Here is a 252947-nt window from a genome sequence, read left to right on the forward strand (position 1 = left end):
ACATGATCATAGGACCATGGATCACATACTGACACTTAGGTGTATTATTGAGGAGGCTAGGGCACGAAAGCAGAGAGTCTATTGTTACTTTGTGGATTTTCGCAAAGCCTTTGATATTTGTACCGAGGGCTTGCCTCATCAGGCAATTGTAGGAGTTGGATTATGACCAGGAGATCACTTGGGCTGTCATGGCACTTTACGACAGAGTTTCAGGCAGAGTCTAGACAGGAGTTGAATGGATAGAGGAGATTATGAGTGCTATTGGGGTCAAACAAGGGTGTCCTAAGTCTTAAATTTTTTGAGCTGTTGCTCCTCCTAGACTTTCCTCCTACTTCTCCCTCCCTAGCTCTCCACTCAGTCCCTCCTTCCTTCCAACTCCTCTCTTGTGGCTTTTGGGAGGGCACCCTTCGTCGTTTTGGTTTTACAGATGCATGGATAAGAGGGATTTCCTCTTTCCATAGATCAACCCACAGCTAGCTTATTTGTGGGGTAAGGGGTTTGAGTTTTCAGATTTTCAAATCAGTCCGCTAGGGATGCTCTCTTGCCCCCTTCCTCTCTTTGTTTGTGGTTGAAGCTATAAGTATCTACATTGGATCTCGAGCTGAAATTCTTGGGCTGAGACTTCCATTGAGACGAGAAGAGGAGCTTCTGGATAGTGAGCTGGTAGATGATACCGTTGTTCGAGCGGCCTTGCTCTAAATTTGTTGCTAGAAATTGGCAAAAATTCTATTAAATTCACATTTTGAGAGATTTAGTAGATTGATGTAGCCTTGCTAGTGGATTGGATGGAGACAAACGACGTGCCTATTACTCGTTCCATGTGGATGGTCGCATTCACACGAGTATGGGCATTCCACTTCAGGTTATTGCAGTTTGAGATGCACACAAGGATCCCTGGATTTTTTATGTGCATTCGGGAGGCAAGTTGTACAGATCCACAGATGACATCTTGCTAGGGAGAGCATTTCAGCCTCTTAGGATTGTGGGGTTATGTGGAGTTCGGTTCTGACTTACAGTGGTACTTGGATCCTAACCCTCTTCTCATTTCCCTGGGATCATGGAGGTGTCCCCATAAAGTTCTTGTAGTGGGCCAAGGACAGTGGGAGTGGATTGACAAAAGGCACCGAGAGAGGAGCCTTCCCTTCTTTCGTTATAGTGTCAATAATGCCAGGAGATTTCAGCTCAGTTGTAGAGGTTGGAGGCTTTCTAGATCTCTTTATTGGGATAGTCTTCATATTTCTACTAATTTGCAAAAAAACTTTTTGAGGAGACTTTGGAAATCCCACAAGAATATAAAAATCTCTCTTCTTTTGGCTTTCTATTCATGGTGGGATTGCAGTGAACCTATGAAGATCTAGGTTCTAGGCCAACCTACCTATCCTTGTTGCCTTTCTGTTGTGGAGACATTCCAGCATTGCTTATGGGATTGCAGACAGTCGAGGCTTATTTGGAAGGGGGTTGCTAGGATTTTCAGCTATTTTTCTCTATCCCCCTTCTTCATGACTTGGGGCTCAGTTGCTTGGCTTTCTCTTTTGAGGCCTCATGTCTTTTTTGAGAGAGACATGACTCATCTTGGGCCCTATGGATCATACGACACTTGTTGAGTCATGTTCTCTGGATGACATTCCCCTCTTACCCTTTAGGGCTATTCATGCCTCGGTGGACTCTTCTTGGGAGATATTGGCGAGCATTTTGGCGTGGCATATTTGGAGAGGAGAGCCAGATGGACAGAGGCTTTGGCTGGATCCTAGGTCCATCCCTCCCACACTTTGGCCAGTCTACAGACACTATACATACACTAATGGCCATCTGGGCGAGTATGCAGGAATCCTATCAGGTAGCTTTTGCTAGGAGGGATGTTTTCCTCAGGGAATGGAGGGACTCCTCCCTTTTCTCTAAGACTTCCACAGGGTTGAGATGGCATTTTAGCCTCAACCTTGGCTATTTTCTACCTCTTTTTGATGAGTTTTTGTTTCATGCATTGCATGATGTATTTCCGCCTTTAGCTTGCTCTTGCAAATTTTATTCATTCTTAATGAAAGTCTAATTTTTCAAAAAAAAAAGAAAACAAGGGTGTTCGCTCTCACCAATCTTGTTTGGCCTCTACATAGATGAGCTCGAGACTTTTATGCAAACTTTGGGAGGCATTGGATGCTCTCGTTGGTACTTTGATTTTAGATCCTGTTGTATGCAAATGATGTGGTACTTTTATCCTTCTTTGCAGAGGGTCTCTAGAGACATTTAGATGACCTACAGTGCTTCCGTGAGTCACATGTTTTGAAGGTCAACCTTGGTCCATTAGCTAGTATTTATGGCAGCCCTTGTTGGGGACCGGATCTCTTAGATGCAGAGTGGGATCGGGTGGAGCGTCTTTAGGTTCACATGTTGTCACTGATGATTCATGGTAAGCCATTGGTCCCACACTAGATCATCTAGATTGAGTTCAAGCTGTCTCCACTATACAGCTTGATGCAGCTTTTCAGGTCATCACATATCTATATCATGTCAGAGGGTACGTAGACTACCATGGTTGGTATTATCCTTCTGCATTATCTTCTATGGCCCTAGTAGCTGAGGGTGACCAAAGCTGGTGGTACGCACACACAAGCAGATTGTTCGAGAGATTGGGGCTCCACATGGATAGACTCCCCCCCTTCCAATACAACATTGATACGCCATTTCTCCCACTTAGGTATTACGAGGTCAACTAGGTCATACACAAGGATCTCCTACAACTACACACATTTCGTACCTGGTTGGAACCGAGCGAGCTCTCGGTGAACCTTAGCTTCTATAGAGATCACTGCCTATGCATTTCTTATTAGGGTTTTGTTGATCCGCCAAGATATACTCGAATTCATCTTCCCCACTCATTGAGGATCTCTATTGGGCAGTTCCACGTTTCTTTACATCGTCTCCACGTTGAGGGTGGAAGAGGTGAGGGAGTACCCAGAGAGAACCGCACATGCACTTTGTGTGATCTACAGGAGGTAAAGTTGGAGGAGCATTTCATCTTTAGATGCCCAGTTATTATGAGATCCGAGGCTGCTTTTACTGTCTCTTTAGAGATAGCCTCGAGTCTCTCCCGCTTCCTTGCTTTTCCAGACCAGCTATGGTTGGCCACATTCATTTATGAGACACTCATACATCGAGAACATTTACTCCAATCACAGAGATAGAGATGAGGCACTCTAGTAGACTCTTCTTAGAGTATGATCACAAGATTTTTATAGCTGGACCACACAGGCTCTCACCCCATGGGCCTCCGACATGGGCGTGATCTAGAGCTAGCGACACCACATATCCAATAGAGGAGGGAGACACATATTATACTTAGAGACATTCCTTCCATGTTCAGGGTTGGAGCACAAACGGCAAGGGTCACCATAGCCCTCGATGCAGAGCCACCGCCAAAAGACCACACTGGGCAGCCATTAGGAAAAAAGGGAGCTCATTTTGGGGCCCTGTAAGAAATTCACTATTTTCTCTTTTCTCTCTCTACAAAAGCAAGAAAATATGGATACTTGCGTGAGAAATGTCAGTGTGAAAAAGAATAAATATATTCTTTCACATGCTTTACATTCAATGTTCATATAAGAGCAACACTTTTCTGTGCAGAATTTGGTGATTCTGACACCGCAGACGCGTCCGGAACGGCCGAAAACCCCAGGAACGGCACTGGAAACGCTGGAATCGGACATCCGGAGGCCCGGAAACGGCCAAAAAAGGCCGAAAAGTAGGATTTGCAGCAAAATGCGATCTGGCACCTTTTGAAATTCGATCTGGCACCTTTCGAATTTCAAAAGGTGCCAGATCACATTTTGCTGCAAATCCTACTTTTCGGCCTTTTTTGGCCGTTTCCGGGCAATTTCAAAAGGTGCCAGATCGCATTTTGCTGCAAATCCTACTTTTCGGCCTTTTTTGGCCGTTTCCGGGCCTCCGGATGTCCGATTCCAACGTTTCCAGTGCCGTTCCTGGGGTTTTGGGCCGTTCCAGACGCGTCTACGGTGTCAGAATCACCAAATTCTGCACAGAAAATAGATTTTTAAAGATTCAAATCAGATCACCTCATTAATGTGACATGCTTCTACGAACATATAGTACTATTTCTTTTTCTTATTTTCATCTTCTTTTGTTGAATTTTCAACGTTACGTTGGCCCACTCCTAATTGGTTGAGAGCCTATTTTCTCTCTCTTCTAAAAGGCCCCAAAATGAGCTCCCTTTTTTCCTAATGTCCCACAGATAGCTGACAACACTCTATCTCTGACTTTATACTACCACTATCCCACCGATCATTGGGCCCATCTTCTACCTTGTGAGGAGAGGCACCCATATCTGTGACATTGGAATGGATTTGCTTTGTACTTTGATGACATATGGTGATAGTGGTGATGAGGAGGGGATCTTATTAATGTTATGCCAAGACTCTGTATTGATGCATTGATGTTTTTATGGCTACGTAGCATGTAGTATGTACCATGGGTGCTGATGCTCATTGAGTAGCTCTTTGTTGTATCAGGTTTCTCACAGTCTCATAGACCCATCGGTATTCTGAAGACTTAAGTAAACTTTCTTTCTTTCTTTTTTTCTCTCGTGACTAGTGAGCTAAAGTCTGTTCTTTATGAAGGTCTTTGAAAATCTTCCAAAAGCCCAAACCCAGACCATTGCATATACCTCGAGGCATTAAGAGGTTTACCACTCATTCAAAATAGATACATCTCACGTAAATGGCTACATGTTAATCTCATCCTAAAAAATAAGGGAAACCTCCATAATGAGAAGCTCCGCCAAGCTTTGATAATAGCATCCATAAGACGTGGAGAAGTATTTTTTCTTTTTGCAATGAAAAGACTTCTATTGACTATGAGAAAATACCAACCTTGGTGCTCTACTAGCTCTTCTAAATGAGCATGTTATTCACCCATAGATTTTTTTTTGGTCGTGTTGTGCATGATAAAAATGCCACCTCAAACATGTGGTAAGACTCCGTGAAAGGAAGATAGCCCTGGCAGAAGCTGCTCATCAAGAGCTTGCATGCTCAACCAAATAGCCATCATGGTGAGTACAGTTTTTATCCAAATACTGGCCAATGTGTGAGAAGGGTGGACTTGGGAGCTATCAAGTGCCTTGTGAATGTGTATCTCCATACGTTCCACACTGAAATGCTCATTAAGGTCTCCCAAAAAGTATCCACCAAGGCATGTCCAAGTTTAAGAGGAGAATGGGAAACATCATCTACAAAACATGACTCAACTAAGTGTCGTTTAATTAAAAGAGCCCAAGAGCCATGCCTCTCATTAAAGATCTAAGCCCTTGAAAGAGAGCCAAGCCATTAGGCCCCAGATCATGAAGAAGGGGGAGGGAACAAAAGTACCCACTTCTAGATTATCTTCATCTGCGTACAATCCCATAAACAATGTTGAATGGATTTCTTAGAAAAAAAGCAGCAAGGGCAAGTGGACCTCCACTCATTCACTGCAATCCCTACATGAATAGAAATCTAAAACAAATTAGTACTTTTTCTATTCCTGAGGGAGTTTCAAAGTCTTATCCAAATAGATTTTTTGCAAGTATAGAAATCTAAGAATTTTCCCAATGAGAAGCTCTAGTGGGCTTCTAGCCCCTAAGAGTGACCTGAAACCTCCTAGCATTGCTAACTGTGAGCAAAGGAAAGGGAGCTATGCGCATGGTTCCTTGCATCAATCCAAGCTTTTACTCCCTAGGGTCCCACTGCAAATACTTTATGGGGACACCTCCATAAAGCCAAATCCTCCATGAACCCGTGAGAATGTGATCTAGGCTTGGGTCTAGGTATCACCTTGAAGTCAAGTAACACTACTCCACATGACCCGAAACTTTGATAGGCTAAAAAACTTTGCCCATATAAGGATATCTCCATCCCTAGATCGAAGTTTTCTCTTGATACTCTCCAAGGCATGAGAAAATTGCTATGAAGGAGAAATGCCCACGTGACCTGATAGCCCACAAGGATATCCCCATCCCTAGATCAGAGTTTTTTCTTGATACTCTCCAAGGCATGAGCAAATTGCTATGAAGGAGAGATGCCCATGCGACCTGACAGCCCAAATTTCTAATAGGGAGACCCCTCTGAATCCAATTGAAATTAAAATGAGTCCCCAAATTTGGAGTGTCATAGTAGAAGCCATTAGGATTATTCCAATTGCTAGGTGCAGCTGTTGTATAACAAACAAATAAACCCAAGGCTCTGTCCTAAAAGATGAGAGTACGATGGGGGTGAAGAAGTCATATTAATCTCAACTAAAACAAAAATCCACCTAATGTCATCCATTCAATCTCACTGCCGTGAGAAAGAGGAAGACCCCATGCATTGAAGAAAAAAATCTTTCCAAGGCTCTTGAGCCAGCATATGATCCTTAACCACCAGCTTCAAAGCAAAGCTGTGCATTGAAAGTCAAGATCAATAAGGAATAGCCCTTCCTTCTCGACCAAAAGAATCAAGGTCTTTCAAGCTAATCTAGCTCACATATCTAAAGACACGTCAAGTCCACTCCCAAAAAAGTTCTTGATAGGCATATTATGCTAAAAATGCAGCCCCTAGGATGGCACCGTTATGAACAGACAACCAAGCAGTGGCCATCGAAACCTAGTTGACAACTACCAATTTAGAGGCAAGACCTAGCCATTTTTAACTCCGAAAGAGGAGTTCTTGATAGGCATATTACGCTAAAAATGTAGCCCCTAGGATGGCACCGTTATGAACAAACAACCAAGCAATGGCCATCGAAACCTAGTTGACAACTACTAATTTAGAGGCAAGATCCAACCATTTTTAACTCCGAAAGAGGAGTTTCCTCATGATGCTCTCCATCACAATAGTAGTAAAGTGCTAAGATGAAGGAATGTCTATGCCAACTGGACAACACACCATCCTAGAGTGAAAGACCTCTCTGGATTCAAGTGAAGCCAAAATTCCATCCCCTAGATAGGAGAGTCCTCATCACTAATCCAACAGCCATTGGATTTATTCCAATCAATCTATGTGCTGGTTACTACAAGGCAAAACAAATAAAAAACTATACCGAATTTTGCAAGGGTTTGATGAGAAGCATTTAAGTAAATAAATTGCATCATCTTAGCAGCTCCTCATTCCTTCTAAGGGGGAATCTCAAGCTAAATATGTCTTCTTAAGATCTAAGGAACAGAATTCTAGCCTTGGCTGCAAACAAATATAATAAAGGAGCACGATTGCATCCCTAACAGATTGATCTGGTAATTTGAAGCCTCTCTCTGTAGCACGTCTAATAAGAATGTGATAGTGAGTTGATTTGTAAAGAGAGGACACCCTGCTTATCCATGAATCCATGAATCAAAAAAATTGAAATGCAACGCACTCCAAAAAAACCCAATCTACTTTGTTATAAGCTTTCTCAAAACCCAAAAGCAAAATAGCAAGGCCTTGGCCACTCTATCTGGCCCACTTTGAGGCAACCTGGAAAGGAAAAATGTTATCAAATATAATGCGCCCATGCATAAAGCTAGTCCATGCCTCATGTGTCAAGTCATGACTTAGAGGCTTTAAATGTAGGGATTGCCTTCGCTTATATTTTATATGCAATCCACAAAAGAGTGATCAACATCCATTGACTTATGATGTTTCTGCACACCTTGCTAGGGATAAGATGAATGAGACCGTTAGTAAGTGAAGTAGCCATAACATTAGAGTCCCAAATTCTTTGTTGAGTAGACATGATATGATCACGAATATCCTTCGAGAAAACAATGAAGAATAAAGGGGTCAAACCATGTGAACCTAGGAACCTACCATGGTGAAGGGCAAGTAAAGTAGTTTTGAATTCCAAGTTGGTAAAGGGTGCATCAAGAGAAATCCTCATATCTTCTTTCACCAACATTGCGATTATTTGTCAAACCCTCAAATAGGAACTATATTTATTAGAGGCTCCCAAATTTGCTGTGAGGAGGGAAGTAAAAAAATTTCAAGCAATATGCATGACAACATTTGGGTCTAATTGTAAGACCCCGTGAGTCAATCAACTGAGAAACACTTTCTCTACCATGTTCATGACCAAGAGTAGAGAAAAAAGTATATATTGACTCTTTCCCCAATTTGAATCAAGAAAGATTTTTGTGCATGATATGAAAGCTCAGTTGTACTCTCCAAGAGAGTTTGGTGGATCCCTTGCTCTGCAACAAGGTGCTCATGGACCCAAGCAGTGGATCCAGATATTTGAAGGTCTTCTATGTTCCTCCCTTTGTAAGGTTGCCAACTATTGATGAATGGAATTCCCTTGCCTAACGATGTTGTATCTCTTGGTCCTATCAACTAATGGATAAAACCACTAATATAAAAAGGAAAGCCATAGGGGAGCATAAACCATCTTGTAGGTAGGAATCCCAAATTTGCATAATTGCCATTGAAAGATCCTCCTTTATATTAAAAGCATCTGGTATCCTAATACAAAGTAGATCATGCATGCATGTGAGGTCAACAAGAGAGGAAGGCACAAACTTAGAAAAGTCTCCACAGTTTGCTAGAGAAGTAAAAGCATTGCTCTACATGTTCGATAAAAGAGCACAAGTCTTTAAAATCCCAGTCTGTACTGGGGAAACCAAAGGAAAAAAAGGAGGTCTCCACTTGGTAGGATTGTATGATGATTTCACCATATGAGTGCAGCCAGCAGGTTTTGTTGGAAATTGGAGACCTAGTGTGAGTAGTCCTATGTGTAAAGTATCCTACATCTAATTTGTGTGAGTTTTCCCTTTGGGGCCATTGTAGGGTCACTTGACCTTTCAATATAGGTTGGGTTCTTGTCACATCATCCATGAGATCATCAACTATGACATCATGAATGATGCATGTGTGTGAGAAGAGATTGAAAACTGCAACTCCATCACTACACATTTGTCTCCTATTGTTCAAGCTATTTTTGTAATTTGTTGCCTATTTGTCAAGCTCCACAACTTACCAATCTGAATTGACTTATCATCCAGGTTGTGGTTGGTGATGACTTCTCTATGACTTATCTCAATCTTGATTGTGGTTGACAATTTCTACAATGACTCTTGACACAATGCTTTTTCTTTTGGCCAAAGTTTTGCCAAGGTTGCTCTATTGGATGACACATGACAGATGAATATTCGGCCTTCAAGGATCCTTCTTTCCTCAGCTCAAAGGTTGTATTAAGCTAGTCAACGAGTTGCTTGACTGTGTTACTACAACCTTTTCCCCTGATTTATCCCCTTTCTTTTCCATCCGGTTTCTTAGACAGGCTGATATTTTCATTGTATGTGGTGCATTATCTTTTCTTTATACTCATCATGGATGCACTAAAACTTGCTCCATTGGTTAAGAAAATTTGAGGGACTAGCTTTCCAACCTAGCAAACTAAGATTAGGCTTCTTCTCATGCAAGAAGAAATTTGGAATGTCGCAAATGGCAAGGAAAATAAGCTGAAATCAGATGACAAAAAGATCATTCACGGGGAGAACCAGAATGATAAAGCATTGGCTCTTATTGGCCTAGGGATTATTGACAACCTAATCCACCATGTAAATCTTGACAAGATAGTAAGTGAACTTTGGACTAAGATTGAAAATCTTTTTGGAAATATGATCATTAATTCAAAATATTTTCTTAAACAAAAAAATTTTAATTTGAAGAAGAAGAAAGGACAGACACTGAGTGAACACCTGAGTAATCTAGGATCTACCTTGAAAGCCACATTTGGAGAAGAGGACCAAGTGTAGTTTTGCTCTCCAGTATTGAAGGATAAGGATCGCTATAATACAGAGAAAGATAGAGCTTCACTAGAACTTAAGAATGTATTCTTCCCAAGAACAAATCAAGAAATAAAGGAAAGCCATCAAAGTGTACCTATTATAACAAGCTTGGACAAATTGAGGATAGATGCTTCAAGAAGATGGCTAAAGAACAATTAGAGGAGGATGCAAACTTGGTTGCACAAGAGATTGATGAAGATCTAAACCCTCTACTAGACCTGACAAGAATGTGTTTACTGTAGCAATTCTTTATTTATCTCCACATGAGGAGATAGATAATGTTGGGGCTTAAAATAAAGTCATGTGTGTGTCCAAGTACTCTGCCTTTGGTAGTTCCCCAAAAATGATTGTAATGAATTGAGTGTGTTTTTGTGTCTTCCTTCATAAAAGGCACCACCATTGCATGTATTCTTAGTTAGGAGATAAGGGGGTTCTTTAGGATGTACTTTCTTGATGGTTTTCCTATGTTAGGCATGGTTGAGTCTCAGGATGTTGGAGCATTGCCCTAGACCTATGAGCTGGTCATGCAACCATGCTTAGACACGAGTCTCTAATCATGTTGAATCTTAAGCCATGAGAGTGCTTAGTTCAACCTCTAAATCTTGCTCAGACTTTAGCCTCTGAGTTGCATAGGATGCACAATCTAGATGTTGCTATTATGTTTGTCTTCCAAAGCCACTCACCCCAGCTCCGAAGGGAGGCTTGTTGGAAATTGACCTAGTGTAAGTAATCCTAAAATTATGTGTGTAAAGTGTCCTACATCCCTTGAGGTCATCCAGTGACATCATGAGTGATGCATGTGTGTGAGAAGAGATGGCTAACTCAGCCTATAAATGAGGCTTTCTACTTGCTTGATTATTGTTAATCACATCAAGCCTTACCTCAACCCCTATAATGGTAGGATTCTGACAGGATTCAACTAGCACCACAACTGAATTTGAGCACCCCAACAAAAGGCTGAGGTGGGGCTCCAACTAAAAGACATAGGGAGATCTCGAGCAAAGGAACCAATGACCAGACAATGCTCCCACTAGATGACATGTTGGAGCGAGTGCCTAAATGGTTGGGGGAAGCAATGAGAACAATGAACTTGCCAATTTATGTCCTCTTCAGGGACCATTCAAGAAGCAGTAAAGATGAGGGACAGTGGTAGTTAGACGAAAGTCAATGCACACAACCTCTGTAGTCAAGGAGCACATCAAGAGGAGGAGCACCAAACATTGGAGGCATAGCAAATGGCGAGTCAAGTATGCTAAGTTTTCAGGGAAAAAATCCAATGACCGTGATGCTCATGTTCGATAGTCTTAGAAGGTGTATGCGGTCAACAACTCGCCACCCGTGGTACCACTCAGACAGGAGGCAGTGTTCAAATCAACCTTAATAGGTAAGTCATCAAGGTGGCTTGTAGAGTATGCGGTGGATCAATTCACATCTTGTCCGCACCGCATTCTTGAGATAATTTCATAAAGAGAAAATGATACCACAAACTTTGGATAGATTGCAAGGCGGTTGGATCAAGGAGATCAAGATGTGGAGGATTATGCATCCAAATTCAGTTTACTTATGTAACATGTGCCTCTAGCAAATCAGCCAAGTGCTAAACGACTACATCATTTTGGGGCTCGGGATCTACGGACGGCATTGGCTACAGTGGATCGGACACAAACAGCACTCATGGAAGTCATGGCACAAGTAGTGCAAATCTCCAGTGAAAATCTCTGCACGAGAGGATGGCCAAGAACCACAAATCCTCGAAAAAACCAAGAAGAAATTGGCAAAATCTAAGGAGTCGGAGGATAGCGCGATGAAGATTTGGATTTGACAGCTCCAAAGAAAGCTCAAAAGAAATAGGAATCCGACTTAGAAGCAGAGAAGAAGACTCGACGAGCCTCTAAAGGGGGTAAGGGTGCTGGGTGCTCCAGTGGCTTCTAGAGACGGATCAGTTTTATCAAAGGTTTGAAAGACTTATGCTACACTCACTGTCGGAATCTCGGTCATTTCGTAGTCCAGTGTGCCCTCAATGAGAATTGGTGTGCGATCTACTTGACGAACACCCACAACATAGTAGGATGCCACTATAACGGTCATGGCTAAAGAGCAATTGGTCAACAGCAGGGTTCGGGTGCATCGTATGTGCAAGAGGAGAAACCCCAATCGTTGTTCCAACAAGACGGTGGCGGCGATGGCCACGGTCGCAAATGCGGTGGTAGCTAAAATTGACCGAAAACCTACTTGTTCTACTTGGGAGAAGGCCATTGGCAGAATGAATGCCTGGATGCTTAGGAATGGGATCGACAATGAGCATAGCGGTAAAAGTTGACGAGGAAAATGCCGAGTACCTCCATGATGCACATTGTGGAGGATGACCCGCTGGTATGCCCAGAGATTAGTATAATCACCCATGTGGGTTCAAAGCTACAGGGGCCGACCATCAAGAAAGGTGACAAGCTGTTGGCTTGGCTAGTATAGGAGCAAGTACGACGACAAGTCTACGAGTTGGAGCCACCCTTGATGAAGCTGGTCGAGTCTGAAAAGGCGCCCATAGGGTCACGCAAGGTGTAGTTTGCAGAGCCGGTTGTTCAACTGGCATCGGAGATTGCATAAGGGAAGTTCACACTTCACTTACCAAGGAACGGTCCAAAGGCTGTCAAAGTAGCTCCATACAATGGTAGCTAATCAAACCAAGAAGCAAGCAACTTCTTCACAAAGGGAGCCAAGATTGGAATGTATTTTGTAAGCACAGATCTAGATTTTGCTTGGTAGATTACTCAACTTGGTACCTGGATTCCACTAGAAATTGTTACACTCCCTCCATAAGGAGTCGGAGCCGGAAGAGGTGGATCTACGTCAAACTAATTCCTCTCTAGTACTGGCAATTCCTCTGATGGACATGAGAATTTCAGTGATAATAGCAAAAGCACAAGGTCGTACATTCGCACAGGTTCTGGTGGATGGCGGTTCTCGGGGGTCAATATAGTCACCTTAAAGACCTACCAAGAAATGGGATGGATGTCCTGGGAACTGGTGCCATTCCTAGTTCACATGGCTGATCAACGCTGAGCTAAACCACTCAAAATCTTACGGGCAGTCTCCTTAGAGGTGGCGGGCATCTCATTTGTGGTCTCCTTCGTGGTGCTAAATATGGATGCCCCGACACTGGAGTATAGTGTACTCTTGGGCAGGTCCTGGCTACAGCAAGCAAATGTCATGTAGAACTAGGAGCATAACGTCATCTCCATGCAGAGAGGCAAGAAGAAAGTGTGGGTCACAATGGGAGTGGCAACACCCTTAATGGATGCGGTTTGACCAGTGTTGGTCGAGATAGTGAACATGACAAATGGATTGGAGAATGATGAGGAGGAAGCCTTCCTCAAAGAAAATCTAATATTCACCATCAATGTGGAAGGCATTACAGAGAGATACCTGCATCAGAGTATTTTTGCGGGTTCCATCAGCACAGTCCAAGAGGAGGTGGTTGAGCAAGCAAGTAGCAACGGATCTGGATATGAGGGATCTCTTGCAGTAAGAGAGGGAGTTCAAGGAGCACATGAGCCAAATCACATAGGTGCAACAAGATGCTCTGCATATGGTTTTTTTGAGGGATGATGGTGCATCTAAGCCAATCAAAATTAGCACATTGCTGAAGGCCAAATTCCGAAGCAAACTGATAACTCTGCTGAGGGATTTCTCTGATTTGTTCACGTGGGACTATGCAAACATGAAAGGATTGGATCCAAAATTTTACCAGCATCGGGTTAATCTAAAGCTAGATGCGACTTCGACCAAGATAGAATGCTATCACATGAATTTGCATGTGGCCAAGCAAGTGCAAGAGGAGCTGGAGTGCCTACTATGGGTGGGATTCATAGCACCAATTCAGAATCTGGAATGGATTTCACCTATTCTCATCATGCCAAAGAAGAATAAGAAATTACGGATTTGTGTGGATTACTGCAAGATGGATGCGGCCATGAGACCAGATCCCTTTCCTCTACCGTACATGGATTCCATGCTGGATGAAGTGGTGGGTCATGTGGTTTGGATTCCTGAACACTCCCTCCACTTTTCAAAGAGCAATGCAGGAGATTTTCAGCTTGTACTTGACAGACTTCATGTGGATCTTCCAAGATGACCTCATGTATTTGGAACATTCACCGAGCACCTGGAGCATTTGCAGAAGCATTTCCAACAATGTAGGGAGGTGTCCTTTAGCTTGAACCCTATGAAATGTGCATTTTCGGTATGAAGAAGGTGACTCCTAGGTCACGTCATCTCAGTGGAGGGAATTGCAGTGGATCCCGACAAGGTGGTGGTGATTATACAAGTGCCTGCACCAACAATGCCTAAGGAGTGCTTATGCTTCCTGGGATAGATTCGATGGCATGGTAGACATTTGCGGTTCCTGGCTCATATGGCAATTCCCTTGAATGCACTTGCTCATGTGGAACTAAAGGCATTTTTGTGAACCACGTAGTACGACAAATCTTACCACCACCAACTCAAAATCCAACTTTCAAGAGCACCAATATGGATGTCTCTTGATTGGGAGAAGAATTTTCATGTATTTGTTCATCCTTTGGATAGGGCTATTAGTAGTGTCTTGATGAAGGAAGATGCAGACAAATGGTATCGCCCAGTCTACTACGAAAGCTGACAGCTCTCGACTGCTAAAAAGAATTACTCTGTCACAGAAAGAGAGGGACTCGGCACGATTTATTCAGTCAAAAAATTCGGGCATTACTTGTTGGGCCGATCATTCGTGTTCCATGTTGATAATTCCGCATTGTTGTACTTAGTAAAACAACAAAGTATTACGGGTCGATTGGCACATTGGGTGTTGTGACTGTAGGAATATGACTTTGATGTTATTTATCGATGAGGCTCGCAGCATGTGGTAGCAGATTACTTATATCAACTGGAGTCTAGCTAGTTGCCAATGGGAGTGGAATATTAATTTCTTGATGCAGTCTGGCGACTATTTTCAGGGTGGATCCGATCGAGGTGGATTCTGAAGTGGTTCCAAAAGGCCCGTGGTCATGGTATGATGAGATATTGTCATTCCTGACTACTGGCATAATGCCCAAGTACATGAATCCATACCAAAGGAAGCGATTGGTACTATGAAGCCAATCTTTTAAAGCAGTATTAGGCTAGTTGTATCTACAGCTTCTAAAGGAGGCCTTACTGCAGTGTGTTCAGCCTCATGAGCAAGAGGTAGTGCTATGATGGAAGCCCGTTGGGGGTTGCGGGTGGACATTTTGTGTGGGAAATAACCGCAAAGAAAATTCTACAAGTAGGCTTATGGTGGCCAACCATGCAGAAGGATGCTAGGTGGTTTACAAATAGTTGCGACCTCTGCCACCGGTTGGGCCAACCCACAGATTGCAATCGAATGCCACTCAACCCCATTTTACCACTGGAACCATTTCAGAAGTGGGGTATGGACTTCATGGGTCCATTCAAGCTAGCGGCTGCCTGCACACGGAATTGTTACACGCTGGTAGCAACTGACTATTGTACCAAATGGGTGGAAGCCTGGGCTTTGCCAGATAACACCGCAAATTTGATTGCAAAATACCTATACTGTGATGTGTTCACCCGGTTTGGTTGCCCAATCAAAATCGTTAGTGAGACAAGGGTACCCACTTTGTCAACAAAGTCATTAAGCAGATGAATTCTTTCTATATGGTGATTCACAAGAAGTCTTCTCCCTACTATCCATAGGCTAATGGGTTGGCTGAATCGACAAATCATACATTCAAGCGGATTATTTTACTGTTAGTGAATGAGCACCGCACATGGATTGGGATGATTAGTTGGTGGCAGCATTATGGGCTTACCATACATCTTTCAAGGTGGCTACTGGGTTGACTCCTTTCAAGTTGGGATTTGGGCTAGAAGCAATTATGCTAATCGAGCATATAGTTCCTAGTTTATAGATTGTGGTGGAGGACAGGATTCTTTCGTAGGAGTCCATGGTGTTCCTATTCCGATTGGATGTTCTTGATCAATTGGATGATATGCGGCTAGAGAGCTACTATCTAACTCTAGAGGTTCAAGCACGATGAAAGCAGAGAGTGGATTTGGCTTTGAAGAAAAAATCGTTTGAGCATGGGCAATTGGTGATGCTGTTCAACACTCGTCTAGGGGGGATGCTAGGAAAGCTGGAGTTATGATGGTTGGGTCCCCATTCTAGATCTTTCATGACTGTGGGTCTACATTGTTCTATCTTACGGACTTACAAGGGCACATACTTCCACATCAAGTTAATGGTTTTTGTCTACATCCATATCATCATGATGGTGGTCTTCAGTGCCCCTTTTCGATATCTAATGAGGCACAGCTTTCCTGGGTTGAGGTGGAGGTGGTGGAGCAATCACATGAGGACATGTGGCAGAAGGGTAAGATGCATGATGACAGTAGCCTTCTGGGAGGTCCTATCCTAGCCACCATGCAACAACTTATCATCAAGGCAGGGTATTGGCAATCTAGATTGCAATCCTTGGTCATTTGTTTGCATGTACCAGTTGCATGCTTAGTATTCCTCATCAGACTCTCAGTTCTCTTGGTCTCCTTCGGCTTTCGGCCTTTCCTTGCATTCAGCGCTCTTTGCCTTCTTCTGCTTTGCATCGCTATGGTGATGGAACACATGCAGTTTCACCCCTTCATTTCGTTGGTTTACATTGATTCTCAATCCATCGATGCATGTCTCCATCGTCTACAAATCCGGAGCTTCTACAACATCGATTGGTAGAGGGTGAACATTCAACCAGCAGGGTTAGCACTTCGCCCTAGCAACAACTGGCCATGGGATTAGCTATGAAGTTTTTGGGTGAGCATCGAGTGCTGACCATTCAGTTGATTTATCAACGACGATTGTATTTGTCGATGGATGGCGGCTTGTTTGTGCAACCGACTTGTTCAGCAGAGGCAATGATGGTGGCTAAGTTTGGAAATCCTTCCAGAAGAGAGTACACGCTCAATTCATGCAAGGATGTTCAAGTTTTTTTCAGGAGAAGACCTACACGATCACTCCCAAGTCTCAAGGAATGATCGCAGTAGCTGAGCGACAAGCGGTGCCTTGGGCATGTGTTTTGAAGGAGCGCATACATGTAGAGGCTCAAAGGGTGGCAACGGCGGTAGATAAGAAGCAAGCCATTGTGAACTCAAAGATTGGCCAGATTTTGGACATTTTATTCCCTTTACAGCTTGAGTCTACTGCACCTCAACGGAATACTACATTGATTCTTACTCTTGTGTTTGAAGGACCTCTGCAAGATGAGGCTGAAGGTTCATTTGGTCAAGCGCCCAAGAAGCAAAAACGCCAAGGGCCTCATATCATGCAAGGAGTAGTTTCTTCTCTTGCTCCCCTTACTCCTCGTGTAGGTGGGATAGAGAGTTTGTTCCACAGTGGGATGTCTTCAACCCAGATCAGTGTAATGGATCCGCCTCCCCCACCGGTAATAGCAAAACAGGTGATGGTGTCGGTAGCGGTTGTGTCCACTGAGATGGGTGTTTTCGAAGGAATTCCATTGGTTGATGGCTCAACAAAATCCAAAACAAGGGGTTTCATATATACAAGAGGGAGCAGGAGCTCCAAGACTACTCATAGAAAGAGAATAAAGTAGAGATCAAGAGTTGACATAAGAGGATACCTACAAGAGGGAGACAGAGGGCTCATGGAAGAGGCTTGAGGATACTAGAGCTACAGTAGCATGAGGCTCAATGGTAGAACAGATGTTGAACAAGGGAGAGGAGGGCTCCTTTTATATAGATTTTGTCACTCTCCTTCACCCATTTACAACTGTTTCTTGTAGATTCCTTTCCCCATCAATCACATAAGTTCGTATGTCACCATCCATGTCCTTTTTGGCTACTCTTGACATGTGTCCCATCAAAAGATGCTCAATACTCTTAAAATATTGAGAAAGTAAGGAGTGTCCCCACATGCAACCCATAGGGACCCTTTATGGAGGCACCTGCCATGAAGAACATTCCAAGGTGTTCCATGAACATCATGTTGGACATGTGTCTTGGTGACATGTATGAAGACTATGCTAAAGATTGAGGAGCCATGAGAACAAGAGGGATTACAAATGCCCAATAGGTTAGACATGATTGTAGCTCCATGAGAGCTTGGTTCAAAATGTGGTTAGGATAAATTTCCAGGCTTCTTGAATGTTGCAAATTATGCTATATAGATTCAAAAAAATATATGATGCTTGAAACTTGACAAGTTCTATTTTGTTCTTAGTTTGTGAGAAGCATTATTTGATGGATATGTTGGTGGTGCCCACCAGTGTCGTTGGCATGTGATATTGTGATTGTGCCAATGTTCTTGGATGAATCTTACAACTCTTGAGTATGATGCAAAGAAAGAACATGTGATACAAGAGGACCGAGGTATAGGAAAAAGACCTAAATCCAACAACATCCTTAGCATGTGTCATTGAGAGCGGGTGTTAGGGAAAGGGTCAATGCCCTCCCCCCTTCACCCCCAACTGAGGAGGACCCAAGGGGCTTGACACATGTAGGAAACATAGGTGTGAGAGGTTGCCATGTCAGCACTATGATATACTGCTACCACATGGGATAATCTAGGTGAAAGATCACTCTATATGGGTCTCCAAGTGGGCAATGTGATTGGTACCACATGGGCCACATATAAACCTAGAGCATGGGCTCCATGCAAGGCCTAGCATGAAAGGCTAGACATGGGTTGGCAATTAACATACTTTTAGTCACCCCATAACATTGCTAGAGGTTAACTTATGAAAGAGTCTTGCTTTGCTTAGCTAAGCCCAAACAAAATTATACTACTCAACATATGTACACAACATGAATTACACCATGCATAGATCTAAAGATAAAAACATCAAGATATCGAACCAAAACATGTATAAATATGTCTACAAATAGAACCAAAAGGTAAGTACAAAAGATGTTGCCTTATCTTTTGCTCTCTCCATTCTACTATGTGTATTACAAAAATATAGAAAAAAGTATTTACTGATAAAAAAAGTGCAATGAGGTGAGCTTTAGAGGAGATGGAGGACACTGATGGTGAGGGAGGCAACCTTGATGGGATTTCCTATCTTCATCGTACCCTCTCCCATCATGAGCCTAAGCTATAGGCAAAACTTGTACGGGATCTTGGTCTTAAAGGATAGCTACCGACAACGATGAGCTAAGGGAACCCACTAGATAATGACTTTGAGTTCCCCTCTCTACTAACAACCAAGGAAGACGCTCAAGCCCTTTTTAGTGGCAATTTGCAGACATCTGCTGATGTTAGCTTCGTAATGGAGCATGTAGAGAACACCATTTCAACAGTGCAGATCGCTCCCCCTCCCTCAATAGAGGAGGATACAACCCCCATTCAAGAAGAGGAGGATGTGGAGGTAGTAGTGGTTTGAGGTGTGAAAGGGATGTAGAATATGATAGAGAAGACCAAAGGTTCTTTACTGATAGAGCTAGCAAATAGGTAGATCCCCCAGACGTGGCACCAAGACCTCGTATGTGGCTAAACTACTTGAAGAGGGTTCTTTTCCCTTCCTGCTAGATCGCGATTTGCTCCTCACACTCCCTTCCTAAAAGAGAACACTAGTATCACCCATGCAGGAAGAGACACCAAAGAAACAAGAACACCCCTCCCCCATGGTGGAGAAGGTAGCCCAAGTGAATCCAGCAACAACGCCACTAACAAAGGCAAGGACGAAGGCTCTGAAAGAAAATGTTCTCCAAGAACAAGAGAAGTGCTTCAAAGAATGGATGAATGAGATGCTAAAAAAGCAACTAAAGTCCCAGAAGAAACAAAAAGCGCACAGACACAACAAACTTACCCCACAAGGACTAGAGTGAGAGGAAGCCATCAGAAAGGACCATGCATACTTTCAAAAGAGAGCATCAACAAAGTCAAGCAACGACCTCCTAATTCAGTTATGCATGTCACTACTATGCTTGATGATGAATTCTTTCTTGAGTTGGCTTAGCACACATGTGTTGGTCGGTTTTTTGCTGGGAATTAGACCCCCCCCTAACAATGACAGAATTGTGGATTTGAATGAATTGGGTGAGGAACAATCTAGTTGCACGAATATTAGATTCCTCAAAAAGGGGTATTTTGTCTTCTTCTTTGAAGGGCGGATATGGCTACAAGAGTGTTGCAGCATGGGCTATGGATCATCTAAAATCAGCCCTTGTACATGCCTCGGTGGTCTCACAACTTCTCTCATAACAATCCGAGGTCCACGAAAATCCCTATCTAGGTTGACTTGCTAGATTTACTTCTATCCCTCTGCAACCAACTCCCTGCCCTTTCTAGTGTTCTAGGAAAGGTTTTAGGAATTGAAATAGGAAATTTTATCAACCTGATGGGGAGTCCCCAGATCTACATTCATAGGATATAGCTAAAGATCTTCCCAACCCTCTGGTCATTCTCAATAGAAATGAAAGCATCTTTCAAGAAGAAGAACTACTCTATAAAATTTTTTGTAACTCGTGCTTCCTTTGTGGACTTGCAAGCCACGTTGTGAAGAATTGTCCCCAAAAGAAAAATCAGCCTAAACCCATAGCGTCTTCCACTCCTAAGCCTCCCGTGGCACAAACATTGAAGTGGGTGCCCAAGATCCCCACCCTGAACAAAAATTTAGAGAGGCCAGTTATGGAAGTGGGATCTCCCTCCAATCCTAATCCCACCTAAAAAATAGGAAATGACCAAATCCCCTCAGGTGCCCCTTACAAAGAACTCTTTTGAAGCCTTAGATGAGGATGAAATAGAAGAGTGGATCAAAGAAAATCAAGACAAAATGCAAGATGATGACTTTGAACCTAGATGGTCCAAGGATTTTGAAGAGGACATTAATAGAAATGACAAGATGGTCATCACTGAAAACATGGTTGGTTCAGACTCGTTGGTTCAGACTCAAAAGGAGAGCTTACCAAATCCACGCAAGAGGAGAAAGAAGCCTCACAATAAGGTAAGGCTTTTACCATTGTCCAAAATAAGAGAAGATAGTCCAAAATAGCCAGCCCCTAGATACACAGCCCAGAATCCAAGGGCTAAAAAAGGATCCAAAAGAAATGGTAAGTAAAATGGTTTTCTTCCTTACCTTTAATGTCAGGGGACTAATGACCCTGAAGTGGAACTTGCTTATTTTCTAAGAGCCAATGCTTTCTCTCCTCATTTTTTAGCCCTTCAGGAGGTCAAAGTATCAAGGGATCTCCTAGAAAATAGACTTTAAAATTTTGACAGAAGTAGAATTTGGTATGTCACCAATCATGAAGATGGTAAAGGGGGAATAGCCCTTGGGGTGCTCTCTCATTTTTGGGGATGTGTCTTGCAAGACCTTGTAGACAAGAAGAATAGGTGGGTCTTCATTGATGAAAGGACATCATTTCACTGTTACTTCTATTCATGCCCCAAATAATTACAAAGATAAAAAGAATGCCTGGGATTCACTTGACTCAATAAGTGAAAGTGGTTTCTTATTGGGGAATTTCAACATGGTTGAGTCTTGTAAGGATAGGTGGCTTGAAAAAGGTTCAATTGCCAAAGGCTCAGAACTAGATGCATGGGAAAATGTCAAGGATTAGTTGCATTTGGTTGACACATGTAAAGAAGGTGATTTCACTTGGTGCAACAACCAAACTGGGCTAAATAGAAGAGAGTCTAGAGTAGATATAATTTATTAATCATAGGGTTTGTTAAGCAAAGTGTGCTCCCTATCAACACAGGTTTACCCTACTCTCACTTTCTCTCAGATCACAAACCTATCACACTCAAATGTGACTTTGGGATGGGCAAACCGTCTGTCTCTTGGTTTAAGTCTGATCCTAAACTCTTTATCCTTAAGAGTATCTAGGAAGCAATCAGTCAAATATGGGAGGCCTATTTCACTGAAGACAGACCGACTATAGTATCTTGGAAAGATGCAATGAAAAGAACTCAAAAAGTTCTAACACAAGCAAGGATAGACATAACAAAAATCAGAGCACAAAGGATGGACAAAATCAAGGAGACTATTAACACTTTGGAAAGGTCAACTAGACTTTGGGACTCAAGAGCTCATGAAGAGCTAATGCAAGCTAGACGGTACTTAAGGGTGTAGGAGCAAATAAAACTTAATGAGGGTGTAGGAGACGGTAAAACTTAATGAGTCTAAAGTCTATCTTAGGGAATGGTTGGGCTGAAAAAATTGATCAACCAACCAAAGAAACTTTCAAGTTAATAAGAAGAAGGAGTCACATGAAAAAGTCTACCGTTTGAAGGAAAGTGATAACTCTTTAGCTGTTGCTGACACAACAGCAAATATCTAGCTGATTCAGTAGCATTTCCAAAAGCTTCTTTCTAACTCTATTCCTCCTAATTATTCGATTATCCAAGATAGATTGAAATGCAGGGAGGCCAGAAAGTAGACTGTTAGAAATTTTGAGAATGTCTATATGGAAAAACCTCTCTCTCTTGAAGAACTAGTGGACACTATTGCTAATGGAAAAATGCTAGGTGAAGATGGGCTCCCAGTAGAATTTTACAAATCCTTTTGGGAAAGTGTAGGCTCTTGTTTATTCTAGATCTAGAATGAAAGCCTTAACCCTTTCTTCTTATTGAGGATGGTGTAAATTGCACCATACCTCTAGGGCATTAGGGGCAAACCCTTATCCTAACCCTATATATTCATGTTTATGCTCAATACAACATAGTCTATAGGTAACTATATCGTGTGCACTCCTCTCTCTCTCCCTCTCTCACTTCCACTATCATGGTATCAAAACCAATGGTGTTCTCACTCCCTTCACGAGTGTTTAGCCCTCCTTGTGAGGCATCCTCAAGTGAGTGAGAGATTTTTGTCAGAGAGAGTGTAATCCCTTGTTCTGTCAAGCCATCCAAGCCCTTGCTCAATCAAGGCGTATGCCCTTCGTTAGAGCTCCTTTCACCGTTCGATTTGATCAGGAATTCGCTTTGAGGTATCGCATCTTGAGTGATTATGCTCATTCTTGAGTGAGTTTTATGTGAGTTTGTAAGGTTCATCAGAGGTGTAAGGTTTCTTGAAAGAGAGAATTTTTGAAGTCTCCACAAGCTTCAATAGCCCAACCTAGAGCGTAGCACCTCCTTCAGTGACTTGGCACTTCCAACAACCATAGCCATACCTTCAAGCCTCCAAGTAGCAGCTCTCAACACCAACGGCTCACCCAACTCAAAGAAAACATCGACCCTCTACTACAGCATCACACGCCATTAGCCTGTGGCACGGGGGTAGCTCAATGGATGACATGGCAAATTAGGATGACATGGACCCATGCTTGCATGGCATTGATGAGTAGACTGATGATGTGGTAGGTGGGCCAATCAGATGATGTGGCAACAAGACCGGCCTACTGAAATGGTAGCTGAGATGCAAGTGATGTGGCAATCGACTACCATGTGGCATGGTGACATGGTAGGATAGACTGTAGATGACATGGCAGGCAAGAGTTCTTGATGATGTGGAAGGAGCAAGCTATTATTGATGTGGCAAATATTGCTGACATGGCAGTCTACCACATGTTACCTGTTTGACCACACCTAAAGGCTTACCCATGTGTACTAATGGTACACTCCAAAATCTTAACGATTTCGGATGGAATCTAGAAAATTTTGTCGTCCTCCCTCTCTATACAATATCGGGGCTACGCCTCTAATGGTTGAGTTTGTTGAAGTATTTGAGGGGGTGTTGCCCATAGTGGGAACTGATGGAGGTTTGTTGAGGTCATATTAGCAGCAACATCTGATTGAGGAGGCATTGTGGGTGTGAGCTGTGGAGAACCACCATCGTGTCTGTTGGTTGTTTTGGCTACGGCACTGGATTGGGAGCTTGCTACATTGGCCAGTCGAATCATTAGAGCGTTGTGTGGCATTGCAAGTTGTTGATGGCTTGCAGATCGCTAAGGGTCTCATTACATTTGGCCATAATTTGGGAGTCTATTTCATTGTTGCTACTAATGCTTTTGCTAGAGTTAGGAGCTCATTGGACCTTGGTTGGTGTTGTTGGACCCGTTTGGGAATTCTTTGGAGTGGTGCCGACAGAGTCCATTGGAGAGGCTCCTTTGCAGGCTCCTTTGAGCAGCCAATCATTTGAGGCTCCAAAGGATGGTCACTTGGAGCTTGGAGAGCAAGCCGCATGTCGTTGCTAGAGTTTGGCCAGTGATGAGGATTCATTGGAGTTGGAGCCATTGGACGATGGATGTGGATCTGTAGGTGGGCTAAAAGTCGCTCACTAATTGTTGCGGTGTAGCCGAGCTGCCTTGCTCGTGAGAGCCATTGTGTTGAGTAGGGAGCATTGAGGAAGATGGCAGAGCCGTGGTACTTTCGTTTCATGGAGGAGAGAGCCATGCTACTTTGGCTTCATTGCTAACAGAAGCCGATAGTCTAGTAGATGATGGTGCTTAAAGCCATTTCATTGATGGAGGCTTTACACATGCATTTTAGAGTTGGCGGTGGAGACTGGCCATTGGAGCAGCATTGGAGCTGTAAGCGTCATCACTTGGAAAATGTTCACAATGACTCATGACATGATCAGCCTTGGCATGTTCAGCACACAGCCATACATGCAATCATTCACATAGTCATCTTTTGATTGACTAGTCTTTGATCTAGGTGGACTTTACCTTTTGCATATTTCCTTTCTCTTCCTTTTGGCCTATCTTCTAGGTTTTATTCCCAAAGGCAAAGGATGAACCAAAACTTAAAGAGGGGGAAATGCACGTTATGTACAAGATCTAGTAAGTTGTACTCATTGTACATTGTTTTGCTACATAGTCCCTATGCTCACATATGCACATACTACTCTTATTTCTATCAGTTTTCTTTTCCAGTTTTGGATGCTATCATATGCACCAAATAAAACACAAAAATATCTTGTACATGCACCCTCTACTTACCTAGTACAATTTAAAAGGGGGTGTTGAGGATGGTGTAAATTGCACCATACCTCTAGGGCATTGGGGCAAACCTTAACTCTGGCCCTAAGCCTAAGGGGTTCTCATGTGTATATTCATGTTTATGTTCAATACAACATAGTGTACAGGTACCTATATCATGTGGACTCCTCTCTCACCCCCTCTCTCAATTCCATTATCACTTCCTTCCTACTCATATAAATGGGAAGTTATCAAGCTTATTCCTAGGGAGGGCCCTAGGGACAAACTAAGAAACTAGAGGCCTCTCAGCATGCTAAATTGTAGCTATAAATTTTTTGCAAAGGCCCTTTCCCTCAAAATCCATAATAGAATGGAATCCAAGATCCTCAAAGAACAAAAGGGTTTATTAAAGGTAGACACTTATTGAAGGCAATTATTAACATTTGGGAAGGTTGTGAATTTGCAAAGGAAACTAAGCAGGACATTTGTTTCCTAAAGGTTGATTTTGATAAAGCTTATGACCACTTAGATTGGGATTTCATAATACAATCCCTATAGGACATGGGAATTTCCCCTACATTGTTTCATTTATGAGGCTTCTCCTCTCTAATGCTTCAGCTAAATTGTGTGTAAACGGGGAGATGAGTCAATCTTTTTCTGTGAGAAGGTCTATAAGACAGGGTTGTCCTCTAGCTCCCCCTCCTCTTTGCAATTGTTGTGGATTCTTTAGGGTGGCTTTTACATAATAAGGTGGATAATAATAAACTCAAAGGTGTAGAGCTTCCTTCAAGAAAACAACTTATCTATCAGCAATTTGTAGATGATATGAACTTCACTCCAAAAAATAGTTTGACTGGACATCCAAAGAGTTCTTAAATGCCTTGATAGTTTTTGTGAGGCTTTTAGGTCTTTAATCAACCACTCAAAAATAGGGTATGCAACACTAACTGCAAGAAATATGAGGATTTGAGAGATCTCATATGCCTTAGAACGCCCCATGGTTCTATTTTTCATCTCTTGGGAATACCAATGGGTTTTTACATATCCATGAAACAAAGGTGGGACCTATAAAGCCATTGTCACCCAATGGGGGACATATGCCTATCGGATGATGCCTTTTGGTCTATGCAATGCACCAACAACATTTCAATGCCTTGTCACCAAACTTTTCCAGGAGAATACTGGGAAGTTTTTTGAGGTATTCTTGGATTATTTCTTAGCCTTCAATGGTAAGAACGCCTCTCACCTTGACCCTAGTGTTTAAATTGATCATATTAATAAGTTGAGATGGGTTTTTGACAAGTGCAGAGAATCTGGGTTGTGCTTAAATCCTTACAAATGCTTCTTCCTAGCATTTCAAGGGGTTCATCTTGGCCTCATTGTCTCAGCTAAGGGAATGACCACAAACCCAGCAAAGGTGGAGGTGTGACCTTGCCCATCCCCCGCACACCTCGAGAAGTCAAGTTCTTTTTGGGATCGGTGGGTTATTATCAAAGATTCATCAAGTTTAATGCCAATGTAGTGGTGCCACTGATATAACTTCTCCACCAAGAATAGTCCTTTGTTTGGTCTACACCCCAGCAAGCAACTGGACTTTGAAAATCTCAAGGACCATCCAGTGAAGGTGCCCATCCTATGGTAACCCCAATGGGATGCCATTTTTCATGTACATGTGGATGCAAGTGGGCCAACCATTGGTGCAATATAGTCCTAACTAGATGAGGAGCACAAACTGGACCTGCATGTGTACTTTGCTAGTAGACAACCCACAAGAAACTATAGCACCATTGAATGCAAGTGCCTAGGCATGGTTTATGCCATGACAAAGTATCGGCACTATCTCTTGGGTAGTAAGTTTATTATTATTACTGATCATTAGGCTCTCAAGTATTTGTTGAACAAACCCACGCTTGGGGGTAGATTTGAGTAGATGGATACTTTTTTTTCAAGAATTCAGCTTTGACATTGTATTGCAAGCAGAAAGATTGCATCAACCTATAGATCATGTGTCATGGGTCTCTTTGGGGGAAGCGACAATAGGGGTTAAGGATGAATTGCTTAATGCGGGCCTTTTTTGTCACAGTATTAAGGGATGAATGCTTGTTTGTCATCGACTGTTGCCCACCATGGTATGCTAATGCTAATATATAGTTGTTGTCTATGGGTTAGTTTTCGAAAGGGATGACCCTCGCAAAAAAGATTAAATAGATATATCAGGAAGCCCCATTCAAATTGATTGTTTGTTGGGCAACTGTGCAAAGCTAGGCAAAGACCACATCTTGAGGCAATGCATGCTACCTCATAAAACACAAGCCATTCTTGAAGAGGCTCACTCAAGCACTCGGGATGGATATATGGGTCTAGAGGCCACTGCTAGAAAGATAATGCACACTGGGTTCTGGTGGCCAAAACTTTTCCACGATTGCTACACCGAGGTGTAAAGATGTGTCTCATGCCAATGAGATAGACCCAAGCCTACCAAACGTGAGTACCTCCCACTCAAGCCATTAAATCTAGTGCCGCCCTTCTACGGATGGGGTTTGGATTTTGTCGGACTGCCACAAAGTGAAGAAACCAATATACTTTGGTTGCCACTGACTATGTAACCAAGTGGGTCGAGGCAGTGAGGACATGCACAGTCCAGGTGGCTACCTTCCTATATGATCAGATCATTTCAAGGCTTGGGTGTTCATTGGAGTTACTGAGCGACCAAGGCTCCCATTTTCTAAATGATGTCATTGCCAAGTTAGTGGCACAGATGCAAATTATTCATAAGACATCTACCCCTTATTACCCTCATGGCAATGGCATGGTAGAGAACAGCAACCAAACCATTGGTAGTATCATGACAAAACTATGCCTCAGTTGCTCAAAAGATTAGGATGTGTTGCTCCTAGTTATTTTATTTGCATACTGGATAGCCTATAAGGCTAGTACAAGGTATTCACCCTTTGAATTGGTGCACAGCCTCAAGGAAGTTATGTCGTATGAGTTCCAACCATGTGGAGGCCAACCGGGTGATGGCCGAAATGGATAATGACTTAGAAGCCTGCATCCTTGAAAGACTCTAGGATCTTGCTATCCTAGAGGAGCACAACCAAGAGGATATCCTTGCTCAAGAAGTGTGGCAGAATAGACAAAAGGCATGGCATGACTAGAATCTCAGATAGGATATTCTAAAAGGGTGATTTGTTCCTCTTATATTCTAGTAAGTCTTTGAAGCACAAGCCCAGATTTGTCACATGGATGGATAGGCCCTTTCTTTATCACAAAAATTCTTCCAACTGGAGAGGTTTACTTAGATACCTTGGAGGGCAAAATGTCACCAACACCCATGAATGTATCATGGGTAAAGAAGTATCATGCTCATTGAGACTCTCTCTATATGGATGATGATTGTCTTAAATTCTTACTTAACCCCCCCCACCCCCCAAAAAATCTTGCATTTCTATATCCCTACCAAGGTTTTATTCTTTTGGAGGGAGATAAATAAAGTGTTATTGTGGTTTTTTTCACTAAGATGGAAATAATCAGTGGCATATGGAGGTTATTTTTTACCTGACACATGGTAGATTGGCTATGGACAAGGTGGATTGATCTACCTATGACAAGGGCCTGGGTGTCCCCTTAGATTTTTAGTTTGGGAGTTTGGTACACTTCTTCTTTCTTTACCCTTGGTTCCCTCTTTTTCACCACTCTATCACCCCTTGTTCCCCCCTTGTTCTCCCTTGGTTCCCCTTGTTCACCCCTAGTTCACCTCTTGTTCACCCCTCTATCACCCCTTGTTCACCTCTTGTCCACCACTATGTCACCCCTTGTTCACCCCTTTGTCATTCCTTGTTCACCCTTTGTTCACTCCTTGTTCACCCCTTATTCACCCCTCTATCACCCCTTGTTCATTCCTTGTTCACTCCTTGTTCAGACCTTTTTCACTCCTTGTTCACCCCTTGTTCACCCTTTATTTACTCCTTGTTCACCTCTTGCTCACCTCTTGTTCACTCCTTGTTCACCTCTTGTTCCCCCCTCTATCACCCCTTGTTCACCCCCCCTCCCTTGTTCACCCCTTATCCACTCCATGTTCACTCCTTTTTCACCCCTCTATTACCCCTTGCTCACCCCTCTGTCACCCCTTGTTCACCCCTTGTTCACCTCTTGATCACCCCTTGTTCACCCCTTGTTCACCTCTTGTTCACCCCTCTGTCACCCCTTGTCCACCCCTCTATCACCCCTTGTTCACCCCTTGTTGACTCCTTTTTTGCCTTTGGTTCACCCCTTTATCACCCCTTGTTCACCCCTTATTCACTCCTTGTGTGCACCTTGTTCACTCCTTGTTCACCTCTTGTTCACCTCTCTATGACTTCTTATTCACCCATCTATCACCCCTTGTTCATCCCTTGTTCAGTCTTGGTTCACCCCTTGTTCACCCTTGCTTCACACGTGGTTCACCCCTTGTTCACTCCTTCTTCACCCCTTGTTCATGCCTTATTCACCGTTGGTTCACTCCTTGGTCACCCCTTTGTCCCTCCCTTGGTGACCCCTTTGTCACCCCTTGGTGACCCCCTTCTCACTCCTTAGTCACCCCTTTGTCATCCCTTTGTCACTCCTTGGTGGCCCCTCTGTCAGCCCCTCTGTCACCCCTTGGTGACCCTCTTCTCACTCCTTGGTCACCCCTTTGTCACCCCTCTGTCACTCCTTAGTCAATCACTGCTCTGTCATCCCTCTGTCACCCCCTTGGTCACTCCTCTGTCTCACCCCTATGTCACGCGCTTGTCATCGTTGGTTCACTCCTTGGTCACCCCCCCTTGTCATCCCTTATTCACCATTGGTTCACTCCTTGGTCACCCCTTTGTCCCCCCCTTGGTGACCCCCTATCACCCCCTTGTCACTCCTTAGTCACCCCTTTGTCATCCCTTTGTCACTCCTTGGTGGCCCCTCTATCACCCGTTGTCATCCCTTTGTCACTCCTTGGTAGCCCCTCTGTCACCCCTTACTAACCCTCTTCTCACTCCTTGGTCACCCCTCTGTCACTCCTTAGTCACTCACTCCTCTGCCATCCCTCTGTCACTCCTCTGTCTCACCCCTGTGTCACCCCCTTGTCACCCCTTTGTCTCCCTTGGTCACCTCCCTCTCTTTTTCTCTCTCTATCTGGAGTGACCCGCATTCCCTAGCAATCCAAATCTAAATTTTAAAATTTCTTGGGCAAATTTGTCACCTGGCTATTTTTTACCAGCTCACTACTTTTTGCCACCCTACTCTTGGTGATCATCTAGGTGCCCCTACCTGCCCATGCTGCTTGGCATTTGTAGCCCTCTCTTCCAATTTCTACTTTTGGCCACCATCCCCCATCTATTCCTTCCCTTACTGCCTAGAAAATTTGCCACCCCTCCTGCTGTGCAAATCATTCCCCCTCCCCAAATTGCTCCCTCGCCCCTCTCATGCTACAAATCATACCCCCTTTCTCCCCCCTCCAAGCTCTCCCCTTTCCCCCTTGTGTCTACTTGCAGCTTGCCCCCCCCCTTCTCCAAATCGCCCTATCCCTCGTATCCTCCTCCTCATTTCACAGTGCCCCCTCCAATCCCCCCCCCTCTCCCCCTTGTGTCTACTTGTAGTTCTCTCCCTCTCCAAATAACCCCCCTCCTTGGTATCCTCCTCCTCCTTTTGACACACCAGCTTTTCCCCTCTCAAAATCATCCCTCTCCCTTGCATCATCTTCCTCCATACTAGGATCACCCCACCTTCTCAGCACCCTCCTTTGCCTTGCCTCACACCTTGGGATCCTTCTCTGGTTTCGCACCACTCCTGGTAGCCCTTCTTGCTACACATCATCTCTCAAGCTTCCCCTTTTGTTTTGGTAGCCCTTCTTACTGATAAACTCTTTGCCCCTTTACACACCACCATGACTTCGAAGCACACCATGCCAGCAAAGGAGCCTACCACAGTGTTAACTTCACCTGTTGTATCCCCAGGGACTCAAAGAACAATAGGAAACAAGGTGAAGAATTTGTCTCATGGCATAAAGGAATCTACAATGGGCACCACTCCACCTGCCGTGTCCCTTATGATTGAGAGACCCATAGGACCCACAGTGGAACATTTTTCTCCTAGCCCAGAAAGTATTGTTATCTTTGAGATAGAGATGGACAGCCACCCTCAACTCAAGAGAGGAAGCCATCCTTAAACTCTTAGAACTTTAGTCAATCTTCTTTTGATAATGGGGGCCCAAACTACACTCTCTCTACCCATAGGCCTCAGTAAGAGGGGCCGGTAGGCCAACAGAAGCTTAGAGCCCTTTGAATGTCCTCTCTTCTTCCTCCGACATCCAAGTAATGTTCAAAACCCTCCAAGATCCCAATCTCAAACTCTCTTCTATGTTATCTTCTAGGGACATTGCAACCCTCTGCTTGACAAAGTTCAACACAGTCATATTTCCTCTTGTAGACATCAAGCTCTTCACTAAGTTTATCAAATCATATGACTACACTACAAACATCGAGCTTTACACCACTGAGTTTATCGGGTCATATGACTACAATACAAACACTTTTGAGTTCTTGGGCTGGAATCATCTTTTGACGTGGACTCTGGTGTTTAAATACATGGGATGCCCAGCTCTTCCTATTTAGTGCTGCTCTAATGTTTTGTGCCACTGTTTGCAACCGCACATGTAGGGGGTCACATATTTGCACCTACGGTCCTTATCTCACCTACTTGTTATATCAATGGTGGGCTGCATATCCACCTCTTGTGCCACCTCCCTCACATACTTCTTCTCCCTCTTTTGGTATCCACTCTTCTACCATTGTCTCCATCACCACACTGCCTCTTCCACACTAGTCTCTCTGGGAGTCTCTTCAGCCCCAACATCCCTTGTCTTTGTTGCTTCTTCCTCTACACCACCATCTTCGGGGAATATTTGGGCCGCCCCCTCCATTGCCAACCTCTCATACCTCACCTTTGGTTTCTATTCAAGCAGAGACAGGTTTCAAGGATGGTATGTCCCAGGTGACTCCTCAGCCTTCTTGAAGTCACTCCTCAGGTCTTAGTTGTGGGATGACATCAGCCTTGCCCCCCTTATAGTGGTGACTTTCACGAATCCTATCATATCATTAGTTTTTGTGGGCTGCATTAGTACACACGTGTCAGCCTCAGAATAGGATCATCTAGATGGACAGCCTTCTGTCTCTCTTGACGTCATGGATCATATAGCGGCCATGAGCTCTTATTTTGACTCTCACCCTGATTTGGGATAGGTATCAGAAGGACACAGAGTACCTGATGTTAATCTTACTTTGGGGACAAATGCTGACCAAAGGACACCTCCCCAAATCTCTTGAAGAGTGACACCAAATCCTACCCCGTAGGACCCACTCGACACTTCTCCTTGTGACATCATTTTTGTAGGTGGTAAGCTACACTTTGCTATTGATTATCCTTCCTTACTAGAGAATGATATGTTGGATATCTCTTTTCCCTCATCTTTAGGAGATTTATTCACACACGAGGTACAGGTTAAGGAGCAAAATGAGGATCACAAGAGGCTTCTTTGTGCCCTCAAGAAAAAGAGGTCTCTTGTTTGTGTGGAGGAGGAACTAGATCAAATCTTTACAATTCCCTTGCAAGAAACCCTAGCGTACAATAAGAAAGCATCTAAGTCTCCCTGTTGTTACCTAGACATAGATACACTAGCTCCAACAACAGCTTTGGAGCCCTAGGAAGCTTAAGGTATACGAGCAACCTTTGAGGAGTACAATGAGATTATTGACATGATTGACCACATGAGGTTTAGAGATCAGTATGCTTGGCAAAAAGATTGATTCACATGGCGCATTATGGATGATAGCTTCATTCAGTTGGGTGCTGCTTTGTTTAATTCTACAAGACATACTTGCAAAATGCTATCCCAAAAATAGCATACAAGGTTAGAAATAGAAAAAGTTATTGCAACTCAAAGTAGAGAGTGGGAAGCATCTCTTCATGAAAAGGAAGTTTAGTGGGATGCAACCTTATAGGAAAGGGAAGCTCAGTGGAAGGCTCAGTAGTAGGATTACCTTGAGCAGTGTCATCACCTACATGAGGAAGAGTGGACACCCATTAAAAAAGTTTTGGAGGACCTCCACTCGACTCACAAGGTTGAGATTTAGAGAGAGCTCACAATTGTACGGGAAAGTTACACCTCCATGGTCACAGACAAAGCCATATCCGATCTGTAGGTGATGGAGTTATAGAGTCACCTAACAACCATGGAACAAAATCAATGGAAACTTCAAGAGGAGAAAGAAAATCTGTAGACATCACATGCAAGGTTGAGGGTGGATCTTCTTGGGCTATAGGCTGAAATTTCTACTCTCAATCCAAGCAGCTTAATCATTACAAATCTGTATACCATCAAAGTATGAAGACCTATACAACGTTATGGACACTATAGAGGAGGAGGACCAGACCAATTCCAGATCCTACAAATATCCACCACCACCAATGCCTCCTACTTGACTTTTATCCCCCAGCAAGCAATGGCTCCTGGATCTACCACTATTGCATGTCCTTATATTTAGTTTTGTGGATTTTTGATCTAGTACTTTTGATGTATTTTCTTTCAATTCCACTTATTGTATATAGGTGATGTTATCACAATAAGGCTAGAAGCTATGTTTTTTTAAGTTTTGGAGATGTAAGGCTACAAGCCTCTTTTTTTTCAATTTTGGAGATGTAAGGCTAAAAGACATTATTATTTACTCAGTTTGTACGTGTAATTTTATAGCACCAAACCATTGGTGTTGGTCATTCACTAGGATGGTGATGATAGTGGTGGCTGGGGAAACTTTCATACTTATACTAGTCAGACCTCAGTCACTAGGGGTCATACCAATCTTGGCCAACAAGCCTTGGTCACACTTGGGTCCCACCTTGTTCACATCTTGGCAATAGAGCAGCATGTTAAGGATGGTCAGACCTTGGTCACACCTAGGTCACATCTTGTTCACATCTTGGTCACTGGGAGCAACATGTCAAGGATGGTCAGACCTTGGTCACACCTGGGTCACACATAGTTCATATCTTGGTCACTGAAGCAACATGTCAAGGATGAATAGATCTTGGTCACACTCTAGTCACACCTGGTCACACTTCGATCACATGATTACCATGACTAGAATGGTTGATGAGCAATTATTATGGGACCAGAGCAATACATGGCTAGAGTAGTACGTGACTAGAATAGTACATGTTGAGGCATGTCAAGGGTGGACCGATCTTGGTCAAAGTTCACTAGACTATAGTAGTCAAGGTAGCATAGGTGGTACACATGGTGGTGCACATGGGAAGTTGTGCCATCACTCAAGCTCACCACCAACTAGGTGCACATGGACTAGACAAGAGTGCACGTGGACTACTTAACTCACCGACTCGGAGGAGGTTGGGGGTCGGCAAAGCCATCAAGATTCAAAGTGACGGAATGGCTAAGGAGATAGGAAGACAACCAATAAGAAGCAAGGAAGGGGATTTCCAAGCAGGAATAGCCGATGAGGGGAATGTTAAGAGGGGCAAGGAGAGACGATTGGGGGCATTCCAACATAGTCACATTCAGACTCGAGCAGGGAAAGAGACACTAGAGTCATAAACTCATCTAAATTATCTCCTCTTTTGTGTACCTACCATTAACTATGATTGGTGTATGATTCATTCCTCCTAATGAACTATGCTTCTTCCCATATGTTCTCACCACTCTAGCACTTCTTCCTGCTGTGTCCTGACTGGCATCTTCACTGCCAAGACCCTCATTCATTTTTACATTTTAGAGATGCTCTCCCCTGGATTCATAGTGTCTATGGACAAATCTTGAACAATCATGTGCTCGAACTTATCCAACTTGAAGGTCCATAGAAATTCCTCCCTCAAATCTACCCAAGTCTAGAAGTGATCAAGGTTACCTTAATGTGCTTCTTATGAATAAAAGCTTCTAGAGCATTGACTTGTAGTAATGCCCTCCTCATGTGTGAGATTTGGGAGATGTCCTTATTCTCTCCCTATAGTTCTAATGATCTGATATCTTGGGATCTTTTGGAGTCTTCTCTCATTCATTCAGCACACAATTCTTGCATTCTTAGAGAGGTCACGTCTTTAGCCATAACATCACCATGCAACTCACTAGAACTAGAGAATTTACTCCAAGGGATAGCTAGTAGTGAAGAGCATCATCACTTTCATCTTCCCCCACTTTGTTCATGCTCCTTGATATGCTCCTCATTTTGGAGGGACTTATTCTATACATTTATTTGCATCAATTAAACATTGAATTGCAAGATTTTACACTCTAAAAGCCCCTTATGTGAGTTTGTATCTTTGAAAGTCTTATAAATATAACTTTATCCAAAATATTTAATTTTTAGATGAAAAATAGCAAGTATATCAAAACTCTTTGCTAGAGATCTTGCAATTTTTTTCTAATCTATTTGCATCAATTATACATTGAATTGCAAGATTTTACACTCTAAAAGCCTCTTACGTGAGTTTGTATCTTTGAAAGTCTTATAAATATAAATATTTAATTTTTAAATTAAAAATAGCAAGTATATCAAAAATCTTTGCTAGTGATCTTGCAATTTTTTCCTAGATTAGAGATACCTATTTCTATTTTCGAGCATACAAAAGTTAAGCTAGCTTGTTTATCCTAAAATGGATGATAGTTGGAACAACCCCAAATCTAATGATGCTTAAGTCCTTGACTAAACCACAGATTGGAGGACAATCCTCCTTTGGATGTCATATTTTTTCAAGTGCACATGAATCTTTAAAATCTGAATGTACACATGGGCTTAGTGAATTTGTGGCTCCTACATCATTGGTTGTTGCTTCATTAGATATAGCCCACCATTGGATTAGGAAGAATAAATTACGTTGACGCCAAGGTATTGGATAAATTTTTAACTATTGACTTAGGTGGAATTTATGGTTAAAAGATGGAAAGATGATCTCTTATGGTTAAGAGAACAGTTTATGTACTCCTTTGTAATCAACTTCAAGTCATCTCATATTGATGTTCAAAATAATTTTTTCTTGACAAAAATTTTCAAGACAAGAACATGGTTTTATCGAATGAATATTCCAAAGGGCGTTTAAAGTAAATGAAAGTATTGGCACCGTGCAAAGAAACTATATAGTTACGAGAGAGTATAGGCCAAAACTAGTAACACATGTCTTCATCATTCGTAAACATTATATCTTGTAGATGTACAATGAGTGATGTTTTCTCACAAATCATGTGTGATGGAAAAAGAGCTTTGTCTCAACAATGCAAAATCTTTTGTCTTCCTTTTTTAGTCTCTAGGAACATAGAACATGACAACTTTTTTCTACATTCTATGTAGGTTCTGTATTGTTTTCTTAGAATATGATACAAAAAATTTGAAAAGAAATCCAATTTTTATGCCTTTTACACACTACATTGTCCAAATTTTGATTTTTCTTATTAAAATGGTATGATTTCTAAGCTTTTTAGAGAACCTTTTGAAAACTCAAATTGCGACTATTTATGATACAAAAATATGATTCATAAATTTTGCAAAGAAATCCAATTTTTAGGCCTTTCACAGTCTACATTGTTCAAAATTTGGTCTTCTTGTTAAAATGGTATGATTTATGAGCTTTTTAGAGAACCTTTTGAAAACTCAAATTGCAACTATTTAATGTTGCCATTGAAAATGCAACATTGTTGAAGCTGCCAACATAGATGGGACAAGAATATGCTCCGTTCTTCATTTGCCAAACCATAGTAAGAACTTAACCCCGCTTTCACACGAGAGGCTTAACACATTGTCACGTGCAACTCAACTCATAGTCTTTGATGGAATATCTCTAGTGGGGTGATAGAACTAGTCTTTGATGGAGTATCTATACTTGAAAGATGGACCCCAAACCTTGCTGACAAGAGGATGGGATCCATTAAACACTATTACATAGACTTCTTTGGTGGTGTTGATGTGATACCTTGTGTGGATTTTTATTAATTGTACTCTTAAATATTGGAATAAGAAAAAGACACATAATTTGGACTCAATAGCAAACAACATATGTTTAGTAATGCCCAACTGTTATGAATTACTAGCAACATTGAGGCCTAAAACAACCAAGAATTCATCTAAACATGGAACTCTTTTAAAGCTGTACACATACTACACAAATAAGAATCATACTCAAGCATTATCTCCTAATCACATGTTCCACACCTATTCACAAATTATCAAACAAATAAACACAATAATTATATTTGTGAAATAGCTATAGGCAAAGGATAGGAAATAAAGGACATAGATCACTATAGCAAGACATCATACCACTCTTTGAAAATGCTTGATGATGCTAAAGCAACAAATGGTCTACACAGAACAATCTTAATTAAATAAGGGATGTTAGCATAGATATGCTCATGAAACATCAATCAATCTAATGGTTTAGGCAATGATATTGATGAAATTATAACTGCACAACATCTAAAAATGATAAAGACACCATTCGGTTGGAAGTGCCCTAAAAAATATAGGGATGCAATTGAGATCCGAAAAAATATGTACATACTCAACATAACATACAATGGACATGAAAATACAAGATGGCCCTTCAAAGACAAGCATACTCAGCATAACGTACAATGGACATGAAAATACAATATGGCCCTTTAAAGACAAGCATACTCACAAAAGGAGCGATTCCCTATTCAACCAAATTCTATCAGAACCTTCCATAGAGCTCAAGGATTGGCAATGGGAAAGCTCGCTTTCTCTCCAAAAGGTATCCACACACATACGGCATACAACACTAGCTAGAGTAATAACAATTTGAAATCTCTACTACTAGAGCCACTACAAGATAAACACTTTGTCATAAATGAAAGTGTCCACCAAGAAATGCAAAACCTAATAGTAGACGCAACATGGAAAATAAATACTTGCGACTTTGCAACACATAGAATGTGACAGCCCTAACACTCTTCGTAAATACGAGCTTAACATCGAAATTACTCATGTCTTGATGGACTTAGCTATCATTTGCTTGCAAGAAAAATATATACATCAATCCCATTGTTATGCCCCTCTTGGGTTCAAAAGCATCACAAACTTCAATACAAATGGGTCTTGCATTTTGATATGAAATACGATTTGCGTACATACATCAAGAATTTTACAAGAAGGGAATAGAAAGCACAATTACCAGAGCCTCAAAGGACAACCACCGACATCACATTCAATACATATAGATATATCACCTTAGAGATAATTCCACATGCATATTGATTCTTGAAGATTTGTATATAAACATGATAAACAAAAAACTACTACGTTACTCACCATAAAAAATGATGCAAAACATAAGCTACCATATGCACTTCACAATTCCATCACATCTGGTACAACACAAGCGGGACAAATACCATATCTAGAACAAGCTTTGCATATAGGAGTGATCATTCCATAATTTACATTACTAATGATGAACCTACATCACTCTAGCAAGGGAATTGCCACCCTATTTCATCAAAACATAATGCATCTTTGCAAAAGTCGTGACTCATTATGTTGAGGCCTTTTATTGAGGTTCAAGGCTCCAACCCTTGTTTTTCTTGGGTTGTTTGGCATGTCTCTCGTGGGGTCACACCATACCAATACATCAAATTCCATCATAACTCTGTAGTTAAAAAAGGCTCAGGCCTTGTTGCGTACACATCATAGCAGTTCTCAAGAAAAGCATTATTTAAAGCCCTTAAATTTTAGGGCAATCCTCGGACTATATCTTAAAATTTCCTTAAAATCATATAAATACTGGGATTTTCAAATAAAAGACTTATATTGTTCCTTAAAATTAAAGGCAACAACCCAGAAAGATATTCTCAATTTCAGCCGGGAAAAATATACTACGAACTGGTTTTTGTAAGCACGAGGTCATAGCGAGAAAGAGCGTCTAGTTCATAGACCTATGGAGTATTTTGGACAGTTGGAGTGTATTGGAGGCTGGAGCATTTTGGGCAAATTTTAACTTCTTGCTAGTAGCCATGACAATCATATTGGGCAACTTCCAAGATTCATTTCAAATTCTTGTGTGAGGTCCAATTGATTTTCCACTGCCCAACTTCTTGTGGATACCAATATAAAACAATATAAAAGCTCTTGCCATCTGGGCATTGCTTGTAGCGAGAGCATGCTTCTCTGCAAAAAACTGACAAAAGTCCTGATGACTGTTAAAGGTTCAGGTAGGTTCTTATGCTCCTGAGTCCTCAGTACTTTATACGATATACAACGTACAAGCAACAGCTCTTTTGAGCTTTGTTGGGAATCCAATTCTGTTTCCAAATTTGGTTGATGCATCAGTTGGTGCAGTGCCTAATATACAAATTCATCATCTGTAATTTGCATTCGTTTTGGGATCAATCAAATTTTGTGTATTGCCGATTTGGTGGATTCTGGTTATGCATCCTCTTTTGATACCTTAGATGTTTTGTTGGGAATTAAATTCTGTTTCCTAATTTGGTTGTGCATGTATTCATCATTGTTTGCATTCGTCTTCCGTTCAGAATCAATCAAAATTTCTATGGTGATGTTTCAAGGATATTGCATTTGATCAGATGTTGCTTGGCCTCTGGCTGGGAATCACATTCTGTTTCCAAATTTGGTTGATGCATCTGTGGTGCAGTGCATATATGCGTCATCTGTTTGCATTCGTTTTGGGTGGTCTTCCGGCCAGACTCAATCAAAAAGTCTTACTACCGACTTGGTTGTCTGATTTTTGCATTTTCTTTCGACAAATCAGATGTTGCTTGGTTCTGTTGGGAATCAAATTCTGTTTCCTAATCTGGTTGATGCATCTGTGGTGCAGTGCATATATTCATCATCTGTTTGCATTCGTTCTGGGTCGTCTTCTGTTGAGAATCATGGGAATCAAATTCTGTTTCCTAATTTGGTTGATGCACCTGTATGCAGTGCATATATTCATCATCTGTTTGCATTCGTTGAGAATCAATCAAAGTTTAATCTTTTGTCGACTTGGTTGATGTTCAAGAGTCTGCGTCTGATTTGTGCATCGTCTTTTGACAAAATCAGAGAAGTGGGCAATCTGTTTCTGTCCGAGGAACAGTGCTCTGGCATTGGAAGAATGCAAGGCATCCTCAGAATCGTTTCTGATCCTCTCATCGGCTCAGCATTGCCTGTCCTCTGCAGCTGTCTCATCGAGCTTCTACCGACTCTCCTATCGATTGCTTCGCCTACGAATTGCTTGTCAGCGCACTGTGGAGCGTGAGATGAATTCAGGTGCAATGCACCATCACAATGACTCTCCAGCGTTCAGCTTGGACTCTACTTTTTCTCTTTTTCTGCTCGACGTTTTGCTTGCATTTCTATCAACCTGCACGCCTCCCCACAACTCTTGCAACCTGCCGAGTGCACATGCTCATGACTTGACGCCCTCAAGGCTGCTTTGTTGCTCTGCGTCCTTGTTGTTAACTATGGAAACCAAGCTGCAATGCTGCCAGCTCCGTCGTACCAACTTGATTATTGGGTACCGCCTTTGCATGCCCAGCGCGTGGCGAACCCCCCAAGCCACGCTTCAGTGAGCAAGTGCTGGTGTCGCAGTATGGTCCTCCAACTTGAAGGACCTCTGATGCATCGGTCGCTCCTGAACACGAAAGAGATTTTCCGGAAGACAGCGCAATTTACCAGTGAGCCTACGTGTAACCCAATTTTGGAGCGAGCTTGAACTTTGGTCCTCCTCTGCTCGCGATATTCGAGGGTCCGATCGTTTCGCCAATGAAGCAAGCTATCGTGACAGTTTGTCTGTATCTCTCGCTTATCAATCTACTTCAGCTCGCCGTCGACACTTCTTCTATCCATGGTCACCATCCTCTTGCGTTCCCTTTGTGTAGAAACTATCATCTGCGCTTTCAAGGCGTCAATAATGTGTTCGTGATCTTGAGGACTGCCTTACTCGTATTCCACTTTGCTCGGCAACGAAAGCTGCATAATTTCCAAGTTTCAATACTAAAATCTACGCATGTATCACTGAAAAGGTGTTCTGCTTTTGTTTCCGCTCTTCCAGGGGATTACGAGTCCGAGGAGGATGAGAACTGGACATGCCTATGTTTTCCTGGAGGGTTTTTTGGAAAGCAAAATTACAGCAGAGCTCAACAAGTTTTCACGCAATGCAGTTGCTCATCCTGTATGTGAAACTGTATGCCATTCTTTTTCAAGTAGCGAGTGAACGAGATACACAGAGCGAGCGGGCGGGATATATGTAGTTTTAACACTTTACATCGTCAGGAAATCAAGGCAAATAACAGTACACCAACTTAATTACTTGAATCTTTAGGACGGAATTAATGGTCACGCCGGAAATCATGCGAGTCGCGACTACGAAAAGGCAAATTTCGAGCTGGTAATTCGTTTGCAAATATCAATAATAGGAGTCGAGTCGTAGTGGCTCTTTAGCTCATCTTCCTCGCGCAAATCGGAGGCAATTTCGGTGCAGAACCTCTACTTTCTTCGCATCGCCAATTTTTTAGTCCACTTGCGGGCATATTTCCCTCCTGTTTTGTGCCTCATACGGTTAATGAGGCCATATCTGTGCATTCTGTTTGCAGCCAATATACTATTAATGGGACTACGCCATTAGTAACTGAATTCGATGACCTTCTATGTTCCTGAATGGGATGTACTCTTATACAAATACAATGGACTCCGTACAGAGTTTTAGATAAAGAATTATTGTTCCGTAAAATGATCCCTTTTATCATTCTCCCATGGACCATATCCTCCTTTTGTCAGATTAATAGCACCTTTATCATACGACTTCACACAAAAGCAAATATATCTCCTTGTCCAAATTGACCTTACGTTGCAACTCACTCAAAAGTCTCAAGATGCCAAGTGAATCAAAATGCAGTAATCCCATGCTTTAGATCTTGAAAGAGAATAACTGGGGCATGATAGCAGATTGTCAAACACGTAGTGATGCTAGTCTTGACAACCTTCTGTTGTGAAGCATAGCAGTCATCACTTTTATCTTCAAGGTCCAGACTTGAGATGCTAGCCTTGTAGATATGGACGGAGACAATAATCCAATACAGTAGTTATTCGGAGGTGACACAATAGTGATAGCAGCCTCAATAGTCGTGTCTGATAGAAGAAATGTAGTTGTGAGACATATGAGGAAAATTGAGGGCATAAGACTCCTGTACGTGTTTTGGCGGACCTGAAAGGGCAATTTTGAGTAGCATTGGTCAACCTTAATAGGCATTTTGTGTCCCAACGTGGCCCGATATGCTTTGTTATGGCAGGAAACATTAGGTTCTTTGCCAACTGCATACTGCTCATGTTGTCAGAGTAAAGCATGGTAGGATCACCTAATAAAATGTCAAGCTTTGATAGTAACCTTAGCAAACTAAATTGCTTCACATACAACATTGGTACATCCTCGTATTCTGCTTTAGAAGATGATAAAGCTATTGTTGGCTGGTTCTTGTTCTGCCATGACAAAGCTATTGAGACAAGATTGAATGAGCAACCACTAATACGCCTGTTGTTACCGTACAATACGAACCCAATATACATCTATAAAACCATAGAAGACTAGATCTACTAATTGTTTTGGGATTCTTCATAAACTGACCAAGAACACTAACTGTGTATGAGATGTCAGCTTATTAATGATCAAAGAAATTGAACTTCCAATAAGTTGTTTGTACATCTAAGGATCTATATGTCACAACCTGTCATGAGTGGAAATTCCATGGGATTCGCAATCATGCATCTGGCACTACTTCAGACCTTTCTAAGTATACGTGTCTTGAGTTAACATAATGCCATATATATGGAGAATATACTAAGGAAATAATGGAGGTCTTGCCGAATTTAGATGTGAGCTGGTATTTGAATCCTAAAATGAACTTGCTATTGGATCATGCAATGATTAAATCATCCACATAGAGAATAACAAGAACAATGTCATGTGATGTCTTCCTGATGGACAAATCGAAATCTAAATCAGGCTGTAGTGGCTACAATTTGTTGCATTTTTTGCTTACCTTTGCTTTGTGTCTATAATTACTGTTGAGCGCCCATGGTCTAATTGTGTTGGCGAAGTAATTCCTGAGTTGTCCATTTGAGCATTTGAGAGCATTTGGCTTTTTAGATTATGCACATATCCCAATTGAACATAGAAACAAATTTGATATAAAACCCTTAAAAAATGTCTTCACATAATATTTAGAAGTATCCAAAGTATACAAGTTATGATTCAATGAAGAGAAGATTGATAGCCTCTAGAGATTGATCTCTTCAATACTCCGGAGCAAAAGAGTGCAAAAAGAAATAATAAAGTGATTTACAATCTCATTGATGAAAGAATGTTCTAAGACTATATTAGATAGAAGCATGTGAAATAGTTGTATACTTAATGAATCGAAGCCCTACCACTATCCTACAAAACATGGCACCTAAAGGGATATTCACGGGAATTAATTCCTCAACTGTTCATTTTGAGAGTATTTGGCATTTTAGAATATGCGCATATCCAAATTGAACTTAGAAACTGTGATATATAGAGTCTTAGAACTTTATTTTCATCAATGTAGATCCTAAATCACCTTCTCCATTCCTACTTTGGAGTACTGAAGATGTCTTGAACCTTTGGCCAGTCTTGGTATCTTTGGTAATGATGGAGATGGATTTTCAAGTTCCTTGATAATATAGATATACTTGCTGAAGAGAATCTCCCTATTATTTTTAGTCACCTGACGAATAGAGAGGCATTCCATGCCATTGTCGGTTATGAGGTGTTTTGTTACCCATGATCACATTCTCTTTGGCATTTTTGTTTGGGCGTAGTTCTAAGAATCATTCCTTTTCAAGGGTCATGTGATTGCTTGCATCTGAATCAAATCATCACGTGACATACAAAGAGCTAAGGAATTCTTGCTACACTTTCTCTTGATAATTAGACTTTGTATATGAGCATAATGTGCAAACTATCTATGCTGTTGAGTTTCTTGATTCTGATGTTGATTGCCAATTCCTACATCTAACTTTTTGTCTCTGATAATTGAAATGATCGAGTGCCGATTTTCATTCCAATCACTCTACTTTTCATGTTCCTTAAGTCGATTTGTTGTCAACAGTATTGTTGACGATAAAGATGGAGCTTGTGGTCTCTTTTATTTCTCTGTGCTAATATTATCATTTGGAAGATATTCACAAATTTGAGCTTCCAATTACGGTAATTGTTGTCATGCAATGAATCATTGAAAAATGAATTGAAATCTGTCTGCGGGGGGGGTTCGCGGAGGCCTAGGGCCATTGGTGCGAGGAGCAAGTAGGGAAATGCCAATGGTGTCACCAATGGTGTGTGACGTGAGTGTTGGACGATAGGTCTGAATGATGGGACGTGTGAGGACAATGGTGTCACTAAGGGTGTGAGCGATACAAGTGCAAGAGTGATGCAAGCCAAGCGAAACAAAGTTACAAGAGCCATCCTTCAACATGAACACAAGAGAACTCAAGCTACATGACGCAGGGTCCATTATACCAAGTGAAGGGGGATGAAGAGGGAAATACACGAGAAGGGGAGCTAGAGTTGCAGACAGAGATGGAGGGAAGCATAGTATTGAGAGCAGAAGAGAAGTACACCAAAAGGACACCACAATGATACATTTGGCAAGCTCCTAACTCAAGGCTTCTTGTCACTCTCGTGTTTCCCCCTTACAATCATGAATGTCCCCCTCCTTCCTCCACACCTTCATCCCCTCTGCTGCACGTGGAGGGCCCCCTTCTCTAGGTGAGAAATTTCTCCCGTTCTTCCCATTGGTGGTGTCTCTATCTCCCTTAGCAGTTCCACCGTTCCGACTCTTCATGGCTTCAACCAGCCTCCTCCCAGTTGGTGATATAATTAGCCCATGTGCACCTCCCTGTGGTCCACTGAAGTATTGCAAGTGTGCCACTAAGCCCTCTGACTACTGGTCGTGCGGACTTATCTTCTCCATGTGTAGCCTTTGGCTGCCCCTCTGCACCACCAATTACATAGTTCTAGCATTATCGCTTAGGTGGACTTATGAGATCTTGATGTGGTACACAAGTGACCATGGTTATCTCACATAGTTGTCACCTTGTCAACTCGTTGACATAGTTGTCACATGGTCGACATGGCAACATAGTTGTCACCTTGTTAGCTCGTCGACATGGTCAACATGGCGACATAGTTTTCACCTTGTCAGCTCACCGACATAATTGTCACCTGGTCGACATGGTGACATATTTGTCACATGGTTGTCACCATGTCACCTGGACGACATAGTTGCACATGGTTGGAATGGCTTGAACTTGAATATCTGCAACAATGCCCCCGCCACTATCATTCACCGGCCTAGTGAATGGGTGAAGTAGAATACAAGGCTAATGGGACTACGGAGTTACAAGGGTGTGACCTTTTTACAAAACTACAAGGGCTCTTGGCCCCATAGCACGCAACAAAATAAACCAATGGCTCGTGGCTTTACATTGGAAACGAGAAACTGAAATGCAAGAGTATGTCAGAGTATGCTCATGGCTTTACAATGGATGAAAACAACCCCAGATTAAATGAGAAACACTATTCTATGTACACTTGTGACGTGGAACAAAAGTCCCTAGATACATCACCGAGAAAGAAAAAAATGACTACGTCCATGTACCAAAAATGCTCATGTACAGAAGTGAGAGCTCTATGATCAACCGAAAACTCCCATGTACAAAAGTGAGAGCTCTCTGATCATAGGGAAGGAAAACCATGTCTGATGTAGAGAGATTGTCATGGAGGTACAAATCCTCCCGAGCATGTGTCTTCTTACTGCTGTTCCTCAATCGTGTCCATGATATTGCGTAAGTTCTCATATTTGCCCTTTGTAGCGATGATAGGCGACTTATAGTGATCATGGCGCGATTGGAGAAGGGCAGACTTTCACAGTGGTTTCACTATATGCTTCTAACAGTACACAGGAAAGAATGGTTAGCTGGGAATCACTCCTTCCGGTAGGAAATAAATGCTTTGTTGTTGGTGACTTTAACATGGTGGAAAGTTCCAATGACAGATGGATGGGTAAAGGAACAGTCATCAGAGGTAGAGAACTGGCTCTCTGGGAGGACTTGAAAGAAGAGCTAAGTCTAGTAGACATGGGGATGAAGGACACCTTCACTTGGTCAAACAGTCAAGTGGGGGTCAACAAAAGAGAGGCTAGACTTGACAGGATATATGTATCACAAGATCTAGTTAGCCAGACCAGCTCTTGTCAGACTCAGGTCTTCTCCTCTTGCGAGAGAAGAAGAAGAGATGGCGGGCACAATGGAGCTGTAGGTGGCGGGCAGAGAAGAGGAGCAGGCAGATCAATATGGCTCTTCACAAGATCAATACAGGCAGTCAGCAGGGCAGATCAGTACGGTTGGCTGTATGGGCAGACAGCAGACCTGCTGTACGGCGCAACAGTCAGTACAGTTGTATGGCTGGTACGGGCTGAGTAGAAGGCTGAATGGCGAGCTGAAGCAGGCTGAATGGCGAGCTGATCGGGCTGAATGGCAAGCTGAAGCACGAGCTGAATCACGATCTCTTTGTTGATGAAGCTCTCCAATGGTGAGGCTCAAGGTGGAAGAAAGAGGTTGAGCTCAAGATGGAATTGGAGAAGGCATTCCTCCAAGGGGAATGAGGGAGAGAAGCTTCAATGTTCTCAATCTCTTACCTCAACCTCTTGGAAGATAGCCTAGCTCTGATACCATATGAAGAAGAAGCAAGACATGGAATGGAATGGAAATGAAAGCAAAACTAAACAACCATAATGGAAATGAAAGAAAGAAAGAAATGTACAACTGAAGTAAAGTACTCACATCACCAAGAAAGGCTTGAGGCTTGAGAGTCATTTGACATGAGAAAGTACAATGCCTTTATAGGATAGGCACACACACTCTAAGTGTCAAATTTATATGGGATAAGTCCCATAGTGACACGTGGCACTCTAGGATATAAAGTAGTATAGTACTACTCTAGAAAACACTAAAAGTCACTCAAATTGACTCCATTTCCTAACAGACAACAAGTACCTGGAGAAACCTCTGACTATAGATGAGCTTTTTGAAGCTGTCAAGGTAATGCCTGATGGTAAAACACTAGGAGAGGATGGACTACCAATTGAATTCTACAAAAAACTATGGTCCACTGTTGGCTCATACCTCCTTCTCTTATGGCAAGAAAGTGTTGAAAGTGGTTGCCTGCCTACTCACATCAATGGTGGTGTTATCAAACTTATCCCTAAGGAAGGAGATAAGTCTAAGCTAAGGAACTGGAGACCTCTCACTATGCTCAACTGTAGCTATAAAATCTTTGCTAAAGCTCTAGCTCTGAGGATTAAAAACAGAATGGCCAAGTGGATCCTTCTTGAAGGTTGAATTTGACAAGGCATATGATAGACTTGAATGGGATTTCATCATCCAAGCTCTGGCTAATATGGATCTAGGCCCCCTTTTCATCTCCTTTATCAAACTCCTCCTTACTAATGCTATAGCAAAGATATGTGTTAATGGAATCATGAGCCAACCCTTTGAGCTTAAAAGATCTATAAGACAGGGGTGTCCCATTGCCCCTTTACTCTTTGCAATTGCTGCAGACTCCTTGGGGTGGCTTCTTCATCAACAAAGCCAAGAAGGCAATTTGAAAGGTATTGAGTTACCCTCAGGCAAACATTTTATTTTTCAGTAGTTTGCTGATGATACAAACTTAACCCTCAAGAATGAGTCACATTATATCAAGGTGGCCATGGAGTCTTTAGAGATATTTTGCAAAGCCTCTGGGTCCAAAATCAACCACGGTGCTTCTGGAAGAGACTTTGGAAATCCCACAAGAATAGAAAGATCACTCTTTTCTTTTGGCTTTCTATCCATGGTGGGAGTGAACCTTTGGAGATCCAGGTTTGGAGCGACCCTACTTGCCCTCATTGCCTCTCTGCTTTGGAGACGATTCAGAATTGCTTATGGGATTGCAGACAGGCGAGGATGATTTGGATGGGGGTAGCCAAGATTTTCGGTCACTTTGCCCATTCTTTATGACATGGGGCTAAGTGGCTTGGCTTTCTCTTACAGGGCCTCAGGTATTCTATGAGAGACTTGATTCCTCTTGGGCCATTTCGATTTGACATCATCAGGTTGAGTCCTGTTCTTTAGATGTGATACCGCACCTTCCCTTTGTAGTTGTACATGCCTCTGTGGATACCTCTTGGGAGATTCTAGCGAGCATAGCAGCCTGGCATATCTGGAGAGCCAGATGCACAGAGGCATTGGAGGGAACTCAAGTTCATCCCTCGCACACATTGGCTAGTATCAAACATCATACATACCTTGATGGCCGTATGGACGAGTATGCAAGGAGACTCCCGTGCAGCCTCAGCTAGGAGGGCTTCTTTCTTCAGGGAATGGAAGGATTCTCCTTTCTTCTGTGAGACTCCTACAAGGTTGAGGTGGCACTTTTAGCCTGAGCCTTGGTTGTTTTCCACCTCATTTTGAGGGGGTTCAGTTATCCTCATGATTTCATGATGTATTCCGCTTTGAGCTTGCTCTGGCGGGTTTTTTCTCTTACTTAATAGAAGTCTCTTTCTTGAAAAAAAAAAAATTAAAAAAAAAATCAACCACTCTAAAACTGAAAATGCAACCCTCAAAGGGGATGAACAACAAGTTTTGGAAGAGATGGGATGCCAGAGGATCAAGCATGGCTTAGTCTTCAGGCTTCTAGGTATCCCCATGGAGTTTGATATTTCCCTCAAGCAAAGGTGGGATAGATTCCAAAATGAGATGAAGAAATGGAGAGGATTTCAGGCTAGTCTGGCAGGAAGAAGAACTGTTCTTAACCATTGCATATACCCTATTGTTATCTTCTACCTCATAGCATGGTCCCCCTCCAAAGCTGGAATTAACAGATTCATAAAAATTTGCAGATCCTTTCTGTGGGGACGTAAGATACCCAAGGTCAGGTGGGACTTTTGTATCAAACCCAAGCAAGAGGGTGGATTAGGAGTTATTGACATAGAACAAGCTGCTCTGAAACTCTCCTCAACATGGATATTAAAGGCAAGCCTACACCCTCTTGAAGATTGGGCTCAACTTCTCCTTAGGAATGTCAGCTCCCTAAGACCCCTCAGACTCCTCAAGTGGAAAAACTACCCCATGTTGTCAGCTATTTGTAAGCCTTGCAAACCTAAAGGCAGTCAGCTTTGGGTCTCTCTTTGGATAGGTTTTGAAGTGATCAAAAGCCAAATTGTCTTTTCAGGTAAAGGAGCTTTTATGGACCCTTGACTCAATTTGGATTTCTGTTATTTTCAAAGAAGCTGTGCTTTTTGATGAAGAAATAGCTAAGGCAGCTCTTCTCTTTAAAAAGGGATTGCAAAGCTGGGGGAAACTGTGGAACAAAGCTGAACTAAGGTGGAAAACTTGGTTAGAAATTAGGAGAGAGTTCAGCCTAAATAATCAAAGCCAGTCACTTGTTCTGGGTAGAATACAGCTTTGGAGTGGCAGCCAACAGTGGAAGGGTGGATCTTTTCTAGTTTATAGTAGAGAGTTCAGCTGGGTGGAGAGTACCTATTTCTTCCCTGTACCCACACCAAGCAGGGACATGGGAGATCTCTGCAGGTTCTTAATGACAGGTGGAAACTTCATGACTCCAAAGAGAAATGGTTTATTGACGTGCCATTTGGTCTCCTTCAATTCCAAACAAAATGTCTGCCCTAATGTGGCTCATATTGCATAAAGCTATGTGGACCAATGTCAGAGGACTTAGGATTGGGAAGGGTAATGGTAAATGTATGAACTGCCCCTCTACCAATGAAGATATCTTCCATCTCTTTGTGGCTTGGTCCTGTGGCCAGAAAGGTTTGGGAGAGTTTCATCAAAACATTTTTGAGAAATATTCTTGAAGTAAAAGACAGTAGCAACAGAGTCAAAAGAGAGGGACATAGGAGTAATCAGTGTCATCTATATTGTCATCATTGAAGTAATCAGAGTAATTGAAACTCTTTGAGTCCCCAGAGCTGTCAGTGTCATTTGCCTGAGCTTCACAAGGTGAGTCTCGTTCCTTTTTTACAGTTGTGGAGGGTACTTGATTTAGAAACTCAGTGAAAAGTGTGTTCTTGTAAGTCAGCATTGAAGAGGGCAGCCTTTGCTTTGAAACTGTGGATCATGTCTATGATTTTCTTCTGGTCCTGCTCAGCCAGTTAACAAACAATAAGTCAGCTTGCAAAATAACTTGATTAAACTGAAAATAATTCCTGGTTACCCATATGAACCAAAGTGCATGTGCTCTCAGGGGTGACCAAGTGTCCTGTTTTGTCCTTGCAGAGTCTCCAAGTAAGATGGCCTTCCAATTCACTGGCTCCCCTGTCTCCAGTTGGACCCATGGGGGCTGGTTGTTCTTTACCAAAGAACATGTAAATATTTATGATGATGATGATGATTTTCTAATATAACACAAACTTTTTCTGCCCAAAAAAAAAAGCTGTTATTGGAAGGATTGATGGGATGCCTCAAGAGTAGTATGGCGTTGTGTCATGGCTGCAAGCTCTGTTTGGACCTTGCTGATCCCATTTTCAGTGGCGGCATGCTTTGATGTGTGGTGGTCGTGGAGAATAGTAAGCTCCTCCTACAATGTTACAGGAGGAGCATTGCATATGTTCGAACTTTTTCAACTTGAAAGTGCATAAGAATTCCTCCCTTAGGTATGTCCAAGTCTGGAAATGGACAGGGGAAAACTGACTATACCATACATCAGCGAGATCCTCCAATGACGAGGGGAAGATGTGAAGGAAGGCATGCTCATTCTCCACACCTTAAACTCTACATGCCATGAGAAATTTCCTCACATGAGCTTCTGCATCCTCATGGAGGTGTCCTTTGAAGTTTTGAGTTGCAAGACTGAGAACTGCCATCACCACCCTAGAGGCTGAAGCGGGTGCAAGAGTTGAAGGGCCTCGCGATGGAGCAGTAATGAGTGTGGGTGCTATGGAGGATGAGACAACAACTCCTGCGGAGGTCCACAATGAGGAAGTCATTACTGATGTAGCCATAGAGGAAGTGTACACAAATGGAACTGCATACGTGAAGGGCCTCGGTGTTGCTAAGGGAAAGGTGAGAACACAGAAGATGTGGGGGTTAAAGAGGATGGGAGAGCACTTGGGAAAGAGAGGGACGGAGTTGAAGTCATGTTGGAGATAAGTAGGGGGAAGGAAGGAGGTAGTGGAAAAGGCAGCATAGGTGTAGATGGAAAGGGAGGTGAAACATTCATGGTAGGTGACGGCATGGCCGAAGAAGCAATAGTACCCCCGAGTAGGATGGATGTGGAAGTAAGACTTGGTAGAAACCCGGAGCTATGCATAACAGATGAGATAGCAGCTTGACCAACTCCTCTCATCTCGTTGAGCGACAAATAGATTGGTGTATGGTTGCGGCACCTCATGATTTTTAGCTTTTCGAGTATTTATTGGGTGCGCATCGTTTTTCATCCATAGACGGTTCAACTGTGCAAGGAGTTCACACAAGGAGATCAAGTGATGATGCTAAGTGGCCCATGGACGTTTGGACCACCCATTAGGGGGAATTATCGGCTAAGCAACCAAGACAATGTGCAACTCTAAGAAGGATTCAGATGGTTCATCTTCTTTTAGGAAAAAACATATACAATCTCTCTGCGCACCTGGGGAGTCATTGCACTTGCAAAGACGTAACCGGTTTCTTGGACACAGGTCTTGAAGGAGCGACTGTAGTAGAAACATAGTTGTCACATGGTTGTCACCATGTCACCTGGCTGACATACTTGCACATGGTTGGAATGGCTTGAACTTGAATATCTGCAATAAAATCTAATCACAAAATGACAAAAATATAGCCAAATATGCTAAAAATAGTGTGTTGGCTGATGCACTTTCCGTGAGTAATGATGCCCAAAAATGGCTGAAATAGCCTCACAACGATGCAACAACATTTACTATGTGCTCAAAACCTAGGTTCAAACCAGGTCTAATTTTGATATAAAATTAGCAAAATAAGCTTTCTAAAGAGAGAGTGAAATTCAGTGTGTAATTGGACCAATTGAGGCACTATGTGGTTACAATAACCAACTATGATAATTTTCAAACAGATTTGATCTAGCTGGCTATAGCCATAGACTAACCAAAAACCAGAAGAGATTACAGTGGGGTCAACGTGAAGAATGAACTGGGATGGCTTGATCTAGCCTTGTTAGATTCTAGATCTAGCTTACTAAAGCAAAATTAAATAGTAGATGAAGAAAATGACATGGCATGCGTGATCATGTTTGTGCTTAAGTAGCACTGTGCAATGATGTGGAAAGTGTGCTGGTGTGGCATTGTGCGATGACGTGGTGTTGTTGAGGGGTCATTGTAACATTCTCACCGCCACCAACCTTGGTGATTTCTCTCTTGTATACTTTTAACAATGTAACACGATCTTTTGTCTTTTAGAGAAGTATCAATACCCTCTAAAAACATGGTTCTCTTGGGTGTAATACAGATTACATTTATCAAGGTCTATTTCACTTGCTGGTCCACCATCAAAAGCAAGAATACAACCATTTCTAGGGATAAAATGAAGGAATTGAAGAAATGGGAATGTGTGTGTCTTATTGACGTGGCAATGGTGATGGAGTAATGATGACACGGCTGCCATGTGGACCTTATCTATTATGCTGACATCAAAGTTGGATACGACATGTCAACAGGTGGTCCACCTTATCGGTTTTTGCCATGTGGACTTATATGCCACGTGGTGATGTGGCACAACCTTGTGCTTCAAAGCTTGAAACTTTGAAGATCCTACAGAGATAGTGGAGAAGGAAAGGGATCCACAGATGAGAGATAAAAGAAGGAAATGTGGGAAAACAATTGATTGGAAGGGAAGCCGGTTGTTTTGGACCCGCCATTGTGGCGTGTTGGCCGCAACTGTGTGCAGGGCTACGGGGCAGTTTTCACCTACCCCTCGGACCACATTGGAGGTGCCACATAGGTGCTAGAAGGGGCACCACATAGGTGCCTGGGTTGGGATGCCAAACAGGCCCCCAACCCGCTGGTTCGGTGACCCGACCTACTGGTCAGGTAACACCCAACCCTGGTCATCCAAATCAACTTGGCTGGGTCGGCCAGGTTGGCGGGGCCCCTACAAATAGGGCTCCTCCCACATTGTTGTACCATCTTGCATTTGAGGTTTTTCCCAGCAGTAGTAGAGGGCCTTTTCCTAAGTTTGGTGCAGTCTCTCTCTCTTTCCCTTTTACAGTTTCCCTGCTTATAGTGCGTGCTCTCCATTTGCTGTTCATATTCTGCTGCACTCTCACATGGTTTCAGAGCCAAAGGTCAGCTGAGATTTGAGACCTAGAGGGTGTTTGGAGCCAGCAAATTGCATGGAGATTTGGGCTACTCTTCGGAGCTGTTTGAAGAGAAGTGTACGGAGGCATGGACAGTTCGGGTGTGCAGCAGCAAGGGGTGACCTGTTTGAGGGAGTTTCATTTCAGAAAGAAGGCGTTTCCAAGGCCGGGAGAGCGAGGACATGGAGCTGTCATAGGCAGAAAGCCTCCTCATCTTCTCCAGCCCTCTTCTCTTTTCTTCCCTCAGTCCCCTTCTCTACTTTCTTTCCCACTCTCCTTCCCTTTTCAGATCTGCTACTTCTTCCTTCCAAAATGGCAACCTTGTCTAAGATGGCTGAGAACAAGGTCAAGATCGCAATGTTACCGACCTTTCCAATGGACCTGCAATTTAATGGCAACAATTACGGCAAGAAATCACAACAAATGTTGTTACCAACTTGAGGCAAATGTGTTCCAATTTGCTCAATCTATCAATAGAAATCCCACATAAGAACCTTGCTGAGAGGGGAGGTTGTGCATTATGAGAAATAGCGTAGCATGCAATCACTCGATTTGATCTAATCCGTAGATACATAATCTCTTATCTATTTGAAAGAAAGAAAGAAAGAAAGTTTTTTAAAGTCTTCGGAAGACCGATGTGTCTATGAGACTGTGAAAAACCTGATACAAGCAAGCTGAAAGGTGGAGCTACTAACGGCATCAACACCCATATATAAAAAACAAAAGATAAATGCTACATAGTCATATCAGACTAATAGTCACCTCTCTCATCACTAACATCATAACAATAATCAAATAGGTTGTCATCTGAACACAAAGTGAGATATGCACCAAATGTCACAACTGTGGTCCACTCTATCCCCCCTCGTCAATGGTGGGGGAGCAGGAGCAGAAAACTAGAGATAGAATGCTATGGGCTGCCTGTGGGCGTAGTCCTGCGCTATCTCCTAGTCACAGCTCTACGTCTGACAAGTCTGACCGTGACCCCTGTCAATAACACCCCCACTCTGAACAAGGAGGGGATGTCCCCAAGCATGATCTATGTGTCAACCCTCCACCTGAGCTGTTGTGTCACTAGCTTTGGATCTCGATCACGTCTAGGTCTAGTGACGGAACTAGAAGGAGGAAAGGAGACAAGGAGCTAGAAGGAAGGAAGCATAACTTTAACTGAAAATGAAATGAAATGAAGGAAAGGAAAGAACCAAAATGAAATCACTTACATGAGCAAAAGCTCCACTGAGTTGATTGATGTGACAAGTGAAGGTACAACACTCATATAGAGTGGACACACACACTCAAGTACCATATGTATATGGGATAACTCCCAACATACCACATGGCATTCTCACACAAAGAGTCATAAAACTAGCACACTAGAACACACTCTTTGACTATGATTTCTCCAACAGCCCCCTTCGGAGCAAACAATGTGAGACCCAAAACGTAAGGAGTAAATCGATCCCCCCTCCACCGCAATACTACAAAGAGCAATTCCAACTATCCAACACCTCCCGTGTGATAGTGACTTCTTAGTCAACTGCGACCGGTAGTGAGGACCATCACTTGTCACCCCCCCTTACTCTGAACAGGGTAGGAGTCTTGCATAGCCACAAGAGTAAACACCCAATACAATCACTTTTTGGGAAACTACCCAAGGTAGAGTACCCTTATTGACTCCAAAGCCACAAAAGCATACATCATGTTAGAGAGACTACTCAAGGCAGAGGACCTTTATTGACTCACATAAGAAAACCATGGCAGCCAGTTATGTGGAATGAATCCATATTGGATTTAAGATTAGCATGGCAGATCACTGGGCGTGTCACATTATATGTAGTGGTCTAGATGGGAGAGGGGACCTACCTTCATTGTAGGTGCCCGGAAGGCTTTTGGACAGCTTCCAGAAGATCAAAGACTCTTATCAGTTGGCCACCTCAGAGGGAGTGCAGTCAGGATGCAGCAGATAGAGGTAGCCATACCAGCAAAGTGGATAGATACAGATGACTTACCGATCACAGAGTCCACTTGGTTGGGAGCCTTTTTGGGGCGGGTGTCCCTTTACAGGTCATTGCCTTGCGGGATGCACATGAGGAGACCCTTGTCTTTGATGTTCAATCGGGAGTTCAATCGGGAGGTAGACTTCTTAGATCCTCAGATGATATTCTTTTGGAGGTTGCCTTCCAACCTGTTAGGATTGCAGGGTACATGGAATGGGGCACGGATTCACAGTGTAGGGCACTGAGAGAAGAGCATCCCTTTCTTTTGTTACACAGTTAGAAATGCCAATAGATTTCAGCTTAGCAGTAGAGGTTGAGGCCCTCCAGAGCTCCTCATTGGGAAAGTTTTCTTATTTCTACAGAGGTACATAAAAACTTTTGGAGGAGGCTCTAGAAATCCCTCAGAAATAGAAAGATCACTCTCACAATGATAGCCTCTGTCGGACTTCATCAGACTGCACAGTACAGCCCACAGATCAGGGACGTCAGTTACTGGAGCTCCTCACCTCGCACAGTATGGTCATTTATAACGGCTTGTCCAGGTGGCCACAGTCTTCCATGCCTACATTCTCTTCTGCTTCTGGGCGTGGCACTAGCGTGATCGACTACATCATAGGTCCCCCGACTCTAGTCCCTTCCATCCATAGCCTTACTGTTAGCCCCTTCATGCCCTCTGCCGACCATGCACTCATCCACTTTACTTTGACTCATGTCTCCCATGACCCACCCCCCCCTCGTCATCACGACCGCACATCCTATTATGAGGTTCATTTCGACCACCAGTTCGATGATGTATATAGCCAGAACCTCAGCCGCCTACTCCGTCCTCATCTATTAGATGCTCTACCATCCACGCAGGACCGGTGGGAACTTGTACATTCTTCACTCGTTTCTGCTGCCCACATGTCCTTCCCTGCCACGTGTCATTCGTCTAGTCCCCCACCGGTTGGTCTTGTTCCTTGCAACGGTTGGTATGACGAGGAGTGTAAGGAACTCCGCAGGAAACTTCACCTTGAGACCAAGGAGAAGTCTCCCCTCCTTACCGAAACCAAGAGAGACTACAAGTGGTTGGTTAGGCGCAAGAAACGCCAATTTTTAGCCCAGAATGAGGAGGAGCTGAGAAGCTTGCTTTTCAGCTGTGACTCCAAGGAATTCTGGCGAAAATTCCTCCGCTCGAAGTCTCAGAGCCCCCTTACAGATCCACGTGTCTGGTCTGCATATACTTCAGCTCTATATGATGTTCCAGATCAGCCAGCCATCGATTTATCCCATTCCCCTAGGCCAGCTTCATCTATTCTTTTCACACCAGAGAGTGTCCGTGCAGCAGTCCACCGATTGAAGAACGGGAGAGCTAAGGATCATGATGGATTGCAAGCGGAGTATGTAATCCATGGGATTGATGCCTTAGATTTTGTTCTTTCCCGTCTCTTCACAATGAGTCTGTTTGTACAGGCCTACCACAGTCCTGGTTAGGCAATACCATAGTACCTATCCACAAGTCGGGGGACCCTATGGAGCCGTCGAATTACAGGACCATCATGATCGGCCACGTTATGGCCAAGATCTTTGCATCAGTTTTGGAAAGCCGTATAAATGACCATGCCGAGACGACAGGACTCAGAGCCAGAGGGCAGGCTGGATTCCGTAGGGATCATTCGACACTTGACCACATCCTCACACTTAGGGCACTGGTGGAGGAGGCGAAGTCACGAAGGCAACGGCTTTATTGTTGCTTCGTGGACTTCAGGAAGGCATTTGACACAGTTCCGCGATTCAGATTGTTTCAGAGGATTCGCCAGATGGGCTTTAGCGGAGAGATACAGTGGGCTATCATGGCTTTGTATGAGAGGGTCACTGGTCGGGCTCGGACACGTGAGGGGCTCTCAGAGGAGGTATGCAGCACGATTGGGGTGAAGCAGGGCTGCCCGCTCTCTCCCACTCTCTTTGGATTATACATTGATGAGCTAGAGATGTTTGTACAGATGACAGGTGGTGTGGGCTCTACTCTCTCAGGATCCTCCATTCCTATCCTCCTGTATGCGGACGATGTGGTTCTCATTTCCTCTACTGCTCAGGGCCTCCAGGCACATATTGAGGCACTCCACAGGTTTTGCCAGGACAGGGGGTTGACCGTAAACCTTGGCAAGACCAAGGTTATGGTTTTCAACACCTCTGATCGTATTTACAGCATGGATGAGTTTTACTTCACTTATGACGGACAGCCCATTGAGCTTGTTAGAGAGTACACTTATTTGGGGGCAGTTTTCAGGGGACCGGTCTTCACCATGACATATGCAGCACGAGATAGGATTAGTAAAGGGTATGCTTCGTTGGCTCATCTTGAGCGTCAGTGTTTTCAGTCCCACTTTCAGCATCCCGATACGAAATCCTTGCTTTTTGATACATTGGTGAGACCAGCTGCGATGTATGCAGCTCCTTTCTGGGCAGGAGACCTCGGCGCTGCAGATTGGAGACGAGTAGAGAGGTTACAGATCATCATGTTCTCTCGGCTCATTAGGGCCAAGGCTACAGTTCCGCACGAGATCATGCTAGCAGAGTTTGGAGCTACTCCCCTTGCATTGGATGCAGCGTTTCAGTCGGTCATGTATCTGCACAGGGTCAGGGAGTTTGGAGACTCAGCAGCAGGCAGAGCTCGGTTGCCATGGTTAGCACTTGCATCTTCTATGGAGTTGGCACGATCAGGGACCCGATACTGCTGGTACTTCAGACTCACTAGGTGGCTCACATCCCTTGGACTAGACATGGATAGACTGCCTCCGTTCAGATACAGCATAGATGCCCCTCATCTCGAGTTGACTCGCCACGAGCTTAGCCAGGTCACGAGAGCAGACTTGCTGCAGCTTCATACGTATCGCACTTGGGTTTATCCCACGCAGCTTCCGGTGAAGATGGCCACATATCGTGACCACTTCCTTCGGATCTCAGAGGATGGATTTGTCATCCCACCAGGCTATACAGGTACCCACATGTCCCACTCACTGAGGATTGCCCTCGGCCAGCTTAGAGTCTCTTCGCATCAGCTCGAGATAGAGGCTGGTAGGATGCGACGCATGGAGGATGGACGGCGACCAGGCCGAGAGACCAGGATCTGCCCTTGTTGCACCATGGGAGAGGTGGAGTCAGAGGAGCACTTCATTTGCAGATGCCCGCTATATTATGAGATCAGAGGTAGATTCCACTGTCTCTTCACGGATGGCTTTGGACCTCTCTCACGAGTGATGGACTACGAGGATCAGCATTGCCTAGCCCTTTATGTCAGGGAGGCCACTATGCTTCGGCGAGACTACCTCAGAGAGCACAGACCGAAGCGTGATAGAGCCCAGCCTCATAGAGCTCAGACACACGCCATACCAGAGGACAGAGACCAGGAGGAGCACGAGGACGGCAGAGCCCACACAGGACACATGCCTCCACCATGTGGATGTACATATGAGATGGCTTGTAGACGCCGCAGGATCTTGTTACATAGGGGACGTACTCGCCGCTTCATCTCCAGACGATCCAGGATGATGGCAGCATTTCGGAGGAGACTTACTCATGGAGATCTCGCCCCACCAGCCACTCACCTCACCTTTGCCCAGATTTGTACTCTCATAGCAGGAGGCAGAGTCGATGGACAGGATTTCCAGTATTATTTTGGTTCTCAGACTCATTGACACCTGGACTTGTATCTTTGCATTGGCATATTGTGCCCATCCCCCCCATTTTGCATCCGGGGGCGGTTTTCGTGCATCTAGTTTACTCTGTATTTAGGCTCAGATTTGACATTATGTACTTTCACTAGCATTATATTGCGTAGCACTTAGATGATATTCGACGATGCCTCTTCTTTGGGGCACGTTGATTTTGTGCTATCTTGTATGCAGAGTTCTTGATGTCCCATGGGCCCATTTTGGCCTCTAGTGGACAATAATACACTTTCTTTCTTTCTTTCTTTCTTCTTTTGGCTTTCAATCCATGGAGGGATTGCAGTGAACCTATGGATGTCCAGGTTTGGGGCTGATCCTACTTGTCCTTGATGCCATGCAATAGTCGAGTCAGTTCAGCATTGCCTTTGGGAGTGCAGATAGGCGAGGACGATCGGAAAGGATGTTGCCAGGATTCATCGTTGCACATTTCATAGAGCACCCTTCTTCATGACTTGGGGATCAGTGGCATGGTTATCTCTTACTGGACCTCAAGTGTTTTTCGAGGGACAGGACTCAAACTCATCCTTCTTTATTGTACAATGACACTCTGTGGAGTCATGCTCTCTCTAGGATGTTCCTTTCACTCCTTTCAGAGCTGCTCATGCCTCAGTAGACACATCTTGGGAGATTCTAGCTAGCATTGCAGCATGGCATATTTGGAGGGCTTGATGTACGGAGACAATGGAGGGTTCACAGGTCCACTCGTCCCAGTCTATGGTCAGTATTTAGACTGATACTATACACACACTGATGGCCATTTCGGCGAGCATGCAGGGATCCTCCAGAGCAGCTATAGCCAGGAGAGATACCTTTTTCATAGTTTGGAGAGGATCTCCTTTCTTCTCTAAGACTATTTCAGGGTTGAGGTGACATTTTCAGCCTCCACCTTGGAATTTTTGTTTGCTCTTTTTGAGCTGTTTTTTGTTTCATGCATGTCATGATGTACTCCTGCATTTGAGCTTGCTCTTGCGGCTTTCATTCATACTTAATGAAGTCATCTTTTTACCCAAAGAAAAAAAAAAGGTTTGCCCAAGGAAGGGAAAGCTAGAAAGGGGACATGGCTTTGATACCACATGAAGGAACTGGAAGAAGGATGAAAGTAGACAAGGGAGCTAGAAGGAAGGAAGCAAATCTTGAACTGGAAATGGAATGAAATGAAGGAACAAAATGGAATCACTTACATGACCAAAAGCTCCACTGAGTTGATTGATGTGACACATGAAAGTACAACACTCATATAGAGCACACACTTTTTGTGAGAAGAAAGCTTTTATTTCTATATAATAATTACATTCATAGCTGCTTCAAAAAACGAAGTAGCTACTACTCAAGAAAAGATCTCAGTATAGGCTGTATACACATCCTGATCAATCAAACGAGTCTGAAAACAATCGTAGAATGATTGTTGCAGAGATCGTTTGAAAAAAAGAAAGGATGAAAATAGTGGATCACCAAAGACTCTATGATTGCTATCCATCCATAAAGTCCATAGGGTCCAATATCGCACCCATATAAAAAATAAATCAAAACCCTGTCTCTGAGGATGAAATCCAAACAACCAGAAAAATCTGCCAAAAGTAACAGTAGGAAATCGCTGTCGAAGCCTCTGTCTGATGAGAGCAATGAAATCAGAAGTATTTGGACAGGACCAAAAGATGTGGAGCACTGATTCAGTAGAGTGCGAGCATCTGTGACAAACAGCTGAAGCAATATGTCTGTGTGCGAGTAACTGTCCAGATGGAAAAATGCCAAGGAGAACTCGCCATAGAAAAAGCTGTTGTCGAAGAGGGACTTTGTAATGCCAAAGGAGACGCAGCCTTTTTCTCCACCACTTCATTGGACAATCCATATGCCAAACAATATTTGCTCTGTTGGAAATCCAAGGTGGAGGTAATAACACTCTATACAATGATGACACTGTGATATGTGAAAGCTTCAAAGGACGGACATATGAGGAAGGAGAGCGTAAAATCCAATCCTCAAGCCGATGCTGTATTTCTAAATGAGGTATCGGCAAGTACGGTTGGAGCATTGCTGAAATTTTATGCCATAAAGGACGATAATGAGCTCCCAAGCCGTATTTGCGAGCAGCCAAAGAAAAAGATAGAATTGTGCCATCATCGTGAAGTACATCCGCCACAGATGAAATGCCTTTGAAGGAGAGAAAATAAGAACGTCGAGGTTCTTGTATGGCCAAAGGTGGGTGGAATACTTTAGACCAAAAGAGATTCTCTACCCTCAAAGAGTTGCCCAAGAGAGAGTCCCTGCCTTTCCATTCCAAGTGGGATAAAATGTGTTTCCAATCAAGAAGCAGAGAAGAAACAAATGGGCATCCTCTGATCTTGCCTTGGATAGAGCCAAATAAAAAATCCCACTGAGTAGGCTGCCAATTTCCAAAAGCAGATGTATGAAGATGTAATAAGAGAGAGCGAATCATAAAAGCCCAAGGCTGATCTCCTTGTAGAAATTGCATCATCATTTTCCCCCTGTGAGCAAGTAAATGCATTTGAATATTGAGAATGTTCAGACCCCCGTGCATCTTTGGAGAACAGAGACGATGCATGGAGAGTAATCTGAGACTTTTCTTGCCATGTTTTGAACGCCAGAAAATTTCCATGATAGCTGACATAAATGAAACCAAATCTGCCTTGGTAAACATAGTGAGAGGCAGATAAAATTGTATGTATGCTATCAAAATGGATTGTGTAATTCGCAGACGAACATGTAATGGCCAAGTTGCAAGCTTCCAATATTCAAGTTTTGCCCTCAAATTTACTAGCACCCAATCAGTTTGTTGTGAACGGGTGAGTCCCCATCCTAAAGGATAACCAAGATGTCGAATGAATTGAGAAGCAGGAACAATTTCCCCAGGCCACAAAAGGTTGTGCCAGTCCTGTGAATGTAAGGGCAACAATTTTGATTTTTGAAAATTTACCCGAAGGCCAGCAGCCAATCCATATGTAGAAAGAGCATGCATAATCATGGACAGATCAGCCCGAGTATTTTTTGGAGTAAAGAAAGAATCATCGGCATATGCTTGAGCAATCATGCTGCGACTGCCATGGATCTCCAAACCGTGCAGCTGGTCCGTGTCCAAGAGGTGATCCAGATATTGAAGCAGTGGATGAGTGGCTATGGCAAAAAGTAAAGCACTCAGTGGGCATCCTTGTCTGACAGAGCAAGCAAGAGTCCAGGATGGAGAAATATCTCCTGAAAGTATGCAGGCAGCTTCACTATCTTGATAGAGCCAATTGATGAGTTGCTGCATTTTTGTGCCAAAACCCAAAGCCTGCATAGTCGATGAAATGAAATCCCACTGAACTGTATCAAAAGCTTTGGCAATATCAACTTGCAATAACAGAACATCCTGCTGTGTGTATTTGGCATATTCAATTCCAATGTAGGCATTAGCAATGTTATCGGTGATATGCCTACGCGGGACAAAGCCATATTGCGCAGGATGCAACCCATCATGTAAAAACCCCTTTAGCCGAGCAACAATCATTTTGGTAGTGACTTTGTATATTACAGGCATAAGAGTGATAGGTCTCCAGTCTGCCAAAGACTCACAAATTTGTTTTTTAGGAAGGAGTTTAACAAGACCTCTCTTCCATGTGTTTGGCATTTTCTGATGTTGCCATGCAGCATTCACCATAGATAGTAATGGATGCTTCAAAATGGGCCAGTATGCTAGAAAAAACTCGACTGTCAAACCATCCCATCCAGGGGATTTCCATCTGCCACATGATTTGATGGCATCTGACAGTTCCCTCTCAGTAAAGGGTTCTTCCAATTCCAAAGCTTGAGTAGGGGAAATGATTGGAGAAACATTTTTCAACAGTAAATTTCGTGCAAGCAAAACCTGTTGCGAGGGAGGAGCTGCAGAGCCAAATTGCTGAGAGAAGTGATGCACACAAACAGAGGCAAGCTGTGACCGTGAAGTAGTCCATGATCCATCAGGCATAAGCACTCTGCAAATTTCTGTTTTCTCCTCTGAGCTTTGGAAGAGCAACCTTTATCTGTGAATGCTCTTTGTCTTGCTCTAGTCTCCCATTTTGCCAGTTTCCTGTGATCATTTAGTTTAAGACAAAGTCTTGCCTGACATAATGTGGTTTGCTCATGCATGGACAGCAAACGATGATGACTGAGTTCAGTGAGGTCTTGACAAGTAGACTTGGCCTGAGCAATGGTTTCCCTCAGAGTCTTCATGTAAGACTTGCCATAAACTCTAATCACCATTTGCATTTTAGAAATAAAAGAAGCCCAGGCATCATCAGCATGAAGATGGCTGCTTGATGAGAGACAATGAGCTGCTTCAGTGACCATTGCCTTAAATTCAGCATGTTGCAAATAATTGTTGTTGATGATTAAATGTTGCCTTTGTGGCAATCTATCATCTGGCATCTTATGAAAAGATAACCGCAGCCATAGTGGTGCATGGTCTGAATGCACAAAGGTGTAGTCAATCCACATTTTGCATGCGAAATCCCCATTTTGTTGGGGAGCAACACTATACCAGCGATCCAGTCATGCCTTATAAGCGGAAAGAGCATTATGTTGAAAAGTATAGCCCGGTGACAAAGGCTGCAATTCCTTCCAAAGGTCCACTAGATCCAAATGCAAGAGTAGTTGAGACCAGGCATGCCTTTCAGGAGCTAACATATGATCGTGGCTGGAAGTGTTGTCTCCCTGTTGTGGAGCATTATTGAAATCCCCACATATGTAGGCATGAGATCTCCACGGGTATTGTTGCATAGAATGCCAAATTACAGTTCTGTCTCGAGATGACTGAGGTGCATAAACTGAAGCAAATTCAAACACCTCTCCTCTAATAATGCATTGGAGAACAAGCCATCTGCCTTTGTTGTCATTTAATGCAATGACTGGTTGAATCTCATGTTTGATCAGAAGGACAACCCCTGAGAAAGAGTGCTCCCCAGCATAGAAAATGTCATACCCACAGTAGTGTCCTGTCTTGCCTGCATAAATATGTTGGTTGTGCTCTTGTAATGCCACTATGTCAGGTTGAAATCTATTGATGTACAACCACACAGATTTCCATTTCCTACTATCACACATGCCCTGGACATTGAGTGTAAAACAGGTGATGTGAGCAGTCATATATACAGATATTTATAGTAATGTAACAACTATGTACAGCAGCAAAATGCATGAGGTCAGCCTTGCATTTCTATCTCAGGGTCGAGGCCTCGCCCCTGAGAAGAAGTAGTCGCCTGAGAAGAAGATAGCAAAGCAGCAACCTCTTCTTCAGGGAAGAGTGTTCTGCTGGCTGATACTGTAGCCCATGTAATCCCAATTCCTGTATTGATCTTTGGGGTGTTTCCGCTAGAAGAGGCACCATTCCAAGTGCGAGGGGGTGGGATTCTTCGAGCAGAAATAACCTTTCTTGGGCTCTGCCAGCCATCAGTTGAAGGTTGCTTTCCTTTGGACAAGGATTGAGTAGCAGGAGGTGAATGTGAAGTGAGATTCGCATTGGTAGCTACTGAATCTTTGCCTTTATCCTGACTCCCAGAATGCTGTCTACTGCTTTTGTTTTTGTTTGCAACTGGAGTAGGAGCATCTTTAGTGGGCATGTGGACTGGCAAGGTGACATGAGGCATTTTATGTAGGTTCAGTGGACACTGTGAAGCCATGTGTCCAAACTTTTTGCATTCAAAACAGGCCCCTGCAAATAAACCCCATTTGAGTTTATAAAAAGCACTGCCCATGTTCACATTATTCACCGTGACCGAATAAGAGTCCGGTGTGGGATTATCAGTATCCCAAAGAATGCAAAATCTGTTTGGGTTGCCATTGGGCCGTGGTGGGCAGACCACTTTACCTAAAGATGCTGCAATTTTAGGCAAAAGTGAGGCCATACATTGTGGGAAGTCAACAACTTCAACCCAAACCGGGCATATGTGTCGGATTAAAGCCTGAAAGTCCCGTGTGGGAGACCATGGCAAAACATGCACCATTTGCTGCCCAAAAAAGAGAGGCGATTGTTCCAAAAGCATTTGTCTGTGGATCTCATCCACCATGATCACCTCAAAAAAGCCCCTGGCTGCATAATGTACTTTACGAACAAAAGAGCCAGCCAATGTGCGTGTCAGCCAGTTGCCTATCTCTGCAGCAGGTGGCATCCGGCCTGGAAAAAATAATATGACTGCATTCTTAGCATATTCTCTGACTGGATCCACAATTTCATCAACCTCAACCATGATGCCAACTGAGGGAACTGAGTCTTTCCATTCTTTTCTCGTATCTGCAAATCCTTCATGCATGACATCATATACTAGTTGAGCCTCAAGAGTGTCATGCACCGGGTCATGCTGACCCTCAACCTGCTTTTGCTTCTTGCAAGGAGCCGAGCGCTCCTTTTGAAACGTTTTTTCATATGAGTATTCTGCCATAACTTTGTATGAGGGGGAGCTTGGGAATAAAATATCTGTAAAGGGGTAGTGAAAACCACAGGAGTATCCACAGGAAGCCCACAAGGGAGGGGGAGGAGAGTATAGCTAGTGAGGGGAAAAGTAGAGGGAAAGGTAAGATTTTGGTGAAAAAAAAACAGGGCTGTTCGGGAAGACAACGAAGCAAAGAAACCCCGAAAGCTTATACGACAAGAGGTGCTGGGCTGTACAGACTACGACGAGCTGTATTGAAATATGCACAGGCTGCACGGGGGGAGGCTAACTGTACGGAAATATAGTGCAGGTACGTAATCGTACGGTCGTACAGACACCGTACGGCGATCGTACAACGTACGGACGAATCTGCGAAGGGTACTTGGCAAGGACGAAATACCAACACCTGGCTGAAATACCGTGGACTATACACACACTCCAAGGGGCTGTACGAAAGGTTACGGAAGAGCAGCAGCAAAGGCACGTCTGTACGGAGCAGCTGAAGCGGCGCTGGGATCTGTACGGAAACTGCCGTACGATGGCTGGAGGGCACCGGACGCTGACGGGCAACGAGCTCTCACCGCTTCGTTCTCTCACACACACCTTCGCACCACGCACACACACTCAAGTACCATATGTCTATGGGATAGCTCCCAATATGCCACATGGCACTCTCTCACACAAAGACTCATAAAACTAGTTTCTAGTACACACTAGAACACACTCTTTGACTATGATTTCTCCAACAACTAGTGGAGTGGGAGCCTGTATGGTCAGTTTGGAAGAACTCTGTGATCCTGCTCTAAGAAGAGTCTATCAAGGTATGCTCCTCATGTGTCTGTAATCGAAGTAGGCACTCATGATGTCGGAATGCCTCATGGATGAATGCGGCCAAGCATCGCTGATCCGGAAAGGAGGGGAACCAGAGCAACAATCCATAGCTATCTTTGAATAGTCAGTAGAAGCACCCTCAGATCTCATAGTAAAAGGGGCATCTGAAAATAAAATGCTCCTCAAACTGTAAACTGCATAATGTGCATATACGTCTCTCCCTAGGTAAACCCTCTGCTCAACCGCTCTCAATACATAGTCTATGTGAAGAGACCCAAAACTGTCCAATAGAGATCCTCAGCGAGTGTGGTAGATGAATCCGTGTGTATCCTAGTGGGTTAATAAACCCCTCATCTGAGATATGTAAACAATGATCTCTGTAGAAGCTGAGAGCCCGCTCCCCCTTCCCTGCTCCCCCGCTCCCTCTACCCCACTCCCCTCACCCCTGCCTCTACCCTTCCCCCCACCTCTACCCTTCCCCGCCTCTACCCTTCCCCCCGCCTCTACCCTTCCCCCCACCTCTACACCCCTCTCCTCTACCCACTCCCTACCCCCGCCTCTACCCCCCCGCCTCTACCTCCCTCTCCTCTACCCCTTTCTTTCCTCTCCCGCTCAGCTGCCCCCTCCCCTCTCAGCCTGCTCCCCCTTCCTTGCTCCCCCGCTCCCTCCCCCCGCTCCTGCCTTAGCCCTCCCTCTTACCCCGCTCCCTACCCCCCACTTTCTTTTTCCTTCTTCCTGTCTCCCCCCTCTTCCTTTTCCCATAGCGTTTTTTGGAGCGGACGGAGCCTCAAAAGTGTCCGAGTCGGCCTCCTCACCTCGATTGGTGATGGATATTCCGTCAACCAATCCTACTACACCTCCACTGGCCGCGAAAACTATTACTTTTTCTAAAGACGAGTTGCAGCAGCTCAAGAAGGACGTAGAGATTGAATGCTCTACCACGTTGCTCGCACGCATCTTCGGGTCTCACCCTTCCAGATCCCAAGCCAGAAACTAGATGCCTGCGGCTCTCCCCCCAAACCTCACTCCACGATTGTTAGATGTTCATCTTCTAGGACGAGGTTTTTTCCATGTTGTTTTTGACACTCCAGAGGCTGCGAGCACAGTGCTCAAAGCTGAGTTTTTACAACTGGGACACAGGAAGATCTTCTTTGACGCCTTTGATATTGGTTTCGACCCAGTGGAGGCAGATAAGGAAATCTTTTCGCTCTTCATCAGATTTCCCGAGCTTCCCCAGGTTTACCATCGACTTCTTTCTATTATTGGGGAGCATTTCGGCGCAGTTGTTGAGATCCCACCCCTCCCTGGGTTGCCATTGACTACAGCAGAGGCAACCAAGGCTGATGGTGTACCTAGAGTTAGGGTCCTCTGTAAGGATCCTAACCTCACGATGGACCATGTTATGATCCAGCGCCCGGATGGTTCCTTTTTTTGCCAGAGAGTAGAGATTACAGGTAGGCAGGACGAGTGCAAGATATGCAGGACCATTGGACACTTTGCTAGGGATTGCCCCAAGAAGAAGAAAAGGCCCAAGAAGCCCTCTAGTACAGCTACCACCCCACGGCCTCGGCAGGGGGTGGTACAGGTCCAGTACCTGCTCCTCAGCCTCGACAGGGGGGTGGTACAGGTCCAGCACCTACTCCTCGACCTCCACACGGCAGTTCTCCTCAAGATGGTGGTATAGCTCCTACTCGCCAGAGTGCTCCTCCATTGAGCGCTCCTTTGATACCACCACCTTCTACCTCAGGTGCCTCACGACCTTCTATCTCAGGGGCACCCGACGCATACCAGTGGGTGTGCAGATTCCGCGTTCAGTCTATGAGGATACACTAGTGGACTCTGCTTCACCTTAGGTTGTCCCTCCAATCTCACCTCACATAGTCCGAGACACTTCAGCTCCGACCCCTCCTCCCCAGTTGCAGCTTCTCCCGTAGAACCAGCGGTGCAAGACACTCTCCTCGAGGCAGTAGAGGTCTCCGCGGCTGGGCAGACACAAGATCGAGAGCAGTCCTCACTTCCTCCCTTGGATAGGGGGAAGGGGATGGTTTACACTATTGATCCTCTTCCCTCAGAAGGGATCCTTCGCACTCCGGCCTGATTCACAGGAACTCATTTTCAGCTTTGGCAGATGCTTCAGATCTCCTAGAGGAGGAGTTTGTGCCCTCTACTTTTGGTGAGCCAGTGATTGGGTTTCCTGTTGACAGGGTTCTTTCTCCTGTTGATTTTCCTCCACTTGGTTCCATTCCTCGCTCCTCGAGAGCAGGAGGTCTTCCTTTGTTGAGGGGTTTGTTTCCGCCACTAGGTCGGGTAAGGTGTTCCACTCTACATCCTCCCATCAATGAGGATTATTAGCTAGAACATACAGGGCCTAGGTGGCGTCCCACATCGTCACCGCAGATAGCTGATCTGGGATTAGCTTCATCCAGGTGTTACTGGGGTGATATCTTATTTATTCAGGAGCACAAACTGGATTCTAGAGATTGTGCCAAGTTAGGCAAGTTGCTTTCTGCCCATACACTTTGGTCGCCTCCTTGGGCACTAGGGGAGGCACTTCTATTTCAGTTTCGCAGTCGGTTCTCCCCTTAGTTGTTGGACACAGAGTCATTATTTCCTCTAGGGCTCAGTGGATTATTCTCTTGATTGGAGGGTGTAAGGTTGGTTTTCTTAACCTGTATGCCTCCAACATTAGAGGGAAACGTGTCATTATGTGGAAGGATTTGCTCTCCTGGGCCCCCATTGCAGATTCATGGGTGATTAGAGGTGACTTTAACATGGTTGAGTTACTGTCAGACAAAAAAGGGGGTAGAGAAGGACTTCACTTTTTGGAGAGAGCAGCTTGGGATGCCTTCCTTTTTCACTACTGTGGCAGAGATACTTGGTTGGACGATGCCTTTCTTATTCAGCCACAGTCCCTCCTGTTCTCTTGGTCGAACAGGAGGCAGCAGATGCCTATTCATGCATGCATTGACAGATTCTATGTAGATGATTGGGCACTAGACAGAGGTGGATCGGTATGCATTGCTACTGGGGTTTCCAGTTCATACCACTTTCCTGTTGTGCTGGCTATCTCAGAGCCTCACTTGAGAGGCCGGTCTGCCAGCATCAGGATTCCAGATGCCTTGTACACAAAGGAGGACCTTACAGAGGTAGCCCTGTAGATATGGGTTTCTCATGTCCAAGGTAGGCAGCCATATCCATCACATGTAGCTACTGCCCTTTCTGGTATTAGCAACTTCTACCACTCAGTTGCTTGTACCGGGAGACATGAGATTGGTGTTCGTTAGCAGTTGGCAGCTTTGCAGAGGGAAGAGTAGAAACGGCCTTCAAATGCTTGGATTCAGGAGTCCCTTGCTACAGCAAGGGTTCATCAGCAGGTTTTGCTTGATCAGAGAGCTTGATCAGAGAGCAGAGTATGCCTTTCATGCACGGGAGTCCTTCTGGGTTCAAATGGGTGGTAGAGTCAATAAACACGTTTTCTCTACTCTTGGCCCTAGACATAGTAGAGAGAGTGTATCCCAGCTTATTGACTCACATGGGGTTTTACAGATAGATCCGGATGATGTCATGCGCATAGCTTCAGATTTTTATGCCGCCCTTCTTACTGCAGATCCTATCACACAGGATAGAGAGGATGCTACACAGGTTATTTGGTAGAGCATCCCTTTGTTGGTGAAACCGGATATGCATGTTTTGCTTGATGCACCTTTCACCAACATAGAGTTTAGGACTGCACTTTCATGCCTTCACAAGGGCAAGTGCCTAGGTTCGGATGGCCTCACCCCTTCCTTTTCATTGCATTTTGGGATATGATTGGAGACTACATTACTTCAGCCCTATAGGGCATTTGGGACTCTGGCAAGATGCCCGGGTCACTCACAGAGGGTCTCATCCACCTTATCCCGAAAGGAGGTTGCAGAAATTTAGTGTCCAAGTAGAGGCCTATCACACTTCTGGGGACATGTTACAAGATTACGGCCAACGCAATCAGCCTCCGATTGCAGCCCGTTCTCCCAGATCTTATTCATGACACTCAGATGGGATTTGTGCATGGGAGAAGCATTTTTATAACATTTTCTCTTTTCGGGAAGCTTCAAAGTGGGCCATGCAAAGCGGCCAGAATCTAGCCATTCTACTCTTGGATTTTGAGAAAGCTTATGACCGAGTAGATTGGGGTTTTTTGGAGGGCACCCTTCTACGTTTTGGCTTTACTGATGCTTGGATCAGAGGTGTTTCCTCTTTGTACAGATCAGCCCACAGCCAGGTACTTATTGGTGGAATAAGGGGTGAGAGATTTCAGATTTCCATATCCAGTCCGTCAGGAATGCCCCCTTACTCTTTTTCTTTTTTTGTTCGTGGCTGAAGCTATGAGTATCTATGTTAGATCTCCAGCTGACATCTTTGGGCTGAGACTTCCTATCAAAAGGGAAGAGGAGCTACTTGACAGTGAGTTGGTAGATGACATAGCAGTTTACTTGGATGCCACACCACAGACGCTCTTTTCTTTCAGGATAGCATTGGATTTATTTTGCTTGGCGGCGGGGGCGCAGATAAATTGGCATAAATCCAATGTCTTTTGGATCAGTGATGAGGACACTCCAGTTTGGGGGCTTGACATAGGATTCACTTGGGTTCATAGGGGTATGCCAATCAGGTAGTTGGGTTGCCAGGTCAGCTTGGATATTTCTTCCACGTAGCAGTTTGCTCCCGTGTTGGAGAGCATTAGGAGGAAGCTCCTTTTTTGGAGCTCAGCCAAGCTGGATCTTGCCTCTAGAGTTGTGGTGGTCAACCAGGTCCTCTTGGCCACGGCCTGGTTTGTTTGTTCATGCTGGTGCCGTTCTAGGGACTGCATCACTCAGCTCAAGAGACCGATCAGAAATTTTCTTTGGAGTGGGCTTGATGGCAGAGTAGATGCGTTAGCCAGGGTGGCTTGGGAGACCCTCATCCTCCCTACACAGGAAGGGGGTCTGAATATTATTGATCCAGATTTATAGTGCAGAGCTTACTCTGCAAGATGGTGGTGTGGGGACTTATGCCAGGGCAGGAGCCATGGAAGGCCTCTTTTATTAGCAGCATATAGACGTGCACACCTTCTTCAAGAGGAGACTGGATGAGCAGTATTAGATGGATTTTCACCACAACACACCTCAGATCACCTTTGTCCCCTCTCATGGTTGCCATACTAAAAGCATGGGCTAGCACTCTTCGGAGGATTCCTCCTTCCTCTCGTGAAGAGATTGATAGGCAACCGATCATCTGGAATGACAATATATTAAATGATCATGGCAAACCACTTGGTGCCTCACTCTACATGCAGTGGTCCAGGTGGAAGAGGGGACACGCCTCATCGTTGGGGTCATGGAAACCTTTCTGCACGCTTCCAGAGGAGACCAAATCTCAGTTGACAAGACATCTCAAAGGGAGTGCAGGGAGGATCTTACAGATTGAGGCAGCCCTTCCAACGGATTGGGTAGACACAGATGATATGCTAGTCGCTTGCTCCACTTGGGCAGGTACTTTTACGAGAGGCGGTGTTCCTCTTCCCGTTTTGGCCTTTCGAGATGCACATGAGGATGCTTTGGTTTTTAGTGTGCATGATGGTGGCAGACTGCTCAGGTCCACAGAGGACATCTTACTTGAGTCTGCTTTTCAGCCTATCAAGGTTGTAGGTCTTTTGGTGCAGGGATCAGATTCAGAGTGGTTCCTCGACCCAGACCCCCGGCTTCTCTCCACCGGATCTTGGAGGCTTTGGCTCTATGGGGGAGTTCCCATTAGGTATTTGCAATGGGATCCTGGAAAGTGGGAGTGGATTGACGCAGGGCATCGAGAGAAGAGCATCTCCTTCTTTCGTTACACGGTTAGTAATGCCAGGAGATTCCAGCTCAGTAGTAGAGGTTGGAGACCTTCCAGAGTTCCTCATTGGGAGACATTTGATATCAGTGCGGATTTGCGGTGGTGCTTTTGGAAGAGACTCTGGAAATCCCACAGGAATAGAAAGATCACTCTTTTCTTTTGGCTTTCTATCCATGGTGGGATTGCAGTGAACCTTTGGAGATCCAGATTCGGAGCCAACCCTACTTGCCCTCGTTGCCTCTCTGCTTTGGAGACTATTCAACATTGCTTATGGGATTACAGACAAGCGAGGATGATTTGGATGGGGGTAGCTAGGATTTTCAGTCACTTTGCCCACTCCCCATTCTTTATGACATGGGGTTTAGTGGCTTGGCTTTCTCTTGTAGGGCCTCAGGTATTCTATGAGAGACTTGACTCCTCTCGGGCCATTTCGATTCGACATCATCAGGTTGAGTCCTGTTCTTTGGATGTAATACCATACCTTCCTTTTGCAGCTGTACATGCCTCTGTGGATACCTCTTGGGAGATTCTAGCGAGCATAGCAGCTTGGCATATTTGGAGAGCCAAATGCACAGAGGGGAGGGAACTCAGGTTCATCCCTCGCACATTGGCTAGTATTTGGGCAGACACCATACATACCTTGATGGCCGTATGGGCGAGTATGCAGGGAGACTCCCGTGCAGCCTCAGCTAGGAGGGCTTCTTTCTTCAGGGAATGGAAGGATTCTCCTTTCTTCTCTGAGACTCCTATAGGGTTGAGGTGGCACTTTCAGCCTCAGCCTTGGTTGTTTTCCACCTCACTTTGAGGGGGTTTATTTAACATCATGATTGATTTCATGATGTATTACGCTTTGAGCTCTCTCTCGTGGGTTTTTTCTCTTACTTAATAGAAGTCTCTTTCTTGGGGGGGAGGGAAAAAAAAGGTGTGTTCTAGTGTGAGTTCTAGTCTAATGTGTCCTATGGATGCCACGTGTCATATTGGGAGTTATCCCATATGCATAGGTGTTCATATGTGTGTGTGTGCTCTTATATAAGAGTTGTACTTGTCTAGTGTCAAATCAATCAAGTATCAAGCTACAAGCTCTTTGGTCTACATGTGAGTACTCTCATTTTTGTTCATTGCTCTAGTCATTTCATTTCCATTTCATTATGTCTCCTTTTGAGTATCACTTCCTCTCTCCCTAGCCTACCCTCTCTCTCTTCCTCTCTGTACCATGTTCCTTCATGTGGTATCAGAGTCTCCCTTCCTACCTTCCCCTTCTTCTTGCTCTATCTAGAGGATGAGAGAAGCCCACAAATGGAAGCTCCCCTCTCCTCTAAGCTAGAGCCTCCCTTCCCTTAGCCTTGCCATGGTTCCTCGCCATCAAGTACTTTGCGGTCCTCGTTTGTGAGTTCAGCTCACTCCCGCATTAGTTCGTGGTTCTCCCTCAGCATTGGCGGACATTCCTCGTCAGTTGGTCGCCAAAAACTTGTTTTGGAGCAATCTAGCGGCTGTTTTTTGACCTTTTGAGCTGTATGTACGTCCGTATGGACCTCTGCAGACGGATGTGCGACAGTGCCAGGAGTCCGTACAACTTGTCAGAAGGCGATTCCGAGCAGTTTTAGGCTATTTTTTGGTATTTTTTGCTCAGATTTGGACTCCGGTGACCTCCAGCAGTGATTTGAGCTCCCTTGAGCATTTTCGCTCATTCTTTTGAGCCTCTTTTGTGCAGTCGGCGACTCTCTGATCAGCACATTGAGAGTCATGACGTGACCTCCCTTGGTAGCTGCTCCTATGGCCTTCATCGACACATCATTCGAGGGCATTCTCGCCTGGTTCTTCACCGACATACCTCTTTGCATCAGGATGTGCTTACTCTCGTGCGGTAGCTACTTCGGGGACATGGGTTCTCTGCCCTTGCTATGCATAAAATGAATGAAATATATCTTTACTACTTTCTTGTTTGAGTCAAGGGTACTCTACCCTAGGTTGTCCCCCAAAATGAATGCAAATAAATCATGTGTGTTGAGTCAAATGTTCTCTACCTTAGATAGTCCTCCTAAAAAGATTTTTGTTTTGGTATGTGGCTCCATGTCTCTCATTAGCCCTTGGAGCCAGGAGGGGATGTACTGTGGGAGCCATGTATTGGCTTTGATAGGTTTAGAGGGGGATGTATTGTGGGAGCCATGTATTGGCTTTGATAGGTCTCGTTATCAGGCGTGGCTGAGTTCCAAGATGTTGGTGTATTCCTAGACCTATGAGCTGGTCGTGTAGCCATGCTGTAACGTGAGTCTTTGAGCATGTTGAGTCTCAAGCCATGAGAGTACTTGAATCAACCTCTGAATACGCTTAGACTTTAGCCTCTGAGTTACATAGGGTGCACAGTTTGATGACTGTCATTGTCATGTTCTGTTCTTAGTTCCATTCCAATAGTCCCTCACCTTAGACCATCATTGTCATGTTCTATTCTTGGTTCCATTCCAGTAGTCTCTCACCTTGCCTTCATGGGGGGGTGTTGGAATATGAAGCCAAAGTGACCCAAAAATGTGTCTTCTAGTATGTTCTAGTATGAGTTCTAGTCTAGTGTGTCCTATGGATGCCACGTGTCATATTGGGAGGTATCCCATATGCATAGGTGTACTTATCTAGTGTCAAATCAATCAAGTATCAAGCTACAATGTTACGCTCTAGCTGAGGTGGCATGACCTCAAATGAATCAGTCGACATTTCCCTTAAGGATCTACGTTTGTAATATATTTGTTTGCGCTTCATGTAAATGATCGGGAGGGAATTAATGTCAAGGTCCTAGGTGAGGGCTGATAGCACCAAACTAGGTTGATCTAAGGCTAAGGGCCTAATGCAAGTAATGTGCCTAGGGGCAAAGGAAATTAAAGTATCCCAAGAGAGGGGTGAAAAGATGCATTAGGAAAGGCCCTATGATGATGACATGTGGCATCTAGATCCATCTAGGGAGATGGGGCTTGTTGGAGTTAGTGAGAGAAAGAGAATGGACCTTCATGTGATTTTTGGACTTTTGATTTCTCTGTGAGCTCTCACGCTCTAGCAAGGATTTGGCTGGGAGGATATTCTGTGGTGCTACTCCTGTGATCTGTTGTAGTAAGTAGGAAGTTCGTTTCATACAAGCTCTTTGGTCTACATGTGAGTACTCTCATTTTTGTTCATTGCTCTAGTCATTTCATTTCCATTTCATTATGTCTCCTTTTAAGTATCACTTCCTCTCTCCCTAGCCTACCCTCTCTCTCTTCCTCTCTCTACCATGTTCCTTCAATATCCCCTCAACCCGCAGGGGAGGGTTCAGGTACTTAAAGGGTACCCAACTGGCTGATCAAGACCGTTCGTGATTTTGGTGTGACTGATATTCTCTCTTCGTGGCTCAAGGGAGACGAAGGTCCACACAGGTCCCAGTGTGGCAAGGAGAAAATTTTGTAGGCTACCCATGTGTAGGTAAATTATTCTTTGATGTCTGGGATCATTAGAGACAAAGAACCATCTTCTATGTAGGAAGCACTCTCTTAGGAGCATTGGAAGAAAGCTATGGAGCTGGAGATAGAAGCTGTTGAGAAGAATGGGATCTGGAAGTTGGTTCCAAGACCCAAGCAAGTGGCTCTACAAGACCAAGTATACTTCAAATGGGACTATGGACAAGCTTGTACCAAAGGGTACACATAGCGATCAAGGATTGATTTGAGGACACCTTTCCCCCCACTACTCGAATGTCTACTCTCAGGATAGTTTTGCCAGTTGTTGCTACTCATCAACAATGGCACACACAACAACAAGATCACAACACAAACCAACAAGTCTACTTGCAGAGAGAGAGAGAGAAAGAAAGAAAGAAAGAAAGTGTATTATTGTCCACTAGAGGCCAAAATGGGCCCATGGGACATCAAGAACTCTGCATACAAGATAGCACAAAATCAACGTGCCCCAAAGAAGAGGCATCGTCGAATATCATCTAAGTGCTACGCAATATAATGCAAGTGAAAGTACATAATGTCAACTCTGAGCCTAAATACAGAGTAAACTAGATGCAAGGAAACCGCCCCTGGGTGCAAAATGGGGGGATGAGCACAATATGCCAATGCAAAGATACAAGTCCAGGTGTCACGGAGTCTGAGAACCAAAATAATACTGGAAATCCTGTCCATCGACTCTGCCTCCTGCTATGAGAGTACAAATCTGGGCAAAGGTGAGGTGAGAGGCTGGTGGGGCGAGATCTCCATGAGTAAGTCTCCTCCGAAATGCTGCCATCATCCTGGATCGTCTGGAGATGAAGCGGCGAGTACGTCCCCTATGTAACAAGATCCTGCGGCGTCTACAAACCATCTCATATGTACATCCACATGGTGGAGGCATGTGTCCTGTGTGGGCTCTGCCGTCCTCGTGCTCCTCCTGGTCTCTGTCCTCTGGTATGGCGTGTGCCTGAGCTCTATGAGGCTGGGCTCTATCACGCTCCGGTCTGTGCTCTCTGAGGTAGTCTCGCCGAAGCATAGTGGCCTCCCTGACATAAAGGGCTAGGCAATGCTGATCCTCGTAGTCCATCACTCGCGAGAGAGGTCCAAAGCCATCCGTGAAGAGACAGTGGAATCTACCTCTGATCTCATAATATAGCGGGCATCTGCAAATGAAGTGCTCCTCTGACTCTACCTCTCCCATGGTGCAACAAGGGCAGATCCTGGTCTCTCGGCCTGGTCGCCGTCCATCCTCCATGCGTCGCATCCTACCAGCCTCTATCTCGAGCTGATGCGAAGAGACTCTAAGTTGGCCGAGGGCAATCCTCAGTGAGTGGGACATGTGGGTACCTGTATAGCCTGGTGGGATGACAAATCCATCCTCTGAGATCCGAAGGAAGTGGTCACGATATGTGGCCATCTTCACCGGAAGCTGCGTGGGATAAATCCAAGTGCGATACGTATGAAGCTGCAGCAAGTCTGCTCTCGTGACCTGGCTAAGCTCGTGGCGAGTCAACTCGAGATGAGGGGCATCTATGCTGTATCGGAAGGGAGGCAGTCTGTCCATGTCTAGTCCAAGAGATGTGAGCCACCTAGTGAGTCTGAAGTACCAGCAGTATCGGGTCCCTGATCGTGCCAACTCCATAGAAGATGCAAGTGCTAACCATGGCAACCGAGCTCTGCCTGCTGCTGAGTCTCCAAACTCCCTGACCCTGTGCAGATACATGACCGACTGAAATGCTGCATCCAATGCAAGGGGAGTAGCTCCAAACTCTGCTAGCATGATCTCGTGCGGAACTGTAGCCTTGGCCCTAATGAGCCGAGAGAACATGATGATCTGTAACCTCTCTACTCGTCTCCAATCTGCAGCGCCGAGGTCTCCTGCCCAGAAAGGAGCTGCATACATCGCAGCTGGTCTCACCAATGTATCAAAAAGCAAGGATTTCGTATCGGGATGCTGAAAGTGGGACTGAAAACACTGACGCTCAAGATGAGCCAACGAAGCATACCCTTTACTAATCCTATCTCGTGCTGCATATGTCATGGTGAAGACCGGTCCCCTGAAAACTGCCCCCAAATAAGTGTACTCTCTAACAAGCTCAATGGGCTGTCCGTCATAAATGAAGCAAAACTCATCTGTGCTGTAAATACGATCAGAGGTGTTGAAAACCATAACCTTGGTCTTGCCAAGGTTTACGGTCAACCCCCTGTCCTGGCAAAACCTGTGGAGTGCCTCAATATGTGCCTGGAGGCCCTGAGCAGTAGAGGAAATGAGAACCACATCGTCCGCATACAGGAGGATAGGAATGGAGGATCCTGAGAGAGTAGAGCCCACACCGCCTGTCATCTGTACAAACATCTCTAGCTCATCAATATATAATCCAAAGAGAGTAGGAGAGAGCGGGCAGCCCTGCTTCACCCCAATCGTACTGCATACCTCCTCTGAGAGCCCCTCACGTGTCCGAGCCCGACCAGTGACCCTCTCATACAAAGCCATGATAGCCCACTGTATCTCTCCACTAAAGCCCATCTGGCGAATCCTCTGAAACAATCTGAATCGCGGAACTGTGTCAAATGCCTTCCTGAAGTCCACGAAGCAACAATAAAGCCGTTGCCTTCGTGACTTCGCCTCCTCCACCAGTGCTCTAAGTGTGAGGATGTGGTCAAGTGTCGAATGATCCCTACGAAATCCAGCCTGCCCTCTGGCTCTGAGTCCTGTCGTCTCGGCATGGTCATTTATACGGCTTTCCAATACTGATGCAAAGATCTTGGCCATAACGTGAGAGAGAGAGAGAGAGAGAGAGAGAGAGAGAGAGAGAAAGAAAGAAAGAAAGTGTATTATTGTCCACTAAAGGCCAAAATGGGCCCATGGGACATCAAGAACTCTGCATACAAGATAGCACAAAATCAACGTGCCACAAAGAAGAGGCATCGTCGAATATCATCTAAGTGAGAGAGAGAGAGAGAGAGAGAGAGAGAGAGAGAGAGAGAGAATAAATGTTTCTTTTGTGTGCAGACTGCCCTATTTGTCCTGTTGGTCTAGTCTCAAACCCTACACCAGGAGATATGGACAGCTGTAGCTGTATCAGTGCTCTGATAGTTGTTGTTCAGCTCCACAATTTAAGGCTTCCTACTTATAGCCTTATAATGGAGGAGGACTTTGTCAGCAATTTCGCTTCAATGCTGCAGGTTTCTACAGCACAGGTACAACACAATTCAATTTTCAACACTAAATGCTTATATAAAACATCTAAGGATCCAATTCTAACTTGGAAAAAAACCAGGTATATCCAGTGGCAAGGAGAAGCGGCAGCGTCATACTAGATGTCTGCATTTTTGCTGATTATGGCACAAATGATAGTCATACCTATCTTGACAATGTTGCTGACTTTTTGCTCCAAAAAAATGATAGTCATGAGAGGATTTTCAAGGATTCCAAAATTGGAACTTTCAGCATTCTTTCCATTGAAACAGTGTCCCACAATAAAGGTAAATAATGCAAGCACAGTGTTTTGTCTTCCATCAATGCAAATGTGTTTTATTGAGAGACTCATGTAAATTAATATTTCTCTTTTTCTGAAAAAGAGAATCTTTGACGTCCAGCATGAAGTGGGAAACTTGTCTACCACTTATGCGATGACCATTACCCTGTACTCTACTGATTTCCTTGCTGCCTTATGGGAGGCAATAGGTTAACTGTTTGTATTCGAAACCTTTCCACAGACGCTTGTTAACACACATGCACATGTGTGTGTGTATGTGTTATATGTATTCATATGTATATATACATATATATACATATATATACATATGTATACATATGTAGTTTTTTTCTCTTGTGAAATCCATGTTGCTTCATATTAGAAAGAGGTTGTCTCCAGAGTGTGTTAGAATATGAAGTCAAAGTGTGAGTTATTTGGAGTGTACTAGGTCTCTAGGTGGTGTTTCTAGTGTATTTTAGTAGACACCATTCTACTTTATATCCTAGAGTGCCACTTGTCACTATGGGACTTATCCCATATACGTTGTGTGGTTTCTAGAGTCTAGTGTCACATATATAGTGTTGTACTTGTCTTGAGTCTAAAATATCAGTCAAACATCAAGCTTTATCTACATGTGAGTATTTTGGTTATCATTGCCTTGCACTTGTACTTTCTTTCCATTTTCATTATGCTTTCCATCTTTTCATTCCGTTCCTAGTGAGTGATGCTCCCCTCTCCACATGTCCCTTCATGTGGTATCAGAGCCATGTTTCTAGCCGTGCTCTCTCTTTCCCTTTCGCTTCCAAGAGGTTGAGGTGAGGGAGGCCAATGAAGCTGCTCTCCCTCCTCCTCCTTGGAAGGTTGCCCTCTTCTCTTCCAATCCTTAGCCTCACCATTGTTTGGAGCTTTTGGAGGAGGTGATCTACATTGACCATCAGCCCGGAATGCCTCTTCATCAGCTACCCCTTCAGCTTGGACCTATGCGGCCACTCCTTTAGCCTCAGCATCAGCTGCAAATCGGCCGTACAGCCCGCTGTAAACAGGCCATACAGGCTGTATGGACTGTACGGGCTGTTTTTGTGCAGTCCCGTGCCGTACCAGCCTGCCCGCTAGACCTGAAAACCTGCTGCTCACGCTCCTGCCCTCGCCATTTGCCCTTGGGACTGCCACCAATAGTAGCTGGTCCAGCCTCGATTGCAGCGCCACTTCATCCCGCGCATGTGTCCCGTATTGCTCATTCTTTGCCTGGGCAGCTGCTACGCCCATTCATGATCTGCCTCTACAGCAAGCATACAGTCGAAATGTGCAGAACAGCTCCAAAAACCCTAAAAGCCCGCCTTCCCTAATTTATGCCCTATTTTGGGATAAAAATTGGGGCTCCTGTGCTCTGAAGGTTCCTAAGATCTGTGGGCAAACACTCCTTCAAGAAATTTTGAATTCTGGAAAACCCTAATTTTATGCTAAACCCTAATTTTGCAAAGTTAGGGCTTTTCTGATTTCTGTATCCCTTCAGCTCTATTGAAGCCCCCAGCATGTAAATCATTTGGGGATTTCCAAATTCATGTAAACTTATCACTATTTTTCCCATTCATTTGGGAATTTTGCCCCATTTGAGCATAAGTGCTCAAATTTGAGCCTCCACCCCGACATTGCTTATTTGATGGGTGCCTGAGGTTCTCCGATTTCTCGTGGTGCCTAAGGCCTCTACATCGACTTTTGGGTGACTCTCACTTCGACACGTTGAGAGTCATGCGGTGATCGCTCCATGAGTTGTTCCCATGGGCTTCATCAACATCTTCAGGGGGCATTCTTCCCATATATCAGGAAGAATGTGCACACTTGCGTGCAACAACTATGCAGAGGACATCTCTTACACAAAGAGATTTTTATTTATGCTATAGCTTGATGTATTTTGGAGTCCTCTACCCTGGGTAGTCCCCCCAAAACGATATGTATTGAGTTTGGATTTCATTGAGTCTATAAGGTTCTCAGCCTTGGATTGTCCTCCTAAAAATGATGTGTTGGTTTTATTTGTGTTTGGCTTCGTACCACTTCATGTTATGAAGCCATGGGGGGATGTATTGGAAGGAGTCCTTCCATTGATGAGTTCTCCATTTTTGAGCCTCTGAGACATGCTTGGTAGAGCCTCTGAGACTTTTGAACCATGCTCTCCAACCTCTGAGCCATGCTCTTGGTCTTTTGCATCCATGCGTGTTGGGCCTTTGAGCCATGCTACAGTGAGCCTCTGAGTCTATTGTACCATGCTCACTAGCCTCTGAGCCATGCACACTTGCCTCTAAGATTGCATAGGCTATAGTTGGCCATCATAGGATGTGGCTTCTATGGATGTTAGAATATGAAGTCAAGGTGTGAGTTATTTGGAGTGTACTAGGTCTCTAGGTGGTGTTTCTAGTATATTTTAGTAGACACCATTCTACTTCATATCCTAGAGTGCCACATGTCACTATGGGACTTATCCCATATACATTGTGTGTTTTCTAGAGTCTAGCATCACACTATATAGTGTTTTTGTCTTGAGTCTAAAATATCTATCAACATCAAGCTTTATCTACATGTGAGTATTTTGGTTATCATTGCCTTGCACTTGTACTTTCTTTCCATTTTCATTATGCTTTCCATGTTTCCATTTCGTTCCTAGTGTTAGAGTGGTGCTCCCCTCTCCACATGTCCCTTCAGAGTGGAGGTAAACAAATACAAGATCAGAAATTTTCATTGGAAGAACTGGTGAACAGATAGGTAATCATAAAAGGATTGCCTGAGTGACATCCGAAAAAAAGAACATGGAAGAAATAGGCTCTTGAAAGACTGCATGATTCTTGTCTTTTCACAGGGTCCAAAGTGCCCAATAACAAACTTGTTAGAATTATTGGCATATTGTAGGCAATGACCAATGTAATCCATAAGTGAGTTAGGGGCACTTTTCCCTCATCAGAGGTTTTTCCCCCTAACCACAATTAGTGGGTTAGTGTGGTTTTGTCACTTAGACAAAACCACCTCCACACTTGTAGCTCATTCATCTTATCTATTGCATTCTACGTTTTGCTCTCTACTCCCTTGCATCTCCTTGTGCTCCCATTCAACATTTGGTATCAAAGCAGGACTAGCTCCCATCGTTGTCAATCTTTCGTACAGCACCCGTATGCATGTTGCTCAGCCCATCATCCGTACGCCCATCTGCTCATCAGATTGTACAACGTACAATAGCTACAACTCATGCCACTCGTACCTACTCGTCTGTACAGTCCGTATGACTGTATGGATTTCTGACGTCCATCGCAGCACCCTACAATCCTGTTGCCATTCAGCCGTACAGGTCGTCCATATAGTGTAAGAAAATAGTACGCAGCGGAAGATAACAACAAAACGCAAGTACACGATGGAAAGCTGGAGAGAATACAAAAATTCTGATATACCAAACTGCTGATACAACTGATGGTTGGCTGTCCACCCGTGCGCTCTACAGACAGAGCTTCGATGGTGATCTAGACAGATGCTGGACGGAGGACTATGAGCGTGAAGAACTGGTGATCTGATGATAGGGGGTGGCCACTTATATAGTGTAAGTGGTTGACGGTCGGCCCTGTAATAGGCAGTCGGCCTAATAGACAGTCGGCCTGGAAGACCAACCGACCCTTCAGAAAACATGCCGTCGGGCAGATGAAGGATCGCGCATAGGTCATACCGTCGGGCCTGCGCCCCCAGACCCCCACCGGGGGCCTGCGCCCCCCGGACCCCCTGCTATCGGGGGGGCTATCGCCCCCCCGAACCCCCCCTTTGTGCAGACGGGTATCTACTCTTGGCTCCTAAGCCGTCTCATAACCATCTGGTCTACTCTAAGACCCCTTCCAGTGTCTAAACTGGGGATCCCTCCCAATATCTGATACCCATCATGGCTTCTCCTCATATGGGGGCCTTACAACATTGGGTACACAGAATATTGGTGGGTTACATGAGAGGTGGACATTTGAGCTAACTCTAACATATAGGTCTTCTGTACCTCATCGTACAGTGTCATACACACCCATACGATGCCGTACACTGTTCATCAGTTTGCCGTACAGGTCACGCTCCTGCCTTTTGTACGACGTCCGTACCATCGTACATTTCACCGCTTGGTATCCGCCGTACAACTCTGCGACACCTATCCATGCAGGTATCGGTACACCTATGTTCCGTGCAGGTATCCGTACCTTTGCAAGTCCTTTTTGAAGGGTCTCCTTGCAAGATCTTCTTGCAGGTGCTTTCCTTTGTAGGTGTTTCTATTTGCAGATAAATTGGGGCTTCTAAGTCCTTTGCAGGCACATTGCATTTTTGGAGTGCTTTTGTGCATTTTTTGGTCAGACATTGCAAGTAGATTGCAGATTTCTCCAAAATTTTGGGGCTTTTGCACGCAAAGTGCAATTTTGGCAACATTTGGGGCTTTTAGTCGATTTTCCCTCTTTCAGTTGCAATTTCTTGCAAAAATTTGGGGCTTTTGCATTTTGGATGCAATTTGGCAATGGAAAGATAATTTGGGAGTTTTGTAGGCAATTTCGGACTCAATTTGAGTCACATTGCGTAGACATTTGCCAATTTTGCCAGACAAATTTTGGGCATTCGCAGAGCATTCTGGTGCATTTTAAGCCTTTGATAGGCTGTGACAACAAGTTGTCATTTTGGGCAGATTTTTTTCAAACTTTGCTTGTGCATTTTTCATCCCAAGAAGGGATTTCACTTGTCAGGTTTGTTGCATTTTTTGAGTTGTCTGGCAAATATGGCTCAGAACAATCCCAATGAGGTTTTTGGTATCCTCACACAAGAGGATAAGTTGGATGGCACCAAGTACTCCTTATGGAGTTTTATGGTTTGCAACATCTTTGTTGGCAAACATCTATGGGATAATGTTAGCGGAGATGAGACAAGGCCAGAAACTGTGGTCGCACCTAAACTCCTCCTCAACAAGGTGGAGGAAGGGTTAGAGGTCAAGGTGTAGGACAAGTGATAGGAGCAGCTGCTGCTGCTTTGGTGGCTCCCACACATGAATAGAAAAGGTGGGATTCAAGTGATGCACAAGCTCTTTTAGTCATTTTCCTTTCTGTCAAAAGGTTTATCATTCCTCACATTCGGTCATGCAAGACCTCAAAGGCAGCTTGGGATATTTTAGAGAACATGTTTGCAGCCAGAAATGATGCCCGGGTCTCATTCCTGAAGAGAGAGCTATCTCTCACACGTATGGATGAGGGTGATTCCATGAATGCTCACCTCACCAAGCTTCAGGATTTGAGGGAACAATTGTTGAATATAGATGAGATCATTCCTGATGATTACCACCACTCTGAATTCTCTTCTTGAGTCATATCTCTTATTTCATACCTCGCTGAATTTGTCATTGAGGGGGGGTGGCAATCCTCTTTCTTTCCATGAGTTGGTAGGACTCTTGTTGTAGGAAGAACAAACAAGGAAGAACATGGCTACATGGCCTGGCGAGCATGCCATGCTTTCAAAATTCAGGCCCAAAGGGAAAGGGCAGCAAAAGCAACATGGAAATCAGCCTACACATCAGTATAAAGCTGATTCTGGACAGCCCTCTTACAAGGCTAAAGGTGATGTAGAGAAGCCAAAGAGGAAGGGTATTTGTCACTACTGCAAGAAGCCGAGTTACTACAGCCACTCTTGAGGAAGACTCATATGCTTTCCTGACTTGCAACTATGACCCTTCGAAGGATGCATGCACTTTTAGTGTCAATGAGACACTGAACACATGGTATTTTGATAGTGGTGCATCCAAGCATATCACTTTAAGGAAGAGTCTTTTTGCATCTTTGCATGCACCACCCGCGAAAAAGAAGGTGACATGTGCAAACAATTCTTCTTATTCAGTGTGTGGAGTGGGTGATATTATCCTTACCTCCACGGATGGCACAAATTTCAGAATTACTGATGTTTTTTATGTGCCTGGTATAAAGAAGAATTTACTTTCAATGTCCTCTCTCAATCGAGGAGGATTTTAGGTTATCTTTGATGATGCTAAGTGTGCAGTCCGAGACAGAAAATGATTATGCTTTGATGTTGTCTGGCACTTTGTATCGGGGTCTTTTTCAGCTTGATGTTTATGAGAAAAGATCCGATCTTGCACTTGCAGTAAACACTCCCACTGCTGCCATGCAGAATGCGGAGTTATGGCATGTTAGATATGGGCACATGAGCTATTGCATCTTGATGACACTTCAGAAGCATGCTATGGTTGATGCATTGCCTCCTTTGGAGTCAGCTCCTCCTCATGCCTGTGAAGGATGCATCCTCAATAAGATGCATAGATTTTCCTTTAAAAAGGATGGTGCAGTATGAGCTACTCGCAAATTACAGTTCATACATAGTGATGTCTGTGGTCCCGTGAGGACACCTGCTTTTGGTGGTTACCTGTATTATGTCACATTTATAGATGACTACACAAATTATACTTGAGTCTATGGCTTGAAGAAAAAATCAGATGTGTCTATGCATTTCAAACACTTTGTGGCCATGGTTGAAAATGAGACTCAAGGTGCAGACACTTCTCACTGACAGAGGGGGGAGTATATGTCTCATGAATTTGAGGCATTTTTGAAGGAGAAAGGCATCACACATCAGCTTACGATGAGGCTTACCCCTCAGCAAAATTTCAAAGTTGAGCGGAAAAATAGAACTCTCATGGAGATGGATAGATGCATGCTCACTAGCAAGAAGTTGCCTCACAGATTTTGGCTCGAAGGCCTCATGTGTGCCAATTATGTTTTGAATCGTGCTCCCACAAAGGTTTTGAAGACAATCACTCCCTATGAAGCTTGGCATGAGAGAAAGCCTTCAGTGGATCATTTTTCGTGTTTTTGGGTGCGTTGCATATGCCCACGTGCCTATGGAGTTTCGACATAAGTTGTCAGATAAGGCACTAAAGTGTATCTTTGTTGGGTATAGTGCACAAAGCAAAGGCTATCGTCTCTACAATCCTGCCACACGCAAGATTTTTGTGAGTAGAGATGTAATCTTTTCAGAGAATTCAGCACATACACATGCTGAAGTCACTATTCCAACTTCTTCAGATGATGTTTTTGAGGGGTTGCTTCCTATTGCTTTTGGTTCCCCACGTGATGCTCATGCTGAACATCAGCATTTACAGCAGCCTCTACTTGCTCCACATGCCCCGATTCAGCCACATGCTGATTTTGTTCCTCCACAGGCAGTGGATGATGTTGTCAGGCAAGAGATTCAAGAGATACATGCAGCAAAAACAGTCCCGAACTGGCTACAAGCTCTTAGGGAGAGTAGACTTGAGGCACCTTTGCCTGCCAGAACTCCTAGTGCAGCAAGGCACACAGGGGGGGCTCTTTTTGTTGAATCAGCTTATGCAAGTATTCTGCTTGATGAAGAAGAACTTGAAACTTTTGAAGAAGCCAAGGATAATGTGCACTGAATGAATGCCATGCACAATGAATTGCAGTCCATTGAGAAAAGTCAGACTTGGGATGTTGTGAATTTACCACTAGGAAAACATGTCATTGGTACCAAATGGGTTTTCAAAGTGAAAAGGAAGCCAAATGGGTCTATTGATAGGTACAAGGCACGGCTGGTTGCCAAATTCTATGCTCAAAAAAAGGGCATAGATTATGAGGAGACTTTTGCTCCTACATCCCAGATGACCACCATTAGATCAGTTATTACCATAGCTGCAACTTTTGTTTGGAATGTCCATCAATTGGACATAAAAACAGCTTTCCTTAATGGGGACTTGCAGGAAGAGGTTTATGTCAAACAACCTCCTGGCTTTGAACTTTCAGGCAACGCACTTCAGGTTTGCAAGTTGAATAAAGCTTTATATGGGCTAAAACAAGCCCCACGTGCATGGTATGCTAAGATTGATGCTTTCCTGGCAAGTAAAGGGCTACACAATACTCCTACTGAAAGCACTTTCTACATCAAGAAGGATGGGGGGGATATTTTGGTCATCATTCTTTATGTAGATGATATGTTGCTCATAGGGTTAAATGAGAAAATAATTGCAGATTTCAAAGCTCAATTTGGCATGACAGATTTGGGCATGTTAAATTTCTATTTGGGAATCTAGTTCATACAGGACAAGTATGGCATTCATTATGTCTCAATCCAAGTATGTGCAAAAGCTCTTGGATAGGTTCAACATGCAAGATTGTAAGCCTACAGCCACTCCCATGCAGCCAGCAGGGCTGAAGCTTACTATGTATGATGCAGGTCAATCAGTGGATGCCACACTTTACAACCAGGCTTTACAACCAGGCTGTTGGATGCCTCATTTATTTGTGCAATACACGGCCTGATATTTAGTATGCAGTATCTCAGGTGAGAAGGTATATGCACCAAAGCACTTCCACGTGAGAAGTTTGAGGCATTTCGCAGTGCCCTGAACTTATCTCCTTTTGGTGATTGATCACTTCCTTATACATCATCACATTGGCACTACAGGGGGTGTCAAAATTATTGGCATATTCTAGGCAGTGACCAATGTAATCCATAAGTGAGTTAAGGGCACTTTTCCCTCACTAGAGGTTTTTGCTCCTAACCACAGTTAGTGGGTTAGTGTGGTTTTGTCACTTAGACAAAACCACCTCCACACTTGTAGTTCATTCATCTTATCTATTGCATTCTATATTTTGCTCTCTGCTCCCTTGCATCTCCTTGTGCTCCCATTTCAACAAAACCCACATGAAAAATAGATCATACTCTCTCTCTCTCTCTCTCTCTCTCTCTCACACACACACACACACACACACACTTTTTTTTTTCTTTTTGTGGAATCTTTGAGTCATTATATTGCAAAAAAAGCTATCCTAGAAAGGTAGAGCTATAATACATCAAGAGAAAATCTCACTGTAGGACAAATATATGTCATGATCAAAGACACGAGATTGCAAGCAATCAAAAAGCGATTGCTGCAAAGAGTGTTTGAAGAAAGAGAAATTGGAAAAAATAGGATCACCAAAGACCCTATGATTGCGATCCTTGTAGAGAGTCTAGAGTGCCTAGTACCGAACCCAAACAAAAAAGAAGTCAAACTCCTGTCTGGGTGGATGTACACCAAAAAGCCAGAAGAACTTGCCAAAAGCAATTTGAGGAAACTGAGCTCTCAAAATCTGCCCAAGGAAGTCCAAGAAAGCACAAGAGGAAGGACAATGCCAAAAGAGATAGGCACAATCTCTCTCGGAGCCAGACATCTGCGACAAATAGAGGAAGCAATATGTCATCGTGCCAAGAGCCGTCCATGAGGAAGAACACCCAACAAAACTCTCCACAATAAAACCTGTTGATGGAGAGGAATCTTAGAATGCCAAATCTGTCTCAAACGTTTCCGCCACCATTTCATAGGACGATTAAGATGCCAAAGCCGATTTGCCTTGCAAGGAATCACTGCCATGCCAATCCAAGTGGGAAAGGATATGTTTCCAATCCATTAACAAATGGGAAACCAAAGGACAGCCAGGGATTTCGCCTGTCACAGAACCAAAAAGAAACTCCCACTGGGAAAGCTGCCAATGACCAAAAGCTGGAGATTCAACATGCAAGAGTAAATGACGAATCATGGCAGCCCATGGTTGAGAATCTTGCAAGAATTGCAGCATGAGTTTCCCCTTATGGGCAAGAATGTGCAGATGGATATTGAGAATATTAAGACCTCCATGCATCTTTGGAGAACAAAGCTGCTGTACCTGAAGAAAATGCAAGCTTTTTTTGCCATGGCGAGAACACCAAAAGATTTCCAGAACCTCAGACATAAAAGAGGCAAGATCATCCTTGCTAAACATAATAAGAGGCAAGTAGAATTGAAGATACGCCATCAGAATAGATTGCACAATTCGAAGACGAACATGCAGAGGCCAAGTTGCCAATTTCCAGTACTCCAGCTTTTTCTTGAGAGCTGCAAGAATCCAATCAGATTGTTGACGAGGAGAAAGTGCCAACTCAAAGGATAGCCAAGATGACGAACCAATTGAGTTGGTGGGATGATTTCTCCAGGCCAGTGTCAGTCCTTGGAATGCAAAGGCAACAATTTTGATTTCTGAAAATTTACATGAAGCCCAACAGCTAAACCATATAAAGAAAGAGCTTGCATTAGCTCAGAAATATCTTGCTCTGTATTGCGGGGGTTGAAAAAAGAATCATCTGCATAGGCTTGAGCAAGCAATGGTTTACTGTCATGAATTTCCAAACCATGTAGCTTATCTTTAGTAGCTACGAGATGATCCCATATACTGGAGCATGGGGTACATGGCTATAGTATACAGGAGCGCACTAAGTGGACAGCCTTGACACACCGAACAGCGAAGAGTCCATGCTTTTTTGGGAAGAAGCTTTACTAGCCCTTTTTTCCAAGAAACTAGCATATGTTGCTGTTCCCAGGTATAGCTGATCATAAGCAGAAAAATGGGCTTGAGAAGATCCCAGTATTCAAGAAAAATTCCACTGTAAGGCCATCCCATCTCGGAGATTTCCATTTACCACATGATCAGACAGCAGTGGTCAATTCTGTTTCAGTGAAAGGGCATTCAAGCTCAAGAGCTTGTGCATGCGAAACAATAGGGAAAACATGCTGCAGTAATTGAGTCTGAGCTGCCAATACTGCCGGAGAAAGAGGATCAGCCTATCCAAACTGCCTGCAAAAATGATGAACACAAGCTGCAACAAGTTGAGCTCGAGAGGAAGTCCAATGTCCATCAGAAAGCAGAGTACGACAAATATTGTTAGCTTGTCACTTATGATGTAAGCTCTAAAAAAAACCCTTCGACGAGCAACCTTTATCCAAGAAATCTCATTGATGAGCTCTTGTCTCCCATTTGGCAATTTTCCTATGATCATTACTTTGCAAACAATGTCTAGCTTGGCATAAAGATATGCTTTCTTCAAGAGACAAAGACTGAAAATGACTGAGCTTGGTCAAAGACTGATAGGTTGATTTTGCCCGAGCAACCATATCCCTCAATGTTTTGAGATAATTTTTGCCATAATCGCGAATAACTGATTGCATACGAGCAACAAATGCATCCCAGGCATAATCAGTATCAATACAACTCTGAGGTGAAAGAGGTTGACACGCATCATACACCATGGCCTTAAAATGATCATGATCCAAATAGCTATTGTTAACCATGAGGAGCCTTCTGTGTGGAAGCCTATCATCCGGCATGTCATGCAAAGAAATCCTCAAACATGGAGGTGCATGATCAGAATGCACAAATGCATAATCAACTGACAAGGTTACTAGAATCAGAGTGCTGAGGATCAACTCTGTACCACCTATCCAGTCTAGCTTTATATGTAGATTGAGCATTGTGCTGGAAAGTAAACCCAGGCAGCAATGGATAAGATGCTGTCCACAGATCAGCAAAATTGAAATCAAGCAACAATTTAGACCAGCTCTGCCTCTCAGAGGCCAACATATGTGTATCACCAGATGTATTATCCCTTGGCTGAGGAGCATTATTGAATTCACCACAAAGAAAAGCATACTGCCTCCATGGATACCTCTGCATATCTTCCCAAATCTGTCCTTGATGACAGGAGGATTGAGGAGCATAGACAGATGCAAATTCAAAGATATCACCCTGTACAATGCATTGCATAATCATCCATCTGCCTTATGAATCATTGAAGGCCACAGAGAGATGAAGATCATGCCTGATAAGAAAGACCACTCCCGAAAAGGAATGCTGTCCAGCATAGAAAATCTCATAACCATGAAAATGACCATGCTGTCCAACATACACATGCTGATTATGTTCCTGCAAAGCTACCACATCTGGCTGTAAGTGATTGAGATACCCCTAGACTTGTGTCTTCCATTTAGAAGCATCACACAAACCCTGTACATTAAGTGTCAAACATATAAGTTTCGACAACATATTTATAGATTATGTAAAGTAGAGAGAGAACTGAAATCAGGCCTGCATATCAACCTCAAGATCCGGACCCCGCCCTTGAGGTATCACAACCGGTTGAGAAGTGGACAGCAAACTAACAATATCTTCTTCGAGAAAGAGAGTCCGATTGGGTGTCACAGCTGCCCATGTAACACCCACTCCTGAATTTTCTTCAGGAGTATGACCAGTCGAGGATGCACCATTCCAAGTGCGAGAAGGTAAAGGTCGTCTAGCAACGACAGTTTTCCTGGGAGTCTGCCAAACCTCGTGCAAAGTTTTGTTTTTCCCTTTGGTCTGAGAGGTGGAAGGCATAGAGGGAGAGGCATTCCCATTGGACACAACAGGTGTCTTGCCTTTTTCGTGAGCTGGAGTAAGAGGCTTGACACCCTTCTGTTTGAAAACGAGCTGACCCATCATTTCTTTAGTAGGCATCTGAGAAGGCATATTTTCCAAAGGCCTTTTGTGCATAACAGAGGGCACTGAGAAGCCATGTGGCCAAACTTCTTACATTCAAAACGTGCACCTGCAAACAGGCCCCACTTGAGCTTGTAAAAAGCATTGCCCATATCCACCCGATTCACCGTAACAGAATAGGAGTCAGGAGTGGGATGATCAGTATCCCATAAAATGCAAAATCGGTTGGAGTTCCTATTTGGCCGCGGAGGGCACACCACCTTACCCAACGATGCTGCAATTTTGGGTAAGGGAGAAGCCAAGCACTGAGGGAAGTCAACCACTTCCACCCATACCGGACAACGATGGCGAATTAAAGCCTGATAATCCTTGGTGGGCCACCGGGGCAAAACATGCACCATTTGCTGCCCATAAAACAAAGGGGAGTGTTCAAGGAGCATCTGTTTGTGCAGTTCATCTGCAATAACCTCAAAAAACCCCCGAGCAGCATAATGCACTTTCCGAACAAAACAACCACCCAAAGTCTTCGTGAGCCAATTTCCCACATCTGCTACAACAGGCATGCGTTCCAAGAAAAAAATAATAATAGCATGCTTGGCGTATTCATGCATGGGATCAACGATGTCATCCACCTCCACCATGAGCCCAACAGTGGGAGCAGAGTCCTTCCAATCCCGGCGCGTGTCTTCAAAGCCCTCATGCATAACATCAAAAACTAGTTGAGCCTCAAGAGAAGCATGTACGAGTCATCCTCACCCAAGTCCTGTTTGTGCTTCTTGTGCATGTAGGTCTTGATAGTTGCCATGGGAAAATGAAACGAGTAACACACATATATGTATGTATATCTTTGTTGATACTTAATCTTGTAAGGAAAAGAGGCACATATCTAATCCTGCCTCATTGATAAGATGATTCTTATGCTTTTCTATCCATTCTTACATTTAAATGCTGCTAATCTTGCCTTTGGGAGTGCAGACAGGCGAGGACGATATGGAAGGGTGTTGCCAGGATTCTTTGCATATTTCATAGAGGACCCTTCTTCATGACTTGGGGATCGGTGGCATGGTTATCTCTTACTGGACCTCAAGTGTTTCTCGAGGGACATGACTCAGACTCATCCTTCATTATATGACGACACTTTGTGGAGTCATGCTCTCTCCGGGATGTTCCTTTCACTCCTTTCAAAGCTGCTTCTGCCTCAGTAGACACATCTTGGGAGATTCTGGCTAGCATTGCAGCTTGGCATATTTGGAGGGCCAGATGAACGGAGGCGATGGAGGGTTCACAGATTCACCCTTCCCAGTCTATGGCCAGTATATGGACTAATACTATACACACATTGATGGCCATATGGGTGAGCATGCAAGGATCCTCCAGAGTAGCTACAGCTAGGAGAGATACTTTTTTTCAGAGTTTGGAAAGGATCTCCGTTCTTCTCTGAGTCTTCTTCAGCGTCGTTGAGGTGGCATTTTCAGCCTCCACCTTGGAATTTTTGTTAGCTCCTTTTGAGCTGTTTTTTGTTTCATGCATGTCATGATGTGCTCCCACATTTGAGCTTGGTCTTGCGGCGTTCTGAGGAATTTCCATAGCCTCCAACCAAGAGCCTCCCCAAAAAAAACAAAAGTGGTACAAGAAAGTGATCTTTTTATTTCTAAGGGATTTCCAGAGCCTTCTCCAAAAAAATTTATACACCTCTGCAAAGTATGAAAACTATCCCAAAGAGGAGCTCTGGAGGGCCTCCAACCTCTACTGCTAAGCGGAAATCTCCAGGCATTTCTTACTGTGTAATGAAAGAAGGGGATGCTCTTCTCTTGGTGCCCTCGTCAATCCATTCCCACTCCCCTGGGTCCCACTGCAAGAACTTGATGGGAGAAACACCATATAACCAGAGTCTCCAAGACCCAAGTGCCAAGAGAACAAGTGTGAGTCCGTGCCCCACTCCATGTAACCTGCAATCCTAACAGGCTTGAAGGAACCTCCAAAAGAATATCATTTGAAGATCTGAGAAGTCTGCCTCCCGATTGAACACATCAAAGACAAGGGTCTCCTCATGTGCATCCCTATGATGGGCATGTCATTTGTATCTATCCACTCTGTTGGTATGGCTACCTCTATCTGCTGCATCCTGACTGCACTCCCTCGGAGGTGGCCAACTGATAAGAGTTTTTGATCTTCTAGAAGCTTTCTAAAAGCCTGAAGGCACCTACAGTGGAAGCAGGTCCCCTCTCCCATCTAGACCACAGCATATAATGTGACACTCCTAGTGATTTGCCATGCTCATCTAATATAGATTCATTCCACATGATTGGCTGCCTGTCTATTTCTTCATGAGAAGAGGGTGTAACGCTCCGAAGAGTGTCTCTGAAGCTGCCCCAAGCTTTCAGAATGGAAGGCATGAGAGGGGAAGAGAGAGATCGAGGTGTCAATTCGTACAAGAGTGAATATGTGTAAGAAAAAGTCTTTCCAAGACTCCTGTCCAGGCATCAATCCTCTCACTACAAACTTGGAGAGCAAGGCCATACACCGCAAGTTTGGATCAATAATATTGAGACCTTCTTCCCTTGTGGGGAGAATGAGGGTCTCCCAAGCCACCCTGGCTACAACATCTAAGGTGCCATCTAACCCAATCCTAAGGAAGTTCCTGATAGGTCTCATGAGCTGAGATATACAACCTCTAGATCTGCACCAATAGGAACAAACGAACCAGGCAGTAGCCAATAATATCTGGTTCACAACTATTACTCTGGATGCAAGGTCAAGTCTGGCAGAAGTCCAAAAAATGAGTTTCCTCCTGATGCTCTCCAACATGGGAGCAAATTGTTGTGCTGGAGAGATGTCCACCCCAACCTGGGATCCTAAGTACCTGATGGAGACACCCCCCTGAATCTAAGTGAATGCTATTTCAATCCCCCAAGGCTCAGCAGTAGTCACTTTTAGATCAGATAGCAGAGTATGCCTTTCATGCCAAAGAGTCATTTTTTCATTGAGTATGAATGAAAACCACAAGAGCAAGCTCAAGTGCGGGAGTACATCGTGCAATGCATGAGGAACAAATAACACCTCAAAATGAGCTAATAAGAAACCAAGGCGGATGCTGAAAATGCCACCGCAGCCCTAAGGGGGAGACTCAGAGAAGAAAGGAGATCCTCTCCAAACTCAGAAAAAAGTAACTCTCCTGGCAGTAGCTGCTCTGGAGGATCCCTGCATGCTCGCCTATATGGCCATCAGAGTGTGTATTGTGTCAGTTCCAATACTGGCCATAAGCTGGGAAGGGTGAAACTGAATACCCTCCATCCCCTCTGTACACTTGGCTCTCCGAATATGCCAAGCTGCAATGCTAGCCAAAATCTCCCACGACGTGTCTACTGAGGCATGAGCAGCTCTGAAAGGAGTGAAGGGAACATCCTGGAGGGAACAAGACTTCACTGAGTATCGGCGTACAATGAGAGCTGGATCTGGATCATGTACCTCGAAAAACACCTGAGGGCCAGTAAGAGAGCCACAAGCCACTAAGCCCCAGGTCATATAGAAAGGTGTTGTATGAAAGATACTAAAAATCCTGACAACACCTTTCCAGAACATCCTCGCCTGTCTACACTCCCAAAGGCAATGCTGTCTTGACTCAACTGCAATGTGACAACAAGGAAAAGTAGGATCAGCCCCGAACCTGGATCTCCACAGGTTCACTACAATTCCTAATTGAATAGAAAGCCAAAAGGAAAGAGTGATCTTTGTATTCCTGAGGGATTTCCAGAGCCGACGCCCAAAGTTTTTCTGCACAACTGTGGAAATCTGAAAACTATCCCAATGAGGCGCTTTGGAGGGCCTCCAACCTCTATTGCTGAGCTGAAATCTTCGGGCATTTCTAACTGTATAGCAAAAGAAGGGGAAGCTCTTCTCTCGGTGCCCCTCATCAGTCCATTCCCACTCCCCTGGGTCCCACTACAAAAACCTAATAGGGGAACCACCATATAACTAGAGTTTCCAAGACCCCAGTGCAAGGAGAAGAGGATAGGGGTCAAGATACCAGTGTGAGTCCTTGCCCCACTCCATGAAACTTGCAATCCTGACAGGCTGAAATGCAACCTCCAAAAGAATATCATCAGAAGATCTGGTAAGTCTGCCTCTTGACTAAACATCAAAGACTAGGGTATCCTCATGTGCATCATGCAGGGCAATAATCTGTAACTGAATGCCCATCCCTGAGAACGCTCCCCAATCAAGTGGACTCTGTGATCCGCATGTCATCAGTGTCAATCCACTTTGGCGGAATGGCTGCCTCTATCTGTTGTATCCTGACTGCACTCCCTCTAGGGTTCCCAACTGCTAAAAGTCTTTGATCCTTTGGAAGTCTCCTAAAGGCCTGCGAGGCGCCTACTGTAGAAGCAGGTCCCCTCTCCCATCTAGACCACCGCATATAATGTGGCACTCCAAATGGCCTGCCATGGTCATCCAAAATCGAGTCATTCCACATGACTGGTTGCGTATGAATTTCTTAATGAGAGGTGGGTGGAACTCTGCGTAGAGTGTTTCTGAAACTGCCCCAAGCTTTCAGAATAGCAGCCATAAGAGGGGAAGGGCGAGATTTGAGATTGGGCTGAAGTAAAGATCCATCTGACGCTGTCCATCCAATTTCCCCCATGAGATGGAGTACAAGAATGAATGCTGTGTGAGAAAAAATCTTTCCAGGGCTCCTGATCCGCGTACTACAATTTGCAGGGCAAGGCCATAAACTGCAAGTTCAGGTCAATAATATTGAGTCCTCCTTTTCCTATGGGGAGAATGAGGGTCCCAAGCCACCCTGGCTACAACATCTGAGGTGCCATCTAAACCTCTCCATAGGGAGTTCCTAATAGGTCTTATGAGCGAGCGATACAACCTCTAGACCTGCACTAACAAGAGCAAACGAACCAAGAAGTGGCCAATAATACCTAGTTCACAACCACAACTCTCGATGTAAGGTCGAGTTTGGATGAACTCCAAACGATGAGTTTCCTCCTGATACTCTCCAACACGGGAGCAAACTGCTATGCCAGAGAGATGCCCACCCCAACCTCGCATCCCAGATATCTGACGGTGATAGGACAAAATCTGTATCAAGTTTTTTAGCACTGTATATAGCTGTGGGTAGGCACATAGTTGTACACATCCAGGGTAGGTGTGGGGTTTTGGTATTTGTGGATTTTTCATTCACAAGCGTGATGGACTAATGTATATATTTTTTTGAGATAATAAAGTATGTTTTGCAGGGGCTTCATGGGAAATGATGAAATGCAATGTGGTTGTACCAGACTTCCAGAGCAAGGGTGTCTAGTGTGTGGTCAAGTGAAATGTTTTTGGGGTCATGTAAATCAAGTCATGAAGGGTTTCTTTATTTTATTATTCTGAGTCAATGTGCACTTGCATGCTACGGGAATTTGACATGTTTTGGTGCCCACGTCAAGGGGCTTTTCATGTGTGTGTACAGGGGTGCATGCAAGCTTTAATGTGCGTGCTAATGTGTGTGGGAATTGTGTGACTAAAGGTCCAAAATGTGCATTTAATGTGATTTGGGGGAAATGTCTTGAGAGTGGTAAAATGTCACTGGTGAGGTGGCAGATTAGGCTGAGGTGGCTGGACTGATTGGGAAGGCATCCTGCTCATACATGTGGCTACGTAATAGAAGAGGGAAGCTTCTCGTTGATGAGCAAGCATGGTACGTGGAGCTTGGGCTGGCAGAGAGGGGGAAGTGGCAGGAGAGAGCGGAGAGACCTGGGCTACGAAGAGCTTGTGGGCTGGCTGGAGCCCATTGCGATGGTGGGAGGCTCGTAGGGTGAAGAGGAGAGAGCAGCTGAAGGAGCGCAACTGCTAGCTAGTTGAAGGGCTACATTGTAGGAGGGGGGGTTCCGTAGATGAAAAAGGGTGTGTGTGCATAAGCGAAGGGCTGAGCGCCTATGAAGAAAAAGGCCTACGTACGTGATGAGATGGGGATTTCCGACTGCATGCTTGGCAAAAAAGGGACTCCAGGTTTGGAAAGGATAAGCTTCGGGTGCTCCTGGGCTATGGCTACGTGGTGAATTTAGATCGAATGGGAGAGAGGGCTATTGCGGACGCTGTTAGTTATCTTCACGTAAGGGAGTTTGTGAGCTTGTGTGCGCTGAGAAGACCTTGGCGCTGAGGACCTCCAGAAATAGCGAGCTGTTTCATTGGCTGAGCATAGCCACAAGTAGGACAGTCATTTCCACGTGAGCTGATGTAGAGAATCGTGGTCTGACTGAGATCATATGGAAGGGCTCTGTTTTTTTTTTGATTGAGGAAGCTACGTGGTTGTGCAGGTGACACCATAAATGTGAGCTAATCTCTCCGTGAGAAATGAAGGCAGCAGGGCTATTGCTGGAAGTGTCTTCCGTTGGGTTTGTGCATAGTTGGTGATGATCTATGGATTAGGACAGTTTAAGGCATAGCTGTGTACCGTTGTCTGCTAGCTGAAGGATTTTGGACAACAGAGACTCCATGAACTCCGTATGCAAAGAAATAGAAGGACCAAGGAGTTGCAGGCTAAGGCGCAATGGATCGTGACCTTCATCGATGATGGTTGTCATAAAGGAGCTAGGCAATTGATGCTTGCTGCAGATGTTCATCAATCACTGATCTTCTACCTTGTGAGGGAAGAGAAGCTATCCTAAAGGAATCGGAAGTCTCATTGACATGGTTGTGATCTTAGGTTGATTTGATTGTGGGAGATTTTTGGATATTGATAGAGAGGGAGAAGAGGAGACGCTGTTGCAGCTTTGTGGGAATTATGAGCTGTTGTTCTTGATGGAAGCTTAGGAGTGTGGGCTGTGGGTTCATAGTATTCTGAGGCTGACTGTTTTCTGAGTTTTTTTGGGGGGAAGTTCAGTTCTGAGTTCAGTGTGTTTCGGGCTGTCTAGTCTTTCCCCTCTTTCAAAGAGTCTGTGTGTGTTCTAGTCAGATTGTGTGGGAGATTGACTTGTTATTTGTGTGCTCCAGATATCTGCTCTGGAATCTGGTTCATAAGCTCACCCTCTACGAGCCCACCTTGCAGTTGATCCCTATGAAGTCTCACCTATCTGACGTGAAGTACATAATTCCTGGTTGTCTTTCCATTGTTTCCTTATCATCTTTTTTGGCGATCCTGTTGGGGAGAGGAGGAGTTTTGAATTGAAATTGGGTACTCAAGAAAAAACGGCCCAGAAGAATTTGCTGGGGAATGTTGTTTGAATTTCTGTGTGGTTAGGGATTGAAACTATGAAGACAAAGCCTCGTATGAGAGTGATTCATTGTGAGTTATGTGGGGAGTGTGGACACAGGAGAGATAGATGCCTTGATGTTGAACTTCGGGTGATACGTCTCCGTGCTAAGATTCAAAAGGCTTTGAAAGTGATTGCTCTTAGGAAGAAGAATGCCAGTCAGATGCAGGGTAAGCTTCCTTCAGTAGAGTGATTATTTTTTGCTTTCTTCCCAGAAAAGGTTGGGTGGTATTTCTGGTTGGAAGTGTGTTTGAGAGAAGTCAGTCAAGAGGAGAGATGGCTCATGAATTTCCTCGATTTCACGGGTTGCCCAATGAAGACCCAGAGAGATTTTTAGAGTGCTTGGAGTTTACAACTCTTATTAAAGACAGGAATGCTCCAGAAGTTCTTCTTCGGATTCTATCCTTTTGTCTGTTGGGAGAAGCGAGAACTTGGCTGGAGACTTTCTCTGCAAGGATGCGTGATGATCAGAGTGCTCACAGAAACCCGACTTATCCAGAGGTGAGGACAGCTTTCCTGGACAGGTTTATGTGTGTTAGAGATCCTAATGGCATTTGGAGAGAGCTATGTTTATTGCAGCAACAGCCGACTCAGTTAGTGGATGAGTATGTCGGTAAGTTCACTGTGTTGTGGAATAAATGGCAGGTGGCCTTATTACATGAAGTTCCTCCCAGAGTCATAAAAAAGGATAGGTTTGTTGCTGAAGTCGGAGATTAGGATAAAGATTGAATGTAAAGAGCTGGTCACTTATGAGGATGCTCTATGGGTAGCAAAAGAGAAGGAGAGGAAGCAGATAAGATTGTCACAAATGATGCAAGAGATGCCAATGGTTCAGCATGTGCCTAAAATTATCTATCATGTGAAGTTAGAAATACGGAAGCCTGAAGTTAAGAAGGAGGAGAATATGAAAGAAGAAATTCATGAAATGTCGGAGCTTATGAAGAGTTTGAGTTTGAACTTGATGAATGGTAGGGGAAGAGGTAGATCATCGGGTGGTTATGGTAGAGGCAGCATGCCTTCTTCAAATAATTCAGGCCCGTGGCAGGCAGGACAAGGTCAAGGGTCATTTGCACCTTGTGTCCAGTGCTTTAATTGTGGAGAGTGGGGACATTACAGCACACACTGTGATAAGCCTCCTCGTGCTGGAGGTGATGTTTATCCATTGCCAACAGGGTTGAATAATAGGGTGAATGATCATAGTGTAGAAGTAAAAGATGCAGGTCAGCCTAGTACCTCTGGAATCTGTAAAGCCACTGCAGAAGAGAAAGGGAAAGGTAAGGCAGTTACATTTGGCTTGTTGGAGTTGAAGTTAAAGATGTCATGCCATTAGGGAAGAGAGATAGAGAAGAGGAGGTTGGTCCGAATGCAAAGAAGGGGAAGCAGTCTGAGGAGATGATGACCTACCAAAAGAAGAAGAGCAGGAAGCCCAGAAGGAAGTACAGAACTGCAGATTATCCCATGGGGAAGGAGCAGGGAGATTATGATTTGGTGGAAGATCTCTCAGCGAGGAAACCGAACATTACATTTGCTCAAATGATTGGTCTATGCCCAAAGCTTAAAAAAGAATGGAGGCGGGCTGTAAATCCAGCAAAGAAGAACTTTCATAAAGGTACAATTAAGCTGATGTCTGTCTCAGATTTGCCGAATCTTTTACCTGCTATAGAAGCCTGGCATAAAGGAAAGGGTTTTGGAGAGGCCTATATAGATGGAGGTGCACAGATTTTTGTGATTACCCAGGCTTGTGTGGAAAGATTAGGATTGAAGATATCCCGCTCCTCTAGTTATCGCATCAGAATGGCAAACCACTCCAAGGTGAAGACTTTAGGGATAGTACCTGGTCTGGAGGTTGAGGCATTCAGTGTTTCATGTTGAGTGGATTGTCATGTAATGCCTGCAGGGTTGGGAGCCTATCCTTTGATTCTTGGAAGGCCGTGGTTGAGGAAGGTAGGTGCAATTCAGAATTGGCAGAAAGGAATCTTTTCAGTACATACGAATGGGAAGAAATTGAATTTTGATATGGTAAGCACGGCCCTAGATTCAGCAAGTGAAGAGGAAGAGAGAAGTGAAACCAGCAGTGAGGATGAGAGTTCGGTGACTTCAGAAAGTGATGAAGGAACAATAGCATTGGTGGATTTGGTAGATGAGGAATCACAGGTGGATTTTGTGGGAGCAACAGGGTTCAGTGAGGAAGAAGTGGATAGGTTTGAATTTATCGAGGATTTAATGCAGCCCAAATGTTCTCAAGAATCAACTCAGTTGTTGATTGAGCAATCATTGAATCCTGATCTCAATGTTGAGGAGAAAGAGGAATACTTTAAGATGTTGCAGAAATACCCCAATTTGTTTATCACTTCTTATGAGGAGATTAGGGGATTTAAAGGGAAGCCTCTGAGGATTGAGCTGAAGGAAGGTGCCAAACCTGTTTTTCAGAAAATAAGGAGATTAATTCGGAACAGAGAGATGTGCTCAAGGAAGAAGTGGATAAGCTTCTCAAGGCAGGAATAATTTATTCTGTAGTTCACTCTGATTGGATAAGTCATGTGGTCATAGTGCCAAAAGGTGTAGACAAATGGAGAGTCTGTGTTGATTACAAACCTCTGAATGCAGTGACCAAGAGAAATCACTATCCTCTGCCTTTTCTGGATGATATTCTTGATAAAGTGGCGGGTCATGAAATGTACAGCTTATGTGATGGATATTCAGGGTACTTCCAAATAGCCATAGCTCAGGATGATCAAATCAAGACTACCTTCATTACTCCTTGGGGCTGTTTTTGTTACAGGAAAATGCCTTTTGGAGTTACCAACGGCCCCTCGCACTATCAGGAGAATTCAGATCTGATTTTATCACCCTTCTTAAATTAATTTTGTAAAGTGTTTATTGATGACATCTGTTGTACAGTGGAAGAAGGGAGCACTGTGGAAAGCTGGAACATGTATTCTATGAGATTGATAATAATGGTGGTCAATTAAATCCTAAGAAAGCTCAGTTAGCTCGGACCAGCATTAAAATATTGGGGCATATTGTATCTGAGAATGGGATTGAGCCAGATCCAAGTAAAGTAAAAGCTTTAGTTATGCGATCCTCTCCTGAGAATACCAAGCAATTGCATACCTTTCTCCAAAAGGTGAAGTATCTGCCGAGATTTATTCATATGTTATCTCAGATTTTGTATCCCCTTCAGCAGGTGGTAAAATCTGAGCCTCTGAAATGGATGGCAGAGAGTGAAGAGGTGTTTGAGGCAGTTAAGGAATCCTTGACTCATATTTCAAATGTAAATCCACCAGATTATTCCAGGACTTTTTATGTGAATCCGTCTGTGGGACCAGATGCTATTGGTGCTATTCTTTTGCAACAGGGAGAGGGTTCCAAATATATGAGGCCAATCTACTATGCCAGTAGGGTGAAGAGTGAAGTAGAAAGAATGTATTCAGCGGCTGAATTGGTCCTGGCTAGCCTCTTGTATGCCTGTAGGAGATTCCGGTCTTATCTATTGTCCAGGCCTTTTGTGGTTCTCACCTCATGTTCACTACTGCCTCATATGTTGAATAGTACAAACATCTCCAAGAGCATGATTAAATGGATAGTAGAGTTACACGAGTACTTTTTTACCTTCTTGGTTGAGAACTCTACCAGAGCTTCCTTGGCTGATCTCCTCACCTATAAGGAAGGACCTATTTTAGTTGAAGATGTGGAGAAGAATACTAACATGAATGAAGAAAAAGTGTTAGAGGATGCATTTGTTTTACACTTTGATGGATCTTACAAAAAAAGTTTAAATAAAAGTACAAGAGGAATTGCCATTTATGATCCTGGAGGAAATGAGATTCAGAAAATGGGAATTCAGCTTGAAGCCAACAGTAATAATGAAGCTGAATATGCAGCCCTCTTCGAAGGTTTGAAAGTATGCATCAGTCTGGGTATTAAGAGACTCATGATTAAGGGAGATGCTCTGTTGGTTGTGAAGTAAATTTTAGGTGTCTGAAAGGTTAAGCATGTTCATCTGAAGAGATGGATAAGTGCGGTGAAGAAACTGTTAAATCAATTGGATGCCTGGACATTCCAGCATATTGAAAGAGGTAAGAATGTAAATGCACATGATGCTGCGCAGGAAATTACAGCAGCCTATGTTGATGCAGTAGGAGTGCAGGAACCCTTATACAAAGGAAGGGAGACATTAGCTTGTGAGGAAAGCTTCCTGTTAACTGGTAAAGTGCCTGAAGAAGTTCCGAAACAAAGAAAATACAGATTTATTAAAAGCTGTACTTCTTATTGTCTGATAGATGATGTTCTTTACATGAAAGGGGCTGATCTGGTGCTCAGAAGAATTCCCTGGCATGAGGAAGTTTTTCATATTTTACAAGCTAATCATGAGGGAGTATGTGGAGGACATTTTGCTTTCAAAATCATGCTGAGGAAAATACTTACAGAAGGATACGTGTGGCCATCCCTCCAGAGAGACATAAGACATTGGTGCAAGTCATGCCTACAGTGTCAGCAAATGAGTAAGAGGATCTTACATCCAGAACTTAGAAATATCATGCTTGCTTATATTATTTTCAAGAAATGGGGAATAGATGCCATCGGTCCTCTACCCATGACAGCCAGGGGAAATTGTTATATGCTGACAGCTATGGATTATTTGACGAGATGGGCCGAAGCGCGAGCAGTACGGGCTGTCAATGCAAAATCTGTATGTAAGTTTGTGTATGAGGATATCTGTTGTAGATTTGGTGTGCCACTGGAATTGCTTTCTGATAGAGGTCCAGGTTTCAGGAGTGAACTGATGGATTTATTATGTGGTAAGCTGAAGATTAAACACAGATATGCAAGTCCATATTACCCTCAATGTAATGGGATGAATGAAAAATTTAATGGTTTGTGTACTAGTATCATGGGAAAGATCATGAGAACCTATGAGAAGGAGTGGGATCTTGCTTTGCACTGGGCTTTATGGGCTTACAGAGTTGCAGTAAAAGAAGGCACCCAGTTTTCACCATTTCATCTTGTTTATGGGAAAGAAGCTCTGTTGCCCTTGGAAGTAGAAATTCCTGCATTACAGATGTTAATGAAGATAAATGAGGATTCAAATTCTACTTTCCAGAACTGGTTATTGGATTTGCAGGAACTACAACTAGATAGACAAAAGGCGGTGGAACATTATGCTTTAGTTCAAGAGGAGAATCAGAAGAGAGCAAACAGGAAATTCAGGGATAAGAAAATCAAGGAGGGTGATCTAGTTTTGAGATACAACAGTAGTCCGGATTCTACCTTCAAGAAGAAATTTGTGACCAAATGGGATGCACCTTTTCGTGTGACGAAGAAATTAAAAAATGGATCATATCAACTTGAGGATTTGGATGGTCAGCAGCATAAGAATAGAGTTAATGGCTTCAGACTAAAAAAATACTTTCATAGGATCATGAGTGTGGGCGAGTGTGGACCTGCTATGATGAAACCAGATAAGCCGGAAGACCTCATGGATGAGGATATCTCTAAAGAAATGCAAATCTTATATCCCTCTATCTGTAAGACATGAATGTTTGCAAACTTGGGGATGGGCAAAATGATAGGACAAAATCTGTATCAAGTTTTTTAGCACTGTATATTGCTGTGGGTAGGCACATAGTTGTACACATCCAGGGTAGGTGTGGGTTTTTGGTATTTGTGGAATTTTTCTTTCACAAGCATGATAGACTAATGTATATATTTTTTTGAGATAATAAAGTATGTTTTGCAGGGACTTCATGGGAAATGATGAAATGCAATGTGGTTGTACCAGACTTCCAGAGCAAGGGTGTCTAGTGTGTGGTCAAGTGAAATGTTTTTGGGGTCATGTAAATCAAGTCATGAAGGGTTTCTTTATTTTATTATTCTGAGTCAATGTGCACTTGCATGCTACGGGAATTTGACATGTTTTGGTGCCCATGTCAAGGGGCTTTTCATGTGTGTGTACAGGGGTGCATGCAAGCTTTAATGTGCATGCTAATGTGTGTGGGAATTGTGTGACTAAAGGTCCAAAATGTGCATTTAATGTGATTTGGGGGAAATGTCTTGAGAGTGGTAAAATGTCACTGGTGAGGTGGCTGGACTGATTGGGAAGGCATCCTGCTCATACATGTGGCTACGTAATAGAAGAGGCAAGCTTCTCATCGATGAGCAAGCATGGTACGTGGAGCTTGGGCTAGCAGAGAGGGGGAAGTGGCAGGAGAGAGCGGAGAGACCTGGGCTGCGAAGAGCTTGCGGGCTCTGGCTGGAGCCCATTGCGATGGTGGGAGGCTCGTAGGGTGAAGAGGAGAGAGCAGGTGAAGGAGCACAACTGCTAGCTGGTTGAAGGGCTACACTGTAGGAGGGGGGTTTCTGTAGATGAAAAAGGGTGTGTGTGCATAAGCGAAGGGCTGAGTGCCTATGAAGAAAAAGGCCTACGTATGTGATGAGACGGGGATTTCCGACTGCATGCTTGGCAAAAAAGGGACTCCAGGTTTGGAAAGGATAAGCTTTGGGCGCTCCTGGGCTACGGCTACGTGGTGAATTTAGATCGAATGGGAGAGAAGGGCTATTGCAGACGCTGTTAGTTATCTTCACGTAAGGGAGTTTGTGAGCTTGTGTGCACTGAGAAGACCTTGGCGCTGAGGACCTCCAGAGATAGCGAGCTGTTTCGTTGGCTGAGCATAGCCACAAGCAGGACAGTCGTTTGCACGTGAGCTGATGTAGAGAATCATGGTCTGACTGAGATCATATGGAAGGGCTCTGTTTTTTTTTTGATTGAGGAAGCTACGTGGCTGTGCAGGTGACACCATAAATGTGAGCTAATCTCTCCATGAGAAATGAAGGCAGTAGGGCTATTGATGGAAGTGTCTTCCGTTGGGTTTGTGCGTAGTTGGTGATGATCTATGGATTAGGACAGCTTAAGGCATAGCTGTGTACCGTTGTCTGCTAGTTGAATGATTTTGGACAACAGAGACTCCATGAACTCTGTATGCAAAGAAATAGAAGGACCAAGGAGTTGCATGCTAAGGCGCAATGGATCGTGACCTTCATCGATGATGGTTGTCCTAAAGGAGCTGGGCAATTGATGCTTGCTGCAGATGTTCATATTCTGCCTTGTGAGGGAAGAGAAGCTATCCTAAAGGAATCGGAAGTCTCTTTGACATGGTTGTGATATTAGGTTGATTTGGTTGTGGGAGATTTTCGGATATTGATAGAGAGGGAGAAGAGGAGGCGCTGTTGCAGCTTTGTGGGAATTACGAGCTGTTGTTCTTGATGGAAGCTTAGGAGTGTGGGCTGTGGGTTCATAGTATTCAAAGGCTGACTGTTTTCTGAGTTTTTTTGGGGGGAAGTTCAGTTCTGAGTTCAGTCTGTTCCGGGTTGTGTAGTCTTTCCCCTCTTTCAAAGAATGTGTGTGTGTTCTAGTCAGATTGTGTGGGAGATTGACTTGTTATTTGTGTGCTCTGGATATCTGCTCTGGAATCTGGTTCATAAGCTGACCCTCTACGAGCCCACATTGCAGCTGATCCCTATGAAGTCTCACCTATCTGACGTGGTGAAGTACATAATTCCTAGTTGTCTTTCCATTTTTTCCTTATCAACGGAAACACCCCTCTAAATCCAAGTGAACCCTATGTTGTTCCCTCAGTCTGGAGTGTTTTCATCATTGATCCAAAAGCCATTGGATTTGTTCCAATTAATGGGCACCTGCCACAATGCAAAACAAACCCAATGCCATCTTGAATGAAGTCAGTGTCTATGAAGGGGCATCCAAAAAAACAGCCATATCATCTACCAACTCACTATCTAAGAGCTCATCCTCTTGCCTCAAAGGAAGCCTGAGCCCTACAATACCAGCTTGAGCTCTAATGTAATAGCTCATAGCTTCAGCCACAAATAGGAACAGAAAGGGGGCTAAGGGGCATCCCTGGAAGATTGATCTGGTAATCTCAAACCTGTCACCCCTGACTCCACCAATAAGAACCTAGCTATTGGCTGATCTGTAGAGGGCTGACACCCCTTTGATCCATGCATCTAAGAAACCAAAACGAGTAAGTGTGCCCTCTAGAAAGCCCCAGTCTACCCTATCATAAGCTTTCTCAAAGTTCAAGAGTAGAATGGCCAGCCTGTGGCCATTATGCATGGCCCCTTCCGAAGCCTCCCAAAATGAGAAAATGTTATCAAAGATGCTCTTTCCATGCACAAATCCCGTCTGCGTATCATGTATAAGATCTGGAAGAAAGGGCTGATATTATTAATGTTCATTGGAGATCCAACAGGATTTATAGGACAAAGGTGAATCCATGAAAAATTTACATGTTGCAGCTCTGAAAAGAGAGAGAGAGAGAGAGAGAGAGAGAGAGTTCATACTCCTTTCTTACAGGTGAATCTTACACGGAAAAGTTTCTTAATAAGAACATTGATGGAAGATTATTGGTTCTTCTTCTTATTCTTGCCCTTGCACTGGCAGCGGCTGTATTCTTCATATGTTTCCTTTGCATATTCCATCAGATCAAGAAGCACAACTTCAGATCATCAATACTCTGGCCAAGCAAAAGCAGTCACTCTGACAGTTTTATGACCCTTATAACGCAACAGTCTACAATAATGGAGAGTTTTCAGCTTCGTAATGACACATGTTTCAGTGGAAGCATTGGTATGATTTGCACACCCTTTATTCTAAAGAGAGATAGGATGCTAGATTTTTCTGTCATTTCTCATGTCGAGAGTGTCACCTCATGTAAAAGAGAGACTGGTTGTTGGAAGGAAAGGAAGTGCACAATAGCTCAAATGTGAAGACCTGTTAGAATTCAAAATTTTGTCCTTTTCATAAGGTTGAAGGCATCGTTTCAGGAAAATAAGCAGCTGTTTGGAGAAAACTTAACTGCGCCATAGTCCAAAATGTCTAATAGGTTTGTAACTTGATGATTCACGTTGAAGAGTTGCTGAGATAAGCAATGTGGCATCATTAAAATACATATGTGATAGAGCATAAAAACAGTAAAATCCACTTATTATGTTATAGACATTAATGGAAATTATTTTACACCTTTCCAAGTTCGTAATCTTTGTTTATATTTAGATCACATGAATGCATAGAGTTTCATGTTGGACTATGTAAGTGTGCTGACATTAGGCTGCATGTTGAAGAGCAGGTGTCAATTGTGGGGGTATGACTGCTAGCCCAGGGCTTCTTGTGTAAGAAGTGTTGCATGTCTTGAGATATAGGCTGCACGAGTCAATAAAAGAAAGGACCATTAGCAAAATCAGAGCGCTTTGCATTGACACATATGGCAAAACCCCATGGCACACACAAGGGTAGTAGATGGCACAGCCAGGTAGAGTGGGCACAAGGATGACACAAGGATGAAAGGGGGGTTGCAGTAAGGGTGAACTTCTTGGATGTAAGTTTGGCTCCTAAGTTGTGTGGGTCCTTTCCTTAAATGTGATTGAATGGCAAGGAGCCAAGGCCTCCTGCTTTTTTCTTGTTTTTCCTTGGTTTATCACTTTTCCAGACTGCACCCATGAGACCCAACTTCATACACATGTGACATTCTGATGTTGTGTTTCCCAAGTCTGCTCGTCTCTCTGTTGTGAGCTTAATGGACAATTACAACCCCCTCCCCCTTGTAACATATGTCTGCAATCACGGGTCGACTCATACTGTCTAGCTCGGTCAAGGTATGTGATATTCTAAAATGACGCATTTGTGTGTAGAGGTTTCGCTTACGAAATTTGCAAGTACAATGTCATGTGGACCATATTGCTTCCCCCAAATCATACAAGAAAGCATCATCACTTGTAACCTCTCAAAGCCTTCCCACTCATCCACTTTGAGGTCTGATTTGATGTGCATGCTGAGAAATCTCATGTTGAGATTGTCCTCGTGCCATTTTCAATATCCGAATTGGTTACAATAGCCTTGTCATCTGCTGTCCATTTCGAACACCTCTTATGGCATCTGTGGCCTTTTCTTGACACATGTTGCTGCATGTTTGTGTATGGCACATATTCTACAATGTGAAAATATCATGTGCAATTGCATAAATCATGACTTCGAGTGTGTAGCTCACATTATTGTAGAATATCTTTGTCATATGAGACTGAATTTTCAAGAATTAACATAAGTGCTATGGGACATTTGTTGTCTGCACAATGGAGAGTCGATCTGGATGTTCTATGGCATTTTGGTTTTGTACCAAAACTTAGATTGTCCTTGCACTATTTTGAAGAAACTAAGGAAACTAGATGGACAATCAAGAGTGTCCAAATCCAAGAATTCAAAGGAACAGTACTCATTCTGAAATACATTTGTGCTTGTGTCATTTTGATGAACTATGCCAGTACCAATTCTCATATCACCATTGCGCTTTCACATTGCTTTTCGTTCATAAAATGAGTGGTTGTATTCAGTGTCAACTTGAACTTGAAAATCACCGTCACCTTGGATTGAACCACGTATCTGCATCATGCTTGGGTTCTCTGCACTATGGGACTTATCCCATATACATTGTGTGTTTTCTAGAGTCTAGTGTCACACTATATAGTGTTGTACTTATCTTGAGTTTTTTCATATCAGTCAATATGAAGCGTGAGCATGGCAGACCACTTAGAGCTTCTCCTTACATGCAGTGGCCAAGATGGGAGAGGGGCCCTGCAGCTACCGTGGGAGCATGGAAAGCATTCAGGAAGCTTTCTGCAGACCGACAGGCCCAGATGGTTCTTAATCTCAGAGGAAGTGCAGGGAGAGTCCAGCAGATTGATGCAGCCTTGCCCTTGGATTGGGTGGACACAGATGACATGTCTATTACTTGCTCCACCTGGATGGGGGCATTTTCCAGATTGGGAGTTTCTTTACAGGTGATTGCTTTTCATGACACACATGAGGATGCCTTAGTCTTTGATGTTTCTTCGGGGAGCAGGCTGTCCAGATCCACAAACGATATCTTGTTGGAGGTACCGTTTCAGCCAGTGAGGATAGTGGGCTTCATGGAGCATGGCTCTCTTTCACAGTGGTATTTAGATCCTGACCCGCTTCTCATGGCCCTGGGCTCATGGAGGCTGTGGCTCTATGGAGGTGTCCCAATTAAGTTTTTGCAGTGGGACCCTGGGGAATGGAAATGGATAGATGAAGGGCACCGAGAGAAGGGCATCCCCTTCTTTCGTTACACGGTTAGTAATGCCAGGAAATTCCAGCTCAGCTGTAGGGGTTGGAGGCCTACCAGAGCTCCTCATTGGGAGAACTTTCAGAATTTTGCTGACTTGTAGAAAATTTTTTGGCAGAGGCTCTGGAAATATAGAAAAATCACTCTCTTCTTTTGGCTTTCTATTCATGGTGGGATAGCAGTGAACCAATGGAGATCCAGGTTCGGAGCTGACCCTTCTTGCCCTCGTTGCCTTTCTGCTTTGGAGACAATACAACACTACCTTTGGGATTGCATACAGGCGAGAATCATATGGAAGGGGATGGTAAGACTTCTCAGCACTTTTGTTTGCCTACCTTTCTACATGACCTGGGGATCAGTGGCTTGGCTCACTCTTTTAGGGCCCCAGGTCTTCTTTGAGAGACTTGACTTCTCTCAAGCTCTTCACATCCTACGACACCTTGTGGAGTCGTGCTCTCTAGAGGATGTTCCGGCCACTCTATTCAGGACTGCTCATTCCTCGGTTGACTCTCCACGGGAGGTCTTAGCTAGCATTGCAGCATGGCACATTTGGAGAGCCAGATGCGCTGAGGCTTTGGAGGGTTCTTAGGTTCACCCTTCTCAGATCTTGGCCAGTACTTGGACAGATACGGTACACACTCTGATGGCCATTTGGGCGACCATGCAGGGATCATCTAGAGCAGCCTCCTCCAGGAGAGTTACTTTTCTCAGAGATTGGAGAGACTCTCCGTTCTTTGATGAGACTTCTACAGGGTTGAGTTGGCATTTTCAGCCTCAGCCTTACCTCATTCCTCTTAGGTGTTTTTATTACATGCTTAGCATGTTGTATTTCTGCACAGAGCTTGCTCTAGCGAGTTTCTTTCTTACTTAATAGAAGTCTCTTTTTTGCAAAAAAAAAAAGAATATGAAGTCAAAGTGTGAGTTATTTGGAGTGTACTAGGTCTCTAGGTGGTGTTTCTAGTGTAGGTTAGTAGACAACATTCTACTTTATATCCTAGAGTGCCACATGTCACTATGGGACTTATCCCATATACATTGTGTGTTTTCTAGAGTCTAGTGTCACACAATATAGTGTTGTACTTGTCTTGAGTCTTTTCATATCAGTCAACATCAAGCTATCTATTCATGTGAGTACTTTGGTTATCATTGCTTTGCACTTGTCTCTTCCACTTGTCTCTTCATTTCCAGCCTTCCATTTCCTTTCCATTCCATTCCTGTGCCTTCACTCATTGTGTACCAATGCTGAGCAAAAAATGGTAGAAGAAAAAAAATGAGTAGAAAGAGGGCAGTTGGACGTAGAATGGTGGATAGATTCGGGCAGCTTGCTGTTGTAAATGGTGGGCAGGTGGAGCAGAAAGGGCAGGCAGAAATGGCACAGAAAATGGCAGGCAGAGATGGAGCAGAAATGGCGGGCAGATTGGAGCAGAAAATGGGCAAAAGGGCGGGCAGAATTGCGGCTAGGTAGAGAATGGCAGGCAGAAAAGGGCGGCAGTTGGAGTGGACAGAAAGTCGGGGCTGCAGCTGAAATCGCCAATGTTTGTTGAGGGAGACCTTGAAAATCCATTGTTGGAGAAGCCACAAAGTCGTTGGAGAAGCTCATTGTTGGAGAAGCCAATCGTCGGGGAAGATGGGTTGAAGGGGAAGGGAGCTCTATCTTGGAGGAGAGGATAGCTTCCATTTGTGAGCCTCCCTCATCCTTTAGATTGAGGATGGAGAGTGGGGAAAGGGCTAGACACATGGCTCTGATACCACATGCTGGAACTAGATGGGAGGCAAGGTAGTCTAGGCTAAGAGATGAAAGACTAGACTAGATAGCAAACATAATGGAAATGGAAATGAAATGCTAGAAAGAAATGAACAACCAAAGGAAAGTACTTACATAACCAAAAAAGGCTTGAGGTTTGATTGATTTGACAAGTGAAAGTACAATGCCTTTATAGGATAGGCGCACACACACACTAAGTACCAAATGTATATGGGATAATTCCCAATGTGACACGTGGCACTCCTAGACACCTAGTACTAAAAAACTCACACTAGGACTCTTTAAAACATACCAGAACTGACTCAACTTGACTCCATTTCCTAATACTCTGACCTTAACCTTATCTTTGCTTTTGCATCACATTCAAGTGCTTTGATGACTGACTACATGTCATAGTCATTTCTGCAACTTCCCATTGTTTTCTTCCAATGCATTATGGAAAATATTGGTGTGTTTGATGCACATTGACATACATTGTCTTCGTGTAATGCACTGTGGTATATCTAGACCGAATCTTTAAATGCCTGATGTTGAGGTATTTCTGCAAATTTTCCTTAAAATCAATTTTGGTTGGAAAAAATCAATTTTGGTTGAAAAACTATAATTTTAGTGTTATCAAAGTTGCCTTTTCTCCTGCTGTCACTATGTATGTCAAGCATTGCTGCAATAATGCAGCTTTTCCTATGCTTTCTTTTAGCCTTTGAACTGGGATGAGCATTTGGATAAAGCCAATCACATTGTTTGCAAGTTGTGGTTACTTTGAATTGTATCAGACTTTGACTCTGGTATTTGTCCAAATTTGTTGCACAAAGAATCTGTAATCCCCAATGAGATTGTCAGACATTTACTGCTTGATTGAAGCTAGAATCCTTCAAGTATTGCATTTGCATTTACATTTAGCTCTGTATCTGAAGAGTCATTTTGCACTTGATGAAATCAGCATTCGCTTGATTAGTATCAGCTACATCCATTTTGGCATTGATTGGTACAAGATCTCCACACATGTACATGTAAAGACTTTAATCTTCAACCTCATCTATGTAAAATCTTAGAAGAGAAGGCTTCAAGGCCTCACCTTAAAACTTTAATGGGTGGAGTTCTTTATAGTCCTTCCTTCAACCTTCTCAATTGCTTGTAGCTAGCATTCAGGTAGCTTTGCTTGGTCAACCCATTTATGTATTGCTATTGGGTCTTGTCCTGCATGATGACTCTATTGGAAAAGTCACCTCCCCATATGTAAGCCCCATATGAGGAGAGTGTGGGGAAGGTGGAAGGGTACCTGGCTGTTTAGAACACCCGAGAGCAAAGTCAGGGATGTGTGGGTGCATGGAATCCTGCCAGAGAATGTGGTGATGCCACATGGCATGTCCAAGCGGAAGTATAGCAAGTGTATGGCTTGTTTATGGGCATAGATCTGGCCGAGGACAGGTGGCACCATGGTATGTGACTGTACAGAAGCATCCAGCACAGTGTATGAAGCTGTAGCAGGTCGTATGGGCCTGGAACGGCGGGTCAAAGAGAAGGCCGGGAGAGTAGGGCTATGGAGGCACCTATTTGAAGTTTGCCTTTGGACCAGGAATTTTTTTTTTCAAAAAGAGTACTTCATTAAGTATGAATGAACGCCGCAAGAGAAAGCTCAAATGCGAGAGTACATCATGTCATGCATGAGAGAAAAAACAGCTCAAAAGGAGCTAACAAAAATCCAAGGTGGAGGCTGAAAATGCCACCTCAACCCTAAAGAAGACTCAGAGAAGAACAAAGATCCTCTCCAAACTCTGAAAAAAGTATCTCCCCTGGCTGTAGCTGCTCTACAGGATCCCTGCATGCTCGCCTAGATGGCCATTAGTGTGTGTATAGTATCAGTCCATATACTAGCCATAGACTGGGAAGGGTGAATCTATGAACCCTTTATCGCCTCTGTACATCTGGCCCTCCAAATATGCCAAGCTGCAATGCTAGCCAGAATCTCCCACTGCTGAGGCATGAGCAGCTCTAAAAGGAGTGAAAGGAACATTTTGAGAGAGCATGACTCCACAGAGTGTCGTTGTATAATGAAGGATGAGTCTAATGTCCCTCGAAATAAACCTGAAGGCCAGTAAGAGATAACCATGCCACTGATCCCCAAGTCATGAATAAGGGTGCTCTATGAATTTAGGCCTAGATTTGGACCATGATTTTTTTATTTTTTTATTTTTCCAAGAAAAAGACTTCTATTAAGAGAAAAAACCCGCGAGAGCAAGCTCAAAGCGGAATACATCATGAAATCATGAGGATAAATTTAAAAAAAAAAAACCCCTCAGAGTGAGGTGGAAAACAACCAAGGCTGAGGCTGAAAGTGCCACCTCAACCCTGTAGTAGTTTCAGAGAAGAAAGGAGAATCCTTCCATTTCCTGAAGAAAGAAGCCCTCCTAGCTGAGGCTGCATGGGAGTCCCCCTGCATGCCCGTCCATACGGCCATCAAAGTATGTACGATGTCTGTCCAGATACAATGTGTGCGAGGGATGAACCTGAGTACCCTCCAAAGCCTCTGTGCATCTGGCTCTCCAGATATGCCAGGATGCTATGCTCGCTAGAATCTCCCAAGAAGTATCCACAGAGGCATGTACGGCTATAAAAGGAAGGTGTGGTACCACATCCAACGAACAAGACTCAATCCGATGACGTCGAACCGAAATGGCCCGAGAGGAGTCAACTCCCTCATAGAAAACCTGAGGTCCTGTAAGAGAAAGCCAAGCCACCGAGCCCCATGTCATAAAAAATGGTGAATGGGCAAAGTGACTGAAAATCCTAGCTACCCCCATCCAAATCATCCTCGCATGTCTGCAATCCCATAAGCAATGCTGAATAGACTTCGAAGCAGAAAGGCATCGAGGGCATGTAGGGTCGGCTCCGAACCTGGACCTCCAAAGGAAGATAGTGATCTTTCTATTTCTGTGGGATTTCCAGAGTCTCCTCCAGAAGCACCTCTACTGATCCGCAGTAATACCAAAAGTCTCCCAATGAGGAACTCTGGAGGGTCTCCAACCTCTACTACTGAGCTGATATCTCCTGGCATTACTGACCGTGTAACGAAAGAAGGGGATGCTCTTCTCTCGATGCCCTGCGTCAATCCACTCCCACTCTCCGGGGTCCCACTGCAAATACCTGATGGGAACTCCCCCATAGAGCCAGAGCCTCCAAGACCCGGTGGAGAGTAGCCGGGGGTCTGGGTCTAGGAACCACTCTGAATCTGATCCCTGCATCAAAAGGCCTACAACCCTGATAGGCTGAAAAGCAGACTCAAGCAAGATGTCCTCTGTGGACCTGAGCAATCCGCCACCATCCTGGACACTAAAAACCAAAGCATCCTCCTGTGCATCTCGAAAGGCCAAAACCTGAAGTGGAACCCCACCTCTCGAAAAAGTACCTGCCCAAGTGGAGGAAGTGAGTGGCATATCATCTGTGTCTACCCAAACCTCTGGAAGGGCTGCCTCAATCTGCAAGATCCTCCTTGCACTCCCTCTGAGATGTCCTGTCAACCTTGATTTGGTCACCTCTGGAAGCCTGCGGAAAGCTTTCCAAGACCCTATAGAAGATGCAGGTCCCCTCTCCCACCTGGACCACTGCATGTAGAGTGAGGCACCCAGTGGTCTGCCATGATCATCTAAAATACTGTCATTCCACATGATGGGTTGCCTATCAATCTCTTCCCGAGAGGAAGGAGGAATCCTCCGAAGAGTGCTTCTGAAACTGGCCCAAGCTTTCAGAATGGCAACCATGAGAGGGGACGAAGGTGACCTGAGGTGTGCTATGGTGAAGATCCATCTAACACTGCTCATCCAGTCTCCTCCTGAAGAAGGTGTGCACCTCTGTATGCTGCTGATAAGAAAGTCCTTCCACGGTTCCTGCCCTGGCATAAGTCCCCGCACCACCATCTTGCAAAGTAAAGCTCTGCACTGTAAATCTGGATCAATAATATTGAGACCCCCATCCTGTGTAGGGAGGATGAGGGTCTCCCAAGCCACCCTGGCTAAGGCATCTGCTGTGCCATCAAGCCCACTCCAGAGAAAGTTTCTGATCGGTCTTCTGAGCTGAATAATGCAGTCCCTAGAACGGCACCAACATGAACAAACAAACCAGGCTGTGGCCAAGAGGACCTGGTTGACCACCACAACTCTAGAGGCAAGATCGAGCTTGGCTGAGCTCCAAAAAAGAAGCTTCCTTCTGATGCTCTCCAAAACGGGAGCAAACTGCTGCGTGGTAGAAATATCCAAGCCGACCTGGCAGCCCAAATACCTGATAGACACACCCCTCTGAACCCAAGTGAATCCTATGTCAAGCCCCCAAACTGGAGTGTCCTCATCACTGATCCAAAAGCCATTGGATTTATGCCAATTTATCTGCGCCCCTGCCGCCAAGCAAAATAAATCCAATGCTGTCCTGAAAGAAGTGAACGTCTGTGGAGTGGCATCCAAGTAAACTGCTGTGTCATCAGCCAACTCACTGTCAAGTAGCTCCTCTTCCCTTCTGATGGGAAGTCTCAGCCCAAAGATGTCAGCTTGAGATCTAACATAGATACTCATAGCTTCGGCCACGAACAAAAAAAGGAAAGGAGCAAGGGGACATCCCTGACGGACTGATCTCGAAATCTGAAATCTCTCACCCCTTACCCCACCAATAAGTACCTGGCTGTGGGCTGATCTGTACAAAGAGGAAACACCTCTGATCCAAGCATCAGTAAAGCCAAAGCGTAGAAGGGTGCCCTCCAAAAAACCCCAATCTACTCTGTCATAAGCTTTTTCAAAATCCAAAAGTAGAATGGCAAGATTCTGGCCACTCTGCATGGCCCACTCTGAAGCTTCCTAGAAAGAAAAAATGTTATAAAAAATGCTTCCGCCATGCACAAATCCCGTCTGAGTGTCATGAATGAGATCAGGGAGAAGTGGCTGCAATCGGAGGCTGATAGCCTTGGCCAGAATCTTGTAACAAGTCCCCAGAAGTGTGATAGGCCTCCACTGGGACACTAAATTTCTGCTACCTCCTTTTGGGATAAGGTGGATGAGACCCTCTGTAAGCGACCGAGGCATCTCGCCAGAGTCCCAAATGGCCTGCAGGGCTGAAGTAATATAGTCTCCAATCATATCCCAAAATGCAATGAAAAAAGACGGGGTGAGGCCATCTGAACCTGGGCACTTGCCCTTGTGAAGGGCTGAAAGTGCAGTCCTGAACTCTGTGTTGGTGAAAGGTGCGTCGAGTAGAACATGCATACCCGGATTCACCAACACAGGGATGCTCTGCCAAATAGCCTGTCTAGCATCCTCTCTATCGTGTGTCTTAGGATCAGCAGTAAGAAGGGTGGCATAGAAATCTGAAGCTATGCGTAAGACATCGTCACGCTCTGTCTGTAAAACCCCATGTGAGTCAATCAGCTGGGATACACTCTCTCTACTATGTCTAGGGCCAAGAGTAGAGAAAAAGTGTTTATTGACTCTACCACCCATCTGAATCTAGAAGGACTCCCTTGCATGAAAGGCATACTCTGCTCTCTGATCAAGCAATAACTGCTGATGAGCCCTTGCTGCAGCAAGGTGCTCCTGAATCCAAGCATCTGAAGGCCGTTTCTGCTCTTCCCTCTGCAAAGCTGCCAACTGCTAGCGAACACCAATCTCACGTCTGAGAATATCTCGTCTCCTGGTACAAGCAACTGAGCGGTAGAAGTCGCTAATACCAGAAAGGGCAGCGGCTACATGTGATGGATATGGCTGCCCACCCTGGACATGAGCAAACCATATCTGCAGGGCTGCCTTTGTAAGGTCCTCCTCTGTGTAAAAGGCATCTGGAATCGTGATGCTGGCAGACCGGCCTCTCAAGTGAGGCTCTGAGATAGCCAGCACAACAGGGAAGTGGTCTGAAGTGGAAACCCCAGCAGCAATGCATACCGATCCACCTCTGTCTATTGCCCAGTCATCTACATAGAATCTGTCAATGCGTGCATGAATAGGCATCTGTTGCCTCCTGTTCGACCAAGAGAACAGGAGGGACTGTGGCTGAATAAGAAAGGCATCATCACACCAAGTATCTCTGCCACAGAAGTGAAAAAGGAAGGCATCCCAAGCTGCTCTCTCCAAAGAGTGAAGTCCGCCTTCTCTACCCCCTTTTTTGTCTGACGGTAACTCGACCATGTTAAAGGCACCTCCAATCACCCAGGAATCCACAATGGGGGCCCAGGAGAGCAAAGTCTTCCACATAAGGACACGTTTCCCTCTAATGTTGGAGGCATACAGGTTAAGGAAACCAACCTTACGCCCTCCAATCAAAAGAATAATCCACTGAGCTCTAGAGGGAATAATGACTCCGTGCCCAACAACTAAGGGGAGAACCGATTGCGAAACTGAAATAGAAGTGCCCGGTGCCCAAGGCAGGCGACCAAAAAGTATGTCCAGAAAGCAACTTGCCTGACTTGGCACAATCTCTAGAATCCAGCTTGTGCTCTTGAATAAATAATATATCAATGGAGCCCCCAGTAACACCTGGATGAAGCTGATCCCGGATCAGCTGTCTACGGCGGCGATGTGGGACGCCACCTAGGCCCTGTATGTTCCAACTAATAATCCTCATCGACGGGAGGATGTAGAGTGGAACACCTTACCCGACCTAGTAGCGGAAACAAACCCCTCAACAGGGGAAGACCTCCTGCTCGAGGAGGGAGGGATGGAACCAAGTAGTGGAAAATCAACAGGGGAAAGAATCCTGGCACCTGAAGAAGAAGCCCTGTCAACAGGAAACCCAATCACTGGCTCCCCAAAAGTAGCGGGCACAAACTCCTCCTCTGGGAAATCTGAACCCTCTGCCAAGGCTGAAAACGAGTTCCTGTGGAGCAAGCCAGACACCGGAGTGCGAAGGATCCCTTGTGAGGGAAGAGGATCAATAGTGTAAGCTATCCCCTTCCCCCTATCCAAGGGAGGAAGTGAGGAATGCTCTCTATCCTGTGTCTGCCTAGCCGCGGAGACCTCTCCTGCCTCAAGAAGAGCATCTGGCACCGCTGGATCTAGGGAAGAAGCTGCAACCGGGGAGGAGGTCGAAGCTTCAGCATCTCGGACTGTGCATGGTGAGACTGGAGGGACAACTCGAGGTGAAGCAGAGTCCACTAAAGTACCCTCGTGAACTGAAGGAGGGATCTGCACACGTATCGGAACCCACTGGAGAGCGTCGCGTGTTCCTGAGGTAGGAGGGGGTCGAGGAGCAGGTGAAGGACCTGTAACACCCCCCTGTCGAGGCCGAGGAGCAGGTGCTGGACCTGTACCATCACCAAACTGAGGAGGACCGCCATGCGAAGGTCGAGCAGCAGGTGTTGGACCTGTACCACCCCTCTGTCGAGGCCGAGGAGCAGGTGCTGGACCTATACCAACCCCCTGTCCCCCCTGTCGAGGCCATGGGGCGGTAGCTGTACCAGAGGGCTTCTTGGGCCTTTTCTTCTTCCTGGGGCAATCCCTGGCAAAGTGTCCAGAGGTCCTGCAAATCCTGCACTGCTGGTCCTATCTGCCTGAAATCTCTCCTCTCTGGCGAAAAAAGGAACCATCCGGGCGCTGGATCATAACATGATCCATCTTGAGGTTAGGATCCTTGCAAAGGACCCTAACTCTAGGAACCCCATCAGCCTTGGTTGCCTCTGCTGCAGTCAATGGCAACCCAGGGAGGGGTGGGATCTCAGCAACTGCACCAAAATGCTCCCCAATAACAGAAAGAAGTCGATGGTAAACCTGGGGAAGCCCAGGGAATCTGATGAAGAGCGAGAAGATTTTCTTATCTGCCTCCACTGGGTCGAAACCAATATGAAAGGCTTCAAAGAAGATCTTCCTGTGTCCCAGGTGTAAAAACTCAGCCTTGAGCACAGTGCTCGCAGCCTCTGGAGTGTCAAGAACAACCTGGAAAAAACCTTGTCCCAGAAGACGGACATCTAACAATCGTGGAGTGAGGTCTGGGGGGAGAGCCGCAAGCATCCAGTCTCTGGCTTGGGATCTAGAGGGATGAGACCTGAAGATGCGTGCTAGCAATGTGGTAGAGCATTCAATCTCTACATCCTTCTTGAGCTGCTGCAACTCGTCTTTAGAAAAGGTAATAGTTTTCGCGGCCGGTGGAGGTGGAGTAGGATTGGCTGACGGAGTATCCATCGCCAATCGAGGTGAGGAGGCCGACTCTAACAAAATAAGGGCTCCTTCCGCTCCAAAAAAAGATACGGGAGACTGAAAGGGAAAGGGGCAGGCTGAGAGGGAGGGAGGGGGCAGGCTAGGATAGGAAAGGGAGAGGAAGGAGGAGCTGGAAGGGGGCGGGCAGGGAGGGGGAGGGCTGAGAGGGAGAGGAGAGGAAGGAGAGGGAGAGGTAGAGAAAGGAGAGGGAGAGGAAGGAGAGGAGGGGCAGGGAGGGGGCGAGGCAGGCTGAGAGGGGGAGGAGAGGGAGCGGGGAGTGAAGGGAAGGGGGAGGAGAGGGAGAGGAGGGGGCGGGCTGAGGGGCAGAGAGGGGGCGGAGAGGTAGGGAGGGGCCGGGGGAGCAAGCAGGGAGGGGGCGGAGAGGCAGGGAGGGGGCGGGGGAGCAAGCAGGGAGGGGGCGGAGAGGCAGGGAGGGGGCGGGGGAGCACGGGGCAGGCTGAGAGGCAGGGAGGGGGCGGGGGAGCAGCAGGCAGATAGGGGGCGGAGAGGCAGGGAGGGGGCGGGGGAGCAGGGGGCAGGCTGAAAGCAGGGAGAGGGCGGAGAGGCAGAAAGGGGGCGGGGGAGCAGGCAGGGAGGGGGCGGAGCAGCAGGGAGGGGGCGAGAGAGCAGGCAGTAGGGAGGGGACGGAGCAGCAGGGAGGGGGCAAGGGAGCAGGCAGGGGGAGGGCGCGGAGCAGCAGGGAGGGGGCGTGGACCAGGATTTAGGCTTGGATCAGGTCGGGATTTAGGGCAGCACATGGCTAGGCAGGGCCTACAAGGCTTCAAATAAAGTGCCCCCATCAGTCGGTTTTCACAGACTGGGTGGGTCATCTCAAACTGGCTGCAAGTTAGCCAATAAGGCCCCTACTAGGTCTGTTTTGTTGGAGGGGGGCTTCCCTTATATAAAGGGAGCCTTCAGGGCTCACAAGGCATCCATTGTGGCTACCACCTTAAGAGCAAACTGGAGCAGCAGAGCAACAAGGCTTGGGCCTACATCTAGGAGGACCATAGGAGCTATGTACTGCAGACAGAGCTAAAGGAAGGGTTTCACCCTTGGTTGTTTGCCCAAGGTACAAGGATCACATCATCCAGTAGAGTAGAAAATAGTGAGTAGACAACCAAAAGGGCTTCCATGAGTCCAAGGGAGGTGGCAAAGGACCACCTATAGACATAGATCATAGGAGGTTGCACATCTAGGCTAAGAGTTAGGCAGCAAGGGGTGGGGATTAGTCACGGCAGAGACTGAAGTTTATAGAAGGTCAACGAGGAGCTTGCGGGCTCATGGATCTAGAATTGTCAAGGACAGAGAACCATGGTTTGGTTTGGACTCTAAACTCTTTTGTATTGTGTCCTTTTGTTTCTATATGTATGTCTCTTGGAGCATTGTCTACTTATTGGCTTGCACACACACATGTATGTTGAGTACACTTAAGGAAAGAAGTTTTGGATCCCGTAGTTAAACACTTCTGCATGAATTCTAGGTCCCAACTATCCAGTCTTCGGCTAGGTAGGATACCCTCTATTTAGGTCATTTCTAACATGGTATCAGAGCCCTGATTGGAAGTTCACCAGAAGTGTAGCTTGAAGGCAAGGTCCTTGCTAAAGGACAACCTGGATTCAGAGCTCTAGGGGAATCTACTTTAACGTCTGTAGGATTGTACCCTTGCAAGAAGGAGGGAGGCTCAGGTTCAAATAGGTGTACAAACATTTTTATTTGGTTGTAGACCTTGCCAGATGTAGGATGGGTCGAAACAGACCCTAAGAGCGTGGTTCTTTGAGTACCTCAGGTTAGTCACTCATTATAAGGGAGACAATTGGAGATGCTTGTTTGAGGGGGGAGGGGTTCCTATCCTTCCGGAAGTGTTACCGGAGGCCAAAGGCCACTGGCGTGAGAAGCATGAGTTTTGCAATGCTCTAATGCAATGGATCGTGCAGAGCGCACCGTGCAGTAGTGTGCGAGTGTCGTATGCTATACTGCAGTGGACAACGACGTACGAGTGCACTTACGAGTGCACTATGCTAAATGACAATCACCGGTGAACTCCACAACATAAGCAAAATAAGAAAATCCTACACTGGTGAACAATCCCCATATCCGGAAGAGACAAGCGAGATGAGAAAGTGACCGAGTTGGCCAATGTACATATCACTGGACGTGTCCCCAGGTCACAAGTCGGAAGTCACAAGAATACACAAGTCGCAAATCAGCAGAATACACAGGTCTATCCCCATAGTAGACAAAAGGTGCACACAAGTCTCTCCACATTCTCTCCTTGGCGAGCTCGTAGCTCTAGCCTCTATCTCTCCTCACTCTCCTCTCTTTCGCTCCCCTCTCGAATGCCGAATGCCGAATGCCCCATCCGAATGCCTCCTCTTCTCTCTCCCTTCTCCTTCATCCTCATCCCCCGCCTTGGAGGGTCCCTTCTTCGCTGAGAATTCCCCCTCTTTCTTCCCATTGGTCATCCTCTTATCTCCTTAGCTGTTGAGGATAGCCGTTGCGCCGCTGGCTCTCTTGATGGCTTCGGCGACTTCCTGACTCCCTGACTTGCCAGCCTGATGGTATAAATTCTCCATGTGCAGGTGAGCTGGTTCACCGCACCTCTTGATGGCTTCGGCGACTTTCTGACTCCCTGACTCGCCAGCCCGATGGTGTAAATTCTCCATGTGCAGGTGAGCTGGTTCACCGCACCACTGCACCACTGTATCACTGAACCACTGTGTAATATAAATACTCCTGACTGCTCCATGTGCTAAGCTCACTCTCCATGTGCGCAGCTCTTGATGAGATCACTTTGGACACGGTACTCCTGGTTGACGTGTGTCGACCTGTGGTTGACATGTGTCGACCTGTGGTTGACATGTGTCGACCTCTGGTTGACAGCCTCGGACAGTACTCCTGGATGAACCCGTGTGATCGCGTGGCTAACTTGTGTTGACACATGGTCGACATGTGGTCAACAGATGTCGTCATGTGGTCAACGCCTATCGACAGGTGGTCGTGTGATAAGGTAACAGTTTCCCCCGCCACTATCATTCACCGTCCCGGTGAATAGAAAGGTTGGACGATTCGTCAAAGAAAAATAAAGATGAACTTACAAACCATTGATATGGTGATGGAGTGGGAAAAAGAAAGAGTACAGACCATGTGGTTGGCCGTGGGAGTAATCCATGATTTGTATTAAGTGGAGATGTGAAAAATAAACTGCTGTATTACAAGGGACAGCATGGAAAATTGCAGAAAAAACTGAGTACACCTTGAGGTAAAACACTGATATTTACAGTGAGGGCCAAACAGCTTGGCAAAATCTAACAGTGCAGAAAAAAAACTCAAATACCAACAGCCATCTATCAACTCTTCTATGAGATTACAGAGGGTGGTAAAGCTGCAGCCTGTTCCTCTGCCTTCTCCTCTTCTGCCTCCGTATTTGGCTCTGTGGCTTTTTGCGCATCCCTTTGCTCTGGCTCAGGCATAGGTATCTGTGGATGGGGTGCTTCCTCCTCACACTCAAGCGTGTCCATCACATTTCTCAGATTTTCATACTTGTCTTTATATCGGTGGTATCGCCGGTAGTAATGATCCTTTTGCTCTTGCAAGGTGGACTGGGAAGTCTGGAGGGTGGCCAATTGCATCCGAAGAGCTGTGAATTCTTCCTCCATGGATGAACACTTGTTTTCCAATTCAGCCACTCTGGATTCTGATTTTTCTTTGGCAATCTCGGAGGAAGACAAAGACTCTTTTAACTTGGTAATCTCCTGGTGAAATCTGGTCACCTCGGTGACATGCTGGCTGTGCAAAGTTGCCAGGGCTGCAGCATGATGGCTGCGCAAAGATGTCATTGCTGCTTCCCATTCCTGCCTGTGACTATGGAGGCGATCCTCAAGGGCAGCCTTCTGAATATTCCAAGCGATGTCACGCTCATGTATTGCTGAGTCCTTCTCTTTCTGCCACCTTTCCTCCTGTTGTCGAAGTGTAGACTAGGGGGAGGAGGGGGGCTGGAGCTAGGAGGGGAGGTGATGCAAAGGGTGTAGGGGGGGGAGAAGGGGGGAGAGTTGCTCCTGGGACGTGGGCAGAGAGAGGGGGCTGCGCAGGAGAGAGGGGGAGGGCAAGGGTGGTGGGTAAAGGGAGAGCGGGGAGGGGCTGATGCACAAGAGAGGGGGAGGGGACTGTTGCGCAGGAGAGGGGGAGGGGACTGTTGCGCAGGAGAGGGGGAGGAGGGGGCTGTAGCGCAAGAGAGGGGGGGGGGGAGAGGGGCTGTAGCGCAGGAGAGGGGGAGGAGGGGGCTGTAGCGCAGGAGAGGGGGGGAAGGGGACTGTAGCGCAGGAGAGGGGGGGGGGAGACTGTAGCGCAGGAGAGGGGGGGAAAGGGGACTGTAGCGCAGGAAGGGGGGGGGGGAAACTGTAGCGCAGGAGAGGGGGGGGGAGAAGGGGGCTGTAGCGCAGAAGAAAGGAGAGGGGAAGGGAGGGGGCTGTAGCGCAGGAGAGGGGGGAAAAAGAGAGCTGTAGCGCAGGAGAGGGGGGAAAGGGACTGTAGCGCAGGAGAGGGGGGGGGAAGAAGGGGGCTGTAGCGCAGAAGAAAGGAGAGGGGAAGGGAGGGGGCTGTAGCGCAGGAGAGGGGGGAAAAAGAGAGCTGTAGCGCAGGAGAGGGGGGAAAGGGACTGTAGCGCAGGAGAGGGGGGGGGAAGAAGGGGGCTGTAGCGCAGAAGAAAGGAGAGGGGAAGGGAGGGGGCTGTAGCGCAGGAGAGGGGGGAAAAAGAGAGCTGTAGCGCAGGAGAGGGGGGAAAGGGACTGTAGCGCAGGAGAGGGGGGGGGAAGAAGGGGGCTGTAGCGCAGAAGAAAGGAGAGGGGAAGGGAGGGGGCTGTTGTGCAGGAGAGGAGGAGGGGGGGGGGGGGGGGGAGAGCGGTGGGTAAAGGAGGAGAGGGGGGGAGCTGGTGTGCAGGAAAGGAGGAGGGGAGGAAGGATGGTGGTAAAGGGGGAAGAGGGGGGCTGTTGTGCAGGAGAGGAGGAGGGGAGGAAGGATGGTGGTAAAGGGGGAAGAGGGGGGCTGTTGTGCAGGAGAGGAGGAGGGGGGGGGGGAGAGTGGTGGGTAAAGGAGGAGAGGGGGGGGGGGAGCTGGTGTGCAGGAAAGGAGGAGGGGAGGAAGGATGGTGGTAAAGGGGGAAAAAGGGGGGGGCTGTTGTGCAGGAGAGGAGGAGGGGAGGAAGGATGGTGGTAAAGGGGGAAGAGGGGGGGGCTGTTGTGCAGGAGAGGAGGAGGGAAGGAAGGATGGTGGTAAAGGGGGAAGAGGGGGGGGCTGTTGTGCAGGAGAGGAGGAGGGAGGGGCAGGGTGGTGGTAAAGGGAGAGCGGGGAGGGGCTGTTCAAAGGGTGGAAAGAGAAGGTTTCTGTAAGAGAGAGGTAGGAGTTGGACATAGGGTGGAAAGAGAAGGTTTCTGTAAGAGAGAGGTAGGAGTTGGACATACGGTGGAAAGAGAAGGTTTCTGTAAGAGAGAGGTAGGAGTTGGACATACGGTGGAAAGAGAAGGTTTCTGTAAGAGAGAGGTAGGAGTTGGACATAGGGTGGAAAGAGAAGGTTTTTGTAAGAGAGAGGTAGAAGTTGGACAGAGGGTGGAAAGAGAAGGGTTTTGTAAGAGAGAGGTAGGAGTTGGAGAGAAGGTAGAAGGAGAAGGAGTTTGTAAAACAGGATGAAAAGGGGAGGCCGTAGTTAGAGAGAGAAAGTAACACAGAGTGAAAAAGGGAGGCCACATGGTCATTTAGAGAGAGATAGTGGTACGGGATGAAAAAAGGTGGTCACACTTAGAGAGAGAAAGTGGCTCGGGGTGAAAAATGGAGGGCTCACTTAGAGAGAGAAAGTGGCTCGGGGTAAAAAATGGAGGGCTCACTTAGAGAGAGAGAAAGTGGCTCGGGGTGAAAAATGGAGGGCTCACTTAGAGAGAGAAAGTGGCTCGGGGTAAAAAATGGAGGGCTCACTTAGAGAGAGAAAGTGGCTCGGGGTGAAAAATGGAGGGCTCACTTAGAGAGAGAAAGTGACACTCGGGTGGAAAGAGAAGGACCCATTTAGAGAGAAAAATTTGGCACCAAGGGGAGAGAGGAGGAGCAATGTAGAGAGAGAAAGTGACACTAGGGGCAGAGAGGAGGACCCTTGTAGAAGGAGAAAGTGGCCCTCACTCAGAGGGAGAAGATGTCACCAGGAAGGAGAAGGACTAGGAGGGTGTTTTCTCATTGATCATGGTACCTCTTGATGCGTGACCCATTCACCGGTGCAGGTAGGAGTCTGCCTTCCAAAGTGGCCAAGTAGACTCCACCACTTGGGATAAGCTTGGCAATGAAAAATGGACCTGTCCAACCAATCACAAACTTAGGTTTGTGTTTGAGAAACTTACTGGAATACAAGAGTACTAAATCTCCGACTTTGAAATTTCTTTTTCTGAGGTTCCGGTCATGCCAAGCTTTTTGTCGCTTCTGCCAAACTTCTTGAGCGAAAACTGCTTCACGTCGATGCTCTGCCAGTGCTTCCAAATCCCACAAGCGTTCCATTGTGCAGGCTTCAAAGTTGTCATTTTGGCTGGAAGAATCCTGTGAGTGTCAAGATGAAACTCATAAGGCATAACGGCCTCCAGTCCATAGACCAGCTCGAAGGGTGAATACCCAGTACTCGCCTTGTAAGCCGTTCGATAGGCGAATAAAGCAGCTGGAAGTACGTCGTCCCAATCGGCTAGAGAGTTTAGGCAAAGTCGATGCACGATCCCGCACATTGTGCGATTTGAGCTCTCAGCTAGACCATTGGCACGTGGGTAATAAGGAGATGAAAATTTGTGAACTATTTGAAGCAGGTGAACTAGTGCAGCAATGGTGTCATTTAGGAAGTGAGACCCTCTATCACTTATCAACTCAACAGGACAACCAAACTGAGAGATGATTTGGTCATATAGAAATGTGGCTACTACCTGGGCTGTACAGTTCTTGACTGCCTTGGCTTCGACCCATTTGGTTCCATAGTCGGTGGCAAGCAGAGCATACTTGTTCCCTCGGCGTGTGGCAGGAGAGATGGGTCCAATGAAATCCAATCCCCAGCGATAGAAGGGAGGCACCGGAGTGAATGGTTTCAGAGGGAGGTACTCACGCCTCGTAGGCTTGGGGCCCGCTCGTTGACATGAATCACATCTGGTCACATGAACATGGCAGTCGCGAAAGAGCTTGGGCCACCAGAACCCTGCTCGCATGATCTTACGAGCAGTAGCATCTGAGGCCATATGCCCTCCACCTATGCCAGCATGTGCCTCTTTAAGAATGGATTGTGTCTCGTGCGGAAGCACACACCGTCTCAAGATCTGATCCTTCCCAAGCTTGTACAATTGACCTGCAATCAACTTAAAAGGAGCAGCTTGAAGGATCCGTTTGCGTTTCTCTGTTGGAGTTAATCCTGGAGGAAAGCCACCGGTAGACAAGAGGTGTACTATGTTGGCATACCATGGTGGGAAGCAGTCCACCGCAAATAGGCATTCATCAGGTAGTGCTGTTATCCCGAACAAGCCTGCATCGGGTAAGTCATCGGTGATACCACTGGCTGGTTCCCCGGAATGTAACCTGGACAAGTGGTCTGCAGGTTGATGCAGTCTCCCAGCTCTCACCACAATGTCGAATTCAAATTCTTGAAAGAGAAGAATCCATCTGCTTATCCGGCCACCAAGAGTAGGCTTATTCAATAAATACTTAAGAGCTTGATGATCAGTGATGATCACAAACTTGTTGCCCAAGAGGTAGTGACGATACTTGGTCATGGCATAAACCATGCCGAGGCCCTCCCTTTCTGTGGTACTGTAATTGCGTTCTGCTCCATTGAGTTGTCGACTCGCGAAGTAGATGGGCAAATCAATCTTAGTATCCCGGTTAGGTTGAGCCAGTATAGCACCTACTGCCCACCCACTAGCATCCACATGGACATGAAAAATTACGTCCCAATCGGGCTGCCGGAGGATGGGGGCCTTCACGAGGCGATGCTTGAGATCATCAAAGGCTAGTTGTTGTGGGGTGGCCCAGACAAACGATCGGTCTTGATGTAGGAGTTCTATCAGTGCAATAGCAATGTCGGCATAGAAACGTATGAACCTTCGGTAATATCCTACATGCCCTAAGAAGGACTTCACCTCTTTGGGTGTACGAGGGATGGGCAATGAGATGATCACCTCTACCTTTGCGGGATCCGTGGTCATGCCCTCAGCAGAAACAATATGACCAAGGAGAACACCTCGGAGTGCGAGAAAGAAACATTTGTCAGGGTTCAAACACAGGCGCACTTCCCTGCACTTATCAAAGACCCATCTCAACTTATGTAGATGATCATTTTGTATGGCCGGATCAAGATGGGAGGCCGATTTACCATTAAAAACAGAGAAGTCATCTAGAAATACCTCAAGAAACTTGCCGATATTCTCTTGAAAGAGTTTGGTTACAAGTCGTTGAAAGGTTGCCGGGGCATTACATAATCCAAAGGGCATCATTCGGTAGGCGTATGTTCCCCATTGAGTGACAAAGGTAGTCTTGGGCTGATCCTGTTCTTTCACTCGAACTTGGTTGTACCCGCTATATCCATCCATGAATGAGTATAAAGCATGTCCTGCCACTGTCTCCAACACTCTATCTGTGAAGGGAAGGGGGAACCTATCACGTCGTGTTGCAGCATTCAAACTCCGATAGTCAACACATATTCTAAGTTTGCCGGTCTCTCTTTTGGGTACAATGACAATTCCACTGACCCAATCGGAGTAATCCACTGGGTAGATTAATCCTGCTTGCTCCATTTTCTGTATATCTGTTTGGACTGCCTTGCCGTAGTTGGGATTCATGCGGTATGGACCTTTAATCACAGGGTCTGCATCGGGATATAAGTCGATGCTATGCTCCATGAAATCAGCGGGCACCCCCTTCAGATCCTTGTAGGACCAAGCAAAGACATCCACAAATTCTTTAAAAAGATCGGTGACTGCAGCTAGAAGATAGTCATGTTCCCAGACCCAAGTGGCTAACTTCAAATGCCTGGGTTGGTCCTCACTTCCAATGTTGAGATACCGCCAGTTCCGTGCCTCATCAACAGGGGCAATGCATTGGGATGTTGAGGTACTTGGTTCACCCATTCTCAGTCCTGTATGTGCTGGAGTATCTTCAAGGGGAAAGTCCCCCTCCACTTCTCTCAACCAAGATGAGGGGTAAGTAACTGGGGGGTTCTCAGGCATTGACTGAGATGTAGAATCAGTAGATGTTGCAGATGTTGTGTGCCTTCGATGCCTCGGTGACTGTTTCAGCATGCCCCGGTAAGGTAAGCCTTCCACCTCATAAGTGGTTTCCGGAAGGTCTTGAGTTGAGGGGTGGTCGGCTTCTGATAAGAAAAGGTCAAGCAAAGTGAGATCGACCATGTCCTCATCTCTGTATCCGGTATGCACCCTGGGTCCGCCCAAGACCTCAAGCTGTTGGTGGTGATTCTCCTCAAGTTCAGCAATGTCTATGTCACTTTCTTCTAAATCACTATCATCATCAGTCTCGTCTTCATTAGTGTTCCTGTTTTCTCTATCACCATCATTGCACTTAGCAGGACCATGGTTGTACACCGTAGTACCATGGTTGTGCACCGTAATACCATGATTGTACTCTGAAGTACCATTGGTGGGTTGTGCCCTACTAGCCTCGTCCCTAGTAGATCCTTCATTGTATCCTATAGTATTGTCAGCATCATTTTGACTAATGTCCTCCATGTCGGCCACTGGACGATCCTCAATGTTTAGTGCAGTACCATCATTGTCCTCAGTACGATCTGTGGTGTCCACTGTAGTACCCCTAGTGACCATTCTCTTATACATGTGTGGACTATTGCAAAGTCCAAAGGGCATCCTTTCGTAAACTAGTTCAGCCAGACCCTGTCGTTCTGGGTGGATCTCTGACACTGCAAGTAGGTGTTCTTCTTGATCTTCTTGTTGGCATAGTTCCACCATGTTGACCGCTAATGAGCCCAGGGCTCCCATCCAATCCAAAATGACAGCCTCCTCGTCTTCTTGATCAGCCCGATCCAACAAGTAGGTCAAACTTTCAAATCCTTCTAGGGTTGTCTCCTCATTGATACCTTGGTCACCACCCCTGGGCCAGTCCCCACAGGCCCAATGCTCCTCTTCGACTCCGGCTTGTTCTTCAAAATCCTCCTCTCCTAGTTCTATTGGTATGTGCCTTGCCTGCCCTGTGACCATATCTATTTCGAGGGATGTCGATCCCAGGGGCAATCAAACTTCATCAGTTGACCAATCCTGACTGGCTTTTGAAGACCGCAACCATGGCCGACCAAGAAGTAGAGGGTAAGTTTGTTCATTTTCGGTCATATCAAGGACAACAAAATTGGAGAGAAAAGTTACTCCGCCAATCTTCATGTGAACACCTTTGACTGCACCCATTGGTTTTACTCTGCGTTGATCAGCCATGCGTACCTGAAAGTGAACATCACTTGTCAACTTCAACCCTAGTTTTTGGAGTGTACCTTTTGGCATAATGTTCACAGCCGCCCCACCATCGAGGAAGACGTCCTTCAGCTCCACTCCATGGATCTCCACGGTGAGCTTGGGACTTTGTTCACAAGTGAGGGCAGCATAGGCAGAGAAGTGGTCCGGTGTAGACCCATGCTGAGCCGGTAATGTCTCTGGTGGTGGCCCACTCGGAGTAGATCCCTTGTGTCGACCTCCTGGGAGGCGATTCAGAAATGTAATAGTCTGATGCTTGATTTGGGGGGACAATAGACAAAGTTGTCGTAGAGTGAGGTTGGGTTTGAAACTCATAAGATCTTCAAACAGGGAGTAGTGGTGGACACTAGCATTAGCCTTTTGTAACTTCATCCTCCTAGCCTCTGGCCGAGGGTCGAAGCTTACACGAGGATGTGGATGTAGGTCTGAACTGTGAGTCATTGTCTCCACTGGTTTCTCTTCCATTACTCCTTTCCCTTTTTCCTGGGCACAAAACTAGATCTTGTCCCCATAGCCTCTTCTCTGTTGAGTGCTGTTGAGGACAAAGTGGGAGGACCTACTCGTGCCTCCTTATCCCGGTACTGTTCGAGGGTTGTCACTTCTGTTGCAAACCTCACAGTTCTAGACTTGCGGGATGGAAGTTGAGGTGTGCTACCTTCATCTTCAGAACTTGTTTGAAGATCTCTCGTGACACCCTTTACTACCTCCTGATACCTCAAAGGCATAGAGTGATCCCCCGAGGATGAGGCACTCCCAGAGTTAGTGGTTGACCTTAATGGTTGTGGGCCCTTCGAGTTTGTTTCTGAATCACTATCAGAAGCCAGCATGGGTGGTCTATTCCTGGGCGTACTGTGTACCTTGGAGGAGGAGAATGACCTCGGTGGGAGAACACTTGTCGAACTCATTGGTGCTGAGGTCTCCGGTGCTGACTCTGAGTCACCCTTACATTTGTCACCTTTTGTATGTGACCGTGTCACAGCGCCCAACAGTGCGCCAATCAAATGGGGATTGTTGCCCTCCCCCGCCACTACTACATCAACCATATTCACTTGGGATGCGGGTTCCACTCTTCTATTGGGACAATCTCTGGTGTAGTGGTCATTTGTGTTGCACTGTGTACAAGAGGGTCCCCCGAACGGCTATGTACAATCATCTTGGTAGTGGCCGTACTCGCCACATCTGTAACACATGATGGGTCTTCTAAAGTTTGTACCCCTGCCTGCACCTCCGCGTCCACCTCTGAAACCACCCCTTCGACCGCGTTGATAAGAGGGTCCATAGCCACCCCCTGACATAGGTGGTTGGTACGGGGCATAGTATGGCTGAGGATAGAAATAAGGGGAACCAATTGAATTGGGGGCAGGAGCTTGGAGCAAAGGGGGAGTCGGAAGCAATGGAGGTGGCATGACAGGAGGAGGGGGTGGCTCAGATGCTCGTGCAAGAGGGGGAGCAAGAGATACTTCTACTGGACCAGAAGTTATGGGTACCGTTCTGTTGACTGCAGCAACCAGAGGTTCCCCCGAGGTATACTCTGGAAGAAGCTTCCTTAATCCTTTAAGGTACCTACACTCAGAGGCATCATGTCCATGGATCTCACAAAATGTACAAAATGAGGTAGAAGTAGGTACCTTTCGCTTGGAGGGGCACTCCCAGTAACCATGGTTAGAACCCTTGCATTCGGTGCACCAAAGGCCACTTCGAATTTGGGCCTCAAAGGACGATTGGCCATCCACCTTTATTCTATCTTTCAGGCCTTCTTTGATTTCTTCTAACTCCTTCTTGAGTTGCTGCCATGCGGATGATCCCTCCTCTCTTGGGAGTTGGGTGGTCGTATTCGTTGATGAGGCAAAGCTTAACTGTGACCGTTCCATCTTGACAGCTTCTTTTAGGAAGTCTTGAAGTCAGGCATGTTCAGGGAGTTTATCCACCAACCTTATAGCAATGGAAGGGGGTAATGCTTTCAAAAACCATCCCTTCATAACAGCATCATTAGGTGGCACAGACATCTTTGCCGCCAAGACCCTCATCCTTGTGTACATCTCAGAGATGCTTTCTCCAGGCTTCATGGTGTCAGTGGACAACTCTTGGACAATCATGTGTTCGAATTTTTCCAACTTGAAAGTGCGTAAGAATTCCTCCCTTAGGTCTGTCCACGTCTGGAAGTGGTCCGGAGGAAATTGACTGTACCATACATCCGCTGCATCCTCCAATGACGAAGGAAAGATGTGAAGGATCGCATGCTCATTCTCCACACCTTTAGCTTTACATGCTGTGAGGAACTTCCTCACATGAGCTTCCGCATCCTCATGGAGGTGGCCTTTGAACTTTTGAGTCTTCACGTGGACCTTGTTGAGTAGCTCAAGAAGTCTAGCTCTGTCTGGGGAACTGAGAACGGCCATCCCCACCCGAGAGGTTGGAGAAGATGCAAGAGTTGGAGGGAGTCCCGATGGGGCTGTAATAAGTGTTGGTGTTCCCAAGGAGGAGACCACCCCGACAACTCCTCCTGTGGAGGACCACAATGGGGAAGTCACTACTGATGTAGTCATAGAGGGAGTGTACCCAGATGGTAGCGCGTAAGTGGGGGGTCTCGGTGTTGCGGAGGGAAAGGGTGAGAACATGGAAGATGTGGGGGTGAAAGAGGATGGGAGAGCATTTGGGAAAGAAAGGGACGGAGCTGAAGTCATGGATGAGTAGGCAGAAGGGAAGGAAGGAGGTGGTGGAAAAGGCAACACCGGTGTGGATGGAAAGGGAGATGAAACCATCGTGGCAGGTAAAGGCATGGCCGGAGCAAAAGTACCCCCCAATGGAATAGATGTAGAAGAAGGATTAGCTAGGAGCCCGGAGCTATGCATAACAGATGAGGTCGCAGCTTGTCCACAAGAGGTTGAGGCAGGAGCAGCAGATGGAGTCACCACTCCGGTAGAAGAGGTGGTTGATGAAGACATCGTTGCAGGAAGAGAAGAGGGGCTTCCTTGACCTTGATGAGTCCCTGAGGAGCCCTCGTCCTTAGTACCCTCTTCTTTCACCTGTTCTCCGCTTTGCACTTCTTCTTCTCCGGAGTCCGGATCTGACCACCAGGGTCCCTGTTGATCCAAGTCAATGAGAGTGTCGATGAAGTTACTTGCTCTGGCTACTGCTCCAGTGGGCTCACTTTGTGCTCGAGTTGAGGGCTTCGCAAACTTACGTCGCACGTAATGCTTCTTGTACCTAGTTTGGTCTGCCGGAAGTCTTTTCTCCACTCTCCTCAAGTACCTCCTAGTTCTCGCACTAGCTCCTTCAAAGGTTTCAGAACTACTCGGCATAAGACCTCTCTCTGGGACCCTAGATCACGACTTCTCTTGTGCTACTCAATACCAGCAGTGTCCCACCGTGATCGCCATAAACTGTTTGAGGGGGGAGGGGTTCCTATCCTTCCGGAAGTGTTACCGGAGGCCAAAGGCCACTGGCGTGAGAAGCATGAGTTTTGCAATGCTCTAATGCAATGGATCGTGCAGAGCGCACCGTGCAGTAGTGTGCGAGTGTCGTATGCTATACTGCAGTGGACAACGACGTGTACGAGTGCACTATGCTAAATGACAATCACCGGTGAACTCCACAACATAAGCAAAATAAGAAAATCCTACACTGGTGAACAATCCTCATATCCGGAAGAGACAAGCGAGATGAGAAAGTGACCGAGTTGGCCAATGTACATATCACTGGACGTGTCCCCAGGTCACAAGTCGGAAGTCACAAGAATACACAAGTCGCAAATCAGCAGAATACACAGGTCTATCCCCATAGTAGACAAAAGGTGCACACAAGTCTCTCCACATTCTCTCCTTGGCGAGCTCGTAGCTCTAGCCTCTATCTCTCCTCACTCTCCTCTCTTTCGCTCCCCTCTCGAATGCCGAATGCCGAATGCCCCATCCGAATGCCTCCTCTTCTCTCTCCCTTCTCCTTCATCCTCATCCCCCGCCTTGGAGGGTCCCTTCTTCGCTGAGAATTCCCCCTCTTTCTTCCCATTGGTCATCCTCTTATCTCCTTAGCTGTTGAGGATAGCCGTTGCGCCGCTGGCTCTCTTGATGGCTTCGGCGACTTCCTGACTCCCTGACTTGCCAGCCTGATGGTATAAATTCTCCATGTGCAGGTGAGCTGGTTCACCGCACCTCTTGATGGCTTCGGCGACTTTCTAACTCCCTGACTCGCCAGCCCGATGGTGTAAATTCTCCATGTGCAGGTGAGCTGGTTCACCGCACCACTGCACCACTGTATCACTGAACCACTGTGTAATATAAATACTCCTGACTGCTCCATGTGCTAAGCTCACTCTCCATGTGCGCAGCTCTTGATGAGATCACTTTGGACACGGTACTCCTGGTTGACCTGTGTCGACCTGTGGTTGACCTGTGTCGACCTGTGGTTGACATGTGTCGACCTGTGGTTAACATGTGTCGACCTATGGTTGACAGCCTCGGACAGTACTCCTGGATGAACCCGTGTGATCGCGTGGCTAACTTGTGTTGACACATGGTCGACATGTGGTCAACAGATGTCGTCATGTGGTCAACGCCTGTCGACAGGTGGTCGTGTGATAAGGTAACAATGCTTGGTACCTGGATTGCTCGAGTTTGAAGGCAGGAATGTGACTGAAGGTGGTGGTTCCAGCTGGTGCTTCCTTGGATGGGCCTATATACTAGGGTGGTTTGCTTGTACAGGACTAGACCTGGAGGAGCAGGAGCCACTGGATGAAAAGCTTCACCTCGCCAGCTATAAGCCCCCATATGAGGAGAGCATGGGAGGTGGACTTAGGGTTAGGGCTGCCACATGGGAAGCATATTGGCTGCCATGTGGGCAGCATACCCACAGAAAAAAGCATGAAGAGGGGGCTGCCACATGGGCAGCATTTAGGCTGCCATGTGGGCAGCAAGCTCATAGTAAATATGGAAGGATGGGGCTGCCACATGGGCGGCACATGGGCTGCCATGCGGACAGCACACCTTAGAATGGTACCTGGCTGTTTAGAAGACCCTGGAGCAGATTCGAGGATACGTGGGCGGGTGCATGGAATCCTCCCAGAGAGTGCCGTGATGCCATGTGGCATGTCCAAGAGGAGGTATAGTAGGTGTACGGCCTGTTTATGGGCCTGTATCTAGCCTAGGACAGGTGGCACCATGGTATGTGACTGTACGGAAGCATCTGGTAGAGTGTACGGAGCTGCAGCAGGTCATATGGGCCTGGAACAGGTCAAAGAACAGGCCATGACAGCAAGGCTATGGAGGCGCCTTTTTGGGGGTGCCTTTGGACTAGGATTTATTTTTTTTCAAAAAGATCACTTCATTAAGTATGATTGAAACCGCAAGAGCAAGCTCTAATGCGGGAGTACAACATGCCATGCATGAGAAGAAAATAAACACCTCAAAAAGAGCTAACAAAAGTCAAAGGTGGAGGCAGAAAATGCCACCTAAACCCTGAAGAAGACTCAAAGAAGAAGGGAGATCCTCTCCAAACTCTGAGGAAGATAGTCCTCCTGGCAACAACTACTTTGGAGGATCCCTGCATGCTCGACCAGATGGCCATTAGAGTATGTATAGTATCAGTCCATATACTAGCCATAGACTGAAAGAGATGAACCTGTGAACCCTCTATCGCCTCCGTACATCTGGCCCTCCATAAATGCCATGCTGTAATGCTAGCAAGAATCTCCCATGATGTGTCTACCGATGCATGAGCAGCTCTAGAAGGAGTGAAAGGAACATCTTGAAGGGAACAAGAGTCCACAGAGTGGCGTCGTATAATGAAGGCTGAATCTGAGTCATGTCCCTCGAAAAACACCTGAGGGCCAGTGCGAGATAACCATCCCCAGGTCATGAAGAAGGGTGCTCTATGAAAAATACAAAGAATCCTAGCAACACCCTTCCAAATTGTCCTCGCTTGTCTGCACTCCCAAAGGCAATGCTAAATTGACTCACCTACTGCTGTGTGGCATCGAGGACAAGTAGGGTCAGCCCCAAACCTGGATCTCCACATGTTCATTGTAATCCCTCCATGAATAGAAAGCCAAAAGAAAAGAGTGATCTTCCTATTCCTGAGGGATTTCTGGAGCCTCCTCCAAAGGTTCTGCTGCATCTCTACATTAATCCGAAAAGAATCCCAATGTGGAGATCTGGAAGGCTGCCAACCTTGATTTGGATGGGGATAGCCAGGATCTTCAGTCACTTTGCCCATTCCCCACTCTTTATGACTTGGGGCTCGGTGGCTTGGCTTTCTCTTACAGGACCTCAGGTTTTCTATGAGGGACTTGACTCCTCCCGGGCCATTTCAGTTCGACATCATCGGGTTGAGCTCTGCTCGTTGGATGTGGTTACACACCGTCCTTTTACAGCTGTACATGCCTCTGTGGATACTTCTTGGGAGATTATAGCGAGCATAGCAGCCTGGCATATCTGGAGATCCAGATGCACAGAGGCTATGGAGGGTACTCAGGTTCATCCCTCGCACACATTGGCTAGTATCTGGACAGACATCGTACACACTCTGATGGCCGTATGGACGGGCATGCAGGGGGACTCCCGTGCAGCCTCAGCTAGGAGGGCTTCTTTCTTCAGGGAATGGAAGGATTCTCCTTTCTTCTCTGAATCTACTACAGGGTTGAGATGGCACTTTCAGCCTCAGCCTTGGTTTCTTTCCACCTCACTCTGAGGGGGTTTTTTATTATCCTCATGATTTCATGATGTATTCCGCTTTGAGCTTGCTCTCGCGGGGTTTTTGTTCTTACTTAATAGAAGTCTTTTTCATGAAAAAAAAAAAGAAGGCTGCCAACCTTTACTACTAAGCTGAAGTCTCCTGGCATTTCTAACTGTGTAACAAAAAAAGGGAATGCTCTTCTCTTGGTGCCCTTCGTCAATCCATTCCCATTCCCCAAGGTCCCACTGCAAGAACCTAATGGGGGAAGCACCATACAACTAGAGTCTCCAAGACCCAAGTGCCGAGAGAAGAGGGTCGGGATCAAGATACCATTGTGAATCCGTGCCCACTCCATGTAACCTGCAATCCTAACAGGCTGGAAGGCAACCTCCAAAAGAATATCACCTGAAGATGTGAGTAGTCTGCCTCCCGACTAAACATTAAAAACTAGGGTCTCCTTAAGTGCATCCTGCAAGGCTAAGACCTGTAAAGGAATACCCATCCTCATGAAAGCTCCCAACCAAGTGGACTCTACGGTCGGCAAATCATTTGTATCTATCCACTCTGCTGGTATGGCTGCCTCTATCTGCTGCATCCTGACTGCACTCCCTTTGAGATGGGAAACAGAAGTAAGTCTCTGATCCTTTGGAAGCTACCTAACCGCCTTCCATGCACCTACTGTAGAAGTAGGTCCCCTCTCCCATCTTGCCATGCTCATCCAGTATCGAGTCTTTCCACATGACTGGCTGCCTGTCTATCTCTTCTCGAGAGGAGGGTGGAACTCTCCGAAGAGTGTTTCTGAAGCTGTCCCAAGCTTTCACAATGGTAGCCATGAGAGGGGAAGAGGGAGATCTAAGATGGGCTGAAGTAAAAATCCATCTGGAGCTGTCCATGGGATGGTATGCAAGACTGATTGTTGCGTAAGAAAAAATCCTTCCAAGGCTCCTATCTAGGAATCAGACCTCGTACTACGAACTTGCAGAGCAAGGCCATACACTGCAAGTTTGGATCAATAATATTAAGGCCTCCTTCACCTGTGGGGAGAATGAGAGTCTCCCAAGCCACCCTAGCCACAACATCTGAGGTGCCATCTAACCCAATCCAAAGGAAATTCTTGATAGGTCTCATGAGCTTAGCGATACAACCTCTAGATTTGCACCAGCAAGAGTAGACGAACCCGGCAATAGCCAATAGTACCTAGTTCACAACCACCACCCTGGATGCGAGGTCAAGTCTGGCGGAACTCCAAAAAATGAGTTTCTCTTGATACTCTCTAACAAAGGAGCAAACTGCTATGCTAGAGAGATTCCCAACCCGACTTGACATCCTAAGTACTTGATGGAAACATCCCTCTAAATCCAAGTGAACCCTATGCGTTACCCCAGTCTGGAGTGTCCTCATCACTAATCTAGAAACCATTGGATTTATTCCAATTAATGTGAGCCCTTGTTGCTACAGTGCAAAATAAATCCAAAGCTGTCCAGAATGAAGTGAGTGTCTGTGGCGTGGCATCGAAAAAAACAGCCATGTCATCTGCCAACTCACTATCCAAGAGCTCATCCTCCTACCTCAATGGAAGCCTAAGACCTATAATATCAGCTTGAGCTCTAATAGTAGGTCATAGCTTCAGCCACAAATAAAAAGAGAAAGGGGGCTAAAGGGCATCCCTGACAGACTGATCCGGTAATCTGAAACGTGTCTCCCCTGACTCCACCAATAAGCACCTGGCTATGGGCTGATTTGTAGAGAGCTGACACCCCTTGATCCATGCATCCGAAAATCCGAAACGAGCAAGGGTATCCTCTAAGAAGCTCTAGTCCACCCTATCATAAGCTTTCTCAAAGTCGAGGAGTAGAATGGCAAGCCTATGGCCATTATGCATGGCCCACCAGTCTGAAGCCTCCCAAAATGAGAAGATGTTATCGAAAATGCTCCTGCTATGCACAAAGCCCGTCTGCGTATCATGTATAAGATCTGGAAGAAAAGGCTACAAACGAAGGTTGATTGCTTTTGCTAAGATTTTGTACAAGGTGCCCAAAATAGTGATCAGGTCTCCACTTAGACACTAAATGCCTGCAACCCCCTTTTGGAATAAGATTAATGAGACCCTTCGTAAGTGAGTTTGGCATCTCATCCAAGCCCCAAACGCCCTGCAGGGCTGAGGCAATGACTGCTACTAAGCCCTTGCTGCAGCAAGGCGCTCCTAAATCCAAGCATCTGTAGGCCTCTTCTACTCCTCCCTCTAAAGAGCAGACAACTGTTGACAGATACCTATCTATCGCATGAGGATCTCATCTCTCCTGGTAGAAGCAACTGAATGATAAAAGTTGCTAATATGTGAGAGGGCTATAGCTACATCGGACGGTGAAAGCTGCCCATCATGCATGTGAGATACCCAAGTCCGCAACACGGCCTCTATAAGGCCCTCCTTTGCATAAAAGGCATCTAGAATCTTGATACTAGCAGAGCGGGTCCTCACATGAGGATCTAAAACAAACAAAACCACAGGAAAATGGTATGAAGTGGACACCCCAGGTGTAATGCATACAGTACCACCTCTGTCAAGAGGCCAATCATCCACATAAAATCTGTCAATCTGTGCATGGATGGGCATCTACAGCCTCTTGTTGGACCAAGAAAACAGGAGTGAGTGTGGCTGAGTGTGGAAAGCATCATCATTCCAAGCATCTCTGGCACTAAACTGAAAGAGGAAGGCATCCCAGGCTACTCTCTCTTGGGAATGAATACCGTCTTCTCTACCTCCTTTTTTGTCCGAGGGCATTTAAACCATTTTGAAATCACCCCCAATGATCCAAGACTATGTAATGCAAGACCAAGAAAGCAACTCCATCCAAAGAAGGGCACGGTCCCCTCTAGAATTGGGGGCATAGTGGTTCAAGAGGCCAACTTTACACCCACCAATCAAAAGGATGATCCATGGAGCTCTAGAGGGGAGTATGATCCCGTGTCCAATCACCAAGGGAAGCATCAAGGAAGAGATGGAAATGCAAGTGCCTCCCCTTGTGCCCAAGGCGGGTGACCAAAAAGTATGTCCTAAAAGAAGCTTACCCGACTTGGCACAATCACTAGCATCAAATTTGTGTTCTTGGATCATAAGAATATTAGTGGGTCCCCTAGTAACACCTGGATGAAGCTGATCACGAATCAGCTACCTATAGCGGCGGTGAGGTACACCTCCGCAATCATTGTGCTGATCCAGGACTAGGATTTAAAGCAGGACTGCATGGTCCAATGGCAGCCTACCACGTGGTCCAGGAAGGGCCTACAAGGCCGCAAATAAAGTGTCCCAATCAATCGGTTTAGGCTGCAAGTCGTCCAATAAGTACACTACTGGGTCGGTTTTGGGACTTCCCTTATATAAAGGGAGCCTTCAGGGCTCACAAGGCATGCATTGTGGCAACCACTCCAGAGCAAACTGGAGCAACAGAGCAGCAAGTCTTGGGCCTATATCTAGGAGGACCAAGGAATCCGTGTACTGTAGACCAAGCTCAAGGAATGGTTGTATTTTTGGTTGTCTTCTAGGGATCAAGGTACAAGGATCACATCATCCATCAGAGTAGCAAATAGTAAAGCAGATTGGAGTAGGAGAAGGCCAGCTAGAAGGGCTTCCACAAGTCCAAGGGAGGTGGCAAGGGCCTTGCATACATGGCTCCCAGGAGGCTGCACACCTAGGCCTAGCTAGAGGCTGCACACCTAGGCTATAGATAGTAGGACAACTTTGGTAAGGATAGAAGACCACAGTTTGGTGAGACTCTAGACTCTTTTGTATTGTGTATGTTAGTTATATCTCTCTCTGGAGCATTGTCTACTTACTGGCTTGCACACACATGTATGTTGAGTACACATACGGAAAGAAATGCTGCATAGGATACCCTCTGTTTACGTCATTTCTAACAAACTCTCCCACCCCATATAAACAAATCCCTTGCCACTAGCCCTGGTCTCCCACCCCAAATAAACAATCTACTTGTCTCTAGTCTTGACCTTCATGACCTTATTGAGGCCCTCTTTTTGCTGTTCAATTTGCATCTATGAGGTTCTTACTTATGAAGATAGAGGTCCAAGTTTTCTGCTTTCTCCAAGATGTCTTGTCTTGCTTTCACATTCCTAAACTTGATGATCGATGGTTTCTCAGGTGAATGGTGTCTTCCTCCTCTCCAAGCGTTTTCAATGTGGATTTGCTTCACCCTAAACTTCTGCACTTCTTGGCTGTTTCTAGGGGCTGGTTGCACCGTTGTTTCCCCCACCATTTCGAGGTTAAGAGCTTCGTTTCTTCTCTACTCTTCTCCTTGATGATTTGGAAGGCCTCCTAAGAGGCTTGTGTCCCTTCACAACTTGAGACCATGACTGAGAATTCTTGGCCCGTGCCTCCATCTCACCTTCCCTTTGAGTAGTTTGAAGTTTCCAATTCCCAATTTTCTTTTTTAGAGCTATATTTTCTCGTGTTGTGAACTTCTAGCCCAGACCATTTGACTTCTTGCACTTCGAACCATGTTGTGTTGGAATCTTGCCTTCCACTTTTTTCTTTAGGGTGTCATGCTCCTTTTTCATAGCCTCTTGCATTCCATTCAAGATCTTCACCTATCCATGTATGCTACCATACTCAATACATACGGAAGTCTCTGGCTGGATTTGATATATTTCTGTTGGCTATGGGCCCTTTTGGTCCTATGGGCTGCCAAAGGGCAGAATTCTTGGCTGCTAGGAGCATCCCGACCTATCCAAGCTTCCCATGAACAGCCTTATGTCCAAAATGGTGAATGAAGTAGATACATGTCTAATAAACAGGTGAGTAGACCTGCCTAGTCAATCAAACGCATGGTAATAGTATAGGTAGAGACAGATCCATACGAGCTAGGGGAGGAGCTGGGAGGACCCTAGTGTGCAGGAAAGGACTACGATTTCACGGTAGGGAGGCACTGTTGGAGTAGAGGGTTGAGCATGCGCACAAGAGAGAGAGAGAGAGAGAGAGTTTATTAAAGTCTTCGAAAGACCGATGGGTCTATGAAACAGTGAAAAAATCTTGATACAAACAAGTTGTGTAGGTGGAGCTACTAAACGAGCCTCCACTCCAATGCAGAATGCAAATGATAAGTGTTGAGTGCTACATAATCATGTCAGAATGATAAGTACTGAATGCTACATACTCCTGTCAGAATGATGATCGCCTACACAACACTAACATCCTCATCACTAGAGTGTCGAGGGGGATGAGGTAGTGAAGGCATAAAGTCAGAGATTGAGTACTAGCAGCAGCCCGCAGACGTGGTCCTATGTCGTCTCCTAGTCATAGCTCTGCGTCTAATAAGGGCTACTATGATCCCTGTTGGTGGAGCCCCAACTCTGAACCAAGGATCATTGTTTATATATCACAGTGGAGGGTTTTATCGACCCACCAGGATATACATAGATCCACCTACCCCACTCACTGAGGATCTCTATTAGGCAGTTTCGGGTCTCTTCACATAGACTTTGCATCAAGAGTGGCAGGGCTGAGGGTTTGCCTAGGGAGAGACGCATATGCACATTATGTGACATCCATGAGATTGAGTCGGAGGAACATTTCATTTTCAGATGCTCAGTATATACTATAAGATCCGAGGATGCTTCTATTGCCTCTTTAGAGACAGTTATGGGATCTTGTCCCACTTTCTCTCCTTCCAAGACTAGAGATACTTAGCTACCTTCATTCACAAACACCGTGAGCATCTATGTCAATCACGGAGATAAGAGAAGACCTCCTTGATAGACTCTTCTTAGAGCTCAATCACTGAGTTCTTCTAGCCAGACCATGCGGGCTCCCACACCATGAGGCCCCGCCATGATTGTGAAACAGAGCCAGCGAAACGACAACTCAAATAGAGGGTTGATGCATAGATTACACTTGGTTGAGCTTCATTGGAAGCTTGCTCGGTCCCCACCAGGTCCTGAATGTGTGTAGCTGCAAAAGATCCTCACGGATGGCCTAGTTGACCTCAAGATAGGAGAAGGGAAAAAGGCGTGTCAATGCTATACCGGAAGGGGAGAAGTCTATCCATGTGGAGTCCCAGTCGCTCAAACCATCTCTCTATGCATGCAAACCAGCATCTCTGATCACCTGCTACGCTGATAGTGCCATAGAGGAGGACAATGCTAGCCATAGTAATCTACTGCGGCCAGAAGTGTAATCTCCGTACCCCCCGACCCGGTATAGGTAGGTGATAACCTGAAATGCTGCATCAAGCTATACTGGAGATGACCCAAACGCAGCCAGAATGATCTGGTGGGAACTAACTACTTATTGTGAATCATCCGTGATAGCATGAGAACATGTAGGCACTCCACTCGAGCTCTGACAAATCAGTCCTCCAACTAGGGCTGCCATACATCCCTGCTAGGTAGACCAAGGAGTCAAAAATCAAGCCCTTGGTCCGTGGGTCCTAAAAATGTGAGCGGAAGAACTACCTCTCTAATTTGGCCAATGAAGTGTATCCTGTGCTCAGCCAATGTGTGTGTGTGTGTGTGTGTGTGTGTGTGTGTGTGTGTGAGAGAGAGAGAGAGAGAGAGAGAGAGAGAGAGAGAGAGAGATGCTATGCATGAATCTAGAAATTAGAAGGAATGTTATATTTGTTGATGTTATGGGCCTGGGTGAGCATAACTCCACTTCATACAGTCTCTTCTTTTCTTTGCAGGCTGCAAAGGAAAGAGATCATTGAAGCCATCTATTGATGTAAATCCTTTTCTAGGTGTGGTTGCTACAAAGTTTTCTTACAAGGATTTGCATGAAGCCACGCAAGGATTTTCTAAACAAAATGCAATTGGCCTTGGAGGAAGTAGTAGGGTGTATAAGGGTCGTTTGAAAGATGGACGGGAAGTTGCTGTGAAGAAACTTTCAAGACAACATGATATTAGTGTGAATCGTGAATTTCTTTTTGAGGTTCTTTATTAAACCTTTTCTTATCAAATGAACATGATACTGTTAAGATAACGTAGCTAGGGTTTTGTAGACACAGTTCAACATCATTGAGGGCCTCCAACGACTTAGCAAGAATCTGTTCTGACTTCTTAGGCATTAACTTAATCACTCTTATATTCAGATTGGTTGGAAGTATACTAGAAAAAAAGGACTAGTTTGTTAACGCAATGATATCTAAGTCGCATACCTTCTAAATTGTGATGGTAAAACTTGATTTGGAAGCATCTGGACCTGTTGCCTTAACCGTGAATTCAATTTTTAGTTTTGAGAGCAGTTGTTGAAGTTGCATAGCCTGGTGACTCATCACTGATGTTTGCATGTTGGTTAAAAAAGCCTCAAGCCGAGCTTCGTAGTTTGGGGCAAAAGACGGCTTAGTTTTGCTCCCATTCTATGTTATCTTTTATTATCATCCCTCTGTTCTCTTTGTGTTTACTTTCGGATTTTGCACCTTTCATGACCCTGATTGTCCTTTGTTACTTGCTGCATTGTTTTCAAAGCATTTTAATTGTTAATGCCTGCAATTTATAATTTTCTTTACAATCTTCTTAGTACACAAACCTTGACAACTCAATGCACCCAGTCATAGGGCTGGAATACTATGGCTTTCTTTTCCATCTATCATTAAGTGGTCAATGGAAAACTTAAACGTCCCAAGTGAATTGGTCTCCAACTAGACTAAATTGTCCTTTTGATAAATTTTATAGTAGCACAACAGATTTCAAATTTAAGACTATCTGTAGTAAAACTCCGAGATGTAAAAGTAATGCATCTATGGGCTGCTGCTCGCCCTGCTGCCCCCCCCCACCCCCCCCAACCACCACCATAGCTCCGCCTTCGCCTCCCTTCCATAGCCCCCCCCCCCCCACTCCCCCCCAGCCATAGATCCCTTCCCCCGCCTCGCCTTTGCCTCCCCTCTTCGTTGCCTCTCCTACCTCCACGCCTCACCTCTGCCTCCCTTCCTCTCTACTCCTGCTATTTCCTCCGCCTGGCTTGCCGCTCAGCCTGGCCCTCAGCCCACCAGTGATTGTCAATGCAGCCCACAATTGCATCTCCAGACCCGCCTTGGGTATTCACAATGGTCGCCCAACCCATGTAGCAGGAGGCCTCGGGATAGGGTTCCTGAACGTCTATGCACCGGTATGCAGACAACACTGGCGGACCTTTTGGAGATGCCTGACAGAGTGACTTCTAGATATTGACTCATGGATTGCTGGAGGCAATTTTAAAAATCTAGAGTTTGCGAAGGATAAGCAGGGGGGGACTCCTTCTCAAAGACGCCGGTAGCAGAGAGGAGCATTTGGGAACTGTTTGTTTTGACGATCAGTGGTGGCAGAGACCCCTGGTGAGAGGCAGATTGTACTAGGATTCTAGGCAGCCTAAACTTCTCCTTCGGGTAGAGGAGGCACAACCAATTGCTAGAGTTCCCGGACCATTTCTATGTTGGAGACTGGGCTCTACACAGAGGGGGATCCATTGGAATCTTAGCAGGTACCACGATGTTGAATCATTCTCCAATCTTACTTCACTTTGAGCAGTCCTGCCCGGATATGTCCTAGAAGGGGATACGCATTCTAGACATCTTGCTTCAGGAGACAGAGTTTTCTTTTTTTGTGCAAAAAAGAGACTTCTATTACGTAAGAAAGAAACTCGCTAGAGCAAGCTCTGAGCAGAAATACACATGCTAAGCATGTAATAAAAACACCTCAGAAAAATGAGGTAGAAACAAACCAAGGCTGAGGCTGAAAATGCCAAGTCAACTCTGTAGAAGTCTCAACAAGGAAGGGAGAGTCTCTCCAATCCGCGAGAAAAGTAACTCTGCTGGAGGAGGCTGCTCGAGAGGATCCCTGCATGGTCGCCCATATGGCCATCAGAGTGTGTACCGTATCTGTCCAAGTACTAGACAAGTTTTGAGAAGGGTGAACCTGAGAACCCTCCATAGCCTCAGTGCATCTGGCTCTCCAAATGTGCCAAGCTGCAATGCTAGCTAAAACCTACCATGGAGAGTCAACCGAGGAATGAGCAGCCCTGAAGAGAGTGGCTGCAACATCCTCTAAAGAGCACGACTCCACAACGTGTCATCGGATGTGTAGAGCCCAAGACAAGTCATGTCTCTCGAAGAAAACCTGGGGCACTGAAAGAGTGAGCCAAGCCACTGATCCCCAGGTCATATAGAAGGGGGGGTGAACAAAAGTGCTGAAAAGTCTTGCAATCCCATTCCATATGATTCTCGCCTATCTGCAATCCCAAAGGCAGTGCTGTATTGTCTCCGAAGCGAAAAGGCAATGAGGGCAAGTAGGGTCGGCCCCAAACCTGCCCCCAACCTGGATCTCCAATGATTCACTGCTATCCCACCATGAATAGAAAGCCAAAGGAAGAGAGTGATTTTTCTATTCCGGTGAGATTTCCAGAGCCTCTGCTAAAAAAATTTGTGCAAGTCTTCAGAAATCGGAAATTCTCCCAATGAGGAGCTTTGGTGGGCCTCCAACCCCTACAGCTGAGCTAGAATTTCCTGGCATCACTGACTGTGTAACGAAAGAAGGGGGTGCCTTTCTCTTGGTGCCCTTCATCTATCCACTCCCATTCCCCAGGGTCCCACTACAAAAACTTAATTGGGACACCTCCATAGAGCCACAGCCTCCATGAGCCCAGGGTAATGAGTAGCAGGTCAGGATCCAAGTACCACTGTGAAAGAGAGCCATGCTCCATGAAGGCCACTATCCTGACTGGCTGAAACGGTACCCCGAGCAATATATCATCTGTGGACTTGGACAGCCTGCCCCCTGAAGAAACATCAAAGACTAGGGCATCCTCATGTGTGTTCCGTAAAGCAATCACCTGCAAAGGAATGCCCGATCTGGGAAATGCCATGCCCCCATCCAGGTGGAACAAGTGATAGGCATGTCATCTGTGTCCACCCAATCCAAGGGCAAGGCTACATCAATCTGTTGAATTCTTACTGCACTCCCTCTGAGATTAAGAACCACCTGGGCCTGACGGTCTGTAGGAAGCCTCTTGAAGGCTCTCCATGCTCCCACAGTAGATGCAAGGCCCCTCTCCCATCTGGGCCACTGCATGTAAAGAGAAGCTCCAAGTGGTCTACCATGCTCATCCAAAATACTGTCGTTCCACATGATAGGCTGCCTTTCAATCTCTGCAGGGGTGGACGGGGGAATCCTGCGAAGAGTACTCCTAAAGCTGGCCCATGCTTTCAGTATAGCAACCATAAGAGGGGAAGAAGGAGATCTAAGGTGGGCTGTGGTAAAAATCCATCTGGTACTGTGTATCCAATCATCCCCTGAGGTGGGTGTGCGAGACTGTATGCATCTGATAAAAAAGTCCTTCCAAGGCTCTTGTCCCGGCATAAGTCCTCTTACAACAACCTTGCAGAGTAAAGCTCTGCACTGTAGATCCGGCTCAATGATATTCAAACCCCCTTCTCTTGTAGGAAGAATCAAGGTCTCCCAAGCCACCCTGGTTGTAACATCAGTTGTGCAATCTAGACCACTCCATAAAAAATTCGGTATGGGCCTCTTGTGCTGAGTGATACAATCCCTAGAGTGGCACCTCTTCTCCAACTTGAGCTTCTTCTACCTCTCTTCCGTTTCCTTGGTGAGCTCTTCTCCTTCCTTCAGCTACAAAGATGTCCTAGAGTGGTGCTGTTTTCGTTGCTCTCTCTGTGACCTGCGGACGATGTGACGCTTCTATCTAGACCTAGAAGCAGAATCACGACTTTGTGTCTTCAGGAAAGTTGTAGAAGACCTTGAGTACTACACTTCTCTAATTGGCCGTGGTACTAGGCTTGCATATTGAGTGACTCTACTAGTCCTTGTGGCACCTCCAGCCACTACATCGACTTTTTTGTGACTCTCCATCTTCTATTTTGAGAGTCATGCCATGACCACTCCATGTAGCTACCCCATGGACTTCACCGACACATATTTTGGGGCATCCATGGCTAGTGCTTCATCAACATCATCATTGACTCGCAGGGATGTGCACACATGTGCAGTGGCTACTTAGAGGTACTTAGAGGACATCTCTTACTCCTAAGAGATCTATTTTTATTATTCCTACAGCAGCTTGATGTATTTTGGGGTCCTCTGCCCTGGGTAGTCCCCCTAAAATGATATGTAATTGAGTGTTTGGTTGTCATTGAGTCTAAAGGTACTCTGCCTTGGATAGTCCTCCTAAAAAGATGTATTGGTTTTCCTATTTTGGTGTGTGGCTTCCTAACATGTCTTGTTATGAAGCCAAGGGGGGATGTACTGTGGGAGCCATGTATTGGCATTAATAGGTCTATTTGTTTATCAGGCCTGGCTTGAGAGTTCCAAGATGTTGGTGCATTGGTCTCCTAGACCTCTAAGTTGATCATGCATCCATGCATGATGAGCCTCTGAACCATGCTAGATGAGCTTTCTATGTTATGCTCACTAGCCTCTGAGCCCAGGTCCATCACTTGCTCCTCGACCTCCTCCTAACTCAGGGGCACATGACGCATTCCAGTGGGTTCCGGTTCAAGTGCAGGTCCCTCCTTCAGTTCACGAGGGTAAACTAGTGGACTTTGCTTCACCTCGAGCTGTCCCTCCAGTCTCACCGTGCATAGTCTGAGACACTGAAGCTTCGACCTCCTCCCCGGTTGTAGCTTCTTTCCTAGAACCAACGGTGCCAAGCACTCTCCTTAAGGCAGTAGAGGTCTCCGCGGCTAGGCAGACACAGGACCGAGAGCAGTCCTCACTTCCTCCCTTGGATAGGGGGAAGGGGATGGTTTACACTATTGATCCTCTTCCCTCAGAAGGGATCCTTCGCACTCCGGTGCCGGGCTTGCTTCACAGGAACTCATTTTCAGCCCTGGCAGATGATTCAGATTTCCCAGAGGAGGAGTTTGTGCCCTCTACTTTTGGTGAGCCAGTGATTGGGTTTCCTGTTGACAGGGCTTCTTCTTCAGGTGGCAGGGTTCTTTCCCCTGTTGATTTTCCTCTACTTGGTTCCATTCCTCACTCCTCGAGTAGGAGGTCTTCCCCTGTTGAGGGGTTTGTTTCCTCCACTAGGTCGGGTAAGGTGTTCCACTGTACATCCTCTCGTCGATGAGGATAATTAGTTGGAACATACAGGGCCTAGGTGGCATCCCACATCGCCGCCGTAGACAGCTGATCCGGGATCAGCTTCATCCAGGTGTTACTGGGGGTTCCATTGATATCTTATTTATTCAAGAGCACAAACTGGATTCTAGAGATTGTGCCAAGTCAGGCAGGTCACTTTCTGGCCATACTTTTTGGTCGCCTGCCTTGGGCATCAGGGAGGGCACTTTTATTTCAATTTCGCAGTCGGTTCTCCCCTTAGTTGTTGGACACGGAGTCATTATTCCCTCTAGAGCTCAGTGGATTATTCTTTTGATTGGAGGGCGTAAGGTTGGTTTCCTTAACCTGTATGCCTCCAACATTAGAGGGGAACGTGTCCTTATGTGGAAGGATTTGCTCTCCTAGGCCCCCATTGCAGATTCATGGGTTATTGGAGGTGACTTTAACATGGTTGAGTTACCGTCAGACAAAAAAGGGGGCAGAGAAGGAGGACTTCACTCTTTGGAGAGAGCAGCTTGGGATGCCTTCCTTTTTCACTTCTGTGGCAGAGATACTTGGTTGGACGATGCCTTTCTTATTCAGCCACAGTCCCTCCTTGTTACCTTATCACACGACCACCTGTCGACAGGCGTTGACCACATGACGACATCTGTTGACCACATGTTGACCATGTGTCAACACAAGTTAGCCACGCGATCACACGGGTTCATCCAGGAGTACTGTCCGAGGCTGTCAACCACAGGTCGACACATGTTAACCACAGGTCGACACAGGTCAACCACAGGTCGACACAGGTCAACCACAGGTCGACACAGGTCAACCAGGAGTACCGTGTCCAAAGTGATCTCATCAAGAGCTGCGCACATGGAGAGTGAGCTTAGCACATGGAGCAGTCAGGAGTATTTATATTACACAGTGGTTCAGTGATACAGTGGTGCAGTGGTGCGGTGAACCAGCTCACCTACACATGGAGAATTTACACCATCAGGCTGGCGAGTCAGGGAGTCAGGAAGTCGCCGAAGCCATCAAGAGAGCCAGCGGCGCAACGGCTATCCTCAACAGCTAAGGAGATAAGAGGATGACCAATGGGAAGAAAGAGGGGAGATTCTCAGCGAAGAAGGGACCCTCCAAGGCGGGGGATGAGGATGAAGGAGAAGGGAGAGAGAAAAGGAGGCATTCGGCATTCGGCAGGGGAGTGAAAGAGAGGAGAGTGAGGAGAGATAGAGGCTAGAGCTACGAGCTCGCCAAGGAGCGAATGTGAGAGACTTGTGTGTACCCTTTGTCTACTATGGGGATAGACCTGTGTATTCTGGTGATTTGCGACTTGTGTATTCTTGTGACTTGCGACTTGTGACTTGGGGACACGTCCAGTGATATGTACATTGGCCAACTCGGTCACTTTCTCATCTCTCTTGTCTCTTCCGGATATGGGGATTGATCACCAGTGTAGGATTTTCTTATTTTGTTTATGTTGTGGAGTTCACCGGTGATTGTCACTTAGCATAGTGCACTCGTACGTCGTCGTTCACTGCAGTATAGCATACGACACTCGCACACTACTAAACGGTGCGCTCTGCACGATCCATTGCATTAGAGCATTGCACAACTCATGCTTCTCACGCCAGTGGCCTTTGGCCTCCGGTAACACCTCCGGAAGGATAGGAACCCCTCCCCTCAAACAGTTTATGGCGATCACGGTGGGACACTGTTGGTATTGAGTAGCACGAGAGAAGTCGTGATCTAGGGTCCTAGAGAGAGGTCTTATGCCGAGTAGTTCTGAAACCTTTGAAGGAGCTAGTGAGAGAACTAGGAGGTACTTGAGGAGAGTGGAGAAAAGACTTCCGGCAGATCAAACTAGGTACAAGAAGCATTACGTGCGACGTAAGTTTGCGAAGCCCTCAACTCGAGCACAAAGTGAGCCCACTGGAGCAGTAGCCAGAGCAAGTAACTTCATCGACACTCTCATTGACTTGGATCAACAGGGACCTTGGTGGTCAGATCCGGACTCCGGAGAAGAAGAAGTGCAAAGCGGAGAACAGGTGAAAGAAGAGGGTACTAAGGACGAGGGCTCCTCAGGGACTCATCAAGGTCAAGGAAGCCCCTCTTCTCTTCCTGCAACGATGTCTTCATCAACCACCTCTTCTACCGGAGTGGTGACTCCATCTGCTCCTGCCTCAACCTCTTGTGGACAAGCTGCGACCTCATCTATTATGCATAGCTCCGGGCTCCTAGCTAATCCTTCTTCTACATCTATTCCATTGGGGGGTACTTTTGCTCCGGCCATGCCTTTACCTGCCACAATGGTTTCATCTCCCTTTCCATCCACACCGGTGTTGCCTTTTCCACCACCTCCTTCCTTCCCTTCTGCCTACTCATCCATGACTTCAGCTCCGTCCCTCTCTTTCCCAAATGCTCTCCCATCCTCTTTCACCCCCACATCTTCCATGTTCTCACCCTTTCCCTCTGCAACACCGAGACCCCCCACTTACGCGCTACCATCTGGGTACACTCCCTCTATGACTACATCAGTAGTGACTTCCCCATTGTGGTCCTCCACAGGAGGAGTTGTCGGGGTGGTCTCCTCCTTGGGAACACCAACACTCATTACAGCTCCATCGGGACTCCCTCCAACTCTTGCATCTTCTCCAACCTCTCGGGTGGGGATGGCCGTTCTCAGTTCCCTAGACAGAGCTAGACTTCTTGAGCTACTCAACAAGGTCCACGTGAAGACTCAAAAGTTCAAAGGCCACCTCCATGAGGATGCGGAAGCTCATGTGAGGAAGTTCCTCACAGCATGTAAAGCTAAAGGTGTGGAGAATGAGCATGCGTTCCTTCACATCTTTCCTTCGTCATTGGAGGATGCAACGGATGTATGGTACAGTCAATTTCCTCCGGACCACTTCCAGACGTGGACAGACCTAAGGGAGGAATTCTTACGCACTTTCAAGTTGGAAAAATTCGAACACATGATTGTCCAAGAGTTGTCCACTGACACCATGAAGCCTGGAGAAAGCATCTCTGAGATGTACACAAGGATGAGGGTCTTGGCGGCAAAGATGTCTGTGCCACCTAATGATGCTGTTATGAAGGGATGGTTTTTGAAAGCATTACCCCCTTCCATTGCTATAAGGTTGGTGGATAAACTCCCTGAACATGCCTCACTTCAAGACTTCCTAAAAGAAGTTGTCAAGATGGAACGGTCACAGTTAAGCTTTGCCTCATCAACGAATACGACCACCCAACTCCCAAGAGAGGAGGGATCATCCGCATGGCAGCAACTCAAGAAGGAGTTAGAAGAAATCAAAGAAGGCGTGAAAGATAGAATAAAGGTGGATGGCCAATCGTCCTTTGAGGCCCAAATTCGAAGTGGCCTTTGGTGCACCGAATGCAAGGGTTCTAACCATGGTTACTGGGAGTGCCCCTCCAAGCGAAAGGTACCTACTTCTACCTCATTTTGTACATTTTGTGAGATCCATGGACATGATGCCTCTGAGTGTAGGTACCTCAAAGGATTAAGGAAGCTTCTTCCAGAGTATACCTCGGGGGAACCTCTGGTTGCTGCAGTCAACAGAACGGTACCCATAACTTCTGGTCCAGCAGAAGTATCTCCTGCTCCCCCTCTTGCATGAGCATCTGAGCCACCTCCTCCTCCTGTCATGCCACCTCCATTGCTTCCGACTCCCCCTTTGCTCCAAGCTCCTGCCCCCAATTCAATTGGTTCCCCTTATTTCTATCCTCAGCCATACTATGCCCCGTACCAACCACCTATGTCAGGAGGTGGCTATGGACCCTCTTATCAACGCGGTCGAAGGGGTGGTTTCAGAGGTGGACGCGGAGGTGCAGGCAGGGGTACAAACTTTAGAAGACCCATCATGTGTTACAGATGTGGCGAGTATGGTCACTACCAAGATGATTGTACACAGCCGTTCGGGGGACCCTCTTGTACACAGTGCAACACAAATGACCACTACACTAGAGATTGTCCCAATAGAAGAGTGGAACCCGCATCCCAAGTGAATATGGTTGATGTAGTAGTGGCGGGGGAGGGCAACAATCCCCATTTGAGTGTTGGGCGCTGTGACACGGTCACATACAAAAGGTGACAAATGTAAGGGTGACTCAGAGTCAGCACCGGAGACCTCAGCACCAATGAGTTCGACAAGTGTTCTCCCACCGAGGTCATTCTCCTCCTCCAAGGTACACAGTACGCCCAGGAATAGACCACCCATGCTGGCTTCTGATAGTTATTCAGAAACAAACTCGAAGGGCCCACAACCATTAAGGTCAACCACTAACTCTGGGAGTGCCTCATCCTCGGGGGATCACTCTATGCCTTTGAGGTATCAGGAGGTAGTAAAGGGTGTCACGAGAGATCTTCAAACAAGTTCTGAAGATGAAGGTAGCACACCTCAGCTTCCATCCCGCAAGTCCAGAACTGTGAGGTTTGCAACAGAAGTGACAACCCTCGGACAGTACCGGGATAAGGAGGCATGAGTAGGTCCTCCCACTTTGTCCTCAACAGCACTCAACAGAGAAGAGGCTATGGGGACAAGATCTAGTTCTGCCCAGGAAAAAGGGAAAGGAGTAATGGAAGAGAAACCACTGGAGACAATGACTCACAGTTCAGACCTACATCCACATCCTCGTGTAAGCTTCGACCCTAGGAGGATGAAGTTACAAAAGGCTAATGCTAGTGTCCACCACTACTCCTTGTTTGAAGATCTTATGAGTTTCAAACCCAACCTCACTCTACGACAACTTTGCCTATTGTCCCCCCAAATCAAGCATCAGACTATTACATTTCTGAATCGCCTCCCAGGAGGTCGACACAAGGGATCTACTCCGAGTGGGCCACCACCAGAGACATTACCGGCTCAGCATGGATCTACACCTGACCACTTCTCTGCCTACGCTGCACTCACTTGTGAACAAAGTCCCAAGCTCACCATGGAGATCCATGGAGTGGAGCTGAAGGACGTCTTCCTCGATGGTGGGGCGGCCGTGAACATTATGCCAAAAGGTACACTCCAGAAACTAGGGTTGAAGTTGACAAGTGATGTTCACTTTCAGGTACGCATGGCTGATCAACGCAGAGTAAAACCAATGGGTGCAGTCAAAGGTGTTCACATGAAGATTGGTGGAGTAACTTTTCTCTCCAATTTTGTTGTCCTTGATATGACCGAAAATGAACAAACTTACCCTCTACTTCTTGGTCGGCCATGGTTGCGGTCTTCAAAAGCCATTCAGGATTGGTCAACTGATGAAGTTCGATTGCCCCTGGGATCGACATCCCTCGAAATAGATATGGTCACAGGGCAGGCAAGGCACATACCAATAGAACTAGGAGAGGAGGATTTTGAAGAACAAGCCGGAGTCGAAGAGGAGCATTGGGCCTGTGGGGACTGGCCCAGGGGTGGTGACCAAGGTATCAATGAGGAGACAACCCTAGAAGGATTTGAAAGTTTGACCTACTTGTTGGATCGGGCTGATCAAGAAGACGAGGAGGCTGTCATTTTGGATTGGATGGGAGCCCTGGGCTCATTAGCGGTCAACATGGTGGAACTATGCCAACAAGAAGATCAAGAAGAACAGCTACTTGCAGTATCAGAGATCCACCCAGAACGACAGGGTCTGGTTGAACTAGTTTACGAAAGGATGCCCTTTGGACTTTGCAATAGTCCACACATGTATAAGAGAATGGTCACTAGGGGTACTACAGTGGACACCACAGATCGTACTGAGGACAATGATGGTACTGTAGTAAACATTGAGGATCGTCCAGTGGCCGACATGGAGGACATTGGTCAAAATGATGCTGACAATACTATAGGATACAATGAAGGATCTACTAGGGACGAGGCTAGTAGGGCACAACCCACCAATGGTACTTCAGAGTACAATCATGGTATTACGGTGCACAACCATGGTACTACGGTGTACAACCATGGTGCTGCTAAGTGCAATGATGGTGATAGAGAAAACAGGAACACTAATGAAGACGAGATTGATGATGATAGTGATTTAGACGAAAGTGACATAGACATTGCTGAACTTGAGGAGAATCACCACCAACAGCTTAAGGTCTTGGGCGGACCCAGGGTGCATACCGGGTGCATACCGGATACAGAGATGAGGACATGGCCGATCTCACTTTGCTTGACCTTTTCTTATCAGAAGCCGACCACCCCTCAATTCTCGTAAGATCATGCGAGCAGGGTTCTGGTGGCCCAAGCTCTTCCGCGACTGCCATGTTCATGTGACCAGATGTGATTCATGTCAACGAGCGGGCCCCAAGCCTACAAGGCGTGAGTACCTCCCTCTCAAACCATTCACTCCAGTGCCTCCCTTCTATCGCTGGGGATTGGATTTCATTGGACCCATCTCTTCTGCCACACGCCGAGGGAACAAGTATGCTCTGCTTGCCACCGACTATGGAACCAAATGGGTCGAAGCCAAGGCAGTCAAGAACTGTACAGCCCAGGTAGTAGCCACATTTCTATATGACCAGATCATCTCTCGGTTTGGTTGTCCTGTTGAGTTGATAAGTGATAGAGGGTCTCACTTCCTAAATGACACCATTGCTGCACTAGTTCACCTGCTTCAAATAGTTCACAAATTTTCATCTCCCTATTACCCACATGCCAATGGTCTAGCTGAGAGCTCAAATCGCACAATGTGCGGGATCGTGCATCGACTTTGCCTAAATTCTCTAGCTGATTGGGACGACGTACTTCCAGCTGCTTTATTCGCCTATCGAACGGCTTACAAGGCGAGTACTGGGTATTCACCCTTCGAGCTGGTCTATGGACTGGAGGCCGTTATGCCTTATGAATTTCATCTTGACACTCACAGGATTCTTCCAGACAAAAATGACAACCTTGAAGCCTGCACAATGGAACGCTTGTGGGATTTGGAAGCACTGGCAGAGCATCGACGTGAAGCAGTTTTCGCTCAAGAAGTTTGGCAGAAGCGACAAAAGGCTTGGCATGACCAGAACCTCAGAAAAAGGAATTTCAAAGTCGGAGATTTAGTACTCTTGTATTCCAGTAAGTTTCTCAAACACAAACCTAAGTTTGTGAGTGGTTGGACAGGTCCATTTCTCATTGCCAAGCTTATCCCAAGTGGCGGAGTCTATTTGGCCACTTTAGAAGGCAGACTTCTACCTGCCCCGGTGAATGGGTCACGCATCAAGAGGTACCATGATCAATGAGAAAACACCCTCCTATTCCTTCTCCTTCCTGGTGACATCTTCTCCCTATGAGTGAGGGTCACTTTCTCTTTCTACAAGGGTCCTCCTCTCTGCCCCTAGTGCCACTTTCTCTCTCTACATGGCTCCTCCTCTCTCCCCTTGGTGCCAATTTTTCTCTCTAAATGGGTCCTTCTCTTTCCACCCGAGTGTCACTTTCTCTCTCTAAGTGAGCCCTCCATTTTTCACCCCGAGCCACTTTCTCTCTCTAAGTGTGACCACCTTTTTTCATCCCGTGCCACTATCTCTCTCTAAATGACCACCCTTTAAATGCGGCCTCCCCTTTTCACTCTGTGTCACTTTCTCTCTCTAACTACGGCCTCTACTTTTCATCCTGTTTTACAAACTCCTTCTCCTTCTACCTTCTTTCCAACTTCCACCTCCCTCTTACAAACACCTTCTCTTTCCACCCTTTGTCCAACTTCTACCTCTCTCTTACAAACACCTTCTCTTTCCACCCTCTGTCCAACTCCCTACCTCTCTCTTACAAACACCTTCTCTTTCCACCCTCTGTCCAACTCCCCACCTCTCTCTTACAAACACCTTCTCTTTCCACCCTTTGTCCAACTTCTACCTCTCTCTTACAAACACCTTCTCTTTCCACCCTCTGTCCAACTCCCTACCTCTCTCTTACAAACACCTTCTCTTTCCACCCTCTGTCCAACTCCCCACCTCTCTCTTACAAACACCTTCTCTTTCCACCCTCTGTCCAACTCCCCACCTCTCTCTTACAAACACCTTCTCTTTCCACCCTCTGTCCAACTTCTACCTCCCTCTTACAAAAACCTTCTCTTTCCACCCTCTGTCCACCAACTCCCTACCTCCCTCTTACAAAAACCTTCTCTTTCCACCCTATGTCCAACTCCTACCTCTCTCTTACAAAAACCTTCTCTTTCCACCCTCTGTCCAACTCCCTACCTCTCTCTTACAAACACCTTCTCTTTCCACCCCAACTCCTACCTCTCTCTTACAAACACTTTCTCTTTCCACCCTTTGAACAGCCCCCCCTCTCCCCCTTTACCACCACCCTTCCCCCCCTCTTCCTCTCCTGCACACCAGCCCCCCCTCTCCCCCTTTACCCACCACTCTCCCCCCCCCTCCTCCTCTCCTGCACAACAGCCCCCCTCTTCCCCCTTTACCACCACCCTTCCCCCCCTCCTCCTCTCCTGCACAACAGCCCCCCCCTCTCCCCCTTTACCACCACCCTTCCCCCCCTCCCCCTCTCCTGCACACCAGCCCCCCTCTCCCCCTTTACCCACCACTCTCCCCCCCCCCTCCTCCTCTCCTGCACAACAGCCCCCCCCTCTCCCCCCTTTACCACCGCCCTCCCCCCCCCTCCTCCTCTCCCGCACACCAGCCCCCCCCCTCTCCCCCTTTACCCCCCTCCCTTCCCCTCTCCTCTCTCCTACGCCACAGCCCCCCCCCTCCCCCCCTTTACCCACCACCTGTCCCCCCCTCTCCTCTTCTACAACACAGCCCCCCCCTCTCCCCCTTTACCCCCCTCCCTTCCCCTCTCCTCTCTCCTATGCCACAGCCCCCCCCCTCTCCCCCTTTACCCACCACCTGTCCCCCCCTCTCCTCTTCTACGCCACAGCCCCCTCTCTCCCCCTTTACCCCCCTCCCTTCCCCTCTCCTCTCTCCTACGCCACAACCCCCCCCTCTCCCCCTTTACCCACCACCTGTCCCCCCCTCTCCTCTCCTACGCCACAGCCCCCCCCCTCTCCCCCTTTATCCCCCTCCCTTCCCCTCTCCTCTCTCCTACGCCACAGCCCCCCCCTCTCCCCCTTTACCCACCACCGGTTTCCCCCCCTCTCCTCTTCTGCACCATAGCCTCCCTCTCCCCCTTTAACCCCCCCTCCCTGCCCCTCTCCTCTCTGCTACGCCATAGCCTCTCCCCCTCTCTTGCGCTCAACCCTCTCAGCCTTTTACCCCCCTCCCTTCCCCTCTCCTCTCTCCTACGCCATAGCCCCCTCTCCTCTCTCCTACGCCATATCCCCCTCCCCCTCTCCTGCGCTACAGCCCTTCCCCCCTCTCCTGCCCTACAGCCCCCTCCCCCTCTCCTGCACTACAGCCCCCTCTCCTCTCTCCTACGCCATATCCCCCTCCCCCTCTCCTGCGCTACAGCCCTTCCCCCCTCTCCTGCCCTACAGCCCCCTCCCCCTCTCCTGCACTACAGCCCCCTCTCCTCTCTCCTACGCCATATCCCCCTCCCCCTCTCCTGCGCTACAGCCCTCTCCCCCTCTCCTGCCCTACAGCCCCCTCCCCCTCTCCTGCACTACAGCCCCCTCTCCCTCTCCTGCGCTACAGCCCCCTCCCCCTCTCCTGCGCTACAGCCCCCTCTCCTCTCTCCTACGCCATATCCCCCTCCCCCTCTCCTGCGCTACAGCCCTCTCCCCCCCCTCCTGCGCTACAGCCCCCTCCCCCTCTCCTGCACTACAGCCCCCTCTCCCTCTCCTGCGCTACAGCCCCCTTTCCCCCCTCTCCTGTGCTACAGGCCCCTCCTTCCCCTCTCCTGCGCAACAGTCCCCTCCCCCTCTCTTGCGCAACAGCCCCTCCCCGCTCTCCCTTTACCCACCACCCTGCCCCTCCCCCTCTCTCCTGCGCAGCCCCCTCTCTCTGCCTACGTCCCCCTCTCTGGAGCAACTCTCCCCCCTTCTCCTCCCTACACCCTCTGCATCACCTCCCCTCCTAGCTCCAGCCCCCCTCCTCCCCCCTCATCTACATCCGTCCTTTTATTCTCCCTCTCCACCGACACCCCTTCCTCACTCTTTTCCTCTCCATCGAAGCATGGGCCTGCACTGGTGGCTCTGCTAAGGAATCCTTTCGTAGCAGATTCCGGGCTTAACCTCGACATCAACACCTCCTCCTCCCTCCTTGCCTCTCCAGACCTCGACATCGACACCCCCTCCGTACTCTTTTCCTCTCCATACGACGCCATCGTTCATGCCTACCCGTGCCTCTCGCCACAAGTACAAACCCAGATTACCCCGCGATACTTTATTCGTTGACTTCCATCGGGCTCGAGCAGGCCACATGACAGGATCGAAACCATCTTCCATGGCATCACTTGGTAAACGCACCACTGATGACCTGGGTGCCGGGTCTACACCACAAAGCACTTCGAAACGACTCGAGCAGTTGCAGATTCACCTCCCTCCGACAGGATCACTATCATATCGGATGAGGAGCTATCCCCCTTTTCGAGTTCCTCTGATTCAGATCATGGAGGCTCTGACTATCTGCCCCCCACAGGTACAATCAAAACACCATCCAAGGCATCCAGTGGGCACAGTGGTCACAGTAACGGTGGCGATGATTTGGCCCCACAAAGTATGGCTTGTGATCTTCCACCCCCAGCTTCATCCTCCTCGATCATTCGAGTGGTTTTCAAACCTTTCCTCGATCCCACACTCAAGCTGTCTAGCATCTTGTCACCTGATGAGATAGCCCGCATGTCTCTCGTGGAGTTTGATGATGTCACACTTCCCCAGGTGGACGTCCAAATGTATACTGCGTTCATTCAGTCTTATGACTTTGCAACAGACACATTCGGATTCTTGAATTCCCGTCACATGTTCACTCCTAGTCTCGTATCCACATATCTCCGTCTTCCCACACTTCCCTTTTTGCCACCTCACACTGGCTCACCCACATTCCTGTCCTTCTTGTCTACCTGTAAAACTCATCGCAGAGGACATGAGTGCAAGAAAGTTCTCGAGGGAAACAGTCGAGAGGCGCTTCTAGCGAGGTATTTGTTCACACACTTCTACTCTGCCCCAGGCCACTTCTTCATCACCAAGGCGATCCATTCTGCCTTAGACTCCATCCTCTCGGTCACTCCCTATGATTTCGCCTCACTCTTCTACTTTGCCTTTCGTAACACAGTTCGCAAGCGTCGGGGCACATATACCTGTACTTGTGGGCCCCACCTCACCTTCTTACTTCATCAGTGGAAGGCCAACCCTCCGCCCATTGTCACAGGTCGCCTCCCTTCCACATCTCTCTCCCCTCCTGTCACCCCCACTTCCACATCGTTCACTGTCACTTCCAGTGTTCCTTCCCCCGGGACTGCCTCTTCTCCTCTTTTGCTCAGGAGGACACCTCGGCGAGCGCCACCTCATGAGGTCTGCACCGGAGCTTCTTCAGCATATTCTGTTACCGGTGCCACAGGGTTACCATAAGTGAGATGTCTTGTATCTCCATCAGTCGTGCCCGTGCCAGGACTTGCCTCTCCATCAGTCACACTTGTCCAGGCTTCTCCAGCGATCTCCAGACTTTCCATGGGAGGGATTGCACCAGGTACACCTCCTGTTGTACCAGTGACGACGACTGTTGTACCCGGGACTTCCTCGACAGGTGTATTGTTACGCAGGACTGCAGCTGTTTCGTCTTCACCCCCTACCACTTTCACCGATGCAGTCATCACCACAGTTCAGGCGACCTCTGACCATGTTTTGGACCAGGTATTGGACCTGAATCTTAGCCTGGGACCCGACTCCCACTCCCATGGGCTTTCTCATGAGATGTCCTCCCAGGGTGTACTTCACATTTCAGCCTCCCCAGGCAGAGACAGGACTAGAGACGGGAGTGGGAGCCCCTCTCGCGGAGATGCTCCATCGGCCACTTCAGCATCAGAGGAGGTATTTGAGGGAGGGATTCTGCCCAAGTCTGTGGATTGCCCACCCCTTCATGAAAATGATATGTTCACAGCTTACGAGAGACTTGTGTGTACCCTTTGTCTACTATGGGGATAGACCTGTGTATTCTGGTGATTTGCGACTTGTGTATTCTTGTGACTTGCGACTTGTGACCTGGGGACACGTCCAGTGATATGTACATTGGCCAACTCGGTCACTTTCTCATCTCTCTTGTCTCTTCCGGATATGGGGATTGATCACCAGTGTAGGATTTTCTTATTTTGTTTATGTTGTGGAGTTCACCGGTGATTGTCACTTAGCATAGTGCACTCGTACGTCGTCGTTCACTGCAGTATAGCATACGACACTCGCACACTACTGCACGGTGCGCTCTGCACGATCCATTGCATTAGAGCATTGCACAACTCATGCTTCTCACGCTAGTGGCCTTTGGCCTCCGGTAACACCTCCGGAAGGATAGGAACCCCTCCCCTCAAACACTCCTGTTCTCTTGGTCAAACAGGAGGCAGTAGATGCCTATTCATGCACGCATTGACAGATTCTATGTAGATGACTGGGCACTAGACATGGATCGGTATGCATTGCTACTGGGGTTTCCACTTCAAGCCACTTTCCTGTTGTGCTGGCTATCTCAGAGCCTCACTTGAGAGGCCGGTCTACCAGCATCAAGATTCCAGATGCCTTGTATACAGAGGAGGACCTTACAGAGGCAGCCATGCAGATATGGGTTTCTCATGTCCAGGGTGGGCAGCCATATCCATCACATGTAGCTGCTAGCCTTTCTGGTATTAGGGACTTCTACCTCTCAGTTGCTTCTACTAGGAGACGAGATATTCTCAGACATGAGATTGGTGTTCGCCGGCAGTTGGCAGCTTTGCAGAGGGAAGAGTAGAAACGGCCTTCAGATGCTTGGATTGAGGAGCGCCTTGCGGCAGCAAGGGCTCATCAGCAGATATTGCTTGATCAGAGAGCAGAGTATGCCTTTCATGCATGGGAGTCCTTCTGGATTCAGATGGGTGGTAGAGTTAATAAACACTTTTTCTCTACTCTTGGCCCTAGACATAGTAGAGAGAGTGTATCCCAGCTTATTGACTCACATGGGGTTTTACAGACAGAGCCTGATGATGTCTTACGCATAGCTTCAGAGTTTTATGCCACCCTTCTTACTGCTGATCCTGAGACACAGGATAGAGAGGATGCTAGACAAGCTATTTTGCAAAGCATCCCTTTGTTGGTGAATCTGGATATGCATGTTTTGCTCGATGCACCTTTCACCAACAGAGAGTTCAGGATTGCACTTTCAGCCCTTCACAAGGGCAAGTGCCCAGGTTCGGATGGCCTCACCCCTTCTTTTTTCATTGCATTTTGGGATATGATTGGAGACTACATTACTTAAGCCTTGCAGGCCATTTGGGACTCTGGCGAGATGCCTGGGTCGCTTACAGAGGGTCTCATCCACCTTATCCCGAAAGGAGGTTGCAAAAATCTAGTGTCCCAGTGGAGGCCTATCACACTTCTGGGGACTTGTTACAAGATTCTGGCTAACGCAATCAGCCTCCGATTGCAGCCCCTTCTCCCTAATCTTATTCATGACACTCAGATGGGATTTGTGCATGGCAGAAGCATTTTTATAACATTTTCTCTTTCTGGGAAGCTTCAGAGTGGGCCATACAGAGTGGCCAGAATCTAGCCATTCTACTTTTGGATTTTGAGAAAGCTTATGACAGAGTAGATTGACGTTTTTTGGAGGGCACCCTTCTACGTTTTGGCTTTACTGATGCTTGGATCAAATTCCTCTTTGTACAGCTCAGCCCACAGCCAGGTACTTATTGGTGGGTAAGGGGTGAGAGATTTCAGATTTCGAGATCAGTCCGTCAGGGATGCCTCATTGCTCCTTTCCTTTTTTTGTTCGTGGCCGAAGCTATGAGTATCTATGTTAGATCTCAAGCTGACATCTTTGGGCTGAGACTTCCCATCAGAACGGAAGAGGAGCTACTTGACAGTGAGTTGGCAGATGACACACCAGTTTACTTGGATGCCACTCCACAAACGCTCACTTCTTTCAGGACAGCATTGGATTTATTTTGCTTGGCGGCAGGGGCACAGATAAATTGGCATAAATCCAATGGCTTTTGGATCAGTGATGAGGACACTCCAGTTTGGGGGCGTGACATAGGATTCACTTGGATTCAGAGGAGTGTACCTGTCAGGTATTTGGGCTGCCAGGTCGGCTTGGATATTTCTTCCACGTAGCAGTTTGCTCCCGTGTTGGAGAGCATCAGGAGGAAGCTCCTTTTTTGGAGCTCAGCCAAGCTGCATCTTGCCTCTAGAGTTGTGGTGGTCAACCAGGTCCTCTTGGCCACGGCCTGGTTTGTTTGTTCATGCTGGTGCCATTCTAGGGACTGCATCATTCAACTCAGGAGACCGATCAGAAACTTTCTTTGGAGTGGGATTGATGGCACAGCAGATGCCTTAGCCAAGGTGGCTTGGGAGACCCTCATCCTTCCTACACAGGAAGGGGGTCTCAATATTATTGATCCAGATTTACAGTGCAGAGCTTTACTTTGCAAGATGGTGCTGCGGGGACTTTTGCCAGGCCAGGAACCGTGGAAGGACTTTCTTATTAGCAGCATACAGAGGTGCACACTTTCTTCAGGAGGAGACTGGATGAGCAGTATTAGGTGGATCTTCACCACAGCACACCTCAGATCACCTTCATCCCCTCTCATGGTTGCCATTCTGAAAGCTTGGGCCAGTTTCAGCAGCACTCTTCGGAGGATTCCTCCTTCCTCTCATGAAGAGATTGATAGGCAACCCATCATGTGGAATGACAGTATTTTAGATGATCATGGCAGACCACTGGGTGCCTCACTCTACATGCAGTGGTCCAGGTGGGAGAGGGGACCTGCATCATCTTTGGGGTCTTGGAAAACAGGTCAACCACAGGTCGACACAGGTCAACCACAGGTCGACACAGGTCAACCAGGAGTACCGTGTCCAAAGTGATCTCATCAAGAGCTGCGCACATGGAGAGTGAGCTTAGCACATGGAGCAGTCAGGAGTATTTATATTACACAGTGGTTCAGTGATACAGTGGTGCAGTGGTGCGGTGAACCAGCTCACCTACACATGGAGAATTTACACCATCAGGCTGGCGAGTCAGGGAGTCAGGAAGTCGCCGAAGCCATCAAGAGAGCCAGCGGCGCAACGGCTATCCTCAACAGCTAAGGAGATAAGAGGATGACCAATGGGAAGAAAGAGGGGAGATTCTCAGCGAAGAAGGGACCCTCCAAGGCGGGGGATGAGGATGAAGGAGAAGGGAGAGAGAAAAGGAGGCATTTGGCATTCGGCAGGGGAGTGAAAGAGAGGAGAGTGAGGAGAGATAGAGGCTAGAGCTACGAGCTCGCCAAGGAGCGTTTGGCCTTTCGAGATGCACAGGAGGATGCTTTAGTTTTTAGTGTGCAGGATGGTGGCACATTGCTCAGGTCCACAAAGGACATCTTGCTTGAAACTGCATTTCAGCCTATCAAGGTTGTAGGTCTTTTGGTGCAGGGATCAGATTCAGAGTGGTTCCTAGACCCAGACCCCCGACTATACTCTCCACCGGGTCTTGGAGGCTTTGGCTCTATGGGGGAGTTCCCATCAGGTATTTGCAGTGGGACCCTAGAGAGTGGGAGTGGATTGACGCAAGGCATTGAGAGAAAAGCATCCCCTTCTTTTGTTACACGGTCAATAATGCCAGGAGATTTCAGCTCAGTAGTAAAGGTTGGAGACCTTCCAGAGTTCCTCATTGGGAGACATTTGATATCGCTACGAATTTGCAGAGGTGCTTCTAGAGGAAACTCTGGAAATCCCATAGGAATAGGAAGATCACTATCTTCTTTTGGCTCTCTATCCATGGTGGGATTGCAGTTAACCTTTGGAGATCCAGGTTCGGAGCCGACCCTACTTGCCCTCCTTGCCTCTCCGCTTTGGAGACTATTCAACATTGCTTATGGGATTGCAAACAGGCGAGGATGATTTGGATTGGGGTAGCCAGGATTTTCAGTCACTTTGCCCACTCCCAATTCTTTATGACAGGGGGCTCAGTGGCTTGGCTTTCTCTTACAGGGCCTCAAGTATTCTATGAGAGATTTGACTCCTCTCGGGCCATTTCGGTTCGACGTCATCAGATTGAGTCTTGTTCGTTGGATGTGGTACCACACCTTCCTTTTATAGCTGTACATGCCTCTGTGGATACTTCTTGGGAGATTCTAGCGAGCATAGCATCTTGGCATATCTGGAGAGCCAGATGCACAGAGGCTTTGGAGGGTACTCAGGTTCATCCCTCGCAGACATTGGCTAGTATCTGGACAGACATCTGGACAGACACCGTACATACTTTGATGGCCGTATGGACGAGTATGCAGAGAGACTCCCGTGCAGCCTCAGCTAGGAGGGCTTCTTTCTTCAGGGAATGGAAGGATTCTCCTTTCTTCTCTGAGACTACTACAGGGTTGAAGTGGCACTTTCAACCTCAGCCCTGGTTATTTCCCACCTCACTCTGAGGGGGTTTTATTTATCCTCATGATTTCATGATGTATTCCGCTTTGAGCTTGCTCTCGTGGGTTTTTTCTCTTACTTAATAGAAGTCTCTTTCTTGAAAAAAATAAAAATAAAAAAAGAGTGATTTTTCTATTCCGGTGAGATTTCCAGAGCCTTCGCCAAAAAATTTTCTGCAAGTCTTCAGAAATCTGAAAATTCTCCCAATGAGGAGCTCTGGTGGGCCTCCAACCCCTACAGCTGAGCTGGAATTTCCTAGCATTACTGACCGTGTAACGAAAGAAGGGGATGCCTTTCTCTCGGTGCCCTTCATCTATCCACTCCCATTCCCCAGGGTCCCACTGCAAAAAGTTAATTGGGACACCTTCATAGAGCCACAGCCTCCATGAGCCCAGGGTAATGAGTAGCAGGTGAAGATCCAAGTACCACTGTGAAAGAGAGCCATGCTCCATGAAGCCACTATCCTGACTAGCTGAAACGGTACCTCCAACAATATATCACCTGTGGACTTGGACAGCCTGCCCCCCGAAGAAACATCAAAGACTAGGGCATCCTCATGTGTGTTCCGTAAAGCAATCACCTGCAAGGGAATGCCCGATCTGAAAAATGCCCCCATCCAAGTGGAACAAGTAATAGGCATATCATCTGTGTCCACCCAATCCAAGGGCAAGGCTGCATCAATCTGTTGAACTCTTACTGCACTCCCTCTAAGATTAAGAACCACTTGGGCCTGACGGTCTGCAGGAAGCCTCCTGAAGGCTTTCCATGCTCCCACAATAGATGTAGGGCCCCTCTCCCATCTGGGCCACTGCATGTAAAGAGAAGTTCCAAGTGGTCTGCCATGCTCATCCAAAATACTGTCGTTCCACATGATAGGCTGCCTTTCAATCTCTGCACGGGTGGACGAGGGAATCCTGCGAAGAGTACTCCTGAAGCTGGCCCATGCTTTCAGCATAGCAACCATAAGAGGGGAAGAAGGAGATCTGAGGTGGGCTGTGGTGAAAACCCATTTGGTACTGTGTATCCAATCATCTCCTGAAGTGGGTGTGCGAGACTGTATGCATCTGATAAAAAAATCCTTCCAAGTCTCTTGTCCTAGCATAAGTCCTCTCACAACAACCTTGCGGAGTAAAGCTCTGCACTGTAGATCGGGGTCAGATCGGGGTCAATGATATTCAAACCCTCTTCTCTTGTAGGAAGAATCAAGGTCTCCCAAGCCACCCTGACTGTAACATCAGTTGTGCCATCTAGACCACTCCATAAAAAATTCCATATGGGCCTCTTGAGCTGAGTGATGCAATCCCTAGAGCGGCACCAACAAGAGCATACAAACCATGTTGTGGCTAGAAGAACCTGGTTAACCACCACCACTCTTGATGTCAAGTCTAGTTTGGATGAGCTCCAGAAAAGGAGCTTTCTTCTGATGCTCTCCAACACCGGAGCAAACTGTTGTGAAGGAGAGATGCCCACCCCAACCTGGCAGCCCAAATATCTGACGAAGACACCCCTCTATACCCAAGTGAATCCAATATCATTACCCCAATCTGGGGTGTCATCGTCGCAAATCCAAAAACCATTGGATTTATCCCAATTAATGTGTGCACCTGCAGCCATGCAAAGTAAATCCAAGGCTGTCCGAAAGGAAGTGAGTGTCCTAGGGGAGGCATCCAAAAAAACAGCTGTGTCATCTGCCAACTCACTATCCAAGAGCTCTTCTTCCCAGCGAAGAGGAAGCCTTAGCCCATAAATATCAGCTTGAGATCTAAGGTAGATACTCATAGCTTCTCCCACAAACAGAAAAAGAAAAGGGGCAAGAGGACATCCCTGGCGGACTGATCTATCGATCTGAAATCTATGCCCTCTTTCCCCCCCCCAATAAGCACCTGGCTATGGGCTGATCTGTAAAGAGAGGATACTCCTCTAATCCATGCATGTGAAAAACCAAAGCGAGATAGAGTACCCTCTAAAAAATCCCAGTCTACTCTGTCGTAAGCTTTCTCAAAGTCCAAGAGTAGAATGGCCATCCTCTGGCGGCTCTGCATGGCCCATTCTGAGGCCTCCCAAAAAGAGAAAATATTATCGAAAATACTTCTGCCATGCATAAACCCTGTCTGTGTGTCATGAATCAAATCTGGAAGAAAAACCTGTAGACCGATATGTTAGATATCAATGCTCCACTCTCATGTAACTACGCGGGAACCAGCTAACTCTACTTGTAAGCCCCCCCATATGAGGAGAAGGCATTTGAGTACCTCGGTTATCCGGTAGGTCTTGGTTTGGACACCAGATGGGGGCCATGTGTGGCTTGATGGCTGGACGGAGTTGGCACACTGCCAACTAGGCTACATGCAAGTGCGGAAAGGCATCCCATGACTGACCGCATTGAGGGTAGACGGAGCATTTCCCGGGGCAGCCCACTCTTGGGTTGCGGGGCCCGTTTGGAGTCCCAGATAATCCCGGATGGCTATGGGCCGAACAAGTATCGTAGGTTAGTTGCTCTATTTTGCGCACCGGTTCTATCATGTGGTCGGTGGCCTATTTCGGGACCGACCCCCAGTCGACTGTTTTGGGCGGACTGGGTCAGTCACCACATTGGGTCTAACGGACTACGACTAGTGGCTATATAAGATCAAGCCCGTGAAATCCATTTCATCACTAGCTACAGCAACCCTGATTCCTTAGCATCCAGCCTCCGTCCTCTACTGTTTCCAGCTCACCATCAAAGCTTCTTTCACAGGAGTGCACGGTTGGAAGGCAGCGCCATCTATTGTATCAGTTGTCATGGTGTTAATTCAACATGTCACCACAACGAAGGAGGCATGGACGGTCTTGAAAAATCAGTACGAGACCACAAATCAGACGCGGATTCAAAATTTGGAGACTCAACTCGCGAACGAGAAATTGTCTGAGTCTGAAGCGGCAGAGAAGTTCATCACCAGGGTGAAGAATCTGCGCGATCAGATGACTGCGATTGGCATCACCATCACCAGCGAGAATCTAGTACGAAGGTGTATACGGATTCTCCTACCAAAGTACGGCGGTCTTGTTACGGCGCTGAATATGAGGAATAGAAATCTGTCCCTCAACTTTGAGGATTTCAGCGTGATGCTTCTGGAGGAGGAGATGCGTCAAAAGACGAGGACAGGAGAAGATTCGGCTTTCTACGCTGGATCAAAGAAAGGTAAGGGTAAGGACTCTGGTAACCCATCTTCTTCTGATGATAAAAAGAGAAAGAAGAAGATCAAGTGCTTCGATTGCAACAAGGCAAGGCACAAGCAGAATGAGTGCCGAAAGAAGATTGCAGATGAGAAGAATGGAGTAAAGAAAGAGTCTAGCAACAGCACGCAGGCAGCACCAGTAGAGCTGTTCGTAGCAATTGAGGAGATTTGCACGGAGGCAATTCATGTACTTGCAGATGAACCTTGGATCATTGATAGTGGTGCATCGTGCCACATGACCAGTCGGAAGGATTGGTATACCTCTCTACAACTGGTAGGGAATGACATCCTGGTAGCAGTCGGCAATGATGCAAAATGTCCAGCAAAAGGAAAAGGTACGATTGCTCTCAAGTTAGATGGAGTTGTAAAATAGTTGTCCGATGTTCTTTATGTGCCAGATATCAAGAGGAACTTATTGCCCATGTTGGGACCTCAAAGTTCAATTCGATAAGAATGGTGCACAGATCCTGGATCTTCAAGGAAAGGTCGTTGGTAAAGGTACACGGTGCAACAACATCTACGAACTCTCAGCTTTCAGTGCTCGAGCCGATGTGAAGAACACTAAGCTGTGGCATGAGAGGTTTGGTCATCTAAACCTTAGTTCTCTAAAGGAGATGCATAAAAGTGGAATGATTGCAGACCTACCAGAAATTTCAGATCTGCCCGATGTATGTGAAGCTTGCATGATGGGCAAGCAGCATCGGCAGCCCTTTCCTAAAGAGGCCAGCAGGGCAAAGGCTCCTCTAGAGCTCGTTCACACGGACCTCTGCGGAAAGATGGAGACGGAAGCTTTGGGTGGTTCCTACTACTTCATGACGCTGATTGATGACTACAGTAGAAGGATATGGATATACTTCCTGAAGACTAAAGACGAGGCTTTTAGTAAGGTCAAGGAATGGCATGTAATGGTCAAGAAAGAAACGGGAAAGAAGGTGAAGAAATTTAGATCAGGCAGAGGTGGAGAGTGCACACATCAACTGAATTCGAGAGTTACTACAAAAGTCACGGGATCTCCTGCCACATACATCACAGCAAAATGGAGTAGGAGAACGCAAGATGCACGTCATCTGTGAAATGGGCAGGAGTATGATGAAAGGGAAAGATTTGCCAAAGATTTTCTGGGCTGAAGCATGTAACACTGCAGTTTACATTCTGAATCGTAGCTACACGAAAGCTGTGAACGGGATGACTCCACTACAGGCCTTTTCTGGTAAGAAACCTTCAGCTGCACATTTCAGAGTTTTTGGATGTGACTATTTTGTGCATGTCCCTGATGCTAACAGGACCAAATGGGAACGAAAGAGCCGGAAGTGTATTTTCTTGGGCTACAGTGAAGAGGCGAAGGGCTACCATCTCTATAACCCTGTTACCAAGAAGGTAATAGTAAGTCGCGATGTGATCTTCTCAGAACAGGCATCAATTGGAGGAGGATGCTTCCTTCCCAGACAACCAGGACCAGGATATCCATCTAGTACCACCACCAACAGCAGACCGAACTCCCCCAACGGTGCTTGGGAGGATTCGAGATAAAGAAGCTGAAGAAGAGCGTGCAGAACCACAACGGCAAAAGCCATTTTCGAAGTGGGTAAAGCAGCTTTTGGACGGTAGAGAACCTCCAGCCATTGAGGAGGAACCATCCGAACACCGCCGGTCCAAGAGATTAGAGGAGCAAAGAAGAGCGCAGGAATACTTGGTCAAGTATGCTTTGATGACAGAAGTGATCCGTGCTGATGAACCCAAGTTTCTTGAACAGGCACAGGGTGATGATAGGTGGATGGAGGCTATGGAGTCGGAGTATGGCTCCATAATGAAGAACAACACTTGGGACCTTGTGGATCGTCCACCAAAACGCAAGGTAATCGGCACCAAGTAGGTATACAAGACCAAGTACAAGTCCGACGGCAGTTGGATAAGTACAAGGCTCGGCTCGTGGCAAAAGGATTTGCACAGGTACATGGTTTTGATTATTAGGATACTTTTGCTCCCACAGCTTGACTAACCACAATTCGCAGTGTTTTGGCTTTAGCTGCCCAGGAAAGTTGGCCCGTGTTTCAGATGGATGTAAAATCCGCCTTTCTGAATGGGGATCTCAAGGAGGAGGTATACGTGGAACAACCACCAGATTTTGTGATCCCTGGTTCAAAAGGTAAAGTCTGTAAACTAAAGAAGGTACTTTACGGGCTGAAATAGGCCCCACGAGCATGGTACCAGCGAATTGATGCCTACTTTCTGCAAAACAGGTTCAGGAGGAGCCCATCAGATGCAAATTTATATATCTTCAGAGAAGGAGGCATGTGTATGATCGTGGTCCTTTATGTGGACGACCTTTTCATAAGAGGGAACCATGAAGAGAAGATCTCGCAGACAAAGCATTTTCTAGGAAGAGAGTTTGAAATGACCTGATGTATTTCTGTTTGGGGATTGAAGTTTGGCAAGAGCCGAAACAGATCTTCATTTCACGGCTAAAGTATGCTGGAGAGATACTAAAGGCATTTGACATGGCTGAGTGCAAGACAGTTGGTACCCCTATGGAGGTTGATGTGAAGCTCTCAAACGAGGATTCATCACCACTGGTGGACGAAGCGAAGTACAGAAGGCTTGTGGGCAGTTTGATTTACTTGTGCAACACACGGCTGGACATCAGCTTTGCGACTGGTATACTAAGCAGGTTTTCCAATAAGCCCCGGGAGAACCATTGGAGGGCAGGGATGCGGGTGTTGAAATACATCAAAGGCACACTTGATTATGGCATCACCTATACCAAGGGCAACATCTTGACCGGATTCTGTGACTCGGATTGGTGACTCGGATTGGACAGGAGACGTGGACGGCAGGAGATCAGTGACATGTTACTGTTTCTCACTTGGATCTGGAGCTGTGTCATGGGTCAGCAAGAAGCAACCCACAGTTGCTCTTTCTTCTACTGAGGTTGAGTACAAATCAGCATGCTTTGCTTCTTGCGAGGCAGTGTGGTTGAGGAGGATTCTGGGGGACATGGGTGCAGTGCCAGAACAAGCCTACGCAGTTATCATGTGACAATCAGAGTTGCATGGTGATTGCAAAGAACCCTGTGTTCCACGCTCGCACAAAACACATTGAGATTCAATATCACTTTGTACGCGAGCTCATCATGGATGGAGAGGTCGACTTGGTGTACTGTCCGACTACAGAGAATGTTGCGGACATCTTTACAAAGGCTCTTGGAAGAGACTTGCTGGATAGGCATCTTCATCGACTTGGCATTGGACCGAAAAAGTAAGTTCACTTACAGGTGGACATTGAGGGGGGGTGTTAGATATCAATGCTCCACTCTCATGTAACTACGCAGGAATCAGCTAACTCTACTTGTAAGCCCCCCCATATGAGGAGAAGGCATTTGAGTAGCTCGGTTATCCGGTAGGTCCTGGTTTGGACACCAGATGGGAGCCATGTGTGGCCTGATGGCTGGACGGAGTCGGCACACTGCCAACTAGGCTACATGCAAGTGCGGGAAGGCATCCCATGACTGACCGCATTGAGGGTAGACGGAGCATTTCTCGGGGCAGCCCACTCTCGGGTTGCGGGGCCGTTTGGAGTCCCAGATGATCCCAGATGGCTGTGGGCTGAACGGGTACTGTAGGTTAGTTACTCTATTTTGCGCACTGGTTCTATTGTGTGGTCGGTGGCCTATTTCGAGACCGACCCCCAGTCGACCATTTTGGGCGGACTGGGTCGGTCGCCACATTGGGTCTAACCGACTACGACGCTATATAAGAGCAAGCCCGTGAAGCCCATTTCATCACTGGCTACAGCAACCCTGATTCCTTAGCATCTAGCCTTCGTCCTCTACTGTTTCCAGCTCGCCATCGAAGCTTCTTTCACAGGAGTGCACGGTTGGGAGGTAGCGCCATCTATTGTATCAGTTCTACAGTAATCAAATTTTTGATTCTCCATACTATCTATTTTCTCTCTTGCGTACGAGATCCTATTATCTGTTGAGCACAGACGTTGTATTGTTTTCTTACACCATACTATGGCTTTCGCTAGAATCTTGTAAAAAGTTCCCAATAGAGTGATGGGTCTCCATTGTGACACTAGATTCCTATTTCTCGGGGCAGCCCACTCTCGGGTTGCGGGGCCGTTTGGAGTCCCAGATGATCCCAGATGGCTGTGGGCCGAACAGGAACTGTAGGTTAGTTACTCTATTTTGCGCACTGGTTCCATTGTGTGGTCGGTGGCCTATTTCGGGACCGACCCCTAGTCGACCATTTTGGGCGGACTGGGTCGGTCACCACATTGGGTCTAACCGACTACGACTAGTGGCTATATAAGAGCAAGCCCGTGAAGCCCATTTCATCACTGGCTACAACAACCATGATTCCTTAGCATCCAGCCTTCGTCCTCTACTGTTTCCAGCTCGCCATCGAAGCTTCTTTCACAGGAGTGCACGGTTGGGAGGCAGCGCCATCTATTGTATCAGTTCTACAGTAATCAAAATTTTGATTCTCCATACTATCTATTTTCTCTCTTGCGTACGAGATCCTGTTATCTGTTGAGCACAGACGTTGTATTGTTTTCTTACACCATACTATGGCTTTCGCTAGAATCTTGTAAAAAGTTCCCAATAGAGTCATCCGCCGAACATGGGCACTTGCCCTTGTGAAGGGCAAGTAATGCAGTCTTGAATTCTGCATTGGTGAAAGGTGCATCAAGAGAAACATACATCTCATCCTTCACCAATACAGGATACACTGCCAGATAACCTCTCTGGCATCAACTATGGCATGTGTGCCCGGATCTGTAGTAAAAAGGGATGCAAAAAAATCTGAAGCTACATGCATGACGGCATTAGGATCTGACTGTAACACCGCGTCTGAGTCAACAAGCCACGAGACACTATCTCTACTATGTATGGGTCCATGAGTAGAGAAAAAGTGTTTGTTGACCCTGCCACCCATCTGAATCCAAAAGGATTCCCGTGCATGAAAGGCATACTCTGCTTTGTGATCCAACAATATATGTATATGAGCGCTTGCTATAGCAAGGCGCTCCTGAATCCAAGCATCTATGGGCCTCTTCTACTCTTCCCTCTGAAGGGGTGCTAACTGTTGGCGTATACCAATCTCACGTCTCCTGGAATCAGTGACTATATGATAATAGTCACTAATTCTGGATAAGGCTGTAGCTACCCGAGATGGGCTGACAACTCCACCCTGTATGTGAGAAACCCAAATCTGTAAAATGTCCTCCGTGAGGCTCTCGTCTGCATAAAAGGCATCCGGAATCCTGATAGTGGCAGAGCGTTTTCTCCGATGAGGCTCAAGAATCTGCAACACCACTGGAAAATGATATGAAGTGGTAACCCCAGTAGAAATGCATACAGATCCGCCTCTGTCAAGTGCCCAGTCGTCTACATAAAATCTGTCAATACCTACATGGATGGGCATGTGTACTCTCCTGTTCGACCAAGAGTACAGGAATGACTGTTGCATAACATGAAAGGCATCATCAAGCCAAGTGTCCCTGCCACTGTACTGAAAGAGAAAGGCATCCGAGGTTGCCCTCTCCAAAGAATGTATTCCACCATGTCTGCCTCCCTTTTTGTCTAATGGCAACTCAACCATGTTGAACTCGCCACCAATGATCCAAGAATCTGCAATGGGGCCCCAAGATAGTAATTCCTTCCAAAAGGAGACTCGCTCCCCTCTATTGTTGGGGGCATACAGATTGAGAAGACCAATCTTACGCCCTCCAATTAAAATAATGATCCATTGAGCTCTAGAGGGGAGCTCTAGAGGGGGAGATAATACCATGACCAGTAACCGAGGGTAAAATAGAAGGAGAGACCGAAATGCAAGTACCTCCCCTTGTGCCTATAGCAAGCGACTAGAAGGTATGTCCTGAAAGAAGTTTAAAATCACTCTCTTCTTTTGGCTTTCTATTCATGGTGGGATAGCAGTGAATCATTAGAGATCTAGGTTCGGGGCTGACCCTACTTGCCCTCGTTGCCTTTTTGCTTCGGAGATAGTACATCACTGCCTTTGGGATTGCAGACAGGCGAGAATCATATGGAAGGGGATTGCAAGACTTTTCAGCACTTTTGTTCGCCTCCCCTTTTATATGACCTGGGGATCAGTGGTTTTCTTCGAGAGACACGACTCGTCTTGGGCTCTACACATCCGACGACACCTTGTGGAGTCGTGCTCTTTAGAGGATGTTCCGGGCACTCTCTTGAGGGCTGCTCACTCCTCGGTTGACTCTCCATGGGAGGTTTTAGCTAGCATTGCAGCATGGCACATTTGGAGAGCCAGGTGTACTGAGGCTATGGAGGGTTCTCAGGTTCATCCTTCTCAGATCTTGGCCAGTACTTGGACAGATACGGTACACACTCTGATGACCATATGGGTGACCATGCAGGGATCCTCTCGAGCAGCCTCCTCCAGGAGAGTTACTTTTCTCAGGGATTGGAGAGACTCTCCCTTCCTTGCTGAGACTTCTACACCATTAAGTTGGCATTTTCAGCCTCAGGCGTGCTTTCTTTCTACCTCATTCTTTTGAGGTGTTTTTTATTACATGCTAAGCATGTTCTAAGCATGTTGTATTTTTGCACAGAGCTTGCCCTAGCGAGTTTCTTTCTTACTTAATAGAAGTCTCTTTTTTGCACCAAAAAAAAAAAAGGGAGCTTCCTCCTGATGCTCTCCAACACGAGAGTAAACTGCTGTGTGGAAGAAATATCCAAGCTAACCTGGCAACCCAAATACCTGACTGGCACACCCCTCTGAACCCAAGCGAATCCTATGTCAAGTCCCCAAATTGGAGTGTCCTCATCATTGATCCAAAAGCCATTGGATTTATGCCAAGTTATCTGCGTCCCCGCCGCCAAGCAAAATAAATCCAATGCTGTTCTGAGAGAAGTGAGCGTCTGTGGTGTGGCATCCAAGTAATTTGCTGTGTCATCTGCCAACTCATTGTCAAGTAGCTCCTCTTCCCTTCTAATGGGAAGTCTCAGCCCAAAGATGTCAGCTTGAGATCTAACATAGATACTCATAGCTTCAGCCACGAACAAAAAGGAAGGCATCCCAAGCTGCTCTCTCCAAAGAGTGAAGTCGTCCTTCTCTACCCCCTTTTTTGTCTGACGGTAACTCAACCATGTTAAAGTCACCTTCAATCACCCATGAATCCGCAATGGGGGCCCAAGAGAGCAAATCCTTCTATATAATGACACGTTCCCCTCTAATGTTGGAGGCATACAGGTTAAGGAAACCAACCTTACACCCTCCAATGAGGAGAATAATCCAGTGAGCCCTAGATGGGATAATGACTCCGTGTCCAACAACTAAGGGGAGAACCGACTGTGAAACTGAAATAGAAGTGCCTCCCCTATTGCCCAAGGCAGGTGACCAAAATATATGACCAGAAAGTAACTTGCCTGACTTGGCACAATCTAGAATCCAGTTTGTGCTCCTGAATAAATAAGATATCAATAGAACCCCTAGTAACACCTGGATGAAGCTGATCCCGGATCAGTTGTCTGCGGCGGCAATGTGGGACGCCACCTAGGCCCTATATGTTCTAGCCAACAATCCTCATCGACGGAAGGATGTAGAGTGGAACACCTTACCCGATCTAGTGGGGAAAACAAACCCCTCAACAGGGGAAGACCTCTTGCTCGAGGAGCGAGGAATGGAACCAAGTGGCAAAAAATCAACAGGGGAAAGAACCCTGCCACCTGACGCCCTATATTCATCTATGACAACCACATCATCTGCATCCATGGTCTCATGACGACGACCCACATCATGGGACCACGGAGGCACATGACACTGATGGTACTGAAGGGGCCAATGACCATTGTGAGACCTAGGAGGCTATAGACAAATATGCCAATGACTATTATGAGACCCATGGGATGAATGATAATTGTGACATGGGAAAAGAGAACGACCACCACCACGTGATTGAGGAGTTAGGTGATACCAATGACACTAGAGGATAGGTTATGCACAAGGTGCCTAGATGAGATACTGGCAGCAATAGTGAGGATGAAGGAACTAGAGGGGACAATGACCAAACTAGACCCCCAAGAGGAGTCATACACATTTGAGCCTACAACCAATACGGAGAGGAGTAAAGGAACATGGTGGAAAGAGGGAGAGAGAGAGGGTAGACTAGGGAGAGAGGAAGTGATACTCAAAAGGAGACATAATGAAATGGAAATGAAATGACTAGAGCAATGAACAAAAATGAGAGTACTCACATGTAGACCAAAGAGCTTGTAGCTTGATACTTGATTGATTTGACACTAGACAGGGACAACTCTTATATAAGAGCACACACACACATATGAACACCTATGCATATGGGATAACTCCCAATATGACACGTGGCATCCATAGAACACACTAGACTAGAACACACCAAACTGACTCAACTTGGCTTCATATTCTAACATCTCCCCATGAAGGCAAGGTGAGAGACCACTGGAATGGAACCAAGGACAAAACATGACAGTGATGGTCTAAGGTGAGGGACTATTGGAATGGAACCAAGAACAGAACATGACAATGACGGTCATCAAACTGTGCACCCTATGTAACTCAGAGGCTAAAGTCTGAGCATGTTCAGAGGCTCTGATCCAAGCACTCTCATGGCTTGAGACTCAACATGCTCAGAGGCTCACGTTATAGCATGGCTACATGACCAGCTCATAGGTCTACGAATACACCAACATCCTAGAACTCGGCCAGGCCTGATAACGAGACGTATCAAAGCCAATACATGGCTCCCACAATACATCCCCCTCTAAACCTATCAAAGCCAATACATGGCTCCCACAGTACATCCCCTCCTGGCTCCAAGGGCTAATGAGAGACATGGAGCCACACACCAAAACAGAATAGGAAAATACATCTTTTTAGGAGGACTATCCAAGGCAGAGAACCTTTGACTCAACACACATGATTTATTTGCATTCATTTTGGGGGACAATTTAGGGCAGAGTACCCTTGACTCAAATAAGAAAGTAGTAAAGATATATTTCATTCATTTTATGCATAGCAAGGGCAGAGAACCTATGTGCCCGAAGTAGCTATAGGCACAAAAGTGTGCTCATCCTGCTCGTCGATGATGTGTCGAGGATGCTCATGTTGAGGATGCCTCGGAAGATGCATCAATGAAGACCATGGAAGCAGCCACCAAGGGCAATCACATCATGACTCTCAATGTGCCAATCAAAGAGTCACCGAATGCGCAGAAGAGGCTCAAAAAAATAACCGAAAGTGCTAAAAAAATGAGCGAAAATGTACTAGGAGATGACGAGGTGTGAAAAGAGTATTCCCCATTGTCCGAAGCCTCAAGTCAATGTACCAAAGTGTCAATACAGTCAAAATGACTTGTGGGTAAGTTCGGGAAGCTCAAATCACTGGTGGAGGTCACGGGAGTCCAAATCTGAGCAAAAAATGCCAAAAAGTAGCCTAAAACTGCTCAGAATCGCCTTCTAACAAATTGTACAGAGTCCTGGCATTGTCGCACATCTGCCATTGTCGCACATCTGCCTACAAAGTCCATACGGACAAAAAATCGAAAAAAAAATCCCTCAAAATGGTGTGAGACAAAGTCATTTATGTTTGGACAGTGCCAAATGTCAAAAAGCGTCAAAATCGGACCTCAAAAGGTCAAAAAACAGGCGTTGGACTGCTCCAAAACAAGTTTTTGGCAACCAACTGACAAGGAATGTCCGCCAATGCTGAGGGAGAACCACGAACTAATGCAGGAGTGAGCTGAACTGACAAACGAGGACCAAGAGAGACACCAGAGTACTTGATGGCGAGGAACCATGGCGAGGCTAAGGGAAGGGAGGCTCTACCTTAGAGGAGAGGGGAGCTTCCATTTGCCGGCTTCTCTTATCCTCTAGATAGAGCAAGAGGAAGGGGAAGGTAGGAAGGGAGGCTCTGATACCACATGAAGGAACATGGTGGAAAGAGGGAGAGAGAGAGGGTAGGCTAGGGAGAGAGGAAGTGATACTCAAAAGGAGACATAATGAAATGGAAATGAAATGACTAGAGCAATGAGCAAAAATGAGAGTGCTCACATGTAGACCAAGGAGCTTGTAGCTTGATACTTGATTGATTTGACACTAGACAAGTACAACTCTTATATAAGAGCACACGCACACATATGAACACCTATGCATATGGGATAACTCCCAATATGACACGTGGCATCCATAGAACACACTAGACTAGAACTCATACTAGAACACACTAGAACACACCAAACTGACTCAACTTGGCTTCATATTCTAACAAGGATGATACCGAAGCTCTCGACTTGCTCGAACTTACTTGTCTAATCCATATGTTGCCATGATAGAGGGTCTTTCTGTTAGCATATGAAGCTAAGTTGAGTCAGTTTGGTGTGTTCTAGTGTGTTTTAGTGTGAGTTCTAGTCTAGTGTGTCCTATGGATGCCACTTGTCACATTGGGAGTTATCCCATATGCATAGGTGTTCATATGTGTGTGTGTGCTTTTATATAAGAGCTGTACTTGTCTAGTGTCAAATCAATGAAGTATCAGGGTACAAGCACTTTGGTCTACATGTGAGTACTCTTATTTTGTCATTGCTTAGTCATTTCATTTCTAGTTCATTATGTTTGTCTTTGAGTATCACTTTCTCTTTCCCTAGCCTACCCTTTCTCTCTCCCTTCTCCACCATGTACCTTCATGTGGTATCACAGCCTCCCTTCCTATCTTCCCCTTCTTCTTGCTCTACCTAGAGGATGAGATAAGCCCGCAAATGGAAGCTCCTCTCTCCTCCATGATTGAGCTCCCTTCCACTCCTTAGCCTCACCTTTAGAGCTCACTTGGGGCTCATCTACCTTGCCATCTACCCCTTCTTCAGACCGAAATGCCTTGCCAACAGCCACTTCTTTTGCCTCGCCATCAGCTGCCTTAGTAGCCTTGCCTTCAACTGCTCCAGCTCGCTGCAAACAGGCTGTACAGTCTGTATGGACTGTACAGAACAGTACGGAGTGATCTGTACTGCACCAGGGCCGTACAACAGGCCGTACCAGCCCTTGGGACTGTCTCCAACGCTGCTGCTCCTGCCATCACGCACAACAACTCTGTTCCAGCCCTTTGCCGCTCCAATTGCTCCCTCAGTTCCCACGATTTGCTGTGCTCCATCTGCCCGCCATGAATCTCTCCTAAATCGCGCTGCCTCCTGCTATCCATGCTTCCTGCCCACGCTGCCAAACAGTCTGCCATTTCTACTCCTCATTCCGCTCCATAATTGCACCACATCTGTCCTCATTTGCTGAAATTTCAGCAGCCCACGCTGCCTATTTTCTCTGCCCATTGCTCAGTTCTGCCTCAGCATTCTCTACCGCATCATTTGCAGCTGCCCCTTTGCACTCGAAACCATTTGCAGCTGCCTACGCACCATTGCCCCTGCTCATTGCCTCTCCAAGTGTTGACACCATGGAACCTCGTTCTCCTAGAGAAGTCACTTCATCTTGGGAGAAAGCACTTGCCCGTATCGGTGTGAGGTTGGACAACAAATTGCTCCATCACTTTGACCTCACTACTTCTGCCATGGAGATCAAAGCCAAGTTCAAAAAGCTTCATGCTACATCTACTAGACCTGACGGATGAGCTATATCTATTGTTTTATATGATCTATGTGAAGTGATAGTTAATGGTTAGGAATATTTGGGTACCCTGCCCGGGGATGTTTCCCAAAAATGAATGCAATAAATAATGTGTGTTGAGTCAATAAAGGTCCTCTACCTTGGATAGTCCTCGTGAAATGATGTATTTCTTTTGTATTTATGGTGTGTGGCTCCATGTTCCTAGTTAGTCCCTGGAGTCAAGAGGGGGATGTACTGTGGGAGCCATGTATTGGCATTGATAGGGTCTAGTTATCAGGCCTGGCATATGAGTTCCAAGATGTGAGTGCATTGGTCTTCTCTAGAACTCTGAGTTGTTCGTGCATCCATACAGAGACATGAGCCTCTGAGTCATGTTTGGTACGTAAAGCATGTGAGTGCTCAGTCCAACCTTTGAACCATGCTCAGACTTCAGCCTCTGAGTTGACATGGGAGCCATGTCTAGTTCAAACATTACATAGTTTAGAAGTCCTGTCACTGTCATGTTCTGTTCTTGGTTCCATTCCAATAGCCTCTCACCTTGCTTTCATGGGGGGGTGTTAGAATATGAAGCCAAGTTGAGTCAATTTGGTGTGTTCTAGTGTGAGTTCTAGTCTACCTTGTACTGCTCCTCCAATTCTTCTAGATCCCACAGTCTTTCGGTTGTGCAAGCGTCCAAGTTGTCATCCATCTCCTCCATCACCCTAATAGCTTCCATGTGAAACTTGAATGGTAAATACCTAGTACTAGCCGTGTATGCTTTCAGTATGCAATAGGGAATCTAAGAGTAATACATCCCAATTTTCCACGTGACTGCTACTGAGCCTTTGCTACAGCAAGGCGCCCCTGAATCCAAGCATTTGTAGGCCTCTTCTGCTCCTCCCTTTGGAGGGCAGCCAACTGCTGGCGAATACCTATCTCACGCCTGAGGATCTCATCCCTCCTGATACGAGCAACTAAAATATAAAAATCACTAATATCAGAGAGGGCTGCCGCTAAGTCTGAAGAAGAAATCTACCTCCCTTCTTACAGTAGATCCTGACACTCAAGCCACAGATGATGCTAGAGTGCTTATTTGGTGGCACTTACTAGGGTTGGTGACAGGGGATATGATTGTTTCACTCGATGCACCCTTCGCCAACGTGAGTTCCTACTCTCTCTGCCCTTCACAAGGGCCAGTGTCTTGGTTCAGATGGACTTACCCTCTTATTTTTTATTACTTTTTGGGATTAGATTGGGGATCACATTACCTCAGCCCTGCAGGGTGTATGGGACTCGGGTGAGATGCCAGACTCACTTACGGAGGGCCTCATTCATTTGATTCTAAAAGAGGGTTGCAGGAATTTAGTGTCTCAGTGCAGACCGATTACCTTGCTGGGTACCTTGTATAAAATTTTAGCTAAACCTATCAGCCTTTGTCTACAGCCCTTTCTATTAGATCTTATTCATGATACGCAGACAGGTTTTGTGCATGGTAGGAGCATCTTTGATAACATCTTCTCATTTTGGGAGGCTTCGGATTGGGGGCCATGCATAATGGCCACAGGCTGGCCATTCTACTCTTGAACTTTGAGAAAGCTTATGACAGGGTAGATTGGGGCATTTTGGAGGGCACACTTACTCATTTTGGCTTCTCAGATACATGGATTAGAGGGGTGTCAGCCCTCTACAGATCAGCCCACAACCAGGTTGTTATTGGTGGAGTTAGGGGGGACAGGTTTCAGATTACCAGATCAGTCCGTTAGGGATGCCCCTTAGCCCCCTTTTTAATACTTTTTGTGGCTGAGGCTATGAGCTATTACATTAGAGCTCAAGCTGGGATTGTAGGGCTCAGGCTTCCTTTGAGGCAGGAGGATGAGCTCTTCGACAGTGAGTTGGCAGATGATACAGCTATTTTTTTGGATGCCACTCCACAGACAATGATTTTTTTTTTTTTCACAAAAAGGAGACTTCTATGAAGTAAGAAAGAAACTCGCTAGAGCAAGCTCTGAGCAGAAATACATCATGCTAAGCATGTAATAAAAACACCTCAAAAGAATGAGGTAGAAAGAAACCAAGACTGAGGCTGAAAATGCCAACTCAACCCTGTAGAAGTCTCAGTAAGGAAGGGAGAGTCTCTCCAATCCCTGAGAAAAGTAACTCTCCTGGAGGAGGCTGCTCGAGAGGATCCCTGCATGGTCGCCCATATGGCCATCAGACAATGAATTCATTCAGGACGGCATTGGATTTGTTTTGCATTGCGGCAGGTGCACACATAAATTGGAACAAATCCAATGGTTTTTGGATCAGTGTGATGAGGACACTCTAGTCTGGGGGATGGACATAGGGCTCACTTGGATTCAGAGGGGAGTCTCCGTCAAGTATCTGGGATGCCAGGTTGGGGTGGGCATCTCTCCGGCACAGCAGTTCGCTCCCGTGTTGGAGAGTATGTGGAGGAAACTCATCTTTTGGAGTTCAGCCAGACTTGACGTTGCATCCAGAGTTGTGGTTGTGAACCAGGTCTTATTGGCCACTGCCTTGTTTGTTTGCTCATGTTGGTGCAGATCTAGAGGTTGTATTGCTCAACTTATGAGACCTATCAGGAACTTCCTATGGAGCGGTTTAGATGGCACCTCAGGTGTTGTAGCTAGGGTGGCTTGGGAGACCCTCATTCTCCCCACAGGAGAAGGAGGATTCAATATTATTGATCCGAACTTGCAGTGTATGGCCTTACTCTGCAAGTTTGTAGTACGTGGATTAATGCCTGGACAAGAGCCCTGGAAGGATTTTTTCTCACGCAGCATTTAATCTTGTGCCCCTTCTCATGGGGGAGATTGGTTGGACAGCAACAGATGGATCTTTACTTCAGCCCATCTCAAATCTCCTCATGGCTGCTATTCTGAAAGCTTGGGGCTGCTTCAGAAACACACTTTGCAGGGTTTCACCCAACTCTCATGAAGAAATTCACAGACAGCCAGCCATGTGGAATGACTTGATTTTGGATGATCATGGCAGGACACTTGAAGTGTCACATTATATGCATTGGTCTAGATGGGAGAGGGGACCTGCCTCTACGGTAGGCGCTTGGCAGGCCTTTATGAGACTTCCAGAGAATCGGAGACTTTTAGCAGTTGGCCACCTCAGAGGGAGTGCACTCAGCATACTGCAGATACAGGCAGCCATTCCGCCAGAGTGGATTGATACAGATGACATGCCGCTTATAGAGTCCACTTGGTGGGGAGCATTTTAAGGGACGGCGTTCTGTTACAGATCATTGCATTGCAGGATCCACATGAGGATACCCTTGTCTTTGATGTTCAGTTGGGAGGCAGACTTATCAGATCTTCCTTTGATATTCTTTTGGAGGTTGCATTTCAGCCTGTCAGGATTGCAAGATTCATGGAGTGGGATAGGGACTCAGTGTGGTATCTTGACCCTGGTCCTATTCTCCTTGCGCTGGGTTCTTGGAGACTCTGGCTGTATGGTGGTTCCCCTATTAGGTTCTTGCAGTGGGACCCAGGGGAGTGGGAATGGATTGATGAGGGGCACCGAGAGAAGAGCTTCCCCTTCTTTCACTACATAGTTAGAAATGCCTAGAGATTTCAGCGCAGTAGTAGAGGTTGGAGGCCCTCCAGAGTGCCACATTGGGATAGTTTTCAGATTTCCGCAGTTGTGCGGAATATTTTTTGGCGTAGACTCTGGAAATCCCTTAGGAATAGAAAGATCACTCTTTTCTTTTGGCTTTCTATTCATGAAGGGATTGCAGTGAACTTGTGGAGATCTAAGTTCAGGGCTGACCCTACTTGTCCTCATTATCACAGGGTAGTTGGGTCAGTACAGCATTGCCTTTGGGAGTGTAGACAGGCGAGGACAATCTAGAAAGGTGTTGCTAGGATTTTCAGCATCTTTCATACATCATCTTTCCATATGATTTGGGGTTCAGTGGCTTGGTTATCTGTTTTACTGGCCCACAAGTGTTTTTCGAGAGACATGATCCAGATCCAGCTTTCATTGTATGGCGACACTCAGTGGAGTCATGTTCCCTCCAGGATGTTCCCTTCACTCCTTTCAAAGTTGCTGATCATGCCTCAGTAGACACATCTTGGGAGATTTTGGCTAGCATCGCAGCTTGGCATATTTGGAGAGCCAGGTGTACAGAGGCGATGGAGGATATACAGGTTCACCCTTCCCAAGCTATGGCCAGTATTTGGACCGACACAGTACATACTTTGATGGCCATATAGGCGAGCATGCAGGGATCCTCCAAAGCAGCCACTGCCAAGAGAGTTACTTTTTTTAGAGTTTGGAGAAGATCTCCTTTCTTCTCTGAGTCTCCCTCAGGGTTGAGGTGGTATTTTTAGCCTCCACCTTGGTTTTTTGTTAGCTCCTTTTGAGCTGTTTTTTCCTCATGCATAGCATGATGTACTCCTGCATTTGAGCTTGCGCTTGTGGTTTTCATTCATACTTAATGAAGTAATTTTCTTGGAAAAAAAAAGAAAAATATTTGTGGGATCTAGAAGATTTGGAGGAGCAGTACAAGGAGGTAGTCTTTGCTCAACGAGTGTCACGAAATAGGCATGGAATGACAAGAACATCTGACATCGTGAGTTTAAGGTGGGTGATTTGGTAGTATTATACTCAAGCAAGTTCTTGAAACACAAGCCCCAAGTTTGTTAATGTCTAGGCCCTTATTTAGCATGAAGCTCATTCTAAAGGGGGAGTTTACTTGAAAACAGTGGAAGGAAATATATTGGGGCACACGTTAATGGATTGAGGTGAAGCAATATCATTCTTCATTGTGTACATACTATTGTTTTTTTTCTTTTTCAAGAAAGAGACTTCTATTAAGTAAGAAAAAAAACCCGCGAGAGCAAGCTCAAAGCGGAATACATCATGAAATCATGAGGATAAATAAAACCCCCTCAGAGTGAGGTGGGAAACAACCAGGGCTGAGGCTGAAAGTGCCACCTCAACCCTGTAGTAGTCTCAGAGAAGAAAGGAGAATCCTTCCTCCCTGAAGAAAGAAGCCCTCCTAGCTGAGGCTGCACGAGAGTCTCCCTGCATACTCGTCCATACAGCCATCAAAGTATGTACGGTGTCTATCCAGATACTAGCCAATGTGTGCGAGGGATGAACCTGAGTACCCTCCAAAGCCTCTGTGCATCTGGCTCTCCAGATATGCCAGGATGCTATGCTCGCTAGAATCTCCCAAGAAGTATCCACAGAGGCATGTACAGCTGTAAAAGGAAGGTGTGGTACCACATCCAACGAACAAGACTCAATCTGATGACGTCGAACCAAAATGGCCCGAGAGGAGTCAAATCTCTCATAGAATACCTGAGGCCCTGTAAGAGAAAGCCAAGCCATTGAGCCCCATGTCATAAAGAGTGGGGAGTGGGCAAAGTGACTGAAAATCCTGGCTACCCCCATCCAAATCATCCTCCCTTGTCTGCAATCCCATAGGCAATGCTGAATAGTCTCCGAAGCAGAGAGGCAACGAGGGCAAGTAGGGTCGGCTCTGAACCTGGATCTCCAAAGGTTCACTGCAATCCCACCATGGATAGAGAGCCAAAAGAAGATAGTGATCTTCCTATTCCTGTGGGATTTCCAGAGTCTCCTTCAGAAGAACCTCTGCAGATCCGCAGTGATATCAAATGTCTCCCAATGAGGAACTCTGGAAGGTCTCCAACTACTGAGCTGAAATCTCTCGGAATTACTGACCGTGTAACAAAAGAAGGGGATGCTCTTCTCTCGATGCCCTGCGTCAATCCACTCCCACTCTCCGGGGTCCCATTGCAAATACCTGATGGGAACTCCCCCATAGAGCCAAAGCCTCCAAGACCCGGTGGAGAGTAGGCGAGGGTCTGGGTTTGGGAACCACTCTGAATCTGATCCGTGCACCAAAAGACCTACAACCCTGATAGGCTGAAAAGCAGACTCAAGCAAGATGTCCTCTGTAGACCTGAGCAATTTACCACCATCCTGCACACTAAAAACTAAAGCATCCTCCTGTGCATCTTGAAAGGCCAAAACCTGAAGCGGAACACCGTCTCTCGTAAAAGTACCTGCCCAAGTGGAGCAAGTGAGTGGCATATCATCTGTGTCTACCCAAACCTCTGGAAGGGTTGCCTCAATCTGCAAGATCCTCCCTGCACTCCCTCTGAGATGTCCTGTCAACCTTGATTTGGTCTCTTCTGGAAGCTTTGCGGAAAGCTTTCCAAGACCCCATCTGAAGGCCGTTTTTCTCTTCCCTCTGCAATGCTGCCAACTGCTGGCGAACACCAATCTCACGTCTGAGAATATCTCGTCTCCTGGTACAAGCAACTGAGAGGTAGAAGTCATTAATACCAGAAAGGGTAGCAGCTACATGTGATGGATATGGCTGCCCACCCTGGACATGAGAAACCCATATCTGCAGGGCTGCCTCTGTAAGGTCCTCCTCTGTGTACAAGGCATCTGGAATCCTGATGCTGGTAGACCGGCCTCTCAAGTGAGGCTTTGAGAAACATACTATTGTTTTGACTTGAGCAAATTCTCAATTTGCACTTTATTTCCCTTTCCAAAATTTTTGTGTGCGCAAACAATAGGACCAATAACATGTAGATATTTGGAGATCTCATTAGAAAAGATTACTAATGAACTAAAGAACTCAAAGACACTCTACCTTCTAGTACATGTGATCACCTACATTTGGCCCTCAAGCTCCACAATATGCAATGAGTTACATGGCGTTAAGCACATTGAGTCAAGAGAATACAGGTACATTTGGTCAAATGATTCAAGTAAATGCATCCGGAAGTGTTGGTCATACTCACTAAATGACTTCAATGGTCATAATGACTTCAAGACCATCTGGTACTCATTATGATTGGATGATTGTGGTTAAAATAATCTTCTACTCAAGTATAGTGTGTCCTTAGTCATGTTAAATCTGGAAATTATGGGTGTACATGAGTGAACAAATGACCAAGCTTTGAATGGTTAAGAGATGACCTGCAAATGGACTAGGGATGAACAACCTTCAAAGGGTTCAGGATTGACCAAGGTGCCGAACTTGATGTGGTCACCAAGATGAGCAAGGTACTTAGTTGATGTGGTATATAAAATGGCCAAAGTACCAGACGATGTCGTCATCAGGATGACCAGACTTCCATATTTATCCAAACAGCACAATTGATACTAAATGAATGAAAAGATGCTAGATAGTAAGTCTGGTATCTTGGGCTGCTTTTCAGGATGTTTTGCTTTAAATGAAATGCTTATACATGACATGGTCAAATGATTATCTGGAAGATATTAATTATATTCCAAATATTTTAAATGTCTTCTATTCTGCTTCATTTGTCAATTAAACTAATCTACATTGTCATTTACAGGTTGAGCTTCTCTCAAGGCTTCATCATTTTCATTTGATCTCGCTGATTGGATATTGCATCGAAAATCATGGTAAAGCTATTGAAAGACTGCTAGTGTATGAATTCATGGCCAATGGCAATCTCCGAGAACATTTGAATAAAGCTATAGGAAAGAACTGTTTGAATTGGACAACACGTTTAAAAATTGCTCTAGGGGCAGCCAGAGGACTTGAGTATCTTCATGAAGCAGCCAACCCTAGGATTCTTCACAGAGACTTCAAATCAAGTAATGTGCTTCTAGATGAAGCATGGAGAGCGAAGGTCAGGTTTCTAAGTTTCCTTCTATTAGGACCAATAGTATTCCAGACATAGGCAGGAACGTATGGTTTTCTTTTTGCACGCTTTTCTATGACACTTTTACAGGATTTATCCTAGATTTTTATTTTTGGTCATACTTGATGAAGTTCAATTTCTTGCCCAAAAAAAACAAGGATACAGGAAGAAACATATGAAGTGATAAGTGCTGGGAAAGCTAGCATTGTTACTTTAGGATGCTGTTTAAACATATGAGTGAGCAGGTGCTAATGATGAGGTATTTTATATTTCATAGAGTCCAAACAGGAGGAGGATTCGGCAAGCAGTTCAAAATGACTAAAGTATATCATATACTACATCTATGAGAACATGAGATAACTCACATGTGCTTGTAAAGTGTTTCATCCTATTAAGAATGTCAAGAATGACCAAGTTAATTCATGACTTTGAAGAAGACAGTACCATGAATAATTTAGCAGTTTGACCGAGAATTAGTAGGAGTACTAGGGCAAGATTGTGTGTCATAGTATCAAATTTAGTGCTGCAAGCTGTGATGAGTTTAGATTAATAAAGGTTCATACGAGATGTTTGTCAGAGGCAATGACTTGATGCAACACCCAAGTAGGTCTAATGCAGCCTAATACATATTGACATGCTTTCTTGAATCCAAGGGTAACTCCTAACTCACAATGGTAATCTTCGAGATAAAATCCCGTAAGAGAGTCATTTAAGTTAGAGTGGATCTCTGTGAAGCAAAGTTGATTTGCACTACCAATTCTACTCAAGGCATAGATCATTTTTTATGATGGATCTCGAAATTCTTACAAAGCTCAGATGGTTAGTCATCTCAAAGGGAGTGCAGGTAGATCTCAGCAAATTGACGCAGCCTTGCCACTAGATTGAGATAGATGACATGCCTATTCCTTGCTCCACTTGGATGGCAGCATTCTTGAGTATGGGCATTCCACTTCAGGTTATTGCAATTCGAGATGTACATGAGGATGCCCTAGTTTTGATGTGCATTCAGGAGGCAGGCTGTCTAGATCTTCAGATCACATCTTGCTAAAGAGAGCATTTCTAAAGAAAAAGTGATATATTCCATTCAAAACGAATCATACAACAGGTGGGAGAGAAAGTACTCTATCCCTAGCCTCAACAATGTGGCAAAAAAGCCATGATGGTGGTCTAAAATGCCACGACATCCCAAAAGGGGTCAAATGAAAAAATAATGAGCAGTCCCATGTCCTCATGAAGGATAACAGTCTCCCACGAGCTGCCAAAGAGGTGCCTGTACACCGCTCCCATTGACTCCTGAGAGTGAAGATAGTCTCCGCCCAAATGGAAGCGAGAGCGTCAGCCTCCGTGCATAAATGGCCCCTAAGGACAAAAGAACATTGCGAACACCATATCCGCCATAGGGTAATGCTGGAAATCACCTCCCAGGCTGACCCTGCAGGTGAAGTAGGCATGGAATCCTGAGCTGGTACAGGTACCAAAAGTAAATCCTGCGGCTCCATGATGCTGACCTCTGTGGGACCCCGTCTCTGGCGACGCTGCATGAAGAAACCGTGATCTCCTGGCTCCACTCAAAGAGCAAATGCTCGAGATCCTCTCCCCCAAAGGGCAGCGCCCCATGTGATCAGAAAGGACTCGGATGTAACATATGAGAACAACTTGAAGATACCTGTCCATACCACTGTAGAGCTGGGGCAGCTCCATAAACAATGCTTACTAGATTCCTCTGCAAGTTGACAACGCATACACAAGGAGGGTCTACCCATCTGCTGAAGCCAAGTACCCACAGGTATACCCCTATGTATAGTGAGACAAAGAAAGTAGGAGACTTTCCTGGCTCTACTGATGCCCCAAAAGTGAGTCCAATAGCTCAGCCAGAGCTCTGCAGTAAGTCCCTATGCATGCCAATGCTATGAGGCAGATGGTAGGTGATGAGAGTCTCTCTGCTGAAGCCTGTAACCTGCCCTCGTCGAGTAATAGAAAAAGGAAAGAGAACGAACGCCTGCCACCGGAGCAGGCCACGCCCACTCACCTGGTGGGTCCCAATCGAGCTCCGCAAGAGGTCGACCCTGAAAAATCCAAAGTCTCCATCTAGGATCCTCTGCAATGGTCAACTTGGAAGGATTTGTGGCCCATTCCTTACCCAGGCAACCAATGACCCTGACTCTCTACCAAAGGAGCTCCTGTCGATCCAGGGGCTGAGTGGGATACAATCTGTGAGAGGAGTCCATCTCAAAATAAGTAAACGGTGCCGGTCCTAAACGAACTCCTAAAGAGAGCATTTCAGCGAGCATTTCAGCCGGTCAAGATTGTAGGCTATGTGGAGATTGCTTCTGACTTTCAATGGTACCTGGATCCTGACCCTCTTCTCATTTCTATGGGATCTTGGAGACTATGGCTTTATGGAGCTGGGGGTTTCAGCTCAGTTGTAGAGATTTGAGGCCATGTCAGAGGATCTAGCAAAATAGTGTTGTTAAATGTTTTGGCCCACATGTCATTGTTTGCAATTGTAGCCATCTCATCTATTTGGTGCCCGAAGTTTTGCCAAGCCTTGGCGTCCTGGTTTCCCAAGCTTACATAGAAGTTGAATTTTTCTCTAATCTTAGAAATTTGGTTCGCAACTCTACAGTGAGCATCTTATTAGGTTTCTTCTTCTTTCTTTAGAGCTTCTTTTGAACTACAGTAAGGAGTATAAAGCATGAGCTATTCTCTGTAGTCAGGGTCTCATTATTGGTCATAATGTGTAAATCTAAATATTTGTGGCCCTAACTTCTCCCCATTGCCAAGTTGCTGGCCCTAACTTCTCCCCATTGCCAAGTTGCTGTGGAGACTATTCAGCATTGTTTATGGGATTGTAGACGATAGACATGGGTTATATGGAAAGGGATTGCCAGAATTTTCAGTTTTTTTGCACCTTTCCACTTCTTCATCAATTGGGGCTCAGTTGCTTCACCTTCCCTTTTAGGACCTTAGGTCTTCTTTGAGAGACATGACTCATCATGGGCTATAGCTATTAGAGGACACTTGATTGAGCCATGCTCTCTGGATGATGTTCCTACCCTTCAAGTCTGTGCAACCTTGGTGGACTCTTCTTGGGAGATACTAGCGAGCATATTAGTGGGCATATATGAAGAGCCAAGTGAATAGCCATTGGATGGATCCCAGGTTCACCCCTCTCACACTATTGCCATTATATGGACAGACACTATACATACACTAATGGCCATGTGCACAGGGTTGAGATGGCATTTTCAGCCCCAACCTTGGTTATTTTGTATCTCTTCTTGAGGAGTTTCTTTCTCATGCACAGCATGATGTATAACCACCTTGAGCTTGCTCTTGAGGGTTTTATTCGTACTTAATGGAAGTCTTTTTTGCAAAAAAAAATAATTATATAAGCTCTGATCACCAGGCCTTTTGTCCCTTAGGTCAAAAGTATTGCCAAAATAGTTCAAAAAAGTTATCTACATAGACCACAAAAGTAGATCTATACAGATTATGTCTCCACTTTTTCAACATGTGAATAATATCATATAGCTCTTTTAATGCGTTGGTGGCTACTTATACCATGGCACTGTCAAAAGCTACCAGCCTACCATCCTTGAAAAATGTTACCCCAAACAACATCGTGATTGACACCCATTCAATCACAAATGGTTTACTAGGATTCATCATTTGCAACAGAGAAGCTGATGATACCTTGTGTTTCAATTGCTTGGAACACGCATCAAGTCTCTCAATCTACACAATGGGCCAGTATTTATTGTACTTTTCTTTTTGCACTCCTTTAGACAAGTCCGATAGGGGTGATGCTCTATAAGCATAATTCTAGATGAAGGTCTGGTAGTTGTACTCAAAATAGGCCACTCGCATACATTCCTGATTTTTTCATAGTCAGCGTGGACACCAAACGATGCGTCTGAAGTATGTGAGTTTCCATTTTTAGAATTCACATTTACACCCTTTTGCAAAGAACTTTTTCGAGGAATGGACAGCACTAGCCACAAATGGCATTCATGCTCTAAAAGAGCGTTACTAGAAATCAAGATGACATCTAGCAAGACCACAACAAAATTACATAGATATAGATAAAACAGATCATGCATCATCAGTTGGAAAGTTGAGTGATTCAAAATGGAAGCACTAACAACTCATAATGGATGGATCACACACAAAACGCCGTCTTATTGACATATTTTTCAAGTATGCTTATCTTTTTTTTTTTCAAGAAAATTACTTCATTAAGTATGAATGAAAACCACAAGCACAAGCTCAAATGCGGGAGTACATCATGCTATGCATGAGGAAAAAAACAGCTCAAAAGGAGCTAATAAAAAACCAAGGCGGAGGCTGAAAATGCCACCTCAATCCTGAGGGAGACTCAGAGAAGAAAGAAGATCTTCTCCAAGCTCTAAAAAAAGTAACTCTCCTAGCAGTGGCTGCTCTGGAGGATCCCTGCATATCACATCCCAAAAACTATCAGCTCAGTCAAGACCACAAATTTGACGAATACAAAATAACAGGGGATGGCACAATGAATAACCGCCCAGCCATTTCTTTGGTTCAGCAAGCTCGTCAAAAAATCTCACACGTGAGAAGTACCTGCATGCTGAATACCAAAGCCCACAATTCCCTAGATGGATCTAGTATGCCACATGTCTACATTTGAGGGCATCTCCTCAATGCATCATTTACCCCTCTCTTGGGATATCATTGAAATCTTTTGCCCCTTGGCACATTTAATGCATCTAGACCCCTTAGCCTTAGATCCACCTAGTCTTGTGCCATGTCTCCCTCACCAAGGACCTTGACTTCGATTCCTTTTTTAATTATTTAACGTGAAGCCCAAACAAATATAATACAAACATTGATCCTTTAAAGGAAAATGTCGACTGACCCTTCCGAGGTCATGTTGCCTCAACTTGAGCGTAACAGTGCATGCTCGCCTATATGGCCATCAAAGTGTGTACTATATTGGTCCAAATACTGGCCATAGCCTAGGAAGGGTGAACCTGTATACCCTCCATCGCCTTTGTACACCTGGCTCTCCAAATATGCCAAGCTGCAATGCTAGCCAGAATCTCCCAAGACATGTCTACTGAGGCATGAGCAGCTCTGAAAGGAGTGAAGGGAACATCCTCGAGGGAACAAGACTCCACTGAGAGTCGCCGTACAATGAGAGCTGGATTTGGATCATATCCCTCAAAAAACACCTGAGGGCCAGTAAGAGAGAACCAAGCTATTGAACCTAGGTCATATAGAAAGGTGATGTATGAAAGATACTGAAAATTCTAGCAACATATTTCTAGATCGTCCGCGCCTGTCTGCACTCCCAAAGGCAATGTTGTACTGACTCAATTGCAATACTGGCAACGAGGACATGTAGGATTAGCCCCGGAACCTGGATCTCCACAGGTTTACTGCAATCCCTTCATGAATAGAAAGCCAAAAGAAAAGAGTGATCTTTCTAAAACTGAGGGATTTTCAGAGCCTACGCCAAAAGTTTTTCCACATAACTGCGGAAATCTGAAAACTATCCCAATGAGGGGCTCTGGAGGGCCTCTAAGTTCTACTGCTGAGCTGAAATCTCCGGGCATTTTAGACTGTATAGCGAAAGAAGGGAAAGCTCTTCTCTCGGTGCCCCTCATCAATCCATTCCCACTCCCTTGGGTCCCATTGCAAGATCCTAATAGGGGAACCACCATATAACCATAGTCTCCAAGACCTCAGCGCAAGGAGAAGAGGATCGGGGCCAAGATACCACTGTGAGTCCTTGCCCCACTCCATGAAACCTGCAATCCTGACAAGCTGACAGGCAACTTCCAAAAGAATATCATCAGAAGATCTGGTAAGTCTGCCTCCCGATTGGACATCAAAGACTACAGTATCCTCATGTGCCCCTTGCAGGGCAATAATCTGTAACCGAATGCCCGTCCCTGAGAACAGTCGCCACCAAGTGGACTTTGTGAGTGGCATGTCATCTGTGTCAATCCACTCTGGTGGAATGGTTGCCTCTATCCAGTGTATCCTGACTGCACTCCCTCTGATGTGGCCAACTGCTAAAAGTCTTTGATCCTCTGGAAGTCTCCTAATGGCCTGTGAGGCGCCTATTGTAGAAGCAGGTCCCCTCTCCCATCTAGACCGCTGCTTATAGTGTGGCACTCCAGGTGGCCTGCCATGGTCATCCAAAATCGAGTCATCCTACATGAGTGGCTGCCTATGAATTTTTTCACGAGAGGTAGGTGGAACTCTGCGAAGAGTGTTTCTGAAACTGCCCCAAGCTTTCAGAATAGCAGCTGTGAGAGGGGAAGGGGGAGATTTCAGATGGGCTGATTTAAAGATCCATCTGATGCTGTCCATCCAAACAATGTCCCCCATCAGATGGAGTACAAGAATGAATGTTGCATGAGAAAAAATATTTCTAGGGCTCCTGTCTGGGCATCAATCCACGTACTACAAACTTGCAGAGCAAGGCCATACAATGCAAGTTCAGGTCAATAATATTGAGCCTCCTTCTCCTGTGGGGAGAATGAGGGTCTCCCAAGCCACCCTGGCTACAACATCTGAGGTGCCATCTAAACCGCTCCATAGGAAGTTCTTGATAGGTCTTATGAGCTGAGCGATACAACCTCTAGACCTGCACCAACAAGAGCAAATGAACCAGGCAGTGGCCAATAATACCTGGCTCACAACCACAACTCTGGATTCAAGGTCGAGTCTGGATAAACTCCAAACGATGAGTTTCCTCCTGATACTCTCCAACACGGGAGCGAACTACTGTGTCGGAGAGATGCCCACCCCAACCCGGCATCCCAGATATCTGACGTAGACTCCCCTTTGAATCCAAGTGAACCCTATATCATTCCCCCAGTTTGGAGTGTCCTCATCATTGATCCAAAAGCCATTGGATTTTCTCCAATTAATGTGTGCACTTGCCGCAATGCAAAACAAATCCAATTCCATCCTGAATGAAGTGAGTGTCTTTGGAGTGGCATCCAAAAAAACGACCGTATCATCTACCAGCTCACTATCTAAGAGCTCATCCTCTTGCCTCAGAGGAAGCTTGAGCCCTACAATACCAGCTTGAGCTCAAATGTAATAGCTCATAGCCTGAGCCACAAAAAGGAATACAAAGGGGGCTAAGGGGCATCCCTGACGGACTGATCTGGTAATCTCAAACCTGTCCCCCCTGACTCCACCAATAAGAACTTCGCTCTGGACTGATCTATAGAGGACTGACACCCCTCTGATCCATGCATCTGATAAACCAAAGCGAGTAAGTATGCCTTCCAGAAAGCCCTAGTCTACCCTGTCATAAGCTTTCTCAAAGTCCAAGAGTAGAATGGCAAGTCTGTGGCCATTATGCATGGCCCAATCCGAAGCCTCCCAAAATGAGAAGATGTTATCAAAGATGCTCTTTCCATGCACAAAACCCATCTGCGTATCATGGATAAGATCTAGGAGAAAGGGTTGCAGACGAAGGTTAATAGCTTTAGCTAGGATTTTATACAAGGTACCTAGCAAGGTAATCGGTCTCCACCACTGAGACACTAAATTCCTGCAACCCCCTTTTGGAATCAAATGAATGAGGCCCTCCGTAAGTCAGTCCTGCATCTCACCCGAGTCCCATACACCCTGCAGGGCTGAGGTAATGTGATCCCCAATCTGATCCCAAAAAGTAATTAAAAATAAGGGGTAAGTCCATCTGAACCAGGACACTTGCCCTTGTGAAGGGCAGAGAGAGCAATCCTAAACTCTACGTTGCTGAAGGGTTCATTAAGTGAGATGGTCATATCCCCAGTCACCAACCCAGGTAAGTGTCGCCACCAAATAACCACTCTAGCATCATCTATGGCTTGAGTGTTAGGATTTGTTGTAAGAAGGGAGGCATAGAAATCGGTGGCAACCTGCAAGATGGCATCCAGATGTGTCTAAAGAACTCCGCCTCAATCAACAAGCTGTGAGACGCTCTCCCTACTATGTCTTGGGCCAAGAGTAGAGAAGAATTGCTTATTGACCCTACCACCTGTCTGAGTCCAAAATGACTCTCTGGCATGAAAGGCATACTGTGCTCTATGATCTAAAAGTGATGTTGCTGGGCCCTTGCTACAGCAAGGCGCTCCTAAATCCAAGCATCTGTAGGCTTCTTCTGCTCCTCCCCCTGGAGGGCAGCCAACTGCTAACAGATACATATCTCACACGTAAGGATCTCACCCCTCTTGATACGAGCAACTGAAAGATAAAAGTCGCTAATACCAGAAAGGGTTGCAGCTAAGTCTGATGGAAAAAGCTGCCCATCCTGCATATGAGATACCCGGGTCCTCAACACTATCTCTGTAAGGCCCTCCTCTGCATAAAAGGCATCTGGAATCCTAACACTGGCAGAGCAGCCTCTCACATGAGGATCTGAAACCATTAGAATCACTGGAAAATGATCCAAAGTGGACACCCCAGCTGCAATGCTAACTGTACCACCTCTCTCAAGACCCCAATCATCCACATAAAATCTGTCAATCCGTGCATGGATGAGCATCTGCAATCTCCTATTCAACCAAGAAAACAGGAGAGAATGTGGTTGAGTGTGAAAAGCATCATCGTGCCAAGCATTCCTACCACTTTACTGTGGAAAAGGAAGGCATCCCAAGCTGCTCTCCCTAGGGAGTGGATACCACCTTCCCTACCACCCCTTTTGTCTAAGGGCATTTCAACCATGTTGAAATCGCCCCCTATAATCCAAGCCTCTGCAATATGTGACCAAGAGAGCAGTTCCTTCCAAAGAAGGATACCATCCCTCTAGAATTGGGTGCATAAAGGTTTAAAAGACCAACCTTATGCCCACCAATCAAAAGTATAATTCACTGAGCTCTGGAGGGGACTATGATCCCTTGTCCAATCACCAAGGGGAGTATAGAAGAAGAAACAGAGATGCAAGTACCTCCCCTGGTGCCCAAGGCGGGTGACTAAAAAGTATGGCATGAGAGAAGCTTTTTCTAAGGGAAGGGGTTCCTATCCTTCCAGAGGTGTTACCGGAGGCCAAAGGCCGCTGGCGTGAGAGTATGAGTGTTGCAATGCTCTAATGCAGTGGATCGTGTGGAGTGCACCGTGTAGTGGTGTGTGGGTGTCGTAGGCTGTATTGCAGTGAACAGCGATGTATGAGTGCACTATGCTAAATGACAATCAAATGAGAACTCCACAACATAAGCATAAGAAGAAACATCGTCATACACTAGTGAACAATCCCCATATCGGAAAGAGACATGAAGAATGAGAAAGTACATATCATTGGACCAGCACCTATGGGTCACAAGTCACAAGTCAACACACAAGTCTATCTCCATAGTGGACAGAGGGTAACACAGGTATCTCCACACTCTCTCCTTGGCGAGATCGTAGCTCCAGACTCTGTCTCTCCTCACACTCTCCTTTCTCCCACTCCAATGCAAATGCCGAATGCTCAATGCTAAATGTCGAATCCCCTCTCCACCTTCTCCTTCATCCTCATCCCCCTGTCTTGGAGGGTCCCCTCTTTGCTAAGAATCTCTCCCTTTTCTCCCGATTGGTCATCCTCCTATCTCCTTAGTTGTTGAGGATAGCCGTTGCGCCGCTGGCTCTCTTGATGGCTCTGGCGACTTCCTAACTCCCTGACTCACCAACCTCTTCTAGTCAGGGTGGTGTAAATACTCCATGTGCATGTGAGCTGGATCACCGCACCACTAACCACTGTACCCATCTTCACCATGTGCAACTGTAAATACTCCCGACTGCTCCATGTGCACAGCTCTTGATGAGATCGCCTTGGGCATGGTACTCCTGGTTGACTTGTGGTTGACATGTCTTGATGCATGGTCGCCTATGATAGTACTCCTGAATGAACCCGTGGTTGACATGTGTCACGCATGATTGACATGTGGTCAACCCCTCATGTCATGTGGCCGACCTATGTTGACACATGGTCAACATGTGGTCAACGCCTATCGACATGTGGTCAACGCCTGTCAACATGTGCTCAACGCCTAAAGATAGCAACTGCGTGGGGTGTCTCTATTGTAACAGTTTCCCTCGCCACTATCATTCACCGTCCCAGTGAATAGAAATGGAGAAGGGAAACCATGAAAAGAAAAAAGAAATTACAAACCATTTATATGGTGATGCAGTAGGAAAAGAAAATGTTACAGACCATGTGGCTGGCCGTGCAAGTATACCAAAACTTGTATTAAAATGAAACTGTGAAAATAAAATACCGCTTGCTGAGGTACAACATGGAAAATTGCACAAAACTGAGTACATCATGAGAATAGGACACCATGATATTTACAATGAGAGCCAATCGGCGTGTCAAAAGTATAATAGTGCTAAAAAACCAAAAAACCCATGTATCAAGTTACTTAGGGAGGTCATGAGTAGCCTTCTCCTTTGCCGCCTTCGCCTCTGCCTTCTGCTCTACTACAGTCGTATGTAGCTCTGTAGCCTGATCCTCAGCCATTTGCTCTATCCCAACCAGTCATATGTAGCTCTGGATTGTGTGTTTCCTCAGCCTCAATTGTGTCCATCACGTTTCTCAAATCTTGAAACTTGGTCTTATACCGGTGGTATCGCTGGTAGTAATGATCCTTTTGCGCTTGCAAGGTGGAATGGGAAGTCTGAAGGGTGGTCAACTGTCTCCGAAGGTTTGTGAACTCTTCCTCCATGGATGAACTCTTCCCTTCCAATTCAGCCACCCGAGAATCTGATTTTTCTTTGGCAAGCAATGATGAAAACAACGAGTCCTTTAACTGTGTGAACTCTTGCTGAAATCTCGTTACCTCTGTGAGATGTGAGCTTCGCAAGGTTGCTAGATTTGTTGCATGCTTGCTGCGTACAGTTTCCATTTATGCTTCCCATTCCTGCTTGTGGGTGAGGTGGCGATCTTCAAGGGCAGCCTGCTGAATGTTCCAAGTGATGTTGCACTCATGAATAGCTGATTCCTTCTCTTTTTTCCAGCTCTCCTCATGCTACCACCTCTGTGGCACGCTGTTGGGCTGCTTGGGCTCTCTCAAACTCTAACTTCAAATGTTGTTGTTGGGAGAGGAGCTTATGAGCATAACCTGTTGAATTGAAGATGGCTGTCCCTAGTTGGATGAAAGTGTCATGTACAGTGGAAGGGAAATCTTTATTGCCATTGCAAAAAAAGAACCATCCTTATATGGAATGTTCTAGAACGTGAAGGGTAAGTGAAAACATGATGAGATTCTTGTGTGCAGGTGTGTAATCGGTGGGATATGAGCATGTGTTGATTTATACAGTGGTAGAGGAAGAGTATTTAGGGGTTGGGGGGTGTTAAATGAAACCAAGAGAAGCGGTGAATGTATGTATCTTTCATGGGTTAGATACCAAAGCTATATCCCTAGGGTGAAAGCATTTTTCCACTATATTCCTCTAGGGAGGGGGGAACTATTACACCCTTTGTCTTCATACATCTCTTGGGTTACAAAATTATCTCGAGCTATGGATTAATAAAAAGATGTTCAACTATATCATCATAATCCATTAAAGAAGCAGTGGCAAAGGTGGATGAAGTTCCCTAATATCTAGATATGGAAAGAGATAAGGAAGTACAAGAACTTCAACAATTACTTGATTCCTTTAAGGCAGAATATGGAGGCAAATTTACATAGGAGGTATGCAGCAATGTCTAATATTTTGCAAGGTTCAAGGATAGGTTCAGACCACAAAAGGCATGGGACAAAGGAGCGTAATGAGAATCATGCCTCCAAGAATCAACCCCGGAAAGAGGTAAGCAAACAAAGCCCTTTGCCTTTTCCTAGTATGGAAAATATTCTATAGGATTATGGTGATGAAGATGAGGAAGGGGAATCTCAAGTTTGGAGAAGAAAAAAATCTCCTCAAATCGACAAAAAAAGCATAACCTCCCTCCCTAAAATGCCTTCTCTATTAAAAAGTTGCTTAAGGATCTCCCGGGGAGGGGCTCCCACCACTTGTCCATTTCCCCTTCCCCCACCTCCCCTTCTCCTTCCTTTCTTCACCAATAGCAGGAGCATTCGTGTTTGTCAGAAGGAAGAAGATCTTGGTGGTGACCTTTGGTCTGGCTAGAGGGGCTCTATGGGAGCACACTCAAATCCCACAGCCATTAAGGTCCTTCTTTCTCCAGCCGACAAACAACAGATTCAGCAAGTAGTTCAGTCCCTTTAGGACAAGGCGATTGTGGGCAGAATCGTGGGCCTCACACCCACAAGGCGACATGTGCGAGATTGGATCCAGGCAAGCTTAGCACTAGAGGGCGACCGCATTCAGGACGTCACCATCTATGGGAGAGGCGTCTTTCTCATCCAGCTGAGCTCCCCCGATATAGCCTTGACACTAGTGGAGCAGAGCCCCATCCTCCTTGGCCCGCATCTGGTGCACCTCTTACCTTGGTCGCATGGCTTTACAGTGGAGGATATGGACACGACACACCATGTTTCTTGCTTCCCAGGGCTCCCAAAGGAGTACAGAGCCATCCTTCTCTCCATTGGTCGGCCATTTGGCACAGTGCTCGAGTATCTGCCAGATTCGGCTGCAGTAGTGGTAGCAACTGACGGGGTCCCTAGGATCAAACTGGTGGTTGAGAGCCCAGAGTCCCTCCTAGAGTTGATTCTTCTAGAGACCCTTGAAGGGGGTACACTACTACTGGTACTTCCACAGAGGATACATTGGGCAGCTCCGACGGTTGGTTCGGAACTTCCTTTGGGCAGGTTCGAATGGCACGAGGAACACTAGAGCCCAGGTGGCTTGGCAGACACGGTGATCATGTTGCGGCACTGGGAGGCTTGGGTATCATTGATTCGGAGATGCAGAGCAGAGCCCTCCTAGGTAAGTTCGTGGTTTGCGGCCTCACCCGAGGTGCAGAGCCTTGGAAGCTCCCCTTACAGCGAGGGCTTCTAAGGAACACCCCACGCACTGGGGGATAGTGGCAGCCTTCACACAAATGGATCTTCTCAGAGGCCCCCCTTACAGGGAAGGGTTCCCCCTTGATGAGGAGCCTTCACAGGGTCCAGGGAGTCTCATTCGTGCTCCGCCCAGATGCAGAGAGGAGTTTGAGCGTCATCCCCTTATGTGGCACCTAGAGATCAGAGATCAGGAGGGACATATGCTCGGACAACGAACTCACATTGGTTGGGCACAATGGGACATTGGTCCGGCAGGGTCCTTTGGCCGTTGGACCAGATTACCCATGGAGGCAGAGGCGAGGCTTGATGCCTAGCGCATCTGCGAGGGGCAGGGTAGTGGATGTGTGAGATTGATTGAGCCACTCGAGTCCTGGTGGGAAGGACTTTGCATATGGAGAGACAACAGATGGTTGGGGCAATTTTCCCGCACGTGTTCCCTTGAGGATGTTGATGCAGCGAGGCAGCACACACCCAGGCTTCTTCCATGTAGGACATGGAGACCTACTTCAGCCACACACTCAGAGACCCCCTGAGATGGATGGGAGTCTTGATGGGATTCACTAGCAAATGATCGAAGTGGTGGGACGGTTGGGGAAGAAGTGGCACATTGACTCTCCTAGTATCTCAGAGCAGGATGCCCTTAGGTGGCGCCTTTGGCTGTGGGAGGGTAGACCCTGAAAAGATCTAGTAGCTAGCTAGGAACGGAATGGAAATGTGGAAAGCATAACGAAAAGCAAAATGGAAAGGAAAATGAAAGAACAAATGCTAGGCAATGATAACCAAAATACTCACATGTAGATAGCTTGATGTTGACTCATATCAAAAGACTCAAGACAAATACAACACTATATAGTGTGACACTAGACTCTAGAAAGCCATAGTGTATATGGGATAACTCCCAATATGACACGTGGCATATCTAGGACTCACTACACCATTAAACACCCCCTAGACACCTTGTACACTCATTTTTGACTCACTTTGGCTTCATATTCCAACACCCCCCCATGAAGGCAAGGTGAGAGACTACTGGAATGGAACCAAGAATAGAACATGACAATGACGGTCATGAGAACTGTGCATGCTGGTCTAGAACTAGACATGGTTCCCATACAATCTCGGAGGCAAGTGAGCATGGCTCAGAGGCTAGTGAGCATAACATAGAAATCTCATCTAGCATGGCTCAGAGGGTCATCATGTATGGATGCATAACCAACTCAAAGGTCTAGGAGACCAATGCACCAACATCTTGGAACTCTCAAGCCAGGTCTAATTAACAAATAGACCTATCAAAGCCAATACATATGGCTCCCACAGTACATCCCCCTTGGCTATATAACTGACATGTTAGGAAGCCACAAAAAAAAAAAAAAGGAAAACCAATACATCTTTTAAGGAGGACCTATCCAAGGTAGAGGACCTTTAGACTCAATGAAAACCAAACACTCAATACATATCATTTTAGGGGGACTACCCAGGGCAGAGGACCCCAAAATACATCAAGCGTGTAGTAATAAATAAAAATATCTCTTTGTGAAAGAGATGTCCTCCAAGTAGCTAATGCACATGTGTGCACATCCCTGCAAGTCGATGACGATGTCAATGAAGCGCTAGGTAGGAATGCCCCAAAATGTGTGTCGGTGAAGTCCATGGATAGCTACCTGGAGCAATTACATGATGACTCTCAAAGTGCAGGAAGGAGAGTCACCAATGTCGAAGTAGAAGCCTCAGGTACCATGACCAATCGAAAAGTCAATCAATGCAAAGTACCTCAGGCACCGATCCAATAAGCAATGTTGAAGAAGTCACTTGTTGATGTAGAGTGGTCTACATCAAGCTCGATGTAATACACTAATCACGGAGATCACTGTAGTGGAGTGTGTCGGAGTAGTATCGGAGAACTCACATTTAGCTCGGGAAGTCTTCATTAAAGTTTGGAGTAGTCACGTGAAGGAGTCACCGCAATGTAATGTCAAGAGCTCACATCAAGTGACTTGCAGAGAATGTCGGACGGAAGGAGCAAATGGTAGGCTAGAGCAGATGTCAATGATGAAGAGGATGGACAGCTCCACGTTGAGCTGGTTGCATCATGCTTGGGCTGTCAAATCATTGAGCTCCAGAACAAAATTCGCGCACAGAAACAAATTTCGTCACTTCTTGCAAGGGCTGTAACTTTTCACAGAAAAATCGAATTGCAATGATGTAAAATCAAAATTTGTAGTACTTAAGGTCCTATACAACTTTGCTGAAGACACAAAGCCGTGATTCTGCTTCTAGATCCAGATAGAAGCATCACGTCGTCCGTAGGTCACAAAAAGATGTAGCTGAAGGAAAGAGAAGAGAGGTGGCAGATCATGGCATGGAGAAGAGAGCTCAAGGAAGGAGAGAAGAGGGCAGCCTTCCAAGGAGGAGGAGTTAGAGTAGCTTCATTGGCCTCCCTCAACTCAACCTCTTGGAAGGGAAAGGGAAAGAGAGAGCAGGGCTAGGAACATGGCTCTGATACCATATGAAGAGATCTAGTAGCTAGCTAGGAACGGAATGGAAATGTGGAAAGCATAATGAAAAGCAAAATGGAAAGGAAAATGAAAGAACAAATGCTAGGTAATGATAACCAAAATTCTCACATATAGATAGCTTGATGTTGACTGATATCAAAAGACTTAAGACAAATACAACACTATATAGTGTGACACTAGACTCTAGAAAGTTCCTTTCTTTGAAAAGAAAAACCAAAATATAGAAGGTTCCTTTCTTTGAAAAAAAAAAAAAAACACATTTCATTGCTATCTACATTCATCCAACAAAATACTGCCCTAACAAAGCAAAACGAAATTCAAAGCCTGCCAATCAAAGACAACAACACACGATTGCATAGAGTATCAGGAGTACTCATGAGCTCCACTCATGCTGTGAAATCGCAGCACATACGATTTTTTTTTTCCATGAAAAAGACTTCTATTAAGTATGACAGAAACCCGCACTTACCATATAATCAAAGAAGGGGAGGCTCTTCTCTTGGTTTCCAGCATCAATCCATTCCCACTCTCCGAGGCTCCACTGTAGATACCTTATAGGGACTCCTCCATATAGCCACAACCTCCATGACCCGAAAGAGTAAGATAAGGCCTCCGATCTATATGCCATGCAGAGTCCTTACCCTGTTCCACATAGCCTAAGATCCTGAGAGGCTGAAAGGGGATGCCCAAAGGAGAGAGATATATATATATATATATAGAGAGAGAGAGAGAGAGATGAGAGCCTTCCACCCGAATGTACATCAAAGACTAAGGAATCCTCCTGTGCTCCCAAGAAAGCAATGATCTGAAGAGGAATACTTGTCCTTGAGAAAACCCCCATCCACAAGGAACAAACAACTAGCCTGTCATCTGTATCCACCCAATCACGGGGTAAGGCTGCATCTATCTGCTGAATCCTCTCTGCAATTCCTCTGAGGTGGCCAACCAACTACTGTTTACGATCTTCTAGAAGCCTTTTGAAATCTTTCCAAGAGCCTATGGAGGCGGCAGGGCCTCTCTCCCACCTAGACCACCACATATAATGTGACAAACCAAGGTGCCTACCATGCTCATCAAGTACACTGTCATTCCACATGATCGGCTTCCTGTCAATCTCTTAAGGGGAAACTCTCTGAAGTGCACTTCTCAAGCTGGCCCAAGCCTCCAGAATAGAGACCATAAGTGAGGATGAGGTAGATTTGAGATGGCGGGCTGAAGTAAAAATCCACCTAGTGCTGACCATCCAATCTCCACCCACCGCGAGGAGGGGCTGCAGGTCTGAATACACTTAATAAATAAAATTTTCCACGGCGCATCCCCAAGCAGAAAACCTCTCACCACAAACTTGCAAAGCAAGGCTTTCCATTGCAAACATGGGTCTATGATGTTGAGACCCCCCTCCTGCATGGGAAAAATCAAGGTCTCCCAAGCCACCCTAGCAATAGTGTCTGTTGTGCCATCTAGCCCGCTCCATAAAAAATTCCTTATGGGCCTTACGAGCTGAGAGATGCAATCCCTAGAGCCGCACCAACAACAGCAAACATACCAAACCGTGTCCAGCAAAACATGGTTAACAATCACTACCCTGGATGCAAGGTCCAGCCTAGCTAAACTCCAAAAAAGGAGCTTTCTCCTAATGCTCTCCAGCACAGGAGCAAACTGCGTGCAAAGGAGAGATGCCCATATTGACCTGGCCCAAGGTACCTGACTGACTCCCCCCTCGGAGTCCATGAGAAGCCCAAATCAGCCCCCCATTCTGGAGTGGCATCATCAATGATCCAAAATCCATTGGATTTATTCCAGTTAATGTGAGCACCTGCTGCAATACAAACAGATCCAAGGCTATCTTGAAGGAAGTGAGAGTCTGAGGAGAGGCCTCTAAGAAAATAAAAGTGACAGTTCGAGGAGAGTCTGAGGAGAGGCCTCTAAGAAAATAAAAGTGTCAGCTGCAAACTCGCAATCCACGAGGTCCTCCTCCTATCTGAGTGATCAAAGGGAAAGAAAGGGGGCAAGAGAGCATCCTTGACATAAATATATGGAAATCTGAAATTTGTCTCCCGTGACTTCTTCGACAAGCACTTGGCTGTGGGCTGATCTGTACAATGCTGAAACCCCTCTGATCCATGCATCGGAAAATCCAAAACGTGAAGGGTGCCTTCCAAGAAATCCCAATCTACCCTATCATACGCTTTTTCAAAGTCCAGAAGTAGAATGGCCATCTTTTGTCTGCTTTGCATGGCCCACTCAAAAGCTTCCCAAAATGAGAAAATATTATCAAAAATACTTCTGCTATAAATAAATCCTATCTGCGTATCTTTGGGAGCGTGGTACTCTAGGCTCGAGAGCGAATGTTGAGAGACGAGGGCGTTTCTATCGGACATGGGAGGTTGGATTTTTCTACACCCTTTCCGCGAGGGGTATTCGTTGGGCATATAGACCACCAGCATGGCTGCTAGCTCCTGTTTCAGACTCTCTGTAGGCAATGAGCCGTGAGATCCGGAAATGGATGGTTGTTATTGTAGAGCTGGCAACCAGCTCTTTTATTTATTTTCATCGATAGCTCCTATTGGAAGCTGGTTGTATGGTTTTTTCAAGCATTAATAGAATTTACTTCTTATTGGGAAAAAAAAATCATGTCTGTGTAGCATGAATGAGATCTGGAATATGGAATGCAACTGCAAGTTGATTGCTTTTGCCAGGATTTTGTAGCAAGTGCCCAATAGAGTGATGGGTCTCCACTGTGACACTAAATTTCTGCACCCCCCTTTTGGGATTAAATGTGTGAGACCCTCCATAAGTGAGTCAGGCATCTCACCAGAGTCCTAATGGCTTGCAGGGCTAAGGTAATGTGATCCCCAGTCAAGATATATATTTGCTTCAGTTCCTCCTATATACACAAGGGGACATGAAAGGAAAATTTGGTAGCCTCTTCATTGAATCCTACATTCTGAGCAGGAGTAGCAGCAGCAACAATAGGGACACTTTGTAGAGGATCCAAAGACAACTCCTCAGAAGTGAGAGAAAAGGGCTAAATTGAAGGGCCAGTAACTCCTTTGCTGAGTGGAAGGGCCAACAACCACTTTGTTGGGGTTAGTTCAAGGGACCTTTTGTGAAGATAATAGCGCAGCTGGAACACGCTCTAAATGCCATGCTAGAACACTATTTAAATGCCTCATAAATCGGTAGTGAGAACAACCATTGCATGTAAGTTGATGTGTAGTGATCTCCTGTCAAAGGCGAGAGGATTTAGCTAAATAGTACGCAAATAAATGTTGTAGTTAAGTTGACGCGTAGTGATAGTAGTGATATCCGACAAAGACAAAATAGTGAATCCATGCGTGACCCATGTTTGATAAGGAGTTTTCCACTCTCTTCCCTCATGTAAAGATCCAAAGTGGAAAACCCCAGGGGCAATGCATATTGATCCTCCCCTATCCAAGGCCCTGTCATCAACATAAAAACGGTCAATCCGTGTATGGATAGGTATCAGCGGCCTCCTGTTAAACCAGAAAAACATGATTGAGTGTGACTGAGTGTGAAAAGCATCATCAAACCAAACATATCTGCCACTGAAGCCGAAAAGGAAGGCGTTTCAAGCTGTCCTCTCTAAAGAGTGACTGCTCTCTCTCCCCTTCACAAGGGCAAGTGTCCTCGTTTAGATGGACTTACCCCCTTATTTTTTATTACTTTTTGGGATCAGATTGGGGATCACATTACTTCAGCCTTGCAGGGTGTTTGGGACTCTGGTGAGATGCCAAACTCACTTACGGAGGGCCTCATTCATTTGATTCCGAAAGGGGGTTGCAGGAATTTAGTGTCTTAGTGGAGACCAATTACCTTGCTGGGTACCTTGTATAAAATCTTAGCTAAAGTTATCAGCCTTCGTCTGCAGCCCTTTCTCCTGGATCTTATCCATGATACGTAGGAGAAATCTTATGATAGGGTAGACTGGGGCTTTCTGGAGGGCACACTTAATCGCTTTGGTTCTCATATGCATGCATCAGAGGGGTGTCAGCCCTCTACAGATCAGCCCACAACCAGGTTCTTATTGGTGGACTCAGAGGGGATAGGTTTAAGATTACTAGATTAGTCCACCAGGGATGCCCCTTAGCCCCCTTTTTGTTCTTATTTGTGGCTGAAGCTATGAGCTATTACATTAGAGCTCAAGCTGTTATTGTAGGGCTAAGGCTTCCTTTGAGGCAGGAGGATGAGCTCTTAAGACAATGAGTTGGCAGATGATACGGCTGTTTTTTTGGATGCCACTCGAAAGACACTGACTTCATTCAGGATGGCATTGGATTTGTTTTGCATTGCGGCATGTGCACACATTAATTGGAATAAATCCAATGGCTTTTGGATCAATGATAGGGACACTCCAGACTGGGGGAATGACAGAGGGTTCACTTGGATTTAGAGGGGTGTTTTCGTCTGATATCTAGGATGCTAGGTTGGGGTGGGCATCTCTCCAGCACAGCAATTTGCTCCCGTGTTGGAGAGTATCAGGAGGAAAGTCATCTTTTGGAGTTCTGCCAAACTGGACCTTGCATCCAGAGTTGTGCTTGTGAACCAAATATCATTGGCTACTGCTTGGTTCGTTTGCTCATGTTGGTGTAGATCTAGAGGTTGTATCGCTGACCTCATGAGACCTATCAGGAACTTCCTATGGAGCGGTTTAGATGGCACCTCAGATGATGTAGCCAGGGTGGCTTGGGAGACCCTCATTCTGCCCATAAGAGAAGGAGGTCTCAATATTATTGACCAAAACTTGCAGTGTATGGCCTTGCTGTGCAATTTCATAGTACGTGAATTGATATCAACCTGGATAGGAGCCCTGGAAAGATTTTTTCTCACGCAACATTCATTCTTGTAGTCCATCTCATGGGGGAGATTGGATGGACAACATCAGATGGATCTTTACTTCAGCCCATCTCAAATCTCCCCCTTTCCCTCTCATGGGTGCTATCTGAAAGCTTGGGGCTGCTTCAGAAACACTCTTCGCAGAGTTCCACCCACCTCTCGTGAAGAAATTCAAAGGCAGCCAGTCATGAGGAATGACTTGATTTTGGATGACCATAGCAGGCCACTTGGAGTGTCACATTATATGCAGTGGTCTAGATAGGAGAGGGGACTTGCTTCTACAATAGGCGACTACCAGACCTTTAGGAGACTTCCAGAGGATCAGAGACTTTAGCAGTTGGCCACCTCAGAGGGAGTGCAATCAAGATATAGTAGATAGAGGCGGCCATTCCGCTAAAGTGGATTGACACAGATGACATGCCGATCACAGAGTCCACTAAGTGGGGAGCGTTTTCAGGGATGGGCATTTTGTTACAGATTATTGCCGTGCAGGATGTACATGAGGATACCCTAGTCTTCGATGTTCAGTGGTGGGGAGGCAGACTTATCAGATCTTCTGATGATATTCTTTTGGATGTTGCCTTTCAGTGTGTCTAGATCGCAGGTTTCATGGAGTAGGGCAAGGACTCATAGGGTATCTTGACCCCAATCCTCTTCTCCTTGCGCTGGGGTCTTGGAGACTCTGGTTGTATGGTGGTTCCCCTATTAGGTTCTTGCAGTGGGACCCAGGCGAGTGGGAATGGATTGATGAGGGGCACCGAGAAAGAGCTTCCCCTTCTTTCACTATACAGTCAAAAATGCCTAGAGGTTTCAACTCACAGCAATAGAGGTTGGAGGCCCTCTAGAGCGCCTCATTGGGATAGTTTTCAGATTTCCGCAGTTTTGCGGAAAAACTATTGGCGTAGGCTCTGGAAATCCCTTAGGAATAGAAAGATCACTCTTTTCTTTTGACTTTCTGTTCATGGAGGGATTGCAGTGAACTTGTGGAGATCCAGGTTCGGGGCTGACCCTACTTGTCCTCATTGTCGCGTTCTAGTTGAGTCAATATAGCATTGCCTTTGGGAGTGCAGACAGGCGAGGACGATCTGGAAAGGTGTTGCTAGGATTTTCAGTATCTTTCATTCAGCACCTTTCTATATGACCTGGGGTTCAGTGGCTTGGTTATCTCTTACTCGCCCTCAGGTGTTTTTCGAGAGATATGATTGAGATCCAGCTCTCATTGTATGGTGACACTCAATGGAGTCTTGTTCCCTCCAGGATGTTCCCTTCACTGCTTTCCAAGGTGCTCATGCCTCCGCCTTGGTTTTTTATTAGCTTCTTTTGAGCTGTTTTTTTTCCTCATGCATTGCATGATGTACTCCCGCATTCGATCTTGCTCTCATGGATTTCATTCATACTTAATAAAGTAATTTTCTTGAAATATATATATATATATATCGCTTTGGGTAGATTCTTATCATATATATGAACTTCTTTTAGACTCTCTCCAAGATTAGCCTTGTATGCTTGCTGCAGTATGTTTTTATGCAATCATTTGGTTTAGTAATTTGATCTTCGATAGATTTTATCTCAATTATGGTTTTAAAATTTCATCTCCAAGGTATCATTAGACTTTCAATGCAATAGAATGTGTTTTGATCAATTCTATGGTCAGGTTGTAGAGAACACAATCTTTTCATATGTTTCTTCATTGATATTTATGAACCATGATTGTCTTGATGTTTATAGGTGGCAGATCTTGGGATGGCAACAACGATACCAACTTCAGACTGCTCATCATGTTCCAATTCTCCAGCTCAAATGTTGGGAACATTCGGGTATTTTGCTCCAGAGTATGCAATGATGGGTAGAGCAACAACTAAGTCTGATGTTTTCAGTTTTGGGGTTGTTCTCTTGGAGCTTATAAGTGGGCAGCCACCTGTGGATAGAACCTTGCCACATGGCCACAAAAGTCTAGTGATTTGGGTAAGATTTCTTCTTACATTTTCATGAGCTTATATCCTAATCTTACTTTTGTAAAGTAGCCATGCACATCCAAATGAGAGAACAACCTTTCAAAGTAAATACATGGGACAATGAAAATGGGCGCTCCTCTGTGTCTAGGACTGTGCCTGTGTCATACCTGTTGGAAAATATCTGATCATGTACTTCTAGCTCAAGTCCTAGGTTCTAGTACCATGTCAGAACATGCAGTGGAAAATTCAATTAAGTTGCCCACAAGATAACACTTGCAAATATAGATCTTACTAGAGGTGTGCACTGTTGGAAATTATGGTCCATTGTCCAACCTGTAAAAGCCCACATGAGGAGAGCATAGGGACATGGTACCAATGTGGGATTGGGGGTTTTGAGAGTCTGATGTGTGCACATCAGGTTTGCCACATGGGCAAATCTAGGTGGAGGGAAACATCCACAGGACAGCCACGTGGGCACACTGTAGGCTGCCATGTGGGCTGTCACACAGTAAAGGACTTGGAGCTAAATGGAGCTCTGGAAGAGGAAAAACCTGTGCGGATGGTGCAGCAGCAGGTATAGGATAGTATGACTAGTACTGCAGGGCTGGAACAGCAATGGCAGGTCTTCCTAGAGCATCCACAAGGCCTGTGGATCTGTTGTGAGGCTGTTGTGCAGGAGCTGCCAAAGATAGACATGTTGGTAGGCTGTTGCAGGGTTCAAAGGTTGTCGGCAACAATGGTTGGGTGCAACAGGGATGCCAGTAGGTGCTGCAGATGACCTAGAGGCTGTAGCAGAGCTGGAGAATGAGCCAACATCGAATAATTTGTCAGACAAAGGCATGAACAGGTTGGCAAAATCAATAGAGACTGGGTCGGCCCACGGTCGCTCTGTTTTACAGATTGGCCGGCTAGTCTAGAGGGCCTAACATGTCTATAAAAAGGTCCCATTGTGGGGGCATTTTAACAGTTCAGACTAGGAGGCCTCACCCATTCCCACTGATGTCATCAGCATCCAATAGTGGGTGTAGACCATAGTATAATCATATGGTCTCACACATACAAACCCACACAACACCCACACATACTTGACCTTCCATTTATACAAAGTCTTCGTACTGAGTTCCGGTCGGCACTCCAGAGGTGAAAGGCAAACTCAGCCATGATGAAGGCTAGCACTAAAGGAGATTACTTCAATTACATGCGAGATTACTCAAATTGCCAATTTACACGTGTTAGCAAGCACCATGGCTCTCCTTTCCGCCCATTACCCAAATTTTATCACTCAAGCCACAAGGGGATTAGCCCATATTCAACACCCCTTGTCGACTAAGCACCTTGAAAGGTGGACCGACCAAACCAAAGACCAGCCCATAAACCAAGGTGACGCAAGACAAATCGCATGGGGCTCAACAAACCATAGCCACCCAAAGTGCCTCAAAGTCCACGTCAACCAAACACAGGTATTCGACTATTGGTGCAAGCAACTGCCACCCATAATAAAGTCGCACTTAATAGTTGACCGCAAATCACAACCACTCTACTGCCCAAAGTCACATTCAATAGAGAGGACTCAAAATGTATCACAAAATAGTGAAAATTGAGTCAAAAACCATGGATTAGTTATTAGTCACCCTTGGGTTAATTAGTGGTAATGATTATTTAAGGGGCATCGAAAAATTGAGTCATAAACTATGGATTAGTCCATTGATTCACTCTTGGGTTAATTAGTAGGTTCTGTTGAGTGGTAGTTATACCTTAAGTCCGATGCAGACCACCTATGACATCATAGGTGGTTAGCATATATCAACATGCATCCACCATGGAGGGAAGGGATGGGTGCCACATGGCACCATGTCATTAACCTAGATGGCTTTGTCATGTGTCACACAAGCATGCAATTGTCTTCCCACAGACTCTAGTGCATCCATCAAGTTTGAGTATTGCATCCATGAATGTGCATAATCATTTTGATTTGGCACATTGTGTTGATGCCACATGGAAATCTTGACGTGGACGCTTATAGTAGGTCAAAGGGTGGCTTCTAAATTGTTACAAATGCAAAGAGATAAACGCTTCAAAATTTGCAATGGTGGTCTACTAGGACAGCACATCAGAAGAGATTTAAGATTACCTCTCTCCTTTCAGCATGCACTTAGAGACATGCACTTAGAGACTATTAAACCCCACACCCAAGGGGTCCAATGATGAAGAAAAGGTCTGGGCAAAACGAATAAATGGAGAAATGAGCCACAACCCAAATTCGTATTGTTTGGACTGAACCACAATGAAGCTCCGAGCATAAGGGTGGCCACTAGTCTCAGTAGGAATTCAACCTCAAGTCTAGACTATCTTTAGCGACCTTTGGGCAACATTTGAGGCAAATGCCTGACGTGGAGTGCACGCCAAGCATTGAGGGGGAGGGAGTGTAGAAAAGATAAGTAGTTAGTTGTAAGGGGTTTTGATACTTGTGAGTTGGTTGGTTTGGCAGTATGAGTGCCAAATTTGTATGAGTAGATGTAACAAAAGAGATTGTAAAGCACAAGTTGGGGAAGGTTATCGGCATGTAGCCTAAGGGAGTCAAGGATGTTGCTGGGAACGCTTGGGATGGGGGGTGAGAAACGGTTCCATCTTCTCAAAGATGCTTATAGAGCGCTTGCATAGTGAGGAGGCGTTTGGGTGGGGATAAAGGCACAAGCTTCGCAAATGTGACGGTGTTTTCTTGGAATGTAAGGGGCTGTTGTGACCGGAGGAAGCAGAAGGCGTGCATTGAAGTTCTGAAAGTTCATTCGATGGTTTCATGTCTACAAGAAATCACGTGTGGCGGGAGGACTCTTTGGTTTTCTTGTCAAAATCTGGGTCTTGATGTCTTCCCCAATTCCTCGAGTAGAGGGAGGGGGGGTATTGTAGTTATGTTACATAGCTCATTGAAAGGTAGAGGACTGGAAGTTTCAGATTCAGCAAGTGAAGAGGAAGAGAGAAGTAAAACCAGCAGTGAGGCTGAGCTGCTGCTCCTCCCCGTGAGCTACTGCCCACCCCTCTCCCTCTCTCAGCCAGCCCCCTCTCCCTCTCCCTCTCCCTCGCTGCCCCCCCCCTCGCTGCTCCTCCTCTCCCTCCCCTCTCGCCAGCCCCCTCTCCCTCCTCCCTCACCCTCCCTCTGCCCTTCCTCCTCTCCGCCCTCCCTCTCCCCCCCCCGCTACCCCCTACCTCTCCCTACCCACCCAACCTCTCCCCCACCCGTCAGCCCCCCCGCCCCCCTTCTCCTCCCCCCACCCCCCCCCCCCCCGGTCATCCCTCCCCCTCGCCAGCCCCCCCCCCCTGCCCCCCTCCCTGCTGCCCCCCTCCCCGCTGCCCCTTTCTCCTCTCCCCTCCCCCGCTGCCCCCTTCTCCTCCGCCCTCCCTCTCCCCCGCCAGCCCCCCCTCCCTCTCCCCCGCCAGCCCCCCCGCCCCCTTCTCCTCCCCCACTCCCCTCCCTTCCCCCATGCTCTCCCCCCCCCCCCCTGCTGCTCTCCCCCCCCAAGGTTTCCCCACCCCCCCCCCCCCCCCCCCCCCCCGGGAAAAAAAAAGAAAAAGTAGAGAGTATTAAAAATTTAAAAAAAAAACCTCCCCCCTCTCCCTCCCCGCCCCCTTCCTCCCTATCTCAGCTCCCCACTCCTCCCCCTCAACCTACCTCCGTCTCCCCTCTCTTTCTCCTTCTTTCTGCCCCTCTCTTTCCCTTCCCTTCCCCTCGCTCCTACCCTCTCTTTCTCCTTCTTCCTGCGCCCGCGTTCAGGGCATCTTGGGCAGTAGTTTCACAGACGGAGCTTTTTCAGTGTTGAAATCGGCCTTTTCACATCAATTGGCGAATGGATCCCCATTCAGCCAATCTCCGTCCACCTCCACCGGCCACGAGAACCGTCATTTTTTCAGAAGACGAAAGATGTGGAATTAGAGGGCTCCACATCACTTTTCGCCCGCATCTTTGGGTCTCACCCTTCCAAATCACAGGCTAGAGACTAGATGCTGGCGGCGTTACCAGGAGACCTCGCCCCTCACCTCAGGGATATTCGACTTTTGGGACGTGGATTCTTCCAAGTGGTTTTCGACTCCACGAGTTTATAGCCCTTGTTCTCAAAGCTAATCCCCTGGCTTTGGGTTTGAGGAGGATCTTTCTTTTGTTCTACACCTTGGGCTTCGATCCGGTCGAGGAGGACAGGCAGGTCACATCACTGTTCATTAGGTTTCCCGGTCTTCCTCACATCTACCATCGACTGCTTGCCACTATCGAAGCCACATTCGGAGTGGTCACGGAGATCCCCTCCCTTCCTGGCATGCCTTCTTCCTTGGTAGAGGCAGTCAGTGCAGACGGGGTGCCTCGTGTTAGGGTCATTGTCTCTGACCCTAACATCTCAGATGACCACATTATGCTTCAGCGTCTAGACGGCTCTCTCTTTCGACAGAGAGCCAAGATTTCAGGTAGACAAGACCAGTGCAGGATTTGCAAGACCCTTGGGCACTTTGCTAGAGACTGCCCAAGGAAGAGAAAAAGACACAAGAGGTCTTCTAGTGCGGCTCCTTCACGTACTACCACGACTACACCTCCCCAGTACCTTGTACCACGCACTCCAAGACCACCAAGAGCAACAGGGCGCCCTGCTTCGCGCACCCCAAGACCACCAGGGGCAGCAGGGCGCCCAATGCCCGCAGCACATGCAGTACCACGATGGAGAGCTATCAGAGCGGCTCCCTTACCTCAAGAGGAGACTTTTGATCCTGTTCAGACAGACGCCTTCCAGACTCTAGAGGTGGATGTTGCTGCAGCCCCAGACACTACAGTTCCACATCAGGAGGGGCCTTTAGATCCACCAGCCCCAATCACTTTGGTCTCTGACCCCTTGGTTTCTGACCACAAGGGGACTACTGATGCAGCAACATCCACCTCTGGAGCCCTCTATCCAGCATCCTCTTGTCGATGAGGATAGCCAGCTGGAACATACTGTGAAGATAGTGGGAGAAAGAAAGAAAGAAAGAAAGTGTATTATTGTCCACTAAAGGCCGAAATGGGCCCATGGGACATCAAGAACTCTGCATACAAGATAGCACAAAATCAACGTGCCACAAAGAAGAGGCATCGTCGAATATCATCTAAGTGCTACGCAATACAATGCAAGTGAAAGTACATAATGTCAAATCTGAGCCTAAATGCAAAGTAAACTAGATGCAAGGAAACCGCCCCTGGGTGCAAAATGGGGGGATGAGTACAATATGCCAATGCAAAGATACAAGTCCAGGTGTCACGGAGTCTGAGAACCAAAATAATACTAGAAATCCTGTCCATCGACTCTGCCTCCTGCTATGAGAGTACAAATCTGAGCAAAGGTGAGGTGAGCGGCTGGTGGGGCGAGATCTCCATGAGTAAGTCTCCTCCGAAAAGCTGCCATCATCCTGGATCGTCTGGAGAGGGAAGGAGTCTCACTTGTGGCTTTCTCACATACACAATGGGGGAATACACACACAGGTGGAGGCTGAAAACAGTTTTCCTCTTCTTAGTTGTGAAAGCCAAAAGAACTCTAGTACAAAGAAAATAGAAGAACCCTATATGTGGGTCTCAAACCAAACTCAACTAACTAAGGTGGCATACTAATTGAGCCACGAAATAGAGTAGATAAGGATAGCTGTCATCCAGCTATTATTCGTGGGCGGTGTACCAACCGCATCTGCAGCTAACAACTCGGTGACATAAATACACAACGGTGACCCTGGCATATCACGAGTGGAGCTCGATATCTCAACACTCCCCCTCGAGCTCAATCCCAATTCTTGCACGCTAGGCAGTTCTCTGAACTTGCGTAGCTTCTCTGCGCCCAATGCCTTCGTGAATATGTCAGCGACCTGATCCTCTGTGCTGACATAAACTAGATCAATAAGACCTAGTAAAACCTTCTCCCGCACATAGTGATAATGCACCTCAATGTGCTTTGTCCTAGCATGATAGACTGGGTTATTTGCCAAGTGTATACTGCTCATCATGTTGTCACAATAAATGACAACTAGCCCATCTGTAGACTGATGCATATCATAAAGTAGCTTATGCAACCAAGCTACCTCACATGCAGCCATTGCTGCACCCCTGTACTCAGCCTCTATGCTCGACAAGGCAACTGTAGGCTGTTTCTTGCTGCTCCAAGTGACTGTAGCACTCCCAAAAGAGAACACATATCCACTGGTAGATCGTCTATCAGAAGTACTACCAGCCCAATCAGCATCAGTGTATCCATGCAACTGTATCTGAACCCCAGCCTCATAAAATAGTCCATACTGCAATGTGGACTTCACATACTTGAGTATGCGTCTAGCCGCATCCAAATGCGGTTTCCTTGGAGCCTGCATAAACTAACTTACCAATCCAACAGCATAGCTTAAATCTGGCCTGGTAATAGTCATATAAATCAAACTTCCTACTATGCGCCTGTACATAGTAGGGTCTTCCAGAAGCTCACCTGCATCTGTGCTCAGCTTCACATTCTACTCCAAAGGAACTATAGGCTTACAGCCTGTCATCCCATATTTGGACAGCATGTCCAATCCATACTACCTCTGCAAGAGCTGTATCCCACTTGGTGATCTAATCACCTCAATGCCCAAGAAATAACGCACCTCTCCCAAATCCTTCATCTCAAACTTCTGCTTCAATAGCATTTTCACATGAAGGATATCTTCATCACTATCACCTGTGATGATCAAATCATCAACATAAAAGCCATACAAGGCTTTCTTCAACCCCTGCAAACAAACTCAGGATGAATAGCATGAACATAACCTGGTGGCTGCTCCATAAAGACCTCTTTTTGCAAATCACCATGCAAGAAGGCATTCTTTACATCCATCTGATGTAAAGACCATCCCTTTGATGCAGCCATAGCAATGACTGCTCTTACAGTTGCCATCCTTGCAACCGGACTGAATGTTTCTTCATAATCAATGCCATACGTCAATGTAACCCCTTGACAACTAATCTTGCCGTGTATCTATTCACAGAACCATCTGCATTGTGCTTGATCTTATAAACCCACTTACAGCCAATTGCATTCTTGTTTTTAGGCAAAGGCACCAATTCCCATGTAGCATTTGCTTCCAAGGCATCCATTTCTTCATCCATGGCTTTCTCCCATTTTTCATTTCCCATGGCTTGCTCAAAAGAAGTGGGTTCTGGTTCCTGTATCACTTTGACCATATAGGCATAGTGAATGGCTGTAAATCCATCATATTTCAGCCTATCCACAGGATACCTAGCTCTGGTAGACCTGCGCAAAATAGGCTCACTTCCAGGTGCTCTCAAAACATCCTTGGTCTTCCTTACTCCAGGTGTAACAACAGAAGGAATACCCAACTCATCATCAATGCTCTGTTCTGAGCCACTGGATTCACCATCCACATAAGAGTGACCTACATTCACATCAAACATGGGCTGATCTACCTTCTCTTTTTCTTTTTGTGATACCTGCGTACCACTATCTGCATTTCTTTGAGGAGATTCTCCTGATCTCAATCTACCTGTCCATGGCGAAGTATGTGATCCACTGCTAGAGGACACTGCAGGTCCACTAATATTTTGTGATTGCTGTTGTGAATTCTGTGCAGCATTACCATTTTGTGCATCTACATCAATCATCACATTTACTGGTTTATACCAACTGCTCATCTCATAAAAAACAACATCTCTGCTCACTGTAAACTTACGAGTAGAAGGGTTATAGCATCTATACCCTTTCTGCTGCAGAGAATAACCAATAAAGATGCACTTCTCAGCTTTTGGATCCAACTTGGACCTCAACTCATCTGGCACATGAACATAGGCAATGCAACCAAAAATTTTGAAATGAGAAATGTCTGGTTTCCCACCAGTATACATCTCCTTCGGCGTCATGCCATGTATCGCTGCAGTGGGAGTCCTGTTCATTATGTAAACTGCTATAGCAACTGCTTCAGCCCAATAATAATCTGGTAGACCTTTTTCATTTAGCATGGCCCGAGATACCTCTCCAATATGCCTGTTTTTCCTTTCTGCAAGTCCATTTTGCTGTGGGGTATGACTGCATGAATATTGCTGCTTTATGCCATGCTCCTGCAGGAACCTTGCAAACTCATTTGAGAGGTACTCTCCCCCTCCATCTGACCTTAGGCATTTTATCAATATCTGCAACTACACCGGTCCCATTGTGCAAACATTGCTGCACTCAATTCAGGCATGTCTGCATCCAATGTAAACATCCTGCCCTTCTTCTTCCCTTTTGCTATCAAGCGACCGTTATTTTTCATATCCTCAACAAAGCATCCATGAGGATTAAATCTGACTTGCAAGCCCTGCTCAACCATTTGACCAATAGAAATCAGATTCTTGGTGATGTTCGAGACATGAAATACATCAGACAGGTATTTCTTTTTCCCATCCTGCATAGACAAAGGAATTTTACCAATCTGCACAATAGGATGTGCAGTATCATCACCAGTCTCCACAAATCTTGGTTTTTCCATTTTCCTTGCATCCTGCATCCATTCTGCATGACGTGTCATGTGGTTTGACGCACCTGAGTCAACATACCATACATCATTTCGTTCTTCTACACTTGTCGCAGAATTGGTCATGTGCTGCACCATAAATAGATGCTCATTTCTGTCATCGCCCTGTCTACTAGAAGATGCATAATTACCTTGCTGCAATTTTCCATTCATAATGTCATTCTGCTTTTTGTAGCAGTCCTTAGCCATATGACCCATTTTACCACAGTAGTAGCATTCAACATTGTTGTTTGCATTTTGGCCTCTCTGCCATCCACCATGGCCTCTTTGGCTCCCCCTGCCTCTAGAGTTACCACGTCCTCCATAGGATTGGTTTTCTTGAGTTTGGTGTATATTCTGATTTCTACCACGGCCTGCAGATCGGCCTCCTCTACCTCTGCCTCTACCTCTTCCAGCATTTGATTAGAAGACAGTTTCTTTTGAAGTTCCTCTGGAAGAAGATGCACCCCCATTTCTCTGCTCTTCAGAAATTAGAAGAGCAAACAACTCTTCAAAATTAGGAAATTTTTCACGGACGGCAATGGATGTCCGGAACTGTGCATAATCCTTTCCTAGACCATTCAAGGTCACAGAAACTAGATCATCATTTTCCACTGGCGACCCAATGGAAGCAAGTGCATCTGCAATTTTCTTCACCTTCATGTGGTAGTCATTTATGCTCAAATTTTCTCTCTGCACATTGTGCAACTCTTGTTTGAGCTGCATTTTCCTGGCTTGCGTATTTGTGCTGTACATTTTTGCCAAAGTATCCCATGCCTCCTTTGGCGTACTTGCATCCTGAATATGCACAATCATAGAATCCGAAATACTGATAGACAGCCAGTACATAACTTTTCTGGCTCTCTCATGCCATTCTTTAAATGCCTGCATTTCCTGTTGATTGGGAACATTAGGAAGAACTGGTTCTTCTTCATTTCCTGTAATGAACTCCCAATAGCCTTGGCCCATAAGGAAATTCGTCATTCTAAACTTCCATGCTTGGAAGTTGTTCTTGTCAAGCTTTTTTGTGACAATCTGTGAAAGAGAATCAGACGCCATTACAGAACACTGCAAAATATTCTGTCATTGTGAAAAACACAGCTTTTGCCTCACACGGTCAGATCTGCAAAACTGACGAAAGTGGTATTTGACCACACAGTCACTTCCTAGTGACGATTTTGCATGAACAGGCAACAAGCATGATTCTGCAACTTCCAATATCTCTGCACACAGGCATACGATGCAATTTCTGCGGCAACTTTTCACCGACCAGCCGAGCAGTGCTCGCACAGCAAAAATAGGGCCTTTTTCTGAGTGCCTGCGAAGAACTTCCGTCTTCAAAATGGGCCCCGAAATGGCCTCAAATCAGAAAAATAAAGTCCCGCAGCATATACTGCCCTCTCGCCACACCGCGAAGGGCGTCTCAATCTGAGACAGTGCACTCTTGCACTTCTGGCTGTGCTACCTGTAGAGATTTGCTCCCAAACTTGAAATAGGAAAGCAACACTGGTTCTCTTACCAGGACACCGCGAACTTGGTTTGCTTTCTTGAGCTCCTTACCACGAACAAGGCTCTGATACCATGTGAAGATAGTGGGAGAGAGGGAAGGAGTCTCACTTGTGGCTTTCTCACATACACAATGGGGGAATACACACACAGGGCGAGGCTGAAAACAGTTTTTCTCTTCTTAGTTGTGAAAGCCAAAAGAACTCTAGTACAAAGAAAATAGAAGAACCCTATATGTGGGTCTCAAACCAAACTCAACTAACTAAGGTGGCATACTAACTGAGCCACGAACTAGAGTAGATAAGGATAGCTGTCATCCAGCTATTATTCGTGGACAGTGTACCAACTGCATCTGCAGCTAACAAGTCGGTGACATAAATACACAACGGTCACCCTGGCATATCACGAGTGGAGCTCGATATCTCAACACATACAGGGCCTAGGCAGAGTTCCACACCGTCGCCGTAGGCAGCTGATCTGGAACCAGCTTCATCCAAGCGTCACTGGAGGTGCTATTGATATCCTTTTTATCCAGGAACACAAGCTGGATGCTAGTGATTGCTCTAAGTCTGGCAAACTGCTTTCAGGACATAACTTCTGGTCGCCTGCTATGGGCACAAGGGGAGGTACTTGCATTTCGGTCTGTCTTTCTATTCTCCCCTTGGTTGCTGGTCATGGTATTATCTCCCCTTCTAGAGCTCAATGGATCATTATTTTGATTGGAGGGTGTAAGATTGGTCTTCTCAATCTTTATGCTCCCAACAACAGAGGGGAGCGGATCTTCTTTTGGAAGGAGTTACTCTCTTGGGCCCCCATTGCAGATTCTTGGATCATTGGTGGCGACTTCAACATGGTTGAGTTGCCTTCAGACAAAAAGGGAGACAGACAGGGTGGAATTCATTCTTTGGAGAGGGCAGCCTAGGATGCCTTTCTCTTTCAGGTCAGTGGCAGAGACACTTGGTTGGATGATGCCTTTCATATTATGCCACGGTCACTCTTGTATTCTTGGTCAAACAGGAGAATACACATGCCCATTCATGCACGGATTGACAAATTTTATGTAGACGATTGGGCTCTTGACAGAGGAGGATCTGTATGCATTTATACTGGGGTTTCCACCTCAGATCATTTTCCAGTGGTGGTGTTGCAGATTCTTGAGCCTCATCGGAGAGGACGCTCTGCTAGTGTCAGGATTCTAGATGCATTTTATGCAGAGGAGAGCCTCACAGAGGATATTTTACAGATTTGGGTTTCTCACATACAGGGTGGAGCTGTCCATCCATCTCAGGTAGCTGCAGCCTTATCCGAAATTAGGGACTATTATCATTCAGTTGCTGATTCTAGGAGACGTGAGATTCTCAGATGTGAGATGGTATACACCAGCAGTTAGCGTCCCTTTAGAGGGAAGAGCAGAAGAGGCCCACAGATGCTTGGATTTAGGAGCGCCTTGCTGCAGCAAGGGCTCATTTGCAGACATTGTTGGATCAGAGAGCAGAGTATGCCTTTCATGCACAGGAATCCTTTTGGATTCAGATGGGTGGCAGGGTCAACAAACACTTTTTCTCTACTCATGGGCCCAGACATAGTAGAGATAGTGTTTCGCAGCTTGTTGACTCAGACGGGGTGTTACAGTCATCCTGATGCTGTCATGCATGTAGCTTCAGATTTTTTTGCATCCCTTCTTACTGCAGATCCAGGCACACAGGCCATTGATGATGCTAGAGAGGTTATTTGGCAGTGTATCCGTGTATTGCTGAAGGATGAGATGTATGTTTCTCTGGATGCACCTTTCACCAATGCAGAATTCAAGACTACATTACTTGCCCTTCACAAGGGCAAGTGCCCAGGTTCAGATGGACTTACCCCCTCCTTTTTTATTACTTTTTGGGAGTAGATTGGTGATCACATTACATCAGCCCTGCAGGGCATGTGGGACTCTGGTGAGATGCCAGACTCACTCACAGATGGTCTCATTCATCTCATTCCAAAGGGGGGTAATAGGAATCTTGTGTCTCAATGGAGACCCATCACTCTTTTGGGCACTTTTTACAAGATTCTAGCGAAAGCCATCAGTCTGCGGCTATAGGTTTTTCTTCCAGATTTGATTCATGACATGCAGACAGGGTTTGTGCATGGCAGAAGTATTTTTGATAATATTTTCTCATTTTGGGAGGCCTCAGAATGGGCCATGCAGAGCCACCAGAGATTGGCCATTCTACTCTTGGACTTTGAGAAAGCTTACGACAGAGTAGACTGGGATTTCTTAGAGGGTACTCTATCTCGCTTTGGTTTTTCAGATGCATGGATTAGAGGAGTATCCTCTCTCTACAGATCAGCCCATAGCTAGTTGCTCATTGGGGGGGTAAGGGGGGACAGGTTTCAGATTTCCAGATCCGTCCGCCAGGGATGTCCTCTTGCCCCGTTTCTTTTTCTGTTTGTGGTGGAAGCTATAAGTATCTACATTAGATCTCAAGCTGATATTTATGGGCTAAGGCTTCCTATCCGCCGGGAAGAAGAGCTCCTGGATAGTGAGTTGGCAAATGACACAGCTGTTTTTTTGGATGCCTCCCCCAGGACACTCACTTCCTTCCAAACAGCCTTGGATTTGTTTTGCACGGCTGCAGGTGCACACATTAATTGGCATCAATCCAGTGGTTTTTGGATTTGCGAGGATGACACCCCGGATTGGGGTAATGATATTGGCTTCACTTGGGTACAGAGGGGCTTCTCCCTCAGATATTTGGGCTGCTAGGTTGGGGTGGGCATCTCTCCCTCACAACAGTTTGCTCCGGTGTTGGAAAGCATCAGAAGAAATCTCCTTTTCTGGAGCTCAGCCAAACTTGACTTGGCCTCCAGGGTGGTGGTGGTTAACCAGGTTCTTCTAGCCACAGCATGGTTTGTATCCTCTTGTTGGTGCCACTCTAGGGATTGTATCACTCAGCTTAAGAGGCCTGTACGAAACTTTTTATGGAGTGGTCTAGATGGCACAACTAATGTTACAGCCAGGGTGGCTTGGGAGACCTTGATTCTTCCTACAAGAGAAGGGGGTTTGAATATCATCGACCCAGATCTACAGTGCAGAGATTTACTTTGCAAGTTCGTTGTGAGAGGGCTTATGCTAGGACAATTTATCAGATGCATACAGTCTCACACGCCCACTTCAGGAGAGGATTGGACACACAGTACTAGATGGGTTTTCACCATAGCCCACCTTAGGTCTCCCTCTTCCCCTCTTATGGTTGCTATCCTGAAAGCATGGGCCAGCTTCAGGAGTACTCTTCGCAGGATTCCCCCATCCACCCGTGAAGAGATTGAAAGGCAGCCTATCATGTGGAATGATAGGATTGGAATGATAGGATTTTGAATGAGCTTGGCAGACCACTTGGAGCTTCTCCTTACATGCAGTGGCTAAGATGGGAGAGGGGCCCTGCATCTACAGTGGGAGCACGGAAAGCCTTCAGGAACCTTCCTGCAGACCAACAGGCCCAGATGGTTCTCAATCTCAGAGGGAGTGCAGGGAGAGTCCAACAGATTGATGCAGCCTTGCCCTTGGATTGGGTGGACATAGATGACATGCCTATTACTTGCTCCACCTGGATGGGGGCGTTTTCCAGATTGGGAGTTCCTTTACAAGTGATTGCTTTTCTTGACCCACATGAGGATGCCTTAGTATTTGATGTTTCTTCGGGGGGCAGGCTGTCGAGATGCACAGACGATATCTTGTTGGAGGTACCGTTTCAGCCAGTCAGGATAGTGGGCTTCATGGAGCATGGCTCTCTTTCACAGTGATACTTGGATCCTGACCCGCTTCTCCTCGCCCTTGGCTCATGGAGGCTGTGGCTCTATGGAGGTGTCCCAATTAAGTTTTTGCAGTGGGACCCTGGGGAATGGGAATGGATAGATGAAGGGCACCGAGAGAAGGGCATCCCCTTCTTTCCTTACACGGTCAGTAATGCTAGGAAATTCCAGCTCAGATCTAGGGGTTGGAAGCCTACCACAGCTCCTCATTGGGAGAACTTTCAGATTTTTGCTGACTTGCAGAGAATTTTTTGGCAGAGGCTCCGGAAATCCCACTGGAATAGAAAAATGACTCTCTTCTTTTGGCTTTTTATTCATGGTGAGATAGCAGTGAACCATTGGAGGTCCAAGTTCGGATCTGACCCTTCTTGCCCTCGCTGCCTTTCTGCTTTGGAGACAATACAGCACTGCCTATGGGATTGCAGACAGGCGAGAATCATATGGAAGGGGATTGCAAGACTTTTCAGCACTTTTGTTTGCCTACCTTTCTATATGACTTGGGGATCAGTGGCTTGGCTTACTCTTTCGTGGCCCCATGTATTTTTTGAGAGACTTGACTCCTCTTGGGCTCTTCACATCCGATGACACCTTGTGGAGTCGTGCTCTCTAGAGGATGTTACGGCCACTCTTTTCAAGGCTGCTCACTCCTCGGTCGACTCTCCATGGGAGATCCTAGCTAGCATTGCAGCATGGCACATTTTGAGAGCCAGGTGCACTGAGGCTTTGGAGGGTTCTCAGGTTCACCCTTCTTAGATCTTGGCCAATACTTGGATAGATACGATACACACTCTAATGGCCATTTGGGCGACCATGCAAGGATCATCTCGAGCAGCCTCCTCCAGGAGAGTTACTTTTCTCAGAGATTGGAGAGACTCTCCCTTCTTTGCTGAGACTTCTACAGGGTTGAGATGGCATTTTCAGCCTCAGCCTTGGTTTCTTTCTACCTCATTCCTCTGAGGTGTTTTTATTACATGCTTAGCATGGTGTATTTCCGCACAGAGCTTGCTCTAGCGGGTTTCTTTCTTACTTAATAGAAGTCTCTTTTTTGAAAAAAAAAAAAAGGGTAGGAGGACTTTTCAAAGATGACTTAGTCGGAGAGTCCCGGGAATCCAGCTTTGCGGCGGCTACCGGCTGCTCGCCGGATTCTAAGGACTTTCCTTCCAGGAGAACCTGTTCACCCACGTGGAGGGCCGGAGGGAGGCATCACACGCTTAACCGTGGTTAGTGTTGCGTTCTTGGTTTTTCTTGCCGTCACATTTATGTTGCGCGTGCCGTTCTCTGTGCTCCTAGGTAGGTGCCCCGTTCTTTGTGCATATCGTCTCTCCAATTCCATTCTTGGTGCATGCTTCGTCTGTCGCCTTGGTAGTTTTGTGCACCTTCTCTAGATCTCTCTCTGGAGTAGCCATTGAGGATAAGTTTTAAAGGCGAAGTTCTAAGGGCATAGCGATCCGGAGACAAGCTGTTATGTGTAGAGTGGAGGATCATGTAGGCATCAGATGTTGTCCCTTCCTCATTGCTTATTCTGAAGGGTGACATGCACAAAATGCTGAGATTTGATTTTGAGTTTTGCAATGGCTTTGACCATGCTTTGTTTGGCGCAAGGGGTTTTCACAAAGGAAATAGTCGAGTGAGATCATGCGACACGCGAAGTTGGAGGCGGAGGTTTAGCTATGGCGATGCATAAGATTTTAGAAGGGGGCATGATCAGATCAGCGAAAAGGCATCATGGTTTTGACTGAGCTCCAAGACATGCGGATGAAGAAGATCGGATTGTGGAGCGGGAGATCTTCTTGAGGGAAATGAGAAATGGGGCGGTTTGTGTTCCCGTGAAGCTTGGTTGTAGCCTTCGTGTAGAAGCTTCCTTGGACCAAAAACTCCATGCATCACAGCTGCTTTGATCTCCTTTAGATGTTTTGGCTGAGAGGATTGGTGAACAGAGGCTTGGCTTGCATAACAATGCACAACAGAGACAAAATCTTTGCCAACAACATTGGGACATTCGCAACAGACATCCATAGAAATTTCCTTGTATAACCTCGCAAAACAAAGCAAAGAGAAACTTTGCCAACATCACACAACAAATAAGACATTTGTAGCAATGGTGGTAGCATTGTTCACCGAAGCGACTATGAGCTTAAGCGCCTCTGCATAACTAGTTTGCTCACGGCTGCATGCAATGAGGGCAAGGAAGTGAGCACTGCACAGGCAAGCGAGATGAGGTCCCTTTGAGGCGGCGATGCTATCTTGTAGAGTTGGTTAGGGTGCATAAGTTAAGTCTGGATAGTATGGCCTAGAATGTGTAGATGGAGATTGTGAGGCCATATTCCGTCTTTGGAAATGTTTGGGTCGAACGGCTGAGATTTAATCTCAGCCGACCTCAAACCTTTATGTCAAAATCAAGGTTTTGATGTCTTCGCCAATTCCCCGAGTAGAGGAATTGTGACAAGTACCACAGTATATAGTGTGACACTAGACTCTAGAAAGCCATAGTGCATATGGGATAACTCCCAATATGACACGTGGCATGTCCAAGACTCACTAGACTATAAACACATCTAGACCACCTAGAACACTCATTTTAGACTCACTTTGGCTTCATATTCCAACACCCCCCCATGAAGGCAAGGTGAGACAACTCGAATGGAACCAAGAACAGAACATGACAATGACGGTCCAAGGTGAGAGACTATTGGAATGGAACCAAGAACAGAACATGACAATGACAGTCATCAAATTGTGCACCCTATGTAACTCAGAGGCTAAAGTCTGAGCGTGTTCAAAGGTTGATCTAAGCACTCTCATGGCTTGAGACTCAACACGCTCAGAGGCTCACGTTATAGCATGGCTGCATGACCAGCTTATAGGTCTAGGAATACACCAACATCCTGGAACTTGGCCAGGCCTGATAACGAGACCTATCAAAGCCAATACATGGCTCCCACAATACATCCCCCTCTAAACCTATCAAATCCAATACATGGCTCCCATAGTACATCCCCCCTTGGCTTCATAACAGGACATGTTAGGAAGCCACACACAAAAATAGGAAAAACCAATACATCTTTTTAGGAGGACTATCCAAGGAACAGGACCTGTAGACTCAATGAAAACCAAACACTCAAAACATATCATTTTAACGGGACTACCCAGGGCAGAGAACCCCAAAATACATCAAACTGTAGGTATAATAACAATAGATCTCTTAGAAGTAAGAGATGTCCTCCAAGTAGCTAAGGCACATGTGTGCACATCCCTGCGAGTCGATGACGATGCCAATGAAGCGCTAGGTAGGAATGCCCCAAAATATGAGTCGGTGAAGTCCATGGGGTAGCTACATGGAGCAATCACATGGTGACTCTCAAAATGCCGGAAGGAGAGTCACCAATGTTGAAGTAGAAGCCTCAGTTACCACGACCAATCGGGAAGTCAATCAATGCGAAGTACCTTAGGCACCGATCGAATAAGCAATGCTGAAGAAGTCACTCGTTGATGTAGAGTGGTCTACATCAAGCTCGATGTAATGCACTAATCAGATAGATCACTATAGTGGAGTGTGTCGGCGGAGAACTCACATCTAGCTCAGGAAGTCTTCACCAAAGTTTGGAGTAGTCACATGAAGGAGTCACCGCAATGTAATGTCAAGAGCTCACATCAAGTGACGGGCAGAGAAGACAGAGGCAGCGTGGACAGTAGCTCCAAGAGAATGTCTGGCAGAAGGAGCAAATGGCGGGCTGGAGCAGAGATCAACGATGAAGAGGATGAACAGCTCCATGTTGAGCTGGTTGCATCATGCTTGGGCTGTCAAATCATTCAGCTCTAGAACAAAATTCATGCGCAGAAACAAATCTCGTCACTTCTTACAAGGGCTGTAACTTTTCACAAAAAACTCGGATTGCAGTGATGTAAAAACAAAATTTGTAGTAGTCAAGGTTCTCTACAACTTTGCTGAAGACACAAAGCCGTGATTCTGCTTCTACATCCGGATAGAAGTGTCACATCGTTCACAGGTCACAAAAAGATTGAGTTGAAGGAAGGAGAAGAGAGGTGGCAGATCATGGGGTGGAGAAGAGAGCTCAAGGAAGGAGAGAAGAGGGCAGCCTTCCAAGGAGGAGGAGGTAGAGTAGCTTCATTGGCCTCCCTCACCTCAACCTCTTGGAAGGGAAAGGGAAAGAGAGAGCAGGGCAAGGAACATGGCTCTGATACCATATGAAGGGACATGGAGCAAACTAGGAACGGAATGGAATACTCACATAGTATAAAGCTTAATGTTGACTGATGTAATAGACAATAGACAAGTACAATACTATATAGTGTGACACTAGACTCTAGAAAGCCATAGTGAATGGGATAACTCCCAACATGGCACGTGGCATGTCTAGGACTCACTAGACTATAAACACACCTAGAACACTCATTTTAGACTCACTTTGGCTGCATATCGCGGATGTCTTCCTGAAAGAATTGAGTGCCATAGTCGGCAAGACAGGTTTGCAGGATCTGGACTGGAGGGACTGTGTTAACAAGGCCTGAAATGGGATTGAGACTAGAGTCTTGAGTTTCAAAGGAAAATCCTGGCTAGACCCTTCTCAAAAAAAGAGCTTGAGGATGCCCTGGACTCTCTGGAGGATGATAAATCCCCTGGCCTCAAGTAGAGTTCTATAGAGAATTCTAGGACATAATTGGGGACGATCTAACTGAGATGGCCAACTATGCAGTTGCTAATGGCTTGCTGTCCGCTGATGTTAACACTGAGATGGCCAACTATGCAGTTGCTAATGGCTTGCCGTCCGCTGACGTTAACGTAGGGCTTCTCAAGCTTTTTCTGAAAAAACCAAACTGCATTAAGGTCAAGCATTGGAGGCTGATTTCAATGCTTAGTACCTTGTATAAGCTTATTGCCAAAGCATTTCCCATCCACACAAGAGAGGTATGCATGACCGTGGTAGATAGGGACCAATGTGGACTTGTAAAGGGACGGGATATTTTTTATAACACCCCAAATGTATCTATAGCAATAGATTATGCGTATAGTTCCAATTAGAAGATCGTAGTGTTCAGGGTGGATCTGGATAAAGCCTATGATAGAATCCGGTGGGATTACATCAAGGCTACTCTGGGAAAGCTAGGATTTTTATTTTTTTTTTGGGGGGGGCAAAAAAGAGACTTCTATTAAGTATCAAAGAAAACCATTAGAGCAAGCTCCATACGGGAATACGGGATACACCACACAATGCATGAAAAGCTCAACAGCCAAAAAGAAAGGATTGGGGCTGATAGTGCCATCTCAATCTGGTAGCAACCTCCGAGAAAAAGGGAGAACCCCTCCAAACTTGAAGAAATACAGTCCTCCTAGAAGAGGCTGCCCGTGAAGGGCCCTGCATGCTAGCCCATATGGCTAGCAAAGTGTGAACCGTGTCACTCCAAATACCCATGAACACCTGTGATGGGTGTATCTGGGTGTCATCCAAGGCCTCTGTGCATCTGGCTCTCCAAATGTGCCAAGAGGAAATGCTAGCCAAAATCTCCCAAGAGGTGTCCACTGAAACATGTGGAGCTATGAAAGGAATATGTGGTATATCCTGAAGAGAGCAGGGCTCTATCACCTGTCGGCGGATCGAGAGTGCCCAAGAAGAAGACTCACCCTCATAAAACACCTGGGGCCCAGTAAGGGATAACCATGCAACCGAGTCCCAAGTCATGAAGAAAGGGGAAGTATGAAAAATGCTGAGTATCCGAGCAACTCCTTTCCAAACAATTCTCGGATAGCAGTTCCTCTACAAGTGATCGCTCTTCAAGATCTCGGGAAAGATGCTCTAGTCTTTGACGTTGAGGATGGAGGTATACTCTCTAGATCCATGGATGATATTCTTCTAGATGTTGCCTTTCAGCCTGTCAGGATTGCTGGTTTTGTGGACCATGGAACGGGCTTGCAATGGTACTTAGATCCCGATCCTCTGCTCTTGGCCCTGGGATCCTGGAGGTTGTGGTTATATGGAGGTGCACCTATCAAGTGCTTACAGTGGGACCCAGGAGAGTGGGAGTGGGTTATCATGGGCACCGAGAGAGGGGAATTCCCTTCTTTTGTTTCACGGTTGGTAATGCCAAGAGATTTCAGCTGAGCAGTAGAGGTTGGATTCCCTCCAGAGCCCCCCATTGGGATAGCTTCTTCATCACCACAGATTTGCGTAGGAATTTCTGGAGGAGGCTCTGGAAATCCCTCAGAAATAGAAAGATCACTCTTTTCTTTTGGCTTTCTATTCATGGAGGGATTGCAGTGAACCTGTGGAGATCATGATTTGCAGTCCCAAAGGCAATGTCGCACTGACTCCTTTGCAGAATGACAGTGAGGGCAAGTGGGATCAGTCTTTTGATATCAGTTAACATCAAGCTATCTACATGTGAGTATTTTGGTTATCATTGCCTAGCACTTGTTCTTTCATTTTCCTTTCCATTTTGCTTTTCGTTATGCTTTCCACATTTCCATTCTGTTTGTAGCTAGCTATTAGATCTCTTCAGAACCTGGGTGACAAGAGGGGTGAAGAGGGATTAAGGAGAAGTGTGTTTCAGAGAAGGCAAGGGCTGTTTCTATCTTGCCAGAGAAGAGAAAAAAGCTTAGTATTTAGTGATCTCCCACCAAAAGAGCATAGCTTGGCAGAGAGTAGAACCTTGACAGGGTTAGGAAAAGGATATATATATATATTGAATGAATAAAAATTCGAATAATAGGAATGGAAATCCTTATCCAAAGAGAGAGAATCAATGAGGATGATACTTCTTTATCCGTGAGCCATTTACGGGTGCTGGTACCTTCTTGCCCTCCAAGGTGGGCAAATAAACCCCTCCACTAGGAATAATCCTTGTGATAAAGAAGGGCCCTGTCTAGCCACTGACAAATTTGGGTTTATGCTTCAGGAACTTACTGGAATATCTTGGAATTCCCTGTTCCTGAGATTTCTGTCATGCCATGCTTTCTGCCTCTTTGCCATACTTCTTCAGCAAGGATTGCTTCACGACGATGTTCATCCAAGGCTTCAAGATCCCATAATCACTCAAGTGTGCACGCCTCCAAGTTATCATCGATCTCTGCCATGACCCTAGTAGTCTTCATGTGGAACTCATAGGGCATAACCGCCTCCAGGCCGTAAATTAGCTGGAATGGTGAATATCCAGTGCTAGCCTTGTATGCTGTCTTGTAAGCAAAAAGAGCGGCTGAAAGTAGAATATCCCAATTTGCCAAGGAATGAAGGCATAACCGAGCCACAAACAATTTGCAGTTGGGTGATGAGGTCAGTAATGACATCATTGAGAAAGTGGGTACCTCTGTCACTCATCAATTTCACAAGACATCCAAACCTAGAAATGATTTGATCATACAAGAATGAGGCCACAACTTGAGCAGTGCAGGTCTTCGCGGCCTTCGCCTCCACCCATTTAGTGCCATAATTAGTAGCAATCAGAGCATACTTGTTCCCTCTTTGAGTTGCAGGAGAGATGGGTCCAACAAAATCCAATTCCCATCTATAGAAGGGTGGTACAGGCTTGGATGGCTGAAGGGGAAGGTGCTCCCATCGGGTAGGCTTTGGCCTCCTTCTTTGACATGAGTCGTAGCGATGCAGCAGCCATAGGAGTTGATGATGACCTTCCAAATGCGGGCCTCTTCCGTGTCAGTGTCACAGTACCAAAAGATGACTACCTATTTGCTGTGGACTGCTTTCCCCCATGGTATGCAAAAATTGTACACTTGTTGTCTATAGGTGAGTTTCCCAAAGGGTTAACGCCAACACAAAAGCGGAGGCAGATTGTTCAGGCTGTTCCTTTCAAACTGATCGCGGGTCAACTGTGCAAGCTGGGGAAGGACCACATTTTAAGGAGGTGCGTGCTCCCTCATGAAACACAAGCCATCCTTCAGGAGGCTCACTCAGGAATGGGGGGAGGTCATATGACACCAAAGGCCAATGCTAGAAAGATAATGTGCTCTGGGTTGTGGTGGCCAAAGCTATTCCAAGACTGCTATGCTCATGCAAGTGGTCTGTAGGTTGATGCAATCGTCCTGCTCTCACTAGGATGTCAAAGTCAAACTCTTGAAATCAAATTCCACCTGCTCAGTCTCCCCCCGAGCGTTGGTTTGTTCAGCAAGTATTTGAGAGCTTGATGATCAGTAATGATGATAAACTTGTTGCCCAAGAAATAGTGCCGATACTTTGTCATCGCATAGACCATGCCCAAGCCCTCGCGTTCAGCAGTGCTATAGTTTCTTTCTACTCCGTTGAGTTGTCTGCTCGTGAAGTACACAGGTAGGTCGAGTTTGTGTTCCTCATCTAGTTGGGCCAATATCGCACCAATCGCCAGCCCAATTGCATCTACATGCACATGGAACACGACATCCCATTGAGGTTGCCGCAAGATGGGTGCCTTTACTAGATGGTCCTTGATAGAACCTGATGAACCTTCTATAATAACCCACATGTCCCAAAAAGGACTTGACTTCTCTGGGTGTGCGAGGAATAGGTAAGGTCGATATGACTTCCACCTTTGCTAGGTCTGTGGTTATTCCCTTAGCCGAGACAATGTGGCCAAGGAGAACCCCTCGCAAGGCAAGGAAGAAGCATTTGTCGGGATTCAAGCACAACCTAGCTTCTCTGCACTTATCAAAAACCCACCTCAACTTACTCATGTGATCAATTTCAACAGCAGGTTCGAGGTGAGAAGCATTCTTACCATTGAACACAGAGAAGTCATCCAAGAATACCTCAAGCAACTTTCTGATGTTCTCTTGGAAGAGTTTGGTGACAAGATGTTGAAACGTTGCCGGTGCATTGCACAGACCAAAAGGCATCATCCGATAAGCATAAGTTCCCCATTGGGTGACGAAGGTAGTCTTTAACTGATCTTGCTCTCGCATCCAAACCTGGTTATACCCACTGTATCTATCCATGAAGGAGTAGAGAGCATGACCAGCTACGGTTTCTAGCACCCTGTCAGTGAAGGGAAGAGGAAACCTATTCCGACATGTGGTGGTATTTAGTCCTATGTGACACCTAGGACACTTAGTCCTAGGTCTAGGTACTTGTACCTTGTACTCCTTTGTTTTTGATTATCCAACTTTGATGTGACGGCTAAGGCGTTTATCATCGACTCTTTTGCTACCTGCACTCTCTCTCTCCTACTCGATCCTACAATTGGGTTCTCAAAACTTGATTCTTGATGTACTTGGGCAGCTCTTGAAAGCTTGCTACCTCGAAGATGCAAGCTTCTTGGTTTTTGGGTTCTCTTTAGGGAGGCAAGGCTTCTGGCTAGGCAGATAATAGCATGGTGACAATAGGAAACAGATGCTGCAGGCTGCCAAGCAAGGGCTGTTGGCAGTGGGAACTCTATGATGGTGGAATTGATCATGCCGCGTCAAATTGACAAGCTCAGCAACGAGAGGAACTTGACTTGAGCCCTGATATGCAAACAAATGCTCAAAAGCATTGAGAGTTAGCATCATGAAAAATAAAAGCTTGGTCCGCCACCCAAAGCTTTAGCATAGATGGGTACAGTGAGCCATGCAAATTTCAAATTTATTGCCTGCCTAGTACCTGCAGTTTGGCATCAGTACCTGCACACGTTGCATGTGGCGTGTGCTTGCTTCAGTTCTGGTATGCCCTAATTACAAAGTGTTGAAATTTGAACTGGCACCAAATCTCGCACTAAGGAAGTCAATGAGACCTTTACTCTCTACTTACTCTCCTTATTCGATTGCATGTTTGGGTACCAGGTCTATGGTATTCGGGTACCAAGACTAAAATTTATTATTTGGGTAGCGTTTGGGGTACAAAAACATGTTTAGATATGACACTCCTTTACTATATTAATCTTTTGCCTCGTTCTGTTATGTATTCTTCAGCTATTCAAAATCTGGAAGGAAGTACATATCTAGTCTTATCCTTCATATATATATAAATTTAGAATTAAAGGAAATCTCTCACAAGGGCTAAGATTTCTCTATCATTCCATTCCGTGAAGCATGCTGATTAAACTTAAGACGCTTCACAGAATTGCCGTTTGAGATGAATGTATTGTCTGTCCAACACCCAGTCCAGGTCAAGGTGCACCAAATAAATTATCTCTACATCAATAAGCTTTGAAGATTATCGGCTATCTAGCAACAAACAAACATAAAACTTCCTTCTGGATGATTTGATGATATCAATATCCACAGTAAGCTAGAGTTCAAATGGGGAGAGGCAGAAAGAGGGGAGGAGACTTTTATTTCGTAAGTGAACTGAAGTTGTGAATACTTTTTATTCTTTTGGATTTATTGAAATTACTTCATTTATTGGCAGGCTCTACCATTGTTGCTAGATGAAAATGAAATTTTCCAGAAAGTAGTAGATCCATCTCTAAATGGCAGCTTTCCTGTGAAAGATATGCTTCAAGTGGCACAATTGTCATGGGCATGCCTGCAAGGTGATGCTGAAGCCAGGCCTACAATGACTTCAGTGGTGCAAGTTCTTGCCAGTATGATACCTGAAAATTCCCAGGCCTGTGGCCCCAAAAAGGTGGTACTTGATTTTATATTCCACTGCTCAAGTTGGTTTTTTGCTATGATAATTTTCTAGCAACAATATTGCCAATTGCCTGTACCACACATTCAGGAGAAAGGGGGGGAGGGGGAGGAGGATCTATATAAATAACTTTGGGTCCTAAACAGATACATAAGAAAACCAGAGGCCCACAGGACTCTGAGCAGGCCATATGTAAGCATGTACACATTCGATAGCGTGAAACTTTTTGTGGGCTTGTGAGAACTGAGTGGATGAGTTCTCAGCTTAGCTGACTTGCTTTTGTATAGGTGCCTCAAACTTTCAACAGGGGTCAAGACTACACTGTCAGTCGAGAAGACATTGCTCGGCATAAAAAGGACTATCTATCAGAATTAAGTCTGCGCCCCTCTCTAAGTCTTTCTGAGATACAAGATGATACTAGCAGTCAGGAAGAAGCACTGGGTTTGTCTCAAATTTTGTTTGGAACAAATTCTTGGTTACCATGTGAGTATCTGCAAAGGATTAGTGCTATGACTTCCCACATTTCATGCAAAACATCTGTGGATGACGAACCTCTGGACATCTTGAAGCCGCGCTTGGAGTCCTTTTGGCAAACCAATGGTTTACTGGTATGTGATGGTTTATGCCTTTTTCTCTGCCAAACTTTGCAAATATTTTAGAAAGCAGTACAGTAAACCTTTTAATCTTGCCAGCACACGAAGTACATAAATTTGTGTCCATTTTGTGGAACTTCAATCTTATTTTGTAATAACGACTGCCTAGGATTCAATTTTCCAATAGTGGTAACATCAGAGCCATTAAGTCGTCACAAAAGCTCACTTCCCATTTCTATGGAAACTCAGGAACAAAGCTCTGAGTGTAAGAAATGGTGATTTTCTTCTGGTACAAAGTGAGGATCCTGTTTTGTAGGCAGAGAAGATGTAGAAGTATTTCTACTGAGTGAAGGATCTCCTTTGCAGGCACAGATTTCCAGCCCTGGACGATAGCGAGAAAACACTAGCAGCTAAGTGGGCTTACAAATAGATCGATGCTCTGATAACACTGTCTCAAACAGTTAGATCATGAGGTTAAAAGAATGTCTATATCATGTATGTACAGCTGTACAGAACTGGGAAAAGCTTTTTCTATGACTGGCCAAATCAACCTTAGGGAGGCTTTTCACTCTGATCTATTGTAGGTTTGGCAGCAGATAAACTGCTTGTGGGTAAATCTCTAATGTTTACATGCATCTTTAAAGCAATTCTTATTGCTAGTCTGGAGGATTGTCAACTCTGTCATATTTTATGAAGAATTAAATTTTCTTGCAATGTCAATTATTTTATGACACTATCCCTTTATGATAAGTATTGAGGCTTCACAGCACAGTATTATGGTTCAAGGAGTATCCAAGCTTTTGATGGATCTCCATGTCTCCAGTCTCTGTCAAATATGATTGTACTCCTGTACTCTCTCTCTCTCTCTCATGCGTCCTTCTCTTCCTCTCTCTCTTACCTCCCCTGTCCCTATAGCTCCTTTTCTGTTGCCTGCTTCTGTTAAATCTATCTCATTCTCCTAATCTGCCCCGTCCTCTTCATTACATTGGTATCAGAGCAGGGCTCTTGTTCTCAAGCTTCCCCTTCACCGCAATGCTGGACATCCCTTCCTTGTCTGTCTTCCCCCCTCGTGTACGCTGTCTCTTCACTGCTCCTCTATGTGCATCTCATTGCTACTTCCACTCCAGCTCAACTTTGTCACACAGCCAGCATCACAAGCATCACAGTAGACCCGCAGTCAAGATGGCAGAGCACTGAGTGCAGAGATGTGAACAACAGAAGCACCGCAAGGACAAAGTGTGGAATTGGACCCATACCATGAACCTGCAGCATATTCCCGCTTCCTTGACATGACTTTGCCAAGGTAGGGGTTAGCCACTGCCAGACCTGCAAGACAAGCAACAAGCTAGAAAGATATGTCCGTCTCCCGTAAAAAGGTCCGAGGTCGGTGGACATTTAATTTTCACTATCCATTGGGCCCCTTTCATAGAGGGAAAGTGGTCTCTTGATTTCAACCACTTTCTCTTGATTTCAGCCTACGAGATTCTAACAAAACAAACCCCTCCACAATTAAACTAACTGATGGATGCAAAAAACACAGTAGAGCTATATATACCTTTCTATCACATCCACAGTTCACATTTATTGAAGCCACCCAACAACATACAAAATGTAATTTTATTCCAAATCCTCATCTTTACATAATCCCAGATAAAACTTCCTCAGGAATATTCTCCTGATTTGGCAAACTCATATCAATCCACTCTTCATCATTTACATGCAATATCAGATGCCATGTATCTCCTGACACAACTGAGAAGTGCACCTCATATTGAAATTTCCACAACTCACAAGACAACCACCCACAAAGTGACCACGGTCAGAAATCTTATTTTATCTTTCCCAAGATTAAAAATCAGGCACTAGAAATGATGCATCCCGCCATCTCTGGAGATTCTCAAAGCCAGGGTCTCCTCAACAACTTCCCGATACCCGCCCTACAAGAAGCACCACCTTTGCCTTCCTCCCTTCTGCAATACCAAACTCACCGACACATACCTTCTAGTCCAAGGACTCCTAGCCTCCAAGCCATCAACCATACCAAGAAGCTCCTCACATACATAATAGTTGACCTCTCCATCTGGATCCCACTGAGGCACTCACACAGCCGATTTAATAAGCTTCCATGGTCCTCTCTTATGCTCATGGAGCTCCCTCCTTTGTCGTCCAAGATACTCCAAGCCCATCCAACCTACAAAATGACGATGCCTCTCCTTCACATGATCAAAGAAGCCTCCTGATTCCTCTCACTGACACCCAGATCTGGTTTGATTATGCACGCACACTTTATGACATCCCAAATCAGCCAGTCCCTAGCCTCTCACACATGCCTCGTCCCACATCGTGCACCCTCTTCACTAGAGGAGGGGTAAAGGATGCTGTAATGAAACTTCATAATGGCCGAGCGAAGGATCATGAGGGACTATGCACTGAGTTCATTGCATATGGGATTAACCTCTGTTGTACTCAAAGTTTATGGCGACCCACCAAGAGTCACACTTGGGTCACGTCATGGTCACCTCAGCAACATGCCAAGTTGTTAGACCTTGGTCAGACCTAGTCGCAGCGTGTTCACATGTGTTCACATCTTGGACTTGACATGGACATGACTTGGACATGACATGACTTGACATGGACATGACTTGGACATGACATGGACTTGACATGGACATGACGGAAGCAATACATGACTGAAGAGTGCCAAACCTCAACCTCGACTCACCATGGTCAAAGTCAATCATAGGGAAGTATTGGCGCAATGGTACGCGGGATACACCTGTTGGTGCACATGGGAAGCAGTCCATCAGTTAAGAGGCATAGGTGGTGCACCAACCCTCTCAACCAACTAGTGTCAGGAGCGCAGGGAGAACACATGGAGCACGGGATTCACTGACCCAGGACAGGCTGGAGTGTTGCGGAAGCCATCAAGGACAGAGCGGCCCACAAACGGTGGAATGGCTAAGGATGGCTAAGGGTGCAAGAAGGCAACCAATAGGAAGAAGGTGTGGAGATTGGTAGCGGGGGGTGGAGCAGAGGAGGAGAAGGTGAAGAGGGGGAAAGGGGAAAGGGAGGGACATTCTGGCAGGGACGACAGGCGGGAGTGAAGGAATGAGAGGCTAGAGTCAAGAGCTCGCCTCGTGTGTATCTCGGGGAGTGTATCAGTCATCTTGCTTTCTAATGAGTTATGCTACTTCCCATCTCTGCTCGCTACTCTAAAATCTCTTTTCGTTGTGTTCTCCTCCCCTCCTCTCCCTCCACCTGGTACAACGGACCTGTGTCATGTGGTTGAAGTTCCTTGCTGTTCATGAGGGATGGCTTTCATGATGTTGTTCCGCCTTGGTCTTCTTCTTGCTCACATCACTTCAGCACTTGTACCGTTGACACCATCTACCGCTTGCACATAGTTGACACCATCGACAAGCACTCACCTACGTGACAGTTATGGCACGTCTTACTCGCTTCTCGCACCAGTGGCCCTAGGCCTCCGGTAATACTTCCGGAAGTGTTAGGAAACCCCCCCCCTCAGACAGTTTATGGCGATCACGGTGGGACACTGCTGGTGTTGAGTAGCACGAGTGAAGTGGTGATCTAGGGTCCTAGAGAGAGGTCTTATGCCGAGTAGTTCTGAAACATTTGAAGGAGCTAGTGAGAGAACTAGGAGGTACTTGAGGAGAGTGGAGAAAAGACTTCCGGCAGACCAAACTAGGTACAAGAAGTATTACGTGCGACGAAAGTTTGCGAAGTCCTCAACTCGAGCACAAAGTGAGCCCATTGGAGCAGTAGCCAGAGCAAGTAACTTCATCGACACTCTCATTGACTTGGACCAACAAGAACCCTGGTGGTCAGATCCGGACTTCGGAGAAGAAGAAGTGCAAAGCGGAGAACAGGTGAAAGAAGAGGGTACTAAGGACGAGGACTCCTCAGGGACTCATCAAGGTCAAGGCAGCCCCTCTCCTCCTCCTGCAACGATGTCTTCATCAACCACCTCTTCTACCGGAGTGGTGACTCCATCTGCTCCCGCCTCAACCTCTTGTGGACAAGCTCCTACCTCATCTGTTACGCATAGCTCCGGGCTCCTAGCTAATCCCTCTTCTATATCTATTCCATTGGGGGGTACTTTTGCTCCGGCCATGCCTTTACCTGCCATGATGGTTTCATCTCCCTTTCCATCCACACCGGTGTTGCCTTTTCCATCACCTTCTTCCTTCCCTTCTGCTTACTCATCCATGACTTCAACTCCGTCCCTCTCTTTTCCAAATGCCCTCCCATCCTCTTTCACCTCCACATCTTCCATGTTCTCACCCTTTCCCTCTGCAACACCGAGACCCCCCACTTACGCCCTACCATCTGGGTACACTTCCTCTATGACTACATCAGTAGTGACTTCTCCATTGTGGTCCTCCACAGGAGGGGTTGTCGGGGTGGTCTCCTCCTCGGGAGCACCAACACTCATTACAGCCCCATCGGGACTCCCTCCAACTCTTGCATCCTCTCCAACCTCTCGGGTGGGGATGGCCCCCTCTCCAACCTCTCGGGTGGGGATGGCCGTTCTCAGTCCTCCAGACAGAGCGAGACTTCTCGAGCTACTCAACAAGGTCCACGTGAAGACTCAAAAGTTCAAAGGCCACCTCCATGAAGATGCGGAAGCTCATGTGAGGAAGTTCCTCACAGCATGTAGAGCTAAAGGTGTGGAGAATGAGCATGCGTTCCTTCACATCTTTCCCTCGTCATTGGAGGATGCTGCGGATGTATGGTACAGTCAATTTCCTCCGGACCACTTCCAGACGTGGACAGACCTAAGGGAGGAATTCTTACGCACTTTCAAGTTGGAAAAATTCGAACACATGATTGTCCAAGAGTTATCCACTGACACCATGAAGCCTGGAGAGAGCATCTCTGAGATGTACACAAGGATGAGGGTCTTGGCGGCAAAGATGTCGGTGCCACCCAATGACGCCGTCATGAAGGGGTGGTTTTTGAAGGCTTTACCCTCCACTATTGCTATAAGGCTGGTTGACAAACTTCCTGAGCATGCCTCACTACAAGAATTTCTGAGGGAAGCGGTGAAGATGGAACGGTCCCAGTTAAGTTTCGCCTCAACACCCGCTCAGACCGCCCAACTTCCGAGAGAAGAGGGCTCACAGGCATGGCAGCAACTCAAGAAGGAATTAGAAGAAATCAAAGAAGGTCTGAAAGACAGAACAAAAGTGGATGGACCGTCACCCTTTGAAGCTCAGATATAAGAAGTGGTCTCTGGTGCACCGACTGCAAGGGTTCTGGCCATGGCTACTGGGAATGTCCATCGAAGCGTAAGGTACCCACCCCAACCTCCTTTTGCACATTTTGTGAAATTCATGGACATGATGCCTCCGAGTGTAGGTATCTTAAGGGGTTGAGGAAGCTTCTGCCGGAGTATCCAATTGGGGAGCCACTGGTGGCTACAATCAACAAAGCTGCACCGACCACTTCAGGGCCAGTACCCCTAGCTTCAGCCCCTGTGAAGGCACCTGAACCACCCACCCACCCTATCATTCCACCTCCACTACTTCCTAATCCTCCTAATCCTCCTTTGCTCCAAGCTCCTACTCCTAGTGAATTTGGGGCTCCATACTTCTACCCTCCGCCCTACTATGCACAGTATCAACCACCTATGTCAGGGGGTGGATATGGACCCCCTTATGTTCGCGGTCGACGGGGTGGGTTCCGAGGTGGACGTGGAGGCAGAGGTACCAACTTTCGCAGGCCCATCATGTGCTATAGATGTGGCGAGTATGGCCACTACCAAGATGATTGTACACAACCATTTGGGGGACCCTCTTGTACACAGTGCAACACAAATGACCACTACACCAGAGATTGTCCCAATGGCAGAAGGGAATTAACATCGCAAGTCAACATGGTTGATGTAGTAGTGGCGGGGGAGGGTGACAAACCCCATTTGATTGGTGCAGTGTTGGGAGCTGTGACTAGGTCACAAATGAAGGGTGACAGTAGTAAGGATGATTCAACATCAATATCGGAGGCCTCATCACCAACTGACACCAGCTCAGTCACTAGAAGAGCATCCCCACCTCCTTCCTCCAAGGTGGACAGTGGGCACAAGACTACATCGCCCTTGTCCTCTCCTGTAACTGGATTAGAAAGGACCCGAGGGGCCCCACAGCCATCAAGACCTATCAATAGCTCTAAAACTACCTCAGCTCCAAGTGAGCAATCTATGCCTTCAAGATATCAGAAGGTGATCAGGAGTGTCACCAAAGATCTTCAATCTAGTTCTGAAGATGAAGGAGTCACACCTCAGTTTCCTTCCCGCAAGTCCAAAATAGTGAGGTTTGCAACAGAAGTGACAACTTCAGGGCAAAAACGTGAAGAGTCGCAGGCAGGCCCATCCACCTTCCACTCAGGAAGCACAATGAAGCAAGAGAAGGAAAAAGGGGTGAAGCCTAGTAGTGCCAAAGAAAAGGGGAAATGGGTGATGGGAGAGTCACCACAGGAAATATTGACTGAGAATCCAGAGGCACCTCCTCTCCCTCGCGTAAGCTTCGACCCTCGGCCAGAAGCTCGGCGGATGAAGGCACAAAAGATTGCTGCTACTGTCCAGCCCTATTCTTTGATGGATGACTTGATGGATTTTAGGCCCAATATCACCTTAGGACAACTCTGTCAATTGTCTCCACATATCAAGCATCAGACTATTGCATTTGTGAATCGCATGCCAGGAGGGCGCCAAAGGGGATCTGTTCAGGGCAGACCCACACCAGAGACAGTAACAGTTCAAGATGGAGTAACACTAGACAATTGCTCAGCCTATGCTGCCCTCACATGTGAACAAAGTCCCAAGCTCGCAGTGGAGATCAATGGGGTGGAGCTGAAAGATGTTTTCTTGGATGGTGGGGCAGCAGTAAACATCATGCCGAGAGGTACTCTTCAACAACTGGGTTTGAAATTGACAACTGACGTACATTTCCAAGTACGCATGGCGGATCAACGCAAGGTGAAGCCTATGGGCGCTGTAAAAGGTGTTCACATGAAGATTGGGGGAGTTACATTCCTGTCCAATTTTGTTGTACTTAATATGACAGAGGGTGAGCAGACTTATCCTCTACTTCTTGGTAGACCATGGTTACGCTCAGCAAAGGCCATTCAAGATTGGTCAAGTGATGAAGTTCGACTACCTTTGGGATCCACATCCTTAGAAATAGACATGGTTACTGGAAGGGCCCGCCACCGACCTGTGGAACTTGGGGAAGAGGATTTTGAAGAAGAAGAAGGGGTGGAAGAGGAGCGATGGGCACTTGGGGATTGGCCCCTACAGGAAGAAGAGTTGGCCTATGTGGAGGACTCACCCTTCCAAGGTGAAACCAATGTAACAGCGGCACGAGATGTTAGTGAGAGCTTGACGTACTTGTTGGAACATGCTAGACCAGATGAGGAAGAAGCTGTCATCTTGGATTGGATGGGGGCCCTGGGATCCTTAGCCATCAACATGGTGGAGTTGTGTCCAGAAGAGGATCCTGAAGCCCATTTTGGTACTTCACGGAATGCGCAAGAGGTGAGCCAGGAAGCCTCTTCCCCACCTGGTTTGGCTGATCTCATGTATGAACGGATGCCTTTTGGCCTTCTTAATAATCCCCACATGTATCAGCGAATGATGTCCGCAAGTACCAGACCAAGTGGTGGGGAGGCCACCAGGGTAGACAAGACCATGAAGCAGCAATGGAAGCAATGGATGCACACGACATGGATGCCTCACACCAAGAAAATGACCATGGGGTCACAACAGAGGAGGAAGAGGATCCTATGCAAGAAGATGATGAGCGAGAGGAGCATAATGATGGACCTGAAGAGAACACTTATGAATCTATGGAAGAAGAAGATGACCACATAGATCATAGGATGGCTGAGCACAATGATGGTACTGGAGAATACACTCATGGATCTGCAGAAGAAGAGGATGATCACCTACTTACTGATGTCACTCAAAGGCAGGAGGTACCGGAAATGACTCTGGGAAGGGTTATCGAATCCATTATGCAATTCGACCAACCTAGGAGGGGTCAAGAGGCCGGACAATTTGAAGGAGCCGTCCACATTCACACTGGAGTCTGGAACTTCAGACCTTCAAGGCAAGCCCACAACATACAGGGAGAAGAAGATGTCGCGGACCTTGTTCTACTTGACTTATATATGTCAGAAGCTGACTCCCCAACGACACAGGAGGTTCATGACACTACATACGAGGTGGTTGGACTACCATATAGAGGAATGCTCAAGCAAGCACAAAAAGGAAAGAAGAGAATGGGCCCAACTGTTGCCTCTACATTTCAACCATTTCCAGAACACACCCAACCGTCCTATCCGAGCTCTTGGATGGAAGTAGTGGGGAATTTTTCTCTAGATGATTCTCCTGCGCACCCAGCAGTGGGAGTAGAAGAACCCAACAACTCCGCATCAGAAAGCATACCTCAGGTTGACCATGCCAGGGATTGGAGGTATCTGAACATAGGGACAGAAGACCAACCGCGACATCTTAAGGTAGCCAGTTGGGTCTGGGAACATGACTATTTCCTTGCTGCATTGTCTGATTTTTTTCAAGAGTATGGTGATGTCTTTGCCTGGTCATATAAGGATTTAAAGGGAGTACCCACTGAGTTCATGGAACATCGCATCGATCTATATCCGGAAGCAGAGCCGGTGATCAGGGGACCATATCGCATGAATCCTAACTATGGCAAGGCTGTCCATGCTGATATTCAAAAGATGGAGCAAGCAGGGTTGATCTACCCTGTTGACTACTCCGAATGGCTTAGTGGCATCGTAGTGGTACCCAAAAGAGAGACTGGAAAACTCCGAGTTTGTGTCGACTATAGGAGTTTGAATACCGCCACACGTCGGGATAGGTTTCCTCTCCCCTTCACTGACAGGGTGCTAGAAACCGTAGCTGGTCATGCTCTCTACTCCTTCATGGATGGATACAGTGGGTATAACCAGGTTCGGGTGCGAGAGCAAGATCAGTTAAAGACTACCTTCGTCACCCAATGGGGAACTTATGCTTACCGGATGATGCCTTTTGGTCTATGCAATGCACCGGCCACGTTTCAACGTCTTGTCACCAAACTCTTCCAAGAGAACATCGGAAAGTTCCTTGAGGTATTCTTGGATGACTTCTCTGTGTTCAATGGTAAGAATGCTTCTCACCTCGAACCTGCTATTCAGACTGATCACATGAGTAAGTTGAGGTGGGTTTTTGATAAGTGCAGAGAAGCTAGGTTGTGCTTGAATGTTGTGCTTGAATCCGGACAAATGCTTCTTCCTCGCCTTGCGAGGGGTCCTCCTTGGCCACATCGTCTCAGCTAAGGGAATGACCACGGACCCAGCAAAGGTGGAAGTGATATTGACCTTGCCTATTCCTCGCACACCCAGAGAAGTCAAGTCTTTTTTGGGACATGTGGGTTATTATAGAAGATTCATCAGGTCCTATGCCGACATAGCAGTGGCGTTGACGGAACTCCTTCGGCAGGAGCAGTCCTTCAACTGGTCGGCACCTCAACAACTGGCGTTTGACAACCTCAAGGATCGTCTAGTAAAGGCACCCATCTTGCGGCAACCTCAATGGGATGTCATTTTTCATGTGCATGTAGATGCAAGTGGGCTGGCCATTGGGGCGATATTGGCCCAACCAGATGAAGAGCACAAACTCGACCTACCTGTGTACTTTGCAAGCAGACAACTCAATGGAGCAGAAAGAAACTATAGCACCACTGAACGCGAAGGCTTGGGCATGGTCTATGCCATGACAAAGTATCGGCACTATCTCTTGGGCAGTAAGTTTATCATCATTACTGATCATCAAGCTCTCAAATACTTACTGAACAAACCAACGCTTGGGGGGAGAGTGAGTAGGTGGATTCTTCTATTTCAAGAGTTTGACTTTGACATCCTAGTGAGAGCAGGCCGATTACATCAACCAGCAGACCACTTGTCAAGGATCTCTTCAGGTGAAGCAGCCATAGGAGTTGATGATGACCTTCCAGATGCGGCGGGCCTCTTCCGTGTCGATGCCACAGTACCAAAAGATGACTGCCTGTTTGCTGTGGATAGCTTTCCCCCATGGTATGCAAACATTGTACAATTGTTGTCTACAGGGGAGTTCTCCAAAGGGTTAACTCCAGCACAAAAGCGGAGGCAGATTCTTCAGGCTGCTCCTTTCAAACTGATCGCGGGTCAGCTGTACAAGATGGGGAAGGACCACATTTTGAGGAGGTGTGTGCTCCCTCATGAAACACAAGACATCCTTCAGGAGGCTCACTCAGGAATGGGGGGAGGTCATATGGCACCAGAGGCCACTGCTAGAAAGATAATGCGCTCTGGGTTGTGGTGGCCAAAGCTATTCCAAGACTGCTATGCTTATGTGCGCCGCTGTGACTCATGTCAAAGAGGGGGGCCGAAGCCTACCCGACGGGAGTACCTTCCCCTTCAGCCATCCAGCCCTGTTCCCCCCTTCTATAGATGGGGATTGGATTTTGTTGGACCCATCTCTCCTGCAACTCGAAGAGGGAACAAGTATGCTCTGATTGCTACTGATTATGGCACTAAATGGGTGGAGGCTAAGGCCGCGAAGACCTGCACTGCTCAAGTTGTGGCCTCATTCTTGTATGATCAAATCATTTCTAGGTTTGGATGTCCTGTGGAATTGATGAGTGACAGAGGTACCCACTTTCTCAATGATGTCATCGCTGACCTCATCACCCAACTGCAAATTGTTCATAAGACCTCTAGTTCATACTACCCTCGAGCCAATGGTTTGGCCGAGAGCTCCAATCGGACCATGTCTCATATTGTGGCTCGGTTATGCCTTCATTCCTTGGCAGATTGGGATATTCTACACCAGCTGCTCTTTTTGCTTACAGAACCGCATACAAGGCTAGCACTGGATATTCACCTTTCCAGCTAGTTTACGGCTTGGAGGCGGTTATGCCCTATGAGTTCCACATGAAGACCACTAGGGTCATGGCAGAGATGGATGATGACTTGGAGGCATGCACACTTGAGAGATTATGGGATCTTGAAGCCTTGGATGAACATCGTCGTGAAGCGATCCTGGCTCAGGAAGTCTGGCAAAGAAGGCAGAAGGCATGGCATGACAGAAATCTCAGGAAGAGGGAATTCCAAGTTGGCAGCTTAGTCTTGTTATATTCCAGTAAGTTCCTGAAACATAAACCCAAATTTGTCAGTGGTTGGACAGGGCCCTTCTTTATCACAAGGATTATTCCCAGTGGAGGGGTTTATTTGGCCACCTTGGAGGGCAAGAAGTTACCAGCACCTGTAAATGGCTCACGGGTAAAGAAGTATCATCCACATTGACTCTCTCTTTGGATAAGGATTTCCATTCCTATTAGTTGAATTTCTATTTATTCACCCCTGTTCACTCCTATGTCAACTCCCCATGTTCACCTGTCTGTCACCCATGTTCACTCCTAGGTCACCCCTGTTCACCTCCAGGTCACCCCTGTTCACTCCTATGTCAATTCCCCATGTTCACCTCTCTGTCACCCATGTTCACTCCTAGGTCACCCCTGTTCACCTCTAGGTCACCCCTGTTCACTCCTATGTCAACTCCCCATGTTCACCTCTCTGTCACCCATGTTCACTCCTAGGTCACCCCTGTTCACTCCTAGGTCACCCCTGTTCACTCCTCTGTCAACTCCCCATGTTCACCTCTCTGTCACCCCTGTTCACTCCTAGGTCACCCCTGTTCACCTCCAGGTCACCCCTGTTCACTCCTATGTCAATTCCCCATGTTCACCTCTCTGTCACCCATGTTCACCTCCTAGGTCACCCCTGTTCACTCCTATGTCAACTCCCCATGTTCACCTCTCTGTCACCCATGTTCACCTCCAGGTCACCCCTGTTCACTCCTCTGTCAACTCCCCATGTTCACCTCTCTGTCATCCATGTTCACTCCCAGGTCACCCCTGTTCACCTCTAGGTCACCCCTGTTCACTCCTATGTCAACTCCCCATGTTCACCTCTCTGTCACCCATGTTCACTCCTAAGTCACCCCTGTTCACCTCCAGGTCACCCCTGTTCACTCCTATGTCAACTCCCCATGTTCACCTCTCTGTCACCCCTGTTCACTCCTAGGTCACCCCTGTTCACTCCTAGGTCACCCCTGTTCACTCCTATGTCAACTCCCCATGTTCACCTCTCTGTCACCCATGTTCACTCCTAGGTCACCCCTGTTCACTCCTAGGTCACCCCTGTTCACTCCTCTGTCAACTCCCCATGTTCACCTCTCTGTCACCCCTGTTCACTCCTAGGTCACCCCTGTTTACCTCCAGGTCACCCCTGTTCACTCCTATGTCAATTCCCCATGTTCACCTCTCTGTCACCCATGTTCACTCCTAGGTCACCCTTGTTCACCTCTAGGTCACCCCTGTTCACCTCCAGGTCACCCCTGTTCACTCCTATGTCAACTCCCCATGATCACCTCTCTGTCACCCATGTTCACTCCTAGGTCACCCCTGTTCACCTCCAGGTCACCCCTGTTCACTCCTATGTCAACTCCCCATGTTCACCTTTCTGTCACCCATGTTCACTCCTAGGTCACCCCTGTTCACTCCTAGGTCACCCCTGTTCACTCCTCTGTCAACTCCCCATGTTCACCTCTCTGTCACCCATGTTCACTCCTAGGTCACCCCTGTTCACCTCCAGGTCACCCCTGTTCACTCCTATGTCAATTCCCCATGTTCACCTCTCTGTCACCCATGTTCACTCCTAGGTCACCCCTGTTCACCTCTAGGTCACCCCTGTTCACTCCTATGTCAACTCCCCATGTTCACCTCTCTGTCACCCATGTTCACGTCTCTGTCACCTATGTTCACCTCCAGGTCACCCCTGTTCACTCCTATGTCAACTCCCCATGTTCACCTCTCTGTCACCCATGTTCACCTCCTAGGTCACCCCTGTTCACTCCTATGTCAACTCCCCATGTTCACTTCTCTGTCACCCATGTTCACCTCCAGGTCACCCTTGTTCACTCCTAGGTCACCCCTGTTCACTCCTCTGTCAACTTCCCATGTTCACCTCTCTGTCACCTATGTTCACTCCCAGGTCACCTCTGTGCACTCCTAGTTCACCCTTGTTCATTCCTATGTCACCCCCCAAGCTCACTCTCTGTTACCTATGCTCCTCCTTATGTCACCCCTTGTTCCTCCCCTGTTCACCCTAGGTCACCTCTTGCCGCTTTCACCCTCAGTCACCTATAGGCACACCAAGGTCACCCCTTGTTCATCCTTGGTTCACCCTTGGTTCATCCCTCCTTCAGCCTCATTCAGCCTCATTCACCTCTATAACACCCTGATCCAATATCCTATACAAGAGAGAGAGTAAAATTCAAACTCCAATTTTCCCACCGTGTTCATTCAAATACTTCCTCTTGCCCACACCGCTTTTTCTCTCACCTACCCCCTCCCACCAAGGCTATATTTAGCCACCAAATTCAGCGTCTGTCCTTTATCTCCCAATTCCAACCAGTGCTATATTTAGCATCTGGCTAAACTCTCCCAATTCCAACCAGTGCTATATTTAGCATCTGGCTAAACTCTCCTAATTCCAACCACTGCTATATTTAGCATCTGGCTAAACTCAGCGTGGATCCTTGGGATCAGCTCATCCACCTCCTCCACCGCATCTTGCAGCCCACTCATGCTAATTTTGGCTTACTTTTCTAAAGTTGGATCTCTTCGTTATATATTTATGGCTGTTTCCCCCCCCCCTCCAGACAACGAACTCATACGCAGCCTCCCCTCCCTCCTCCTCCTGCAGCCTACGAAATCATACGCAGCCTCCCCTCCCTCCTTCTCCTGCCGCCTCCCTCCTTCTCCTGCAGCCTCCCTCCTTCTCCCTCCAGCGCTTTCTCCTGCAGCCTCCCTCCTTCCCCCTCCATCGCATATCTCCTACAGCATCGACCCTCCTGCTGCAGCCTCCTCCTTCTCCTGCAGCCTCCCTCCAACGCTTCTCCTGCAGCCTCCCTCCTTCCCCCTCCATCGCATATCTCCTACAGCATCGTCCCTCCTGCTGCAGCCTCCTCCTTCTCCTGCAGCCTCCCTCCAACGCTTTCTCCTGCAGCCTCCCTCCTTCTCCCTCCATCGCATATCTCCTATAGACTGTCATCGCAACAGCCTCCCTCCTTCTCCTGCAGCCTCCCTCCTTCTCCTGCAGCCTCCCTCCTTCTCCCTCCAGCGCTTTCTCCTGCAGCCTCCCTCCTTCTCCCTCCATCGCATATTTCCTGCTGCAGCCTCCCTCCTTCTCCCTCCATCGCATATTTCCTGCAGTCTCCTGCAGCCTCCCTCCTTCTCCCTCCATCGCATATTTCCTGCAGTCTCCTGCAGCCTCCCTCCTTCTCCCTCCCTCGCATATTTCCTGCAGACTATCATCGCAACCCTCCTGCTGCAGCCTGCAGCCTCCCCTCCAACACCTTCTCCTGCATCCCTCCTTCTCCTACAGGCTCTCCCTCCATCGCCACCCTACGGCTCTCCCTCCATCGCCACCCTACGGCTCTCCCTCCATCGCCACCCTACAACTCTCCCTCCATCGCCACCCAGGCTCTCCCTCCATCGCCACCCTACGGCTCTCCCTCCATCGCCACCCTACGGCTCTCCCTCCATCGCCACCCTACAACTCTCCCTCCATCGCCACCCTACGGCTCTCCCTCCATCGCCACCCTACAACTCTCCCTCCATCGCCACCTTACAGCTCTCCCTCCATCGCCATCCTGCAAAACCCTACAGCCTTCCCTCCAACGCCTTCTCTGCAGCCCTACCTTCATCGCAATTCTCCTTCCCCCTTCTTGTTATCACCTGGCCAGCTCCCCTTCTCACTAGCACCTCGCCAGGTTCCTCTCTGGACCTCGTCATCAACTCCCCTTCCCGTTATCACCTGGCCAGCTTCCCTCCTCACTAGCACCTCGCCAGCTTCCTCTCTAGACCTCCTCATCGACTCCCCTTCTCGATTATCATCTGGCCAACTTCCTTCTTGCCTCGTCATTCACGCCCCTTCCTTTCCTGCTTCCTTTCTAGCTTTCGTGCTTCTCCATCAGCTTCCCTTCTCATCACCATCAGCTCCCCCTCTTGTCACCACCTACCCCACTCTCTCGTTCTATCTCAGTGGCTTGCCAACGCCTCGACAATAGCCCCCCTACCTCGTCACCAGCTCCCCTTCCCTTCCTGCTTCACGCCCTCGATAGCAGCTCCCCTACCTCGTCACCAGCTCCCCTTCCCTTCCTGCTTCCTTTCTTGCCTTGTCATCACTCACCTTCCTGCTTCGTCATCAGCTTCCTTTCCTGCTTCGTCATTAGCTTACACTTTACCTCTTGTTCTTCTTCATGCTCGAGAAGAAGTCTAAGTATAAGCCAAGGTTGCCCAGAGATAAGCTCTTCATTCCTTTCTATACCGCCATGACATCTCAGGCAGCCTCTGCAGTGCACATGACATCTCAGGCAGCCTCTGCAGTGCACATGACCTCACCCCTGCCTACAGCCTCAGCAGGGCTGACTACATCAGCTAGGCCGACTTCATCAGCAGAGCCACTTCCATCAGCAAGGCCAACTTCATCGGTAGGGCCGACTTCATTAGCAGGACCGACTTCATCAGCGATACATTCCCATCTTGGTCCGGAGATCACTATCATCTCGGATGGTGAGCCACCGCAATCAAGACAGCAGCGGGGGGTTCTTTTCCACTCCCAGAGCTCCAGTGCCTCCTCTTCTGACCATGGGGGCTCAGATTACACCCCCTCTGCACGGAGACCGCATTCAGAAGGGTCGGGTGGGCCAATGGAGATACAGAGCCCTTCGGTAACCACCCCTCCCCTCTCCCACGTTCGGGTTATGTTTAAACCTCTTCTGGATCCGAATCTTAAACTATCCTCCGTATTGTCATCTTCCGAGATCCAGACCCTCAGTTTAACTGAGTTCGACAAGGTCATCTTCCCTCCGGTGGATGTGGAACTGTGTAGAGGATTCATCAGATCTTACGACTATGTCACAGACACTTTTGAGTTCATGGGCTCCAGGCAGCTTCTCACAGGACATGACTTGGACATGACATGACTTGACATGGACATGACTTGGACATGACATGGACTTGACATGGACATGACGGAAGCAATACATGACTGAAGAGTGCCAAACCTCAACCTCGACTCACCATGGTCAAAGTCAATCATAGGGAAGTATTGGCGCAATGGTACGCGGGATACACCTGTTGGTGCACATGGGAAGCAGTCCATCAGTTAAGAGGCATAGGTGGTGCACCAACCCTCTCAACCAACTAGTGTCAGGAGCGCAGGAGAACACATGGAGCACGGGATTCACTGACCCAGGATAGGCTGGAGTGTTGCGGAAGCCATCAAGGACAGAGCGGCCCACAAACGGTGGAATGGCTAAGGATGGCTAAGGGTGCAAGAAGGCAACCAATAGGAAGAAGGTGTGGAGATTGGTAGCGGGGGGTGGAGCAGAGGAGGAGAAGGTGAAGAGGGGGAAAGGGAGGGACATTCTGGCAGGGACGACAGGCGGGAGTGAAGGAATGAGAGGCTAGAGTCAAGAGCTCGCCTCGTGTGTATCTCGGGGAGTGTATCAGTCATCTTGCTTTCTAATGAGTTATGCTACTTCCCATCTCTGCTCGCTACTCTAAAATCTCTTTTCGTTGTGTTCTCCTCCCCTCCTCTCCCTCCACCTGGTACAACGGACCTGTGTCATGTGGTTGAAGTTCCTTGCTGTTCATGAGGGATGGCTTTCATGATGTTGTTCCGCCTTGGTCTTCTTCTTGCTCACATCACTTCAGCACTTGTACCGTTGACACCATCTACCGCTTGCACATAGTTGACACCATCGACAAGCACTCACCTACGTGACACTTATGGCACGTCTTACTCGCTTCTCGCACCAGTGGCCCTAAGCCTCCGGTAATACTTCCGGAAGTGTTAGGAAACCCCCCCCCTCAGACAACCTCCTAGCCCCGATCTTAGCAAAGCTTTTTAATGAAGCGGTTTGTTTGGGATTTCCACACACTTGGACCACTAACACTATCTCACCCATCCACAAGGTAGGGATCCCATGAGCCCGGAGAACTACAGGACCATTATGATTGGACATGTCATGTCCAAGATTTATGCATCAGTACTTGACTCCGAGGTTAGCAGACTTGCAGAGTGTCGAGGACTCAGAGCAGCAGGACAGGCCGGATACCGGCGTGATCATGGAACCATGGACCACATTCTGACGCTCAGATGTATCATCGAGGAGGCGAGATCACGAAAGAAGAGGGTTTATTGTTGCTTTGTGGATTTTCGCAAGGCATTTGACACGGTCCCGAGAGCCCGCCTCATACGCCACCTACAGGACTTGGGTTATGACCAGGAGATCATTTGGACTGTCATGGCACTTTACGAGAGAGTTTTTGGCAAAGTCCGGGTAGGATCCGGGTGGACAGATGAGATCATGAGTACCATCGGGGTCAAACAAGGGTGTCCTTTGTCGCCTACCTTGCTTGGCCTCTACATTGACGAGCTTGAGACAGTGATGCAGACACAGGGGGGTGTAGGTTGCTCTCTTGCGGGCACGCTGATCTAGATTTTGCTCTATGCAGATGACGTGGCTCTCTTGTCTTCCTCCAGCAGAGGGGCTTCAGAGACACCTAGACGCACTACAGTCCTTTTGTGAGTCTCATGATTTGAAGGTCAACCTGGGTAAAACCAAGGTCATGATCTTCAATACATCTCGAGACATCATGCGTCAGGAGCAGTTCACATTTGTGGGGTCATCTGTTGAGATAGTTTCATCATACACTTATCTTGGGGTTATCTTCTCCGAACCGAGCTTCACTATGAGACCCGTGATGCAGGCATGCTTGAGTAGAGGGTATGCCTCATTGGCCAGGCTAGAGAGGCAGTGCTTCTGCTCACACTTTCAAGATCCATGCACCAGGGGGTTGCTTTTTAACTCCTTGGCTCGCCCAGCGGGGATGTACGGCAGTCCTTGTTGGGGGCCAAACTTGTCGGATA

The 252947-nt window shown here is 46.2% G+C and overlaps 1 protein-coding gene across 3 annotated transcripts; it reads left to right on the forward strand.

The window, feature by feature from the left end:
- Window positions 1-39909: 39909 nt before the first annotated feature.
- On the forward strand, window positions 39910-235545 carry LOC147887797 (receptor-like serine/threonine-protein kinase NCRK). Of its 3 annotated transcripts, XM_087393529.1 has the most exons (12): window positions 40116-40552; window positions 40757-40876; window positions 78350-78537; window positions 78618-78822; window positions 106862-107047; window positions 143339-143583; window positions 187343-187412; window positions 187536-187642; window positions 209679-209915; window positions 234070-234285; window positions 234579-234899; window positions 235251-235545. In XM_087393529.1, the coding sequence occupies exons 1-12, from the start codon at window positions 40468-40470 to the stop codon at window positions 235275-235277; spliced, it is 2007 nt and encodes a 668-aa protein (XP_087249655.1). In that variant the 5' UTR covers window positions 40116-40467; the 3' UTR covers window positions 235278-235545. The 3 variants fall into 3 exon arrangements, with proteins under 3 accessions (XP_087249654.1, XP_087249655.1, XP_087249653.1); XM_087393528.1 differs by lacking the exon at window positions 40116-40552 and adding an exon at window positions 39910-39972 and having other exon boundaries at window positions 187343-187642; XM_087393527.1 differs by having other exon boundaries at window positions 187343-187642.
- The last annotated feature ends 17402 nt before the right edge of the window (window positions 235546-252947 follow it).

This window comes from Dipteris shenzhenensis, chromosome 22 (assembly GCF_047967505.1).
Source record: "Dipteris shenzhenensis isolate YYH24624 ecotype China chromosome 22, Dip_SZ_1.0, whole genome shotgun sequence".
Classification (NCBI taxonomy): domain Eukaryota; kingdom Viridiplantae; phylum Streptophyta; class Polypodiopsida; order Gleicheniales; family Dipteridaceae; genus Dipteris; species Dipteris shenzhenensis.

Excerpts from the sequence above, each read along its gene's own strand:
- LOC147887797 (XM_087393527.1), top strand. The coding sequence starts at position 40,468 with ATGAAGCAAGCTATCGTGACAGTTTGTCTGTATCTCTCGCTTATCAAT. Across the intron at positions 40,877-78,349 it reads GCAATGCAGTTGCTCATCCT|ACTGCCCTATTTGTCCTGTT; the intron begins GTATGTGAAACT and ends TTTTGTGTGCAG. Across the intron at positions 234,286-234,578 it reads AGGCCTGTGGCCCCAAAAAG|GTGCCTCAAACTTTCAACAG; the intron begins GTGGTACTTGAT and ends GCTTTTGTATAG.